Below are 242,986 nucleotides of genomic sequence, written 5' to 3'. Positions count from 1 at the left end.
ACAGTATATAGGAAACATGGTTTTCTGTTTTGTATTGCAACAGTGAATAGTTTTACAATTCTCTGTTGAGATAAAAGTTCCATGGGGAGTTGGGGAGAATGTACTCTAATTTGTTTTAATGATCAGAGAAGTCAATTAAGTGCCTATGCTGATAAGAGAAGGACTTTTTATGTGTGGTCATTTTCTTTATAAAGATTTCCCTGAATGTTGAACAACTGCATTCAGAAGATGTGAGTAGCCATTATTCTCCTATCAACTAGTAGATTTCATACAAGTATTCTTATATGTCCCTCAAAATTAGCATCTTTCCTTTAAGATCTTATAACTTTTACAAAAAGCAGTATTTTGCTCCAAAGGTTATATACTGTACAGTCTAATGTAACTGCTAGCCACAGCCTACTGAAATGCAAAAAAAAAAAAAAAAAACAACAAAAAACAAAAACACTTTCTGAAAAGAACAAGAAAAAATGCAAATGCTCATTTTCATTCCTAAATACTGGAACATAAATTTAAAGATTTATTCACGTTTTTTCCTCAAAATTCCAATAGAAAGAGTATTTGAGAAGGTGGAATGTGTTTAAAATTGTGCTACTTCCACTGTTTAAGAAAATACTGAAAGGACAACATCCTGATAAAATAATGAACAACAGAGCTGTGGAGAATTTGTTGTTTGTTTTCTAAAACCGATAAAGAGCTACATGCAGATGTTGTGCTTTGAGGATCTGATACACAAACTGATTTTGTACCAATAAGACGCTAGCACTAATATTGTCTGGTAGTTGGCCCATCACCTACCCTGGCAGCTGAGTGGATTTACTCAAAGTTAGATTCCTTACAGTGCATCTCTTGCAGGCGTATAAACTGCAAGGTTCAAAGCAGGTGATCAAAGAAAACAGTGAGGTCTCAACAGCAACAGACTTCAGCAGCATTAAAGAACTGAGAGCAGTTTCAGCAGGTAAAAATCACATCTACTCAAATCTGTATTTTAGAAATTCTACATGCTACTGATTGAGAACTTATAGATTCTCCTTGGGGCATTTTCAAGACTACTAAGTTGCATTCCTGAACACTTCCATTAGCTCCTGACTGTTTCCAGCTAGAAAAGGATCTTGTGTCGTAGCACAGTAAAGCAGCATCTGTTGTCTGATGCTAAGACAGAAGGATCTAACAGGTAGGGAATATGAAGGCGTTGATAAGTACTCTTCCCTTCACTCTCCTTCCCATATCAATTGCTATCCCACTTTTCTGGTGATGTCTTGTCATGTCATATTCTTCCTCCTTTAGCTCCTAGCATAAGGTGTGCATCTGTGTTTGATGTTCCCCTTGCTCTTAATTTTTCTCTTGTTTCTACAAGTGTACCCCACTATTTATATCTATTTCAATTCCATCTTCATAGTATGAAGAGGGTAAGTTTAAGAAAATAAGTGTCAGTGAAAAACAGCAGAATTAGCAAGACATTTCAGTTATCTTATTCACATTTGTGTTTCTTCGTAGAACTATCCTGGCTTTTTGTCTATTAAAATACTATTCAATCCCGCTGTGTGTTATGATACCACAATAATACACTTACATCAGTCAAATAGAAAAATCCAAAATGCAATTGAAATTTGAATTGAATTTGATTGAAATTTTAGTTGCTAGCACTGACAGATGAAAATATCAAAAATTAAGACTAACCTAGAAATTCATGCATTTAATCTAATGATAAAAAATGAATACCTTCTAAATTATATGATCAATTTGGCTGCCTAACTCAGAGTGTAATAGCCATCCATTTTATATTTCTCAAACATTTTATGGCCCTCCCCATATACAAACTGGTTTAAATAGATAAATTCTGCCTGAATAATTTGCATTTGTCATGTGTTACAAGGAAACACTAAAGCAAATGGAAACAATTAACTGGGATGTGTCAGGGTCTACCTGTAACTAAAAATTCATCAGTAACACAGATGTTAATGTCTACAACAGACCCTTACCAAGTTTCACTTATGTAAGATCTTAAATACTCCTGATTTCAATAAAAACAGAAACAGGAAATTAACTGGCTTAGGCTGAAGTAGTGAATTTAGCATTTTCTTCCTTACTAAATGTTAAAAAAACAAGAACAAAAACCTTCCATTCCTTACCCCTATGGTTTCTATTGCATAAATGCTTGTCTTGCTCCAGTGATGGGGTGTAGTTCTATCAAACTCAAGACCGACATGTTTTACATAAAAAAGACCACATTAAGATTACCTCTCCAACTATATACTGAAATGCTTGGAGTCAGAATAGAAAGGGTGATTATAAAAAATGTAAGCTTTAAACTCCCTTCAGGATAATGTTAAGTCCAAATAACTAGAGAATATTCAGCTAACAAATATACCCAAATGTGGATTATTTAACTAAGATATATACCATATCACTTCTACTTCTAGAAGCCGTGAGTCCAACAGTTTTACAATTCCTTCAAATATCCAACACAAAGATTTTTTTAAATGAAGGAAAAAGTGTAACTTGATTTCCATAAAAGCCTTCCTCCTATGTACACCAAATACTAACAATATCATTGTTGCTATAAGAGCAATAATAATTTTACACCTAAAAATTCAGTCTCCACAAAAGAAAAAATATTCTTTAGAAAAAATGGATTTAACTCATTACTGCAACTTCACTCATTAAAATTTACTCTGCAAAGAAATGATAAATTGGCAAATTGATTTTTCTTAATGAGACATTTAAAAGAACTAAAATAATGCAGGGCAATACCTTTACATACAGCCATACAGCACCAAAATAGGACAGTTTTTTTTTTTTTTTAAACAGTAATTTAAATCTTGTTTCTTTAATTTCAGCATATACATATACCACATTAATCAACTACAATAACAGTAAACATATACATTTTTAATTAATGAAATTCTGAGTTGTCATACAATTTTAACTGTCAGAAAGTCTGTGAGCTCCAAGGAGTTACTAGGCAGAAATTGATTTCTTGAACTTTTATTCATAATTAGAAGTTGATTAGATGCTATTGCCTTAACAACTGAAAACATAGGAAGACAACTGTTGTCATACCCATTTAAACACATTCATGAAAAATGTGAATTTATTAAAATATTAACAAAAAACACATGGTAAGTATCTTAGACATCACTGAAAAAATTATTTCATTCCATATGCACAAAGGAAACAAAAGCAACTAGTTATGATAGCAACAACAATAACATCCTCATCTTAAGTGAGGAGAAATCTTGCTCCAAGGACCTGTGGTTTCTGTGAATTTTGTGGTTTCACTTTTGTAGCTTACTCTGTGCTCCAAAACCAACTTGAAGCATCAAAGAAATTAAAGCTGGAAAAACACAGGTAACCAAACATTATTTTCAGAAGAGCATATTCTTTAAAGAGAGACAACAACAGTATCAAGTATGGTATAAAAAAAATGTGTTCTGAAAGGTATGAAAGAGGACCAGATTGCATTCAGGCCACAAGGAACAAGGGGAGTAGTAATGAAAGCTGAGAGGAAATAGCGGATAACTCACTAAAAGGAAGAAAAACTTGCAAAAGCAAGCTTTGTTTCACTTTGGACTGACAAAATAAAAATGGACAACAGATTCTTATAATGGCACTTGATGAGAAAGGAGTCATAAGAAAGTCCTGGGAAGGAAAGTATACTGAAGACTATTTAGAAAACTTAAGTGCCTTAAAAATAGCAGGACTAATAAAACTCCGCCTGTTGTACTGAAAATGATCAGCATTAGCAGTTTTGAAGCAGTTAGAGGTTACATGAAATACCAAAAGAGTGAATTGTAACTGAAGGTAAGTTCTGCTGAAAGAAAGAGCAAACGATTTAGAAATAGTGTACTTGCTTCCAATGCCTTGAAAATCGCTTGCATAATTCAATTTTTTTCTAGGTTAATTTTACCGTAAAAACAATAAAATGTTGGTTTATATAACACAGATTCTGCAAAATAAAACTTTCTCAAGAAATAAATTAGGTTAAAGAAAAATAAATAGTAAGGTTTAGAGTTCAGTTTTGCAGATGTATGTAAAGCTTAAACTTCCTCAAGTCAGTCCTCCTTGGACTGGCTAAGACCAGTCATCTGGCATACTGATGATGTCATATTTCTTTCAGAAATATGCATGTAAAAACAGATTATCTGAAGATACATTGGGCTAAAATACAGAAATTACTGTATTTTCATCATATTCAAAGTCTGTTGCAGTCAGAGTTCCTTGCGACTGGAAAAAGGGAAACAACATTCCCATTCCCATTTTCAAGAAAGGTAGAAAGGAAGACCCAGAGAACTACAGACTGGTGAGCCTCACCTCTGTGCCTGGAAAGCACTTAGGACAGATCCTTCTGAAAACTCTGCTAATGTACACATGAGACAAAGAAGTGATTCAAGACAACCAGCATGGCTTCACCAAGGCATCACATTGTACCCAATGAATTTAGTGGTCTCCTATAAAGGAGCGATTGGTGGACAAGCTGAAATTCTTTGAAGTGATTCCACACAACATCCTTATCTCTAAATTGGACAAATAAAGATTCAGAAGATGGACTACTTGGTGGATACTGGCTGGGTGGCTAGAGCTAGAGAGTTGCAGTCAAAGACTATGTTCAGACAGAAGACACTGTGTGTCCTCCAGATGTCTGGTCTTAGAACCAGTGCTCTTTAACATCATCATCAGTTACACAGACAATGGGATTGAGCACACTCTCAGCAAGTTTGCAGATAACATAGCCAAGTGGTGCAGTTGATGCAACAGAAAGAAGGGACGTCATCCAAAGGGACCTCAACAGAATTATGGACTGTATAAAAAAGGCTGGATAGGGCCCCAGGCAATCTGATCTAGGGCTTGGCATCCTTGCCAATGGCTAGTGTTAGAACTAGATGATCTTTGAAGTCCCTTCTAACCCAAGCCATCCTATGATTTACCATACTAACCAAGTTCACAGGTGATTTCAAGCTGATAGTGATCACAGCTTCTCAAAAGAAAATAAGAAGTGTGGAAGAGAAGGTTGAAATAAAACAAAGAAACTTCCATGAGTAAGTAGATTCCTATCACAACTGTTAAATGACCCAGATACCTGTAAGGTACTCTTTTTTTGTTTGTTTGTTTGTTTGTTTTTAAAAAAAAAAAAAAACAACACACTAACATATACAAAAGAATTCAAGTCAAAACACTGGTTGGATCCCACCAGCAACTTACACATCTGTCTATTTTACAACATATACAGTTTAGATGTCATAGTGTTACTGTATATTTTTGAGCATTTTTAATTTCCACAATGTATATATATTAACTTTGGACAAACTGATGAAGCTTAGGCACCTGAAGTAGGATAAGTGTTGAAATCTTTGCATCTTAGTACAAAATTAGACATTGAAACATCCCCATATAATCCCATATACCTAAAATTCTCAAGTTCTCTGCAAATCTCTGGTAGTCATTCATTTCTATTTACCAAGAACATTCTTTCTCTAGAAGATTTTAGTACTTTATAGCAACTGCAGAATTTAAGCCTCAAAGATTTGAAGCCAGCTGACTGCTCTACACAGAAAATACAAGAAAATATTATGGTATGTCACAAAGGGGATAAATAATGTTTCCACCTGTCTGTTCACTTCCCCACCCTCCCCTCCTCACATCAAGTACAGAACAGGCCACTGTCTAATCAAGATAAAGTAATTACAACATTTAATTTACAGTCTAAACCTTAAAACTCAAACCTACTTTTTCTTATTGATTCCTCACCTTAAAGCACTCTATAGCTGCAGGCATGGAATGATAGATTAGGCCAAGTGGAAAAAAAAAACCCAAAAAGGAAACACCACCGCATGTTAGCAGTTAGCTTTGACTTCTGCAGAAAGGAGGAAGGAGAGCCTAAAATTCAGGCTCTGCACTACAGGCCCTCTGGTACCTTTTATTATGCCACTCTACCCAGTTAACAATAGAGATTCAATAAATGCAATATATCTATTTATAAGAAACTGTTGCAAGTTTTGATTGATTAGTAGCATCAGACAACAATCTAAGTTATTTTTACTTATTTCTTTCAGCTTTCCCCATCTTGATTTTGACAGTACAATGGCCTTGGTCTTTATTTAGATCATAAAGTTACGTTAAAAAAAGAATCAATATAGGCCATAGAAAGTCAGTACGTGGAATATGCTCTGATCAGCGCACAGTCAGGCCTGTACTGCCAAAAAACAAACACTGCATTTCAGAATACTACATATATTCTAAACTTACACACTTTGGATAAGAGACAAAGCACCCAAGGAAGCATTAGATCATAAACACACAGTGAGCAACATATATTCACTAGATAAGTCTTTTCTGGTTAACATACGTTTTTCTCCCTCATAAATTATCAACGCATATTTCTACAAACTAGGCAGCTCCAGTAGAGAACAGAATACACAATAAATAAAAACAAAGAGCTCATATGTTCTGAACACTATTTTCAGTAGTGCTCTTATCTCAGTTTCTGTTTATTTACTCATCCAGAATACTTCTTCCTAGAATTTAGTAGTCCTACCCAGAACAAATACTCATAACTTTCTATTCCTTTCATGCTTTGTCAGCAAGGCTGCTAGACATTCAATTAACAGTATATCAAATGTCTAATGCTATAATATATTCTTTAGTGAAAAAAATAATCCTTATTTCTGTAAGGAAAAGAAAAACAGCTCAATACTATATCAATATTCGAGGGGAAATTGATTTGAAACCAAATGTTTAAGGTTAGATTTTGATTTGCTGAGATATCACTAGAAGTTATATTATTATATTGATATTCTATGATGTCACTATAGGCAAAACTCTATCTGTAGACTGGAATCTTCAACATTTAATTCAGTCTGTCTCTTTGTCACGACTGCTGCATCTGTTCAAACTCAGGATGACAGAGGTGATCCCTCTGTACTCTGAACCTACTGCTTTCTGCAGAAAAAGTTATGGATTCTATGAAAAGGCTGAACTGGAATCTTCTTTGTGTCTGAAGTAAAACCAGTTCGGAGACAAAAAATTAAAGTCGGTGAGAGACTGGCTGGAGTTTCTTAAGGCTGCCTTTTGGCATTAAAGCCAATTCTCAGGACAAGGTGGGGTGTCAAAACCTTGATGTTACCAAATATTCTGGCTTTATTCAGAATGTGAAAATAAACAAACCAAGATGATCTACCAACGACTTGTGCTTACTGACAGGAATTTATTCCTTGGAAAAATGACCTGTATTTTAAATGCTAATGATACCTGTACAAAAACCATCAGAAATGGAGCAAGTATCCTTTTTCAACCCTCTTCTCTGCCATCCCCAGCCTTTCAAGCATTGTAATGCTACCTCATAATGGGTAATTCATATTCAAATTCTCATTCACATCATTTCAGTGACAAAAAATTTGCACCAGCCACTATTAGGATTTGTTCTTACTTTTGGAAAATGTAAATGTGATCATTAACTCAGGATATAACAAAGTAGGGGAGACAGGAGCTGGGGAAGTGTCACTGCCCTGCTGCTTGCCAGAGCACATAATAAATGCTAAGGCTCCTTTCTTGTGTTTCCATACAATAAGAATAAGACTAAAGATTAAAGATGAGAATTCTTGGAAGACTGATTTTTTCCCCCCTTATCCAGAAAGAGGAAATGCATTTTTAGTACCCAAAATGTAGAAAGATAAACAACCAATGTAAAGCCTAAGTGGAGGCTACACAGCAAGCCTGTGATTGATCTTGCTTGTGCAGGGAGACAGGTCCCTTGCTGTCTTCAGCATATTGCTGAAAATGCTGAAACTTAACTACCTATGTTAGAACTCTCCATTATTATGCAGTCATGAATACACATTTCCTGCTTCACTTCTGACTGAATCTGATACAAATCAAGTGACAAGATCTTCCTCAGAATTCTCTCTTAAAAAAGAGAAATATATGCAACATATTAGAAAAATAGTTGGAATCTTCAAACATAATTGCTTGAAGCAGAACAAGATTATTACTGAAGTCTGAGGGGCACAGCAAGTGTGTGACTTTGTCCTTTGAGAAAAACAAAGAAATGCTTCATAGAAAAGAAAATACAGACTTCCTAAAATTAAAACCTGTTGTTTCAGGCCCTGATCCTGACTCAAATCACTCGAAGACAGTCCCCCGGATACTGAAGAGTAAATCAACTACTACATAAGGGAGTATTGTACACATTACCTTATATATAATGTTCTTAAATTACCTATGAACTCTTTCTACTACAATGTTGCTCCTTCTGGTGTTTTTTAAAATGTTTTTTTTTATCTGCACAAAAAAACTATTCAGAACAATAAAGTGGAAATAAGTTCTTGATTACATTTCTGGAGCAACTTTCCCATCGCTTATCAAACTAGAATAAAACTTTCAGTATAAACAACTTTCCTAAATGTCATTGAAATGTCTTAGATAAATAGAGTGATACTGTAGACTTCGGTGATTTCAAAAGGATCTAGTCATTCCAAGGCCATCTTCTCACTACGACATGATGCATAATATTTCTGAAGCAGCGGAAAAAAAGAAAAGTATCGCCCGAGGAAGTAAAACTGAGTCACTTTTCACACAGGTACGCTATTTCATGACTGTCAGGTGGAAACTCTTCGGGATTAATGCTTTATAATTCTCATATGGCTGATGCTTTAGAACTTCAAAGTGTAGTAGAACATTTCAAATTTTCTTCAGCCCATGAGGAAAAACCTTTTCATTGAAAGTTGCTGTCAATTGGAAACTTAAATTTAATACTATGGAACTGCTATACATTTTATGAAGATTAAAATTATGCACAACATGTACAGAGTTTTCTGGTAATGCAAGCTTGTTTCAGTATAAAAATGTCTGTCTTAGAGCTGAAAACTATACAGAATTATTTTTTTGCATTCCTTAGTATTCCATGAAAAAGGTTTTCTAAAGCATTTTTAATTTAAAAACAGGATTTATTCATGTGTAGTGATGTCTTTCACTAATAAATAGAAAAATACTGATTATTGAAAAGATAAGTAATCAGTGGGTATTATGAAGAAAATGATAAAAAAATATGGCCCCTGAGAAAGAAACTTAGGCAGTTTAAATTTGAATTCTACTAGTAGTAAGTCATGAATATAGAATTTGCCTCTGAAAATAATCTGTTTGCTATAAAACCATCCCTAGTTATCTAATACTTCAAGATACAGTGTATTAGCACCCTCTCTGAATCTGTGTGAAGCTGGCCCCCTTTGGCAACTTAAAGAGCTCTTTGAACCATAGAACAGATGTAATGAAAATTGGTTCCATTAAATGCAGCTGGCAAATTACAAACTGAAAAATTAATGCACCATACCAAGACTCTGGGGGCTAGAATGAATCAAGGTGTGGTTGCCAGATGCTAACAGTTCTTTTTGCTCTCTTTTTACCTCAAAATAAAAAGGTACAGTTTATAAATGTGCATTAAAACAAGAACTGTAACTGTAATTACAAATATAAAAAGCTGACAAAATAAGATGGAACGAAGCTACTACTGGTGTACCCTACATCTGTATGTCAGACAGATATCTCAACTTATTGTTTTAAATGCACAAATTCACGGAGAAAGAAAAACAGTCTGGAGCTACTAAATCCACGAACTTCTGGCTCACAGTTTTTTCTGAGCTATATTTTGCTGGAAGCTGAGGAAAGTATTTCAGCACTTCTATTATTTTTGTAATTATTCACTACTGAGCACAATTAGAGCAAAATGCTTGCCTGGCAGATTCCATGAGAAGTCTATCCCACCTCTGTTCAAAACTTGAATGTTAATAAAGGTAAAGGTGAGCACCTCCAATTGTCATGGCTTTTGCCAAACACTTAAAGGTTGCTTGCTTTTAAAAACAGAAGGAAGAAGGGGCAAGCACCCAAATCACTACCCATCATATCTTCAAACAGATCTCAAAGCCAGCAGTACATCACAGAGGCTGGTAGGGGAACCAAAGAAATAATAAAAAAATCTACGTGTATGCCTACATCAAGTCTGCAGAATTGCTTGACATAATATGAACCATCTATCTACCTACAAGCAGTGACACTTCCTGATCTTCCTAGCCTGATCTAGGATTGCTGTTGAATTTCAAGGTTTTTTTTTGAAGTTTAAATACTTTAAAGTCATATTTAATTGCAGTAAGCACATCTGTATGTCCATGTCTGTCAGGTAAGCACTATAGTATTCACATGACCAAGCACAATAACGCCTCCAAAATTAGAGAGTAGTAGAAATGAAGGCTGACAGAACAAAATTCAAAAAAAAAAAAAAAAATTATTTCATGAAAGCCCTTGGGTAACAGCAATGACATTGGGTATAATCTGACTGAAATATCACTTACCTAGGATAATGATAGGAGTACCCATGTTTTTTCGATGTTGATTTTCCTCTGTTCTCTCAGCAAGTCTAGTTCTTCAGTGGGACTGATATGCTTACACGAGTTAATTGATATTTCTGTTTCAATGGATTTTCACTCCATTGGTTTGCTTCTAGGTTTCTGGTTTTTCAAATGCTAACATAAAGTATAATGCATCTTATGACTCAGATATCAAAGCTGCTGCAATTCTTCAAAATCACCAACCAGCCTCCACCATTATTTCCCCTCACTCTTGATTGATATTCCTAATAGATTTTATATACATATAGTGCAGTACATGTAGTATATGAAATGCCAGTTACCATGTTGATAAACATTATGGAAACCCCTCTGATGGCAGGGGGAGAACATGAGTCAGCCTGTTAGTTCCTCAGCATTTCTGTTTCCAAACAATTTTTAAAAATAGCCACAAAACCCTTGCCAGCCTGTCTGGTCAGTATTTAATGCTGCTATTTCACCAGGGTTGGAGGGAGATCTATGTATTTCTAATTCTAACTTTATTCTTTTGAATGCATATGCTTTTTTTTGTTTGTGTTGTTTTTTAAAAACTGTTATGGTCTTTCTCCGAACTCCCAAAAACATTTAAAATACCAAAATGTGTCTGGTGTGTCAATGGCCAGCAGGTCAAATAGTTGGACTTCATGGTTTTGTTAAGCAGTGAAGCTTAAGACATTGCAGTGTCTTAAAAATATTATTTTAGGGAATATAGTGCCATATAACATCTAAACCGTTTTGCCCTGTAGGCCATTAAATTCACTTACAGTTATAATGAGCCCCAAGCATAAATAGCAATTAAATACTTTTTCAGGCCTTTTTGCTGTTGTGTAGGTAGGTAAGATATGTGGGTCAGTAGATGGGGATGCTTAAAAGGTATGCATCGAGTTAGTTCAGTGAATTTAACCTGTTAAGTGCAATAGCTACGTGAAGGTCACATTTCGGTGATTTATTTTTTTAATCTCTAAAGGGCATTAAGACCACCTCATGATAAAATTCAAACATGCTTTAGCAGGGAAAGAGGGAAATGAGCAAAGCAAATTCAAGCTCATTGTAACCTGGAAGGATTCCAAGCAAGAGCAGTTATATGCCCTTAGCTCCCAAATCTGTAAAATGAGACAGAAAGCGTGCTCTAAGACTATAGTACTCACCATCAGATTGGGAAAGCATACCCAGCAAGTTTCTCCCTGAACATGAGAGAGGTCTACCAGATTTTATTCTCACACAACTAGATGCACTGTGCCTTCTTTCTTATCAGTTTTCAGTAAGAATTTTCAATCATCCATTTGAAACGCTACGTTTGCAGTTTGCAACTGTTAATTCTACATCTGCAACGCATATATGCTATCATTTCAGACTTTTAGGGTAAATTCAGTACAAAGTTAACTTCTGTTCATGCTGTATGTTAACACTCAGAAAGCAATGAATGTAACTTGATTTCAGACCCACTTGCAGTCACAGTATCTGCATTATTTGTTTTTATAAGAGATGGAAAAAATATCATTCTAGTCATTTTTTTTAACCTCTGCCACTAACTGCAAAACAAAATAAAGAATTCTTACCTAGTGGTATTGATGTTTCTAAGGTCAGCCCAATATGTTCCTCAACAACTGCTCAACATTAGTTTAATTAACAACAATGAAATATTTAGATGAACAGCCTTCTAAAGGAGCACATGTATATTTGGCTGCTTGGTCAAATAACCCATGGCTCCTCGATTCTTGTTTTTAAAACCATCTCTCTGACAAGAAACAAAATTTGCTAGAGATATTGAAATAAAGGCAGTCAGTATGCTTCGAAAAACCCAGACCACAGTAGATCCTGATTATTTTTAAAATAATACTGTGCAGAGTGGATTCATCAGTTCTTACACAAAAGAACCACACAGATAATGCTTTCTGAGAGAAAACACATTTACAGTAGCTAGTAAGCTTATGTTTCGACTGAATGGCTATTAAGAGTTATGAACCAGCAGGCATAAGAAAAACAATATGAAATAGCACATTAGATACCATGCACAATTGATCCAGAAAAGTGTAGATAGCAGGGACACAAAAACAGTAGAAATATAGAAAACAATCCCCGTTTTTAGCAGGAGAAAACTACTTCTCTTCAGAAGCACAGCATCACTTTTCAACTGTGTTCCATCCACTAATTAGTCTGAAGCAAGAATAACACAATGGTATTGATAAATACTGTAAGTCTGTGATAGCAAAAGGGAACAAACTAGATGCTCCATAAGGGATCTCTCTACAGACTATAATCAGCAGCTCCTTCTCATTACCACAGTAAGTACTGAACTCTAAAATACACCCAAACAACTAAACCTGTGCAAACAACACTGACAGCCTACGTACAGAATCACCAGGCTAATCAATAACTATTCTTTTACGATAACTCTTCTATGTCTAATGATGAAATGTAATGAAGGTTTCTATAACCACGTATTCTTTATAGGTAGTATAAACAAAAGCACAGGAATTCAGGAGTTTCTTTCCTATGTTCAAATACATAATAATGGCATTAGAGTGTGAGTGCAAATACTGAAGGACTGGTGAGATAGACTTAATGTTATTCAACAACTGCTACACCTCACTATAAGGACATTATAAAGTTCAACCAGATTTTCCTATCAAATTCAATCAAAATCATAATTCCACTATTCATTTTGATGTTACTCAACAAAATTCAGTACTGAGAAATAAGCTCCTGAGGAGGAGAGGTTAAGTAAAGAGGTAGGAACAGTGCTGTTCAATAGTATGTTGTGACTAGGTGTTACATAAGGCAATAAATATTACTTTCAAAGTCATTTGAACAGATGCAGAAATTGTTTCTGTAGCACTTTTTGTAGTCATGACACTAACCAAATATTAAAAAAATAAGGTTTATTATGATATCTTGTGTAAACTGATTGTGCTGAAGAAATTTATAGCTATATTCTTTTTATCTGTATTAATTTTAGAATTTTCAAGCGCTAGAATTATGCTTACAACAACATTTCAGTCCACTTTGCCTTTCAGAATATGAAATTACTATTTGTACATATGACTCTTCTGCAGCTTAAAAAAAACACTGATGGAAACAATTTTGAAACTGAAGAAGACACTTAGGACATAACTAATTTTCAATTTTCACTTGATATAACTACTCAAATATACTTTAAACTGATAACTTTAAAAAAAAAAAAGCCAGGAACAACTGATAGAGACATTTCTAATTCAAATTCTGAAGACAAACTCTTCATGAAATATCAAATTACCTAAAACCAAATTTAAAAGTTTCATACACTATAAATTGCCATGGTTTGTACTAGATCATCTTTCTACCAGTAACTACAAGAACTAAGAAGTGTCACAAAACTCAAGCTAGAAAATGGGAATAAACCTGCTCAGCTGTGGGGAATTTTGATGCAGTTACAATGCAAGACCAAATTCTGAGAAACAAAATCAAAGTAGAAATATTTACTTCTCAGATAGAAAGAGAAGGAAAAGGGAATCCTTTGGATAGCAGAGGATAATGTGCGTTCTTTGTAGCCTTCTTACTAAGTGCTTGTTTGCTGTGTTTTACTCCCACTGAGCAGGAGTTGTGAGTAAAAGTGTTGAGAAGCCAAAATTGTCCAGATTTCTAAATGTAAATCTAATCACATATGTCCTTGTTTTTTATGAGCAGTTATTTTGCTCTATTCCTCTTCGCGCAAACCAAAAAATCTAACAAGGTTAAAGAACTCAAATGATATCAGTACAAAAACTGATGAATAGATTACTGTGAGCTTTCCTCGCCTTGAACAATACTTTCACACTAGACAGTGCAGATTACTTAATATATGATAACCCCCATTTGTCACCTTGCTTCAGGCAGTGACCTGTAACTGGTACTTCCTAAGACAGAAAAGCCCACAGTGTACATAAACTGCTGTACCACAAGAGGGACAGACATCCTCCTCCAACTGTAATGGCAATTATTTTATATCCCGAAGCAGTATGATCAATATATCCCTCACAAATTAACCAGTCTATTGATAAAAACTACCCCCAGCCTTATGAAAAATAAGAGTTTTTAATTTCTGCTGAACTGCTTCAATATCAAGGGGAAAAATAAGCCTATTCTGCCACATTTAGTGTTAACAGTGCATTCTACTCAGACAATTTACCACTGTTTTATTCTTTATTACACTATAAGTCAGTTAGACTAATTATTCAAATACCCAAATCCTAATGAGGCACTCATTCTTTTATACACTCTAATTGAGCTGGTACTGGTAAATACCAGTATGTCTTTTTTGATTACATAATGTTGGGGAAAGAGCTCACCAAGCATCTGGAATAGCCTGTTCCGAATTTTGATTGAAAAATGTTTAGATATCTTGATATTTGTTCTTAATTTTTCTCCTTAGCTGTATACTTTAATGACAACTTCACTGTTGCTGCTTTATTTTCTTTAAAAGATCAAAAAAGTAATCCTAGTTTTTTCTTAATGCCTTGAACCACATATTGCTTTCAAGTAGCACAGGAAGTATCAGCAGTCTATTCTATACTGTCTCAATTCTGGCACCTTTTAACTTTTGATAATTCTGTTTTTTCGTACTATTGTATGACAATTTCCCAACAGATATGAAAAGCTTAGAAAGTTGAAAATCCACACTGTTGATGTGTAATACAGAAAACTGCATTTATCTTCCCCTTATTGTGCAAAAATTCTGCAAAAAAAAATCTCTGCCATTTAAGACCTTTATTACAGTCTCCTCTTCGGAGTATTGGAAATCTTATATGCTAATCTTCAACTACATAAAAACACAAATAAAATAGCCCCAAAATTTAGAAATCTGACAGTATGAAAGCTGTTCAGAAGTTTATAATTGACATAAGCATGAGCTAGGAGCCAAACAAGTGGAAGTGTCTTATTTAAGGCAAATGTATTGAATAAGAACTTTGTCCACAAAAAAAAAAAAAAACAAACAGATAACACTTCTGGTAGTTCTTACAGAATAAAATTTGTTGTGAATCTAGTATGAAGATCACACATTCTTGAGCCTCTACAGAGAGGAGTAGTATAAGGAAGAAAAGAAATTTAAATAATCAAAATAAATTTTGATTAGCAGATCCTAAGGAGAAGGATGAAATTGTGTAAAATAACATCCACTTCTACAAAATTACCGTCATCTGTCCATACATGGTTACAACACTTTCATTAGGGGAACAATGAAGATTTAAGCTTGAGTTAACAGGATAGTCTAGGTTAGCAATAAAAATCTTTCCTTACCTTCAGTTAAGTACGCTCAGGAATCATTTTGTGTATGTGCTTCCCACTACCAGACTACAGAATAGTGAAAGTTATACAATTTTTGAACCCAAAATTCACTACTGTGGCATTTACAAGTAGAGAGAACAGCTGCATGAGCTCTGTTAGAGTTATGATCAAAATGATGCCAACCAAAAGAACTTTGCAGCAAATTACAACAGCTGGAAAAAAAAACCTTGACAGAAATTACATACCCAAATCCCTGTGGTTAAAGGAAAACTCATAGCATGACAATCAGAACTAAAGAAGTGTATTCACACACAGGATAAAACTGACAAATTCTACTGCGAGGATTTAACTTGACTGAATGTGAAAGCACAAAATTCCACAGGTTCAAAAAATTCCAAGAAGCAAAGACCATTTAACTTTTCTTTAAACTTGATAACTTTGATTCTAATTAAAATAAATTCTGCCAAAGCAAGTTTTATAACTATTGCCTTATTATATCTCATTCTAGGGGAAAAAAAAAAAAAATGTTTTCTTCCATCAAATGAAATAGAATCTTTAGGGTAAACCAAAAAACCCAAAAGTGACAGGGAGCAACTGCAGTCCTCTGCCACTGTCATATTTCTGTTCCCAAAAGGCAAACAATGTTTACTTGGTTGGTCTAATAGACAGAATCCTTAACTATGCACACGTGCACAAAGGGAGAGGGAGGAAGTCAGTCACACAGAACATAACAATCCGCTGGGATGTAAGGTCACATCTAGTAGTGTGACAAAAGAAATCATTCCAATCAGGTTGTTTTGAAGTGAAGTCGCTTGTACCCTAGTGGATCCTACTCAGTTCCATGACAATGACCAAGTTGCCAATTGGGTTAAAAGTCACATAAAATTAGATTTCCAAGTTGTTTCCTGGCTGACTGCTGCTACCTACCAAATCTTCTCTACTGTTGAAGAAACACAGCCATGGACCAAAACCAATTAAAAGAAATAATTCAAACTGCTGCTCTTGCTTTTTGTCTACATTAATAGCGAACTGCAACTGGATAATCTGTATGACACCATGATTTCTTCAGTTTTCCTCAGTTGTAAATCTAGCTCTATGATTTATTTCTGCATTGTTTTACAAAGTACATATATAATGTTATCATGCTAATGTAAATGCACTCACTTCCCACCTACCTCCAGACAGATAAAACGCAAGGCAGAAACTCAGTCTGAATAGAAAATACAACTAAAGTGTTTTAATAAAAAGCATTTTAAATATACATATATACATGGCATATGTATCCTAGCAGAACAGCACATAGGACAACCCAGGACAGAGAAGTTTTGTTACAATGACTCACAGAATATTTGAATTAACTATGGAGTAACTTTTTTTTTTTTTTGAAATAAATTTCTGCAGACAGTTGCAGAAAAAAATTGAAAATAATAATTAGCTTAGAAGTGCCTCTTTTGTTTCTCCTTCTTAACTTAAAAAAAAAAAAAATCTTTTCCTGACCTACTTGCTATATTGCCTCACACAAAACAATAGATTCTTAAGAACATCCCATCTGAGAACATATGTATTTATATGTGTGGGACTGCACAGACAGGTGTGCAATAACACGTACAGCAAGGAGAAGTTTTGAGAGTGATGGATTTGATGAAAAAGGTAGGAAGTCTGCTCATTTATCTACACACCTTTCACGGCATAAACCAGGGTGAGACAGAAAACACAGTGCCTGTAGTTGGTTTAATGGAAAGCAAAACAACAGGAAGACATGCATTTAGCCTCACTAGCTAAATGAAGCTGCATGAAAAAAAAAAAAAAAAAGGTCTGAATTTCAGAAAACATTGGTTTCAGGCAAGAAAATAAGTTTATATTATTTATATAAGAAAATAAGAAAATAAGGGATCACAGGACGCCAAGGAAGCCCAATATAGCGCTTACTAAACTTCACTAAACAAGGTTGTAAATAGGTCAAGAGGAAGGGACAAGTGACCTAAAATCTAGAAGAGAGCCTTTCTTTGGAATGCCTTGCATTCATCCCCATCTACATGCATGCCACAGCATTATCTTTTTTTTTTTTTTTAGGTTCACTTTTAGCAAGTCTTCTTACACATCCAGTCCAATCATTCACATGCACCATGAATCAATGCTGATTTACAGCACTGAAGAACCTAAAATCAGTCAACAACACTAAAGCTTGTTTTATTGTATCAGTAATAGAGACAGGTAATACGCTATATGTATCTGAAAAAAATAGTAGACACACTGTAGCCTCAGTGCAGCAGCTGGGACATGAGTCTGAGCCTGAAAATCATTAACTAAAGCCAAAGACCTTCTATTATGATGGTATGATCTTTTGCAGGCAAAAATAAATTAAGAGATTAAATTTCAATAATTAGAAGACACAGGACACTTAACTTCAACATAAATGGGAATAAAGATTAAAGAAAAAAAAACAGACCCTGCTAAGCTATCTTAAGAAAGAAGCTGAAGTTCCTTGGTAAAGGAGCAAGCAGAGACATTTCACTCACCTTGCAAGTTACCATAACTCAGTAAACAATATTCTTCATACTGAATCTCCTAGAGAAGATACTGCTGTTTGTGTAGTTAGGCTATTAAATCATTCAACCCTTATTTCTGGGATTTCCAACTCCCTTCCACCTGACAATTAATACAACTATAATAGAAACATGCTATTATTAAAATGAAACTGAGTGGTTCTCTGCACATGAAAGTAGTTTTGAGTCACTAAATTGATTTAGCAGCTTAGATCCACTTCTTGCTCTCTTCATTTGCCTGTGTCTTAGACAAGGAAGTTGTTTCTAGGTTAACAGCATAACTCAAGTGAAAGGTAATCTGATAAAGAGGTGCTTCTGAATTGAAACAGTGATCGTAAGAGAGGCAGCTTGAATAATACGAGAACACAAAATTAGTCGTGTATATATTTGTTTAGGTGCATCTGTTTTGTCGAAGGGTTTAGCAGACATTACTCAGTAGAAACCACAGATCCAATATCTCAGGTATAGAGGTGAATGTTTCAATGCTACAAAAAACCCTTTTTACCTTAACAAAAGCTGAATTTTTTCACATGAGCATACTTTTAATGAAAGAACATCATTCCTTGATTTTTTTTTTTTTAAAGTTCACGTTTCACGTCACAGAATTTCTTAGCATCAAACTGCTTTTCAGTGAAATTCTGTTACAAAATACCTTGATGAATAGCTATAAATACCACTGATGGAAATGAGATCAACCTTGACAGAAGGGTTTCCTGTACACAGGAACATCGTTTAGTTTTCATTTAGCTTTGGAGTATGAGCCTACCGATTAGTGAAGAACAAGTTTTCACATCTGCTAGAAAAATCTGACGTGATGATCTGTGATCATATACCCACAGTTAAACTCTAGACCGTGCAGAGTGGTGACGCTATTTCAAATTGAACTTAAACAATTACAAAAACCCATGTTGTCATGCCAGTGGAAAAAAAAAAAGAGAGGATCATTTAAATTAAACTCTAACTACAGCTTGTTTGGTAACCAACTATCTACAGCTTTAATGAGATGAAAGATTTTAAAGGGTTATTTGCAAACTGCCTAATAATAAGTAATTTCAGATGTCTCAAGGCCAGTCATAGGGAGAATGCAGTCTTTATAGTTTTATAATCTTTGTGACATGGCACCCTCCAGCAAGCACAGAATGGGTCCTATTTCAGTTGCTTTAAAAGACCTGAATGTATCTGAATAAAGTTCGTCTCAGCATGTTAAAGCAGCATGAAATACATTCCCTTGCAAATTGTTTACAGAAAAAATGTGTTTATGGAAATGTATCACTGATTAAAATTACTAAAGGTAAAAGACTCTCTCTGAGTCTTTTAATTGTATTTCTTCCTACAGTGTGGTAGTAAAGACACTATTCTAAACTCTCACTACGAAAAATAGCAATAAAGCTTTTTTTTTTCCCTCCTTTGAACTGCTCTTTTTCCCTTCTAACTGCCTTGAAAATCACAGTAAATTCCAGTTTTTTAAAAAAACTCATGGCTCTCCTGACAAAGAAAATCCAAACTTAATCCTGGAATTCTGATTTTGTGAACAGATAGACCTTCTCTACCTTGGACAATGAATAGAATTATGCCTTAAAGTGACTTTAATGAAGATGTTTTGATTCTGAAGAAGGCTATTTGCTTGCTCATTATTGATATCAAACATGGAAACCTGAGTTGAGTGAAAACAATACACTCAAAATTTACAGAAATGACGCCAATAAAAAAAATGAGGCCTATTATCCCTAATATCCCTATTAGGAAAAAACTGTACATAACTGTAAAAAGGTTTTCCTTTGTTTGAAATGACTTTTTTTTTATACAATAAGTGAAATTTCTAGATTTGTTAACATTTTCTTAATGTAAGCAGTCATAAGCAACAATTAGATAATTAACTTATTCTGTAATAATTTCTTCAAACATTCAGATTAGAATATTGTGACTGCTATAATCTTATTTCTGCTAACACAAGAGGCAACAGAATTTGAGAATGCATCTAAGAGAACTGAAATATTTCTTTTTCAAATAAATAATACTAGTATGTCTTTTTATTCTACTGCAAGATCAAAGCAATAGCAGGAGTAGGGTTTGCCCCAGGTTTTCTTCCATGGTTGGCTAGAAAAAGCTTACACAGGGAATGGAGAGCCATGTCCTGTGACCAAAATGCTATAATCAGGGATGTTGAGAAGTTCTTGTTTGTTTACAGGCATTCTGCAGTTCAGTCACATCACAGAAGAAACACAAGGCATCTTTCCACAAAAGCTTTGAGCAAAAAGGAATGATTAATGGAAGTATTAACATTGCACTGCTTAAGTTATGATCTTTTCCTCACTATTTGACTAGAAAGAAAAAACTAATTTCCTCAAACATAAACATTTCATCTGTTCTGAAATCAAATTAATTATTTTAGAAAGATCTGTCTTAAATTACTTTTCTTTAGTTTTCAAGTTTTAAAAAAGGATAACCAACAAAAGCTGTTACCTGTACATCTGAATGCAAAGACACTTTAAAAGATGCTCATATTTCTCACACTTTACTGTACAAGTATTTTGAGGAGAATGGGAGATTGTACAGGGAGGTCATACATTCAGATTTTTGAAGGGCATCATAGTTCTGCCTCAAGTAATTCTGCCAATGTAACTCCTGCAAGTCTTACATGTTCAGACAAGACAGAATGATGCACAATCAGTGCAAGATGTGCAATGTCAGTTTGGAGTAGCAGTGTTACAACAAACAGAAGCTAATTTATACATTCTGCAATCTTAGTACTAAGACATTTACAAGTAAACTACTAAATATCAAAGATTAAAAGATCGCTGAATCAGAAGAACCTCAGCTTTTGGTATGATTAAGTTTTAATTGTATTTTTCCTTGGGGATCACTAGTAGCTAATAGCATGTAAAAACAGGTCTTTAAATAGCAAGAATAGTAGAAGTCACTCCATGCACCATGTTTTGATATGCTTGGCTGCCTAAGTCATCCTACTGCCTGCAGTTTCAACAGTGGAAAAAAGGACTTAAAAATCCACCCCCTCAAAAAACATGAAACCTTACACCCTTAAATCTGTATTTTGAAATGAAAGCTGCTTCAGTACATCATGCACCTCCTATGAACCTCAGAATTATCGTATCACTTCTATTGTGGTATGTTTGTTAGAAAACACTGGAGAGCCAAAAATTTTCAATCTCGCACTTCTCAAATTCAATGATGCACACCTTACTGCTTGAGCAACAGCAAGAACAGTAAACAGGGATTGCAGCAATAACCATTTAGAATAACTTCTGGCTTTTAAAAAAATTGCTTAAGTTTTTGAAACAGCATTTGTAGGCTAGTAGAAACTTGTTCCCACTCTTTTCTCAATTGGAGCAAGAAACTCTGGACACTAGCAAGCAATGCTTCTAGAGAAGAGAGCAAGGGTGGCTCATACCTTTATGTCCCATCTACAAAGGTTGCCCAAGGAGGTTGTGGATGCTCCACCCCTGGAGGAATTCAAGGCCAGGCTGGATGTGGCTCTGTGCAACCTGGCCTAGTGACTGGTGATCCTGCACAAAGCAGGCAGGAAACTAGATCATCATTGTGGTTCTTTTCAACTCAGGAAAGTCTATGATTCTATGATGTGCTGGAGCACAGATAGAAAAATTCCACAAGTAGGAATGGAGGAATGTCACCTGCACTACATGTAGCCAGGAAGTAAAATTTTAATTTCTGCCTCCCAGGGATCTCCCCCCATCCTCCATTCTAGGTTCTTCTGAATGGAGCTAGTGAAAGATATCACGGCTAACGTGGTGGGAACTTTAATAGCCTAGTAAGCCATTAAAGTTGCAATTAAAGTCTTTTGGGGAGTCTTCACTTATCCCCTCCTACATATCCTATCCAATGTCTCATTTACTAATTCAAACAATGGTTTTGTTCTACAATGGTTAATCTGAATTCACTTCAAAAACGTTCCTACAGAATTTGAGACAGTACAATAGCATTTTTATAACCACATTTCCACAATTGAAAATAGAAATCTTGCACACACAACATGTAAAAAGAAATATTTCTATAATAAAACTCACAAAAGTGTATTAATTAGATTAATTAGTCTGCATTAATAAATGAAATACATCTTCAACATAAAAGGGTATAATAATAGCATTACTTTAACAATCTATTAGCTAATAATGACAGACCTCTCATCCCCATAATTATTCACTTGGACCTCAGAAAATTGATACCAGTATATGACAACTGGAATGCAGACGAAACACAAAAGACCATCAAGGCTATCAGCTAAACAAAAACAGAGAATATAATGCATTCATTTTTATAGTGATCTAAATCCAAAGGCCTTGCCAAGCCCCACAATGCTCTAACAGGTGCAGCAATTATATATGGCACAGCTTTAGAGATGCACTAGCAAATCAACTGGGAGCTTTGCAGTTTTGATGAGAGGATGAACTGTTAATCAACAGATATTAACATCCTAACTTGCCAAGTAAAATTAAAGTCAGGGGATGAAAGCACGGATGCCCATAAAGCCTAAGCTAACAAAATTAACCAGGTCAAAACTAGTGAACATTTTGGAAAAGTGAAAGGAATATTTTTGTTGTTTACTTCCTGCAGTTCAAAAACCTCTAAAATATAGAAGGTTCTTAAGTATGCTGCTCTACAGAAATCCAGGGATCTATATTACCTCTGAGTTTGCATGAGGCATACTTCTTCTCCTTGTAGCAAGATCCCATTTCATTTGACATATCTGGGATTTCTCTTACAGAAACATTGAAAGAGAATCTTACTCCTTGACAGAACTACTCCTCCTGAAGATGTATACCTTACTATCTAGAACTACACAACCTCCAGATCACAACTGTTGCCTTGCACACATGCTGTGAACACAGAGAGAGTTCCCCCTCACTGCAGAGGTATGAGAGTAAATCAGTCCCTGCAGTATACAAAGCTGCACACAAACGCAGATTGATGCTGCTGTGTGAAGCCCCCTCACTGCCTGAAGAGGAAGCTGAAACTTGTAGAATAGCAAGCAAAGTAGGCATCTGGTTTCTATATATAAGCATGAATACTAAACTTCATGAAGAAATACTTTCTTTACAGCATTTATTCCTCAATTCAGGAATTTGACAGTTTAATTACTCACCTGAAGCAAGTTCCTAGCACCTGAATATATTGGGGCTTCACATGTGTCCTCAATGAGGCAATTACTTCACCTTCTTACTCTGAATGAATACTGAAATCAAAGCGAAGTCCAGCAGATATTTTGTTCCATTTGATCTAACCTGGATTTCCTATTGGTTACTAGATTTTTCTTTTTTCCTCAGACTCAAGCTGAGCTATTGAAATTTGTACAGCCTTTCTAGAGAAAACCTAGGCTTGACAAATACCAAAGGATAACCGGTTTTAATTTTTAAAAGGTAGTATACAAAAAGCTGGCATATAAAAAATTAACTTTACAACATGTGTTTTTACAAATATATCCACTGGCTACAATGCTTATGGGGTTTTGACTAGATACTGAGATCAGTTATATCCAGCATTCATTAACAGGGATAACAGTCTCTATTTTCAATAAAGACTGAAATAACACCCATATCCCATATGAAACACACCTCTTTGTGTTGTCTTTAAAATTTCCAATGAATTACCATAAATAAATAAAAAAAAAACATCTTGAGAAATACAAAGGAATGTTTAATAGATTTAGGTACAAGTATATACTTAAAAATGCCACAACTAAGAACTAGAAAATGACACTTGTTACAACACAAAGGCAACACAGAAAGTTCATGGCTGTGCTGAGATTAAATCTAACCAGAAAGAAGAACCACACACATACACATGATTTCTGCTATTAGAAGCCAAACTCTGGCATACCATTTTTTTTTTTTTTTTTTTTTTTAAAGGACTCAAGTAGTAAGCAAAGTATTTAAAACCTTCATTCCATTAATTCACAACTAAGTATGTTAGTGAAATCTACAAACATGCTTCACCCTCTAATGTGCTACTAGTTACATCAGTATTACTCACCTGATGGCAAAGTTTCTAATCTGGAGGACCAAGGCAAACCTATCACTACTTTACTGTGCTGCAGGGAATAAAAAAATTAAGTCAAACCACGTGAAGTTAAGCATGATTATTCAACTGCAACTATTGCTAATGTAGTAAAACCACTATTTTTTCTCCCTCTTAATGCACTATAGAAGAAAGAGTCACTTAAAAAAACAAAAAACACCCACAACACACACCCCACAACACTGTTCACATACAATTTTGTGGGGAAAAAGTGTTACTGCTTTGTTCACAAAGAAGCAAAAACACTCCCGACAGGTTCTTCTCAACACCAAGCAAAACAGTCACAGCAGACCAATCATTATTTACAGAAAGAGCCTAACTCACCCCACTGGGGAAGAGAACCTCTACCTTTAAAGCAATCCAAAGATGCTCTCCCTTCAGTGGCTAGCCCTTATATGAGCCCAGGATAGAGCCATCCAGGGTCCACCCCTTCTGGTGGAGCACAGGTGCAAATAATTTGCTCCCTGTACTCCCTGGGTCAGTCACACCCTTTCACCAGGTGCTTAATCACCAGTTCAAGCCCTCACCTGACAGTTTCCTCCAATTACTAATTGATTTACCAAGATAGAGAAACCTTCTTTTCTATTCAAATAACATGAAACATTTAGTTTCAATTTCTTGTGAAGTCTCAAACACTTCATTTTCCAGATTGCTTCGGACCAGAGCTTTAGGTTTTACTCAGACATAGGGATTGCCAATATGTTGAAAATTCTCTTTGATTTCAACTTGACTGTCTTAAAATGATCCCATGTTGCCTTTTATCTGAATGTTTGTCTGAAAGCAGAACAGCAAAATCTCTACTGTATTTTCTTTGATGGATATATCACTAATCAAAATAGCAACAGAAGAACTATACAAAGAACTTTTATTTCTCATTTACTCTTTTAGAGGGTACCTACACCACTCAGCCTTTGGCATGGGTTTTGACTGCGTATACACAAATGCTCTGTAATTCTGGCAATAGTAAACCTCATCAGCTCTTTTGAACTCATTAATAGTTGATGAGATCAAAAATAGTTGAAATAGCTCATCAAGTGTGCTGATAAGAATTGATGTATTTTTGCTTCCATAAATGTCCACAAAGAACTTCTGGTAAAGGGAATGAAAAAAAAAAAAAAAATGGAACAAAGTGGTGCAGAAATGGGATAGTGAGAGGGAATAAAGGAACCAACATGCGGGATGACTTAACATGTATCAGAAGCTACTGAAAAAAAAATAATTCCAACATCATCCTGTCATAATCGAGATACTCCTTGAAATAAAGGAATAGGGTACTGTAGAACAATAGAGGAAATTTAAGATGAAAGAATAGTCTGATATCATTTTGGATGTATGGCATGGTGAAGATGAATTCTCCTTTATTCTGTTTTTTTGTGTGCCTCAAAGAAGATTTAGTGTGAAAGATGAGGGATGGGCTGGTGCAATCTGCTTAGTCACCAAAATCTTAGAGATTTCATGCTGCTGGGGAATATATCATTAATTCATTGTAGAAAAAATAAATAAATAAAAAAAATTATACAGCACCTTTTCCATTTGCACAATATGAATACTGTCAGAAGCTGAGCACAGAACAGATGAGTTCCTACATATAGGTGAATTGAGTGCAATACGATATATGTCATGTGCTATTAGCAGTACCTGGTGTTCTGGCTTAAAGCAATGATGCAGATCCTTTGGTCAAGTATGGATAAATATCACTGCGGCATAACAGAATACCATGACATGTCCGTTACTTCAGTGCTTAGTATTCACAAATTAAATCTGTATGTTTTATATATTGTTTTATCTTACAAAAGATAAATGCATTTCTACTCAAAATTTTAAGGATTGTTATTAAACTTTTTGGTCTTCAGGATCCCTACCATAGCAGAAAAGATGGGAACTGAAGAATCAGCTGAAAGCTAAGTAGATAAAACTCCATACACTAAAGATCTCCCACTGTCTTGAAAATTCTGTACTATTCACTGTCTTGACAAACTATAGTCAGCATTAAAATCTAAAATTAGAGGTCAAACACCATATCTAGGCAAATAATTGCACTGACTTTTTCGTAGCTACCCAGCCATCCACTTGAAGTATCTAAATAAGAATGGAGTCGGACAGTTTTGTTGTGATTTAACATGAGCAACCCTCATCTGCTTATGGCTTTGTTCCTTCCCTTGCTGAAGGTTACTCTTTGTGTTTCACAGGCAGCCTGTTATTTCCCAAAACTACTCACATAACTCAGGACACCCTCCTCTCTTTTTTAAAGTTTTAGATGCTTAGGCATCTAGCCATTCTCACTGCCTGTACCTTTATCAGGTACTCGTAGTATCAAATCACAGTCCAGCCTCCAGCATGATAATAATAGAATCAGGGAGTGCTGCAGCCATAGCGACAGGAATGTTGTTTTGGTTGACACATTGGTAATTCCAAGTCCAAAAAGAGAAGGCCATTTATTAGTTTTGTTATCCAATTGTATGACAGTAGGAAAGATGAGCATTACATAAATCATTTTCTATTCATGAGAAAAAAAGCACACAAGATTTGGTGCAAGCATTTGATTTTTTCTTTCAAATTTCTTTTTAAATGTTTGCATTTTCATTTTAACTGAGAAAGAAAATTTGAATTTTGTTGGTGGACAACTCTGTCAAATGCTTGAAAGCCACTAACGACACAAACAAAATTATATTCTATTAAATATACCTTGTTATTTGATATAAATATTCATTTTTGCAGGCATTTCAAGAGAAACATTATTACAGTTTGTTTGAGATGAGGGCTTCATATTTTGTTGGAAATACATTTGTGAAGGCACAGACATTAACAGAAAAGTGTAATATTTTCATTAGTAAGTAGTCATAAAGTACATCTTATGTTTTGTAGTATTGTATTTTTGAAGAAATGGTCATGAAATTACAGAATTATTTTTTCAAATGCATATATCTAAGGAAAGTTTTAAATACGTGTACGGAATTAGAAGTATTTTTCTATAGCTTTTATATCACACCTTGTTTAAAAAACTTTAGAACTAGACTAGTAGTTGTTTAATTATCTAGGAATGGAAATAGGCTTTTGTTATCAGAGGAGTAATTCCTGAAGTCTAACTACTGAGCTGTTAGAACTTTTCTAGGCTTGCCAGCGTAGGCATCTGTCATATGAGTTTCCCCTTGCTACCCAACAAATGGCCTGAACTTAATTCAGGAGGGAATATTCTAGCTGTCAAATCATACAAAAGCTATTTATGATCACCAACAAAAAGGAATAGATATATGCAGAAAGCTTTACATATTTTCCCAGTGAAAGCACAGTAATGTCAAAAGTTTAAATATTAAAGAGATTTTTGCTCTTTGCATGTAAACCAGAAGAAAGAACATTTCTCCATCTTTGAATGAAAGCAGTAGCATGATGAGGAAATTTTTTTAGCACTTTCTCACATTTGTGATAATGCATGGATGACTTCTGACTCTGACAGAGGTGTTACTCTTGACTAAGCTGAAGTAAGAAACAAATAAAAATTTAGAGGGATATTTAGCAGTGAATATATTAAACAAGGTCATCACTTATGGAATTCAAAGGCGAGTCTGTAAATATTTTTTTTTTTGTATATGTCAGAAAGACAACGTAATAAAAAAAATAAATAAATAAAATTTCCACATTTGTTATAATTAAAAAGCAAAACAAAAAGCAACTATGCATACACTTGAAGAAATCATTAAAAAAAAAAAAAAAAAAAAAAAAAAGAAAAAGAAAAAAGGAAAAGGAAAAGAAGGTGGAAAAAGAAATAATCGTTACAATTAAATGCAAAGATCAAGATTTCAATTAAGAGGGAATCCAAATATAATTAGAGTGCACAATTAAACATCAAGATCTTTTTAAATCTTTATCTTATAAAACTAAAATTTGAACTCATACTAATAATCATGAGTGATTTCACCTTTGGCAGACATTTATGAAACATATCTCGAACTAATGACTGAAACATCATTACAATTCCTGAAAATAAAATATGTTTACTGCTGTCAAAATTTTCTCCTCCAACTTCACTAAATTCACTATTTGACTCATTCTGATAAGCAAAGATACAGTAACTACAGATTTAAAAATCAGCAGTTTTCTAGATTTCATTGTCCTATTTAGATTTACTTCATGTGAAAAAAAAAAAAAATATATATATATATATCACCATCTAACTGTCCTATTTGTTGTCCTGTTACTATTTGTCCAAGTCAGTCTCCATCTTTCTATAAGCACCCGTTAGGTACTGGAAGGCCACGAGGTCTCCCCAGAGCTTTCTCTTTGCCAGACTAAACACTCCCAGCTCCCTCAGCCTCTCTTTGGAGGGGAGGTGCTCCAGTTCTCTGATCATCCTCGTGGCCCTCCTCTGGACTGTAGTTAACATCTATCTAATGTGAGAAGACACTACACCTTTTCAAAAGGTTTTTCTGAATACTCTGGGGACTGTAAATTGACCTACACCATGGAAGGATGGATGGCAGAGAGCATTCTGCTATGTCTGTTCTATGGACATAGATCAAATACAACTTTTTTAGATATTTTTATTGGAAGTGAAATAAGAGTGCACTATCCTTTTTTCATTAAGGAAGGAAGATACATAATCTTTGCAACAACTGTATAGCACTGATAGAGAGAAATAATCAATACCATACAAAGACAGGTAACACTGCAATCTTTTCTGAAGAGGTATTATCTATACATCAGTTCACATTGTTGTTTACAATACATTATCATTTGTAGTCCTAAGGGATTCTATCTTACCAATTTCCATAAAGAGAATTCCCATGCCCTGTTCCCCCACGTGCTACCAACAAAGCAATAAAAAGAAGCACACTATATTTCTAATCCTCAGTTTCTCAGATAGTGTAGCCAAGAAGTCTGATAGGATTTTGAGATGAATAGTCAAGTGAGAGAAGTCTGAATATGCACACAATCATCTTGAAGATTAAAAGTTCCACAGCAGTAATTCATCTTCTTGTGAAGTGATTGCTCCTCTGTAAACATACATGGTAATGATTCCAAGTAGTATTCCTTGCAATGAACTGGAAGAGTTCTTCACCCCCTTTAGTTAAGTGAAGACTGAGAGGTGGACTTCCCAAAGACTCTATTTTTTCTAGACACCTCAGGAAGCGCATAACATTTAGTGAAAGTTTGAAAGGAGCACCAGGTGGCTGTACAACAAATGTCAAATACTAGAAAGTTCATGGGAAAGCCACTGTTTCTGCTTGAATTGCATCCAAGTGGACCTTTTGTAAGAAAAAAAGGTTTAGTGATTTTGATGGTGTTCTTTTACACACCAGACATCTTTGAGAGGGGACTACCAGTTCCTTGGGTCTTTCAGCTTCTGATGAAAAAAGACTGTATTTTAAGGTCATGTCCTCATTACAACATCTAATTTTTGGAGATTTGTTTCCAAAGAAGAAGTGTGAAGTTTATGAAAGATGACAGGCAAGTTAACTTCCTTCAATACATGAAAGTCAAAATTCTCTTTTGGTTAAAGTTTCTGTTGGATCCTACCACTTGTCCTCATGGAAAACAGTGCAAAGGAATTAACTGTAAGAACCTGAATCTCAGCTGTACTTGTTGCAGAGGAGAGAGATCATAAAGACTGTTTTCACAGATAAATGCAGAAGAGACCATTCAAAAGATTCAAAAGGTTGTCACATACGAAGATAAAGGACATGAATTGTTCGTTTCTGACAATAGGCCAACTAATAGTAGCCTAGCATGATTTGCAGGTATTTCTGATGTGAAAACTGAGCTCTGGTAACTCCTGCAGAGTGAGAGTTGCAAACCAACCTCCCTTGTGGAAGCAAGGGGAATAGTGAACTTCAGTTAAAGCTTGCAGATTCTTAAGATTGAAAGAGCAATTCAGTACAAATTATGTTTTTGAAAATATGGATAGAGTAGTTGTCATAAAACTCCTTCTGTTAAAGGACTTTGATCTATGATCTGTAAATACAGTCTCAATTGCACCTGTATCAAATTGGAAATTGTGAGAAGGGTCTCAGAGAGAAACCTAAAGGATATGTCCACAGAATTGAATTCTGTAGCTGTGGGGTACAGTATGCAAAATATATTATCAAAGATATTAAGCTTCCATAAATGGTGTCATATTTATATGCAAACTGAAATAATGGAGAACACTTGGAAAATGGAATGCACCTGTGGATGCCTTAAGAGAGAAGAAGGTAGACTTCAGACTTCACCAGTGTACTTTTATGATTTTTTTAATGAAAGACACAGTTTGCTGCAGTGATCGTGCACCTGCCTGGGAACAAAAGTGTCTTTAGAAGGCAATTGCTACCACTATTGATCACACTGTTGTCAAAGGCATAAATTGCACCCCAAAGCAGTGACCTTCAGAGCTAAGTTTCCTTTAAAGCAGGAAAGAAACCAAGATGTTTCCTAAAGTCTAGTAGAATGAGGTCCCAGAATTATTTATTTTAAATCGTTATCTTTATTTATTACATTAGAAAATCCATTTCTAATGATATGAAAAATTGCATTAGCTAAACCTCAGTGTCTTTATCTACCCTAAAAAATAGGCACAACTTCTTTCTGTACAGGAAGCTTACTGTAGACAACAAAGAAAGAAAATGCATGTATTTTCTATTGGCATGGTCTATTTAGTCTTCCAGATATAGTCTTATAGGCATCTATACAGCTCTACCAAGTGACCAGTGCAGGTTCCAGGAGAGCATGAATATTCTTTTTATGGTAATAGTCTGAAGTGAAAAAGAAGTAGAGAATAGCTACTACTAAGTGACATGATGTCATAGTTTAATCTGGGATGGGATTGTTTTTCATCAGAGTTTCTATAACTATATGTTTCTATGATTATACATTTTGGTTTTAGGAAAAAAACAATGTTGATAACACACCAATGGTTATAGCTGTTGCTAAGCACCGTTGCACAGAGCTAAGACCATTCCAGTTTCTCAGCTCCTACTAGTAAAAGACTGAGTTTGGGTGCAGGGAGCTGGGAGGGCATAGAATCAGGACAGCTGGCTTAAAGTGGCCAAAGGGATATTCCATACCATATGACATCATGGAGAAGGAGAATTTTGAAGGAGGTGAGTGTTTATCTCCCTCTCTTCTGTCGCATGGGGACCTAATTGTGCACAGGTGAGAGCATGATGAGCAATCACTTTTGCATCACTTATATATATATAGTCATAACTATTATCCTTTTCATTTTCTCTATCTTAGTAAAGAGTTTTATCTCAACCCACAAGTTCTGCTTTCTTTTTTTTTTTTTTTTTTTCCTTCTGATTCTCTCCCCCATCCCACTGAGAATGGAGGGAGTGACCAAACCACTGTATGGTGCTTAGCCACCTCCTGGGTTAAACCACAACAGATGATTCCAAAAAAAAGCTTTAGGAGCAACCAAATCTTCTTTTGTGTTCCAGGAAGGGCTTGTAGCTTTCTTGCATTTGAGATCTGGGATGCATGGAGTTCTCAGCAATGACAGTCTGCTGCTCTCCAAGAAGTTGCATAATTAGTGCACTGGGGAAAAGTATAGGGAATGATTTCCTCAACTTCATTTCTACTTCAGATTTGATCAAATTATAAAGCAGCTGAGGGCTGAACAAGCAGTATCACCATGAGCAACTAAGGACTTTGCAGGGAGGATGCCAGGGTACTCTATGACTCAGCATTGGTGATTTTTTAGATCAGGCATGCTTACATAAAAATGATAAATATTTGTACGTGCATGAGGGGGAAATATCATTTGTTCCCAGTGAGCTTTTCCTTCTGAGGAACTCTGTGGTCACAGAAGAACTCCAGGGGTGTAGTGGTAGGAAAGAAAGCTAAGTTTAATATCTGATGCCATATTTCTTCTTTCCACATGCCAGTAACTTAAGTGAGGAGGTTTTTTACACCTTTTGAAGTGGTTCAGATGCCAGCTTTTCTTCATGTTCTGTTCCAAAGATGGCATGACAGAGTTAAGAGGAAGGGTCGAGACAACATTAGTTTCCCTCATTCCTTCAAAGAAACTGGAGCAGGTTTGGATGAGCTTCAAAGAGATACACAGCATCAAAGGCATGTGTATGAAGCTAGGAATTCAGTTTGGTTTCAAAGAAAAGATAGGAAAAGAAATGTGCAAGGCTAAGAAGGAAAACAGATGCGGAATCATGAATGTGCTACAAAGAAACAGTGGTCTACAGCAAAGTTCAAGAACATGAAGAGGAAAAGATCTGATCTGTCCAAGAGATGAGAAGGATTAAGCCAGGGATATGTTCATGGGATAGAAAGTGTGCAAACATACATGACTCTCAAGTGGTCTCTCATGTATATAGGTTACATAAAAACATTATGATGCTTCTAGAATACTGCTACCCACAGTCCAGACATTGGCAAACACTTAAATGGGATCACAAACCTTTAGTTAACTTGCTCTCACAGTTGTTTTATTCAAGAGATTCAGTTTTTGTTTTAACCAATCACATTTTTAGAAGTATCCGACTGCCCAATTTTATTCAAAATTGCTTTCCTACAGATACTACATCACCAGTCTGTCATAACAACATTTAGCAAATCACAGCTGTAAATTTAATTATCGAGACTGAAGAGATTTATAAGCAGATTGTAGGAAGGCCAATGTTCATGATGCCTAAGTTTTAATTTACTTTTCAAAAATAGCTTTTAAAAGCTACAGAAAACATCTATATTGCATTCAGAAGTATTGCCAAAATATGTTCAGAGTAATCAAATCTGATCTTACATAAGAGGCAAGACACAGAAGAGCATGGCTGAACCAGATCCCTATAGCAATGAGCAGTGGCCACTTTGGAGAGAGATGTGTGGAACTGTGAAAAGCACTATGAAGATGAAACAAAACCCAGAGCAAATGACAGTGGCCTGACAAGGAATTCATTGCATCTTTTCTTTTGCCTGTGAAACCACTGATTACAACATGAAATATCAAACAATTTGTACGCTAGTAACAAAAGAGAACACATACTATTTGTTTTATAATTAATTTTTCAAGAATAATGTGGCTTGTTATAATAAAAATTTTTCTCCTCAACACATACTGGAAGCACAGTGAAGCTAAGTGTCCTCCTTAAGATGAAAAGCAATTTTTGTACAGGAAAAAATTAACCAATACAAAATTACTCTTAGAGAAAGTGGTAAACAAAATGATGCACAAAACTGTAGATACTATTTTTAGTGTCAAATAATTCTCATTAATCACCAGTAAATTATGAATTTGTGTAATAATCATAACAGGAGGGCTTACTTTTGTTTGCAAAGTCACAATTTTAAATAGAACTCAATAACATAAACATAAATTTAGAGCTATTCATTGGTTCGAGGGAAGTTACATAGAAAGTTGAAAGTTCTTGTTACAGAGGAAGAACAGAGAAAAAGAAATGCAAGTATTAGAAAGCATTAAATGTCTCTAAAAAAAACAACAAAAAAAACAGATGTTCTAAACAAATTGCAATCACAGATGCATGAAAACAAATGTTCTTGGTCTGGTGAATGCAAATATCTCCTGAAGGTAATTTTTCTATTGCATTTGGGTTTAATACCTATTCAGACTTATTTTGAAATGCAAAGTTTTTAGCAGGGTGATTCCATTTTCTTCACAGTTAAACATTTGAGATTTTATTTTATATTGATTTTATGAATTGCAGTAATGGGAATATTATTGAATTTTTGATGCTTCTGTTGGTTAAAATACTGTTGCACTGCAGGGTAGAACTACAGCAATAAAGCATGTATACTTAGTAACCTCCATTTAACAGAGTCCAAAATGGTGTGTAGATATTAATTCCTATGGCACTTGAAATTACTGAAGCAAAATTTTCTTTTTGATTCTTCAAGCATTGTTCTGGTTCTCTAACAGCTCCATTAAAAGTGCAGTTGCCAGCTACTATTAAGCTGGTTTATGATCTTATGAATGTTAAATCTAAAATCCTAACAGCAGTTACTGTAGACGTACTAATACTCATACCCACTAACATCACACATTCTCTCAACTCTTCTCCGTGCCATGAAGTCAATGATAAATGTCCAGCCCACTTCTAGCTGATGCTGTTGTTTATTTAGGCTTTTGGGCACATTGCATATTTCAGGGCTGAGACAGAAAAATAAAAAATTAAGTATGGATCTAAATGATTGAGTTTAACTTAATTAGAAGATTGGAGAGAAGTTGGTACTTGTACCATTGGATGAAATATTGGCAAGGCATAGATGTTCCTCTGGGATGGCAAAAAGAAAACAGTATGGAAGCCTGCATGAAGGAGAAATACATACTGCGTCTCGGATCAACTCAATAGCCGCATCTGTAATTTTTACTGAATAGTAAAGTAATTAATTACAGTTCCTATTGGCATGTTATGAAAATTCTGTGTGGGTTCATTCAGACTATCACCTTGAAAAGACAAAGTGCTTGCTTTGTGAAAAAATGTCTTCCTTTTGGTAATGGCTAAGCATTAAGGATCTATGTACATTTAATATAATAACATTATTAATAATATTTTAATTATTTATTAATAATAATTAATTAATATTGACAACTCTTTTCACTCCTATAGTTTCAAGGAAAGTCATATTGAGCTGAGAGACAGCAAGTACAATGTACATTTTAAAATAAAACTATTTTTCCTATTTTTCTTTTACACCAAAGATTTCCACCAGAAGAAAGTTATTTCCTTTTTAAAACATTACAAGAATGTTTAGGTTAAAGACCAATTGTATGAAGCTTGATCCTTCTGCACAAAGATCAGACAAAGAAACATTTTCCTTTTCTATTCACCTTGCCAGGTGGATCAGGTAAACGAAAGAAAAAAAATCACCCACGTACATGCAACTGTGGACACCCAAGCACCTGCAGCTTGTAATAGCCAATTTCTCACCTGATAGCTTTTGGTTTTCCTTGTTATTTCCTTTTAAATTCAAATATTTATCAGGATGCCATTATAAAAACATCTAACCTTTTTTTTTCTAATTAGGCAGTTGTATTTTCTCTGCTATCTTTGGCACAATGTACAATATACGATTTTTACATGAAAAAGAATTGCTCATGGAAAACTGAAAAAGAGTTAAACAAAAGACAAAAGGAACTCCTGGCTGTAATATGTATATTATTTCTGTTGGCATTTGAAGGCCTTAAATGCTCACGATAAAAAAAAAGCTTCTAGGTCTAGCTCTGCTTGAAAGACACTTGTGAAACAGGGAAGTAACAGTGGTGCACAAAAACAGCCTCACTTGAGAGTTCTATTTGAACCCTCTGGTAAATTAAAAGTACTTCACTTCTACCCCAACACAAATAAAGTACCATCTTCCTGTAATGTTCCGTGAATATTTCTTTTTGGAATAAGGAGTGTTTAATTTACATTTTTCTAGAAGAACTGGCAAAAAGAATTATCTTAATTTCACTAAATACAGAAATTGTATTTACCCATGGCTATTTCAGTGCCCAAACACTTGAAAGGTCTCATGTAACATTCCTCTACATTTCTACTAGCCAGGCTACAGAAATAATATAGTCTGATAAGGATTGAAATTACATTATTGTAGAAACTGGATAGTTTATATGTTTATATTTAGGTACTACAGCCTATAGCCCAATGATCTTAGAATCATAGAATTTTTGAGTTACAAGGGACCTTTAAAGGCCATCTAGATGAATTCCCTTGCAATGAAATGAGACATCTGCAGCTCTATCACGTTGCCCAGAGCCTTGTCCAGCTCATAAGCTGCCCCTATAAGCACACAAATCTTGATCCTGTAGGCAAAGAATAATAATCCCATATAGAATAAAGGAAACTGAGTCTTGCAAGGATTATATAGTTTGCAAATGAAATCACTGATATACAACACCTGAACTACTTCTATTCATTCACAACTTATTATTTTCTAAATTGAAAGTTAATTGTGATTCTGCTCAGTTTGAAATCATAGTTTGAAAATAGATTACATGCTGATCTTTTTGATTTTTTATTCAAGAAATTTTGCATAATTCGATATGACTTAGAAGTATTTAAACTGATTCTTTTTTTCTCAGTAATAAACAAAAAACTGATTGTATCCACAAGATTACAGCCAAACTATAAACAGGACATCAAAATAGTTACTGTGTGCCTCACCTCTCCCTCCCTGCTCTTTATCCAGTAATACAGTACAAAATCAAAGAGGATCATTCTGTATCTGAAAACAGCAGCAGTATCCAGCTGAGTCAAAAGAAAGCTCCATTGGGCTGGTTGGCGGGTAGAGAACGTCTGTGTGTAGGTTGTCTCCACACTGAGTCAGATTTTATTCTGACAGAAAAAAGGTGAAAAATCCTAAGACATTTTATCTTTCTTTTGTTCACCCTGAGAGCCTACAGTTCTCTGCTAAATACATTACAGTCTGTTCCTTGCTATAAATAATATAAATGCTTTAAAAAATAAATTGGGCTAGATGGCTACAAGGGGCTAGAAGAATAAATTACACTATTTGGAAAAGTTTGAAAATAAAATGCAAAGTTAAACATATCTGTGCTTGTGGACCTACTGTCAAACAAATGATTTATAGATGCAAATATGGAAGGATATAATCTGGTTTTCATATAAACCAGATGTCATAAACTGATGTTATTTTAATGGGAGGTAGAACTGCCTGGCAATTAGGCAAAAAAAGTACAACTGACAAAACAGGTATAGAAAAGAAACAAAGTTATACAGCTTCCTTGATACAGATCTAAAATTATTTATGCTGAAAGTAAATCACATGGAATGCACCGATGACTTTATTGTTACTCTGGAAGTGCATATGTCTCCTGGAAATTAATTTCCTAAACCTGTATTGTGTTGTAGGTCACTGCTTCAGACTCTGATCCATCAGAAGAACAAAACTGCCCTTTTCTTATTTCTTCAGGGGTCAGAAACTATTAGTGCTTTCAAAGCAAAGTAATTAAAGAAAAAGAAAAATTGGGGAAAAAAAAGTGAAGCAAGATTAATAAGAAACAAGGAAAGTAAATAAAACAAGAATTTTTGTTTAAACAGCAAGCCGGAGTGCTGAGTTGTACAATGCAGTACATTGGAATTGTACAGTGAAAGTGTCTGTGCACTTCTATACAGTGAATTTTGATCCTTTTATTTTCCCTTCTAACAAAGGTGTACAAGGATCAGACTGGAGTTCTCCAGCAAAGCTGCTGCAGGTTGTCTCATTTGCTATATACAGACGCACTTGCAGATTTAAATGTCAGACATAAACACTATCAATTTGCAATCTTTGGCCTAATTTTAATCTGTTTTGAACTCTAACAGAAACATGAAATGAAAAAAAGAATTTAAAACATCATTATTTCATGAAACAGAAAACTCATTTTCAAATTAGAATACTATACAAATAAGGTGAGAATTGTCTAGCTATGTTATCGGCTCATTCACAGCGTTTTTAGAATACTTAGGAACTGTAATTTTGTCATGAAGGAAAGTTCACACATTTTAAAATGTGATCATTGTATAAATTATGCGTCACAGACATCAGTAAGTGACTGCTGTGAATTTTAGGAGTAATTGAACATGGCTGTGCTGTCCCAAAGGGTACAGATATCATGTATAAGTCCTCACACACAGTGAATACCATTAGCACATGAGGTCTGTTTGTCAGGTGCAAGTGATGTGCCAAAGTATTCTGAGATCAGAGGAAATTGGTAGTATCTGTAACACTAGCTAATAGTAACTGAAGCTTCCTTCAGGCCAAGGATAGCTAAGGATACAATAAGCCCCACTACTCTTAACTGACATTTACTCAGGGGCAGCAGCAGTGTGGGACACAGCTCAGGGAAACCTTAAGGATTACTCTAGCCCGTGTTAGATAACATACAGCACTTACTGAAGGATACCTGTCTTGGCCCTGTGCATCCCAGTTAACTTGAAAATTACTCTTCTAAAGGAGTGTCTTGCTATCCACACTATAAGACTGTGAACTATATTCAGAAATATCACTTCCCTTCTCTAAGAAATGACATAAAAAAGCTTCCCAGAACACTGGGAAATGGATTTGGTAAGCAGATGAGAAGACATGTTCAAAATATGAAAATACTATTGCTATTATCCTTACTTAACACAACATAAGATTAATAAAGTTTGCATAAACAAAGATCAATCCAGAAAAACATTCTGGACCTTGCTTGTGAATTGAAATGTCTTTAGAAACGTAAGTATGAGTCAGTGGAGTTCCACCAGAGATCTAAGCTCAATACATTGTGCAGTGTTCACAAAGCATCCAGTGGGGCCCTTCAAGGGAAAAGAAAAAGGGTTGATTTCAGAGGCATTTTGACCAGTTATATACTTTATAAGTATTATTAAGTATTTATAGCCTGAAAGCAAGGGAATCCAACCTAAGGGCTTTCTTGAGGTCAAAGCAACAGAAGTAACACAAATAGTTGTGTTATCCTTCCATAGCTTCTGTAATATCCTTCCATAGCTTCTGGAAAAATAAGTTCTGCAATTTAATAAATAAATAAATAAATAAATTTTAAAGTTTTTGTAGTTCTAGTATATGACAGAAATGTGATTGGAAAGTTAATGCTACAACATAATGCAGGTTAGGAGTGGTGTTCCCAGTTGTCCATTTCGCACCGGGGTTCTTTAATAACTTTATCAATGACGCAGTGCAGTCATGCACAGCCTCAGCAAGTTTGTAGATAACACAGCCAAGTTGTGCAGTTGATGCAATAGAAGGAAGGGATGTCATCTAAATGGACTTGGACAAGCTCGAAAAGTGGGTCCAATGAATCCAAGCAAATTCAACAAAGCCAAGGGCAAGGCACTGCACTTGGGTCGGAGAAATCAGTCACATGTACAAATTGAGAGAAGAATGCATTGAGAGGAGAAAGCTCTGAGGAGAAAGACTTGGAGGTTCTGGTAGGTGAAAAACTTAACATAAGCCAGAAGTGTACTCTTGTGCCTCAAAAGGTCAACAGTATTCTCTGGGGGTGACTGTCCCCCACTGGTTTGTCCTTGGCCTTGTTGGGACTACTGCATCCAGGTCTGGGGACTGCAGTAAAAGAAAGATGTGGAGTTTTTGGAGTGGGCCAAGAGGAGGGTCACAAAGATTATCAGGGCTGGAGCACCTCCTACAAAGCAAATATGGGCTTGTTCCCTTTGTAGAACAGAAGGCTCTGGGGACACCTCCTTCCAGTACTTGAGGGAAGCATATGAATAAGATTAGGACTGACTTTTTACATGGTCTGATGGTGATAGGACAAGGCGAAACAGTTTTAAACTATAATAGGAGAGATTTATTTTAGATGTTCAACTGAGGATGATGACGCACTCGTACATGTTACACAGAGAAAGTGTGGATGACCCATCCGTGAAGGTTTTCAAGGCCAGATGGATGGGGCATTGGGCAGCCAGATCTAGTGGAAATGTCCCTGTTCAAAGCAGGGGGTTTGGAGCCACATGATCTTTAAGGTCTCCTTCAACCCAAACCATTTAATCTTCTACTTAATGTTATTTAAAACGATATGTTACCAATCACAAAATGTTCTTTTCTAAACTAGGTAAATATCTAAATCTAACAGATAATTAAAATTTTGTTGGAAATTCAGTAAAGCTGATTTTATATAACATGGTTTTTATTTTATAATATTAATTATGCCTGTTAGGTGAGGAAATTAACATGCTCTAATTCTATTTATCCAATATATTTGCTAATGCATACTTATTCCTTAAGCTGAGATTAATTTATATCATATATTTTAATACACAATACATGTAAGCATCTCTATAGTTACACTGCCTGGTTATACACATTTCCCAAAAATACCAATAAAATTTTGAGGTAGCAATTATTAGTTTAAATATTGAGAATGACTTTACAACTGTTCCATCCGTTGTCTGATATAAATAAAATCTGAAAACAAAAACAAACAAAAACCAACAATGAAAAAACCAAGATATTTAGTGAGGTTATACCAAAATTCAAAGAAAAATCAAATGAGTAGCAAACCACAAAAAAGGCACTTTTAAACACAGACTCCAGACTATCTCAACTTGCTGTTGAAACTTCACAGCACATAACTACGCTTTTCATGGCTGTAGTTTACTTGTTCCCTTTTGCAGCCACAAATTAATAAGCAGAAGCAAAAGAAAGACCAAATCTGAATTGAAAATAAGGCATCAAATCACACCAAAATAAAGTGGAATAGATAAGCAAGCAATGAGTATTTGCCTTGAAGCAATACGGTAAATCAATGAGAGACATTCGCAGCTCGAGTTGCAGCTCAGAGAGACGTTCTACAAATGACACTGGCCCACCTGCTGTATGTCATTTTACAGCAATTCTACAATCATTTGAATACAATAGAATGCTCATCGTCTTCATGTAAAATGCATGACAAAAGTCCCCCTACTGAAATTGCATATTACTAAGACTAAGGTATCTTTTTTCCATATTTTGTACAAAAATAAATCAGCTAGAAATCCTATACTTAAGTTACTTAACATTGTTCATTTTTTAAGATTTCTGAGTATTGGAAAGGAAAATGGAAATATTGGCAAAATGGTATTCCAAATGTTTCTGAGTGGCTTTTTTTCTAGCTTGAGAAAACTCATTCAGGGTTGAGATTATAAAATCATTGGATTAAATTTGACATAATAAAAAAAGTCAAACTAAGTCTAAGGACCATTTTTTAAGGCATGACAAAAAATAATCTTTTTTGTATCCCATGCATATCAAGAGCACTCTATCAGGAGGCCTTGCAGGATAAACACACTGTAAAACTGGAGAAAACACTTATACAAAGTGAGGCCAGAATGAGTGATTTTCTACCTTCATTACAGTAAGTTTTTTTACCATCAACTACCATGTGTAATCTATTCACAGAACTTCAAAATCTCAATTAAGCGTAAATTTTGAGTTTATGTGGCAAATGGTAGAAGGCATACTAAGAGCATGCATCTGGATTAACAAAAATATTGGAAAGGAAAAGAAAATCACCCTCACTGTTCTTTTAAGACATCAGTGAGCATATAACATGTCTGATATAAAGGATACCATCTCTTTTAATTTCTAATACAATAGTAACCTTGGACCAAACTTGCAGCAAACTGCTTTGGTTCAAAAGACTACAGATTAAAGAAACTGGACTATCACAAAATAAGAATAAAGTGCCTCCAAAGTATGAATAATTGGTTGTAAAACAGAAAACTGAAGTATTGGCTTGTTGTCAGCCTTCTCAATAAGGAGAGATGCAACAGGGGAATGCTAAAGAAATCTATGTTGAAGCTTGTGACATTCAACATATTAATTACCTACAGAAAATCAATGTATCAAAGTAGCAAGAAGTCAGATTTAAAAAAAAATAAAAAATAAAAAAAATCCAGTCTGAATAAATAGACAGTAAGAGGACAAATAAAGTTATAAAGTTAGGCCAATGAAAAAATACTGTAGCTGACACAGGGAAAAATATCCCAACTTTATATGAATAAATTCTGGACAAGTTACTGCTTTTCAGGAGCAAGCTACTGGTGTGACCACAGACAGTTTTCTATTCAAAATCTTATTTTGAATACTATGTGCAATGAAATTCCCAGCTCAAGAGGAACACCGCAAACTCAACAAGCTAGAAAGAAACTAAAGTAGGATTCATTTTGTGGGAGGAATAAATAAAAGAGGAAAAAAAGATGTTGAACCGTAAGAAACACCAAAGTACATTTCCAAAATGTTGCATCCTGTTCCCTTCATCCTTCTGTTAAAATGAAAAAAACATACTAACAGACAAATAATTATTTGTTATTATGCTGATAGTAACATGGTTTATTACTACTTTGGCAAGCTTTTTTGTAATCAGTAATTCCAAGTAGTTCCTGTATCTAGATGGAAAACTGAAAGGATTTGAATACTTGCAGAGTTGGATGATTATTGAATTAAGATGTTTGGCTAAAACTAAAGATTATTTTTTCATTCTCTTCATATATTTCTTCTTCTATTTCACATACTTCTAAGAATTAGCTCTGACAGAATTATTAGACTGTAAAGGAGGTATACCTAATGTAGCCTGTGACTTACACAATGTGCTGAATTTTCTTTGTACTGTACTGTTACTAAATCTCGTGAGCACCAGACTGTACAACAGACATGAAGAAAGGAGGAGTGTATGTCCTTGGTATACTTTTGATCTTTCACTTTAATGTGAAGGTGTACAATCCAGTAAATGTTATGACTCACAGGTACAGACGAGCAAAATATACCTCAGGGTGTTTAATTCTGAGCCATCAGAAATAAGTTCCAAGGGCCACAAGATATAAAAGCAGTGGGATGTTTCCACCTACTACAACATCTGAAGGGAACACCACTCCAAAATCCCTACTAAATGTTATTATAAGATGGGGAAGATGTACTAGTTCTGCTGCAATTGCACTAGATCTTGATGGCAAAAGGGCATGGGGAGCTACAAAAAGGCAGTGTGCGCCAAAGACTGGTCAGTGGTGGAAAGACTGAGTGCCTGAAAAACTCCTCAGAAAACCTGACTGTCACATCTCTCCTGCTTTCATTTTGACCCTGAATTATATTTGTGTTTACTTTCTTCACGTCAGTTTGTATTTGCTTCTGTAGTGGTGTTGAATCATACAGCTATCAATACTGAATTGACAGGCAGGCAGCTGAAATCCTAGACTGTTCTTTCCATGTTGAACTCCACATACTCATGCGAAAACTTTATAAGACATTACTCTTACCTTCCTGTATTCTATTTTGTGCTATATTTTTAACAGAAATAATGCAAAAATACGAATCAGCTCTTGATGAGAAAAGAGACAGTAATCTTTCTTCTAGTTTCATTCAGTTCTGCAGAACATAAAATTACTGCTTATCTTATATAAGATTTCACATTACAGCAAAGACTTAACCATTTTGGTATTTAAGAACAACAGAACATAATTGGATTACTGAGAGTTAGGAAGTACCTTCACATCCCATACTTCACATGCATTTTTAATAACCATTTATTATTACTGTTCTGTAATATGGAAATCCATATTATTGTTAATATTGCACAAATTCACAGCTAATCACATTATAGTACCAAAGGAACAATTATAGTATGTGAATGTGTATAAAGATTAATATACATATCCTAATAAATCTCAGCTGACCCATTAATGTATAATGGACCCAAAGGAGGCCTCATATCCTTAGTATATAAATGGCACATTTCTTTCCCCTTCCACTCCTCTCTTCATTTTGTTTTATATGTGTAAACTGCCATAAAAAGGAAAATTAAGCCACACAAAAACACTCTCAAACATCAAGAGGCTAATCAAAAGCACAAAGCACTTTCTTTTCTTATTATACTACAAGAATCATGCTAATATTTGACATGCATATACAATGAGCTTTTTCACTTTTTTTTTTTTTTATTTTTTATTTTCCCTATTGAGAATAAGGCTTCTGAAGTGGTGGACAGACATACATTTCACACACACTGTATAACTTAATAGCTATTTCAGGGGAGAGGGAGTTTAAAGCAGGAGCTTCCAGTTTTAATTGTAAACTATAATGCCTTTTTCTTGGTCTAGGGCACATCCTCAGCTGTTTCAATTAAATCTTTTGTAGTTTAAAATGAAAAGTAAAAAGAGACAAATGATCCTTTTTGTTATGTAAGATATGCTTTACAATATCACTGCATAGTGACAACTCCTTGTCCTCCTGTCACATCCTGTCCCTTAGACTATACTGCAGAAAAGCAATTTTCTGCCTCAAAAGCACTCTATTTTTTAAAAGTTTGTCTCTGGGCAATTTTCAGGTCTACTAGACCTGCACAACTGTATACAGATGAGAAAAACCCCAAATAGGGCAATTTATTTGATTCCTCCTCTTCAAAACATTTAGCTGAGATTGCATATCCAACAGAGAAACCCCAACAAGAATATTCAGAGATGACCTGCAGTGACACATATCATTTTTTCTAAAAAATTTGCATTAAACATCTTCTCCAGAATCCTCAGATAGTCTGCACTTGCCTTTTGCTTAATATGACCTTTAACACAAATACTTCCCAGGATATTAACAGTTAATTTCCTTTTTAAAAGTGATCGTAAGATTTAGTCAGTTAAATAAAACATTTAAAGAGGAAGGGAGTCTTTCAGAGGAAGAATCGTGGTTGGATTTCTTTTTTTATTTTTTGAGATGTGCATTCATTTGAATCAGTTTCTTTCTTGTTAGAGAGCAAAGAATCACTTGCATGGGAAAATAAATTCTCCCAGTGTTCGGCTGCTGGTAACTTAACATTTATCAATGCCTCAAGCTAGTTTGACCTCAGTATTCTCCCGGTACAGTTTTGCCTTAACACAGTAAGGACATTTTGCAATGGAGCAAAGGCCTCCCATTTATAACCATCCATATCTCAAAAATGATTTTACCTGCATGAAACTCTTTTCAGAATTAAGACAGCTTCAGGCTTTGGACCTCAGTTTGCCACGAATGTAACATTCACTGAAGTCTTGTATGATTTTAAAAAAATCCAAACAAACAAAATACTGTTTTTTCAAAGTTCTCAAGCAAATAGGTGGATTTTCAAAACTGAAAACAAATAAATCATAGGCTCTTGAATATCTGAAATATTTTTTATATTACCTATATCCACTTCTGAAAATTGTAAACCAGACTGATAGCTAATTTATCCCTACAGACCTCTTTTATTTTATTTTTCTCTTGCTGTCTTTCTCAATTGAAAGCTAAGTACATTTAGTTTCAGAATTTCATGCTGGCATATAAATCAGTCATGATAAAAATCAAATGCTAGCATGGGAAAATAATGAGTCTAAAGAATATTTATATCCTTACACGGTTCTGATTAGCAGGTCAGACTGCACCAGCTAAAGCATTAACTTTCTTTTCTAATACAATACCTTCAGTATGAATGCAGTCTGCATTTTTCCGTGCCTGTTACGTGAGTATATTAAAAAGTGATATGGAAATGGGAATGTCAGTTTTTAACTTTTATTTTTAATGGTGTAAGAGTCCTTCAGTTCAGCAGTATATTAGCATAATTCACTTGATTAACCTTTGTGCCAGAAATGCTACCATGGTACCACCTGAAAGATCATGCACTTGGCTCTGAAGGTAGAATTTGGCACCTATTGAGTCTTATCTGAATTTCCTTCTCACATTGGTCTGAATATGTTTACACACACTGAGACAAGCCAAATCCAAAACAGCAGTATGGAGAATTTGAACATGGGGGAAGGAAAAAAAAAAGAAAAAGAAAAAAAAAAAGATTTTGAGATATGCTTACATTCTTGCTTTGAACTAGTGTTAGAAGGATTTTGTTAACATGTCGTGCTGTGGACACACAAGAGAAAGAGACATTGACAATTTAGTCTATTATGAGTGCAAGAGCTAAAGTTGTCCTAGCATATCCTATAGTCAATTCCTAGAGCTGGAACTGGAAAATCTGTTAAAGAACACTGCAATAAAGCCACAATAAATTGATGAAACTACAAACCACAAAATCTTTGAAAATGGTTGAACTGGGACTTTAAAAGAGGAATATAATTCTTTAAAGCTATGTCCACCTCTGATGTTTGCTTCAGATTGTTTGAATATATAGTTTTGCAAGAAACTAACTAATGTACTCTTTTATACCTCTTGCTGGCTGGCAAAGCTTCAGTTTGGTATCTGGTGGTGTCACTGATTATTCAAAAGTGTAAGTGAAGACTGATGCTCTATTTGTTTCGTTTTTCTCTAAACAGCAACAGCAACATCACGCAGAAGTTCCAGGAATAAGAAAATCTACCTGGTAATGAAAGAACTTATATCTAGCCTTAAATTTCTCCTTTTGAGTGGATTAATTGAATTCAATTTTTCTGAATATTTGCACTTTTGATATGGCTTACTAGCATACATTCAAAATCAAGATAACATCGTTTAAGTCAAGGATTCACCAGAGATACTGCACACCAAATCTGATCATTGCTAGCACTCTTTGATTAAATGCAGTTTTTTTCTTTAACTAAACTTTATATAATTAAGATTCCAGTTTTAGTCATACTTTTGCAAATCAATCATAGAAAAATATACACAGAAAAGCTGTAAACCTGACAGAAAAATGACAAAGAATGGTGTCTCTGAAACCCCACTGGATTCATGCGTAGCAAAGTATGATGTAGGATATTAAAAAAAAAAAAAAAAAAAAAAAAAGCTTTTTTTTTTTTTTTTCTACCAGAGGAAATTCATAGAAAAAGTTATTTTCAATAGCAAATATGCTCCTGCAGGTTTGCACATGTCAGATACCGATACAGAAAATATTCTATTATTTATGAATTTTCAGTAACTATCTCTTTATAAGAAAACAAGCTCTTCAGCTGAAACATATTTCTATGACTGTTCAGCAAATAGTGCTGGAGAAGACCTTAGGGTTGAGACTGGGGCCGCTGCTTCTTCTCAACAGAGAATCCGCTAATCACAAGGCCACAGCTTTCCTTCTTCTCCTTCTGTTTCTTTTCATTTTCTAAAGTTTCTCAGTGCTAGAGAGAAAAATAGGAGACTTCCATACAACCAATGTCTAGACTGTGTGTCTAGGTGGAGCTATGGAGCTCATTCAGAACCTCCTCCCACAGTTGTCATGGGAAGGCATCTGTGTGCAGTCAGGCACAGACTGATACAGCAGGGGTCAGAAATCTATCATTTCAACAGGTCAGAGAACTACAGATAAAACTTAGGTGTGAAAATGGGCATTCTTGCCTTCACAATCTTTCTCACAGTTACTTCTAATAGCTGAAACTCCTACTTTGACAAAAAATGGCCCTTTGCAGTCCGAGAACATACTACTTACAGCATATCTCTTTTCACCACCTTTTCCAGTGTCCAATAAGTCTGACTGCCTCAGTGCAGAAACACATCACTTAGTTCACAACACAATACAGAAATGGATGTCAATCCAAACACCAGATTCTTGAAAGCTAAACAGCGCCATTTACCATGGTACGTACACAGATAAAATCTAAAAGTCCAGTTTGACAATTACAAACCCTTCCTTAAAATGCATTTACCTGAATCAAAATTCAAATTAAGTTTGCTATGTGCCTGCAACCAAAAATGGAGAAACCTACAAAAATAGAAACCAAAATAAATTTCTGAAATATCCTTCTCTTGCAATTAGTTATCTGAATAATCATAAAATACCTCATTGTAAATTTGCTCCATCACTGTCACAAAGTAACAAGAATACATACATATCAAACTCTCAAGCCAAGATCAGTAATTCCCTTTCATATATTTTCTGAGTTAAAAACCTTAAAAAGAGAGAGGGAGAAGAGGAATCACTTTATCTGCTATTTGAACAAACAGAATTTCAAGCGAGGAATTAAGAGTCTTAAGTACAGTTCATCAAAATTTGCATTTTAATTAAAAGAAATGTTCATGGAAAAAAATCTGTATTGTGTTGTCTCTTATTTTGACTACAAGTGTATGCATCCCAACCACTCATCAGATCTTTTTCAATGTCTGCTCATTTTAGCCTTAGCTAAGACTAAAATCCCAGTATATGTGTCCTGACTGTCTCTCTTTTCTCAGTAATTTTTCATCTGGGTGACTATCAAATGTTAATCAAATCAGTAAAAGGATGTCTAAAAGATAATTAAGACCCTAAAAGTTTCAAGCATGGAGGTCTAAATTAACATCCCCAGGGATACAGGTGCAGGTAGAATTCAGGCATTCTGACAGGAGATGGCTGGCCTGCGTAGCACTCCTGGAGCTAAAGCAGAGCTCTTTTGTCACTCAGCCAAAAAAGATAATAAGAGACAAGAACAGGAAAGCTGAGGTTGCAGTTGAAATTAGTGTACCATTGGTACCTTTAGTACCATCTTTCTGCTAGTGGCAGTTTGTGCGACTTGATATTAAAAAGAAGAGTGTCATGATTCAATTTAGATCAGATTTCTAAGAGGTTAAAAATGTAAAGAAAATGAAATAAAAATGAAGAACAAACTTATAGATAAAAAGAGAAACATATTCTTTTATGGCAGTATTGTTCCCCTCTTTACTTAGGGGAAAGAAACATTGTTTAAGACTAATGGAAGTTTATACTTCTGGAAGTTAATGCAGTGTGCACAATAAATCGATATTTGAAGCAAGCTGCAAGGAAGTATCCTCATTAAGCCTTCATTTGTAGTTCAGAGCTACAGGCTTCAAAGGGGTAAACTTGCCTTTTAAGCTTTCTGTATTAGAGCTTATACTGGATTTTTTTTTTTTTTTTTTTAACAACCTCCTTAAAAATAGTTGAGTTTTTTTTAATTAAAAAAAACCTATAAAATAATCAGAGTTGTATTAATCCCATTTCAACACAACAGGTTAAAGCTAAGAATCCCACCTTCTTAACATAAATTATAAAACAGTTTTATCTCTTAGCTCAATAAATGATTATATAAAAATATGCAATATTTAATAAATTAAATTCTCACTCTTCCTCTCAATGTTCTTGAAGAAGTCCCCTCACTCTGAAATGTCAAATTTGAATAAAATATCAAATATGTGCAAAATGCGCTGGAAGCAGAATACTACTGAATCCAGAACCATCTGGCAGATCTCACTGAAATAGAGAAAATTAAATCAGGAAAACAAAGTACAGGAAATTATTTGCATGCTTTGTCACTTCTTTCTAATGCTGTATGTACACCCAAAATAAAAAAACTCACCATTTTGACCTACCATTAATCACAAATTGTATCATTCTAGCTTCTACAAAGCTGCTACGCTCTCTTAGTGAGAACTGAGCAGCTGCTGCGGTCATCCAGTTACCCATTAGTGGTGTAAGAGTTGCTCTCATAAGACTTGCAAAAATGTCACTATAATTTTCAAAAATGAGTTGTGATCTGTATGCCTGTACTTGGAATCTCACATGGAAAACAAGAAACGCTGAGTCGTTAACTGTTAGCCTGTATATAGTTCATTTTTAAGGAAAGCTGCTATATGTGCTAAATATCACTGTATGATAAGAGACAGATTATTCTATACAGCTACTGTAAAATTATGGAACATCCTTTAAAAATATAAAAATGTTCTGACAGACAACTTCAGATTGAAAACAACTAAAGAAGGCGTTTCTCAAAAGTTGAATGTTTTGAAACTGTCCTCTCCCTTTGTGTTCTAGATGGTGTGTAATCTTACCATCGTATATCACTGAACTAGAATTTGTAGAACATGGTTATGACTGGCACAATATTACCAATAAAAAGTTGTAGAAAATGTATTTATACAATATTTATTTATGCCTTCAGTTTCTGAAGTTGTTATTACAGTGAGCCCTGACCAGGATGGAGACTTATGTAAATTCTAAATCAAATCCCTGAAAATAAGACTGACACTGATTTGTTTTCATACCCAAATGCTAGCCTCCAAATACAAGAATCCAGCATACAGTTAATATAAAAAGAAAGAAACAACACTGACAAAACACAGACACTTATGCAAGTCTGATGAATTTCTGCCCTCTTTCTTTTTTGCTCCATGCTGTCCCCTGACTACTGCTCATCAAAGTCAAGGAAAGCAGTGACAATCCTAATACACAGTTGAGAAACTGCTAAATGATACTACTCCTCATTCTTCACCACAAGATCCACATACACTATATGTAACTGCCTTTCCATTTGCTAGAAGTGTTACTTTGATGAAAAGGTATTATTTTGTTAGGCTGGTGCCATGATAACTTTCCTATTAATATTTCTTTTGAAGCTTCTCAGATCCTTCAAATTGACACACTTCAAGTACACATGCAGTTAAGAAAAAAAATATAAAAATCAAACATTACTTATCATATAGTCATAAATGATACATCACAGTTGTCTGAATGTAGCCTGAATAGGAGATAATTGCAGTAATGTAGATAATAATGGATGGCAGCTAGCTAAGTGACTTTTATGGCAATGTCTTTAGATTAAATATGTGTAATCCTTCAAAAATTTCCAGCCTTACACCCTCCATATATTTACAACTTCCAGACTCTTCCTAGCTAGATAAAATATTTATTGCACCTGAGTATATACTTTGTAGTGTTCTGTGTTATGGTACAGTAAATATTCCTTAGACACAGGTGGCTATTTCACTATACATCTGTTTGCAACACTGAAAATCTCCTCAGGCATACTGGATGTCTTAAGGATAAATCAGCTGAGGAAGCCTTAGATGACCTGAGAACTTTTTTCAGTACTGAAGTGTGTAATTTAGACTGCCTTATGGAACTATTCCCATTACCACAGCTTTCCTGGACTGCCCCATGGGTATCAGAATTTCTGCAGTGCTGTGATTTCACTCTAGGCATGCTTCCCAAACCAGAAGGGTCCCAGAAAGCAGCCTCTGGCTATCTTCCTTAATTCCTCCACCTGGGAAAGTCTCATCTTGCCAGACTGGGGGCGTTATAATAAATTTATACCATCTCAGACCATTTAGCCAACACAAAACAACAGAAAGAGATGAGAGATTCTTGTTTGCTGTCAGGAAATCTCTGTCTTAAAAACAGTCCTTCTAAGAGATAGTTTCTTAGGGTCATAATAAATAACACAGGCTAGTGTTCTATAAATGCTTGCAGGCCAAGAGAAATACATTGTGTTACTAAATACTGGAAGTTATTATTAAAAAGGAAAAAAACCAAAACAAAACAAACACCTGCTCACGTGTCTTTTTGTTATACTTTGAAAAAAAAGGAAGAACCTTTAGGTCAACACAGCTTTTTGAAACAAGTTTCTCTGCACCAAACAACTACTTTCCCCATGTGGTCACTCACCAATATTTATAAGGGAAGGTCACTTTGAATGCCACCAGCAGATGAAAAAACAGGAGGGAAGGAGGGTTTTCATGTCTTCACTGAGCTGGCTGATTCTGCCAAAGTGATAGCCGACATTGACATTACACAAGGGAAAGGTTGTCGTAGTCTCACATTCCCAGCTCTGCTGCAGTAACAAAACAAAACAAAAACAGAAAAACATATGTGCATACTTTTCAAATAAAAGTAATGCCAAAACGTTAAAACTCTGATCTCTGGAATATAAATACGGCTTTAATCTTGGCTTTGAAACACTTTATCGCAAATCTACTTTAAAAATAAGATTTAAAAAGACCCCTAAGAAATTGAATATCCTTCTGTAAAATTAATCAATCATTTTGAGGGTTTAGAGGTAGGAAATGGCCATAAACATCTTATGTACTCAGTTGGTGGTAGAAAACAGACTGAAATGACAATTCCATTAAAAATAGGGAAAAACTGAGATCTGAAGTGAAGATTTTATGCAGAGTACATGGCAGGGAATGATAGGATGCACGTGGCCTATGGAAAACTGAAGGGAAAGCTGAAGGATTAATGAGGGATTCCTATTTATTTATTTATTTATTATATTTTTCTAGCATTCGTGTGAATTATTACCTATACGCCTGGTACGTCCTAAAAGAAAAAACTGTGATGAATAAATAAACAGCTCTAGAAATCTTCAATAGGGTCCTTTACCTTGCAGGGAATATTATCATTGGCTTTTGATACAATTTCTGCTGCAGGGAAAGACTTTCAAAGCTCAGAATGCTGAAGTATTGCCAGGCGCTCAAAGACCCCCTGCTGTGCGCGTCAAACTAAGAAATCTCTCTGAACTTGTCGAATTAAAAGTCATCTCTCCCTCTCTGCAACCCCTGCATGAGCTGGGAAGCTCTGTCCTCATTTTTTTTAGGCCTTCCACGATAAACAAATGGAGCCTGGAGCATCTTTATTCTTTTCAGGCACGTAATTAAAATTCTTTAAAAAATGTAATTGAAGGCAATGAATTTCAAAAGAAGGTTCTAGTGAACAAGGAGGCTAGAACAGTTTGAATAGACCATATCGCTTCACCGTTCAATTGCGTTTCAAAGGAACGAGCAAAACAGCTTGTTAAGATCCTGGGTAAGTGTCTGTTATTTATTTAATTTGTTTGTACATCAAGAAGGTTGCTCCAAACTTAAACATCTCAGCAGGATTTACGCTTTCTGGAATGTCATAAGACTTAATTACTGAAACAGCAAAGAGGAGTATACTATTAAAATATGAACAAAGCAGAAAGCATCCTTGGTTTCTTAAAATCATTATTTATATATATCTCCTAAGAAATTAAAGAATGCATTTTTTGAAGGATGTGTATTTTCTTGGCAAGTCCCCTTCATCGACCCAAACCACTGTAAACATTCACAACTTTGCAAAGGTTTATGAATCTGATCATGCATAAAATGCTGATTTGCTGTGATCACCATTGCTGTGAAACACTGCAATGATTACAGTGAATAAGAATTTTTGATATTGTCAGGAAGAGAGCAAGAATTAAATTTAAAATTAATAAAAAAGAAATGAAAAATCTCACATTTGAATTAAATACCAGGAATTACCATACAGCATTAACTAAAAGACAGTAGAAGACAAAACACTGTTGCAGACTACCTAGAGAGTTCAAACTCTAAACCCAACACTACTGAATATCTCTTTTAGAGTCATTTAACAACCCTCCGAAAAAGAAAACAAGAAAAGGCCCAGTTCATGCATTTTTTATTAACTTTACCATTCTATGTTTTTAATCTGGTACTTCTGGCTGTTAATGTCCATTTAAGTTGCATTATTTTTAGGAATTCACCATAGGGAGAGTGGAGATTAAAATGTTAAGTTATTGCAATACTCTCCACATTAAAACCAGAATGGATTGTGTAGCAATGCAGTGCCATTTCCACAACCTCTGGTTAGCACAATTGCTTCTGATGGTCATGATGCCTCTAGGAGACTCAAGCCAGCACAGCTGCTTTTTATCCTTGGAGGGAGAGGTCAGGGGAAACAGGAAGGCAGATGGAGGAGCCCTATACATGGTCTGTGTGAGACTGGCAGCAGCATACAAGCAGGATACAGTTACTCCAACACAATACCAATGCAGATCTAGCGGCAGCCAACTATGGCTTTGAATATGCTATCAAATAATAGTTCTGACTATAGTTCAGTCCCAGGACCTGGTAACCTTTTCATCATGCTGGCTTTTTGTTTCTTTGTTTTGTTATTCGTTTTTTGTTTTGTTTTGTTTTGTTTTGAGTAAAATCTGATACAGCATAAGGAATAGCCTTCTGCAATAGTCATGCTAGATAGGTAATACAGAGTGTTACCAACAGTGCTTGAAGTTTCGTCTTGATTGTCTGCTGTTGTCTAGTATTATTCTCAGCAGGCTTTGGGCATCCAAATACACATATGCATTCATGTCACACACAGAATAAGCAATATACAGCTTCACTTTTGTATTGTGCACATTGTACTTTCACAAACTGCACACGGCCTACCCGTTGTGCTCTGAGGAAGACAAAATACACCAATAATGATCCTATCTCAGATCCAGCGAGAGTCCATCTCAGCAGACAACATGCAGCAGGCTGTCATGTGTTTCCACCAGAGTGTTGTCCAATATGGTACAGTCAGCCATTACAAAAATAAATAAACAAATAAATAAAGACAGTCACCACTAAGCCCAGAAACACTAGTGTGAAAAATATTGAACTTGTCTTGGCCTCCCCTTTAGACATATTAAAGCGACTTATGAAAGCGTATCTAACATTTCCAATTGTGCATACTATATCAATTCCCATGAGATCAACAAAAAAAAACCCCACAGAAATAATTTTTAAAAGTACAAAAATATAAATAAGAAAAAAAAAATAAAATGTACAGAAATATCTTCAATTTCTACTGTAAAACTGAGTTAATGGAAACCAATGTGATTATAAAAAATAACTCATCTTTCACTTAATTTTCCTCTGTAGAACGTGAAGGACATGACAAAAAGAACTGTAACAAAGAAACTGCATCTGATGTTTTAGGTAAAAAAAAAAAAATACTGTGGCTCAGCATGAGTATTTAGTATCTGTTTGCAGAATGAGTAAAGGTTCCTTTAAGTTCACTAAGCACTCACTCCAAAGTTTAGGGAAGATCAGCGGCTGAGAAAAAAGAGGCTACTGAAATATGAGTCACATCTATGAACAAAACTGATCAAAGTCTACTTGGCTGCCAGAGTGCCTTCAGTTTATTCTCTTGCCATACAAAGATTACTTGATTGAAAGGTGTGTGGATGTAAGGCACCCAGGTTCCTGTCTACTGTCACTGGGCCTGATATTCTCATTTGTTATGTTTGACTTCCTTTATTGATTTCTTTTTCCTAAGCATCAGCAGCTGATGTCACTTCTGTAACTTTGGGGAACACATTTACATTGGAAATAAATGCATAGCAATTCTCTTTTCCCCTCCATGGTCAAATTATTATTGTAAGAGATGCAATAAACTCAAAATTATCCAGTCATATGCTGATAGCAGTAGAGTCATGTTATAGAGTCATGTACATTTCATACACTCATATATATCTTGAGGATCTCAGACATTTTTCTTAGTGGACAGAAAAAAAAGTCTCTTGATACCACTGTCACATGAGAGGTTAACATGAATAGTTTCATAGAACAATTCCTTTAAAAGGCATTTGCTGCTTATAAACATCTAGCTCTTATATGACATTAAACTAGTACCTAACTGGTTAAAAAATAAGTAGGATACCTATAGCAGAAGCATCCAGGGTACAGTTTTGATCAAATAATTCAGAGTTCTGTAGATAAAAGCTGTTGTCAGGTGATGCCTTTGCAATTCGGTACAAAGTACTGCGATTTCAGAAGATGGCAGAAGAGGGAGTTATGTGAATGTAAACCCAAATTATGAGTTCAAAATAAAGTACAAGAGCGAGGCAATGCCAAATCTTTCAGCTGCTCTTTGTCCTTTTCAGAAGAGCTACATTTCTATTTCTAACACTGTACGAAGTCAGGATACATCAGAATTCTAAATTTTTAGAAAATGCAGTGATGTTCTTTAATATTCATATTCTGAATTACGCAGATTAATATCTTATTCATGCATTTTTCACTGTTCTGTAATTTCAACAAAACATGACTTTGTATATTAGATTCACTGAAGATAAAACAGACCCATGAGGGCACAGAGGAGAGAACACTTTCCTCAGTGAAGTTAGCTATATGACAAGCTGTATAAGCAGAAGTAAAGAACTGAAGTACATGCTTAACCTTATTAACAGGTTCTGTCCCTTACCTCAGGACTTACTTTAGTCAGTAGTTGATATAAATATGTCAAAATAAGTTCCAGGAACTATTTCATGCTGCTTTCTCCTCCCAGCTCCCACGAGTCTAGGCAGTATGACCCTCTCCATTGCAATAGTGAATATTAAAAATTATCTGAAGTGCTTGAGAATTTCAATTACCATATTTTTTGATGGAGATTAACAGATGGTTATGAGAAAAGTAAATAATGAGTAAAACAGACCCATCTGGTTCAATTTTCATGCACTTAGTCCAGTCATTAGGCTCAAGAACTTACAACCAAGTTCAGAGTAGGAAAGGGAAAATAATACTAATTTGCTGGTAATTCCGCCTGCATATTAAAATTAATTACCAATGATACTAACTATAAGTGAGAATTTTTTTTCTGTCAGTCTTTTCAGAAGATCTATTAAGCTAGCAAAAAATCATGAATGAGTGCATATTAGACAGTCTAGCAAGCCTGATGTGCTTCTCTATGCATAAGCAAAGAAAGGAATTGATAATACTTGGCAGAAGAACATAGTGATCTATGATTCTATAAGGCTATGTCAAAGCAATTAATTCCCATATCTCAATGTACAGGTTGCTTTCATTGGGATTTGCATGCATCAATAAAGGTTAGAGGCTGACCTGCCAGAAAGGAGCTCTGTGAATAAGGATCTTAGTCTCCTGTGGACAAAAGGTCGGCCATGAGCTAGCAGTGTGCCCTTGAGGCCAAGAAGACCAATGGAATCTTGGAATACATGAAAAAGAACGTGGCAGCAGGTCGAGGGAGATGATCCTCCCCCTCTGCTCTGCACTGGCCACATCCAGAGTGCTGCGTCCAGTTCTGGGCTCCCCAGTTCAAGAAAGATGAGTAACTCCTGGAGAGAACCCAGTAGAGGGCCACAGAGATTACTGGGGGCCTGGAGCATTTCCCCTATGAGGAAGGGCTGAGAGACCTGGGGCAGTCCAGCCTGAAGAAGAGAAGGCTGAGAGCTGTCAGGCTCCTAAAAAGCTTTGGTGGGACATAAAACTTTCAAAAAGGGTGAAGAAAAACAGGCGTGCAGAGCAGCTGCACCCTAAGAGCTTGCCTGTGAGGTGAGAAGGGACTCACTCCATCTTACCCCCAGAATTTTCAATGGACTGTCTGTACAAACCCCAGTTAACTCACGCAGCCATCTTACAAAAAGATGTATAAAAAATATAGCCTTATATTAGACTAATATATTAATACATTAATAATCAATGCTGTTCTTACAGTTCATAAATGTGGCATCCTTTTTCCTTGTGAATTTACAAGTTCTTTGAAACAAACTGCATTTGCAGCCTCCCCTTTATACAGTGCAGAGTAAACCACCGATAGCAGTGTATCTGTCAAATTCAATGCTGGAGAATAGAACAGGAAACTGACATAGTCATGACAAGCATATACACTTTATATCAGGAAAGAGCTCTGTTTTGTTGATTACTGCATACTGCTAGAATGATGTGTTTTGTGTTCACATAAACAGGACCATAGTAAAAATCTTGAATTGTGAAATATCATCACAGACAGAATTAAGGCTGGAGTAAACTTAGAGAAAATGAAACACCTCTTCAAATGATCACATTTTCTACTACACTATTTATATCAGTATTTCAAGAAACACTACCATGAAGAATTGCTGCAAGTTGGTGAAGATATTAGCATTTTTTATTTTAATTCAGAATTATATAATATTCTTATTTTAAACAACTAAAGTTGATAGCTCATACACTGCTTTTACTGATGTCATTTTACTTTAAAAGATGTCAGTGTAATTTACAGAAGCTGAATTTCAGTTCCTAAAAAACAGTATTTTCAAGTATTACCTCAACTTACTACACTGTAACTATTCCCATTTCTTGAAAAGTGAGGATCATAAATTTCAGCAAATTAAGATGTTTGGAAACTTTCTCATAAAACCATATTAATTCAAGAGAATAAGCAAACGTATGTACTAATCTTAAAGTTGCTTCATAGTTTATCAATGGCACTTATGTACTTTCTGTTTTATACACACAAAATATTTGAAGACTCGCTATATATATCAACAATAATATTGCATGTGCAAATAGGGTTCTTAATTTTTTTAAAAATTTCATCTCATCTTCTTAAACTGCTTTGTGTTTTCACTGTGAAGTTTGCCTGTCAGTATTTTCAATAATTACTTTAAGTTTGTATAACATTTCCATAAAATAATGTGTTCAAGTTCATATATGGTGATCCTCACTGGTATTATTTTGGCATTCATTTTAGTTTGTCATTTTGTTGTAGGTATGTAGATGCTAAATTTTATTGCAGCAAGTGCAATCTATTAACACTTTAGAACTGTAAGAAGGCTGTCATAACTTCATGTTGTGCTATATGCAATAGTTTTGAAAATTAACATTATACAGAGTATGGCTTTCAGTCAGATCTCTGCTTTTGAGGATTTGAAAGGTTTCTGGGACCAGTGAGATGCAGAGTGGATTTTCTATAGAGCCTTTTGTACTCATCATGCAGTCTATAGGCAGAAGGCAGTGAGGACTAGTCTCAGAATAACAGCTCATCTTCCTGTCATGCATTCCTTTGTTTTACATCTTGGTGTTGTTTTTTTTTTTCAATTTCATTCTTCTAAAATACCTTTTAGTCTAGAAATCAGAACAAATCAGGCAAAACTTTCTAAATAAAGAATATAAGATGTGTAAGATTTAACAGACTGCCATTATAATAAGGTATAGTACATATTCGTTTTTCTGAAATACATGGTAGGATGAATCCTAAATTAAAACTGTTAATATGCTATACTAACAAGAACGAATTATATACCTCAATGACTGTAAAATATTGAGAAATCTACAATAAATCTATTTACACTATTTGGAAAAAACTATGACGTAAAAAACATTTTTACAAATTTTGGAGTAAGTTTAAAGACATGGGAAAATAATAAGTAACAAGATTTTCTCAGATTATCTGATGACAAACAGACAGCTTATAAGCAACCAAAAAAATGTTTTTTATAATAGAGAAATGTGATAGATTTGAGTTATTTAGATCCTGTTAAAGATTTTCATATGATTGTGCCCCATACCTGGAGGATATGGAGGATATACCTGCCTGCTTGGATGGGGCCCCTACAGCCTGATGTGGTGGGAGGCAGCTCTGCCCATGGCAGAGGGTTGGAACTGGATGTTCTTTAAGGTCCCTTCCAACCCAAACCATTCTGTGATTTTATGATACTGGCATCACAGGGAGTTACAACAAAGATAGGAGTGGTGAGAACTCTGATGTAAAGAAGAATCTGACTTGAGTCTGAAGAAAGATTACTAGTGGAGCTGTTTACAAAGAGGTGGGCATTACTCAGGCAAGTCCATTACTTGCAGCCCAGCTCCGCTCACACTGTGGCCTGCTCCCCCTGCTGCCGTGCCATCATGGCGATTCTGCCCCCTGAGCAGCCTGCCCCAGCCCTGGGACATGGGGGAAGAGATGCAGTGCAGTGCTAACAAATGGTATGGTACTGTGCTTATTTTGCAAGGACATTCTGTTACTTTTATAAGATTACAATTTCAAAAGACATTATAAGCAAAAACAAGCTGACAAATGTGGTGCATATCAAGGAATGCTTCTTAAAGACAAAAGAGCGGAACTGAAAAAAGTCTCTCACCTCAGCAAAATATTTTTAAAGAAGTTAAAACTCAAACAGGCTCTGTTATAAAAATTATATGATAGCAAATCTGACTGCAAAATATTTAAACGATATCCTGATGGTGAGTTTGTTAAGCAATGAATGGAAAGCATGACAGATACCACATAATCACAAAAACAAACAAACAAGAAACAACAGATTTTTCTAAAATCAGTTTGTATTATCAGATTGTAGCCAGGTGAACTGAAGAAGCAGGAAAACGCATTGAAAAAAATTTGGAGATTAAAGCTGCTAATTTCAAATGTTATGCTTTGGTGATAAATGAAGTTATTGATGCTACAGATATGGGTCAATTTGCCATTTTCATCAGAGGTATTGATAACAAATATAATATCACTGAAGAAATGGATTTTTTGGTGCTGTTGGAATATGCAATTCAATCTCTTCATTTGTACAAAGAAGTGAAAAAATACATTAAAGCAATTTAAATTAACCTTCCTCAGCATATCTAATATAGCTACCAACAGTGCACTGGTGATGGTTTGTAAAAAAAGAGGGACTTATAAAATTAGTAGAAGACAACACAATCACCACCAGTAACTCATTCTTCATGAAATATCAATGCATCAGATATCAAGAAAATTTATGTGGAAAAGCTTTAAAAATGGATAATGTTGTGCAAATTGTTATCAAAGCTGTGAATTTCATTAAGTCCAAGAAACTGAATCATCACCAGTTTTAGGAGTGCATTAAAAGTATGGATGCTGACTACAGGGTCATCATTTACTTTTCTGAAGGAAGGTAGCTAAGTTGGGTTAAAATGCTAAGAAGACTTTAGGATTAGGGAAATTAAATCAAGTCCTTTATGGAATCAAAATGAAAATTTGTGCCAGCATATGAAGATGAAAACTGGGTCACAGATTTAGCATTTTTGGTGGATTTGGCTGCTCATGTGAGTGACTTAAACATGGGTCTTCAAGGTGAAAATTATGTTTCATACAATAACAGCATTCAAAATAAAATTTAAATTACAGCAAGCTCTAATTATGGCAAATAACTTCATGCATTTTGATACACTGACTAAACTCAGCCCTGTGAACAGTGAAAAATATGCAACCATGCTTTTTGTTTTCATAAAGAAATTTGAGAAAAGGTTTCAAGATTAAAAAAAAAAAAATGTGTGTATATTTGCAACTCTATTTTCATTAGACATAAATACATTACTTGCAAATTTTCAGAAGGAATCTTATAGAGTAGCAATTAGATGTTTAACTCAAAGAAAAAATTGGTCATGTATCTTTATTAAATTTTCATAATCCCTATCTTACCAGAGAAAAATATATCTCGCTTCACAATCATGCCTTATTTTTGTCATTGCTTTTTGGCAGTACATGCATTTATGAACAATTATTGCCAACGATGGTCTCCTAAGAAACTTATCTATATTTTCTCACTCTTACTTTACCTAAGCAATTAGGACAACCTAAGATTTTGTAAAATATATTGCTAAACTTTTGATAGAACTTATCTCTGTAAACTATAAGACAGCATTAAACTGTTGTCAAACTCCATTCTTTGCTCATTACATGCTATTTCTGTTTTCATCTCACAGTGCTAAGCCTCTGAAGCCGCATAAAGCCAGGAAAACATTTCTTTACTCTGAAGTATGAGAATCAGAGCTTATTGTTATGAATCTTTCTAAAATGTTGCCCTTTTCCCCCAGTTCAGTACATACTGTGGAGTCCAGAACCTTGCAAGTTTTTTTTTTTTTTTTAATATGACTGACTTAAAATAAAATTCATAGTCTCAATTTATTGCTGGTATTTTCCAGCAGAAGTGAATTTTCTTTCCAGTCCACATGATGCTAGCTAGTCATAGCAGTTGGAATAGTTGTGCTCTGCATAGTTCATTGAGAATACTGATTGTTGCTGTGAGTCATTTTGTCTAGGAAAGCATGCCTGAGTGAAGTTAGAGCATTACTTTGATCTGGTAACCATGTAGCAGCCAGGAAAAAGAGACAATTATACTCAAGAAGCAATTTATGATTTTAAAAATGATTAACTAAACATTAGTATATCCTCTTTGCACATGTGCATAAAATACAAGATAGAATTCCGGATTACTTCAGTCTGCTACATCTCCTGTAGTCCACTGTTATTTTTAATCTAGATTGCTCATTTTGAGGACACAAAAGCATGAGTTATTGCAGTAATTTTCAGAGTCAAATTTCACTGTTAATTTTAATTGTTGGATCTAAGAATCTGGAATGTTAGTAAGAATATGCAAGGCTTAATATTTATCAAGAGTTAACGTGCAATGGTTTACAATTACTTTTTAAAATAGAAACCTGAAGACCGTGAGGATTCTCACTGAGGGTTTAGTGTTGTAATTTCTCATGCTCCACAGTTGTACAGGGCTACAAATGCTGCAAGCTAGGGAATCAATATGCTGGTGATAATAGTTTAGATAAATAGATGTATTTCCAATGGCAAAATATCAGTAAAGTGTCCTAATATGTATTAGTCTCCAGCTGGGAAAATATGCACTGGTTTGAAAGGGAAAGAGTGTTTACTTAGTGCCATCTCTGTGGGAATAATTACATACAAGCTATAAAAGAAATCATAATTAAAAATACACCTGAAGTATCCTATTGAGCCATTTACATGGAACAGGTCATTTTATGCAGTATTCCAAATGACTACTGTACACATAGAATCATTATTTCATCATATTCCCTGTCACTTTCTGAAAAACAACACAAGCCCTATATGAACAAACAAGTACAAATACATGCTCTATTCATCTTTGAGCTATTGTGGAATTTATGAAATATTTAAAATGTTATTTGTTTTCTGTCTTACTTGACATCCCCTCTATGGATGGGGCATCCACAACTTCTCTGGGCAGCCTGTTCCATCTTCTGAATGAAGAATTTCTTCCTAACATCTAATCTAGAAATCCTCTTTCAGTTTAAATCCATTCCCCCTTGCCTTATCACTATCTACTCGAGTAAAAAGTCAGTACCTCCAGCCTTCTGATTGTCTTTGTGGCCCTCTTCTGGATCTACTCTAGCAGCTCTGCATCCTTCTTGTATTGGGGTCCCGAGGCCTGGACCCAGAACTCCAGGTGGGGCTTCACAATGGCAGAGAAGAGAGAGACAATCCCCTCCCTCTCCCTGCTGGCCCAGTCCTTGTTGATGCAGCCCCCAATACCAATGGCCTTCTGGGCTGCGAGAGCACACTGCTGGCTCATATACAGCTTCTCGCCCATCAGGACCCCCAAGTTCTTCTCTGCAGGGCTGCTCACTAAGAGTTCATTACCCAGTCTCTGTTCATATCTAGGATTGCTCCAACCCGAGTGCAACTCCTTGCACTTGGTCTCACTGAACCTCATTACATTCTTATGAGCCCACTTCCGTATCACTTGGCATGACACCAATTACTGTAAAATTACAAAGTTTTGTGGGTTTTTATTTGACCAACATATAATTGAAGACTGGCGTCTTATTATTAAATTGATTATAACTAGTATATTAAAATAGCCTGTGCTGATTTTGAGAACCTGTTCTGGATTAGAGTCATCTTAAAGATGGTATCAATTCCTATTCAGAATACAATGTTGAAGAATAATTGAAAGAATTACATCTCAACATAAAATCAATTTATGTTTGAAGCCCTCTATTCAACTGCGACTTACACACAGAACTCTAACTAGGATCGGATTTAAATGAACTTGATCAAGCTTTTATTTATTTCACAGAGTAGCAATGGAAAATGATTTCCAATTTTAACAGAATCATTTATATACATATAGAAACTTGGTTATATCATATAGCCTTCTTATATTAAATAATTGGTAAGAATCTGTTTGCATATGTTCAACCAAGTCAACTGCATTCCCGTTCAGAAAAAAAGCATATTTCTAAGACAAAAGCAATATTTATATATACTTGCACAAATACTTTAACAAATTATTTTAAATCATTTCTGCATACAAGCGATTTAAGATCTCCTTAAATGCTTTGTGGACATTAATGATAAAATTTAAACAGATCAACATAAATTATTCAGCCAGCTACACAGAAAACTCAATTGCTATTTCTGATATGAGAAAAAGCAGTAATATTGTATTTTCCAAAGATGAGAATTTTTAAGATATTTCTTGGATCTTATTTTCTAAATATGGTGCTTGATCACACATCTTTAATGTGCAACAGATGCATACAGAATCCCTTATTATGGCTTCATGGGGCATTTAACAAATGGAACTCAGTTTATTCCATGACTGAGATCACCCATGAGTTCTTCTAGCCAACTATAAAATCATTTGTATTTGCCAGCACATGTAATATTTGGATTCTTTCCCTCTTGCTGATAAACTCAGGTTTAAAAAATGTTCCATGCAATCTTAACCAATACACGGGAATCTATTTAATAATGTTATCCATGCAAATTAGGACAACTTTCATCTCACAGTTTTCTGTGATGAGATACAACATTTTCAGATATTAATTTAAAAATAGTCTATGCTCCTATCTTTTGGTACACATATTCTATGTTTAAAAACAGGCATATATTTAAATGCGATACATTCCCTTTCATACAAAATCTTCACCTCTAACATCCCCAAAGTGTTCTATTTACTCCAGACTGTATGAAAGAATTCCGAGTATTGATAGCTAGAGCAGCAGGTGAGATTAGCAGCATCACCTATCCCACATCACCTCTGTTTCAACTGAAACACACTGTTACACTGAAATGGAATCAACCTATTATGAAATTTACTTTTAAATTTGCTCACTCACTCAATCACTAACATAAATAAGGACAGATGAAACAGCTCTAATGACCTTTTCATAATGTTTAAATATATGTGGTAAGTTATTATTTTAATTGTCATTTACTCCAGTGCGATTTATGGTATGTATCCCTAAATGCTATCACATAATCTTTTAAATTCTAAATAAAAAATATATTTCTAACAGTGAATTATATTAATCATTAAATACACTATTAGATTAAGAAAAATTACTTTGTAGAAGAAATGCAAATTGATGTTCTGAAAAGATTTGTGAGAGCAAGGGAAATAGTAAATTTCAAGAAGTCACCAAGCATGATACTACATGTGTTCTCCTGAGACAGTATCAAGTTTTAGAGCCAGCATATTATAAGAAATAAAATGCCTTCTTTGTAAGTAGATTAGAAGTGGTCTTTTTTTTTTTTTTTTTTTTTTTTAAAGTAAAAGAGATTCAACTTCCATCTTATTTTTTAATATATTTTTTCTATATATAAAAAGGACGCAAATTGTTTTTTTTAATATATATGTCTAATTCCAACAATTCTCTTCAATATTACTCCTCAGTCAAAATTCAAAACAGAGTTTAAATGGCCCTGTCATAGTTCTTTTTTTTTTTTTTTTTTTTTTTTACAAACACTGCAGTACCTGTGCGTCTGGATTGTCACGATACTATATGACAAAGGTCCTGAGAAGTATCTCTTTATCATTTTCTTTACATCTAGAACCAGTTGGTAACTTTTGCTGTTTTGTTTTCTCCACCAGATTATGGTTTGCAAAACCAAATCTTTCACAGGAAATCATAATTTCGAGTCATTTCCTTTAAATCATCATTACATGTGAATTTCATCAAGGAGAAATATTTCGAAATGGCACTGATCCAAATCAGAAAGTCTGAGATGCTGAACTGCTGAACATTTTGAAGCTAGACTTTATGGCCTCAACCACTATCATACGCTATTTGCAATTCAGATGCCACATATCCTCTGTAATCGAAATGCATCAGACAGATTGGTTTCCTAGAACTTGTCAGCCTGCAAAATCTAAGGCTGGAGTGAGCTTGACAGACATCTAGAAATTCATATCGGATATGGAGAAAGTCACTTGGCAACTATTAATTCACTACCTTGTCTAATAAAAAGATTAGAGGATATTAAATGAAACTAGGGGGTAAAAGGTTCAAAACACCCAAAGGAATTAAATCTTCTCACACAAATAAATTAAGCTGTGGGTGAATAAGATCAATATGGATGGCAGTGGATTTGGAAGTAGATTCAGACACCTATGTAGGGGTAGGCTGCGAGCTATCAATGTATACTTGTCCTGTTTTCATACGATTCTCTATGTATTCATAATTGATCAAACACAATATTGTGCAAGACAGAGCTTTGATCTGGTTTGAGTACTGTAAGTTTTTCATGTGTTTATGCTGTACCTCAGTTTTTCCTATAGCTAAACTGCACTGATACATCAGGGAAGACACTGTCCTACTGGTATCCTGACAGAATGCCTGAAAATTTTTTACTGAACTATTCTGTAGCTTTATTATAGCTGTATTTGCACATTAGCTCACTTGCACATAGTTTAATACCAGATGTATCTAAAATTACTTATTCCCTACTTCTATTTTTTCCTGATCTCTAACATATAATACAATGCAACGTTTCCAATTCCTATTTCTGGTTTCTTCAGTATACAAGCTATATCTTATAGCCCACAAAATATCTGAGTAATCTTACTGCGGCTATGAGTGATTCAGTCTTATTTTGCTCATTGGTAAAAGGTACTTTATTCATATGTTATTCATAATCCTTACTTCTACCTGTAAATAACAATTTATAAATTTTAAAAGGAAGAATGACAGATGAATTTGGACAACTGGATTCTGTCCATTCTTACCTTCATATGTTGTCTAAGGAAATTAAATTAAAGAGTAATTGAAAGCAGGTTAAAAACATGTATTCCCCATTTCTACATCCACTGCATTTAATTCTGTCATAAATAGGCACAAATAATATAATGGCATGGGAGTTACACAGAAATAAAATGTAACCATGGGGAATATGCAGATTGAAAATAAACAATATATCTTTCAAGAAGTAAAAATATTATGAGTATTGTTGTGTTATTTTTGCCTTTTATTGTTTTCCGTACCTATTTTGAAAATTGTCTCTTATACTACTTAGATTATTTTGATGTTTGCTAAGAATATCTGTTAGCTCTGAAGAATTAAAAAAATATCTAGATATTTAATCCTTGGCTTTATTCAGTAATCATGAATGAATCAAAATAAACAGTACTTTATCAAGAATTTGCTTTTGTTAATCTGTTTTTTTTTTTGTTTTTTTTTTTTTTTGTATTATTATTGTTTTTTTTTTTCTGAAAAATGGAGCACTAACTCTTCATTCACTGCTTTTCTTATAAGCCTTTTAAGTGTGCTTCTGATGTAAAGCTACTGAGGTCCATCATAAAATCCTATTGATAATCCATGTAGTACCTCATTAAGCCATACTATTCCTCAACTCCCAAGAAGAGCAACATAAAGGAAATACACCGTTTTACAGTGCCTCTCTGAATGAGACCTTTAGTGTGAAATAAAACAAAGATATATATTTTTTAAACTTGGCAAGTATTTGAAGGCACTGGTATGAATGAAAACACAAATGTACAGCAACTTAAGGGACTTTGGATCAAAACCCTCTTGGGGTTTGCCCTGAAGTTCTATGACCCGCCATCTCTTTTAGTTGATCTTTTCAAATATTGGAACATTTTTTTCAACCATCTAAAAAATCCCAACTTCAAAAGATCTGTAAAGACAATGTTATGTCTTCAAGTAATGAAAGAAGTTTGAAATGGTTTCATCTAACAAAGCTGCACTTTTTTTGTAACAAGATCTATAACATTCTTGTTGAGAACTCTCTCATACTAATCACTCTGTACAAGACTAATATATAAAATTACTTACATTTATAGAGACAATGTCACCGCTATTTTTTAAGATGAAAATCTTTTGATTAAATAGCTTTGAATCAGAAATAGAAGGAGAAACAGTCTACTTTACCTATAAACATATGTGTGGCTCTGAACATTCTGAGAAGCAGTTTCCTAAAAAAATGAAAAAGAATAAATTCACAACACATTAATTTCAAAAGAAACTAGCTACTAAGGTGATTTATTTGCTTTGTTCCCACAGAACTGTGAATATATACAATAAAATTCTTTTTTGTAAGTGTTTATTCTATCAAAAACATCATTAGGCTACACTTCCAAGACAGCATGCAGAGTAAACTAATACCTACAAAGTCTGTAGGTGTTGATTGGACAGCTCAATTCAAAATGAGAGTAACACAAACACTACTATACTACATCTAAATTGTCACCTTTATACTCTAGAGCTAGACTTAATGAATTCCAGAGGGACAGAGATGTACAGAAAATCTAAGATCCATCAAAAAATACAGGCTGAAAACCAAATAAATGGAAACAGGTAGGCACCACTTGAACTAGTATAATTTTAGTTTTGGTCTTGGTCTGAAACAATGAAGTTTCCCAAGGTATTTGCTTAAAGCTCAAACTGAAACTAGCTTTTACACAATACAGAATATTAAACAAACACACAGATTGACTGCCATGGCTCAAGCTCCATGTCCAACATATTATCAGTACAACACTGTGCAGGTCCCCATGAGTTTCGCTAGCAGAACACAGAGAAATCAAAACCAGACACTGCTTGGTGAATTAAAGAAGAAATTACTGACAATTAAAACCTTTTGATCCTTATCAAAGTATAATGCTAAGAAGAGAATATTTTTCTCCAACTCTAACAAGACAACCTCCTCTACATGGAGGAGAGTTCCTTCCTATGTTGATATTATTTTGTAGCTGTCTAAGACAAAGCTAGAGACAATATCACTGTTTTTTTTTTTTGTTGTTGTTGTTGTTGTTGTTGTTTTTTTCTCCCTTGTCTCTGGCTAGAAGTAACTTACATTGTGAGAATCTGTGTGATTCTTAGGAGAATTAAGCCCATGGTATTTTTCAGTGACTGAAAGCTTAGGCATGTATCTCTAAAACATCAGTCGTAGTTATATTAAATTTAAAGCTTCATTTGCTATTATGTTAAATAGATCATTAAGCTTCTTATTTTAACAGTCACCTAGTTCAGCAGTGTCAGAAAAATCAGAAAAAGATTCTGATATACACTTTCTTTGCTTCAGTTTTCAAACAGCAATTACTCTGTATTTTGGAAATGATTATTTATTAATATGTTTAGAGACACATCAAACTACACAGAAACTAAATTTCTTAAAACCTCAAAAATCTAATATGTTCCTTGGACAGAAAATGTGTGCACTTGGTTATTGTCAGCTCAGAGAGCTAACAGAGGAAACAACTGCATGCCAGGAATTCTGTTGCTAATTTTCTCACAAATTCTGGAGGATGCAGAAAGCACAGACAAGTCTTAGCTTTGTGGGCAAAACAGTAATGCCTCTTCTACTACTGAATAAAGTAGCTAAAATCAAAATGTGTTTTGGATTAAGTAGTTTTCAATCACTGTTAGGTTATTTCATATAAAAGGTGCTTTTCTCCTGCCTTATAGTGAACACTAAAGAGTTTTCTAAATTTTAACATGAATCCTTATTAGTCTTAACCTTTATGCTTTGGTATCTTCATCTAGTATAACTTAAAGAAATGCATTTTTTTACCTGACTATTCCATTCAAAATAGAAGATACAGCCACCATTTTTAATACCAATTTGTTATCAGAGAAAATCTGTATGTCCTTAATCGTTCTCAATATTTGAGCAATATCAGCCTACAGTAATGTCTGTAGCTTCTGGTCAGTTTTTCAGTTTTATTCTCTGGATAAGCTCTTTTACAACTAAAACACCATGGTATCAGAAATTGTGTAATAAATACTTCAGAACTGAAGACTATCAATTTTTCGTTGTGATTGGAAGAAGTGTTCATGATGAAATAAATTCAAGGCTTCGGCGGTAACTTTTCAGACATTTCAACTCCATTTTGAGGTCCTCATTAGTATGTCAGCTGTCACAATGACACACAAATATTTCCTGGTATCAGAGCAGGATTTTTATGCTGTTTTTTACACATTCTTCTCAAATGGACACTGTAGAGTCTGAACTGAGTCCCAGTTTGGCCAGTTTGTCTGACAGTAGATATTGTTATTTGATGTTTATAAAAATATGTACAGAGGAATTCTTCTCTGGTTTGTCTCTCAAGCTTCTGCCAATCCCTAGGCACATAAATTCCTGAGACAGGAATGAGACTAATCCCTTTTTGAGTCCATTTATGGTTTTGGCCTCCTTAACATCATCTGACAATTTGTATTGCAATTTAACTATGTCATAATACCTTAACCACAATTGCTATTCTTTTGGTTTAAAATTTCATTAGTTTCATTAATGGTCCATCTCCTTTGAAGGAGAGAAACAGAATATTTCAGAACATCTGGATTTCTTTAATAAAAAAGGTACACTCATGTTGTGTCTGACATCATTTATCTGATGTTTGTTCCCACCACACATCCTTACATTACACACTAGCCTCATACATCATTTAGGCCTCTTCCTCATCTAGGTTTATCCTTGCATGATTAAGGGCATGGATGACCCACAGTACACAAATTAAATACTAATTACAGTAATTCAACAGAATTAGGAATCATTAGACATTATCTCATAGCTGTACTATAAATAGGAAAGAACAGAGATGAGGAAATGACTCAGTCGCATCTGTACTGAAGATAAAAAAATATGGCCAGTGTTCTGAGGCATTATCCTGAATAAGACCAAGTGTTTGTTTGTTTTGTTTTCTGTTTTTGTTTTTGTTGTTTTTTTTCTCCTCACTGCTACTACACTGACTGTGAAGGCAGAGAGGCAGAGGTGGCTAAAGAACCTACCTCCATTGACTCAGTGACCTCTGCTACTCTGTTATTTAATAAACAGAGATCTAATGAGTCAACAGGCTCCCAAAAGAATCATAGAAGAAGCAACATTATACAGTGTATGCAGTGTATGCAACAATATTTTCTTGTTGTGTGAAACACCATGTACCAAAAAGGGATATTGTCCATGATAAGACTCACTGACCACAACAAACAGGTATAAAATCACTCCATGGACTTCAAAATAGAGAATGAAATAAAAGTCTAGAATTTAACTCAGTAGTCAAAGAAAATTGGAAGGGAGTTCAGCAGGAAAAGAGGACTCCTGCACTTAATACATGTGTCATTACAGCACCCCTACTTAGGATGCAGGTTCAAACATACCTCAGAAAGGGATTTGTCATTCACTTTTTCATCTTTTTCTCTCATTTGAGCACTTCATGTTAAAATGTAAAGAAACTAGAAAGTAGTATAACAAGTAGTATAATCATACACGCGCTTGAATGACCCCTATCCCAAAAAGAAATGAAAACATTGAAATGCATAAAAGGGAGGAAAGAAACAAAGATTTCCTAAATTTACATCGAAGAGAAGATTAAACATCCATTCTGGTCAGCGAAATCCACTTTCTACTCAAGCACTGAAATATGTCCAACCTGAAGCACCATTGTGATCCAAAAAGAACTCGCAATTCCAAAATAATGCAAAAAATACCTCAACAGAAATAATTTTTATTTGGGAGAAAAAAGAAAGATGTGCGATCCATACCCTGAGTTTCTCCTCCCACATGAGAATTTTTTTGTTCCAAAAAAGAAATAAAATATTTCTTCTTTCCTCTGGAAATCACACTCAACCTATGGCTGTGATGTAATTATAATTTACAATATAATTTCAGTTTCTAAACATCGACCAAATGGTTTTGCACACAGTAAGTAACCATTACTGGAAATTGCAAAGGAGTTAAAAATAGTGCAAGCCTAATAATGATGTTTTCTGATATGTAGCAGAACCAGGGGGACCTTCTGAAAGTTGCATAGGGAAAACTAAAGGCAATAAACTACCTTCATATTTAAATTTTCATTCTTTTGGAAAAAAAAAAAAAAAAAAAAAAAAAGTGTTAAGAGAGGGCTACATATGTTAATGCAATAATGTAAGGCATCTAAGATACTTAGTGTATTACTGACTTTCATAATTCAAAAATGCATAATTCATTATTCATTCTTTAAATAAAAATCTTATTAAGATTGGGAATGACTTGAAAATTTTAAAACCATTTTTCATAAGAAACTCCACATGTTATATAACTCTTCCAATAATTTAAAGAGATCTGGTTCCCAGCACAACTAGACACTTTCTGGTGGAAAATATTAAAAATTTGCCATAGCAATATACCTGTTTTAACAGTTTAATAAATGAAAGAATAACACAACTTTTAATATTAAAATATAAAGTCCTAAGGCAACAGCCTGACCTGTAAGGTGAAAATTAATACTTCCTTCACTACTTTCATATTATTATTTTTATGGTGAAACTGAATCCCACTATGAATTTTGCCATGCATTTTCACAAAACAGAGAATTTTCTCTTAATTTTGCTAACAAGAAATTTGTTTATTCTGAATTATCACTGTAACTCATTTCATGATAATGGCCCAAGATTTCCTATTTTACTCATAGTTCCTGTCTAGCTACCCTTAGTAAATATAAGCAGCAAACCCAACAAAAACAACACCAAATTTCCTCTAGGTTACAGACAGCAAAAGAACAAACACAAATCTGGGATTAAACAATTCCAGGTGACCCATTCCCACTCAATAATAAACACATCATAAGCTAATAAAAAGCTGCCATGTCTTTCACAAAAAAACTATATAAGAGTCATCTAATTGGAGATGGTACAGTGTTTGGAGGTATTAAAATTTACAGAATTATATCAGAAATTACTATTTTATTGCCAATAGTTACTGTGAAATCTTTGATGTTTCTGGTTTCTGATCAACACTGTAAATTGATTTCTGCTATGCTTGAGGCTAACCACATTGTTCTTGCTGACAGAGATGATGTTAACAGCACTAAATATATTTGAATTTATTGACTCAAACTGTATTTTCTTATTACCATGCTTGTAGGTGATTATGAATAACCAGATATAACTAAGACATTCCTTCAACAGATTGCTGTATTTTGCTTGCTTCCTGTACACACTAGAAGTAAAAACTAAATTACTAACTGAAAAAAAAAAAAATATCCTTTTGCATTTCAGGTTTTACAGCTAAATTTGTTTGACTTCTTTAAATGTAATATAATGTAAGGCAAAGATGGGATAAAAAAATGGCTTTTATTGCCATAATATGGCCTAACAAATTCCCACAATACAGCAACAGATCTCAGTCTATCGATTAGTGAGTGATACATGCCCTGTATCAGCTACCCAGGAGAGAACAAAGGTGACATCTCCATCTAGCCAAGAGACAGGAAACAGTACTCAATAAATATGCATTATAGAAAGAATTTGAGAAGTAATTCCTCACTAGACAACAACATAGAATACTCTCAGAAGCTCTTTTTGGTTAATAAATCACAGACAGGCTTAAGTCCCTGAAAGACAGTGAACACAAGCAGTTTATACACTATAAAAAAAAAAAGGGAAAGTGTGTAATGTCTTTTCCATTACTCTAAAGGGATGTATTTTAAAGCATTATTTGCTGTTTGTGGTATTGTGCTCTTTTTGATATATAAAGATTCTTAAACTCCTTTCCTTTCAGTCTATTTCCAGGAAGTACCTCTGCCTTTACAGAAGAGGAATATCTCCAGCCATGGAACAGTCTCTTCCCAATTTCTATTATTAATACTCTTAATTGTCAAAACAGTGTAGGAGACCAGTTCCTGATGTGCACTAATGCCACTAAATTATATGAGGTCTGATTTTTGTCTTAAAAATTCTACTGTAAAAAAGCCAATAAACAACTTTAAAGCTAGTAAACAAATTCAAATTATACAAACAAACAACAAACAACAAAACCCCCAAACTTTCATTTGATGCTATTACCTTAAATGTGCATTTTTATTCTGTATGGGGCTACATGCCATTTTTATCTTTTTTCAAAATTTTAATTGAAAGCATTTAGCCCTGTCTTCTAAACTCAGAAAATAATCTTATTATTTATACAAATTCAAATCAACATTTAAAATCAGCATTTTCAATATAGAATATCTAGCTTGAGTATTATTAAAGAATATTGATCTATAATCATCACAGCTCCGAATAACTTTCTCACTTTAACAGTGAAGTCTTGCAGTTTCCAAATCAGGAAACATTTTGGCTTCTGCTCTAAGATACATGGAAACATATAAAATTCTGAAAAAAGATGAAATATTAATACTGAGAGATATAGAATAATTTCCAAAAATGCACCCAACTGTGCTGTTCCAGTTCAACTGATATACAAAACATTTCAAGGGCACAAATCTAAGCTTCCTCTCAAAATCTGTGTCTACCTGATAGCAACCAAAACCTTAGTTCACATTGTGATTTAACACTTGCTAGCAAGGGATTCTATTTCTTTTCTAAACTGTTTTATTTGTTAAGTTGATGAAATACTTCTAACTCCAAAAATCCGAAGATAATTAAAATCTTTCAACCTCTCCCCTTTTTTGAAATGACAGGATATACTTTTCATCTGCAGAAGGCACAGAGATAGCAAAATCCAAGCCCCTTCAGTATTGGAAAACAAACAACTAAATTCCCCTCAACTCTCTTCACTTCAGGACCTATGGCCAAAATCTCTGCCTATCCTACAACATGGTGAGGTGCTGGAACACCCAGAGAAGTGGTGGAGTCACTGTCCCTGGAGGTGTTCAAGAAATATTTAGATGCTGTACTGAGGGGCATGGTTTAGTGCGGAAATGGTGATAAGTGGGAAGTTGGACTGAATGATCTTGGAGGTCATTTCCAGCCTTGGCAAGTCTATGATTCCAAGGTATCTAGCACAGCATTGTTCAGAAGCCATCAGAAAAACAGCTGACCTTAAGAAGTGTTTCAAATTATTGTCTCCATTTAAAAGCCATCACTTGGTTGTCTTAAAAGTCCTCATGTTATGACTAGAGATTTTATAATCTGCTAAAAATGACCCCCAAAACACAGACTAAACAGACAGTAGTTGTGCAATTCAAAATTATGTCTCCTCAATACATTTTACAATTTGTTCCTCCTGAACAGGAAAAAGTAGGAAAAACAACAACAACAACAACAAAAAAACAATATTGAAAGATCACTGAGGAGGCAATGAAAGTTCAGCAGGCAAACTAACTCGATAGGTTAGAGCCCTTCTCCCTAGAAGAATAACTGAGGAAGGTAACTGAGATGGAGAAATCAATATTCGTATTCACTGTTTTTCTTTTTCAGATAAAACTACCAACTTGGAAAAAAAAAAAAAAAAAAAAAAAAAAAGGAACAGAAATAATGATGTACTTGTGTAAACAGGTCACAGCTAAACTGAGAAAAATCACTGCAGCTGTGTGTTATGGAAATCAAAACTTTTCAGAGGTTTGAAAGCCTATCAGAAATTCATGGAATAAAGCCTTCAAAATATAGCCTTCAGCTTGGGAAATCCCTGAGCTGTGGATTGCCACATGCCAGAAGGTTTCATTTTATGCCTGATCTGCGCTTATTTTTCCAAGATACTTTTGACTGGCCACTATTAGAGACAGGACATCAGACTAGAGTGTGCTTTGACTGAGCTGCATACAGACAATCTTTTGTTTGCCTTAAAAAAAAAAAAAAAAAAAAGATTTTGAGCAGACTGAGATTTTCACTGCTCCTTTGCATACACATATAAAACATACACTTATATTTGATATCACTAAGGTAAAAAAATAAAAAAAACCCACCCTCATTTCATATCAACTGCTGCTTCGATAAGCATTGGTGTTTCACTATGTATGCTATTGTTTCATTTCCTGCAACGTCAACAGAAATTTGATGTAGCATCATATAAAGATGTTAATTGTTTATATTTTACTACTAGGAGTAATTCCTTCATAGTAATCTACTAGGAGTAACTTTCTGTCAAAACAAAAGAAATATTTGTGGAAGACACTGTCAATAAAGGAAGGAATAAAACACACAATACAACAAACTTCCTTTGTGTGTCTTTAACACACAAGTAGGGCACCTAAATTTATTCATAGGAAAAAAAAAAAAAAAAGTTTTCTGAAGTTAAACAAATGCTACAACTTGAAGAATATTGTTTTGCCTTATGACACATACCACATAAACCAGGAACATACAACTTATGGCCCGCATGCGGCCCTGTCAGCTAGTAATGCAGCCCCAGCAGACTGCAAAATTTTAGCATTGTTCTGTGATTTTTAGCAATATTTTTCATGGGTCGATGGGGCACAGCTTGAGTGCTGACTGCATAGGTGACAACAGAACACTGTGGAGAGGATCACAGAGTGCCGCGCTAAGCCCACCTTTTGTGCTAACCACACACACTTTAGTTGTCTCGAAACCTGCATGTATGACAAATTATATGTCCATATGCCACCTGGTAATAAAAAGCAGGGGCAACTGATAATATTTCAACTTATAAACACTGTATTTGCCTGTGAAGAAATGCATTTTTTTGTTATTAAGCAGGCATGTATATTCTCTTATTTAATTGCTGAACTTGGCTTTGTGTCATTTTATAAAATAATTTACCTACTTAACACACAAATATCCAGAAAATTTCAATTGGAAAAAAAAAAAATAAAATAAAAATCTAAACGATTTATTGATGGTGAGTTTATTAAGCAGCCTATAGAAAGCATAGCAGATGTAATTCATCCTGATAAAAAATGATTTTTTCTAAAATCAGTTTGTGTCACAGGAATATAGCCAGGCAAACTGAAGGAAAACGAAAGCATATCAAAAGAAATTTGGAGAGTAAAGCTGCTAATTTCAAATGTGATGCTTTGGCAACTGATGAAAGTACTGATACTAGAGATATGGATCAACTTGCCATTTTTGTTACAGGTATTGATAATGAATATAATGTCACAGGTATTGATAATGAATATAATGTCACTGAAGAAACAGCTTCTTCGGTGCCATTAAAAAAATGCAAATGTCTTTGTTTCTATGATGCAGTAAAAATTTTAAGGTGATTTTCTTTAACTATTGTTAACATATCTATTATAGCTAGCAATGTTGCCCTGGCGATGCTTTGTAAAAGAGAAGGTAGAGGTAATGGAAGGTGAAGCACCTACCACCACCAACAAAAGTCTGATGAAATATCAATGCATCACAAGAAAATTTATATGAAAAAACTATTAAAAAATGATAACTTTGTGCAAATTATCATCAAAGCAGTGAATTTCATGAAGTCCAAGGGATTGAATCATCACTAGTTCCAAGAGTTCCTTAGAAGTATAGATGCTGACTAAAGGGTCATTGTTTACTTTTCTGAAGAAAGGTAGCTAAGTTGAGTTAAAATGCTAAAAAAAGACTTTAGGATTTGCAAAATTAAATCAAGTCCTTCCTGGAATCAAAATAAAAATTTGAGCCAGAACATGAAAATGAAAAATGGCTCACAATTTAGCACTTCTGTGGGTCTGACTGCACGTTTGTGTGACTTAAACATGTGTCTTCAAGGTAAAAGTCACCTCATCTGTGCTGTTACACAGTAACAGCAATCAAAATGAAATTTAAGTTATGGCAAGCTCAGTTTATGGCAAATTATTTCGTGCATTTTGATACATTGTCTAAACTCACTGCTGTGAACTGTGAAAAATATTTAGCCATGCTTTTTGTTTTGATAAAAAATAAAATAAAATAAAATCTGAGAACAGGTTTCAAAGTTTCCAAAGATATTTTTTTTTTTTTTTTTTTTTTTTTTTTTCGTATACTTATGTATACTTATACTTTGTATACTTATACTTACTTGTATACTGATTTTAATTTGACAAATACACACCAGTGAATTTTCACATGGTGTGTATGGAGTTGCAATCTGACAGTCAAGCCAAAGAAAAAATTGGCATTTCTCTTTACTGGAATTTTATAAGCTCTCTCTAAATGGAGAAAAATATCCTTTGTTTCACAATCATGCCGTATTCACATCATCACTTTTTGGCAGTACATACATTGATGGAAAACTGTTTACAGGTATGAAGTACAGGAAGAGTAATAGTTCATCAAAAATCTTTGATTAACATCTTGAGAACCTATTAGAGACCACTGCCACTGAACCAGATGTTGATGCATTAGTTGCACAAAATCAAGGTCGTACAACCCACCAGTTTTATGCCTTTCTCACCACTCGCATGTAGGAAGTGGTTTCAACTGTGCAAAATTGCTTGACTTGGAAAAAAATGTAAGTTGTATACATTTTAAAAATTGTATTATATAGCATGTACAGTACATAAATTTAAAATGTATACAAGATAATAATAATAAAAAACATTTTCCCAGTAGGAAAGGAAGAATGACTGTATTCAATTTTATTTAGTGTGTTTCATCTAGATTTCTCCATTTTTTAACTTCAGTATAAGTGGAATGAAAAGCCACAGTAAAATTAAGCACAATATCTGGATGAGTTTGCTGTTAGGCAGCATGAATAACGAAAGCATCTAAGACTGCACAGTATGAATTTTATTTCCTTTACTCAGTTAATAAGCAGAAGTCTAGTACTACTATTTGTGAGCATATAGGAAGAGGAAACAAAATATACCACCACTGTTGTTTTTTATCTGCCACTTTTAAATGATTTAAAAATCTGAATCTCTGCTAGTTTATCTGCCAGGGAAGGCAGCATATTTCTTTGGACAAGTACCGGCTAATCTTCCATCAGGAAGTATTTTCCAAGTAAATCAATGACATATTTCTAGATTAGGTCCAAGTCTTAACAACACCAGAGTAGGTTGCTTTTATCTACATAGTTAGTTAGAAGGAAGACTACTAGTAAATAATTTTGTTCTTGTAAAGGAGGCAACTAAGAAGGCTGGAAGCTCAGAGAACAGAAAGAAAGAAGTTGTAAACCTGTCCTGCTGCTCTACTCTGCTAGTAGTAATTTTCTCAGACTGGCTACTTTTCACTTCACTTTAAGGGAACGGCGCTGTTGCCCTACTTAATCCTACTGATCTCATATTGTGAAATATGGGAAAACAATTGACTGCATTCACCAATACCACATTTCAAGGACAACCCCATCTTCCATTTTCCCACTGGCAGGAAATTGTGCAGAATAATGCTCCATTCCCTCACTGTAGGTGTGGAGAAGTATGCCCCAATACATGTGATTCCTGACAAAATACAAACAGTTTCAATTATATCAGATGTACAGTGTGCTTTTTGAAGCCCAAGTTTATCAAACAACTTCAAATGGCTGCTTACTGGTTTTATTTATGCTATCCATCACCAACAATACTACGTACAGCTCAGCTGAGTTTACTTACGTTAACACATTAACACTTAATAAGAAGTTATACAAATCTTCCTCAAAAAATCATTATTAAGCTTCAAGTTAGTAGTTAAATGTAGCATCTTCTTTCTTCATCAGCTTACATAGGGGTTAATCAAACCAGTCACTAAAATGCTGCAGAACAGCCCAGCTTGACTTTGCAATTTTAAACTGCCCCATCTCTTACTCTCATACTTTTCACTTTTGTAAGCCTTGCTAGCATGAACATCTATATTATTCCCAACAAGATCTTCAACTCAGCAAAGTAGAAGCAGAAGATCTAGGTTTTCAAGCTGTTAAAAATATGAGTTATGTACAGTACAAAGGTTTAAAATATTACTGTTGATCATATGATATCACCACAAAACTTCCCAAATATGTGATCATATTTATGATTATCATAAAGCCAAGGAAATGTCCTCATGTGAGGAGAATGAGAGTTGTGTCACAGAAAAATGAAATTAGACAGACATGTAAATCAACTGCTTATATCTGTATATATTGCATATCTGCATATTGAATGCATTTCAATTACTGTGTTGTTTTTGTGAAATAAAATATATATTGAAAGTGAATACTACGTGGAGTAGTATTGTAGTAGTAAGTGGAGTCATCATGATTTTAACAGGGCAATGCACAGGAAGGAATAATAGATTCATTTTGTGTGAAGGGATAATCCAGAAAAGGAAAGCACTTTTTTTTTTTTTTCTTTTTTTTTCATGTGTCAACAAAAACAAAGATTTTAAAGAATTTTCATTTTAAGTGTTGAAAATTTGATTCTCATTGGTTTAAAAGAGTGTGGTAGCATGCACTGCTTCTAAAAATCTTTTCCCCACAGGAACTAAATAGTTGCAGTTCATGAGTAATGCCAACCAGCCTTTTTTAGCATAATTCTTGTCAAACATTATAAAGGTAGCATGCCAATAAGTTTGTTTGGATATTTTCTCTAACTAGATCTTAGATTCATGATAAAAAAAATTGCATCAACTCATTCCTTCCAACATCTGTAGATGTCATCAATCCGTCCGCAACCTGAACTGATGCAATCAAAATATAAATTGCTCTGATACAGTAATACAAAAAGTTGCATTGCTTGTACAAGGTGAAAATCTAGATGACATAATTTAATTTTAACAGAGCACATAAACTTGAATGGTCCTGACATACATACCACATTTGGGGATAAACTAAGATTTATGGATTGTTAGCATAGCAGAATTTAAATATGGTTTTGGTATAATTAAAACAATATAAAATAATCTTACATTATGATATAAATCAGTCTCATAATATATCTAAAAAAAAATACATAAGGTGCAAGAAAATAGAAATGACAGAAAGAGACATTCATTATTCTAAACAGCAATCATTAATTTGCAGGAAGATTTAACTAGCTTTTTCACATGACACTTAAATTCAATGTAATGAATTTAACATCTCCAAACACTTAAAAAATACATTGCCCTACACTTTCCTCTTCAAAAAGCCTACACAAAACAGCACAAAAAATCCCCAAACTCTATCAATAGAGTGATAACTTATGCTGATAAATTCACATCAGTAGCTATGATGGTGTTCATGCTGAGGATTATTTTCAAACGGTTTGTTTCCTCATCAATCCATTACAACTAATTAAGGAATCATTCATGTGTAAAAGAACACCTATCCAGGTACTTCAAAGTGATGCTTCCGCATCATTTCCACTGAAACTACAATAGATACGAAGAGCACAATAGCACTATTTGATAGAGCAAGGCTTCAGCTACAAAACAGGATTTTGCAAAACAACCACCATTAGCTCTGCATTTTCACCAGCAAGGAACAAGAGCCTGTACCAGTGTATGAGAACTGTTGAATCATGGCCTAAACCACTCCCTGATCACCTGGGGAAAGCACCAGTCAGCCCTGGGAGCACAGATGAAAGCCTGGCTCCACCTCTCTTAGACCCCATTTAAGGGCTGACTGCCACGAGGGAAAGATCTCTGGTTGGAGATTTCTCCCTTGTGGAGTTTTTCTCCATGAGCCTAGATCTTTGGAGACAGGTGAGCATTCTTTCCCTGTTTGTCCCTTTTGCCATTTCACTCATGTATTACCTTTCTACCACACTAATCTTTCCAACTGTAACAACTATGCACTCATACAAATTAGTACCAGTAGAAGTGACTCAATGTCACCATTGCTGCTGCTGAAATGCACCACTCGCTACTATACTGTGCTCACATCCACTGTTTAGTCTCCACAAACATTCAGCAAATGTCACTGAATGTCAATGGATGCAGTTGTTTCTGCATGTAGGAATTTGGTGACATGTTTGTTTCATATGCACTTCCATGTCAGACACAATTCTGCCAGACTGACACTCTGCTGCCATCTGTTACATGGCAATAACATGCAATGGAACATTGGTGGGAAGGTTCAACCTCTGCAGCAATACCACCAATATTCATCTCTGGCGTTGTAGACCAACATCATAAAATAGGAGGCATTACTTTCAGAGCAGCCATCGTGTATGTATGTATGCATGCATAAGTAAGACAACACTGATGTAAAATGATCTTAAACTCTGAAGTCTGGAAGTTTACTATTGCTAATGTTATTGGATGGGCTCATTACTCACTAACACCTCTAATCTAGACTTGTCTGTAGAAAGTCTTACAAAAATAAATCCAGCATGACAAGGCGCAAAACACAATTATGTAAAACTTCACGTTCAAATCTAACTTACAAAAAAAGTAAAAGGAACAATTTGGAATACTTCTAGCACACTTTATGGTAGGGAAGTCTGTGGTTAAGACTATTTTGTGACAACATTCCAGCTTACTATGGATCCCTATCATTGTTAGAAGGATGGAAGTTTGCAGAAAAAGCAGAACATATATTGCCTTTTACTATTAAGGATTAAATTACACACATATTCAGTTCCCTTAAGGATTAAACATGTAAGCTTTTAAAGCTCCTGGTTTAAAGGTAAACAAAAATATGCAGTATATTTACAGTAAACAAAACACAATGGATTATATTTCATATCTGCTCAGTTTTGACATACTTCTGTCACTACTAACATCGTTGCTGACTAATACTATTTACATGGATAATTAATGTGATTTGAATTTTGGAACTTCAGAGCAAGGCCTTTAGTAAGGATCTCAAAAATATTAGCAACATAGCAGTATACATATTTAACTTTGCATAGGAAACTGGAAAGTTAAAAAAAGTTATTATAATGCCCTATTGTATTTAAAAGCTGAGTAACAACTAAAAGCTCACACCCCTGGGCAAGTTGTTCAAGTTGATGCTCTCGGGTAGTATATACACCTGATTTTTTTAAAAAGGGGAAAAAAAAACTAACCGAATAAAAGAAAACAAATATATTGTAAAATAACTTCATTTCCCTGATGACACTTTGTAACTCTATACATGAAGAAATACTCCCCTCATATCAATACCTCCAGATGTAAATTGTCTCTGGGAGATGTATGGAAATCAGAAAGTGACTACAGCAGGTAGTCAGCAGAAGCGCTCCCATCAACTCCATTTAGCAGTACCTTCCTCTACTGTCTAGTCTGCACATCTTCTAACTCAACTGTTATAACAAGAAAAGTCCCAAGAAAGGTCCCCCACACAAAGTGAGCTATAGAGGATCTGCCAAGAGAATGCAAATGGATGTCTTACTTCAGCCATGAAGTTTGGGTTGCATAAATACTACTGTATTTGAACTTTTAGGTACTCCTACTTTCTTTAAACAGATGAGCTATTAATAAGATATCAGAATGAAGTATAAAAATGTTACAATTGTTCACAATTATTTCTTAAACATATTTTTCACTATATACCTGCCCTTCTTAGAAAGCGAGTGAACTTTCATGTGTTTAAATTATGTAAAGATCTTAAATAAATTTTATAGTTTGGCACTGATTCTGCAGACCTGCTCACCTTCATGCAAGTGAGCAATCAAGTGAGCACTCAGGGAGACTAACTTCACAAAGGTTACCAACTGCACATTCATCCTGCTTGTGCTCTTTTTGTGCAGTAATCTATATATGTCAAGCTGTTCCAAACAAGCAGTAATTTGTGTAATATTAACTGTTGTCAATATAGCCTCTGGAATTATGACTACAGAAATATTAATCCCCTCCATCCTCATTCTACATAACTGTGGGGTCCATTTAAATTGGTTCTTGCTACACCTGGATTTTGTAAAAATTATCTCTCTGCATCAGTAAGATAAGATTAGTATCACAGACAACTGGAGTCATAATAGAAACATCTCTAACTTCATCTTCCCTGGTTGTACAATCAAATTTCAGTCTCTTCATATAATGCTTTTGCCAAACGGTCATATCAGTGTAAACATTGCCTTGGAGTGTTTCTCAGGACTAGTGTCAACACCAGCAGGTTTCTTTTGGCTGAAAAATGCAATAGAAGGACTCCTCATCTAGTAATTTGGACAGACCAAAAATAACTCACGAGGAAGACATAAAATTTTATGTAAAGTTATGAAGCTCCAATATACTGCTCCTTTTCTCTATTTCAGAGTTATCTTACATGAAGCAAAGAAAGAGATCGTGTCATAATAACCAAGAGTTCTTCTGCAGTTCTACAATATCTTTTTTTTTTTTTTTTTACAGGTTACATGGATTACATTTTATTATCTATATTCCATACCAAACCATAACTAAGTACATACAGACACATAAACAACCTGAATTCACCTACAACTTTTTGCTAAGGAAGCAAGAAAAGAAGAGGAAAGGAATAATGTGGAAGGGACGGAGTGAGGGAAAAAGGAAGGAAGGAAGGGAGGGAGGGAGGAAGGGAAGGAGGGAGGGAGGGAGGGAGGGAGGGAGGGAGGGAGGGAGGGAGGGAGGGAGGGAGGGAGGGAGGGAGGGAGGGAGGGAGGGAGGGAGGAAGGGAGGAAGGGAGGAAGGGAGGAAGGGAGGAAGGGAGGAAGGGAGGAAGGGAGGAAGGGAGGAAGGGAGGAAGGGAGGAAGGGAGGAAGGGAGGAAGGGAGGAAGGGAGGAAGGGAGGAAGGGAGGAAGGGAGGAAGGGAGGAAGGGAGGAAGGGAGGAAGGGAGGAAGGAAGGAAGGAAGGAAGGAAGGAAGGAAGGAAGGAAGGAAGGAAGGAAGGAAGGAAGGAAGGAAGGAAGGAAGGAAGGAAGGAAGGAAGGAAGGAAGGAAGGAAGGAAGGAAAAGCAAGCTTTCAGGAGACAGGAACTACAGTAATTGGTGCATCCTCAAAATAGTTTTAATCTTGTTGTGTTGAAGAAGCACTGCATCCAGTCAGCTTTTTAACTCTGCTTAACAATAGTCCTAACAATAGTAAAGCTGAAACCTCACATTTGCAAGGAAAGAACAAAAGGAGGAAGTACAAGAAACAGTTTTCAGAAACTCTGGTTTCCTGAAATAAAATTATATATGTATTGAGTTTGTTATTATGCACACTAATGGACAGGCTTCTTTCAGCACATAATACATGTGTAAACAACTCCTCAATTCAAGACTGATTATTAACAGAAGTTATCTGGTTTACTTCTCATTAATAAGTGTTTTGGAACCAGACTGTGAGTAAAAACATATACTAAACTATGAATACTCAAACATTTATGATTAGAGTGCAAGCATCCTAGAATCTCCAAAACTGTCCAAGTAAAAGCCAGTATGTTAAACAACTTAAAAGGACAAAGAAAAAACGAAAAAACCAAAAAACATAAGAAACACTGGATTTAAGGAAAGGAATCATTACAAATAGACCACAAATATGTTTCTATTGGAAGTGTGAAAACTTCTGAATAGCTGATGCCCAAAGTCAATTTTTTACTTCTAGCTCAGGCTGAAAGGAGTTTACAATTTAATGCCTAAAACGAGGGGTCTGATCCCTCTCTTGCAAGTATTAGAGTGTACAATTACAAAAACAGACTTTAGCTGTCACTTCTGATTTGCTTTAATTGTCTTTCAGTAAGTGGCTCTCTTTGCATGTATGCACTTATCTGTTCCTATGACAAATCTGGGCAGGTAAGTAAAAGGCCATGCTTTCTGATCTAGCTACAGTTAGCATAACCAGCTGCATGTTTAGCGGGAAATCAACATGCACTTTTTTCTTCATCAGCAAATTCTAGGACATGATGGTTGCCTGGCCGGTGAAGTGCAAACAATTAAAAAAAAATTGAAAGTTAAATGTAGCCAGACAGAAACACTAGAGTATATTGTACACAGACCCATTGTATTGTGATGGAAACTCTTCATGTTGGTGAGAATGTTGATATCATAATACACAAACGAAGGCACTGTATTAAAAAACAAACAACAACAAAAAAATAGTTGCCAATTCCCCTAGAATATCCTGAATAGAGAACTTATTTATTTATTTATTTATTTATTTATTTATTTATTTATTTTAATGGAATCATGAGCGGAGTTTTGGGGAATTTTAATTTGTGAAATAATAGAATGCTAAAAACCAAGATGTACATAGAAACTCAGAAAAGAGGGAAATGATTGAAAAGAACACTGAAATATTCACATTGTGCCAGTGCAGAGAATAAGCCTTTGAAAACTATTTGCTAAAATATTTGTGCTGTCTTTTGCTCTTCATAATCACTCCTGAATCCATAAAAGTAACAAAAAACACTGTTAATGGCAGATGTACATTTCTAAAAAAAAACAATATTTCAATGATTTTTACAAAAAAATTCTTACTGTACTCTGAGAAAAATCCAACTAGTATCATATGTTTTCTAGCAAAGCACAGAATATTCAGTGCTGGTTCAAATTCAGTTAATGCAGCATCCAATAACTTGCACGTGATACAGATCAGTGATGTAATGTGAATGGAATGTATTAGTCGCAAAAAAAACTGAACCAAAATACATCCGTGCATTAAAAAATAACTGATATGGACATATATATGAGAGAGACTGACTTTTTAAGACAGCTCCATTTAATCAATGAGGGGTAACAATGAGGGGAAACAATCCTCTAACCTGGCATGCTAACAAAAAGTGCCAAGTAGTTAATTAGGCATTTATCGGTCAGCAGTGTTAACTCTGCCACAATACCAAATCAGAAGTCAATGTTTCAATTCAGCCAAGTACTTTGGCAACTATGGAAATATGCTTACAGTTCCCAGCAAGTTTTTAAAAAATACTTAAGACCTGAAGAACAGCTCATTAATCCATTTGGGCACAGAGAAGCCCAAATGACAATATCAGGTTGGATATTAGGAAAAATTTCTTCCCTGAAAGAGTGGTCAGGTACTGGAACAGGCTGCCCAGGGCGGGTGGTGGAATTACCCTCTAGGAGGTGTTCAAGAAACATTTAGATGTTGTACTGAGGGACACGGTTTAGTGGGAAATATTGGTGATAGGTGGATGATTGGACTGGATGATCTTGGAGGTCTTTCCCAGCCATGGTGATTATATGACTCTCTGACAAGTTCCACAGCTGTAGGGGCTGCCCCAATTGTTTAGATCCTAAATTTTGTTTAGATCCTAAATTTTGTCAATCAGTTGAATTTAAATTTCAGAATTTTATGAATTATAAAGGTAGATATATCAGAAAAAAAAAAAAAAAAGTTTATAGCTTATATAGGCCATTATGTCGCCCTCAGCAGTAATCAGTAGCATACTTTCAGAAGAACACACAAACAGCACACACATAAAGCTAAACTTCCTAGTCTAATGCTTCGAGGGAAACAGTGACCCAAACATCAGGAATTCCTTCTGAGCCACACACAGTATTTTCTTTAATGTGCAAAGGAATGGCAGATTTTATATTCTGCTAGTGAGAAGCCCACTTTTGTTTTTGCAGTTAACATTGTTCTTGGTAACTGTTCACATTGCTCTGGATGAGAAAAATACTTAGAAAACACCAAACTTTACTTTGAAAAAAACTTGCATGTAATTCCAGCCTTCCAAAATTGGTATGAAAAACAAGGCGAAGACAAAATGAATATTCCCCCAAAAGAGGAATAAAAAAGACTCTATATTGTTAAAAAGCACTGAAAACTAACTAGAATCAACAGTGAATGGACCATCCTCAGCTCATTTTATGATCATTTTCAGCGCATTCACACAGGAAGAAAAATTGAAAATGCCCAACCATGCAGGTGAACAAAACTATCCTGCTATTCTTAATTGCTACTTCATTTCACCACTTTTCAGCAATGTAGAAGGTATTTTTCAAGTAGCAGCATGTGGTTTCATGACAGACTCCACAGGCAGTTATGCTGTGCGTTTTGGAGATTCCTCTATATTGGAATACCGCTGTTGCTGCTGCATTTGTAACTGCTAAAACAGCATTTTCTTCTCTTTTAGACACTGAATTCTTGCAGACGTTCTCTTCTTCATTTATTTATACATATATAGAAAAATAAAAAAGTAAAATAAAATAAAAAATAAAAAATATACAAATTATATTTGTATATCATAGGACATTTTATATTACCTCATATGAGTTAATACAATAGAAGTGAAGACTAACATACTTCCTAATTATATTTTTAATATTGTAAAATGATCAAGACAGTTGGATTATCCTGATTTTCTTTCCTTTCACTGTTTTGTTGTTGTTGATTTTGTTTGTTTTGTTTTGTAATTTCTTAAAAAAAAATTTCCTTATTAAAAAACTGACTTCACACATACACACTTTCATATATGTACTAAGCTGACATGGAAGAAAACAAAAGTGCAAGAGATCAGTAGCCGCTTTTGATGCTTAATTTAGCATAGTATGCAATATACTGTATTGGAGTGCCAGCAAAGATATATGTATTCACAGAACAAATCTTTGTTAGAGTTCTCAAATGGTTGTGGTGTAAAAAAAAATCACATTTTACAAACCACAATATTAAATGAATCAATTAACTACTATAGTTAATCAGTTAACTGCTATAGACTAAAACAGAATTAGCTTAATTTTCATTTAGCAACACACATGTAATCCTGCTAACTTACACACAGCAGACTGAGCATCTGCAAAACTGGCCCTTCAATTCAGTGCAGAACCAGCAACACAACTTCTCCTTTTTTTGGCAAGTACTGGAATATAAAATCAACGGAGCACAAACAGAAAATAAATGTTAAATATATATATACATATTTCATCACTCTCAGTCTAACAGACTCTGGATCCCCCTGGAGGTATCAGTTTTTAATAGAAATGCCAACACCATCTGTAGCACTGCTAGTAGACATTGTTTTAAGATATCTTCTCTACTCTTCTTTTCCATTTCCAAATTGGCCCCAAGAGGCCTAAGATGAGTCTGTTGATCAGGATTCTTGTCAACTAGCATTTTTAAGTCAGTGTGGATTTTCAGACTGACAATATCATTCTGTGTTTCCTGTGTTTCTACTTCTGTTTTAATTTAGTGCTTGAAGTGCACCAGGTGGATACTTATAAAGTCTCCATTTCCCTAGAGGTCTACAAAATACAACTTCTGTATTAGTTGTTGATAGCCTAAATACAGTTCTCTTCAAACAACAAGGATGGGCTTACAATGTATTAGTTAAGAAGAAATTACAAGGGGGCTCTAGGGGTTGGATTGGAGGAACAGACAGAAAAGATTTTACCTCAGTGGGTTTGAATAATTTCTAAAAGTTTCAGTGCAAGGAACTCAAGGTTACAAACAGTATCAACACACAGAATTAGAGTTCGCAAAAAAATTCTAAGCTTGAAGGTCAGGAGAATACCTTGATGCATGCTAATAACTACCTTACAATATGTCATGGTTCTATGTTTTTGTTTTTGTTTTTGTTTTTTTTATGGTTTCAGTATTCCACATCAAAACATCATGTAGTGTACGGGGGAGGGGGAGGCCTGCCGCCCCTCTCACAGACATAGATTGATCTGATCAACTCCGTGACACAATAATACATTGTTTTATACCTTTTTAAAGCATATACAATTTGAGAGACTTTGGAAAATAAATAAATAAATATAAAAAAGGAAAAGCTAAACCTGAAGGTAAAAAAGTTTTCTGCTAAGTTTGGACTGTGAAAACTACAACTACTGGAAATGAAAGACGCAGTACATTTATTTCTCCACTATTTGAAAACTTAAGTATTTGACAGAAGACACTCTCCAACTTAAGTGTAAGATAAGCTTCTGCCTTTTGCTAAAGATGTTCAGTTAGTCATTAGCTTTATTCTCTAATTTGAATTATTTAAAAATACAGAAAGACTTTTAAACTTAAGTTATTGAAACATAGCTATATTATACATATATATATATATATATATATATTTTTTTTTTTTGAAACTCAGATTGTTGATTTCAGCATTATTTATCTTTCTTGAATAACTTCCTGTTACATCTTGAATTTCCAGGGAGTCAAATTTTCTAGTACTTATGGTCACACATCAGACAACTGCACAAAAAACAGGGAGAGAGAAACATTCTGTAAAGATCACTCTTGTTCCCTATGTGCCTTCACCTCAAGGTTGAAAATCAAATGATCAATACAAAGACCTCAGCTTTAAATCTTATCGGAGATCTATCTTCAGCAGCACTGGGACCCAAAGTCACGGGTACAGAACCAACTCAATACTGACCTGCATGGAAGATTGACATTTGTTGAATAACGAATATTAGTTCTGTAACAGCAAACGCTTTGGAAAGTTCCAGTTCAAGATTCCATTATATATGAAGTAATTCAGTTTTTAAAATTACTGTGCAAGATATTTCAGTTAAGGACAAAATCCATGACACACATCATGAACAGCACATATAAATTTCCAAAATAAAACATTTTGTTTTTCAGGACCTTTCCACATTCTGTCCTGCATTGCCTTTGGCATGCAAGCCTATCACAGTTTTTAATTCTTCTTTCTTGACTACTGGCAGAACTGATGTTCTACATCATTAGAAGTCTCAGTGGATGTGCTAAAAGCTGAAACTAGCTTGTAACAGTAGGACACAGAGCAAATCATAGTATGAACAGTCTAAATCTTCATAGCCTACGTCACCAATCTTTGAGTTTCCTTTTAAAAAAATAAATCCGTAATCATCCGTAATCATTCCACATAAACCCATTTAGTAGAGAAACTAAAAAACACAGCCTAATCTTGTCTTTCTCTTTTCTTGTCAGCTTTTTGTTTGGAACATTTTAATATGCTACATTTACACTTACAGTAGTCTTTTGGGGAATCTAGTACCATTGTATCAGGGTTTGACACATATAGAAGAAACACTATTTAAAAATAATGGTAGGTGATTATCAGTACTTTAACTAAAAGAATTGGATTTACCAACTTAGTTCCAGCTATAAAAATGTCCAATTGAATTCTTCTGGAAAAACAAACAAACAAAACAAACAACCAAATTTAACAAGACCATATTATAATAATTTATAATTGCATCTGTGCAACTGAAGGGACTGCAAAATACCAATATCTCTGATTGGAATAATAAAAATCTTTAGAAATAGGGGAAGTTTCATTGTGTGAATCAAATTTTAAATAATACACAGTGACAAGGAGTGCCCTTTAAAGACTTTTAGGTCCATCCCAAAATATTTTTTTTTTTATGGGCAGATTATGTGCAGAAATTAAAACCTGTCCTTTTTCACTCCTTTCTTCTTTCACTCAATGATAAAGTGTTCTCAGCATAAGACCTATACTCTGATTAGAAGATTGCAATACCTCTGCAGGTTCCCGACAGCACAGCTATACCAAAACCCATAACTGATCCAGTAACATTTGTCATCTCTGCAGTATACTTGCTGTAATTCCTCTCCCTTGGTTTTTCTTTCAAACTAGATCACATACAATCTTTGAACAAAGTAAGAAAAACAAACTGTTTTAATGGAGGAAAAATGACACATGGGTATTAAGTGCTGCATATAATTAATTTGTGTTCCTCAAGTACTTTAAATTTTTTATTCTGCATAAATGGACTTTGCTTTATAGAAATTTGTATTTAGTATAGTTCCTCAACCATCACTTCTTACCTCTTTATAACACATAAAACTCTGACAATGGTTGTCAAAATTGACTGTAAGACTTACAGGTGACTTTTGTACATTTATTGACTTGACACAATTAAGTTGGGAAAAAACTTCTGCTGTGTTGCTACATGTTTTATTCAAGGTCTATCTTATTACAAAAGCCAACAACATTTTAACCACTAGCACAGAGTTCAATCTGCAACTCGCACATAATTTACCTTCGCATCTTGATTTTGGAAAATCAGGAGCAGATTTGAATTTGTCAGAAATAAACTCTTAAAAGTCCTGAATTCTGAGATTTTAAGTGGATTGAATTGGCATTATGAATCCTTCTATCTGATTCCTGAGTCAAATACTGCCTTGTGCTTTCTTGTTTGTTTTAAATCCTATGGTAATTTACAGAATCCCTTTTCACAAACAATTTTTTTAAAAAAGGAGTAAGCAGAATGTATTTTAGTATTCATCTTTCATAGCAAGAGAAAAAGCATAATTAATAAAAAAAAAATCTAGTGATAAACTCTAGTTCTAAGATAAATTTAATATTCTAAGTAGCAGAATATCACTGAAAACAGAATTAGGAATTTTTTTTTTTTTTTTTTTTTTTTTTAAATTACATATTTCCTTTGGTTTATAACAATACTATATTGCTATATATCAGCTATATACCAGCTTTTTCTTATTGAATCAGAAGCTGTGCATTTATATACACATCTGTCTTTACAGAGGACCAACACAGAAATATCACGTAAGCAAGCATAATACAATCACCTCCTTGAAAAACCAACCAGCCAACTAAACAACCAACTAAACGTCTAAAAATCAAGAGAACAGAAAGTACGTCCCTCCTGCCATAAGTGGAAAGGTTGTTTTTTTGTTTGTTTGTTTTTTATTGTCAGTGCTGCTTTAAAACTGAGAAGTAAAAGAAAGCTGCAAAAGCATGGCTAACTAACAAATTGATTACAAATGTACACGCAGGAGACAGAAACACTGACTTGATTCAGCTTATTTTTATTATCCTTTTTCACCATTTATTTTTTTTTTTCTAATTCCTCATTTTTCCTATCCCCAAACTGAAGTCTCATTCTGCTGTTTCAGAGAAGAAACTGCAAGTGAACTGAACCATGTTTCTTTTTCTTGGTGGTGGTGTGGGACTGTCTGAGAAGGGCAAGCATTTTAACCCTCTTAAGAGAATACTTATATATAAACCTGACACAGTCTGTACAAATAAAAGAAGGCCTGGGAACAGCTAGTATAGTACAGACCAGTTGTAATAAACACAACTGGAAAGAAACACCGCACTACCTCCCATCTTATCTCTCTAATAACATTTAAACAATGTTGTTTCAATGTTAATTCACTTTAGACGAGAAGAAATAAAAAAGAAACCAAGACAAATCAAGAAATATAGTCAATTATAATCATCACTGATTTTTTTTTTTTCCCCCACCATGTTACATCTTCTATCTTCATTTCACTTCATAAAATATATGCTTAGGTGACTACAAACTATTTATAAGCTCAAAAATGAAATGACTTCTACACACAATTCTGTTTTAGAATTCCATACTCTATTTTAGAACCTCTTGTGAAATCAAGATAGATGGCCATAGACATTTGTATTGGACCATAAAGGAAATGTTAATTGTTTCTGGGAAGGAGGAATGTACTAGCAATATTTACTGAGGAAATCCAAATAGTTATACAGTATAGTATGGCCTGGAGAAGGGAAGACTAAAGGGGGATTTATCAACGCTTATAAATATGTAAAGAGCAGGAGTCAAGTGGATGGAGCCAGGCACTTTGCAGCAACAGGACAAGAGGCATTGGGCACAAATTGAACCTCAGGAAGTTCCCTTCCTGAGGAAAGGAAACAGGAGAAAAAACTTCTTCATAACCTTTGAGGGTGACAGAGCACTGGAACAAGCTGCCCAAAGAGGTTGTGGAATCTCCTTCTCCAGAGGTATTCAAAACCCACCTGGATGTTTTCCCATGTAACCTAATGTAGGGAAGCTGCTTTAGCAGAGGAGTTAGACTTCAATAATCTCCAGAGGTCCCTTCCAACTCCTACAATTCTGTGATTCTCGGATTGTTTTATCTTGTGTGTAGAATAAATGGTTCCCACTACAATTAAGCACATTTAAACAAGATTAAGATTTGTAGGGTTACTTCCGAGGCAACTGATAGTAGCTGAACTAACCAGAAAAAGCACTAACTTTTTTTCAAAGTCTTAAAATATGTTTCAGCTTAAAAGGAACCCCCAAATGTTTAAAAGAAAAAAAAAGTTAAAACATTGAATTAGAATTTATGAAGGAGAAATAGGAACAGGAAAGAAATACTGCTTCTGCCTGAGGTGCAAAGACCACATCAGATGCAAAGGACTGAGAAAGAAAACTGCTGGGTTTTGGATACCTCTAAAGAGAGAATTTTAACAAAGCAGAGCCTTTGCTCTGTTTCCCATAGGTTGTGGGTTTAAAAAAAAAAAAAAAAAAAAAAAAGGTAAAAGGGGAAAGAATCATTGTTCACTATGACAGACAATAAGGTCTTAATATGGCTTCTCATTATCCCATATCCCACTATGATATCCAAATTTCTTCACTCCAACTATAATGTCAAATCAAGGAGTTTCTGGCAATCCCAATTCTGCTCAGCCCAAATTTCTTCTTTAATCAAACTTTCAACTTCTGCAAAGATTTCCGAGACAGAGTACTCTCCCACCCTGATGTAGCCTGCACAATGTAGAAAATACTTCAGAACAATTTCCATTTAATTTGCAGCTTCTTATTTGATAATAGTACAACATGGTGAGAGAATGTGGATCTGTATAAAGCCATATGCTATGTATGAGCTATCCAAAGTGAGAGAGAATACCCATGTCTTTGTATGCACAGCATTTAACACTGCTTAGTTCGGAAAACACATCCTATACAATTTCTTCATATGCATACATTTCATTGGTCAGTCTAAAATAGAATAACATTAGAAGTCACAAGAACGTTGTATATATGCCCTTCATATTGCAGACCTCTTTACAAGCACCTGAAAACTTCAATTATCACTCCTTACTCTGACTTCTCATTTGTTGCAAATGCAATTGCCATATGCGTATACCTTGTTGCATTATGGTGCATGTAGATTACTTATGCTAAAGGTATAAAAACAGCTGGGTGGGAACACAGACAGACCTGAAATTGGAGAGTGGCCAGGTCAATCAACAACTGCACACAGTAGGACGAAGCCCAGGATCGAAGGCTTATAGCTGGAGGCTCAAAACAGGTCTTGTACTTAAAAAACACAATAGAAAGTCCTGGGTGTCATGCTGCAGGACAGCCCCTGTCATGGCACTGCGAGCAGCCAGGTGCCACAGCGCAGTGGCTGAGCAGCACTGCCTGGAGCTGACAGGCGTCCGGACAGTTTCAGACTTCTCACGTTTCAGTAGAACCGTATGGGAAACTGACATGCCGTATTGAAGCATTTCACATCTGATGAACTGGAATATGCATACCAAAGCCTGGCACTTGACTGGGAGTTGACTTTTTTAAGTTGAAAATGCCAGTTGGAGACATAAAGAGTAAAGCATCTGCTGGGCAACAGCACTTCCATAAAGCACATTAAAAAGTTTACCTTGGACAATGAAAAAAAGCTCAAATTGAAGAGATAATCCACTTTCTGATTCTATTATTCTTCCATTATAACATCTTACTCTGTCATTTCCCACCCCGAGCTGCTTGTGTCACAAAAACACTAAGGAGCAGTTCCTGGCATGTCTAAATTTGGTGCCAGATTTTTGTTCTTGAAAGACAAGAAGTTAAAGAATACAGTGACAAAAGCTGATTGATGTTAAATTGTATTTACAATACTGCATTACCAGAGACCAGGGGCAGGAGTTAAGGGGAGAAGTGAAAAAAAGCAAGAAATGAGAATTTTTAGTAGTGAATACACGAGAAGGTTAGAAAATATAGCAGCAGTTCCCATGCCCTAATTGCTATTATTTAGTACTGTTCACAATGAAGACTGACTAACGTGAAGTAGGACAAGTCAAGAAAGAAGTGTTTACAGATGAAAAATGGAGTGATTGTTCAGTCAAGGATAATAAATCTTAGCTCTGAAAATCTGCTGCTCTGTATCACTCTAAACGCACAGTGAAACCTGAGCTCTGAATAGACCAGGAGCATAAGATGAAATCTCTTGTTACAGATTCATCTTGCGTAGCCCTTTTCTTTTTGTTATCTCAGAGTGCTGCATTTCTCAAAGAAGCAAATGGTTATTTATGTACACTAATTTAATTCTCATGCGTGTAATTCTGGATACAAACATTTCTTGGAACAACAACATTTGGAATACAGCTGAATGCAATCTTCTACACTTGGGAAAATAGAATATGCATAAACAAGATAAAATTGTTTTGGTGAACATTACAGAGAGATACTCTTAGTGAATATCTGTGTAGCCATCATGCGATCACCACAAACATGACTGTATTGCCTTCCACTTTTTTTTTAATAAAAATGGGTGGATTCAAAAACCCATTCAATTATTTAAGCAGTTCTGTGTCTTTGCTGTTATTACGCTGAAAATTAAGCAACTTTTAGAACAGAATAAGTAGCTAAATCTGTATGCCTCCTCGTAGTTTTAATTCTAATAACATGACAATGACAACTGCAGAATTCAAATTCATGTGTGATTTTGTGTAATCAAAGCCTGATTTAGGTTCTCTGCAGTAATTTACTTGATGTTAATCAAATTTTGTTATATATTAATGAATACATACTATGTATTGAAGAGCTATAAAGAATATCCAGACAGTGTACTATACTAGCAACACTCACCAGAAAGCTCACTTAATAAAAACAGTATTTTCAGAAATTACCAGTTTAATATTCTTTAAGATTACGCTATTGATCAGAATATTTCTTAAAGATGTATGATTCCTTAATGTATCTTTGACAAGATGGATTTCACAATAAATTGATTTTTATATATATATATTTTTTTTTACAATTTACTGATCAATTTGTAACTGAGAGATCATGATTTTTTTTAATGTTAACAGTTTAAATAACACAACTGTATTTCTATTATATGCCAAATGTGTTAAAAAATGCCAAAGAATATGAAAGAAAAAGGCGTGTTTTTTTCCTACACTACAAAGCTTTCTATTGATTTTGTTAGATATTTTTCAGTCTGAAATATTTTCACTTCAGTAATAGACTACATGAGACAGAAGACATCTCTTTTATGTGTTGTTTTTTTTTTTTTCCCCTTTATAATTACAATTGCACAGCAATGCAGGTACTGCTAGTATCTTGTATTATTTTCATAGAAAGGCTTATCTGACATCAAATTTTACCCCATGTTGCATAAAAGCCTGCAAATTCTTTAAGATCAAAGAGAATAATAATTAAAAAATAATCATGTCCGGAGATAGGAGACCTCATCCATAATTTATTCCTGTTCTTGAGACAGGATAAAAAAATGGCTCATAAGCAAGTTGTAAACAAAACTGATAAAAATTCTAAGATTCTCCTTTCCCCACGTTTTGGAAAAAAAGGACATTACGGCATTCCTCTGGTCAATAATACATTCTTACTAACAAGGACAGTACAACCTTAATGATCTGAAACTCGTTTATCTGGGAGACATAAGATTCAGTCACATAAATGAATTGTGGATAAACTAGGGTCACTGAGCAAAAGATCCTGCAGAGTCTATAAGCTCCACAGGACAGAAAGTCTCTCCTGCAGAGTCTTTCTTCTGAGAAACAAGGAAACTCTGCAGGCTCAAACATTTCTGTACACAATATTTTAAACACAAAAACCCAGATGTATTGAAGCAGCCCTGATGGACACAGCGAACTTTGAGATAATTGTATGTTTTGTTTATCGCAGTTCTGCAGTTATATGTGCAGGAGCTTTGTCCTTTGTTGTTCTTCCGTGTGGTTTTGGTATTTTTTAATTTTTTTAATTACAGTGCTGCTGCTTCAGTTCTTGAAAATTTCCTTTATATGAAGTACTCTTTGTTTTCTCTCATTTGGAAGACTGTCAGATACACCAGGTTATATGGCAAAGATCTAGACTAAACTTTATTATGCAATATTACATTCACTCGGTGAGAAAAAGAGGCAAAGATCAGTTACAGATTCACATTTCTTCTGCATTCTCTATTGACTTCTGCCAGCTTCCATGAGGGCAGTGAAAAATAGATAACATCACCGATGACAACAAACATGAAATATCAGTAGTGTCTGCAACTGAAAGAGGACTCTTAGCAAAATAAGTAGTATATTACATTAGGATATTATTTAAAAAAAAAAAAAAAAAAAAAAAAAAGATACAGCATAATAAGAATTTTTTACCTATAATTTTAAAGTATTTAGTTTTTAGTGGAAATTTGGTGGAGAATTTTCCTGCAGGGGATATCTGAATGCAGAGACTTCTACTATTATAATACCCTATAATAACCAAGATAAGTGAGATTTAACAACTCCGCAGGACTGGAGTTTATATCCTGCTTGGAAATTATAAAGTACAGCAGCAGTCAGCCCTCTTCTTTTCCTGTGGTTCCCATGAAAGAGTCATGATGTTTATTACATACTGAGCCTTTTTACACCAACACAATACATTTCTGATATCACTGACGATACGTTCTAAGAAATTATGTGGACTGAAAACACAGAGGTTGTTCTGAATAGAATTAAATCAGAATACACAATGGGAAATAATAAGGAATAATTAAATATGTTTTGTACCCATAGATTAATTGAAATTGGCTTCAAGTAGACAATATTTCATTAAAATGGAAACTACATTAAATGTTTTGTATCATTTATTTGATCCCACTGGCAAAAAAAGGAAAGGGAAAGGATGGGTAAACTAATGTGGGTAAGGCAGACATAAAGAAGATGGTTGGTAGGCTTGGGCAAGGGCAGAACTCATGTGGAGGTGGACTAGAAAAAGTGAGAATTTGGGGATGGGAATAAAAACGTGATGGGCAAAGCATTTGAGGATGAAGGAACGTTTAATAAGATCTAAGCCTGCACTTATACATGTACATGTGGACCGACAACTATACTGCAATTCCATATTTATAAGTGATGGCTATTTTTTGGTCAGTTTTCCACTGAATTTTGAACTGCTCTGGCTGACAACAGTAAAGATATTCTTCTGCCAAGGAAAAGCTCCATCTAACACATTTCACCTTAAAATCCATAAATTTGCCTATGTATTGCTGGCATAAAAATAACTCTAGTCTTACCCTACTTTTACAATTCTTATTAATGGCAAAGTTAAATACTAGGATAAAATATTATTTAAAAAAAAAAAACAAAAAACAAAAACAAAAAAAAACAACCCTCCATTTGACTGTTATTTGTTTTTATTTGCAAATATCTTCAAGTGGAGAAAATAAGCTAACTACGTTTCAGGATTTTTAGGCAACAACAATGCTAACATGTATTGAAAAGAGAAAGAAATGTAATGTAATCATCTTCACTTGTTCTAAAGATGGAAGCAGCAAGAACTGTTTTAAAACTGTGTCCTGAGAAGTACACGCCACTGCTATCTAGCATGAAATCAGTAGGAGTTACACTGTTTCATGGACCGATGATTTTACTACTTTTTTTTTTTTTTTTTCCTTTTCTTATAGTATTTGCTTTCTAAATTGCTGCTTGTATTCACTTATCATATTTATTTAAGCAAAATGGTATTTATTACAGCAGCATGTATTAACATGGGTAGGGTTAGCCACATTTCAGCAATTGCAGTTAATTCACTGGCAACACATAATTGTACCGTGATATGGCAGAGCTAACAATTGCACCAGCATGGCTACTCAATGAGAAACAGTCCTTTAAATTCCTACAGGCGTATGGCTCTTCTGGTGGCTTAGAATCACTGCTGGAAGAAAACGATTAAATTTCAAAATCAGAGTTGCCTGTTGTAGTCAGAAAAAACACATGAGCGTAAAGATACACTAACGAGGCAATGTGTTTTGCAGAGCTTTGGGTTAGGAGATCTAGATAAAAAATGATGAACTAGTAGGATCCCTGTGAAGTTTTGTATGAGCACACACTTGCACAGTTGCTGACAATGCTTTACAAAATTCATTTGCTCTCGGCCTCTAGAACAAATCACTGTAAATGACCTTTACTGCTAAGGAGCAAGACAAAGAAAGGATGGGAGATGAAGATGTAGAAATCTAAACTAAGGTCAAACAAAACTTGCTGAGCATTATCTTTTTTTTTTTTGAGGGGGAGTGGGGGTTGTAAGTAAAAGAACATCACTCCAGGAATCTGTGTATGGAATTAAACGGGAAAATGACTACTCTAGCATTTGGCCACCTTTGGATGTGGATCATACCACAGCAGCTTCTGGTATTGCAATTTATTCTGAACAGCACAAGGGAAAACAATCTAAGAGAATATTCAGCACGTTTTCTGTTAAGAGAGCATATTATTTTATCACTAATAGCCTACTCATTAAGAGTAAGATGAAGCAGGTAAATTGCTACCTGCAGCTAAACTAACTTAGATCAGAAGTCCATCAGACATGTACTGAACTCTAAGACAAAAGCTTAAGACTGCATTTGTCTTCTACATCAAAATACACCAAAACATTTGGCAGGAGTTTTAATGTAACTCTATTTTTTTTTACAGTAGCAAAAAACTTTTCATTATGTAGTCAGTTCTTTCTTTAACTGTCACATTTTAGTGTCTGAATGAAACATGATTAGTAAGGTTTAGCAGATGTTTCCTCATCTGATCAATCTAGCTGCTTCTGTCCTGCTTATCAGAAGTATTTCATTGATGGTCATGAAATTTAATCCTTTTTCTTGTACTATGTCTGGCTTAGAGTGAAATAGAAGGCAACAGCAGATTATTACTACTTCACTAAGTTGAATACACTTCCTCTTAAAGAGTCTTTCAGTAATAAATTAATAGAAATTTATATTAATTGACTGCTCTATCTGTAAACATCTTGAGATTTTAAGTTACATTGCTGCAAATATTTCTATGGTTCCATAACTGAATTCTGTAGGGCATCCGAACATGAGAAGGCTGTTAGAAGAACCATGTTAATATGACTGATGGATACACCAGCGCACAACAATGTAAGATTCAGGAGTTCATTTTACTGGATTAAGGAATTGAAAATTTGTAGGAAAATCAGAAAATTGAAAATTTTGCTACCCAAACCACAAACTACTTTAAGTAATTTCTGTTTTGGTCAAAATACATTGCCGTTCCAACATACAGATCAAGAAGCAAATCCAACTTCTTACTCTCAAGGGCATCATATGTGCTATTTGTCCTCCACCCAGATTATACTTCTATAGAAGTTATCATTATAAGAATGATTATAAGAAGCTATCATTATAAGAAACTGCCAAATGAAGAACAATTAAGCTGGCACAGAGATTTGAAAATATGGATTAAAGTACACTTTATCTTATCAGTCTGGTATGGTATATCATTTTCTGAGAGACTGAAGGAAAGATTATATAATATGGTTTGTAGTTTACAGAAAGATATAAGGGGACATTACTAGAACAGATCAAATACGAGGAAGCCTTAACCACAATCACAGTTGAAATACAATGGAGCTTCTTTTTAAGTATTAGCTTTTTTTTTTTTTTTTTTCCCTGCCATAGAAAGGACTATAGCAAATTCTGATCGCATTTTGTAAGAAATAGAATTTTATTTGCTAGAAGGGAAACTAATCCTAAATTGATGTATTGCATTATAAAGGTCTAGTCATTTTGGGGGGAGAACATTAAGTAGACTCTTAATAGCAACAACAAAGTCTTGTCTCATTTTTTAAAAACAAAATCATTTAGAGAAATGTGAGGAAGGAAGATAAACATTTCTGTGTAAGATAGACACGTGCTAACCTGTGAAAGATAATTTGAGTAGTCAGCAAATCCCTAGTGGCACAAATATGAGGAGACACTGGCCAGAAAAATCCATCTGCTTTTCAGTATGTGTAACACTTGTCTTATCAAGGAAATAAAAGTGTCTCTCGCTAAAATCATAGCTGTCACATTAGCATTATATCAGCGCCTGCAAGCAACCATGGTAAAAGATTGTTAAAGGTTTTCAGTGTACATTCTATTTCTCCAAGAGCTTAAACAACACTACAAAAAGTGGCTCTGGGCTAAACCGCGGTGTGTTACGTGTCTGTTATATCACGTGTCTTTAGGTACTTATTTTTAAATTTCTCTACTGAGGTAGGCCCAAACACTAATCTTGAAAAGGAATGCTTAAATTGAAAGGGATGGGACAGAAGCCTCAAGTATTTGAGCACTGTGCACACAATATGCAGCTCTCTTGCAATCTTGCAATCATCCTTGCTGGGATGCCAGGCAGAAAATTTATCTCTCAGTGTCTTGAAATTCCTTTGAATTCAATTGATTTAAGCAAATTACAGTTTAAAGATGATTTTTATCTGGATTTCTAGATAATTTCATATACTTCAGTGACAGAAAAAATTCATGAGTACTCCCAGTCACTTCTCCATCTTTCTTACTTGTTGATGTGAAAAAGAAAATGAGAGGCTGATCTAACTGAAAAATTAAGGACAAACAGAAGCTGGATTAAAACAAAACAAAACAAACAAACAAAAATGTTAATGGCCTGAGATCCAAAATGACAATGTCTGGAAACAAACCAATATGGAATATGGAATGTTGAATAAAGGGGAAGAAAGGGAAGGGATGGTAAGATGGAAAGCAGCAGCCTAGGTCTTCTAACTGGCACAAGTGTATGAAAAATAATCATTACCAGCCTGTTTGTGAAAAGAACTATATTTATACTTCTTGCTAAAGAATAAAAAGGGAAGAGTAGGTGAAAAGGAAGTCAAAAGGGAAGAGAAACAACCTTCAATCTATCTAGATTAGTCCAAACCATGATAGCAGGAGTGAGACTAAGTTGCTCTTTGATAGGCACTACCAAATCATATTTAGTGTGCACACAATTTTGCATTAAACACAGCAAATAACACTGTTCCCAAAGACTGATATTTTTCCCACAAGAAACTGAAATGCCATTAATCTCGTCACTGAAACTTTTAAACAATTCTTTTGCCAGCTCAGGAGAAAGTTGGAAAGATAGAATTAATCCTTCGCAGCAAAGGGCAAAATAGTGATTATACATCTTCAAAAAAAATCACCAAAAAAATAAAAATAAAAAAATAAAAAAAAGACAGACAACATTAATATGTAATATGTATTAGTAACTATTGGCCTTATTTCTGCAAGTATTTTGAATCAGTATCTCCTTTTATTTTTTGCCAAAGCTGCTGGAGTTTAGTATCTGTGTAAACAGGGTCATGAGTTAGTACTAGTAACTATTAAAAATACTAATAATAATTTTAAAAAAGGGAAAATGCTTACATTGACTACTATACAATGCAACAATACTGACATGCACAAGACTGTGTTGACCTTAGCCTATAAAAAAGAACTGGCAGAAGACTTTCACAGAGCCCTGGATATGGCTAAAGAAAGGTGAAACTTGAAAGTTCAATGCTGCAGTCTCACCTGCTCGCTAACAGGAAGCCAGAATCACAGAATCCAAACTACTGGATGACTGAATTTTGTCTGAGAAAGGTGGAAGGACACTACAGCAGTAACAAGGACAACCATATCATTACATTTCACAAGAGGCAACTGTTCACTAAGGAACTGCACTTGCAATGAGCGTGCTGAACTTTTGTAATCCACCATGAATTGAGCCTGGAATTTATTTTCAGTATTTCTGAGTAATTAATATGCAATATATAAATTAATCTTCAATTTCTATGTATACATTTATACAACATAAAGCCATGATAGACTAAGCTGAGGAGAAGAACAAATCTCTTACTGATCGTAAAAAGAACATTCACGAAATCAAACAGGGAAATATAGCATCTGATGCACAAAAAAAGTTTGCTTTTGTCTTATTTTTCCTGTTTTAACTAAAGAGTTACTTTTAAATTTAGGGCAGCTCCAAATAGTTTCCAACACTCTCATATTAATAACAATTTCCTAACTTAAAGTTATTCTATTATATCTGCTCTTTTTTCAAAGCCTTAATTTGATTCAGTGTGTAAATCAAATAAAAATACCTAGCGTATACATAATCTATAAAGCTCAGCAGTTTTAAAGAGAACGCTAATTCCATTTTTTGCAGTCTAAGAAGAGAAACAATAAAAAAAACACAGAGGTTAAGTGATTTGCCCAAGGTCAAATGTATCAGCAGAAGAGAAGTCAAAAGTTCATAGATTAGTGGACTTCTTATTAATTAGCATTACATTGACATATTTTGTAGAACTGCAGGTAAAGATTGCTTGCTGTGTAATAATGTATCCTAATAACCCTCAGTGGGAATATCTACTTGAAGGAGAAAGGAAGTGATGAGAAAATGAATAGTCACAAATCATTAGAATAATAAAATGTTCACTGAAGAGTTGTAAGACAATTCACAGATGGAACAGCTTATTGACTAGTGCCAGTGCATTCTCTCTCACCTAAAATTGCAAAGGTACAGAGAGCTAGAAGATATATATAATGCAGTGCAAACAAATAGTGACTGAGCAATACAGTGGCAGATTAAATGTCATGTAAAAAAATGTAAAGTGATGTACAAGGTGAAAAAAGAACATTGGAGCTTATAATTACTATCAGACTTAAGTAAATAAATAGTTCCACAAGTGTTCAAGTATTCAGTAAGAAACTGAGAATAGCAGGAGAAATCATTTTGAAATGGTGTAACCCTCTCCCACTGCAAAAACCACATCTAGCATACAAAATCCAGAAAGGGTAAACAACATCTTCTGTGCAGGTAGAGCAGTAGGATGCTTCTCTTGACAAGTCCTCCTAAGAGGGATGGATATTTGTGAGCCGATGCTCACAAATCACTGGTGGCACAGAGGAAGTGGACAGGCATTAACTGTTTATTGTTCTTCCAGTTCAAATCTATCCAATCCAATGTAGATTTAAATGAAGCTACACAAAACCATATTAAAAATGATATCTATTTTTATTAATGCACAGAGTGAGCAGAGTAATAGACCTGTGCAACTTAGTGTCAAAGGACACAGTTTTAAAGTTTGCATAGGTTATAAGAAAAGATTCATGGAGGAGAAAACCAACAATGTTTTAATTTCTGTAAATCACTCTAGCTGAATTTTCTTCAGCTAAAATTGTTGGAGGCCTGAAAAGCATCTGGAAAAGTGTTTTGTAATTATTACTCTCACTTTTTCTAGGAATATATTTATAGTCATTGCCAATAGATAAGATGCACAGCCATATGATTCTGGGTGATTCCTTCTTTTGCTACAGATATACTATTCATTATTTTTGTGTAACTCCCTGATAAATCCCATTCAATAACCTAGGTTTTCCAAATATGTGATACAAGGGAAATAAGTGAAACAATTGTTTCTCAGTTTTGGATTCCACTTCGAGGGTAAGAGGGAAGAATAATCACTGTAGAAGTAAATATGTAATCAAAGTAGGTTAATACATAATCAGGATGTCAGCAAAGTACTGCATTGCAGTTTAGTTCTAAACAAGTACCTCCTTTATTGGATAATGTCTAAAACATTAGAAATTATTTGTTGAGATTTTTTTTTTAGTATTATATGTTTTTAATATTATCATGGCCATGAAGTATTCTGTTTCAAATGCTAAGTTATATGGGGACCAGTAGACAAGTGCAAACATGGAATCTCTGAAAAGTTAACAGGAGTCTCTCAATGTGAATTGCCCTTTGCCATTGCATAATACCTCTTGGCAACAGTCAGAATACCAACCAGATCAAACACAACCTGCTCTAAAGATTTTCAAATGAAACAACATGGCTTTATAATAGCATTGAGTAGTAACACTTCATTTAATATGTACATTAATTATTGCTGAATTATAATGGAGTTCCTAAAAAGATCTCTAATGTTCACATTAATACTAAATGAATTCATTATGATCAGTGTAATTACAATGAATGCTAACTAAATTAATGGTAGTTAGACAAGCTAGAAACAGTGTCACCCATTTACTTGACACCTTCCAACCCAAATATATTTTGGCATTGCTTATATAATAGCAATGTGAATAATAAGGCCGTGTCATTGTCACAGTTTTTCGCACCATCAAACTGCTAATTATCTTATTGTATTTCATTTTCTTATGCATACATACACACAGTAGACATCTATATTATCTGAAAAATATAAAAATAACGGAGCTTTATATCAATCTGATGGTTTTGCTTGGATTTAGTTGCAGGCACTGTATTTATACAAAAAGCCCTACGTAGTTATTCAGAAAATAAGGAGTGAGAAAACAGACTATACAAGTTGTTGTGACCCAGTTCTATTCTCCAGTATTCATTCTGGTGTGAACTCTACAGATCATCTATTGGAGCACATTTCCAGGCAAAGCCTGATGCCAGGTGGTATGTTTATCATTTATATTTCTTGACCTGCTGGCCTAAGCCTCACATAAGGTATTCTTGCCTATGGCAAAATAAATCTTTTCTGGGAATTGTATCTGTAGCCATACACCAGACATCTCATGGGCTCTTACAGAGTATTAACTGTGCAGAAGTTTTCAAGGAAGTAGGATCAGAACCCAGTTTTGTCCATAAGAAACAACAGCAAAGAACATTTTAGCAGCTTAAGGAAAATAGTATGTGAAGTCTATTTCAACAGAAGGAATAAAAAGATTTACCTTTAAAAAGCTTCAATCAATGGAATGCAATTTTGTTGCCATCTGTTAGAGAAAACAAAGTGAAAGAGAGATGATTTCACAAAGCTCATGGAGATAATGAAGTTTTATATACAACTCAACAGAATATAATTAGATGTCACATTACTAATAAAACTTTTTATGGTTCACTTTTTAAGTAGAATAAAGAATTACGGACTAATAAAACATCCTCATACTTTTTTTTCTTACACTACTTCGATTCACAACTAACACATCAGCAACTGGATATGTTACTTTGCATTCAAATGCCTTACATGGCATGAACTGTAAAAATCAATTACTCCTTTGTCTGGGAAACAGGGTACTGGTGGACTGGTATGGCAATGCTGCCAAACACTGAACGAACCATCAAAACACAGATTGATTCTTTGTTCATATAACAGGAAATACAAAGAAAAAAAAGCCTATCATCCTTCAACTTTTCTTCCACTTTTTTTTTTTTTTTTTTTCATTGTATTTCAGAAGAAGATGAACTGTAGCCTTCCGGCAATCACTAATGCAGTGTTTGTATTCCATGTTGAGATTATTCACTTGGGTGCTGCACTGAAGCTGTGTGGGCTATTTTGACACTGCATCCAGATGCTCCAATTTTGCTTCAGTGACTCAGAGAAAAACCAAAATGCCTTAAAGCAATGTTCAAAGGGTTAGGTCTTGATGAACCAGTAAAGTACTCAGAAGAAGTGTTTCTAAACGTCTCTAACTAATGCTGAAGTGACTTAAGTGGCCTCAGTGTGACACTCAGGCAGGGAATACTTAATAGAAAGATTAAGTCCTGTTACAGATAGCTGTGCTTCAGGCGATTGTAGATTTTGCCCCATTTCTTTTTGAGAAACAAAAAAATGGAGCATAAGTGAACAAGAGAAAAATGTATTATTTTTACAGCAGCATATACATCTATGAAGAATAAGTGTTGGAGTGATCTAGTTAGAAATATTTTATTAAAATTTGCACTTGTCATACATTTCCATTTACTCCTTTGAGACCGAATCAATAATTAACTGTTTGGTTGAGAATATAAAATCAGACTTTTTAATTGTTTTTTGGTGAAGGAAGGGACTTCCTATAGAAGGATGGATGGAAGAAAGAAAGGAAGGTTGGTTATTTGCATCCTCTAACTCTTTTCACCAGTGCAGTTTAGAAAATAATTCCAATTTTCAAAATAAAACATTTGCTGAAATATCTTAATCTATCTAGAATTGAAAATGGCTTTAGTTCTACAGAATAAGAAAGATCCAAAATCAGAGAGAGTGACAGATTTTTAGTTAAAAATAGAATTCAATAAGTTTTACTGACAGTAATCTTGGCTGAACCTGAGCCAGCAGTGTGCCCAGGTGACCAGGAAGGTCAATGGCACCCAGTTTTCTAATTGAAACAGTGCAGCCAGTAGGAGCAGGAGGTGATCTTCCAGTCATACTCAGCTCTGGTGAGACTGCACCTTCAGTGCTATGTTCAGTTTTGGGCCCCACACTAAAAGAAAGACACTGAGATCTTAAAGCTCGTGCCAAGGTGGGCAATGAAACTGCTGAGAGGCCTTGAGCACAAATCTTATGAGGAACGGCTATGGAAGCTGGAATTGTTTAGTCTGGACAAGAAGAGGCTCAGAGGAGATTTTAACACTCTCTATGTAGGGGTTGGCCTCTTCTACCAGGTAACTAGCAACAGCACGAGTGAGAATGGTCTCAAGCTGCACCAAGGAAGATTTAGGTTGGATACTAGGAAAAACTTCTCCAGAAGGGTGGTCAAATGCTGAAATGGGCTGCCCAGGGAGGTGGTGGGTCCCTGACTATGTTCAAGAAATATTTAATGTTGTACTGAGGGACCTGGTTTAGTGGGGAAACATTGGTGGCAGGTGGACAGTTGGACTGGACGATCTTGGAGGACTTTACCAACCTTTGTGACTCTGCAATTCTTTATTGTACTTGAAAAGTGAACCATAAAAATCCAATGTACCATATATATTTTTGAAAAGAAAACAAACAAACAAAAAACCAAAAAAATCCAACCAACAAATTAACAATTGACAAGGACAAATGACTTCTCCAGCCAGAATGTCAGTTTCCTTTGAATTTCTGGTTATAAGGTCTTTTAGAAAAAATGTGCTTTTTGCATTATTTTGAGAGAAGTGGTAATGAGAATAATGTTCCCTGTTAGCATTTAATAAAAGAGCATCAGAAACAGGAAAAAAAAACCCAACACCTCTATCTAGTCACTAGATGGTACACAGTTGTTCTTATTCCTTCACCACACCTCTAGACAAAAGGTAATCATTCACTGAATTAAGCTTCAGGAAGGCTGGATTTCATAACTGGTATAAGTAGATTTTCTGTGTGACTTTGCAATATCCAACAACTATTTCTACATATGCAGACTGCTACTGAGGGATTTTCTCGCAAATGGTCAATAAATCAGCTGTGCCTAAAAGATACTGCTGGATCTCTTCCCACAGACCCCCCATCATTGTTTTGTCTTTTTCTCACATTCTGTGGCAATGTAAACTGTAAGAAAAGATTATTCAGATTCAATAAACAGACACTGTTTTTTTCTCCATTTGTATTGATCTTTGAGTCTGAGTTTAAATTAGCACACTCATGTGGCTAGCAACTTCTACTAAACCCGCTTAATGAAAGCACATTAGTTCAGTACAGATCCTTGAATGTCAGACAAAATGGAGACACGTGCAGCAGAACTTTGTGTGAATAATTTTTCAATTAGATGCTTTAACACAACAGTTACTGAAAAATCATTCTGCTCTTCCTAACTCTACCACCCCCAAATTAACCAACATTTTGCATTTACCGCCAAACAAAAACATACTTCGATTTCATCAAGGATGGACTGACAAATAATCTGGGAATACACTAGGATTAAATAAACGTAGAGAAGAATTATCTTTCACTGGTTTTAAGAAACAGTGTTTTTGTCCAACCAGCAATATGGAATATTACTCTTGCCACAGATAAAGGAAACTCTGCAGAAGCCATTTCAACACAGAACCAAAGAACTGGAAATGAAAGATTAGGTTTACACACTCTTTGTAAATCATTCATGGAAATAAAAGGAATCCCCCCTCTCTTTATTTATTCAATAGCTCCGTGGTCAGGGCCTCATCTGATATACAATGCGGGACAATCGGGTTCAAGTCCCTCTTTGTCAGGGTGTTCTTGAACCCACATTTTAACTTTCCCAGAAGAGTTCTTAAACCAGTGAGAAATCTGTAATTGGCTTTTCCTGATCCCCATGGAAAAGCTGTTCTGCATGGATTATTTAAATACTGAGTCAAAGAGCGAGAATGACTCTTTGGTCTGGCGGTTAAAGCATTCACTGGGGAGGCACACAGCGGGGTCAAAGAAGCAGTTCAAACAGCTCAGGTGAGAGCATACCACTGCAGAACATCCACTGGCTATGTGATTCCCCTGGAAAGTGGAAAATGAGGGTTTAAAGCTCAGTCAGGGGAAAGAAGTTGAAACCTAGCCTCCTATATATAGGAGTTACTGCATTAGGAACATATGGTGAGTTCTTCAACCTCGTGGGGGGAGAGGTAAGTGCATGAGAGGGGAAGATGGAAAAGAGAAGCAGTTGTTGTCTTCTCCCCACAGTTTTGTGAATCTTTTCCTTTCCAAGAAGAAAAATGAAAGACATTCCAAGTTCAGTCTGCACTTAAAAAAAAAAAAAAAAAAAAAAAAGGACAGGCAGTGTTTCTTTAAATTTATTCACTAAAAATATATTCAGATATTTGATGGAAAAACTTATTTCCCCCCACGTTCAGGTTAGGCTCGAAATTCAAGATGGGATTAAAAATTTTTGCGTGTATAAAACCCCTTCCTCACTAATTTTTTTAAATTTATTTATTTATTTATTTATTTGGCTCTTGAGTTTGAGCTTTCTGTTAATATATGTTTGTAATAAGCACTAATAACTCCCGTGGACCTAGGATGGATTGCCATTTAAGGTCTGTATTACAAATGGCATTCTCAGAACTAGTGAAGTAAGAGGGAGATATTACAGTGAAAGCTGTATTAAGTTAATGTTTCAGCTTGTACAGGGTATATATGTCATACTTTTTAGCATATGAGAAAGGAATGGTCACGGGTTTGGGGTTTTTTGAGCCAGTATAGTTCATCTGGCAACATGAATTTTGAATTTCTATGATATCATGGTTGTAAACCTCCTATTTGACTGTGATATTTTATATTTAGTTTATTACATACTTCCTGCAAGCTCAGCTGAGTCTGTTTTATGAGGAAATAAATCATTATACTGAGCAACAGAAAAATATATCTGAAATTGAGACTACTAGCCATCAGCTCAGACTAGAGAATTCATTTACTTTCCTGAAGATTGGATACAGAATGTTGTTGTTTAAATTTGAACAAGGCATAATTCACTTATGGTATTTAAATCTTGTTTTTCTTTCACTGTCACTATTTCACTCCTAAAATCTTCATGTTTTTCTGACAGCATTCAGAAGCTCTAGGGATATCAGTGACAAGTTAACTGGATGTAAGTCTTTCAAACAAAAAATGCATTAAAAGAAAAGTTTTACTTCTTGCAGGTCTAATTTCTAATATTTCCAATGTTCCATTCCAGCCCACCCACACTGAACACAGAACATCATATTCACTTTAGAAGCTTCATGAGCTTTTCAATTCCTCCATTTGGGCAGGGAATACAAGTTTTTGTCAGTAATCACTAATTTTCAACAGACTCCTATAAGAACAGCTGACTTAAAAAGTCAGCTGACTGACTTCTTAAGAAAATTCTGCTCTGATGTGACAACAAGATCTGAAATGGAAAATGAGTACTCTAATGAATGGTTCACAAAATGTATGCTGCTTTTATCACAAGGACGTTCATGGGATATTGAAAGAAAAATAGGTAGTAGGGAAAAGTTCTTCCTCATGACCAACAAGCATAGCAAGTCTATGATTCTGTGATTCAAAGTACTCTAAGACTCTATAAAGTATTTGTAAATTTCACAAAAAAAAAAAAAAAAAAAAGGCCAAATGGCCGTTAGCACCTTTTTAAGTGTGTTACAAATTAATATGTAGAAGAAAAAAAAAAAAAAAAAAAAAGTTATTTAGAAATATATAATGACAAAATGAAAAAAATGCTAATGTATTCCATTAGTAAGTGAACTGGAAAAAGAATCAAGATTCTCTAACTCCTTTTGTAAAGCATTTCTACAGCTACAGAGCAGCTATAATTTTAAAATGTAAATATACAGATCTTTCAGTTCAGTATTGTGGTAATTTAATATAGATATGCAATATTTCCAAAACTGCTGTGCGATTTTCTTACTTGTTCATCACTAAATGATAATTCACCTTAATTTTCTTTAATTTCAGCCACACTGAAAAGAATTCATTAATAGAAATCTCAAGGCCTGATGCAACTTTCAGTATAAAAAGAGTAAGGCTAGCACTGAATCCTCTATGATCAGAATTGAACATGTGAAATTATCAGGAATAAAAACACTTATTCAACCTCATCTACATGACTGATGCAGACCTATTTCCATCATGTAGTACTACAAAATACGGTACTGCTTTTGTCAGTTTCGAGTTCTAAAAGGAAAAGGGATAGAGAAAAAATATACAGCTCAGTATAAAAAAAAAAAAAAAAAAAAGTTCAGCAGTTCTATAGAAATCCATGAAATTATACTTAATAACTAAAAAATAATTAGGGAAGAAATAATTAAGTCAATGTTAAAATAAGTGCTTTTGATGCTATACTGCACCACATTCTTGTTCAAAATTGTTCACTAATTTACATAAGAACAGAAATGTAACTAAATTGTTTCTGGGTTATTGGTCTTTTAATCTTGTATATTAATTCAGGTAATGTACCACTACAACTAGTTTCCATTTAATTATTTTTATTTATGTACCATTAAACCCAATTTTCATTATTTCTGTTGTAGAGAAAAACAAGGATGAATCCACTGTACTTGGGTTATCATCTTATTTCCAGTCCTCATAAGGCCCCTTTTCCTTACTGACGAGAGAATCTTGCGCATTCTTTCAAGTTGGATTTTATTTCTTTAATTAGGAGGGTCTATCACGACCTTCTCAGTGAACTCTTCAAATTTTAATATACTTCTGCTTCACTACTCTAGCTGATTGTTTCAGAGTTTGTGTAGAACACACGCCTGATCTGCAAGAAAGCCACTCTTAAGGTCTTTCATATTCTGCCGTAATCCCCTGGTAATTACAAAGGCTCTCTCTGCAACAATAAGCAAGTCTGAGAGAAGTTCTATGGCTCTGCATCACACATTAAATTGCACATGTACATTTCAGTTAAATTTACTTCCCTTGAGACTCAAGCTTGCATACAAGACCTGTGAGATGCCAAAACGCAAGAATTGAATGGTTATGATGATGGTAACTGTGTCTGTAAGAAGCATCGATTACACAAAATACAAAACACAACTTGGATGAAGGCTTTACTTTAGGAGCAGTTAAGTCCTCATTAGAAAAGCAAAACTGACAGAGCCTAAAAACACTTATTTTATGGCTGATAACCATTAATCATCTTTACTGATTTTTTTTTTTTTTCTCCCCTAGGACTCAAACCGTGCTTTTCAATGTTCCTCAGTAATTACTCATAGCTTTTTTTTTTTTTTTCTTAGGGAAAACAGGTCCTTCTACCAAAGAGATTTTGCAAGGTTTGTGACTTAGCTGCAGCTATTACTCCATGCATTTAACCCAGGAGCTATCAGAAGTCAGCTTTCCAATTACTGTGCATACAGAAAAGAAAATGGTATAATACATGTTTTTCTACATCACATGTAGAAAAACTTCTTTGCTCTATTTTCTTTTTTCCTTCTTTGAATTTCCTCAGCCTATTGCACGTTGATCAAGAATATACTTGTGTGTTCAGCATTTTCTAAGGGACACACCAGGTTCTATGTCTCAAAAGAAAAATAATAAGGGTCCAAAGTACAGAAAACCTCTCCCATTACCCTGAACTCACCTTGGCCTAAATAAATTTAAAAGAAAAAAACCAGTTTTGTGCAGTTTGCCACCAATATAACTGGTCCAAACCATGTTAAATGATGCTGTGGAATATGATAGTCTGTTGCGAAAATAGTTTGACAGTGATCACTGCTCTTGTGAGGACACCATCAGTCTCCTTTAGCAGGCTGTGACACTAATTCCCCATGCTGTATCTGTATACCTAATGCCTTCTGTTACCTGTTACCTTAACTTTTCTTGCTTAATAATTCTGTGTTTCTCGCTGTGCTGCTCCCCTGCAAACAACATAGGAAGCCAATATTTACTGGAAAAAATGAAACCAGACTAGAGAATGGTGCAAACTATTTTCCACATATTTCATCAGCAAACTACAAACAAACGTATTTTTCCTCGTTATTTTAATTGACATGGAAAAATTCACATAGCTCCCTTTTATAGAAATGAGGAGAAAAGGATACCAGTAATCTGGTACAGACCTCTTGAGAGACACAGACCTGTTGGAGTGCATCCAGAGAAGGGCCACAAAAATGATCCAAGGGATGGAATGCCTCCCTGCAAGGAGAGGAGGAAAGAGCTGGGGCTGTGCAGCATGGAGAAGAGAAGGTTCTGAGGTGAAGTGATAGCAGCCTTTTAGTATCTAAAAGAGAGCTCGAGGAAAGAAGGGGACCAAGACTTTAGCAGGGTCATTGGTGAGAGAACAAGGGGAAATAGCTTCAAGCTTAAAGAAGGAAAATTTAGGTTGGATATAAGGAAAAAGTCTTTTACAGAGAGACTGGTCAGGCACTGGAACAGTCTGCCCACAGATGTGGTGGACGCCGCATCCAGAGAGACTCTCCAAGTGAGCTGGATCAGGCACTGGGCAATCTGACTGAGCTGTGCATTGTTCATTGCAGGGGATTTGGACAAGCTAACCTTTAAAGATACCTTACAACTCTAAGGATCCTATGATTCTAATCTGGTCTTCACTCTTTTTGCCTAGTAACAGTTTTTCAAGCAATCATCTACTGTATGGAAATCTCAACTTGAAATGCCTGTTCTACCTGAAAATTATTTAACTCCTGGCCTCCCAGAAACTCTCTTAACTATACTCCCATACTACAGGGAGATTGTAGCTAAATATCTTTCTATCTCTCTTGAAAATTTTTACCACTTTTAATAAATATTAATATACCCGATGAGCCAGAGAAAGTAAAAATCATTCTATTCCCTCTTTGTTAGAGCATTTATACAGGGAATCCAAGCTCTAATTACATCAGTAATTAATATTTATATACAAATATTTGTATACAAAGTGGAATTACATGAACAAAGAAAATGCCTGGAAGTGCTGTGATTAAGGTACCTGCAGAAAAAGAGAGATGCAGTTTCAGGTAAGATTTTTCTTCCCTTTGCTGATTAATTTAATAGATTTTTCATTGAATGAAATAGGTCTGAACTACTGTGAATTCACATCAAAAACTAGTATGGGATATTACCATTTAGTTATTTTCAACTGAATTTACTGTAAGGCTATGTTTCTGGTTAGCACATCCAGCAAGACACAGCTTTCACAAACTGTGTGTGAATGCACATCATGCCACCTAAAAGAATGTCTCTGTGTTTTCTGGAAACAATTGCAGGTAAAAGCTATTAGGAGATGTGATGTTTTCATTGGATAACACTATGCCAGCCAGCAGCTGGCACCTTCAGGGTCTGTCTCCAGTCAGAGTCACTACAAATTTATTTAAACAAAGAAAGGTCTCAACAACTAAATACTAAATGAGTTTATGCTTTGCTGACTGCGAGCAGTAACTTATTCTCTAGCACCCTGGATGTCGGCGCATAGTAAAATACGGCAGTACAAGGCACTCTGTAGAGCACTGCTTAATAAATAAAACAAGTACTACTTGTAATTTATGGCTCTGTCAGTATGGCCTCCACAGAATGCATCCTAATTGTCTATTAAGAATACAAAACGATCAAGCAGAGATGACAATAATGAGGCCTGTATCAGAAAAAGGAACGTTCCCCTTTCTTAGAAAGCATGAATGGGATTTGATGAGAGTTAGGCTGTGCCTCAAACACAGAGAAATGAGGAATGAATGAGGCTCTCCTGTGAATAATTAAGCAACTGCCCACAGGCTGTACTCATTTAATAGTGAAGGTGAACACATTTGCTTTTTAGCATTTTTCTAATCTGCTAATAAAGTACAATTTAATGCCATTATAATTTTCCTAGAGAGCACTATAGACATGCATCTTATGTATGTACATTTTATCTCCAAAATCTTTAATAATATTTTCCTCATAATTCTGCATCAGTGTCCTTATTTGGGTCTTGAAGATGCTGCAGAAGATTAAAAGCCAACCAAATGAACAAACAACAGTCAGAAATGGAAGAGCTCATAAGGATCAAAACAAAGAAATGGCTCAGAAAATCTTCTATCAATCCCTTAGCATTTTTTCTTTCAGATGGTACAGAAAGGGAGAGTAAAACAGCTTCACAGAGTACAGTGGAAATGGTAAAGCTAAATTAGTACAGAAAGAATTTCTATAAGTGATGAAAAGTGACAACTAAATGCTGAAAATAAAGATTTAATGGTAGATTATTCTAACTTACTTTATTACAGAGTTACCCCCTGTTGGCTCATTTTCAGTAAAGGTGAGGGACAGCAGTCCCTGCAAGTAAAAAACTAATTGAGAAAAGGAATGCAGTTTTGGAAGCACAGGATACAGTTTGTGTCTTACAAATGTACAAAATCGTGCCCTGTTTGCTATGCATACATTGTCTAACTAACAAAAGTTGGTACATACTACAGCAGAGATTAACTTATAAATTCATGTCACTGTATTTTTAAATCACATTTCTGTGATACACTAACTATACCAGTTTCACATTAGTTTATGTGTAGTACACTAGTTTATATATATGGTATATAATATAATATAGTTTATATATATATGGTATATAATGTAATATAAAAACATAACATAATATAAAACATATAAAATACATATAGTAGTTTATGCAGCTGGGTCCTCAGCAGTAGTCATAACCACTAGCAACAAGAATATTCAGTGGGACAAAAAGAATTAGAGCTAGGATTCCAGATAACTGTCAGGGTTTTATTTACTTCTTACTTGTAAATGAGTCTTAGAGTGCACTGCAGACAAGTACGGAAATATTACGGTACAACATAGGGAGCATTTGTCTTCCCATGGATTTTATCTACACAGTTTGATAACAGAGAGAGGTAATATATCACCTGATGTAATTTTGGATTTTTACATTAGATACCATCCCCATTAAGCAAATTTTTGAGGCATGATGTTCTAGGGAGTTTAAGAAAGGAGAAGGAAAGATGGTATAAGCATCCCATTTTTGCATTGGAGATGGGATAAATTTTTTAATTGATCTAGTGCCTGGAAATCACATTATCAAGATAGAGAAATTCACAATATTTCCTTAAATGCTTCATCTTGTACTTATTGGATATCAGCATATCTCAATTTTTTTCTCTGATGTTAAACAGATGCCATTTACAGTGAAAAAAATATAGGAAATTATGGGACAAAAATACACAAAAATGTCCTGTGTGTAGTGTTATGTCAGCTTTTCATTTGCAAAATGGTAATGAAATTATTTTCCAAAGTCAACCAGAAATTTCAGCTGAGGCAGAAAACTGGACAAAATTATTAGATGTTCCTTAGACACTTGCATTGTGTTTCAAAGAAAGAAATATTCTAACCACGGAAATTTTTACTAGAATTTCCAAGTCATTTCTGTCAGGATTTCAGACATAGCTTAAGAAAAAAAATAATTTATGAAATTGAAAATAACTGGTTAATGAACAAGATTTTTCTCTTTTATGCTTTGTACCTCAGTGAAAAGTTAGAACAGATTCTAAAGTGGATGGGGAAACCTTACTTACATTTGCTGTAGTTTAATTTGTACTGATACTAAAATATGTTTGCATTCTTCCTATTCCATTTCGTCTTTGATCTCTTTTCCCCCTGTTAATTTCTATTCTTCTAAATGGATTAGATGGTTGTGTATCTGCTGTTCATTTTTCATACGCTCACATGTCCCAGGAAACTGTATTACCTGTCTGCCAAACTAGAAGGGAAAAATTAGTGTTAATCTAGTAATTTTTTTCTAGCAGCTATTGTCCCATCTAAATTCAGTAGATGATTATTTTCAAAAATAATCAATGATTTTTAGCCTTTCAAGTCAAATTTACATAAAAAAGCAAACAAACAAATCAATACAACACCCCCAGCTCCCCCAACACACACTGGAAAAATACCTTCTTCAGTTTAAAGAGATTTGTTTTCTCCTCAAATATTGTTCTAAGTGGTGTCTCTTGTGGTCTAGTTATTGGTAAGAGAAAAAGAGTTTGAGTTCTTATAGTTTAACTGTTACATATAAAATGAAATAACTGTGTTTATACATACAACATATAAATATTATCCCTACTTAATTTATACTCAGATTATATGTATCAGTAGAGACTCCTGCATTCATACTTAAAGATCTGTTCAGAAGAATTAACAAATAGCTACTTTATTTATTTCTACTATAGTGTCTGTGATGTTATTTCTAATTTTCTTTGCTCCCGTGAAGCAGCGTATTGAAATCTTAAGGGACTGGAAAACATACAAATGCTATTACAATACGCATTTCTAAGCAGTGGGAAGTCTGCAGTAAGTGTCAGAGATTGATCAGGATTTTGTTCCATATATAAACAGCCACAATCAGGTCTTCAGTGCCAAAAGGTTATGTGTGTATCATCCACATGTCCAACCGCCTCATGTTTTCAAGAAGGTAACGGAGAGATTGAACCACTTAAATGAACTAAAATGATCAAAAACTTCTATACCAGCTAAGCTCTAAAAACAGAATGACAACAGAATTTGTATGTATTTCCAATGGGAGCGGAATGGTGAGCTGAATAAATTAAAATTTATCTGAATAGTTACAACTCAATACGTTTATAAAAACACTGAAATATGCGCACATGTATCCCTGCCTAGATACACAAAAAGAACTGCATGTATGCCATGGATTTCAGACATGCACCATGGAGTCCGAGAGAATGTTTTTAACTATAAAAATGTATGAGCAGGTTGCTAGCAAGAGTTGTGTGAAAGGGATTCATTTACAGACTGCCAAAATTGCATGGAAACTTCTGGAACCTTTCAGAATTTACATGGGAAATGTTGTATGCATCTTAATTATTTTGCATTCAGTACAGAGGGAAATTAGCTAATAATCCCTTTAAGTATGAAAACACTGAATTCATATGAATGAGAGATACTTTCATATTATAATAAGAAGATTCATAGTCTGGACTATCACCATTCCTGATAGCTAGAACCTTGAATGAAAGACAGCCCCTGCGTGGTGCCAGAATGAAGTCGCTTCTTTGTACTAAAAAGCTCTGCTGCAGAAAATAAGGAATTTAAAGTAATTATAGAATCCTATTAAGATACTGTGAACTGAAAGGATATGGATACAACAATTCCACTACATTTTCAACAAAACAAAGTCCTCTGAGTCACAGATTTCCTCTCTCAGCTCATTTAAACATGTAATTGCACTTGCAAGTAGTATCCCACGCACTGGCTGCTACAATGTCATAATTCTAGATTACTCCAAAAATCAGAGGAGAATGTGTCTTTCTGACAGGAAGTTTGTCAGCGATGATAAACTCGATGCCTCCCCAATATTCAGAATGCCATTAATATTTAAACATTCATATCCTAAAACACACATCTTTAAAGAGTAATGCTAAGACTGGAATCTGATCCCAGATGTCTTCCAGCTAAATGTAAACCTCAAATATTTGGTGAATTTGATCTCAATTAAGCAGGCAAACAACCAGTAATATCCAAACATGCCCTCTGTTGTTCAGCACCACAGCAAATAACTCAATGCTTAATAAAATTGCAGCAAATTTGCTTTCAAAGAAATTATGGGCACCAGTCATAAGGACATTTTAGCTGAACAGCTTTTATGAATACCAACTCTTTTGAAAACTCTTTTAAAATACATAGCTGCCATTATGAATATGACCACTCAATGCAAATAAAAAAACCTCTATCTTCTGTGAGCATTTCATACTACACATACGCAATTACCATTTACGATTTAAATCTTGAATTACATCACCCTCTTTTCAACCCTTATCCACAGTTGATTAGATTTTTCTTAAAAGTGCCCCTTTATACAAAAATATTCTTAATTAAGTGCCAATAGTGTCTCAAATGTCCCAGGGATCAGCACACTTGTTTTGAATTTATATAAATCTTTCTTTTTCTTCGTGGAGAAAGAAACTGCCTGACTCATAGAATGAGACAAACAAAAACCTGATATTGGAATTGTGCCGTATAAAGAGATTTTAATTATGAAAATGCCATACAGTTATATTTTTTTGAAATATTCTCAAGGCTCTCAAAACACTTACTAGTGATTTCAGAGACAATTATGTTCATAAAAGATTTAAACTCAAAATAAACATTACCTTCCAGCAACTATTTTTCCCCACTGTAGTAAACAGACAACATAAATTTAACCAAACCAAATATTCAATAGACAGGTTTTAAAAATGATAGCCTTCTCTGCTTGAAGCATGTTCATAACCCCATTAATATGAATGAAAGTTAACCATGCACAGGAGGAAAAGAATATATTTTCTCTCCATATACTTGCTCTTCGGAATCTTTGAATATTTCATTTTAATAAATATATTTTAGAAAGATGTCTAGTTTATCAGAACAAAGGCTTTGGTTTCTGCTTAAGAATTACTGAGGCGCAAGATAAGACCAGAAAAGTTCACCCGGCCATGTATATTTTACTGCAAACATGTCATTTTCGACATCTTTCAAAGATGTATCTGGAACTGAAAAGCAATCCTACTGAGGTATTGTTTGCCACTGCTCATTGACATATTCATGTAATGTAAAATCAATCAAAGCCAAAAAGCACTTAAATGTAAACCCCAAACTGAACTCTAAAACTTCCCACTAGATATGAAAATACACAGCTTTATCATTTTGTTTTTCTAGAACTTCTCTGTTTCAAAAGAAAGTTGAGTAACCAAATTCATGTTACAATTATGTGAAGATTTAAACTATTACAACAGTATCAGATTATAGATTAATTTATTTGGGAACTTCTCTGTTTGGATAGAGGAGCAAGTGAAACGGCTCATTAACAGGAAAGATAGTTAAGAGCAAAAAAGTAGTGCAAGTTTAGGAATTAAAGCTAAACTTCCTAGAGGGTGACGTGAAAGAGATGTTCCAATTTACAGAAAAGATGACTCCCAGGTTCCTAAATATCTTTTTGTAAACTAGTGAGCACAAAAGCCTCTTGGTATTTTCAAAATGATACTCCAAATCCTTTCAAAATCTTATATCAGTTACATGAACAACTATTGTATCAGAAGGGAAATGACATGGAATATTTTAGCTTGGAGAAGAAGTCTGGAGGTCAGGTGGTCCACTTTGTGAACAACTACTCAACTTGGTACTAAATATCTCTACAGATGGAAGTTCAACAGCTTGCCTGGTCAGCCCACTGCAATGCTTGACCATGCCCACTATGAAATTATTTTTCTGAGTATTTCTTTCAAATTTGCCTTGCTGAAGGTTGGGGCCATTGTATCTCATCCATTTAAGTCCCAGAAAGAGCTCTGAAAACATCCTAGTTCCATCTTGTTTTTACCCTCTCATTAGGTTCTACCTGAAGACAGGTAGACCTGAAGAGTAAGAATCCCCCTTAGCATGTCTGCATCACACAAATGAAAAGCGTGGCAAAAATGAATATACTGTTTTATCATTCATATTTTATTCAATTTTATATGTCTAAATTTAGTATTCAGATGTTTTCAGCATTCAGTCTTTGCAGTAATTGTGACTAATTAAACACAATTGTCAAAATTTAAAATAACGCTGAGAATTTGTAACGTATGTATATAGTTACAATTTCTGTTGTAAGATAATGAGAATGATGTTTAAAGCAAATATTAGAATTAAAAAATGCATACTGAAGTGCCAATCAAAGCAGTAAATGATTCAGAATATTTCCAATGGTATTTGAAACTTTATATCTCTCATATCAAAAGTATATATACGTTTTTAGTTTACTTTCCTTTTAAACATCTGCTAGCAGATCAAATACAACAATATTTTGGCAGCCTAAAATTACACTCTTCTGACCTTGACATTAGTATTCAACAGCACTGATGAAAGAATGACAGCTTCTCCATCCTTCTGGGTGATCTTGCAAGCTTTTACCTTCATGACTATGGAGTTTCTGTCAAATGTGCTTCCAGCTTAATGATCACATTCTTTTGAATTATGAAGTGGCTGAAAACTGTGCTAATTGGGTCCATATTGATGCCACTCATAAAGATTAAGTAGACTTAATAGTCTTTCAATTATACAAATACTTATTTTACTGCATGTTAGCTGTAGCATATATTTGGCTTGAATGATTAATTTGCAATAACTAGAGAACACATGCAAACCATTGCTTGAAAATATTCAGTAGTATTTATGCTTTAAAATAAGAAGTAAAATTAAAATTTCCAAAAGGAAGAAAAAAACAAAATTAAATATAAATTTAAAAAAAAAAAAAAAAAAAAAAAAAAAAAAAAAAAAAAGGATTAGGAAGTAAACCCATAAGCTCTCTTAAGTAGTACTGCAGTTTCTAAATGAAAGTGCCTCACATCAGAATGATAAGACTATAAAAATAAAAAATAATTACTCATTTGTAGAGAATCTGGGTTCTGGAAAAGAATTCCACTATTGTAAGACACTCAAGAACACCCTATGATTGCCTCATTTCCCCCACTACCACTGACTTCAGAGCAGTGCATGACCAGCTTTCAGAATCAGGAATAATACAATTTAATAGCAGAGTATCCTGCTGTGCCACAGATACCTTAACACCTTCAGGGTTCAACAATCTCCTTGAACCACCCAGAACCTGAATGAGAAGTACTGCCAAGTCCCTAGAAAGGGTTATATACTGGATTGTTCTGTTGCATTTGGAGATAATACAACTTTTGCTGAAAGGATACAACAACCAAGTGTGTTTGTTCTGAAATTACACTGAGGGGTCAGAATTACCAATTCAGCTACTCTCAGATTTGCACCTGTGGTTTACCCAGTGTTTGATACAGCCTGCAGAAATCTTCATGATACATTTTTCCTTTGTTTGCTCAAAAGATGTTTAAGGAGAACATCTAATACGTTGCTTAATAAATCCCAGCGTATTTTCTTTTTAAACTGACATAACATACATATCTCAGACTATAACAAAAAGTCTGATACATCCATGATTTAGCACTACTTCATCTACAAAGGTTTGATCTCTGTGGTAGAGAACAAAGTTCCCACAGCACTCATCCAAATTGTGTGAACCTGTACAGGGTGCACACACAAATAGTTTCAGTCCTTTTTGTTCAAACATATTAGTGATAACAAATACATTATTTCAAAAAAGTCAACCTAAAATTGCATTTCTTTTGTACTTTTGCATTAAAATACTTTTATTCTTCTCTGACATTTGCTTTATATATCATACAACACTTCCAATTTTTTCACCATTTTAATCTGTATGCAATAAATGAGTAGTGCCCACATTAGTCCCATGCCTACTTTTGTGTGTGGATGTCTAGAAACAAACTTCTAGTATGTAAAATTATATCATGTCTTGACTCCACTGTTTATTTAGAGTAGAATTAACAACGGCTTTTCTCCAGTTGCATTATGTTACAAAGTTCTGAGATCATTTGTTTCATAGTTTTACATAATTTTGCAGTTAACACCCTATCAGGTGAAGGAATCTTTTATTATTATTATTATTAAAAATGCAATACGTTCTGGATCAAGATATGGTTTTGTCTATTGATTAATGAGAAGCATAATGAACATCGGGCCAAATGTTAAGGCAGAAAACTCTAGACAAAACTAGTTAGAAAGATCAAAGATTGAACACTCATACCTCCTCAGGCATGCATCTCTGTAAGTAATGCCTCCTATTTATTTCCATAGAAACTACAAAAGATACAAAGAGCATAACAGAACTATTTGACAGAGTAAATTCTCAGCTACAGAACACTATTTTACAACAAAGATACCACCATTAGCAGGGCATTTTCACCAGCCAGGAACAACAGCCTGCATTCCCTGCTTATAAAAATCTAAACCAGCAGGGGTGACACACTGTTGCTGTCACCACTGGTGAAATGCACCCCCCATCACCTCACTGTGCTCACATCCACTGTTTGCTCTCCAGAAACATTCAGAAAGCATCAGTGAATGTCAATGAATGCCATTTTTTTTCTACATGGAAGAATTAAATTACACATTTTTTGCTACATGTGCACTTCCATTTCTGATTGTGTCAGACTGCTTCTCTGCTGCCATTTGTCATATGGCAACAACATGTAATGGAATACTTATGGGAAGGGTCAATCTTTACTGTCATACCACCAACATCCACTTCTGATGACATGGGGCAATATAATAAAATAGGAGGCATTACTTTCTGAGCTATTTCCATAATTACATTGGGAACTAAATTCAATAGTAGGATTAGGGCACGTTAACTCTTGCACACTTGGTCTGATAGATACCTGGCTACAGATGCAATCCAACAACTCAGCAAGGTACCTCTGTCCACTTACAACTGGGAGAGCTGGACACTTTTGAACAGAACACAAGAGTACAGCACATGAGAGAGAACACAAGAGGTAATGAGAGCCGTTCAGAACACCAAGAGCTACTGCAGGGAGTAGCACCAGGGCCAGGTCACTTAATCCTCCTCCTTCCTAACACTGCTACTCAAAATTTTAGGGAGGCATATTCCCTTGGAATCTAAGCTCTCAAATCTTGTATGCCCACACTCTTTTTTTTTTTTTTTAAATGAACTGAGTAGGGCTTATTTTCCTCATTTACAACACTTGCGCTTTCAGTGGAGGCTCTGACCTTTAGATAGCAGTTGGAGTATTACTCAAAATGGAAGAGAAAATAACTGGAAGCCTTAAATCCACAGATTCTATCTCCTTGGAGGGCATCTTATCCTAGTCTTCAGATGTTTGGAGACAGATTTAAGGATAATTGGGAAATGGAAGAGGAAAAACCTGCTAAGACCTCAGTCAAGGTGTGCCTCTCCCCATCACACAACTAACTTCTCCACATACTTCAAGATTAGCTGTGCCAGCAGGAATGGAAATACCTAAGAAATCTTGTGCTCTTTATTTACCCTTTGGGCATTCAAGGCCAGTCTGTCTGCCCAAACACGGTTTGGTGTAACACATCTCAGTAGCCCACAGCTCAGCACCTGTCACTTTCCACAGAAGGTGCCTGGTTCTGTATGTCCAAACAGCTTGTAAATAAAAACAGTAACTGTCAGGCAACATCTATGTAGGGGTTTTAAGAGAGAAATTTGGATTCTTACAGTGTATTTAAATCATCATTTACGTAACAAAATAAGATTTCTGTATTTTGCTTTTGAAATCCAGCTCTAAAGGTGAACTCCATAGAGTTAGCTTCAATTAACAACACATTTTTCCCATAACAGACACGTATCATATTTTTCTCTTTCTATTTTTTCTCTTTCTATACAATCATCTCTTTTTTTTTTTTTTTCTATATTATCTCCATGAGACAGCTTGATAACTTTATAATTTGTTAATGACATAATTGGTTCTTATAAAATCTATCAAGACTACTAACCACTAATTGTTACTCTCTGCAGCTGATTTTGAAACTGAACTCTTAAGAGATTATATTGATTATGGGAAAAGAGCCAGGTGTTGTTTCACTTGATACTCCGGGTGGAAAAGGCACTGATGAAATTCTAACTCAACTAATTAAGTATGCCAATAGATTCTTTTATACAGTGCTTTTTTTGTGTTTTTTTTTTTGTGTTTTTTTTTTTTGTGTTTTTTTGTAACAATAAGTCTAAAAGCAAAACTTCATTTGAATGTAGATGATTAAATATTCCAAAATATTTGCAATTGTGTTCTAAGACTGAGGTTAATTAGTTTTGTGTCTTTATTGTGACTAATTTGTTTTTTTGTTTGTTTGTTTTTGTTTGTTTGTTTTTAAAAAAGAGATAAACATAAATATAATGGAAAAAAAAAACAAAATACAAACTCAAGTTGTACAAATCTCCGGAAAGCAGTTTGACGTGGCACAATAAATTCTAACATTAACTTGCTCGTGCTTATATGAAGCAAACGGGTTATTTATTTTAGCAGCAGGCAGTTTAAATTTCTCAGCTTGCTGATAGGATGTAGTATCTAAGTGCTTCACTCCAGTTAGCGTATCATATACTACTGAGCTATATTCAGTTAACATCCAGCCACAGTAGAATTTGACATTATGAACTACATTTTTCATCTCTACAGCTAATGATGAGCTCTCTTACTATCCTTTATTCTTTTAAGTATTTTAAATGATAAGATTATTAGTTCAAAATCTTTTTATTGGTAGCCTTTACAATAAAATCATATGGTAATTATTGCTAAATTCCAAGGCTAGCTTTTTTCCCCTTTTTAATTTAAAAAAAAAAAAAAAAAAAAAAAAAAAGAAGAAACAAAAAAAAAGAAACAAAACAGAAAGATGGGCTTGTATGAGTAGTAGCAATTACATTTTAAATCAAAGTAACAGACACTGCCAGTGGTTCATAGTAAAAATTAATATCATGATATATCTTCAGTAATTTTGTAGCAAGAGTCTGCTAGATTAGAGACAACCAAAATTTGTGTAGCCAGAGCCAACTGATATAGAATGTTTCTTTTCATAGTATTTGAACACAAGAAGCTTTATTTCAAAGCCAGCTGTATTCCTAAAATACAGGGGGACTGCAAATCTTATTCACAATGCAATTTGGTCTCAACATAATGTGTTTATAGCTTTTCACAATTACATAAGGGATTCTGAAGAGTATTTTGATTCCTAAGCTAAGGCAAAGATTCCAAGAGACTGCAGTTACGTCATCCTAGGTTTCTTAGTTTGCTATTTACACTCAGATCAATTCCTGTAAATGTATTGCTGTGGGACAAAACCTGATAACATCTGGAAAGAATAAAACCTTCTGACTCTCATCAGTATCTCATTATGTTTCCAAAGGAGAAATCTTTCAAAAAAATGCTGTAATTTTAAATACTGTTGTCAGGTACTGGAAAGCTTCGTCACAGGGAAACGCTGGGTGTTGACTATGAATGTCTCCAGACAACAAGGGTGCAGCAACAAACAAAACAAAGCAGAGAAACACAGAACTAAGATCCATTCATGTCAAAAATAAGGTATTTCTTTGAACTTCTGGCACATTCTCCAAGTTTAAACACTTCCCACTCATTAGCTCTTGATAGCTCTTCACTCCACCTGGAGATTTTTTTTTTTCATGCTCTTAAGTTCTAATCACACCTTGCAGAAAAAAATCTGGATTTTCAGTCCTGCACTTTGATATTTAGTACCAGATGCATAATGACAGCTATTGCAGTGCCTACTTAAACATTTATCAGATGTGTCCTAAAGTGCCTTCAGAAAAACTGCATTGTGCATGCTTTCATATCGCAAAGCATCTTTGGAAATCTGAACTGCAGAACATACAGAACTTGAAATTGATCAGATTTATAAAAGAGCTTTAAAAAGGCCTTGATTTATAAAGCCCAAAGAAGTTCTTATGATTGTCTCACGTGGCTTCCAGCACAAACTATGCAATTTGTACTATGTTTTCTGCACTAATACCATGACTTCCATGAAAATCTTCAAAATGACAAGTAATGCAGGTTTCTGAACTCTGGGTGTTGTTTTTACCACATACCTTGACAATCTTCTAGAGTACTTCCATGTTCCATTTTTCAACATGCCTGGCTAAATCTCTTTGTCTTGTCAATGCAGCCAAATATTATGTTGCCCCCTGAACCAAAAGCATTACATAGCAATCACTGGTTGCCAGGCTGTGGGTTCTCACTGACATTAAGGTTTTTCCTGTTCAGTGACTTCAGCATAGTGTTCTCGCATCTTATGCCTATCTTTTTGCTATGGTTATACTTGCTTCCCAAAAACGACATATTCTACTCAGATTTTAATAGAAAAAAAAGACAATAATGTTACAAAATGTTCTAATGAGCTCAGAGCTGTGACTTAGGCTCTTCTATCCATATCTCAGCACTTCGACATATCCCAGTAAATTTGTTATAGTTATGGAGAAATATGAGCCAAATCCTACCAATGGAAGTTTTCTTATAGCTCAGTAGAGACTGGAGCTGATACTGTGATATATAAGCCTGCAACAAACAAAAACCATTGACACCCCAAGATAGAAAGAATACATTTAAATTTATCTTTTTCCATTTGAAACACAAAACAATTTTATTTTATTTTATTTTTTTTTCTGAATGCTTACTAGCTTATGCATCAGGGTTTTCTCTTTCCAAATTGTCTAAAAATGACGAACAGCAACCTTCATTCAAATTGAATAAACAAACATAGAACCTGCAAACCTCGTGTTGCCATCTCCTCTACACAACACTAGCAATCCAGGGCACTTCACTGTGCTCTCATCGCAACACAGCTGAAATTTACTAAAATGTATACCTTTAACTTTTAGCAAATTATGAAACTACGAGGAAAACAAGCAAACAGCATTTGTTGTTACTGTACATGAAATCAGAACAAAATGAATTTAACTTGTGCTACAGAAAACTGTTTGAATGAAACAAACTGAAGGAAGATCTTGTGCACAAGTGCGGTGTCTTAATCACAGGGTAGTGATAAAGCTGAATGCTGAAGAGGAAAATGAGTTTTTTCCATATGCAATCGCTTGTCTGTGCATTTAGACTTTGAAATTCCCTTCTACATTGTTTTTTTGTTTGTTTGTTTGTTTTTGTTTTTGTTTTTTTTTAAAGGGCCAAATCCAATTGAAAAGGATTGAAACCATGGGAAAAAAATAGAAGTTTCCCTGCAGTGAAATAAAAAAAACAAGTTGCATATTTCTCATATTACTTAAACAGCACCTTGTTTCAGCCGGATCTACCAGACTTATCCTGACAAGATGCTTCCATGCTAACTAACACATCATTCCAGACTTTTTTGGCAAAACACACACCTTTTCATTCCATCCCTCCTGAAAAAGTGTTAGAAAAATCAACTCTTATTTTATCTTCTGTTTTTAACTGCTTGCAAGCTCTCCTTTCCACCTCAGTTTTATTAGTGTTAGGTCTTCAGAATCACGGGTTGTCACTGATATAAAATCAGGGGAATAGTGATTAAAGCTAAGTGGATCTGTTAATTCCACAACAATTTTAGAAAAACTGAATCTGAGTAAAACAGTAAATTACAGTTATATTCCCAAGAGAGTACATATGAAATCCATATTAATACCACATTAGTTCATCATGACTAACATTATTATAGCTAATACTAAATGATAAAATAATGACTACCTACTTATAGAATTACCATTTCTAATCTTCCAAGTAGAAGGAATATAATTATGCCTCTCTAGAAAGAATACAAAGTTTTTTGGTTTTTTTTTTTTTCATTTTTAAATGATTATTTAGGCATAAAATACAGTTTTCAGTCAACTTCTTCGGCATGATTTTCTGGGGTTAAGAGCAAAACCTAATGAAGACTTCAGAGCGCTATCAAGCATGCGGACTAACAGATATCATCTGTCTACTCTGACCTTCCATTTACTTAAAGTTTTACATTTGGATTCAAAACTGAATCTGCAAGTATTCTGAGGGGAGTTAAAAAGTGAACTTCGATGTTCTGAGCTCCAAAGACAGTGTCTCAGACATAGAACCATCTTGCAATAGTGTTTACGTGGCTTATAGGACAGAACTGACAGACTGCTGTGAGTGAGCTATATGGACAGACAACATCGCTGATAGCTTTAGAAAGAGGATTTTGTAGTAAGAATCTGTAACAAAAATGAAAAGTGAAAAAAAAAAAAAGAAAAAAAAAAAAAAGAGGGAAAGGAGAAGGGAAATGTGGAAAGGCCCCATGACTTTCCATTCAGTCACACACAGTGCTTTTAGGAAAGGCTGAGGGGGAATTCTCACCATTGCAATCTTGTGTCATTTCTGAAGGAGGCAGTAGAGCCATTAGGAACAGGGGAGAAAACACAAAGGTAAAAGTTAAATTTAAAACAACACACAAACACTGAGCACAGTGTGAATGTAAGAAAAAATTAAAATGATGACAATGTAAAGATCAATCTGTCAGTATGACAACCAGCAGTTTCAGCTAGTTTATTTTTCATACTAACTCACAGATGTCTTAAAATTGTTAAAAGGATAAATTATTTGAGCCTTGCTCAACAGTTAATGATTGTGATTTGCAATGTCTTTGTGCAATATATTTGTTATCATGACATATTTGGGTCAGGAACACAGGCTCCTATCTGGTAAACAATTTAAACTAATCCAGTCTTTAAAGTTTCAGGGGAGTTTATGCCCTTTCAAGAGGAAGTAGAAGAAGGGCAGAGCCATTCTTGAGCCTGCCTGCCCTTCCCTACTAAAATTGCTGAGTGCAGACCTACCGCACAGGAAGAACTGTAATTACCTACACTCAAATTAGCAAAGATTTTCATGGACAGATATACATTTTTAGTATGACAAAGCTAGCCCCTGCTAAAACAGCATAAGAAACCAAATGAATGATAAAAATACAGAAAAAGTACTTTAAAAAATAATTTTGTTGCTTTCCTTGCAAAAATGCAAGCAACGGAAAAAAAAAGAAACAGCAGTTGAGAGGATATTCACATTTGCACACTGAGATGTTATCAGGGCAAGGCATCCCTTACAAGCTCTGGAAAGATTTTCCCTCTTGTGAACTGTGAAAAAATCACAGGTGGAGAAAACCTGGGAGATGTTTCCCTGGGTTGCACTGTGTTTTCTTGAATCACCTTCTAGTAGAAATACTACAGTAACTGCTTCTGCAGTGAATAAAGAATAGCAACTGCTGACAAGAGTTTCAGCAGTTGTACAGAGAATGGAGTGAGCCCTCACACCTGCTCTTCCAATGCCAAATTCCCACTCACTTATTCATCGTAGGAATGCAAGCAGAGACATCCTGCTTTGCTGCCTGCAGCAATATTAACATCAGCTCACTGCAAGAAGACCACCACACTGGGACAAGCCACTGCCAAAATTCTCCTGTGGAACTTGAAACACTGAGTCATCTTCGTTACCCACCCCTCAGTACTAGAAGCTTTGGTTTTATCCCGGCTCGTCTAAGAAACTCTCATGGCCTTGGAGATGGTTGCATGCTCACATCAGTGACAAATACTCTTGTGGCACATACCTGATTTACAGGACTGTTTGCTCTACAAGTTTACCTGTTATCTTTTATAAAGAAGTATTTTCGAATGAATTTCTGCTTTATGAACTACTTTCTTATTACCTCAGTTTTATTTTGTTAACTACAAAAATAGCCCTAAATAATGAAATGAAAACAAGTAGCATGCTTTATTAGTTGAAATATAGATACTAAACTGATTTTTAGAGAAAAAGAAAATACAGACCCTGAAGCTTACATTAAAATTGCATTCTCTATTCCATCTAATTTCACACATTCACAACTCATCCCTTGTGAATCAAAAGAATTGCAGACCAGAGTGGGAAATACATAAAGTTTCTCTGCTCATTTTGCTTTGGTTATTTTCCCCCATCTTAAGAATAAATCATTGATCACCCCTTAAGCTCTTCTCACCTGCAATAAAGGCACAAGTTTTACTGATTCTGAATTAAAGATAATAGCTAAATGCCCAGCAGTCAGAGTGAACAGCTGAGTACCAAAGCTGTCTGAGATTTTAGAAACAGGGTCATAAATTCTTTCCAGGATGTGCGTAAAGTCTATATGCACACACAGCTTTTGTGAACCCCCAGGAGACAGGTCCCACATAAGCTCTGCATATACTTCAGTGAGGCATTTTAATTGGTTTTCCATTGGTGTGATAGTGAAGGCAGATACCCACAAGAACTGGAAAAGGATGGAAGAAATAAAGATAAACAAAGTTAAAATAGTCAGAAGAAAGTGCTAGGGCAGTTTATGCAGAGCAAGGGATAAGGAATGAAAGACACCAGTTGTAAAGCTGTTAAAATGTTGAAAGATGCAAAGGAGACTGTAATGAAGCAATTTAACAGTACCAGCAGGAAAAAGGCAATTTCACCTTTATACAGTTCCACCATACGGTGGAATTGGAAGTCAGAATGAGTAAATACGGAAAAGATGAGTTGTGACTGCTTTCTCATCTGCCAAAAGGCATGCATGCAGTCTCAGCAAAAAATTAACAAAAACGATCATGAAAAAATGTAAATAGAAAAGACCTTCAAACTTAATTATTCAGAATTAATGTGCATTTTTAAATTTATTTTACTTCCTACTACCATGTTTCAAGAAAGAAAAAAGGAATCACAGGACTTCAGAGTGCCAGATGTCAATCAGGTTCACTGACAGGAATGAACTAGCACTGAATACTGCCAAACACTGTGGACAAATCAGGCATTGTTATTCATGGAAGGGATGTTTAAGGCTTCTTCATAATAGATTACAAAGGTATAAAAGTATAGTTTTTGTTATGTTACTACTTCCATTGATTGATCAGTAGGTAAAAAGTTACATAGTTTTGTTTGTCAGCAGGTACTCAATGCAACCTGAAGTTAGAAAATATTGAAAAAAAAAGCAAAAGAAATGAGTATTCCAGGCTAACCACTAGGATAAATGTGTTTTGTTTTTGTTTTTGTTTTTTTCCAGCCAAAATGTAAATCCTTATTAAATGTACCTGTACAAAGATCCAATGAATAAGCAGACATAATTTAATAATAGGGTAATATCCCTCTATATAAGATACAAATTGCTTCCAAGAATGAAAGTGCTTGAATTCTGAATGTAGAAATGAATCTTGCAAATGACTGCATTCTTTCTAGTTGGCTGACCCAAGAATCTATAAAACAGACCATCAATGAACTTGGACTCACATCCTCAAACATATGTGGGTAGGAGTTTGGTGACTAAATACCTTGCAGGAACAGGAGGCCTCCATGTGCAATATCTAAATAAAAGTAGAAGGGGAAGGTTGATTCATTTTTCACAGATCTGTCATCACTTTACTCCCATCTGGCTGCATCTTGAAGTACATAAGACTTCCTTATTCACAGACCCTTCAAGTTTACTCAAACACGATGATTACTGTTCTATCAGCTGTCAGAAAGTAATGTAACTAGGAGAGTCCTTTTTGCTCCCTAAAAGTAGTTTTATTTTTAAGAGAGCATAGAACTTATATTTTACATCCTCAAGATTAGTGAGAATGAGCAGAGAAGTACAATATGTTTTCAATGCATGACTACTACTGAAAGTAAAAACAAACAAACAAAAACAATCGGGGAGAATGAGGGCTATTCTGTGAGCACACCAGCTGGCCAGGAGCACTGTCTGCAGGAGAGCTAGGGGTTTGGTAGAATTTCTGTTCATTTTTCACGTTGGAAAAAAAAGCAGCAATTTGAAAAGAGGAGGAAAAAAGCAAACAACGTGGGGAGAAAAAAGGAAAAAAAAAAAAGGGGGGGGGGGGGGAAGTTGGAGAAGCAACTTTTCATTGCAGATACAATTATTGCCATTTGATGGTTAACAATGAAATGACAACAACAAAGTTTACTATGTTAAGCACTGACACTTCTTCAGAAGTAGCCACAGTGAACTTTATCAACCATCTACAGAATTTTAATAAGAAGATGAATAAGGGGTTTGCAGTGGATGTAGAAAAAAAAACAAAAAACCACAAAACCAACACACACACACACAAAGCAACAAACAGATGCAGCACTTTGGCAAGCAAAACAGCTCAGGATGTTCCATCTGATGTAAGTGGGAAAAACACTTATGCCAAAGTGTCTGCTTGGTTTACAGTCACTGCCATTCCCTCACATCATCTGCCTCTTTGCATTATTGTACTGCCTACATTTTTTATTTACTGTCGAATGATCAGTGAAACAGTGTCCAGCATACTCCTCTGTGAGAGATCTATTTAAATTTATTGAACTCTCCAGCATTCTCTTAGAGCAACTGCTATAATCATGTAATGCATTCAAGTTCCTTTACCCGCAATCAAAAGTGGACAGCATATAAAGAGCAAGAAAAATATAGCTACGGAAAGGATGATGAGAATTCCATGTCAAAATGGACACAAAGAGATGGCATTATGCAGTAAAAAATAATGGTATTTCTGTCTCTTGGGCAAGGAGAAATAACTTCTCCATCACGTAACAAATTTACTAGACTTTCTGACCTCAACATGCCCACCTAAACTTAGAGCTTCAAAGACAAGAACATCTGTTTGACAACCGCGTTTTTAAATTCAAGCCCCTTAACACGCATACTGTGACGAGACTGAAATTTACTGCTTGAGCACCACCTTGTGGAAATTGCTGTAATTGCTAAATCTTCCTGAAATACGTGTACTCGTGTTGGTGTACACATGCCCGAAAATGAGACATGTTAGCAAATCACAACGTGCTATACTGAATTTGAGTAGCATCTTTATCTAATCAAAATGAATAGAAACATCCAGATACAAACAAACAGCACTGTTTCTCTTAATTAATTCCCTGAACCATTTTCTAAATATACAATTACATAATTTGTCTCTTCATTCCGTGAGAAACACTCTCTAAACTGATAACAAGTCACCCATTTTTCCAGGTATTCCTAGTTGTTAGGACTGCATTTGTTTTAAGAGTTATTTAATGTTGCCTTGTTTATTACCCACATAAATACACTTTACATTTTTATTAGAAAGAACTAATTATCCTTTTCTCTCACCTCTTTCACAGTAACCCCACTGTATTTAAAACAAGGACAAATTATGATCTATTCCAGAATTTTTGGAGCACTTGTTTATTCCTTTTATTTAGCAATTAAAATGTTTGGACCTCTAATTCTAGCACCTACTATCAAAATAGCGGCATCAGCAAAGCATATCTGAGATAGCGCAGTTCATGAAGCTCAGGATTAGACAGCTTGGAGCTAACACCTAAAATACTTATGACCTGTGGTTTATATGCATACACTGTGTGATCTCTTTCAGGATATGTTTTAAAAATTGAAAAAAAAAAAAAATCTTACATAGATCAATGTAATGCAACGACTTTAATGTCCAACTCAGCCTAATTTAATCTAAGAATTAAGGGAAATAAATCCAAAATGCACTTTGCTGACTTTGCAATTCAGTGATCTGTTTTTCTTAGAAGCTCCTAAATTCTGTGGTTATGCACATCCTGGGAAATCCCCAAGCAATTCAACTCCTAATGAGTAAAGGCTGATAATAGGTTTAAATTTAAGCTTTTCCAATTTCCTCTTAATCATGTTTGTCTCCCTCTTACAACCAGAGGAAAATCTGATGGACTGAGGCCGAGCTCCCTACAAACACTGCCATCATCCTTTCCAAGTCTGGTCAGAGAGAGCACATCGCTCTTTGCTGGGCTGGCTGTCTTTTGATCACAGCCCTTAAGACAGCTATTAATATATCCAAATGCTCACTGTATTTGTAATAAAGCAACCACTGAAATAAGCATTGTTTGTACATTATTTATAGAATATAATTGTCGGCCAAGAGAATGCATAATGAGATGTTTGTGATATAGCAGATTTGTTTGTGAATTTTCAATAATCTATTCTTAAATATCACTGCAGTAAGGATCATGCAAAACCAGCTTGTTTTGTCCTCGTATATAGTACTGAAAATGCACATAAAATACGATCTTGTTGAACAAAAAATCAATATAAATATTGAATATTTGATACAAATCCATGAAACTTTTCAATGTAATTAAATTAAATACTTGTATGCTACCTCACCAAAACAATTTACAAGCGTTTATAAATCTATTTATGTATAACAATGACAATAAGAAAGACAAATGGGCCAACTAAGTATTCAAGTCAGATAATCAGATGGATAATACCCTAATCGGTCAAGGCTTTCTAACTTCCACTGCCTGCTCCCCCACGACTGTGAAAGATAAATGTAGGGATTGGTCATCTTCACCTCCCTTATCAGTCCTCGATTATTTACTATTAATCATCCTAGCACCTTTTGTAATCAACTAAGCACCATATTTAGAGAGAGAGAGAGAGGGAAAAAAAAGAACAAACATGCAGCAGACTTCTTCAAAAAACTTTGCTCAGTCACAGAAGATATGTAAAGATGAACAGATATAAACAGCTGCCTACAGTGCTGCTTTCAAATCTGCCACTTCTTCGTAACTATTATTTCCTCCAGCCCCACCCTAGCCATGAGCATATCAGTATATAAAAGATGGCTGAAATACATATTTATACATCTACATCTATAATAGAACGGACACAATTTGTATGTATGAATTATTGGTGTAAGATTGACAGTGTCTTTGTTCACATTTAGAAGCGACAAGCCCACAAATAGCTGTATTAGAAACTGTTTTATTACTAGGTTCATGTTTAAAAGCAAATACAAAAGCATTCATGAAAAGCAAGTTGCAAAACCATCCCAAATGCCTTCTCTTGTCTAAATGTGCACAAGTTCCCGCATGAGAATAAAAAAAGTCAGAGGCATTACTGAAGTGATTTAGAATCAATTCAAAAGAAAAAGCACTATCAACAGGACAGATAAAGACAAATTTACAGCATAGCTGGCAAAGCCATTACAAAAGACAGAGCAGTGGCACTGCTCCTGGCTGAGCAGCTATTCCACCTGCCAAGCTGTATGTCAGCTGTTCTAACCAGCAGATGCAGGACATTATTAATCAATATTTCTGAATACAATACTTCTTAAATTGCTTCCACCTTCCACAAAACCTAGTTATAGGCAATAAACAATATATAGCAACTGTTGAATTAGTTTAGTAAACAACAGCTTAAGTGCGAAGTCATGAGAATGTAATCCATGTTTTAGGTTTGTGCCACCTAATTTTCCAGGCTTTACTCCATATGGATGGATTATATGTTCTGTAAAACATTTCCCTAAGCCACTTAGGCTTTAAAACAAATCAAGTCAAAAAACTGCTGGTCAGCAACTTCCTTTACAGTTTGCTTCAAATACATTTGAAGCATTAACTCTGTTTGGAAAAAAGGAAAAACCACTGGAAACTCGTTTGGCTGTGTCCACTGCCATATAGTGTTGTCTCACTAAAGCAGTGTACAATTTCTACTATCTTCCAAACAGTCTGGACTAAATTTGCTCTTTTTCTTTCACAACAACAGACAAATGCCAACCCTCCTCACCAGCCAGATGGGGCCATTAAGGGATGAATGAAGCACAGAGCAACCCAGAAACAGGGGCAAGAGTGACTTTTCTTTTACAGATGACAAAGTTTCGTTCCCTTGCTCTGCAAGCACAGAGGATGGCTGTATCCGCTCCATAACACGCACGTCATTAATACTGAGGACAAGACTGCTACCTGAATTTTCTGAGCACAAAGGCGCAGCTTCGTGTTTGTTCAGCTGTCTTGCAAGTTTTACTTCTATTTCCAGAAATGAGTGCTTTTTGACTCTCACCATCTTTAACAAGAAATTCAGCCCGACACAATGAGAACACCATTCACCTGTGATATGGATACGTACATATCCATACACAAATATGAGTTAAGTTCAACTAATCCATCACCATCTACAAGTGTTGCTATAAAGAGGCAGTGTATACAAAGTTTATCAGAATGTAAACCCTGTTGTAACTATTAAAATTGGAGAATAAATGAATTTGCCATCATTTCTAAAGATACCAGGTAAAGTTTCTACTTTCAGCTGGAGCAGAAACAGACTTCTTTATCAGTAGAATCTAGTGTGTTGTCAATATAGGCAGCTTCATATAAGGGCTAATGTTTCCTTTCTTCCAACATTTCTCTACTTTACTTACAGATTTGGACAGGAATCCCTAGGCTAGTGCCAGCTTAAGGTGCCTACCTAGCGCTCCAACATTTAGTTTAGCCTTTGTTAGAAATACTTGCAAATAAGTGGTACTGTTATAAAGATCCCTTACTTCCTATTAAGCAAAGGGTGGTTGCAGCAGCTGCACAGCTGCCTCCTGCTGTACTGAGTGGCCCATACAGGTCCACAACACTTTTAAATCATTAGCAAAATTCTAAGTGCAGCTTCTGCTTATAAGTCAAAAGTACTAAGATCTAAATTTTAAGAGCACATAAATTTTACACATTCCAAAAAGGCAGTATTTGCACTGCACAAGAAAGTCAAAATACTCAGCCATCTCTCTCGCCTTTAATTGAAGGTTCTGTTTTCCTGTCTAACAAGCAGCATATTTGCTCAAACAGCCCTGCTGACTCAAATCTTAATTTCTGTTAAGGTTTCTAAACTTCAGCTGAAAAATGTGTGCAGTTCTGGTGTGAGAAGAATTTTCATAAGATCCAAACACCTCAAATTGAAGAGAAGGCTGCTAGTGGGCTCTTCTCTCAGTGCCTAATTAATTTTTTGGAAAACAAAACAACCAACTAACAATGCTGGTTGCATTTCAGTCTCAACATGTCTATTCTCTTTGAGACTTCAATTTCAAATCAAACACTTGTGTTGCATGTCAGTACATGCTTATCATAGCAGATATTTTAATAGGCTTACTCACAATCCTTTCTCTTGGTTCAATATACACTTCTCCAAGGTAAAAATGCATTTTTTCCATCATGCTAAAAAGTCATTTAGCCCACCACATTGGAAGGGTGAAGTAATATTAAGGGAATTTTATTGTTGCAATGCCTTCACGCAGATCATATCCTCCTGCTCACATTTGAATAAGACTGCAATTTGAATTATTTGTGAGTATTAGCGAGTAAACCAAAATTGTCATTTAGACCCTTTGAGTCTTTGATTAGCTCTGTGCATTTCAGGAAGATAACAGATTCTACACCTATTTTAAACAGCAGGTGAAAGACGGGCGAGGTGAGGAGGTGTTCACAGGCCTGGTTTTGTCATGCTTTGTTCAGGACCATCGTGGGTCACTCCAACTACATTTTGGTGGCAAATCGGATCCTTGCCTAGAGGCATGTGAATTTTCAAGTCTAGCAGGAATTCTCTGCTACAAATAGTAAAGAAACTACATGATTTTTATCAGTTTTAATATCAGAAAACACTCCTTTAAAATTGTAATTTAATGTTTTACCTTATTTTAACAGCGCTAAAAAAATGGCAAAGAGGACAACGGCAAAAGAGATCAATCAGTTTCAAAGGGTCATTTTTTTTTACTTTTCTCTTTCGCCTCATGACATAACTAAGAAAAGGAACAGTATATCTTCAAAGCTCCCTGATGCCTTTTCCTTTCCTCAGCCTGTTAATGCAAATAGTATCAATTAACTAAACTAACATTTAGGATGATCCACTTTGAGTACAGCTGTTCTCCATTCTCAGCTTTGTAGGATCATCCTATTTTAAGTAAGCATATTCTAGTTGCAAACACATTATGATTTATCCAAAATTGTCTTATACTGATGTGAGCTGACATCTTCACAGTCTATAAATTATGGGTGCCCTTATGTCAGGTGTTAGACAGATGAGCAAGAAAAAAGATCAGTAACCTTATCAGTCTGTGCTAAATTGCAAGGAGTTCTATGCATCACTAATTAGGACAGATAAATAGCTGCAACCTTATGATGCCAGTAAGAAATAAAAGCACTGGGATAATACTGAAAAAAACCTGCATTCCAGCCTAGCTAAAAATAAAAGTCGCTAGGGTAAAAGTGCTAACATGAACCAAAATCAAATACCTTGCATTCATCTAACAGGAATTCATTAAAAAAAACAATCAACTGTATATCTAAAGAAAAATGCAATATGTTTCATGAAATGGCCCAGGTAATGAGCTCACATTTAAATATAATAATTTAAAAGAAAAATGCTGCTTCATGCCCAAATGTGTGAATGTGCTCTTTGAAGAATTGTTTCAGCCCTTTACCAGAGTTACACTAACATAATCTAACCGTGTAAGCATTAGAAGCCACTGAACATTCAGGATGCAGTGCCGAAAGTAAACTGAACACAGTACTTCATCCAATCCTGTACTTTATTTGTGTTGCTAAGAGTCATACATATGTCAACAAGCAGCATATTAGCAATTAAAATTCAGTGCTTCTTGTTTAAGAAAAAAAAAGTTGCCTTTTAAGAGATTCCACATTACTAGGAGGAGTAATTGAATTGCACTGTTCTTGTCTAGAGTCTATCCATAGTTTAAGCATGCAGTGGCCAGGCACTTCTGATGGAAGAACATGTACCCCATATGATGACAAAATATGCAAAACACTTAAGACACGACATGATGACAAAAGTCACAAAGTAAAATTCCTAGATCATGCCTCAGGGGCATTACAACTAAGCAGAGATATTTAACTCACAAACAGCATACCAGCAAGTAGTGCTTGTAAGTATGAATATTCGGTATTTATTGTAGTAATATAACATATCACCAAGGGAAATAACTCAGTGATGAACACCTGTTTTACACAGGGAGCCACTAAGATCTGTGTTAATCTGTCCCAAGTTTCGTCTCAGAAAAAAAAAAACATCTGAAGAGCCCATACCTTTAACCCCTTTCAGTGAGCTGCATTTCCAAAAGCCTCTTTGTGTGTCTGTGGCAAGGACTTGCCAGGAAGATACATGCATGAGAAGAAAGCTGAAGAATTCACAGAACCAGAGAAGTTTATTGTTCTCAGAGTTTATCTCGCCGGCAGTTAACATATTTGGAAATGAATAATGAACACTGAAATCAGGGAAGTTGCTCACATTTACTTATTTATTTCTTGTGTTGGGTTTAGTTTGGTTGGTTGGGCTTTTTTTTTTACCTCTGTTTTGTTTTTGTTTCCCCCCCCCCCCCGTTGTTGCTGTTATTTTTTGTTTGTTTCCAAACTTCTTGTTCTCCCCTTGTGGAAAAGCATTTTGAAATAAAGCCCTGCAAGCAACTAAAGCTATATAAAAAACACTTATTTTATTTTAGCAGGAAAGCTTAATGAAAAGTTAGTATAATTTCTGCTTAAAATGCCTGTTTGTGCTTTTCTTCCCCCTATTTCATGAAATATGGGCTGAGAAAATGAAAATAATTATAAATACGACCATTTTAAAACTGGGTCCACATCCCAGCCACCTGTTGGCTAACAGTGCATAATAGAATTAAAATAGCTGAAAACTGCAGGGGTAGCAGAATGATTACAAAGACAATTAGTAGTGATCTTTTCACTGTAACAGCTTAAATTTTAATAACTTTTCTTACAAAAAGATGGTTTTTAAGATATGATCTATCCGTTATAGCAGTAGAAGGTACTGTGGCTTTGAATAAAATTCAATTGTGAAATGCAAAATTGCAAATAGTTGCTACACCATGAACTTAAAGACAAGTCAGAGCAAGCTAAGGCACAAGTGAGCACTTCCTTGGTTACAACACAGATGCAATTACTCAGCCAGCAACCAGAAGTCAGCATTCCTCTCCCCTTCCCAGTAGCTGCTTCACTGCCAGCAAGGTGAAGGGTTTATCATAAATCCCCCGACTGAGCAATCTAATGGCACATGCTGCATTTATGCTCCATAAACTAATAACAGATAAAATATACTTCTTTGACTAACTAGTCATTGCTAGTTATTATTCCAGTATGAAATAAGATAATTGAGCAGTTTCAAATTACTTGCAGTGTCCGCCTCCCCGCTCTCAGCTCTAATTTCTCTTCCCGTTCACTGGTTTATAAAACTGCAATAAAGGGCTATAGGAAGTGTTTTCCTTCAGGAGTCAACATAAGGAAATTGCACTGAATTTTATCAAGTTATTTTTCCTACTAAATGGGTACCTAGAAATTGTCTTCTTGGCTACCTGAAGTTTATCAGCTGATGAGTCATGCATGTGTACATTTGCAGTGGATTTCTAATTTGCTATAGTTCTCTGAGTACATTACAAAAAGAGGAAGAAAGAGCTTCTGCAGTGTGGCAGCTCTCCAGAAGCATGTACTTAAAACAAATTCATATAAGATCATGGAGCCAGGGCACTTCAGTAAGTAGCAATCAGCACACTGTCCATCATCCACGCTGCTCTGCTCACACATAAGCTGCGGTCAATGGGCACCGCAGGTGCAGGTCTGGCCCTCAGCTCCTGTGGTCATTAACAGTGCTACTGCCAGCTTTCATTTATTATAACCACTGCACATTCGGTGTTCTTTCTTCATGTTGCAACTCCCCAAATCACTATAAACTACATGCAAAACTGAAATGGAGGTTCAGTGGGAAAACAAAGTCAGCCTACCGCATTTGATAACTGCTGCACAGTGCCCTTTAAAAAAAATGCAATCACGTTTTTAAGTGATCTAGCTGATTCATAGTGATTTTTTAAGTTTTGTTTTCTAATTTTCAAAATATGGAAGAGTGAATCAGCTTAAGGACTTTTAAACTACTTTAAGTAGGTAGATATTTCATTTAAATCATGCTTTCTCAGCACAAACAGAAAATTCAAGACAGTAATAAGAGTATATGACTGCTTATAAGGTTATCGAATGTGAAATCAACAAAGAATGAAGAGAAGAAAAGAGGAGGTAATAGAGACTGCCTGTAGCTATTGAGATTAAAGGCGAAAATTGGAAAAAGAAACAAAAGTGAATGAATACTTCATTGTCACGTAGCTGAAGCGATCATGTACACACACAAAAAAGAGCAAATATGAACTGAGTTCCATTTGTTATTTAGAAAAGAGACAGATCTGGAAAAGAATCAGTAATAAGTTACTACAATTAAAACATAAATATTCACAATGTTTTATTTTTGTTTGAACTAAAGCCCTCTTAAGACATCTGTCAAATTAGTGAAATCATTTGGAAGCTTGGTTAAATCACAGTTCTATCTTTGTGCAAATATATATAATGATGAACTGTACATGGTAGAGGAGTGGATCAGTGGTAGCAATATAGCATGCATGACATTTCTAAAACGACGACCAAGACTTTCCAGGTCCGTAATGCATTTACATAAAACACAACTGACTGAGGAAAGAGCTTTCTCTTAGAGAAAGCAAATGGTTATGATGAAAACAAAGAACAATATGCCTTTTTCTTGTCATGTTAGTCTGTTCATATTCCTGAAACTCAGGCAAGGATGTCCACAGACTCAAAAATTAAAAACCTCTCAAAAATTAAACCTCTGCAAAAGTAACTGAGCATACCCCACAGAAAGCATTTATGTTTCGCAAAGTAGTACATGAATTGGAAAGCTGCCTTCATTTTTTCTCTTATAACACCTACAATTTTGGCTGTCTTCTCTACGCCCTGAGAGGTACTTCTGATTCCTTTCTTGGTAGAAGCTGTGTAACAGCATCTCCTCAATGGGAGTGCTCTCTGTAGGAACAGCAGCTGAAGTTAAGGCAGATTTCAATAGCAGTAATGCTTCCTACATATTGAAACAGTAATACCAAATATTAATCACTGTTAACACAGAAGCTTGCAGACTCATAATTTTCCCAGCACTACCCCATGCTGTGAGCAGGTGCTCAACTCGCTGAGCAGAGGTTAAGTGCATGCTGCTGATTCCTGAGGCAGGTGGATCGCTACCTCTGTCACATGGAAGCGGGTAGGAGCAGCTCCCCAGGGAGTGACCAGATTTGGGGATTATAACAACCACTCCTATCAGAGAAGCCAAAGGACAGGTTGGCCCAGGGAAAGTTTCCAGGTGTGGGTGGGTTTTTTTTTGGTTTTTTTTTTTGCTTTTTTTGTGGCAATCTGTTAACAGTGACTAATCACTAGAAACAGATTCTATGCTACAAACTTTGCTGGCTTTGTTATAAAATTTGCTCACAGACTATTAGGTAATAGCCACTAGAAAATGAAGTACAACTCACAAAAAATTCAATTGAGAAAACATGTTTAAAAGTAGGAACAATTTTAGACCTTTGAGATTCAGGGTATTTTCAGCTGTTCTGTACTTAAAAAAGTTGCTAGATTCAATAACGTTTTTAATGATCGCTCTATTTCAAGTCTCTGAATTCCAATGATGTGTTATGGTAGCACAGAAAGCAAAAGATGGACAAGTGTGAAGAGAAACTGGGGTAGGGACACAAGATTTGTCTCTTTACAGTTAGTAGCTGTGAGTCCCTGGGGTTAATCACAAACTCTGCTCTTTTCCTTCGTGGGCTCACACTCAAGGACTGAGAATAGTAAAGAAAGTGGTACACTGTCCTGTGAAGAATGCTCAGTATTGAAAGGCACCTGAAGTCCTGTACCATAGCATGAGTTAGCTACAATACGGTTTAGCATGCCTGCACATGCTAAAATAGCATACTAACTGTACCTACAGGTAGGTATAATTATAGCTAATCCGATCAGGAAAACTGGGAGAGAATAAAATAAGATGCAAATCTCAAGACATCCACTAAAACCCTGAAAAAGGGAAACAATAGAGGTGTCATACTTTGGCACAACTCAGTAACAGATACACTACGTATGCAAAAATGAAACTAGTGTTCTTATAATGGCACCTTGTTACAGATATTGATGTTCCCAATCAAAGTATTCATAACAATAGTAGGCAAATCTATTAAACATTCATTTGGAAAGGTCACTGTACACTTGTATGTGAAAAGGAAAAGAAATGATAAATGGGCTAACTCAGAAGGTCAACAAATGTGAAATAAAATAAAAAAAAAAACAACATGTATATGTTAAACAATTGTTTGCCCTACATTTAAATACTTCAGGGGTATAGGAGTAATGTGTAAGCAAACAACGAAAAACTAATTATGGCAGAATTGACTTTTATTTTTAACTATTCAAACCCTCATTCCTCAGTTTCTTCCAAAGTTTTTGTAGTGTTACTTTTTCCCCATCTGTCTGTTTTGCATAAACAGTATACAAGGAAGTTCTGTACAATAAATGTTCAATAGCTCCTGGCCTTGAACAGCTTATTCGTCTAATTGTGCATCCCTTGTGAATTTTTCATAATACTTTACAGATCTAATTTAAATACTTTTACAGATTCATCTAATACATTCTCTGAGGCACATTTATTCAGCTTACTTTTAAAACTTCTAATGAATTCTCTCGATATGTAATTCTATATTCAGCATCATGATTTGAATTAAACATTATTGAACAAGGTGTTCATTATTGGATGTGAATTATAATTAGACCAACAGTAACCTTTTCTATGATAACAGTTTTACTCCTTTTCTTGGAGCTTTATTTCCAATCTGCGTAAAGACCTTTCATCTGATAATCTGCCTTAAATGTGAGGCAGAAATTAGGCTTTATCAGTCCCCACTGTACAGAGACTGGAACAAAACTATTAGGTCTTTCCTTGAAAGGATAAACATATCTTTCTGCTTTGTGCCACCAATCAGCAATACAACAGTGGCTAACTCGATACATGCAATATAACATGCTAATGCTATAATGGGATCTGGATTTTCTAGGTACCACATATCAATTTTGAAATGATTGCTCTACAGATGCATTTGTTCAGAGCATTTATTATCAGCTCTGAACATAGAAATCAGCCCCTCAAAGGATTATGAAGCATGTCCTCTTGGATTCCATTAAATCCTGAAAGACAAGAAGATAATTAGGAACAGTCAACATACATGTAGCCAAAGGCAGAAGACACACCACCAACCTGTCTGCTTTCTGTGGTGAAATGACTGGCTATATTGATGACAAGAGATTTGCATAAATAATATGCCTTGACATTAGTATGATTTCTAACATCGTGGCTCAAGCACATACACTCAGTGGTTGAGGAAATACGAACTGGAAGAAGACACTGTAAGATGCATCAAAAAGCAGCTGGAGTACCAGACTTCCCAAGGACTTGGCAGCAAGCAAAGGGTACAGCATCCCATCAGTTCATGCTGAGGCATTATTGTTCAGTATGCTCATAAGCAACTTAGATGATCAACCAAAATCTATCTTCAGCAAATTTCCAAACACTATCAAATTAGGGAATCTGGCTGACATCTGGCAGAACTTTGATCATCAGTGGTTCTCAAGAAAAGCCTGACGGAATTCTGCAAGAAATGAGAATTTCTGCACACGTGGTGAAATAGCATCATATATCTGCTCAGACTGTGAAGCAAGAGACTGAGTAGAATCAGTCATGGGGAGAAAACTCAGAGAGACGAATTCAGTGACTGCAAAACTGAGTATGAGCCAAAGCTTTTCTTTTTTGTGAGCAAAGCAAGCCACATAGCAAACTGTATTAGAAAGAAAAAGGCCAGCAGATTAAGCAAAATTATTATCCTCCTCCATTCCACGCTGGTCAAATCCTACAGCAAAAATTGGACACACAGCTCAAAAGGGATGTAGAGAAAACGAATAGAAAGGGGCTCAGAGCACATGACAAGGAAAAAAAGAGTCAGGTGAAAGGATAGCCTGAAAGTTTCCTACAAGCACTTCAAGGATGCAAACACAATGAAGTCAAATTCTTCCTGATAGAAATAGGTGAAAAAAGGGACAGTAGCCACAGCAGCTGGGGACAGGCACTGCAGAAAGGAAATGAGGAAATCTTTATTCTGTAACTCTTCACAAGGAAGATAGAAGAGCAGTGTGTTGTGGGATCTCCACTATTACAGGTATTTTAGATTTGATTAGATGAAATCATTGCAAATCTGGTCTAGTGCTGGCAATAGTCCCACTCCTAGCAGGAGGCTGGACAGATTGCCCTGCATTCTGACATCCTTTCCAACCAACATTCCTAAGATGCTTTGAAAGAATGCCAAAAATAATAATAACGGAAAACCAAAACCCACTGACAAACTCTCCATTAAAAAATTTAATTCCGAAATATATAATGCAAAAATACGAAAGTAATAAATAGGGCTTTCATGCTTTTGAATAGATTGATAACTCAAATACTACCAAAAAGTATGTCACAGACCATAAGTAACAGCACATCTCTGCACTTCGAAACCTGCAGACGCATTTATGCATGCTTTCCATATAAAAAAGTACACAAACATGAGACATCTTCAATATTCATCCTAGATGCATCTCATCTGTACTAGAGAACAAAAGAACAAAAAGAGAATACAAGATACACAAAGTACAGCATAGAAACAGAAAAAAAGAATAATCCAATAAGCTATTTTAAAAATTGCACTAAATCTTATTCATGCTGACATTCAACTTAATAAATTATGGTTTATCTTGCATTGCATTGAAACAATCAAAGCTATTTCTTAAATGTCAGACCCACAATAACATACTGAAAATCCCTGGTATAAATTTTGCACTGCTTTTTTTTTTTTTTTAATCTTCAGTTATTTTATATATATATATATATATATATATATATATATAAAATATATATATATATAATATATATATATATATATATATACATATATATTATATATATATAATATATATAATTCCAAATATTTGGGTCTCCTGACTGAACCTTATCTGACAGACTTTAGAGCAAGGTTTATAAACAGTATTAAGTAGTACTAAAAATCTTGTGCCTTTAAGTTACGCATCCCTAAGAACTACCAATTGATCAATTGATGCCAAGCCTGGTACTGACGTGCTGGGAGAAACTACCCTAACATCTAGACAGTAGAAATGAAAATTGTATTCCACTTAAATAATGCCATAATCATTTCTGCCCTTATTCAAACTTTAAAACCAAAGCTGACACAGCCTCTAAGAGCCCCCTCCCAAACAAAACAAATCAAAATACCAGAGAAACAACACATCCTTTGTTGTAAATATCATGGTAGTAAGAACAAGTTACTCTTAGTACTTCTTAGCTTCAAGAGCAATCACATTACATATCAAAATTTGATTTGTAAAATTAACTTATTGTTAGAGAAGCACTTTATCTTTTTAAATACACTGAGCACTCAAAAAGAAACAGACTGGGAGCTGTAGAAAATAAAATCCTGTTTGGCCTCCAAATAGGAATAATACAGGCAATGCTAACACTCAATTATTATGGTGATGAGAGGCATGACAGTTACTCGCAAAAAGAAAATTCATTGCAGAGCTCTACCAGTGTATCATAGTCACATTTTGAAGGCCAAACTTTTAGAAGCAAGGAACGTAGATGTGGTGAGAGAAAACTTTAAAAAATAAAAAAAATAGCATCTCTAGTATCCAGGAAGAAAAAGACTGCAGAGAAGCAAAGAAAGAGAGGCTGGCAAGGATTGCAGGAGCAGGATTGAAAACCAGCTGCATTCCAGAGAAGCTGAGAGTTCTTCCCCACCTGACAGATAACAGCCAGCCAGGAGGCACGCGCACAGAGCTGGGAGCTTTTGTTAGTGCTTAGCCAAGCAGCCCACATGCTCTACCTATTGTTATGGATTAGCCCAACAAATAATTGATTTAGACTATTAAGTCATGTACATTGTGATCATAAGGTTTATGTACAATGACTCAAAACAGATGGGTTACAAAGTCTTTTTCGGTTATCATAAAAATGACATTTTGAAAAGCTTTTGGGTACCTAGAGATAGGTAGTTACTGGATACTGAAAGTGTTTATTTAACTCAGCCCATTGTGAGCATGTCATTAAAAAGTGATCTACTCTCTCAAGTTACAGTGTCTCTGAAACCTCTGCCCTTTGCTCTTGATTTATCACAGATTTTTAAAAGGTACCAGAATCTGGCATGTTAGAGGGTTTTCTTGTTGCTGAGATAACTATCTCTATTAGGATCCCTTTCTTTTTTTGTTTGATGCATCCGTTAATTAAACTACAGTTATAGTAACAGCTAATGTACAGTCCAGTGTATGATGCCCAGCATATCTCTATCTTCCAGGTTTTCCTTGTTTCTCTTGCACAATTTCTCTGCAATCACTGTATATATAAAGACACAAAAGAACTAAGATGACTCTGTTCTGTATGCACCTTCAAGGCAGAACTCACCTTTGGAATCAGGAGGAAAAACAATAATATGAACCAATGGCTCTAGAAAAAAAAGTGTACATTCAGAGAAGTGTACAAATGCTCTGCTTTTTACGCCTGAATTATATCGTAAAGGAAGGCAGAGAAGGGGGGTGGTGAGAGTGGGAAATAAACACAAAAACCTATTGGCTCATTTTCATTATAAAATCATTTAGGATGGTAGTGACACGTACAGCAATTCAATTACATTTTGCTATATGAAAAGTTGAAAGCATCTCATTTATCCTATTGAGATCATTTGCTTTAAGAATATACGGGGACAGACGCCAGATTTTAAAATGAATCAATTTTAATACTTTCAAGTTCAAATCATTTTTAGTTCTTCCCTTACCTTCGAAAGGACTTTGGAAGGAGAAAAGTTAGATTCCAAACTACAGAAATTATTTCCCGCCCAAGGCGGTCTCAAAGGAACAGTACAAAATGTTAGGCTCTTTGGACAAAAGTCTGTAAATTTAGAGGAACAGTCATGCTTTGAACAGTCATGCCAGATTAAAAAAAAAAAAAAAAAAAGGTCTGTATGTAAATATATTTTATTATAACTTCAGTTTAAAAAAATAATCAGTTAGTAATTCTCTTAGTTTGGAATATTCTGTTTGGAATAAACTTCAATTTACAACTTTGTTATCAGAAATCAGCAGCATTAGGAAAAATTATCATATGACTCACAAGGTCATAAGTAAATTTCTTGCTGTACCTGCAATATTGGATTAGCAGGTACATTTACAAGGATAGCTCTACATGACACACAGATTTTGATTTTCCCTGTCTTTAAGCATAGCTTGTCCTCTTACCTCTTGTCCAAATACACAAACATATAAAAAAAAAAAAAAAACCACACACAAAATAGCACATTGGTTCTTGGTAAAGCAAACAACTTTTTATCTGTTGAGGGAATAAGGATTTATTCTACCAGTGGTCTGCATAATTCTGTTCTTAAAGTAAAATTTATTAATAAAAATATGATCAATTTTTATAGTCATCCCAATTCTTTCTTAGTTTTTGATAGCTAACCATTCTTCACCTATTCTTCTCCCTACCATAAGCCCTGCAAGTTTAAAACACTGTATAATAGAGAAATGCTGTACAGAAATACTAACCACTAGTATTTGGAACTGTAGTAACACGTGGCCTCATAGTGCTTCATATTAACAGACATTCTCTTAAGGTCAAGAGAATTATAAATTTCACCCTAAATATTAAACACACAAATTACCCACCATGAAATTATTTCTAAAACAAGAGACCCATGGAGGTCACTGTTTTGATAGAAACTAAAAATGCTCTACAACTGTTAAGCATTTACTAAGCATTTAACAAGCTCAAGCAAAAGCTTAGAATCAGGCACTGCAGTTCACAAACACTAATTTACTTCAGCTATTTCACACTAATAACCAAGTTTGAAAATGAGTCAAACAGAAATGGAATACTGAACAATTAAGATTCTCCCCGTAAGCCCATCTCTATCATTTTATTAAAGGCAACTGGGAAAACTCATACTGAATAACTAATTCAAAATTATATTTGTAGAAAACAAATTAATGTAATAATTTTCGTTCTGAAATTAATTTAAATCTCTGTGGATGCTCCAGCAAATTTACTCTTCACTATGCATACAAAAAGTTATGAAAAGCCTTACTGCACTGCTTTAGGCACAGATTCATTGCCTCATTGTTGACTGTAATGGCTATTCCCATCCAGCAGACTTGCCTTAAAGCAAATATATTTTTGCTCCTATATTTATATCAGAACTTCTGAATATTGCTCTGCTGTCTTGCTAGACTATAAAATGAGATGATTTCTAAGCCTAATTAACGAGCATGCGTAAATCATATGAGAAGTTCCAGTTTTGTTTCTTTTACAGTCTTTTCCAATTTCGCCCATTAAAATGACTGGCTCTTTACATTTTTTACTTTCTCCTGTGTTTTTCAGGACTAAATTTTTCCATCCTTGTTTCTAAGATGAAAAAAAGATACATTCGTTTCAGTGATGAATAAATCAACCTGGGAAAGATATTATCTAATAAACAGAAAAAATATTTAATCATCAAGCAGCCTTCAGCTCGTTTGTACTTCTTTTGTCGCTTTACATGAAGGCACTGGTGAAAAAGATATTTTATGTTCCTGAACTTTTTTTTCCAAACCTTATGCCAACAAATGCTAAATCAGAGGGATTAATGTTCTACATACTTGTACAAATTTCTTGTTTCTGTTTCTCCAGAATTTCTTATTAAATTGAAAAAAAATCTCTATATTATACGAATTACCTTGGAAAAACTGAAAATCTTATATATTAGCAAGAGAACAACAACTAAGACTTTTGCAGATAATGGAATTAACTGAATTTATGCAAATATCTAAAGCAAAACATGAAATGCCAGAAGTACTTTCCATGCTTAAGTGAGGAGAGAAAATGTATTTTTCTTCACTGTTACTCTTCTGAGTTCCACACAGCTAGCTGTACTGCAACCTAAAAGCAGTTAGTGTTTCACAAGAATGAACATTATAGACAGTAGTCTATACACAGCCATATATCATTAGCACATTATTTAAGCAAGGAAACTCTGATAGCCATTTAACTTCTAACCTGACATTTACTTAGATCTTTGATTAGTCAACTAGTGTCTTGAACCTGTACCTCCAGGTACTTCCAAAAAAAAATAAAAAAATCCAAGCTGTAAGTAGAAAAACTCATTCTTTTCAAAGGCCTACTACTGGTATTTCAAAGTCTTTCACCTATCTGCTAAAGGGATTGAGCTATTAGAAATAACTGTTGCATGGGTGGTAAAGATGATAGAAAACCAGGAATTATCCAGTGTCAACCATGATATATACTTCAAGAGAAGTTAAGAAAAAATACAAATTTGCTATCTGCAAACATTCAGACTTAAATACTACCTTTTAGAGCAAGTACATGTCATCATCAATTCCTTTTGTCTTGCAAGGTAATATTCCTGCTTCACAAGACTGCGGTCTGCTCTTGAGCAGTGAAAAACTTCCCAAGTCATTAATACATTTAAATTACCATGACATAATTAGATATTAATCTGATAATAAAACAGCTACTGTGGATAACAGCTACTGCTGATTATCTACCATTAAACTGAATTTTCTAAATGTATCAGAGTTTTAGTCTAAATCTAAACTACTGCCTCAAATTATAGGCTTGAATAGTCAAATGCAGCATGGAAAGAAATCAGTGATGAATCTGAAGACTAAGAGTTCTGCTAGTATTTCATTTAATATATGAAGTTTGTTTCAAGTTAGCTTTAAAGGTGATGAAGTCAGAATCTTTTGTTACTATTAACAGTTGTTCGTTTTTAAATTATTCAAATCAAGTCAACATGCTAATCTTCATTCAGATGGAAAGACTGATAGTATAAAAATAGAAGGCTCAAATAAGAAATAATCACCCTTTGAAGGTGGAGAGCTGTCTCTTTGAGGTGCATGAGGCTTACTTCAGCTTGGAAGAATTAGAATGTTGATAAAGGTGAAAAACAATCATTAGACTCAAACTGGTCCCTCTGAGATACTTCTATTCATTAGGCTCCTGTGGGTATCTAAGAAGAAATACTATTTCTGATAGTAATCACTTTTTAAGTTACTAAGATGAAATATACTGGGTGCCTATAAACATTGGATAAAAATGTATGAATAAAAAGTCACAAGATAGCTGAACTTCAATTGGCAGAAAGAGCCAAATTGCAACCTACTTTTATTTGGGTCAATATCTGTTTGTCTGCATGGTTGTTTCTCCAATTAGATGCTGGTGTTCATAACTCCATATGAGCTGACAACAATTTTGAGTTCTACATTAGTGCAACTGTGTGGATTAATCTATGCCCAGATTAAATGGGAGAAAAAGCTAAAAGACAATAATAGGGACAGTATTGCAGTATTCAAAAATGTCTGCTAGCACTGTTTTGGTCACTGGATTGATCCAGGCAATAAAGAGTGAACGTATAGCCAAACTTATTTCCAGATAACACTGCAAACAATGCAGCGAACTGATAAAAACAATATCCATTTTTACCACGAGTAAGACAAGCTTCTCTTTAGAAGAGAATAACTTTAGAAAAGACTTCATTTAAACTGAATCTATTGCAATAGGAAATTTGAAAAATTGATAACTTCAGTACATAAAAATTATGTTAATCTTTGATCTAAATATGTTCTCATGTACCAAGGAAATGTTACTGATAAAATAAATATGCACTTTAAACTAATGAAATTATTCAGAATATTAAAATATAGTATTTAGCCAATTTGCATTAGATTTTCCTGAGATAATCATAGTTCACATTCATTAAGATTTCTGAGATTTTATAGAAAATGCATTCAGACATTCATCAAAGATCAAGAGCTATACAGTTTAGTTTGCAACTTCCACATATACAAAGGCTTACAACAGATCTCAACAGAGAAGCTTCCTTGTTCTATCATACTGATACACTAAAAATACCACAGAACAGTTATAATAAAATGACCTGCCATTAATAATGATAATTATAAATGGTAATGAATAATATTAAACACTACTGTGCAATATATACATAAATACATATACTATACATACATACATAATATATATAAAATGATAGTGTTTTTTAAAATACTCCATCTCTTGGTGAGAATAAAATCCATCTGAACAGGAAGTAGTGACTCACTGTGATTTGGCCCCTATTCTCCTGTTGAACTGTGCTAACAGTGCTTTATTGTTTTCTATTCTCTTCTACAATGTGACCCAAAAGTCAGTGGGGATAGAAGAGTAAAGAATTCTGTATTTACCTTCACTGTACAAGGACTTTCCCTAACTTTCCCTATCTCTTGCTGTGATTATATGTCTCGCTGCATTTCAAACTGTTTTATTGTGAGTTCTCCTAATGTGGAGAACATAAAACACGTATGATTTCACATGGTAATAAAAGATCCTTTTTACACTGAGCAGAAACTCACAAGCGGGACTTTCACATAGTAAATTTACCTGTAGTAAAATAAGAAGGGCAACATGTCACACTTTTTTGCTTGACTTTATTTTAAGAAGCATTAACTTTGATAGGAAGCAGGTGTACGAAAATGTCAGCAATAAGACTATATTCACATGGAAAACAGTGCTGTTTTAGCATTTTTTTACACTGTCTATATATTTTTTTTTTTCCAGTTTTTCTTTTAATATACATCCATCAGAAACAAACAGCTTTTAAAGCTGCTAAACCTAAGATAGCCAGTAGGTCTAAAAGATTCACCAGCTGGGAAAGTTTTAAACAGCTGTACTGGATATATGTCATTTTATGATGAGGTATCTTCCTTAAAGCCTTCTGGCAGGGTTAGGTATCTCTGGTAAAGTGCTACCCCCACGTGTTCCGAAGTAAAGAATCAGTATTTTCCCCCTGAGATATAGCTATAAAGTTACTCATTTTCATTTTTGATTAAGTATGAATTCCAATTAGATTTTGTGTCTGGAAGTAGTTATTTACAGTACCTCATCTTGCATATTAGACCTCAAACAAAGAAAAAGCAGGTACTTTGCCCTCACTTAATATGCCTTTTCTCTAGCAATTTTCTCTATTGATTTGGGAGAAGTGAGAACAGAGTGCTTAAATACTTCCCTGCCTAAATGTAAAATAAAGGCAAGTAGCAGAAAGAGGTATTATCTTTCAAACAAGAAAAAGTAGCTACCTAGCATTCTTCCACTATACTTGCTGTTGTACTGAGGCTTTTATTTGTTGTGCCTTTTCAGCTCTTTCTACATCCCTTCTCAAAGGCTGCCTTTACTGTAGGGCTAGCACACTCAGGCTTCATGTTATGAGATAAATTCCATAAGCAGGAGCAGAACAATAAAGATTTAAGTTCAGAGAAGTTAACACCAAAATAGAGCCGCAGCAAGGACAGCAAGGAAAATTGCCTTGGCTTTTCTACCACTAAACTCATTTATTCTGGGAACAAAATCCTGCACAACGTCAGGTCAGTCCCTGAGCTGACAACTCTGGTTGGTAAGAACAGAAAAATACGCCTTATTTACCTCTTTCTCTGTGCACACTAGGAAAGCAGAGATTGACATCCTGCCCCAGACACCAAAAAAGCTTCAATATGGCTCTCAGTGTATGAGCTTCATATTATGAAGTTCTATGTATGAGCTTAATTTTTGCACACAGCAACCTTCAGAAAGGTCAGAAGAATTTCTCTAAGTGGTGCACCCATGCTCTGACTGCATAATTGGATACCACATCCTGTTCTTTCCTATTGTATTCCTCCCCAGATCTAAGATCTGTGAAACTTTTCTGAAAGTGCCACAACAGGAAGCAAAACTGCAATGCTGCAGAAAAATTCTTACCAATAACAATGGCTCCAGAAGTCAGTAAGTTCAGGTTCACACAACATTCAGATTTACTGTTACCTTTCACATACTTCACTGTTCAACAGGGAAGCACGATTAATTGGTTTTCAGAGGTTTAGTGCTACAGGAGCAATGAATAAACCAAACCTTTGCTATTCAGCCATAATACCAAGATTAGAAAACATTAGAAATTGATAGAAATGAAAGCAAGCACATTTATTATGTTGATAGAAGTCTTTTGGTGAGAATGCAATGTTCTTCATGTTAGACTTGGATATTTTCATTTTTTTTCTATAATGGTATTTAATGTTTTTTGCTCATATTATTGTTATCATAATAGAAGAACAGATGGACTTAATTATTTAATTAAAATGCACCAATGAGTTCAGACGGTATTAAGAATATTTCATCCCAGGCAAGACGATATTTTCTCGATGTTATTTTATGCATGACAAATTCTTCAGGGTTGAAGCTCTGTATTCAACAGAGATGCTTTTCTTATGTGTTATGTGTGAATAGGCTACAAAAATAATTTTTCAACTTTAAGAGGATTAGCTGCTCCAAGAAATGTTCTCTTCCCTTACAGCGCACTTCATAAAGACAGACAAATAGTCAACCCATTACAGTCTGTATTTCAAAAGAAGTTTCAGTTCTTCTGAAATCTCATTGTCCACACTTGCAAGACAGTTTTACAACTGCTTCCTAGAACCTGGGTTGGTGTTTGAAGCCCGTCTACTGTAAATAGCAAGCTCTATTACATGTACAGGGACATGGCAATGATCTGAATACATACTTCACAGTTTATTAGTCTTCTATGTTTATTAGTCTTCTACCTCATCTCACACAAACACCCCTGAATACTTACTACTGACAGTGAAAACAGCTCACAAAGGCTTTGTAAGTTTTTAATTAAACCAAGTGAGCAGACTTACAATAACAATTCATTATGGCAAGTCACAATTCTGCATTTCAGCAGTTTGACTCCTCCAATTGATGGATGTTTAGCCTGGCCTACAGAGCAGCATTCAACTTGTTGGGACTCTGAGAGAACAACAGAAATGTACTAAAAGTACAAAGTTACAAATATCTTAAAATGCAGGAAAGAATTATAAGATTATTACTTACTAAGGTGTTACTAGAGCCTAATGACAGAAAGTAAAAACCGTTTTCAGTGGGAAAGTTGGTGCTTTGTTTCTTTTTTGATTGAAACCAACAGCAGCAACAGACAACAATATAAAGTGCTTATAAAGTTGGATTAATTATGCATTTTTTATTGTAAAATAATTATATATAGATTTAGAAATGTTCTAAATTGAACTGTTTGTGGGACAGAAATTCACAGTGGCACAGGAAGTCAAGAGTTCTCTGATTGTTTGTTAATGGGAGAAAATAAGTAAATGCCCTTTGTTTTCAAGACAAAACTGAAAAATCCTCAGCTGTGGTTCATTTAGCTAAAGGTTCATTGTGAGTTAGGAACACAGAAATATTTTTCACAAAGGTAAGTTTTCAGGTTTAATTCTCATTTGACTCTTGGACCTAAAGGTGTCAAATAGTAGCAGTCTGCAGCAAAATAAATTTTAAAAAAGATATTAAAAAGAAGAAACTAAATTTTAAGCCATCAGTTTACTTATTGAAAATGTTGGGAAAACTAATGTCCTAAATGTTTTATTTGGTTTGAGAATTACATAATTGCTTTCAAGACCTCTACTGCTAGCACAGAAAACTGTTCTTTTAATAATATTTACCTGTTCGAGGGAAATTAAAACCTATTTAAAAAGCTATAAGAGTTGTTCTTACATAATTACTAAACCAGAGCTGAAAATGTTAAGAAAGCACTAACAACCAGAGATTACTTAGGATAAAAGCCTGCAGCTCAATCTGTGTTGGCCTAGAGGATGTCTACATAAAATTCACAAGTACACTGTCCTTTAGAAATAGCTTGTAGGACAGCAATTTTAGAGTTCAAAGTGCAAATCATCCAACAGTGTGTAATGGTAGACAGCAAATTCCACCTGTTCATGTAAAGGAAGAGGCATTCAGCTTTAACTGGATAAATTAATTTGAAATAAAACAGAACTGGAAAACAATCCTATGTCTGGCACTTGCTCTATTAAAACGCTGAAAATAAACTCTAAGCATAGTGAAAAGTGCATTTCAGCCATAAGGGAGAGCCTTCACACCTTCAGTGTGAGGAAGGTTCAAAAGGGTCACTAAATGGATTCCTGGCACCTCTGTTGTTCAACACAGACAATCAAAAATCTAATATTCTCTTCTAACACTCAGCAGCTGCATCTCTTTGTGAAGAAGTCTGAAACTTCGCATGGGGAAAATTAAACATCTGTGCTCATCTAGATTCCTTTTTAGTTTTTTCTAGACAAGAGAGGAGAGTGACGCAGGAGCCAAGAGGTGCTCTGTACTGCCCATGATATTATGCAGGTTTGAAAGCAAGTAATTGCTTTTCCATCATTCTATTATTATTTTTTTTTTAATATAGTTTACTGCTTTGGACACTTATCTTGTGGTCAGGAGTATAGCAGGGCTATAGCAGGCAGGCAATATAGGATTTCTGAGATATGCACCCACACTACAAAAAAATGCCATGAAAACATTCAAATGAATAACGAAAGAGAAATTAACGTTCTTCCCAATTAAAAATCAAAATGATGCCATGCACACATTTTCTTTGTGTGCTCCTGTATGAAATACAACATCTTATGAAAACTTCCTGATAAAACATAGAAATTCTCTCACAATTTGTGAATGCTCCAGAGATGTGGTGAAACTTGTTACAAAACAGCAAATGGCAATACAAAACAATGTAAAAAAGAAAAAAGAAACAATTTTTGGCTGCATGGTTTAATTTTAAAAGGTTTATTTTGGTAACACCAAAATGCCCTATGGTTTGGAAGAAAGTATGTGTATGAATAGAATACAGATCATCAGAATCCAAGAAAACAAGAAGTGACAGAGAAAATGAAAGGCCCTATCTAAGTATCTTACAGTTTTCACCCTGCTGAATGTACCTGGAAACTAAGACGTCTAAGGGGTGAGAACACTCAACTGTAATTACCAAAGGCATTCAGAAAATCAAAAGCTATGAAAAAAGACACCGACTCCTACATTTAAAAAGTTATTGAGATGTGTAGAGTCGTATTCTCAACTGAAATACAATTCTTATGGGTGAAATGAAAATATAATATTTTCTGTCAGCCTTTTGTGCTGTGATTTAGTGATGTTTGACCTATCCTTCTACTGTCTTAGCCTTATAGAGAAAATCTTAAACTGAAATAACAGCCTGTGAACCAAATTTTAATGCAGGTGAAGATGAAGGAAGGTTAAAACTTGATTAACTATGCTTAAGTTTGCTGTCAAAACCGGAGATAAAATTTTGATTTCCATTTTCCTGAGCTACAGAAAAATACCTGTGATTTCTTTACTCACTTAAATGACTTCACAGGTTTTTATTTATTTATTTTTAATTTATTTTTTTAATTACGAAAATAAGTGCTCACAAAATGATAGGACAATACACAAACAGAAAACTGAGCCAGAAAGGATTATAAAAAGTCAATCTAGTAATCTTCATCTCTTCTAAAAGCAGATACTATCTCAGTAGATGGCAAGTGCTATCTAACCCTTCTGAAAACACCTTGTTTCCCAAGCAGGTTTGTGCCCACCTCATATTGGTTTTATCTAAACTACCACCTCCTAGCTTGCTTACAGGAACATCATCTCAGACAGTATCAACAGCTTCAATAAATTTAAGATAGGTGGCTGACAGCCACCACTTCCTTTCTGCCCACAAAACATATTTAAAAAGTCAACATTAATTGGTTTCGTATGAATTATTCCTCAGGAAACGATGCTGCTTATTATGTGTCTTTGTTTTCAGACAGTGTACAACGTTTGAGGTTTGGGTTTTTTTTCCTCAGTTCTTGGGTTCATTAAAACTGACTGATTTGTAATTGCATTTTTTTTCTCTTTTAAAATAATCCATTCTGCAGCTTTCAGAAACACTATACATTGTTTCTAAATTACAGACAACTAACACTTCCCTGACATATAATAATTTCTAATTTAAAAGAGGCTTCTTTCCACACAAGACCTTTTTTCAACCTCGGGCCCAGTAAGAATAAATCTTTTGAGGGTTCTTTGGGCCTTTTACATTGTTTGGGAGCAGGACCAAAAATCCATTATTTGCACAGCTTGAATCATGCATTCCTGTATATATTTTTATACATGTGTATATACAAAATGCAGCAAACAAAAATTAGTATTGCTGTGACTTCTACTACAGACTGAGAAAGAGTTACAGTTAGTGACTATTTTTTTTTTTCATACAAGTGTTTGAATCTGTAGTTTCCTTTTAGACGTCTCTCTCCAAGTGCTTCTAAAATAATATTACCAGTACAGAGGGATGCAGCTATTATGGACCTGATTTCAAGACTGCTAAACCTACATAGCTTCAGCAATAGCCTATAGAAGCTCTAAATAATGAACGCCTCTGAAAAACTATGGGATCATTTCTGCAGTATTATTTAGCCCAAAGCCTTGACTAGTGAAATCAACTTACTTCGGGAGAAGAGCATGAATAAGAAAAGAATGAAATCTACTTCCTTTTAGAATCTCCAAAATGTGCAATTTATTCCCTTGTGTTTCCTTCATTTCAAACTATCCCTTAAACACATTTTTTTCGCAGATCAGATTTTAATTTTCAGACAGTAAATTAGCATTAAGGTCTGTAGTAGGTAAAAAGTAAATGGGATTCTGACAAAATGGTATGATTGTATTTCATACCAAGATCTCTTCTGCAGCCATTCTTGCTTCCTTTCTGCTTACTCCGGCTTAGCAGGGAATCTAGCATTAGCAACATACATTAGCAAGACATGGCTTACAAGATTTCTTGTGCTCTCAAGAAATCTTTTGCTACAATATCAAATAGTACTTGAGGTTGTTGTTTGCACTATGCAACCCCATGCACAATTTACTTGGAATGAAACAAAATCCTTTGACTGCAGACTTTGTAACTGGCAGAAGAAATTTCAGCTTCTTTCAGGGAATATAAAAAAGCACTTAATGACAAGATATATTTCCCTGTTTCAGGTCAGCAGAAATTAAGAATTTGTGTGTTAAGCACTCTCAATGTAAACACTGAGAGTGTTGTTAAAGAAGAAACCAGTAAGAGAACAGAGCACTATTAAAAAGTAGTGCAAAATGGATTGAATGGAAATCTGAAATTTTTCTGAGGTACATCTGCACGTGTCCACAGCAGCTAGTGCTTTGGCTAGGCTGTAAGCATATCCAATGCAGCAAAATCAATGCAGAGTAAAATTCACAATACAATTATTCTAGTACGTATGGAGCTGTTGTTCAAAAGGTCATCGCAGGTCTTTTGTGCTCCACAGTTTGTGTCAGGACTGGCCTCTTCCTGAACTGATCTCAGTCCAGGATTACAAACCAAGGAAACCTAACTCCTTCCTCTACATTACCTTCTTTTCCCTCTGTTATTTACTTCCTTCTTTTTTTAATTTTGCTTTTATATTCAGTTGACTGATGTTTGTTTTTTTGTTGATTTTTTATGTTCTTCGTTTTGGGTATTACATACTATTTTAATATATTTAAATATTTTTATATATTTATTAAAAGAAAACAAAAACAAGCAAACAAACAAGCAAACAACAACAAAAATAAGCAATCCAAGAAGTAATTTCTGCATTTTGATCAACAGCATTGATAAACTATGTACACAGTGTCTCTACTGTCCATTTGGTATTACACCAAACATATTGCTCCAACTTGCAATTATTGCTTCAATTACAAATACCTTCTCTGAGTTGCACACGTGCTCATCTCTCAAAATGCTTTAAGATCAATCCTCTAATCACAAAAAAAAATATCTTCAAATCTCCTGACACATGCATAGCATCGCTTCTCCGAAGTCAGTGCCCACACAGCCCTGTTTCCTTCAAAGCAGGCCCTGAAGGGGAATGATGGAAAAGCAAATGCTATTTGCCCAAGGCACCAAAGTCTGGAAAATTGGAGCAGTGTTTATCTGTTTTATTCAGTCAGCTACAGCTCTCTCTGCTGTGTTCTTGGATGCCACAAGACTTTGCACTTTGAGGTTATGTCACGGCATCATGAAACAGGCTGGAAGAAGGATGCCTCAGGGTAGCCTTGGAGCAGAGCAAAGGCAGCCATAGATAAATGAATATAACAGAGAAACTAATAACAAGTGAGTGGTGGGCTGGAGAGAGATCGGCAATGCCATTCTTAATAGTAACAGAGGCCAAGTTTATGTGGAAGGGGGCAGAATTTGGACTTGCCTTTATAAACATAAAATCTGAGCCTATCCTTAGCCAGACTGCTGTAACATTTCAATTCTGAAGTAGGAAGCCAAAATCAATTTTTCTTTCAATCTGCCGGTGTACACTGTATTTCACCATCCCAACTGCCACATTTACCCCTAACAGACTGCACATCAAATCAAGGTCATGCTAAAAGTTTAGTCTGATTCATAGACTCATCCAGTAAAATCAGTGACAGCTGTGGAGAGGGCTGACCAGCCTTTTCTGTGTCAAGCTGGTGCACAGCCTCTTCTTGTACCTTGCACATGCATTGGAAACAGATGTTCTCTGTCTACGAAAAGCATCAGTCCTATCTAATTCACTGTAGCTTAGTTCTTGACTCAGAGCCTGCTGGTATTTCTGGCAATGCTATGATTATGTCAGAAAGTCTAAAAATATTGGAAAAAAAAAAAAAGAAAAAAAAATGTGTAATCATTGAAATTAGCTAGCTAAAAGATAGCTCTAGTAAACAACAGCTTTAAAAAGAAAGACAGTTCATGAATTAGGTTACTCTAGGTTATAATCCAGCTTCACAAAGCAGGTAAAATAAGTACACATGGTAGAATAAGAGACCAAAGGAAATATCCTAAATGACAGAGGAATCCTATGCTACCATCACACAGCTAGTATTGATAACCTATTGGATGAGTCTTAATTGTTCCTGAAACATCTTTGCCTGTGCTGTGGCAAATTGCTTCAGTTCTGTCACCTCAGCATGGTCAGGAGAACAGAGCCTCCCTCTAAAGAAACTTGGTTGAAAACAAGACATTGAAGAACTTGTGGTTATGGAACACACAAAGTGATGCACCTTGTGACTTGAGATACAATTCTGGCACTTACTGCAAAACCACATACTGATTTGCTGGGACAAAGATGGCTGATCAGCTTTACCATCCATAGATCTCTCAAGTACAGAGGTATGTCATTCTGGAAGTGCAACTCATACTTAGCATGGAATAGAGGAGAAAAATGAGTCAGCGTTGCAAGTGAAGGGAAACAAAAAGGAAAAGACCATGATGATATGACAGTGGCTTGAAGTAAAGTGACAGCTCTAATGAAACTGAATAAGAATCTCTATCAAAATAGTTATCCATGAACTGGAACCATTCAAGTTTTCAAACATTTGTAGAGAAACAATGGAATCATTAATGTCAAAGTCAAGCTGTAAAATAGAATCCTTTAAGAGATTCACTATGTTACTCTGCTTCTGATACCACACTTAATGACTATATCACTGTATACATTGGAGAATTATAGTTCATGCAAGCACATACAGATATATGCAAGGGTATACAGAGAACAGTAAGAGGTTAAAAAAGAACCATTTATCAAGAATGCATGTTGACTATGTGTGAAAATATCTCTAGAGAAACAAAAGACAAAACGACACTTTTTGCATATCACGAGGGGAACTGATACACTCCAGACAGTTATGCTTTTATACCTGTCTCATGCAACATTCCTTGGAAAATACTTGTCCCAGCCACAAACATGAGTACAAATACAAGAATAATTGCATTTCTAGTTATTATGTACGCCTATGGATAACTAAAGCTGTAAGATTTGCTAAACTGCAAAATGAATGACAAATGTTTTATACGCATATAGATGCGCACACTTCAGACAAGCACGTGTATCTCCTCTTAAGAAGCAGTTTTTTGTGTGCACACCACATCCATTTTGCATTTTGTTAGCTGTAAGTTCTTCTAGACTGGTACTTTTTTTTTTTTAACATTTTTTTTTCTTTGTCGAGAGTAACGCACACTTTATGTAATATTTATTTGATGTTGATTACTAATATTAGTAAGTAATTGAGCTTGGCGTTTCAATAATTTGCATCTCAATACTAAAAGCTTTGGTCATTAATATATACAGAAAATGATAAAAATCTGCTATACCAGCTGGAAATAATCAGTCTAGTAATCAGAAATTGATATACACTGATTAGGGAGTATTTTTTGAATGAAAACAATGATCAACCACATAAAAAAAAAAAAGTCAGAATACAAAACTCAAACTCATAAATTCTAGCTAAAAATTTCTAATAACAAAGTCTACAAAGCCTACAGAAGATAGGTTTAGATAACCCAAAAAGACACGTAACTGAGGATTTTTCTCAATCCAAAAAGGGGAAAAAAACTAGCATTCTGTGCATCTGTCTGCAAGGAACAAACTAGACACTAACAGGTGATGCTTGCAAAAGGAAGTGCCAGTAAAGAGCCTCTGGTTACTGAAGAATTTAGAGATTTTATTGCAAATCTGCACCAAATTTGAATGGTGGTCTCTATTCACCTTGATGTTCTTTGGTGCACACAGAGAACATCCTATTTGGGACACCAAATACAATCAAAGAGCATTTATATCACTAAACACAGGCAGATACAACTGCTTAGATAAGCTCAATATATGTGTAGTGACACAGTAACATGGAAACTCAGCAACTGAATTTACTACTTGCTGAGAGTTTCCTCATGTTTTCTGCCTGCAGGGATTTGATCCAAAAATACTTATTAGAACACAGCACTATTCACAGCAGCAAAATAATCACAAAACAATCAGCAGAAAAACACCTTCATCTGCTGGGAACTTCTAAAGCCTATCCAAGTCTCCCAAGGTGGAAAAAACACTACTTTATTTTCTTTATTCAAATCTATTCTATTTTTAAGTGCTGTCACAGCGTTTAGGGGGCTTATTAGCTACTATAGAGGTGAAAGCAATTTATTCCACATATTTGTTATGATTATATTTTAAATGAAACTGCCCCCTAAGACTGAAAAAGTAACTATTCGCCTACATGAAGGAAGCTGTTACTGACTTTTTTTTCCCCTGAAGTTGTTAACTCTCACTGGTTATTTACACTCATTGTCGATAAAGATATAAAAAGATAATAAATAGGAAAGTTATGATTTCTCAAGACTTAAGGAATATGATATGTAAGATCTCCAAGGCAAATACGCTTACTCTCAACATAATCATTTTGCAAGCATGATGTTTCCAAAAACATTTATTTCACAATTTTCCTTGCCAGTTTAGAAAAACAGGCCATCAAACACAGCTTGATTCAACCTATGTTCTTCGATCCATTTTTTTTCTTGCTACAATATGATAAGAGGGCTGCTCCAAAAGTAATGTATCCTATTTTATGACAGTGACATCAGAGGCAGATGTTGCTGAGATGGTACCAAACGTTGAACTTTCCCATCAATACACAGTGGCAATACCTTGTTGCCATATGAGAGATGGTAGCAGAGGGGCACTCTGACAGAATGGCATCTGACATGGAAGTATGAAGCAAAGGGTTAAAACTGACTTCCCTCCATGCAAAAAGAAAAAAAAAAAAAAAAAAAATGGCATCACCTGACAGTCATTGACTCTTGCTGAACATTTCTGGCAACCAAACAGTGGAGGCAGCGGGTGATGTGTTTCAGCAGTGGCAACAGCAACATGAAAGACAAGCCACATTACGAAGGGCCATGTGGATTTTTTGCGTGCGGCATGCAGGCTCGTGTTTATTGCTGCCAAAAAATGCATGGTTAATAGTGGTAACTGCTGAAAAATACCATTTTGTAGCTGAGAATTTGCTCTATCAAGTAGTCTTATTGTGTTCTTTGTATCTGCTGTAGTTTCCATGGAAGTACACAGGAGATATTACTTTGGGAGTGATCTATGTAGCAGCATTTATTAACAATTCCTGCACACCAAACTACACAAATTGAATCAATTCAGTCTTCAAGTAAGCTACTTGCCATTTACTCACTGGAAGCAAGGTAAGCTTAAGAGACAGACTGAATGCATTGAGTCAGCTTTTTTTTTTTTTTTTTTTTTTTTTAAACAGTGAAAGACACTGCCTCCAATTACAGTAAATATAGAGTTTCAAATTGCATGCTCAAAAAGTGATGAAAGACTAAAAAACTCTAACCAGTTGCAGAAGGATGTATCTAAAAATATGATTTTCAGACTGAAACCTATCCCAAGTGCTGATCGGAAAACTTGTCAGCAAATGCCCTTGTATAATCCGTATGAGCAATTTGTCTGCATTACTTGGGTTAGGAAACAGCAAATTCTAACATAAGTAGAAATATTTCACCTACAAGTCTTATTCATCTAAATGCAGCAGTTTCACATTTTAAACCCAGAGTACCTCAGTGGACAAGCTACAAATATTTTATCATTACGAAGAAGTCTATGCTTATTTTGCTACAGGACTCTTATCCCCCTATTGCCTTTTAACTAAGCACCCAAGTATCAGCAGCTAACATTACAAATTCACCTCTCTGCCAACCAACTTGCTTAAAAGACTATCTTATGCACCAAGAATTACAGAATACTTATCTACAATAAATATATGATTTTATCCTTCTGCTCAGTCTTTGTTAATTCCCATTGTCCATATTCAATATAACGTTACAATCCCCAAGCAGTTCCCCTCATCAGTTTCTTCTTTTTATGTTTATTCCAGCTACAAAGTCCTAGTGACCTGTGGTAAGGATAATTTTTAAAATGCTGGACGTGGTTAGTGAGGAGGGATGTTTGCCTCCAAACACAAAAGAAACTGCAGGCAAGAACATGTAAGAATTTCTACAACAGTTTCAAAATAACAAAACCAGTTGGTGTTTAATAGCATTCATGTAACAGGGACAAAATCTGCTGGCTGCTTATATTGTGCATACAGGAGTTCTGTTTGTTCTCTAACATCCAGATGCATCAGGCAAATGTCTGCCGCTTTTGAACTTCCCATGAAAAGACTGGTTAATAAGCTCACTCGCTCAGCACGCCCACAGAAAGGAAAACAAGCAAGCACCTTAGATGCACCCTTTTCACAGCTCTTGCTCACCATTCGATATCAGGAACCATAGAGCTGTTCCCAGTACTGCCAATTCCTCTGCCAACAAGGATCAGCTCCACCATGGCACCACAGCAGACAGGACAAGGACTGCCTTCTGCTCCCTCTGATTATATTTCTGGCCCTGCCATCAGAGCTCCAAAGCAGGTCTAGCAGAAGTAACAGACTTAAGTTTGATAAGGCTGATTCCCTCTGGAACACAAAACACATCCAAGTTGCCCACAGTTCTCCAAGCATAGTTTTAAATGGGCACTTAACCAGTTATGAAGGTGAAAGGAAAAAAAAAAATAAAAAAAAAAATACCCTATAGAAGCCAACTTTATAACCATTTTTCTCATTAGTGTTGTGTACAGATATTTTATCAAAATCCAACTGTTTTTAAGAGAAACTTTAAAAAATCAGATAAAGAAAAGGGAACGAAAAGTAAGAGTTTCATTTTGTACACAAAGCAAGTACAAAGCCAGCAAAAGATATGAAAGATGGTGGCAGGATGTCTGATTAAACAAAAGCAGAAAGAACCGGACTTTAAAAAGTTATTTTCTAAAACCTGAAATGAACTTGCTGAGATTACTTAAGGATATCCCACGATTACAAAAGATAGATGGTATACTTGATAAACTACAACAAGTACCAGGCCCTAATAGAGAATCAAGCAGAAGACAAAACCTCTCTCATCAAGCTCTGAACTTCTCATAGTTTCCATTTACAATTTCTTCCCACGTAATAAAAATTGCAGTTTTAAAGATACAGAAGAAAGGATTTGATAGCCTAAATATTATAGCATAATGTTATTTTCTTGGCCACTTCTGAAATGTTGATAATTACTTTTACTTGCAATTTTAAATTCCTTTCTGCGCTTCTTCCAGGCACCTTCCAATTACACTTACTAAATTTTCTGATACTATTTAAATCCTCATTACCTGTCATGATTCTCCATTTTGATACAGGACAGCTATCTATCTAAGATTTTTTTTTTTTCCTTGAAAAATAAAACATGAGGTTTTTATTTATTCTTTAATGATTGCATCCAGGAAGGAAAACATTTGCAAAGTCCAAAAGGAAGCATTTTTACTTTAGAAATAAAGGAGTTTCTTTATCTGGTGTTTGAGAATGCCTCCTTGGTCCTTAACTCAGTGTTTATTTCAGTTTTCTGCTCGCTTTTTCTTTTTCTGTCTCTGCATTACCTTTCTTTGCAAGGTACGCAAACTCAGCTATCAAATCTAATCTTTTCCAGTCTAAAAATGAAAATACAAATACATAATTTTTATGCCTGGGATTCTAATATTTCCGATTATACAATGGCCATTTTTGATTAATACCTATAATTTGTAGATAAACTATGAAACTCCTACATATTATTTAAAATGCAAGATAAGCTTAATGCTCCTTCTAACAAGATATGAGAGACTAACAAATGACCTTTGTAGTGGCAAAAGATTACTTTAGCTAAATCACAGAAAATGCTAGAAAAATCAAGCTTAGATACTGCTTTTTCTCTCCAAAAAGCAAGGTTTGACTAAAATACATTATGATTGTATTATTCTGCACATCACTTGTCATTTGAATTTCTGCATTAGTCTATTTACAATCTCTACAAACACCATGTTTTCTAAAATAAATTTTAGCAGAAGTTACACTGAAGCATCTGTCGAGATAGTAGAAAAAGTAGAAAATACCTTCTTTAAAAGTAATCTCTGAACAAGGATTAAAAAGATAACTTATAACTGCCTTTTTTTTTTTTTTTTTTTTTTTAAATCTTATCACACCTTGGCTCCCTCACAGAAAAAGCAATGATAAGTACTGTAAAAAAAACAACAACACTGCAGACAGATTTCAAGGCTGTAGCCTTTTAGATCAGCTGATGGAGGCCTGGAAAGGAAGAACTGCCTTATCCTTTTTTTAACTACATTTCTCATAGTCCAAACGTTTGTAAGCAAAGATGTGATTAAAAAGCAAAGACAAATGGAATACAACAGAAATGGGCACTGACTGTTTTTAAAAGGTATGTACAGAACTTCAGATATCAGAAAGTAAGGGTGGAACTGCAGACGTGAGGACAAGCCAGCTTTTTTGATGAGGCTCAAAGCACTTCTGAAGAATTACATGGAGCATGTCAACAGTGGGCTGAGGGACCCACTTACACGTGATTTTAGCCACGTGTCAAAGAAGGTGGTCCTGTCATATGTCTAAATTGCACAGCGAAGCAGGTCTGTGAAATTGCACATGAGTAATTTCCTTGAATATTTGGTGAATACTTATGAAGAATAAATTAATAAAATATATATATTTGTATGTGTCTATTTCATTACAGCCACAAGATACTGTGAATGAAAGAATTCATCTATCAAAATGTATTTATAATTTTCTTTTCTGTCAGCAATGTAATCAGTAAGATGCCTTTGTACCTTCCGACATTTGTTTCAACTGGTCTAAAAGAACTGGAAGCGTAAGGGTCATGCTATGTCAGTCATCTTGTATTGAATAGCACATTACTAGGGTATAATTATCCATAACATAGCATTTATCAATAGGAGAAAAATTTACCCAAGCTGATGACCTACAGAAAGATGCTCAATTTTTACTGTAGCTATATCTGTTCTTTGTGCTCTGGTAACTGTAATATAACTAATAAATACCATTTCTGATACTTTGCAAGGCAGAGACCACAATGCAGTTAATTTTCTTTAAAAATGATATTAGTCTATAGGGAAAGGTAACCTAAATTTTTCATGATGTGCGATAACCTAGTCAGTGTTTCAGTGCAGAACCAGAGTAATTCTGAAGGCAGAATACACGAGCAGTCATGAATTCCAAAGATGAAACATGACAATTCTTAAATAACAAACTTATTTTTCCTTCCCAAAGAAAAACTACAGTTCAGTAAGTCCCAATTTGTTTATAAATTATCCAAATGACTGAAACTTGTTTTCATAAATATTTCATTAATAAAATATTTATGTAAAAAGGAGGCAGGCTTCTGATCCTGCCTAGTATATGTTTAATTTCAAGCATTAGAAATAATCCACACAGAATGAAAATAATCCAAGTAGGAATATATATATCTTTGTATGTATGCATACGCACGTATTATGTGTATACAGGAAAATAGACACGTATTAAGCAACTGCCTATATTTTCCAGTGCAACCTGTTAAAATCATTCAAGCCATCTTAGAAATTGCATTTCTATTTGCACTTTCTAATAATGCTACTCCATACACACAGGCACAATCACTTGAAGGTGATGGTCCACAGAGAGCAACAGCATTTCCACTGAGGCTAAAATTGTCATACGTACAGCAGAATCTATTTGAAAACCTATCTCACAATGAGAAGCATGGGATGTAAGAACAACACATACAATTTACGTGCAGAAAAATCCTCAGAGTACTTCCACAAAGGACAAAAATTTATAGAGCCATTTTAAACCTCTTAATTCTGTCATTAAACAGAAAAATAGCCAGTGCCCATATGGTATTTTTAATTTGATAATGATTTTTTTTTTTTTTTTTTTTTCTTAAGGATCAAAATGAAAATCATTTGTGACTGGATATGCCTCTTGGAAAAGCAAACCAAAATCCAAGCAGATGCTATCTGACAGGCAGGATTTTTGGATCTCTTACTGCCTTAAGTTTGAAGTACGTATGTTTTACTTAAAACAAACAAGTAACAAAACCCACAAATCTACATTTACAGAGATACAATATACAAACAGATCTGGAAAACAAACGAAGGATGAAAAACAGAGCAAGAAAATATAACCGGATTATGTTCTTCTGCTGTAAAATGACATTTTGTCTCTAAATATTAAGTGCTATACCAAGAATTCTAAATTATATCAAAGTATATCAAAGGCAAAAATATCAAAGACAAACACACGCAGTGCTCATTTTTCTGTCGCCTTTTAGGCATATGATTATTTACCACCCAACAGGTAATTATCCACTTTTCCTTTATTCTAAGCATCTATTCACTCCTCCAGAGAATGTTATTTGCATAAAGGCGATCTCCTGGGAGTTTTGGCTCTATCTTAAAAATCACGATCAATTTCTGTGTAATCCAGCTGGATATGAAGTGAGATATGGCACATAGACGAATGGAAATGCAAGAAGCACCAAAGCGTGAAAGAAAGTCACCTTGAAGGGCTGATGCTGCAGCGTATTTTGCCTTAGGTTTCACAGCTTCGTTACGCATGCATGTTCAAATATACATTGCTTAACCATAAACTATATGAATAATGGCCTAATAGGGCATCTAAACAGTTGCAGGATGTACATACTAGTTTAGGGTCTAAGTAAATGTGCCTTATTGATAGCTTGTTTTTCTCTAATTAAGGTGACAAATAAACTACTGCAGATGGCTTAGATAAATCCAGATAAAAATGGTTCCTTTCAGCAGAGGAGCTCTGAATCTCATTCGCCACATAAAGTTTACAGCGTATGGAGTATCTTTCTGAACCAAGAAGAAAAGGCACAAGGTTATCACTTTTGATTAATAGCTTTAAACCTCAAGATGATGTTGCCTTGGAATGTTAATTTGTCCTCCCATTTGGGGCATTCACATTATTTTGACAGTTCCTCCACAGTCCCCAAAGTCACCCCCAAGAGGTCTGGTTGGTCAGCGTGGTGTTAGTATAACATCAGATCATTTGTTTAAAATACATTTCCACAGGAAAAAAAAAATATCAGTATAAAATCAAATCAGTACTTTCCACCTAAACTAAGGTCAGACGTACATTTTACTTAGCTCCAACAACCTGAGTTCCACACTCTGTCTTTAGATGTAAGCAGCTGCAAAGTGCCTTTATCTCTTAATGAGTCATACATTTTGCAGACTTAGTAGGTTATCACAAAACTAATTTGAAGTATTTAAAAGGATCTGCTGCAGTGAAGAGAAAATCTTTTTACTTGGACTGTTATAAAAAAGATGGCCCACAACTTATGATGAGAAAAGGTATGAAAACCTCAAAACCTGAAGAAAATCTCTTCACTTTCTAATCTCTAATAGCAAGGCAAGAAGACACCTTAATAGATAACAGACAGCCTGAGCAGGTTTGAGTATCTGTTGTAAAGTTATACCAGTAACACTCCCAACACAGATAGAATTACATTAAATAATCAAAAATAGCAAAGTTTCCTTCTAAGTTGTCCTTGGTTGTGCAAATGGTTAATGCTCCCAAATACAGTAAGCAATTTTGAGGTTGCTCTACTGCATTACAGAAAAGAAAATATCTACAAAGCATTATAAATAAGTTGTTCCAACAGCACTACTCCATTTGATGAAATGAATTCTCTCTTATCACCAGAAGTTGACAAGCTCTAGAAAAGTTTCCAATGAATGCAACTTTCTTAAATAAGCACAATGCTAGAACTCCTGACATTTATCCTAGGAATCAGGGGTATTTCATTTTATTGTTTTAAGATACATCAATTCTAAAACAGACCAATGCACACAGTGCAATACTACATGGATGCAGAGATGGACTTTGGATCATCTTGTAAGTGTGCAAAACATTAGAGAAGGCATTTGCACATATTTAGCTAAGATTGGTATTTGCACTTTTCACTCCTATACAGACATCCACACATTAACCTAAAGCTTTATTCACTCTATTTGTTCTGGATGGACATCCTATGTATCATGCTATGCACATCTCAAAGTCATTGCACAATTTATTCAAAGACTCAGAAAGTGCTAGAACAGCCAAATTTGGTGGTGGCTACTGTTTTTCTACGGCACATGAATGAATCTCCTAGCCCATTTTCCTGAGAAAGGTACCCTCGCATGCAGTTTTCTGGGCTCATTCTAGAGTACCACAGATTTTCCTTCTTCCCCACAGAAGAATGAGATAAAGACATGTAGGCTAAAATCAAAGGTTTCAAACTCGAGCGCAAAATGTATCTGTCCAGTACAGATCTGTACCTAAGAGAGGGGACTATTTGTTCTCCCCTTCCCTCACAGATACGCTCAGCTCCCTGAGACAATCTATTAAAAGTCTTCAAGAATACAGTCCTGAAACACCACAAAAACAAAATGGAGAGCATGTTGGGCTACAGCACTGAACACCAGTCCAAATGAGAAATCACACATTGCTACCAATTTAGTCTGTGGTATTAACAGAATAAAGGAACAGAATTTGAAAGATTACTGTTGAATGAGATAAAATGTGAAATTTAAAAGCCCTTTAAATAATGAGTTTCTTGCTGCTAAAATTTGCTACAGCCAGATAGCAAAACAATTACTTTGTGACAGATTGTGAGGAAAATGGCAAGTTTATTTAAAGGCTAGACAAATTTAATACAGTTACTTCTTTATTTTCTCCTTTGTATTGTGCATTCTGAGTGAGTGGCTGTCAGGGACTTCTATGGACAATAACAATGAAGTAACAAGTGACTACAAAACACACTGCTTCTATAAGTGAACTACCGGTGGACAAGCACAATGGTTCTGCTTCTTTCATAGAATTTCTGTTAACAGTTGGTCAGGAAATAACATTTTTCCTTTTGAAAAGAAATAAAACCCACAAATGATTCCACTTTTCTTACAAGTCGCTGTTTTAGGGGGCGCTGCACCCTTTCTTCCTACCTGTGCTGCAGTAGCTACAGGTTTTTATTTTCTCAGAAACGCTACACAACATTTTATAAAACTCAGGTCTAACTGAAAAAAGAAAAACTTGAAAAATATAGTTTGATTGGTCTAACAGTACTTAGCATTTAATAATACCTAGCTCTACTTCTTCAAAGTGAATTCCTTAGTTTTGGCAATGGTACTTTGTGTATTTTTTAATTTATTTTTCCATTGGAACTACAGGGATTTCTAGCATGTTCACTACACAGTACAAAAAGTTGATAGTGTTTTAATGTGGTCCAGCTGAATTAGAGTGATAATTAGTTTCCTTGATTTTTTGCTTCAACAAGAAATTTCTGATAAGAGTCCTGAGAGTCACTGGTGCTCTCCTTTAGGTATTCTTCCTAACAGCAGAGTATGTTAGTTGTAACTCCTAAATCAATGTAAAAAATATTTCTGCTGAAGGAAGACATTCTAGAAGGAGAAAGCAGAATGATCCCTACCAATATACACAGGACAAAGCATGTGCAAACCTGAAAACTACCTGTCTTCCTTATTATTAGAAAGTGGCTGCCTCATCTGCACTCAGAGAAACACTACAAAGAGTAACCATTCGGCTATAAAATTACGTGTAGGAGATATTTTAGTGCCTTCCTGTGTTTTCTCCCTGGTAATACATCAAAGGAAAAACTAGGGATGCTCTGAGTCAGTCTACCTCACAGTCCTCTTGAACACCCAAACGAGTGTACGGACTTGCATATGCAGGGCGTTTGAGGAATGAAAAGGAAATGTATATCCTAGCAATAAGGAACTGTACAAGATTGAGCATTTCAGTATGTCCAGAGAACATCAGTACATGAACAAGCAAATTAGAAATTCACAAACATAACTTGAAGTTGAACACTTCTGTCCACAGTGACATTAAGAATTATAAGAGCTCATGGATTCTGGATCATTGGGCATATGTTATGGCAACCTACCAGTTGGAACTGCTCAAGATTTAATAATTACAAGAAAGGAAATCATACTTTTCTATTGTTATGTATATTTCTTCCAGAATGAAGAAAAGTTCATTTCTGGAGCATACAATAAAATGTAAGATGACAAACTGTGACCTACATTAAAGAAGAAAAAAAAAAAACAAGATTAAACTTCACTATATTGTAACAACTTGCAGGTAGTTTTTGAACACATGCTTATGAGACTTCTGAATATTTTAATTGCTAAAAATGATCACCTGCGGTACAAGGTGAAGTGCTGGGTTTCTTCGGAAAAATATTAATTTTTAGTTTTGATCAATTGAGAGATAACCTTTACCTAGGATCTCCTTAGTAAATGTAATTAAATTTACTTTCTTCCACTGTGGTTAGCTAATTGTGTTTTTCTATGCTTTTTTTTTTTTTTTTTTTAGAGTCAATTGATACACTTGAATGTGAAGCAACACACAAACAGAATACACTTGTAAGTCATACTGAATGTGATTGCAGTGTATGCTCAATACGAGAAAATATTTTGTATCTAAAAACTATTATTCAGATTTTTTTTTTTTTTATCTCCCTACAGTATAATTTCATAGAAGTCACAAGGAGAAGAAATTTCCTAGCAAATCAGTAGTCTTTAAACTCAAAGCACTTAGCAGCCAAAACCTCTTATTACACTACACTGAAGAATTTCTCAGACTTTCACATGAGCTCTGATGCCTGTTCCTTGTGCTTTTATTAACCAATGCAGCAATAAGTCCACATCTGCACTGAATTACCCCAACCTAATTCTGTTAAGAGCCTAGCATTATAAAACAGTATTTAACAAATGCCACTTCAAAATAACTATGTAGCTGTTTCTTAAATTTACATTATACCTTGACATCACCCCCTACCTACTTTGACGTATTCTATTAAATGAAATCATGCACTTTCACAGCTGGTTTGCTTCTATTCATTGAGACCTCATGTAAATTACATTGTGGCTATAAAGACCACTGGATATAAACGAGAGAGTTGAAAGTTTCCAACTCTAGGTTCCATCATTTGCTACTTTGAAATCTTCCAATTTTACTTTTCCCATTCCTCTCCTCTCTCTCCCACCAGTTTTATGTCTGACTTCTCCACTTTCCATTATCTTTCCTGGAACATCTAAGACTAGACATTTTTCCTCTGAATGGCTTTAAAATAAGTTTTGGACATCCCATATGATGCATTCTGACACACAGAACTTCTCCCTGTCACAGTAAGGAATGATTGAGTTTAGAAATAGCTATGTTCTACAAGCAGTGAAAAAGAAACAGTTAATAAAATAGCATAAGCTTCAGGACAGGGTACCAAGCTTAGGATATGCACTATAATACCTTTAACACCTACAAGTAAAAGAGGTGGTTTATTCCAAATTCCTCTTCAGCCAATGAGGAATTACAAACTTCCTCTAAAGAAATGTAAATTTGTCCAAAATTACTCTTTGGAGCAGCCTCTCTCCCTCTGGAACTCTAATCCCATGAAGCAACTAGCTCTTGTAATGCTGTGGATCATTTAGGAGGCGTAGCTCTCAGGTCAGAAAAGGTAGCAAGAAATCCTGCTTCAAGAGGGTGAGCTGTGGGTATGAGTAACCTCTAACCTGCTCCCACTGAGCACATTTGAGTTGAAATGTCAGGTTTAGCAGGCATACAGCTAACTATTAGCACATTTCTCTAAGCATCACAGAAGAAAGTTTTTTTAGGGAGGGGGAATCTAACAGTAGGGCAGCTGAGCACATTTGCAGAATAACCTTCCCAAGGGTACAGTTAAAATGAAAAAATACCTTATAGAACTTGTCTAAAAAATAAAACAAGTGAACTGATAGAACAAATTTGCTTGCATGCACTGGTTTCATTATAGGAGTGATCACGGAGAGAGGATCAGCTCCAAGTAGAAGCCACGTGGCTTGCCTACAGTTGATAAGCCAAAGTAGAGGATCTGAATGAATGCTGACAAACAGAGGGCCACTGATATTGCAATAGTGATATCGTAAGCAGTAAATGAGCAAAAAGAAAACAATCTTTGAAAGTAATTCACATCTATTTGTCATCATTAGACACTTAAAGTGCCAACTATAGGTCTAGAATGTTTAATTAAATAGTTTATTTCTAATTTCTTATCTTTTGCCAAATGTCGAGTTCAAGAAACAGAATTAAAATGTTTTGTATATCTATCTATTTTTTTTTAATTTGCAGCTCTGAAAAGTACACTGAAAAACTCAAAAGGATTTTGACAAAAATATCAGAAAGCCAACTACAAAGTTTAGAATTCCTTTATTAGAAAAAAAGACACAAAAGAAAGTTCAATGGCTGGGAGCTGAAGTCATATAAAAAGCAGACTAATAGCAAAGTATGCGTAAGGAGAATCTGCTATTCTCTCTCTTCACCTATCTTGAATAGTTCTCTTTAAAACTTTCAAAAGATACTCTCCCACACAACTTTGAGCCTCAGAGAAGAATCGTTTACTCAAACTTCTCAGCATTTATATAAGTGTTTTATGGTATGATTGTGTTTCTGAGGTTATTTCAGATCATGATTTTTTTTTTCTTTGACACAAGCTCACTGAATATTATTAACTGAATATTATGATCTGCTATGGACTGCCCAGTATATGACAGACTTTCTGGAAAAAAATCAAACCACAGGGTAGTAGGATGGCCAAGAGGATAACATACAAGCAGCTGAGTGAAACAGCCTTAAGAAAGCTAACAGAAGATCCTACTGATGTTTGAAACTACATAGTAGGAGGAAACAGAGAAGATTAATAACAAGTTCTTCTTGGAGATGCACAGGAGAAACATGAGACAGCTATCCTTGGAATAGGCCCTAAAGATCATGCACAATATCCATCCTCAGAAATAAGTGAATTCTCAACTGCACAAAGGCATATACTACCTAATGCAATCAACCCTGCTTAAAGCAGGGTTAAAGCAGATGACTTCCATGTGCCGCCTTACCAGATACACAATTTTGATTCTATGCTTCTCATAGAAAATGCTACCACACAGTTAGTTGGTCTCATTGAAAAAGACTGATAAACAATGGGAGAGTTTACTTTGTAAATTTGAGATAAGAATTTCAAGAAAACAGTAATAAAAACATTAGGATAGGTTGAAATTCTGACTATAAGCTCTGAAGATGTAACCAATGAAGCTGTTGTTATTACTTGATTATGTTTCACTCCTTTGGATGGATGAATGCGTTTCTTCAAGGTTCTGGATAGCCTTGAGAAAACTATTATCAAGCTGATGAGGCTGGCAGAGCAAGGAGAAGAAAGTCATTGGTAACCTGAAGACTTTCCAATGGGGGGGAGGCAGCTAAAAAGATTGGTATTTGAGTTACTTTTAAATTTAGTATTATCTTGTCTATAGTTTTAGAGTAAAGATTAGAAATCTTTTCAATACATAATCTTGTCTGATTTTAGAAACTGATGCAAATTAAATTTAAAGCTTTTTATAGCTTTGTTTACTATTCATACATCAAGGCAAGAGTTCAGCAAGCAATCAACATACGAAATATAAAGTGAAAGTACTACAAGTACATCATTTAAAGACTACTTAAGACAGCAAAAGCACCTTAGAAAGAAACTGGGAATACATCTGAAAACCTAAAAACTTACATTGTAAAAGCCAGAAAATTACCATATGATAAGGTCAAGAGTGGTAAAGTAGGTAACACTTGTTTCATGAGAACTGTGGTTGATGTGCAGCTGTTTTTAACAATTCTTAAGTTAAAGATTTGAGGTAAAAATTCTTCTAACATTGGGGTATTTAGTTTGCTTAAAAATAAGATATGGTAATCCACATAAAATTAATTTCAAAGTCAATTCAGTGTTTAAACTGATTTCTACTACGAATCCCTCTGAAAAGAAAAAATCCACCATAAGAATTATTTTTATTTTTTTTGCTGAAGAACTATATATTACTGAGCTACTGTAAAACTCTGCATTACTCTATTTTAATTACAGATGTCTAATCTTACATCATCTCCACTTATAAGCTTCCTCCTCCTCACACCTCTTCAATACTCCTTTATCTGTGAATGTTTATCTTAGGAAGTTCAAAGCAATCCCAGCTGTCCATGGAAACACACTTGAAAAGTAACTGAAAAAGTTCACTGTATTATTTGTGTGCCAATAGTTTGCAAAACACACTTAATTCACAAATAACACAGAGAAGCTCTAATTGAAGTGGCCTGAATTTCTAGGTGTAGTCAACTATTTTAAGTAATAACCAGTTTTGTAATGGGACAAAAATAGACTTCATGTAAGAATAGTTTCTGAGGGCAGGAGAAACTCAAAGGAGTGCAAGAAAGAGTACACATCACTAGCATCATGATCAAAATGAAGGAAATCTGTTAAGAACACAATGGGCAGTCAGGAAAGTGTCCAGTTCATCAGTTGGTCTGAACTCCTGAACTCATTCAAGAAAACTCCTTTCTCTGAAGTAGTTTGCAGTTGGAAATCTGTTGGCTGCCACTCTGCAAGACTCAGTATCTAAGGCATCCTGACTGATACTGCAAATGCTGAAACAGTAAAGTATCTAGAATCATTTGATGTGCTAGTGAGGACCCATCCAAATTACACAACTCAACATTACATCTTAATTTTCATTATAGGCCGCCTGTTGCCTTCTATCTTTCTAGACTTTCAGTATTTGAAAAAGGTAAACACATGCACAGGCTTATACTGGCCAATGAGAGTCACTGCTGAGCCAAAATCTCCGTAAGAAACACATCTGCTATTCGTAAGCAATGCACTCCATAAAGCAAACAAGGCATGCAAGAGCAACAGTGAAGCCTAGTTAATCTCAGTATAAATATAAAAAAATATATATAAAAAAAATAATACTCCAGTTATCTGTGTTTGCATTCTTGTCATTAAATCTTAGACAACCCCTCAGTACTCCCCTCAATGTTTACATTCTGCAAAGCAAGACCAGTCTCTCACCACTGAACAAAATGCTTGCACATAACACCAGTGACTATATAAACCCAGACAGTAGCCCCACACAAGGTTTGAAGACAGCAGGATTGCAGCTGGGGAGAGTTTTCTGCTAAAGGTAGAATTGCACTAAAAAGGTATAGTAGAAAGTCGATATTCCTGTTAATTACCAAATTCATTGAATTGGTGACAGAAGAGAAAATAGTCCTCCATCATGTAATTAAGCATTGTTATCAAAACACACATGCTGTTTTGCCAACGGCATTCAAAATCCTTTTTCCTAGTTATCTCTTGAGTTGCCTTTGGCCAAAAAAAAAAAAAGACAAAAAAAAAAAAGACAAAAAAAAAAAGAAAAAAGACAATAAAAAAGAAAAGACTGAGCAGAAAGTTCCCTCTTTTCCAAAATGGTATTGGCACTTCTCAGTATCTATCATTCATTAGAAGAATGTAAGGCAGAAGTGTTATTAATCGGCAAAATGACTTTAGAAGTTATTGCCCACACCCAGAGGAAGTGTAGTCATAGAGCACTAAGGAAATTAATCCCTAGATGGCACCATTACTCTGTCATGTCTGTTATGTAAAGACTTCCTTAAGAGAAGGAAGAAATAGTGCTAGTGGTTTCCCTGTATAATTTCTTGATGGATCTGTGGCAAGCAGCACAGGAATGAGTTCACTGTCTCTACTGCTTTAACTACTCAGCTTGCAAAATCATACATATCTCATCTGCTTCTTAAGAGAGGTATGCCTGAATACACCTGTGTCACAGACCAGGGAACGTCACAAATGTTCCCATTTAACAACCAAAAAAACCAAACCACTTGTTGTTTCCTTTTAGAATTTGCTAATACTTGTAATTGACACTTTCTTAACATAAAGATCTGAAGAATAAAAACTGCAGGAGTCCAGGAAGCAAAACGCACTCTAAGAATACTTCTTACTTCCCTGTGCACACAAGACTTACTGACTCAACCATAGCACTGCATTCCAGCACCACCTGCTGACGTGCCCGCAAACAGCAGCACAGCAAGTTCATTGCAGCAAATTTCTGCCTGCTGTGCATTCTTCTACTGTTAAAACTCAGACAGAAAATCCAGATTTTTGTCTTTTCTGTGTTTCAGTGTTTAATTCCGAAGAAACGCATATGAAATCAACTAGTATTCATCCAGCAAAACTGCTCTCTACTATCAAGATGACTTCTCATTGGAATCACGTGGCTTCTGGCTACAGAACAGTGTTGAAGCAGCAGACATACTCCAGTATTGAAAATTAGACCAAAAGTGGTAAGGATAGTTGAGAAATGAGAGAAAATTCTGAATTTGGGGCTAACAATAATAAAAAGTATTTCTTATAGCTTCAGTATTACAGTTTAAGCACTTGGTAAATCTAAGCATCAGACAAAATACACCCTTAAGAACACTGCAAAGTAACAAATAAGTTTCAAAATACCCAAAAGCAAACTAAAAGGTAGCACTTCTCATCACATTAAAGCACACTCTGTAAAGAGGGATTTTCAAACACCTAGCATTGTTTTCTGAGCAGTTGCACACCATTTTCCTGGCTTTGCAAAGCCCACCTTCTATTAACATTTGCCAGTAAAGGGAAAGCAGAAAAACAGGTGAGATGAATAAAACTCAAAACATATCATCTCACAGCACCTAAAAACAAAGCTAACATGTGAATACATGCAATCTCTTGGGTTGCTGCAAGCAAGTAGAAGTATTCATCCAAAGGCAATTCAAAGATGCCTGGTTATTTTCAGATTTGAAGCTCTTCGGAAAACATTGGATACTCAGATATATAAACATTTCCTCACAGCACCATTATGCACACAATTTTTCTACAAATTTATCAGAAATAAGTATTTACATTTATCTAGGCAATTTGATATTAAACCTCATTTTTATAAGACTATAACATTATGTGCCAGATCAACTCCTCCAATGCACTTGTCCATTTGAAATTAATTAGGTCTTATTATTAGGTTTTATTTATTATTCACCAACTTGCCACACACCTTATTAAGTTTGCAAACTGCCATTTTTCTTAATATTTTATGCACATAAAATTATATTGGCTAATTATATTAGCCATTAAGTCTCAAGTATATTCTCTTGTAAAGCCTCTTCTATGAGGAATACTGATCAAAACAAAGGAAGGACAGACAAACACCTGAATAAGCCAAAGAGCCATATCTGCTCTGTGGGATGCTGCTCAGTAAGCTGGGTGTTCTGGGCTGTGTGGGGCCTTTTGCCTAACCTCAGCAACACGTGTAGGTTGTAAAGTTTCCCTGCTCCTGCAGCAAGCCCTGCAGGCATGCTGGCTGGAGAAGACTGGATCCAAGTGTATTCAAGTTTGATGCAATGCACTTGCACCCTACTTCTCAGCACTAGGTAGTAATGTCAGGTAGGAAACTGCACATTTCACAGTGCCTGAAGGTTTCCAACCACTTCACAGGGACTGTATTACAGAATGACTTTGCAGGATTCTTATACAGGCAACACTGCCTGATATCATCTGATCAACACTGCATTTCCAAAGCTATTCTGCTGTGTATCCTCTTCCCTGTTACCTCTGAAACCACATCCTACTCACAGTCAGCGCAGGCACTGGGCTGTGCTGACACAGCTACTTGTTTTCTGGTTGGCAGCACCAAAACTAACAACTGACAGTGTAAGAAAGGCTCTACAGCCTGATAAAATGATGAAGGCACAGAAAGTTTTCTACATTAAGAAAATCTCTGAAATTTTGTTTTAAATTTCGGAGCATTTTTCAAGGTGATCTGTAACTTACAGCGGATAAACTGTTGTGAAATCTATAAGCTCTTCCATTTTGGGAAACAGAATATAACCCATACAATCCTTTAAAACCCCCATACTACCTCTCTACATCAACCACATCTCTGCTTTTCCCCATGCAATACGAAATTTATTTTTGACACCACAGCAGTACATTTTATGGTAATAATACGGTAATCCAAATACTAAAACACAGTATAGCAATCAGAGTAAGTGCAAATAATTAGAACCACCTCCATCACATGGAAAATAATCTACTTGGTACCACTGAGCATTTGGAGTTCATTCTCATTCAAATATGCTCTTCTCAGAGACTAATCTCTTAATCAGGCAAATCACCACTGCTGTGAAATATAGCTAGTGGAAAAGAAGCTAACAAATCTTTTATGTATTTTTACTGATATTCTGCTTGAGTGATTTAAAATAGCTATTTAAAATAGCATGCAAAATGTATGAACATTAAAGAAAAGATCTGCTACAATATAGCATGGATTTAGAGCTATCCTTAAACAGTATTTCAGAAACATAGCATAGCAAAGCAAACAAACAAATCAAATTGCTTTTCTAAAGTTAAAAAGTTCATCTAAAAGTTCAACTTAAAGTTCAGAAAAGAAAGATTTTGAATTTGGTTGCATTCAGAAAAAAACAGGCCATTTAAAATAGATCAAAACCTGTTCTGCTGAAGAGCCAGCTCTTATGTTTGCCATTGCCAGGAGAAACTACTTACTTAAATACTCAAGATAAGTTTTCCCAGCATAAGAAAACATAGCCCTGAACATGGTGTCTAAGCCACTACACATATATTGAAATACCTCTGCAATCTTTTCCCCATTTCCATACACAGAAAAAGTGGAGTTTCTGAATATGTGTGAGGCAACATCTAATGCAGAATAACACTCTGCTATGTTAATATAACTGACTTCTTTTCATTGCTTAATTTGATACTTTTTTTTTTCCCTCCCATCCAACCCCTGCTACTGCCACGAGCTCTGTGCAATCCAAGATGTTTTCCTCTAGCTGTGCAAAAGTGACAAATACAATTGTCTTCATTGTCCTGAGTGAAACAAATGTGAACTGATTGAGATCATGGTTTAATAGCTAAGTTACATAAACCAGTTCTGCTTCTATTTTCTAATTACAAGAGAACTGTTGTTTCTACTTGGATCCAGTAAAATTTCTTCTTAGTGAGAAAAAAAAAAGCTTCTGAGTACATATTTTATGTAACTAAAAAGGTTGGTGAAGCAAAAACCATTGAAGAACCATTAGAGGAATGAGGAAGGGTAGAAAAGAAAGAAAGCTGAAGAAAACATACAACTACATACAGTTGAACTTGGACATGCCATTATATAATTGTTGCTATTATACCACTGTTTACATTCAACCCATATTTTTCAAGTTGATGGTGAAAGGCTAACATGATGTGCTGATGCTCATGAGATATATAAAATTGGTCTTTCTCAAGAGTAGCAGTATTTTATCCTTTTATCCTAACCAAATAAACCCAGAGTATTAAATTTTAACTGTGCATACTGTTATGACATCTGTCAAACTTTAAAATCCTTCCCCATTAAATGGAGCCCCTAGGGACTGAGACAAATATTCTGAATGTAGCATTAAGAATCCACAATTCCTTTTAAATGTAAAGAAATTAATTGGGAAAAAAAATTGAGAAAATTGTAGTGCTTTTCAATAGTTGCTTCTGCCTAGGGGAATGGACTGAATAGGGCACTTATGAACTTACTTTCTTTTCAGTTATACAGGTGATTTGCAGTAAATAATATATGCTCCTGTATTTTGCCCTCTCATTTCCTTTCTAAATTCCTCTAGGTACAATGAGTTTATATATTAAAGTTCCCTAGACTAATAGTCCAGCATTAATTTTTAAAAAGTTCTTGTTTAACTCTATAGGGGAAACCATATCCTGAATGCATTTAAACAGCCAAATCCACTTACACACAGAGAGATAATGAAGCAGTTTCTCTATTGCTAAGGGTCAGTATAAGCAAAGATAACTACAGGAAAATTCAATTTGTTGAGGAAAGCCAAGATTCTATTTAATTTTAAGTAAATGTTTTTGTTACACTGCACAACATTCAGCCAAAAGCAAACCTGTTTTTTTTTTTTGTTTGTTTGTTTTTTTACAACATGCACCCTTATTCCTCAAGGAGATGTGCACGAGTCACTGATGTGTTGCGCTCCGGGAATTCTCTGCACAATCCAGCAACGGCTACCATCTGGTAAGATGCCTTCAAATTGTAAGTGATGAGCACCAACGTGAGAGGAACAGTCTCATGAACAATTCCTTGTTTAACATTCTAGAACAGGAAAAGCTTATATGAAACTAATTATCAGTACACAAACCCATCGGTATATAGATCCATCTGTCTACTACCAAACTGCTTTGGTGTCAACTCCACCTTTTGCTTTTTTTTTTTTTTTATGCATATAAAAATTAGGATCATCTCTAAAATTTTCATAGATCTAGAATATTTTATTTTTAATATTCTAAATATGCAAAAAATTGCAGTAAGTGGGTACAAATGAATTTAATAGAATGAAGAAATCTGGAAGAAACAGTAAAAGAAACTTGTTCAGACATCAGTCTTTTCAGTAGTATTAGAAGTCTGAACATTGCCCGTTACAGCTAACGCTGTTCAGGAATGTTTTAATTCATAGATAACGCATGATCAAAGTTGAATGAAATTGTTCTTCTGCAATTACTGATGCTCTAAAAATATTAATTTCATAAAATATTTACTAGAAAGTGTTTTAACAAATGTGAATTGACAGACCTAGTAGTTCTTGGAGACTGTCGGGTTTTGTATACATTTTGAGAATTCAAGTATGCTTAGCAAAGCTACATTACCTCCTTCTCCATCTTATTTCTGGGGAAAACAAATACATTTGAGTGCCACAACAAAAGTACTACTGACAAATATTTACAAAATCGTGATGTAAAAGGTGTTGGATTTCAATAACAAATGTTAAAACTGTATGCTCAAAGCTGACCTCACCTACTTGCCTAATTCAGTATTTTGTAAAATTCTCTCGGGCAACAGTTCCCTATGAAACTCAGACAGAAGATTTGCAGGATCAAATAAGAACTATTTGCATTTTTGTGATCATATTTATAGCGGTTGCCGAGACTGAAATCAAGAGTACCATCTCCTCATTTAAAATAAAAACACTCCAGAAAATTAGACCGCTAGATTTTACCATCTCAAAAATGTGACAGTTTACCCACTTGCTTTCAGTTTAGAACTCTGCAATTAATGTGCTTTTTATACTAACATTTTGTAAATAGATATTGATTTTTTCTCAAGTTCTGTCCAATATATTTTAAATATTTTCAAGTACTTGCAGTGATCCCTTCTTTCCCCTTATCCCTCCTCCAAAAGTTTTTGATGTGCATTTATGGAATTTTCTTTATTCCTATAAACAGATCCAGAATTAAGATTCTCTGCATTTCAGCAACCAAATAACTGACTTACAACTTAAGAGAAACTAGCCTACTGTGATATAAACTCGAAAGAGCTTCAAATGTTTCTAATGTTCAGCATTAAGTACCTGGTTATGTTACCTATTAGGTCAATTTAGGGTTACTCCGTCCACCTATCAAGGAGGACAGAAAAATATCACAGTGAAAATTGAGCATGCTGCTTTTCTTTCAGCATGCATCAAATAGTAAAATTAACTAATTGTAAAGACTACTTAAGATCTTCTATGATTCCCAGATATTATTAAATATTGCTGAAGTGTTAGCATTAAATATCCAATTTTGAATTTCATTGTCTCTTTTTTTGTCTCAAACTTTGTGCGAAACCTATTTGTATTAGGCTTCTCATTGTCTGCAGTTAAACCTCCTTGGTTTATACAGAAGTTTATTATCAACCACAGAAGTATCAACAACTGAGCTCAATTCACTCATATGACACATTAGTGCTCAACAGATTGAGTTCAAGGACTAAAAACACAGAGCATAAACCTGATGGAAATATGCATGCAACTCCTCATGTCAACATTTAAGTAGATGCAATCTTCTCTTTCCCTACAAACAGCTCAGTACAACTTGGCAATCAATGTATTCTAACTCAGGCAAAAAAATCCTTTGCCTGCATTATGTTTTCAATCCTATTTTCAATCCTATTTTCTTTTAACTCTTGCATCAATCAATCCAAACTCTTGATTTGACGAGTTAAAAAAAAAGCCACTGAGACCTTGAAAAAGTTCTCAAGGCATTCCATCTGCTTCTTGAATATGTCCAGTATAAAAACATTGTACTAAGTCCTAAATGAGAGAATTTGCATTAGCCTTTTCTTGGGTAACGTGGGTGTTTGGGGATAGCACAAAGCACGGCTGACCCACACCATGATAAATGAAGCATCCACCACTGACTGCTGGAAGAGTGCATGCACACACTTTCCAGTAGCAGATTTTGTGTGTATTTTCAGTCACAGAAAGCTTGTTAGTCTCATTGCTGCCCCAGAAACATATCTACAGAATATGTCCAAAATACAATTTTCTTTCCAAAGGCTTACAGCAACAAAATGGCATGACACACAACCTGGCACAAATCCCAGTGCTGTACTAAGTTTTAAGTACCTACTAAATCACAGTGACTACAGACAGCCTCAAAGAAAGTGTCATCAAATTTTTAAACATGCACAAGCAGCACTTTTCCTTTGCTCTATTCTCAGAAGTGACTAAGCTATTCCCCTCATTTAACATAAACAAATAGGATAAAGAAATCAACCTGTGTCTGACATCAAAATGCAGCAGAACTCAGCACGTTTCCAATACATCTATCTAGCTTTTAGTCATAGGTTGTTAGCCAAGCAATGTTGGTCTCACATACAGATGCAGCTATTTTAACATCAGTAGGAAGACATGGTTCATTTTAATACCTTATCTGATATCAAGCGTCCTAAATACAGCAAAGTGCAAACACAGTATACAAGCTGTAACAAATCTTGCAATTTCAACTGGCGGTTTTTGATATTTGCCAGCTACCTATTTAAGATTTGACATCCATAAATTCTATTCCATTTTTTCAAGTTATACTATACTATATATTAGGTGACTCTTTAACTGTATACTTTCCTGAGAAAAAATCTTCTGGAAAGAAAATGATACTGAAAAACAACATTTCTCAATATGGAAGAGAAATCATGCAATGTTTTACTTGTTTTTTAAGAAGCTTTTTATTCATGGCACTCTGATTCTGAATAGAATTCTATCTAGTATGTGATAAAATCAATTTGGCCACAGAATGCAATGAATAAAGAAGGTCAAAGCTGTACACACAACACTGAGTATATTCAGTAGTAATAAAAACCAAAAAGGTAACTAAAAAGAAAGTCATCCCTGGTCTTTTCCTAAAGGCTTCTAAATTAAAAATGCTGCTTCTTAAAATTATTCATTACATCTTTTGTATACTGTTGAAAAGATTCTAGACACTTCAAAAAGAAGTTTTGTTTATACTGTGGACACATTACCAAAATAGGCCTTAAGAGAATCAAACAAAAACAAAGCAGAACACATTAACCCAATATTAAAAATTGATTTTTTTTTTTTTTTGCTTTCTAAAACCTGTTACTTTTTCTATGCCTGGTTATGCAAATGACTGCTGTGCATACTGAAATAAGCAGTAAGTTTCAAACAGATAGGGAAAATCTAAGTTTATTGAAACATAGTAAATGCAGACTGTTTGTTTACACGTTACATTTATTTTTGGCCCCCAAAATTACTCTGCAAACTCATATTCCTTGAATCCAGCACTATACTTGCATTTCGATATGAACACAATGGAATTATGTTCTGCACTTTCCCTGCTGGGGGCAATGTGACTCCACTTGTCTTCTACAAATGACCAGAAATAGCACAGAAGTGGAAAAACTCACTGCATTTTGAAGATTGAGTCACTGAAGTAAAACGGGGGCATTGGCACCAAGAAATGCCTTAATGAAGCTTATCAGGACCTGTAAATGTAGAGTCACCTAAATTGGCTAGAGAAGTCCAAGCAAATGCTTTCAACATTTTTTGTATTGTTACTCATTTCACAGAACAAAAAGAATAAAAACAAAAAAAAACCCACCACTCAGTTTAACTGTCAAACATTTCAGATGTGTTTTATATAAAAAAATATCACAACACAATAAAGCATGTCCTCTAAGTCTTCTGCAAAACTGATGTTTTTCTGAACTCTGTGAGATAAGAGGAAAAAAATACAAAAGCTTAATATGAAATAGATGTAGATATATCAGGAAGAACTAATATAATTAGGCATGTAAACTAACAACCAGAATTAGAACATTTAGAAGCTACATTAGTTACCACAAACCAGAAATAATTCATTAAACAGAAACAATTCAAAAGCATTTTCTGCTTAAATGTTTCATTGTCAGTTCTAGGTTCATTTATTCAAATACATTCAAATAAATGTTTGGGTTTTTTTTAACTCAATAAAGATATTACTACTTTAAATGCTACCTACCGAGAGATACAATCAAATACTTCACTATCTAGATTTAATTTCAAGTAATATCTACGTACTTTTCAGTTCATCCCTTCAATTACTTTCTTATTAATTTATGTTTACGTGTATGCATACAACTACTAGAAGACTCATGTCATTCCATTTCTTCTGTACATTATTCACATCAGAGGTAGGCAGACCTAGGCCTTCCCCCACCACCTCCTGTCTGCAGGTGATTATAACTCATCAAACTCTAATCTTTCATCTTGAAGTTTTGTCTACTACTATCTGCCTTCGCTTATTTCTGAAAAAAATTCAGACAGACAAATCCAGCCCTTTTGAAAACATATTTCGCAGTTAGGAGGAAAGTAAAGGATTACTATTAAAACAGTCATTAAGTATTCTTTTAAAAGACTGTGGTGCAATGAGCTGCTTCGCAATTAGACAAATTTGTTTGCTTGAACACCATAAAAACTGAAAACAATCCTTTTTCCTTTAAAGTTCTACAAATAAATACAAGTATATATGCTACACACATACAGAAGTGTAAGGGATGACATATTAGAACATTATGCTAAGCTTTCTGCTACTTAACCATAATTGCTATGTAAAACTTAATTTTTCTGTGTTCCAAATATTTAGCAAGTTAAAAAAGGATGGTGACCAACAGATGCAAACTTACTTTTAAGTCTACTTAACTAAAGATTACTTTTAATTCTCCTTTTATGGAACACAGACTACCCTCATTTTCACTGCCTTTGCATAGCTAATGGAATACTGTGATGTGCTTGAAGAAAGGGTGCTTTAATCACAACATCATATTACATCTGAACAAGTGGGACAAAACCTTCAATGTGGCAGCATTAGGACCACAGCCTTAAGAAAAGCAGTAATCATATTCCCAGGGACAGTTTACCGCAACACTCAAAGTGAGTTAAAAAATGAGCTTAGTACATGGCAGTGATTTAAAGGAAAAATTAACGATAGCGCTCTTCCTGCACAAAGCAACAGAAGGAAAATAGTTTTGTCCCTCTCAAGAATGGACTTCAAGATAAATTTGAACCTTTAAAAGCTTTGCTTTTGATTAAACGCAGACACCATGCTCCTTGAGTTATCTGTTTCTTGCAGTTTCACTTTTTTTGTGCATAAGATCTCAATGAACAATTTAAAGACAAATGTTTCATATGGTTTTGGATGAGTTCAACTTTCCTGATAAAGCAGGTTCCCTACAATAGGTCACACAGGTAGGAGTTCAGGTGGATCTCTAATATCTCCACAGAAAGAGTCTGCAACCTCTCTGGGCAGCCTGTTCCAGTTCTCTGTCACCCTTACTGAAAAGAAGCTCTTCCACATGTTTGTATGGAACTTCCTACATTCAAGTTTTAGGCCATTGCTACTTGTCCTATTACTACACAGCCCTGAGAACAGCCCGGACTCAGCCCTTTGTATCCCTTCTCTTTTTAGGTATTTAGAGAGGAAATCTGATTAATGTTTATAATTTCATTCTATTCCCTGCAACTTCTCCTTGCACTAACTCTCTCTCTTCCATGAACTAATATCACTCAGTAAGGTTTACCAGACATTTAACTTCTAACATATCTGAGTCATATATTTTTGTGCAAGCAGACACTTATCATCTTCTCCCCTAGCTTCCAATTAAAACTGCCCGGACCTTCAGAAGCTTACTGCTACAGCAATATTAGGATTCATTATGAGTAAATAGGTGGTATGCACAGTTTTGTCTTTTGCTTGACAAAAAATTGTAGAGTTTTCTGTGTAAAGATGAATGGGTTGAAAGAATACTGGAAAACTAAAAGGAAGGAGTTGATTCAAAGGTCCCTTGCAAAATGAGAAGATTATCTCTCTCATATATTAAATAACTTCCACAGAAGAAATACTTCAAAATAACCAAATGGCTCTAAGGAAAAAAGAGCAGCTAGATTAAGTTGCAAGAAAAGCAAAACTCTGAAAGTGTAGATAGAAATATATAAAGTAGTGAAACACAGAGACAACTTGTGCCAAAGGGCATAGTATGGTTAAAAAAATAAGCTATGTAGAAATCACACCATTGCTGGAAGATAGAGATCTTGTTCTTTTCTCTCTCACCTACTTTTATCGCTCTGCTCACAGTTCAGTCTGTTCCATAGTATTTGGATAATTGAGTCACTAAGTCTTCATCCTGAGCATATAAAACATAAAATCACATGGTTCCTTGTTGTAGAGATGCCCTTCTGATCTAGATGACAGCAGTTAGTACAGCTGGGACTGGGTGTAAACAGTACATGAAGGGATAACTCAGATCTGCCTAAGAGAGCTCAGGATAATGCTAGAAGAAACCCTTGGTCACATTAAGCACTAATCAGGATACTATCGTAAGATTTTAGAGAGTTATCTCAGAAAAAGTATAAAGGAAATATGGTTACCATCTCTGTTCTGACAAGTATCCAAGTCAAGGGGTCAAAGCCTGGTCTGAGTTCCTCAGCCGCTTCTACTTAAGTGCATTTTTCCTGCCAGGACCAAGACAGCTTGCCTCCAGTAACTGCAGAGCTACAACTAAGTGCTACAATAAGCAGAGAGACATACAGTGTATGCAAAGGGAAAGTTTGGGCATGTTTCCTCACCAGCATGTACAGGCATGAACTGTATGGACAGCCTGAGAACAGTCCAGCAAAGAATCCAACAGCCAAAGGACCAGGAGCAAAGATAACTGCAACAGGAAGCTTTGCAACATTTTATACTTTGAATCTCCAGCTACATGGAGTTTGCCTAAGTATAGAGGCAAACCTGAGAGAGGCAGCAGTCCCTTGTTCCCTTGTTCATATGCACCTGCAGTTTTGCAAGAACTGGATTACAGGTCCACTGAGCCATACAAGTTCAACAGAAACTGCACTCTTCAGAGTCCGCACGCTATCAATTTGTTTTGTAACAACTCCTAAATAAAATTCAATTGATGCTACCCCATTTCAATGGTTACTGGCTCTGATAATTCATTTCCATACAGAAGTGCTGGTGCACTTGCCTGCCACTGCTGTGATGCAAATCACTCTCTAATCCTAATCATTGCAGGGTAAATGTAACAGAAGAAATCCTTGTTGATCACAGTTCTCCCACCAAAGCTCCATAGCCATGAAGTAAAACCAGTATTTACTATTTAAGAAAGGACTGGGAAGAAAAAAAAAAAAACAAAAACAACACAAACAAGCGATCCATTCCCTTTCATGTGGACTTCTTCCTGAATTTTGCATTAAGCAGGCAACGAAATGGCAAGTGAGTTCAGAGAACAGATTTGTGCCACCTGATCCAGCTACTGATGAATCCCACACAACTATCTGTGTTCCCAGCCAACACTGCCATTCCCTCCTTCAAATCAATCCTGCTCCATACCCAGCCTAAATCTCAGTCATCAAAGGACCCGGATGGGTCCTTTGGCTCTGCTAAAGGATGAGCTTTTTTCCCCAGCTTCCTGAAAGTGTTTAATGACAGCAGGACTGCAAGGTACTGCAAGATACTGCAAGACATTTCAAGAAGGCACACGGCCACATGTATACATACATATATTCAACACTAGACTCCTGAAGAAAATAAAAACACTGTTTTCCCCATATCTACAAGTTCATTAAAAGACATCCAAGATGCTTAATTCCAACCAAGAAAAAAAGCAACCTTCGTAAGAAAGCTAAGGGAGAAAAGAAACTCATTGTCTCTCTAAGCATAGGGTGACTCCAAAAGAATGCGGTCACAGCTGATGCTGAGGGACCTCATTCATACTGCCCTTGTGGGTTACCAGGCCAGCTGAGCCTAGTGAACATCCAGCAGAGGCTGCAGCGATTTTCTTATGCCCTGGAAAGCATCCTCTGGCTCAGCTTTGTTTAAAAAGTCCCCAGCTGATTCCTGGGCAATATGAACTGTGAGGTCAGATGAGGAGCATGCCTCATCTGGACTGAAATGCAAATGCAGAGACATTCATAGACATAGCCTTGTATTTCCGTATTTAGGAGTCAGTTTATCTCTTCTTAAATAGTTATTATTAGGTTCTCCAAATGATGAGCAAATTATTCATATTTTCTTACGACAAAAAGTAGTAAAGTTGATCAAGTGAGGTAAATGATGCTATGATATGCAGAAACCAAGAAAAAATCCATTAGGAAAATGTCTTAGATGCAAAACTACCAGTATATCACAGTATATAGAACAACCCCATAAAGCCAAACAACAGAACTTGCCCAGAAAACAAAATGAAGGACAGAAATCAAACATATTAAAATTGCTCCTGTATTACTCAGATTAGCTGCACTGTGACAGAAATGTGAAAAAGAACTTCAGAAGTCATCTTAATAATGAAATTATTAGAACCTCTGTATTCCAAGTTTTTACAACTTCATTTATACAACACTCAGGTTTTAGTAATTTGCTATACGGTGACTGCCTGTTTTGTACTTTGATCTTGAAATGAGGACTTCTGTACCACTTAAAAGGAATTTTTATATAAAGCTTCTCTTTCCTATGCTGAAACATAACTACCGTTCATGCATGTAGTTATAAAGTGTAATCAAAGTACTTGGTAAGTTGCATTTCAATTACATAGTAAAAAGTACATAAAGGCAAAAATGTAAAAAAAAAAAAAAAAAAAAAAAAAAAAATTGAAATTTTCCTCATGGAATGTTTCCTAACCAATTAGCAAGCTCAGAAAAACAAGATCACTGCTATTTAAAATATTTCATTTGCCTAAATACAAAGCTTATACTAATAATGTTTCAGTCAAGTCAAAACTACAAACTCTTGGACAGTTTTGCATAAATGTTATTATAATTCAACAAAAGGTGTTGTAAACTCACTATTGGAATAGTGAATTTAGGAATCACTAAACTTTGTTTGAATTACCAAAATTTTTTAGCCAGATCTCAGCAAGCATAAACCTCTAGCAGATTTAAGCATGATATACTAAGAATACTACAGCCACATAAGGGCAGCTTCTTTTTAACAATAATTCATCGGTCAGTTTAAAATGTGGTTAACAAGTAATTGAACTACCTTTGGTATTCAAAACCTGAAGTAATATGTATTGGGCAGTAATTTAGGGCTGTGTTACATCTTCAATACTCTCATCTAGGAATTATGCCAAACTTCCTGGAGTGAGTGGGTGAAAGGAAATTTAGTCAACTATCTACCCACAGAATTTATGAATCTCAGTATTGAAGGCAGGCATGTAGGCTGCCACGGAATAGCAGTTACAAAGGAGCTACAGATACAGACACTAAAACAGAAAGACAGGTATATAAGAATGAAACATATGGGAGGAACATCTTAGAAATCAACCTCACTAAAAAGAGAAGAAAAAAAATAATCTGATAGACCCATATTCCACGTCCAGCAGTGATGGAAAGACTACTTAAAGTTCACATGAAGTTCTGAAATAGCCATTAAATAATGGTGAGGTAACTAGAAACATGCTTTTGACGGATGAGTAACCTCCTAAAAGGAGTTGAAGATGACAGAACACAGATATTCAGTAGAAATATAGTAATCCGTTTTCGTAGTAAATATTGTTCAAGACAAGTTCACGTCTTGTACTTAGCTCTTACTGCAGCCATGCGAGCAGAAGGCTAGCATCAGCAGGAGAGGTAGATCAGGTGGGATTTGGGGATTTAAGGGTTTTAGATATTTGGGTTGCCTAGGTTTGGTTCAAATGAGATGCAGAAGCCTGTTTTTCCCAGAGGCCAGACATGTTTTCTCTCCCCCAGAATTTTTTTCTTTACTTCTTTCTACCAAGCAATAGTAGTAGTGGACAGTAAAGAAAAGAATTTCATAAACAAAAATTACCAAAAAATAGATTTTTTCTTTTTGTAAGCTATATTCAATTTTTCTGTACTGCATTTCAATATTAATATTCAACTGTCTTTCAGCTTAAAGGAGGGCTTGATTCAGCATGTGAAATTTTGAGATATTCTCCTATATGAAAAGCAACGGGGGCAGGAGGGGAGAAACACATTGCAAATGGCACTGTACAGCTCCAGTTATTTGCAAAGCAAGGATTAGATTAAACCAATCTCCAAATTTCTCCTACAGTTCATTTTCCAGGAGAATTGAGCAGTGCAAACTTAAAATGTATGAAGAAAGTAAGCTTTAAGAACTACTAAAATGACTTCTTCAACCAGACAAAGTTACTGCAAACTGGCTAGGGTGAAAAAGAATTCTGAGAAGTAGAAAATGCAATGTTTCATTTTATTTTGTGGTTATAGACTTTAGGACAAGCTAAGCATTCAAGCTCTTTCCTAAAAACAAGCTTTCTGCCTTTTATACTGGCTGCATTGACAGCTGGGGTAAAAAGAGTTGTTTAATTAAAACTCTACTCTAGGGAAGATCTTGGAGAACTAGCATCTGTAGCTGGCCTGATGAATCTCCAGTAAACAAACAGACAGCATGTTTTAATAAAAGCTTCAGTCTTGTAGGCGATTACAAAAAGCAATTTTGCTAGGCTATCTGAATATTCTAAACACAAATCAGTACTATTTCTAACAGCTAGGGGTAAAGCCTAACATTTCAGGAAATAAACAGAAATGAAGTAAAAGATATTTGACCTCTATATTCCACAAAAAAAAAAAAAAAAAAAAAAAAGGAAAAAATGAAGCTCTACAGATATAGTTTATTCATCTGTATCTTGTAATACAATTTGCTTAAACTAACTCAGACCAACCAATGAGACTTATTATACACAGTTGTAGAAAAACAAAACTGAAGAAATTTTTGTGGGAAAAAAAAACAATTTGAAAATACTTTGTCATCTTCAAGTATTCCAACAAGAAAAATAGAATAAAGTGGGAAAAAAAATAGTGCAGTGCATAAGAAGGCAGCTGAATTATAAGTAGACAACATTACATATTGGAACATACTATTACAGTGAATACTCACAAGAAAGTGAGGAAAAATGGTAAGTAAAGGAAGTCACTTTGAGATTCTACCACTGGTACCAGATACTTTCAAAGCCTTCAATTTTCATAACAGTAGTTACTGAGGAAAAGTATTTACTCCCTTTTCTAAGGCAGATATTGATGGTATGGCAGCAGTAGAGGCTGAAGCTTCCTGCATGTAAACCATTAAATTTCATTGCTGTGCCACCCACGGCAGCAGAGGGGCACCTGACAAAGAAGTGTGTACAAAGCAATGATGCATCACTGAATTACTTCATGAAAAAAAAAAAAAAAAAGCTTGCAGAATGCTTCTGGAGACCAAGCAGTGTATGTGAGCACTATGAATGATGGGGCATTTCAGCAATAGCAACAGCAATATGAAAGACATGCCATACTATGGATGGCCATACCTTTTTATTTATTTATTTAACACAAGCACAGCATACAGGCTCTTGTTCATCGCTGGCAAAAACACATAGCTAATGGTGGAGACTGTGCTGAAAGCTAGTGTTTTGACTGAGAATTTTCTCTGTCAAGGAGCTTTATTGCGTTCTTTGCCAGAGCTTCCATGGAAATAAAGAGAGGTATTACTTTTGGAGCAACAGACATATGTTATAACATATGCATTTCAATACAGAGAATTCCAAGCCACTTCCCTAGAAAAGATCTTGATTATACACACATACACAATGACCAACATTGACAAATATCGGCAATAGTATATGCAGTGATTATCTGGAGAGATCAAAAGATGTGTGTCTAAGAACTGATCACAAGACCTGAGCCTGATCACAGAGAAGTGCTGCAACACAGCACCTTCATACCTTAGACAGAAATCATCTAAAAGCAACACACATAAAGCAGAAGGCAGGGCAGCAGAAAAATATCCTTGTAGTACAAAAGAGTCACAGAACATTCAGTACCTATCCAAAAAACCTCTAAAAAAAAAAAAAAAACTGCCTTCCAAACAAGATTAGTAGTAAAACAGTAAGAAACACAAAAGTCCAAGCTAGCCTGATTGTGCTAAAATTCAAGTACTAGCTACTTCTGTTTTTCAACAATGATAAAGCATCACAGTAAAATAACGCCACAGTAAGAAAGAAGTACATGTAACATTCCTATCAATAGTTTCGGTATTGCTGCAAATAGAAATTTATTAGAGACAAAGCACATTGTAAAAGAAGTGAATCTCGCCTTACAGTCAGCCCTGTGGAAGCCTCACCTTGAATGCTGCAAGCAGTGCTAGGCTCCACAGACGTTAAAATACTATGTGGCAAAATCATTAATTAACACACACTGCTTGGCTACATTTCTCTTAGCCTCCTCTCCTCCATCCATTTTCTTTTAATCATTGAAAGAAAAGATGTATTAACAAGTACATGTTTATTTGCTGAGTAACATGATAACTAAGAGATCAGAAAATCATAACAGCTTGGGTTGGAAGGGACCTCAAGAATCATTAAGCTCCAACCCCCCCTGCCACAGAGCTGCCAGTCGCTAGATCAACTACTAGGTCAGGCTGCCCAGGGCCCACCCAACCTGGTCTTGAATGCCTCCAGGGAAGGGGCATCCACAATATCTACTGGCAACCTAAGGTAGTCAAATTATTCTTTTAGCAAGTATTCCCATGCCCACTGTTTTTCCAGGTATCTCTGTCTACAGCTGCCTTAGATCAAGTCTTTTTCTCCTTACATACATACAAAAATTTATGAATGAATTCCCTTACATCACTGAAGCATTTTCTTGCTGTTTAATAACACTCCCTTTCATATGTCTAAACAAGAACATAAATGCCTTGAAAAGTTCAACTGTTTTTGAAGGGTACAGACAAATCCTAACTTACCCTGAGATCATCAGTTCTGTCAGTACCTACCTTAAAATGCCTTGAAATAAATGCTTATTTTACTTATAGTTTGTTAATGGTAACATCAGCTACTCCACTGAGATTTTTTTCTTCTTCACTCCATGTTTATTTCATATTTCATAAACTGTACACGACAACTTTCGGAAGCTTCCATACTTGGTCATGAAACACTAAATGTGCCAGTTTTACTGAACATTCTTGCATTTCACAAACCAAATACACTAGAGAAATGAGAAATAGACATACTAGTCATTTGCCTCTCACAAAGCACATTTCTCTCACGTATGCGTGGAACACAAATTGTTATTTTCCAACCTTTAGCTAACTGAAGACAGTTCTCCCTGTCTAGAGACTCTTTTCCTCTGCCATTATGCAACTATGCACTATACCTACCTATGGGTTTGCATAAAAATTAGCAAGGCAAAAAGCTGTTAAGTAGATTTTTCATATGATTATAAATACAAACAAAAGTAACAGGGATGAGAAAAACTCCCTAATTTTATGATATGAATGCTTACCTGTGCTAAAACACAGAAGATAACAGCAACAGCTTTCCAATTAAGCTAGGAATATAGAAGCATCTCACCTTGCACACATCTGGTGTGCCTGGGTGTTTCATGCTTGCATACTATTTTATAGTGTTTAAATACACCGTTCCTATTTTCAACCCTGGAAAACTGAAGGCAAAAAGCACTGAGACAATGGAAATGACTACAAGAAAGCTGCAGTAATCAGTCCGTATAATTCCACAGGCTATTCAGCAGCTGTCCTAACATTCCATTTCCCCCATTTGGGCACCTTATCTCTCTGGCCCCCAAATTAAAATAAAGCAACTATAGAAAGGAAAAGATTGAACTTACAATAGACTACAATTATTCTACAGAGAAAAGGAAGCATAGTGGAAAGGCAGAAAAATTACATCAGAGACCAGATTTCATCTTGGAGCAACTTTTTGCCATAAAGTAAGTGCATGTGGGAAGATTTTGTTAAACTTAAAATTGTACCTGATGTTGCAGAACTACTGAGGAGAGGTGGGGAAACTCAAGATCTCAGTTATCTCCAAGATCTACGCTCTCTCTGTTGTACTCAAGAAAAAAATATACATCTATATTTTATCAGACCTCTCCACAGAGCAAAGAACTATTGTTGAGATTCTGGAAGGAAAAGAGTATGTCCTCTGGAAGAAGGGACAAGCTACTTGGGGAGATTACAAGGAAGTTCCTAAGGTATGCACAGGGAGGAAATTAAGAGGCCAAAAGCCCAACTTGAACTCAAATTGGCCACTGCAGTAAAAGAGAATAAGAAATCCCTTTATAAATACATTAAGGGTAAGAGAAAAACCAAGGAGAATTGTCTGGATGAGGAGCTACGAGATATGCTTTAGTAGCTTGTGATAACAATAGTAATGGGAGGACAGTTGGACTGAACAATCTTGCAGGTTGTTCCCAACCTTGTGATCCTATGATCCTACGATTTTCAGAGAATGCCACGTTTATGAACTTACTGTCTCATAATATTTACTTTGACATAAGTTTTATAGATTGCATACCATTTCAATCATGGCTTTTCTTTGTGCATAAATTTTACAAGTAGAAACTTACTATCATTCAGTAACCTACATTGGAGGGTTAAATCTCATTACAACTTAAAATACAGACTGGGCATGCTCAACTCAGTCTTGATACTTTAAGAAAAAGCCCCAGTGTGACACAATCATTTCAGGCAGAAAAAAAATCTACCCAATAACACCGCACAGCAACTGCAGGCCAGTGTTGCAGGCAATATTAACAAATGGAATGTAATCAGTAGGAAAGCATGATATTGTTTGGAATCAAGCATAGTCAATCACCATCAGGTCAGCTTTTTCTATTTTACTGATTTCCAGCATATTTCCCATGTACTGTTGAATTGCAATGATAGAAGAACAAATCCATTGCAACGCCTAAGTGTTTTCCCCCCCAATACTTCATTAGTACTGGATGGAACCCAACATTTTTAGAGAAAAAACTTGTAGTTTCTATTGTCAGCAGTAAATATTTGGATTCTAGTATTCACCTATCAAATTTGAAAGACATTTTTACCTCTCCATAACTATGTGTGTATGCCATGTACATAAAGAGTAGATGTAGTAAACAAAAAGTACAGCATGAAATATTGTGAATTACAAAGACTGCAAGATGCAAAGTCATTCTTTCCCATTCAAGTTTTTAAGAATGAGACTTTATCCCCACACACTTATCTCATGTACATATGTAAGTGCTGCACTGAAGACATTCGTCAAGATGTTCATCCTACCTACGCTACGTCAGGAGACATGAGTCAAAATCTTCAAGCTCTAGTTCATAACTCTCAATGTTGGATCTGTGCATAGTCACACAAGTTTTATTTGTATTAGACGTGAAAACACAACCACATTTTTTCCTCAAATTAAATGGTGCACACAGTATAGTCTTTGTGATAGCTTTATGCTCTACACAGGTTACATGACAGCTACAGAAGAACCGATAATAATCTGTCATAAAGCCTGACAATAATGTTAACTTGTCAGAATTCCTAGAAAAACGTTGAGTTAGCAGAATGTTTGTACTGGATCAGTGCTTGTTATCACGTAGGTGCAGCGTTCTTGATTAGAAACAAGAGCCCTAAAGCTAGATTCAGCCTGCTGTTGAACCACAGCCTCAGAACAGCATGCCACAATTTGAGTGCAGTTCTGTGAGCCGCAACTTGCTCCTGCTGAGCCAGTTTGCACTGCTCCACCATGCACACAGGCTGAGCAACACAAAAAGCAAAGGCTTAAAAAATAAAAAATCGCTTACTTTTGGCTTTTAATTTGTGTTAAAACAATGCCCATCACAAATAATTTAACAGGTAAAGATTGTACTCAATTGCTTTATTGCTGGGCTTCCTTGATCCACAGCAATAAAAATAACATAGACCAAAACTCAGTTCTGCAGAGCCTGAGGCTAAGAAGAGAGTAAACCAATGACTTAATTATTTTTTCATTATACTCTTCCCCAGATAAGCCTACACTATATAAGCATGGTATATCTCAAAGGAAAAGACCCATGACCTTTAAAAAGGTGTTACAGACCCTGGAACTTGCCTTTGTATGTATGTTCCTGTTTTGTTTCAGTAGTTCACTTATTAAACTGAAGAAGCCTAACCAGACAACACTGGAATATATTGCCTCTTCTAGCAGCACTTCATTTCAGAATTACAAAAGCAAAGTAGAATTACAAAAGCAGAGTAGAAGCAAAGACAGCCTGAGGAACTTGATTGGATAACCCCCCAATAACTGTTAATGATAACTGGATAACATACAGATAACCTCTCCAGGAAGGTTTGCTGTCTTCCAGAGGCAATTGTTAGAGACGTTAAGATGACTCTACTACATCTGATATAACTTAAATACCACTTCTTGCTCAGGATTAGTGCATCCTTAAGTTTAGGGAAGCAAGGAAAGGTGGCAGGAGGCCTGCACGGATGAGCAAGGAACTTGGGGAAAAACTGAAAAGCAAGAAGGTGGTCCATGAAATGTGGAAAAAGGGCTGAGTCCAGACTTGCTCTACATATTCATCAATGATCTAGATGAAGAAACAGTGTCAATGCTCTGCAAGTTTACTCATGATACAAAGCTGGGAAGAATGGCTGATGTACTGGAAGGCCATGCTGCCTAGCAAGACCTAGACAGGAAGAAACCTGATGAGTTTTAACAATAGCAAGTATAGAGTCCTGCACCTGGGGAGAAATAACCACATGCATCAGTACATGCTGGGGACCAGCTGGAGAGAAGCTCTGCAGAGAAGGACTCGGGTTTTCTGGTGAACAACAGGTTGGCCAGCAGCATGTCCTCGTGGCCAAAAAGGCCAATGGCATCATGGGGTGCATTAAAAAAAACCATGGTCAGCAGATTGAGGGAGATAATCTTCCCCCCCTCTCCTCTGCCCTGGTGAGGGGCAATTCTGTGATTTTAAATCAGTGATAAAATGCAGACAAAACCAAGTCAATCCCAAGGTTCATCAGAAGACTATGCTCCAGTTCTTAAAATAAAACACAATTCATCTGAGAGTCACAGAGTAAGGAACTAATGAGGAACATTAAAATGAGAAACCAATTTTAGTCTTTTCTAGCAGTGAAATTATTTTCTAATTTTTAGAGTGGTAACAAATACATTACATCACTCTCAAATAGAATACATTAATATTAAATTTAGAATAAGCATATTTTACATACACTTTCATGCCCATGCATTGAATAGGATCCCCACAAAAGACAAAGCACAAAATAACAGCGGTTGCTTGATAAAATAAATTTCCCAAGGGCCATTTTAAAGAATGTGATCCCAATTTGGAATCTGACCATCTTTTTCAAACCCAGCTGACAGACTCCTATTTAACTTGCCTTGACTCATTATTCAGTAGCAGTACTTTGTTCTGTCGGCCATAACAGTCCCAAAAGCCACAATTAGTCTGCAAGTAATTACTAGTATTCCCTCTGATACCAACATCCTGTAAGTTCCTAGAATACTGTTTTTTTTCCAAGCTGAAGTCCCTATATGCTATTGCCAGTGCATCCAAGAAGTCTTTCCTGCCCTCTGCAAGGCTTTGGGAGACACACACGTGAGTGCAGTTTTATCAGGAGGCAATCTTGGGAACTCTCCATACACTCCAGAAGAAAACTGGGAGAAAGTAATAACATGCATCCCATTTCCATGAAGTTTCAAACTTTCCTTCCTCCTCCCTACTCTCAAATAAAGGATGATACATGGAAGGCAACTATGTATTTTCTATCCTGTTTTATCAAATAAAGTGACCATCACTTCCTTATAAGCAGAATTCCAAAGCAACCCCTTTGAATGAGAATACAACAGTAGCAACTCTCAAGCATTAAAATGCATTCTGTACGTTTTTATTAAAAAAAAAAAAAAAAAAAAAAGCACTCATTCAGAACGTTTCTTCTTAGGATCAGTCTTCACAATGACCAAATCCTGAAAACAAAGCAAACAAGCTTTGCAAAAACATCTAGAACAATATCTCCAAGATGCATGAAAACCCACTTCCAACTCACACAATGACAATTTCAAATATTTAAAAATGACAATTTGTCAGAATTATTATCATCTAGTTTCTCATCAAAAAAAACACAAAGTTTAACACAGCACTTTAAAATTTTACTTTTCAAAAATAAATTTGAATACAGTACATACCATAACTAATCCATTCAGATTAAAGACTAGAAAAATATGGAAGGTATGAAAATACTCTTTTAAAAGGTTGCCTCTTCAGAACTTAGATTAGGCTGATCTTTTGGACGATTCATTACTCCTACATAGCTAAGTTAAGATGTAGAGTTCTTACTATTCCTTTTAAGAAATAATGAGCGCTAACGTGAACTTCTGATTTTTGCTAATGCAGAACTTGTGCCCTTTTATTACAATCTACACGTGAATCACTTCAAAAATACTCAGTTTCATTTAATGTGACAGCTCAATAATTTACATGTTGATTGTTCTCACTTTCAATACCTGTGATTTAGCAACACCTTCATGTTCTTACTTACATATTCTTACTTTAACAGGCTTGACACAAACACGTATGTAAATTTTAGTGGAATCAGTCTTCAAGTCCAATTAAGGTTTTTAGACAGTGATCTGACAACCTGTACAATCTATTACAAGGAACATTTTTCAAGTGAATCATATAACAGTGTGCTTTAATAATGAGAATCCCCAGGCTTACCTTGGCTTCCATATATTTTAAAATACAATGTGGTCTTGGAAGCTTTACACATTTTTTCCAAGATTATTCTAGCTTGTGTAATAGCTACTTTGTCTAGGATGTTGGGACAGTCTGCTTTGGTTTCAGAATATGCAATAAAATCTCTTTCACAATCTGATTTTCCTCTTCCCCACCCCTACCCCCCCCCACCCTCCCCACCCCCCAGTTTCCTACTTTGAATCATATCAGTCTCTATAATCAAGATTACCCTCCTGTACATCCCAGTATTTCTCATCTAACAACACTGGTACACAGCTGAAAGATGTAAGCTAAAGTGGAAATCTTTGGGGTTCTTCACTTATTGAGACACTCACCGTAAGTCTTGGAGTAATCTACAGCCTGAGACCACAACAAGAACAAAAAGCTGATGAACAGTGATAAATAAGCAACCAGTTGTAGAGATGGTAGATTATGAATAAGAGTGTGAATAAAACTGTATCTCTATTTCTCCTCTTCCGCAAACTGAGCAGGTTATAATACTATCTTGCTCATCTCTAAACATTACACAGCTGTGGCCAGAGAACATAATCAATTTATTGAAGGGTAAAGACAGCCTCTGTTTTCATGCTTTCATTCTTGACATATCAAAACAGTTTCACCTGGAGATAGGATGCTTTTTCAAATTTTTTTTTTTTTTTTTTTTTTTTGCTACCTCCTGTTACATTCCTCACAGCCTTCAGAAAAGCTGTAGGATTCTAAAATTCTGAACAGAGAATGAACACAAGGAAGAGAAAACTAGAGTACTTTAAGGTGTATTAATAGCAAACTGTAAGATTTCCATGCAATCTTGGAATTCTTAAACAAATAATTTGTTAAAATCTTTAAAATTGAGACAACTATTTAAGAGTGTGTGCCTCACTGCTATGACTCACTTCTACAGACTACTTCAACTAATAAGGAAACAGTTCTCTGCCTGTAAGAAATAAAACAGTAGCATACCTCATTTTACTCTTTTGTTTCCCACCTCTATATGAACACAGCTTTGAATTATCTTGGAACCTGTTTCTTCTCTTCCCCAGCTGAACATACTAGATGGCAAGACCCTCTTCTGAGTGTAGTAAAACAACTCAATTGCTGCAAATACTTGAATGGATCACACAAAGAATTAAAGGGTTCAAAAGCACATATCACTCCTGTGAGAGAAACATTATGCTTGTTAGAGTACAGATGACTTTTAGAGGTTAAATATCAAAGGGAAAAAAAGTTAAAGTTCTGGAGGAAAAGACCTCAAGATTTAGATTTAGATAACAGATTGGCATGATCTAGAATAAATATATATGTTTCACCACTGCAATAAAGAGCGTAAGCGGAATACATCTACACTTCTACTAACATTTATCACACTCATCCTAAAGTAATTTGAATGTAAGTGAAAACATTTCTTCCTATCATTAAAGGTTCAGGTATGAATTTTGCAACTTGACTCACACTTAAAATATATAAAGAAGCTATAACAGATGTGTATTACACTTTACTTTCCAACTTGGCCTTGAAGAAAACATTTAAGTACTGTAAAGGAACTTCTGTTTCACGTTTTTTGTTATTTTTTCCCAGTTCTGAGTCAAATTAGAAGTCTATACACACTGAAGAAAGAAGAAATTTGTCATTTGGGGAACTGTTTTCATGCATATATGCTCAGCAAAATTTAATTAACTAAAATCAAATATATCAACACAGATGTTTCTTCCATTACAAATCTCAGAATTAATCCACTAGTCCTTGCAAGAATATGAATATGTTGAGTTTTTGTAGTATCCAGCAGGAGAGATTGAAAAAACACAAAGATCCTACTCAGGAATGTCTCAACAGCAGAGTTCAAGACAAAGCTAAAGAAATTTAAGCTGTATTTTGCTATTTGAGCCTCTGTGATCATTCAAGCTAGTGAAATATCTAGCAGAGTATCATCAGGTTAAGCAAACAAGTGCAGCAAAGAGGTAATAGCCATTAACAAGTGCAGCCCCTTCAGATTTTCCTGTTTTCCTGTGATGGTTTTTACTCACAAATTCACTGCCCACCCAAATTATAAGCCTAGCCTTGTCTCCACAACCTTGAAAATAAGCCTATACTTGCTGTGTTGTAAACATCACCCTCTTCATAGGCCAGAGGTGTACAAAAGATGATTTCTTCCAGGCAGTACTCATATTAACCAGTCAGGTAAACTGAACATAACCTTCAGAGGAAACAAGTCAATTTGTAATAGTAAAAAAATGAAGTATTCATATTTTTTTCTTTACTTCTACTGAAAGAGATAAGTTATTCAATGTTTGTTCTGCTGTTCGCCTTGTCTTTTTTTTCCAGTTACCCTTTATATCTTTTAAGACAGATGATAAGCTCTATGTGAACATGTCATTTAAAACGAAATCAGGAACACTGTTAAAAGCAATTCCTCAAGAACTCTTTAAAGTAAGTGGTAGGCAATTTGCTAACCCTTTCACTCCTTTGTAAACTGTTGCAGCTCTTAGGGTCAAACCACTGCCAATGTATTTCAGCAGGCTCTAGATTTAACCTAGCTCTTCATGCTAGGTGCCTATGGTACTTGTTTGCTTTTTAATTCCATTAGCGGAGCTTGTTTAAACTGTGATGCTGAAATACAATGTCATCCTCAGACAGCAATTACATCCTTTGTAAAGAAATCTTTCTGGTTTATCTTCTGGTAAGCATGGAAGTAGTTAATACTTATCCAATTATTGGCTTTATACATTAATCCTCTATAGAATTCTATATACTTGATGTGAAGATTCTGCCCTTAGCAACATTTTTGTCTACCGAGAACATATCCCCTCTGCCTGACAATTAGCACTTAATTCTGCAAAGCTGAAGAAGCTTTCTGTTCCTGATAACTCCTGCTCTTTCACATTGAAATACTTTGCAAGTCTGCAAGCAGTTTGCCGCTCAGGAATTTTTTTTTTTTAATTATTAAACATACATGAAACTGCTTATGAATATTTCTCCTTTGCAATTATATACTTCCCTTTTAATGAAAGATTTTGAAGATCGCAATGAGAAAATGTTTTCACATACTTAAATCTTGAGTATTGAAAGAGACATTATCTGCACCACTCTGTTCTCATTTATAACTTCAGTTGATTGAGCTACCAAAGTCTTTTATATCTACTGTGCATTAAACTTCTGCTTTGATCTTTACCCATATTCTGCCTTATGACTGATAACCCACAAAGTTGAACTCCATTTTGACAGCTTCACTAAACCATCAGAAAGAGGTGAAGTGAAATTACTAGTCAGCATATGAAATACTGAACAGTCAAGGCAACAAAGTAAACAACTGTACCACAAAGCAGACACGTAGAATTGCATTGCTGATATCTTTTTCAGAAGGACTGAGAAATACAGGCAATAAGTGGCCTAACATTAATCCATTTCCCCAAAAAAGTAACAACAGGAAATGTTGTCATTTAACCTATTCCATGAGAAGGTCAAAATCCCATATCCCCAAAGTTACCAGAAGCCACAACAGAACTTTTCCTTTAGACAAATGCCTTCAGACGAATTTAGACAAGATACTTTAGACAAAACCTACTACTGAGAAGATTAATAGAGACTCAATAGGTACACAGCAAGTAGAAGTCAAACAAAAACCATTAAAAAATACTTGGTGTAAGTCACAAAGTCGATCTAGATAAAAAGGCAGCTTGATTGCTAGCACGAAGACTGAAAGGTATAATGTAATCATTAAAATGAGTTCATGCTCTGTTGATATAGCCTCATTACAGCTCACGCAGCCTCCCAAGTTAAAGATAAGTCCCTGCAGGCTGCTTATAGACAACCTGGCATATTCTGACACAAGTTCAGACTAGTTTTCAACAGCCACAATAGAAGTCAGTGTCAGTAAAAGTAAAAAAAGCTGCTCCTATACTCAGCTAGAATTTCTATACTTCTACAGATATTTTAGAAGTCAGCACTTCAGTCTACTTTTGCAGTGGTTGTTTTAAGACATTTTGCTTAATTTTCCCAAGTCTAAAAACAAAATGCGAAGTAAGACATAACATCTTCAGATTGCATACATTAAGAAACTGCCAGTTTCAAAGATGAGCCAGCATCTAGTTCTACTTCTGTAGCTTTAAGGTTACAGAAAATTATAAGCCCTTTGTAAATGAAACATAGAGCCATTAAACAATGAACAAATTAATGTAGCATAACTCCAAACCTAGCCATTAATTGTCAGAGCAGAAGGACTGTCTATTTAAACAAAGAAATAAATCCTATTAGCATAACAATAATTAAGGAATATTCTAAAAGCCATTTGATTGTGCCATAAACTGAAAGCTATTAAAAAAAAAAAAAAATAGAACAAGAAAGTAGTAACTTGTGAATAGCTCATCCAAAACTGTAATGCTTTGTGGAAATTCAAGCAGTACTTAGTTTGTTATTAATGTTCATATTTAGGTATTCAAATTAACTGTCACTGATACCTACATGCATGTTATTGATAAGCAACACTGTACAGAAAAGCTTCTGCACAAACATCCAGTACCACTCACCAGCTCAGTAATGTAAGGTCATTCTAATTACCTTCTCTATACTTTATTCCCCCATCTGTGGCCCTTGTAATCATGAGGACTCTTTGAAGTGCTGATACAGCATTATACTGATTTACTTTGACACATGGTATACGTAATACTAATCATTGGAACTGCATATTAGGTATTTGCTGAGTCTAGCTTTAACATTAATATGCTAGATACTCTGCACATGTGAATACTACCATATAGGTAGCAGTTCCTATTGTTAACTGTGGAGAAAATTATGAGTATATTCAAAAAAAGAGTCTATATGTTGGACTGATGAGTTTCTAGTGATCACAGGCAATTTACTCACACCTTGCAGTGAAGGTGAGGACAGAAAAGCGTTCCAAGTTCTGCAGGCAAAGTCTTTGTACTTCCTTCCTAATGCTCTGCACCATGCAATGCTAAGTCAACTTTTTTTCGTACCTCAACATAATGGACTTAAATATCCATTTGACCCATCCATTAAAAAACCCTTCTGCACTAGAAGGTAAAGCTCATGCCACCTGGTTAGGGCTACAAAAATATTCCCACCTTAGAAGAAGGGGAACAAAAAAAAAAATTCAGTCTGCTCTGCATTCACATGTTGATATGCTTGAGGGAAAGCACTGTCCAATCATCTAGGAAGATCAAAATCCCCATTTAGCATTACTGCTAAGGTTTGCACATTAGAAAAAGACAATTGTACCATAATTCCCGTAACTGCCACTCTAAAACAAAGAGCTTCCATGGGAAGCAGCATTTAAAATGTATTTTTTTACTACAGCATTCAGAATTATTATTAAAAAAAGGTGCGATATTCTCATGCTGTAAAATATACCAGAGGTCTGCCCTGCACAACAGCTTTTCTCCCCCAAACATGGCCCAGAGTGAAGGCCTGGAAAGAGTCTGAGAACACAACAAACACATCATCCTTCCCTCAATGCTTTTCCAGCATCCAGACATTATCATTTAGATTCTTTCCTGAGCTAGAAGTGTTTTTTTATGCATTTCTTACCTCTGAGTTCTTAAGACAAAGTCTCTTTTATGCTAATCAATAGGGTAATGGAAGCAGAAATGGATGTTAATTTCATATTTTATAGTTAATACAGTGAATGCAATACAACTCACGTTCCATTCGATTTTTGCAGCCAGTAGTGGCTGCTAACTACAGCAATCTGTAAAACAATGTCTTTGAAAAGTTCCTACTAATTTTTCCAGTTTCCATTCCTATCTGGAAGAGAATATTTTATGCTAAACCAGAACGAGTACATTCATAATAGTAAGTCACTTCTTATATAAAACTATGAAAAGGAGCATTCAAAATATGGATTTATTTTTACATAAGTTTAAATACAAAGACAAGTTCTTTGTCTTTCTGTAGTATCTCCACTAAAACTCTAGTCACTGATCCAAACTTTTCTAAACAGCTACAGAAAATTGTGCAGTCCACCCTTTTTCAAGAAAAAAAGCCAAATAAATGTTTCAGTCTATTTGACAGGTTCCTCATAATGGAGCACCTCATTTTCCCCTAATTAGTTAGACACTTCCATGCTAGAACTGCTCACCTTTGGTCAAGAGTATGAGATGTAGCACCTTAGAAACCTCAAGCCTGACTCCTTGTCTGCTACGTGATTAGAAGTGCAGTTGTGAAAACCAAAGCTCAAGGCAATCCTATTACAGAGGACATGTACACCTAATGAGGGGGCATCAAGACCAAGTCACATGCAGAAAACCAGTTGTATGGGTAATTAAACGTGCATACTCATCAGAAATATCAAATACTGCCTTTCACTTTAGTCAGAATTGCTTACGCAGAGGACTACTTCATTAGACAGTGAATTGTTTTCAGTTAAATGAAAAGTGACAGGGACTTACTGAAGAATGAGATACCAAAAAAATTCATCAGCTCTCTAATTCACCCCTTGCCCACTTGAAAGAATTATAGCTTTTCCATATTTCCATAAGGAAATCGGGGGGGGAAAGAGACAAGTAATGAATGACCTATGAGTCAACAGACCTGATTCAGTCCTCAGCCATCATCTAGTCTAGAAGCATCTAAAGCTGCAAGTCTTTTAAGTTACTGACTGTGTGAAATGCGTACTATCACTGAACTTTACAAAACACATTACTGGCAAACAGACAAGATGTTATCTCACTTTTTATAGTATTATATACACGTACATCCACTGCCACATACACATTTTTAAGTGTTGGGCACAGTCACCACTGTTTGGTTTACCTTTATTACAGTTAACTGAGGAAACTCAGAATCCACTAAAAATTTTTGTTTCTAATTAGAGTATGAACTCAATTATTCTCCCTAAGAGTGGTAACATTTATTTTCAAACAAGGAAGTCTCTTCTCATAGGCTTGAACACGTACTAGCCCATTAAATTTTGGGCAGTAAATGAGCAACTTTTTGAAGGAAACCGTACCAGTGACTAAAATAATCAAGGTATACATTAAAATAGTAAAACAGAAGAGAATAAGACAGAGAAGATATTACTACAATTCTTATATTTAGGCCAACTGATCTTCTAAGAGTATCTTTTATGCTTTCATTTTCTTTGATCTGCCAACACCAGCTTCTTGTTTGTTCTTCCAGTTTAATGTGTTCAGTGCTAGCTGAAGAGCTTTTAGTTATGACCCTCATTTATGAACGTTACCCTTGAAAGCATGGCTCCCAGACTATCATAATCATTTTGATTCCATGCTAACAATGCTTCTTAAATGAAAAAAAAAAAAAAAAAAAAAAAAAAAAAACAAACCCAACCAAAACCTGAAATAACCCCAAACCCACACACATTGTGCCTCACGGCTCATCTGGTTGAATGGTATGACAGGCTCTTTTTCAAATACTACTGTACAAAATTCTCATCTGTATGAATTAGTTAATATTATTTCACTTACAGATGAAAAATAATTAAAAGAGATGCCTCCAAAATAACTTAATTTACTGTAATTTACTAAGTCCTCATTTAAATATGGTAACATTTGCTTTGTGGGCATGAATTTTGGCACTGCTGGCCCGCCTGTAACATGGGGCTTTTGGCTTGGGCAAGCCTATGAACAGACAATGACCTGGGAAGACAGAGCACAATGGCCTTCAGTAGCAACACCAAAGCCATAGGTTACCCAGCTTCCTGTGAGAGAAAAAATTAAAACAGACAGGCAAGCACATCCATATCAACACCCTGATGCTCGTAAATGTGAGCTCTTCATACCTGAATCATCAATCTTCATGATTTCTTATCAAATCTGTACTGTTAGAAAAAAAGCTAAATCCCACACAGATCTTTTCCGTTCACATTCAAGATAAGCTAACAAAGCGGAGAATTTTTAGCACGTTTTTACCATAACTAGGGAGGGAAAAGAACAGATCAGAATTAACCAGAGGTGCATAGACAAAAAAAAGAGTAATAGCTACCACTGGAAAGATCAGAACAACCAGGACTACAGAACCATGGCAGTTCAACACTGCTGGCAGCACCAAGCTGCTCTCACTGCCCCACCTTAGAAGGGCAGAGAAAGAAAACAAAAGGTACAAAAAACAAACTCAAGTGGTAAAGGGCAGGGAGCTCGCTCACCAACTACCACCGCAGGAAAAACAGGCTGAGCGTAAAGAAGGTGAGGTTACCACCTATTGCTAACAGTCTAGAGCCAGGAGAACTAAACGGGTAATCTTCCTCACGCCCGCCCTCTCCTACCTCCTCATGCAGCACGGCGCAGCCCTCCAGGACCACACTGCTCCACACGGATCCTCACGTGCGGCAGTTCCCCCAGCGGCCCTTTCCCTCGGGACTGCTCCTGCGGGGCTCTCTGTGGATGCACTCCCTCTGGGCCCCACCGGCTGCTGCACCGCGGGCTCCTTCGCATCCGCACATGGCGACTGTGGGACTCCCCGCGCCTCCGCTGGCCGCAGGGACTGTTGCTTCGCGCCCCGTGCACCCCCAGCCCTCCTCCTACGCTGCCCGCGTGCCCGCAGGGCCGCTTCTCTTCCAGCTGCTGTGAAGCAACGCTTTGCTCTTCCTTCCGTCTGCTCCCCCAGAGCGCACGCGGTCTCGATCACGGCTCAGCTCTAGCGGGCGCGAGCCCCCTTGGAGCAGCACGAGCCGGCTCTGCTCTGGGCTGCACTGGAATGTGCTCACAGAGGCCAACTTGCAGCCCCAAAGCTTCGCCCTGAAAGGCCAGTGCAAGGACATAGAAGGTATGAAGACAGAAAATAGAGTTCACTTGATTAATTCTGTAACATGATAATAGTAAATGGCATTTCTCAAAGTTTGATGCTCCTTATGTGTTTTGCATTTGCCTTTACAGGGAAAACAGTGAGTCCATTCAAATATTTTAAGTTCTCTCTCATGCAGATAGGGTTTGGATCTATGAATGTTAAACACTGTTCCTACTGATCAGCTTCTCCTCCCCAACTCAGCCACTCATTTCTATTACCTATATTAAAAACAAAAGCACAGCACTCTGCAAAAGAACAATTTTTCTACATAGCCCACAGTGTCAACAGGAAGTAAAAGATAACAGGTTGCAATGATTAAGAAATGCATTTGCATTTACATAAATATTTATATGGACCCTTGCAGATCTTGCTTGCTATCAAGTACAACAGGCCACTGGCAATAATTAAAAATCAATAAAACCTAACCCCTACAAAAAAAAAAAAAAAAAAAAAAAAAAAAAAAAAAAAAAGAAAAAAGAAAAAGCCTTTTAAAAAATTATGTGGGTAATGATAATTTTATAGAGCTGTCTCCTAAAACACTTAATTGCATAACTGCCCATGATTTTAGTGTTGAAAAAATGAAGAGCTAAAAGCAGAGTTGATAAGTTGGTTTAAGAATACTCAGTGAAACACTGTAAAATGTTTAGTCACAGTGTTTTTCCTTGTCTTCCTGTAGTACTACTTGTGAAAAGGGAAGATTACTACAACCATTTTCGTAACTCACATGTAGACGTGAAAAGAGGAAAAAGGAAAAGAGACAGACTTAAATGAAAAACAAATTGCCAAGAACAGTTCTCTCAGCACAGTTTTGTACCAGCACTGATTGTTACAGACCCCTCCAAATACCACAGGGCTTACTCTATGATCTTGCCCAGACATTGCCCCAAGCTATGATGTCCTGAAGCTATGAACACCACCAGATATAGTCACACATCACCACTCATTGTGAGGCTGCCTGTCTCCCTCCAACAGACCTTCCTCAGTGGCTGCTGACAACTGAAGCCAAGCTGGAAACCAACGAAAAAGATGTAAATCCTCAGTAATCTCTAGTCATCTCTAGATGATAAGCACTGCAGCTGGCATGTCTTTACTATTATATCCTACTCTGCAACATACATACTTAAAATATATTTAGAGAATATGAGTCTTCATTCACATAGTAATTTTGCATTTTGTTGTTTTGCAGGACAACTGTTGAAAGCCAGTGACAGAAAGAGAACCCAAAACAATGAAGACATCATTAAAATGACTGTTAATAACAATTTTTAATGCTATTTTCAATCCTTGACTGTAAAAAAATCATGCAATAATCTTAGAAATGCTTAGCATTTATCACTTTAGTACCCTGTTTTAGCCTTACACAATACCGGCACTTGTTTTGGTTGTAATGTAATATTTTTTTTTTCCTCAGGTTTCCTGTTACTAAAATACAGTAAAACTCCAGGTATATTAATGCTTCTTCTTTCACTTCTAATTGACTGTAATAACTTAAAAATCTTTTCATAAATGCAATCACGACATTCAATGAAAGACTAAACAAAACAGAAACCTTTACTCAGTCTTAATAATTTATCTTTCATAGAAGGAAAATAGATTTAAAAACTATCAGATGCACTGAGATGTAACTATTGCATACTATTTCAGAATCAGCCATAGTTGGCAGTTGTATTGCATTTCTAGAACACATTTACATTAAACAGCACCAAGACTTTTATTACAAAAACAAAGTTAAACAGTTGACAAAAAAACTTACTGTTACTTGGTTGCTGTAGAATCTATGCTCTCAATGAAAGCTTGAAGTTAGTGTTCGAAGTTATTGCCTGTTAAGAAGTAGAAACAACATAAATGTTAACAAAATGTAGAATAAGTTTTGAACTGCAACAGCTAATAAGGATCTTCTCATATAACAAATAATAAATATACCCACAATAATATCTAAGGTTTGATTTCTCGCCCATGAATTCAGAATCAAAATACAGGGCAAGAACAAATTATATCTTATTAGAGATGCTGTCACAGAATGAGTTAAGAAATGCCATCTTAGGACCACAGGATAAAAAAATGGGGATGCAGACCAATAAAAACCTAAAACGAAAAACAATCTAAAATCCCGAAAATGAAAACCAAGCCCTAACTCACTCCAGTACTCCAGCAACGGACACAAGTTTTAATAGAGATACACTCTCATTACTAGCAATTCTAATAAAACAAAAATTTGGATCAGATAGAGATATATGCTGAGCATATATATTTCTTTTTAAACATTGAAACCAAGTTGATGGGAGTACATTATCAGTTACTGCATTATCTTTGATCAGATAAAGATTTGACCCTACTGCCAATACTGATTTTTTCATTTTCAAACATAATACAAACAGCACAAAACCTCACTGATGGCAAGGTATTCTGATTTTGACATGAAAAGTGGAAGAAAGGCAAACCCAAACAAAAAACATTTCATATTGTGTCCTTATCTTACAGGAAATCCTACTTGTATTTCCCCTTCCTTACAGAGAAATATCAGCTTCTATTAACTGAAACAGTAAACATGGATTTTATTAACATTAATTAAGTCAGGCCTTCAATGTTCATGAAAGTAGTTAAGCCCACATCTAAATACTTCTTCCTTTCCAATTCTTAATTGTTAAGTATTTTGACTGTAAATATATTTCCCGTCCCCCTCCCCTTCCCCACTACAGAAAAAAATGGTAGCCATCACAAATGTTGGTTGGCAAGCTGAGCATATCTATGATCAAGCTATATTGAAGAGAAAATACTTTATATACTTCATTGTCTGAACTATATTCCATAACTTTAATTGATTTTTCTGTATAAAGAATAAAGATTGTAATCAGTTTGCTTTGTTCCTAGATAAAAGTCAAAGTACAATATAACAAGAAAAAGCATTTGAGATGTCTGTGCGATGTTTAAATTCAGGGCTGGAATTGGCTTATGGAGGTTGCTCCAGAAGTAATGACTCCTATTTATTGCCACTGAAACTACAAAGAATACAATAAACTTTTTGACAGAGCAAATTCGCAGCTATAAAACACTGTATTTCAACATAGTCACCATCATTAGCTGAGCATTTTCTCCAGCAATGAACAAGAGCCTGCATACTGTGTGCATCTTAACTTGCACCAGCAAAGGTGATCCACATCACTAGTGCTGGAATGCACCACCTGCCGCTTCCCCATGCTCACATCCACTGTTCAGGCTCCATGAACATTCCACAAGTGGAAATAAATGTCAGTGGGTTCCATTTTTTGCCCACATGGAAGAATTCAGTGACACACTTCTGCTTCACATGCACTTCAATGTCAGATGTCATTCTGTCAGACTGCCCTTCTGCTGCCATCTGTCACTGCAACAACATCTAATGGAACATTGGCAGGAAGGTGTGACCTCTACTGTCATATCAATACCTACCTTTGATGTTGAGGGCCATCATTATAAAATAAAAGGCATTACTTCTGGAGCAGCCCTTTCATATATCAAACCTGAGTTTACAGTGCGCACATCTTATACTGCAACAGATCTGTGTATTTTCTCTATAACTCATTAGCAACCATATGAATTAAAACATAATGGTAAAGTTCACACACAATTGCTTTTGATCTCTGACAAGTCAAATTAAGTTAGCCAGAAAGAAACAAACACAGAAACTCAAATCACAACTACTTGTTTTCAATTTCCACAATCCACACCATACCAAATAATTGCTTTTCACAATTAATCACAATTGTGCAACAAGAATAGGGAAAAATTGAAGGAAGGTCTGTTGAATTTGAAGGAAAATGTTGGAGATCAGGTGACCAAAGCAGTTAACCATCACTATACCTAATTATTAGGGAGCTAAATTTATTCTTTTTGAACATCTGCATCACAATGTTTTTCATACACAGAGTTATTTAAAATGGAAAGTGCAGCTTAATACCATCAACTGGTGGAAATGGCACAATTAGCTCTTATTTACTGGCACACAAAGCAAAGCTGATCACACTATCCTACACATTTGTACAAAAAAAAAAAAAAAAAAAGCAAACACAAAGAAACAACAAGAAAAATCCAACCTTGATGCAGTGTCTATTGTCACTGAAATGGTCTATTTCAGGGACAGAAACTAACAGAAGGAAAGAACTTGAAAACCTGAACTCATCCACGAGATCTGGACAGACTAATATGGGAAACTGCCTCAGATCTCTTACCTGGCTCTTGACCAAGAAGGAAAACAGGACAGCTGCAGATGAAAGAGGGATCTTCAGCCTGAGTATATCAAGAATACTTCCTGACCTCTTACATTTTATGAGCTTTTCCAACTAGCTGTGGTATCTTATAATAAATGTCATTTTATCTTAACATGATTTAATTTCCCCTCATAATCACATTAATAACGAGGGCAGCATCCAGGGCAGCAGCAAATCTGCAGACTGTGTCAAGTAAGCACTCTAAGAATTGTTCTACCTATCAAGCACACCTTCAGCTTGGCTCAAACACAGCAGTGCTGCACGCATCCATTCCAGCTTCATGTGCCAGACAGAGAGCTGGCAGCAGATAAATCATAGCAATAGCAAGTGACTGCCAGCAACTTGTTGCTAGGAAGGGCTGACAGGGCTTAAGGTGCACACATCAGCTAACCACAGAATAATCAACTCCATTCCTTATGCTCACTGCTAGCAGGAGCTTACAGGAGGTATCTTACTGATGTGACAGTCAAAAACTATCAAGATTTTTACCAGTTCGTGAAGTGGTGGGTATAAAAATGTATGAAATCTTGCAGAATGAACATGAACATGTTCAAGTCAATTCTAAGTTAGGAATCAATAGTTCATAGAGTCACTTAAACTTCTGAGTTACTTAACAGATTTAGGAAAGCCACTTCGTAACAACCGTGAGAACACATTTAAGAACAAAGGCAGACAAAAAAAAATGACATATTGAGGAACTATTTAAGGATGACCAAGAACCAAAACAAAGTAAAAACAAAAAGCCACAGTGAGTCAATAAAAGTTTTACAGAAGTCAATTGTAATGGAGCAAATCACAAAGAAGTTTTACTACCCACAAGCAATTTAACACATCTGCATAAGCAAAGGTAATAGCCCACTGAAAAGAAAACTTCACCCTGCTTTTGGCTCAATACAGATCCTCAGCTTCATTCGTATTTTAGAGCTACTCATTTAGTTCTGAAGCAAAGAGGAACTACTCCCTTGGTTTGAAAAAGAAAAAAGGGAAATAGAACTTTTGATAAATTCTTCAAGTAAAATAGCTAATACCTTGTCTACAAACCTATGAAGCTGAACTTAAGACAACAGTTCTGAAAACAACTAATTGCTCTTTTGAGTAAGACAATGGAAATAACAGAGTACCTCATTCAGTTTTAATTCACAAAAGCTGGGACACAGGGACAGATAGCAACTAAAGGGACTGGGCAAAGATCTGTTGAACATTTTCAGTTATGCATGTATCAGTGTGGAGAAAAAACAGAAACAAGGAAACCAAAAACACAACTTTTGAAGCCAAATATCTAGAAGAGGGCCTGGACTGTAAGAACATGCTTTGTACAACACAGAGCACTACAGAGAAATGCCTGTCCTGAAGGTTACAGGCTCCCAAGTCACACTAGCATAGAGATCTCAACACAAAGCTGCACCTAAGAAAACCTATGCTTCAGAGGCAAAGCTTATATTACTGCATACCCATTACATTGGGAAGACAGATATACTGTCTTTGCATAATATAATCATGCTGCATTATGCTGCAGTAGATAATCGAAGATCAAGTAGTCAGGCACCAACTCAGATATCCACACCACCCTCCACTGAGTGGTGCCAACATAACCTTACCCTGTCTTGGGTTGGGATCTTTTGGTTGGTTTGGGAGGTGTGCTTTTTTGGTTTTTGTTGTTTCTTTTAAAAAACTTGATACATTAGTATCCCAGATTCCACTGCACCAATGAACACAGCATTAATAGCAGCACATACCTTCCCCCATACACACCTTTTTATCTCTTTCTTAAGTTGCCACTGCTTTGAAGAATATGACCTACAGTTGGGATCAGACCCATTTTTTTCCACAACTTCACATTTCCATCAGTATTTTTTCCCCAGTGGGAAAGAGTTCTTAGAAAATATAAAGATTTTAGGGATAGTAAATGAAAAGAACTTGTTTGGTCCTAAAGTAGGCAGCCATTAAAGTGCAATCAACATGCTTAAAAAAGAAAAAAGAACACTAATCTAAAAAAGCTTTAAAATACCAATGATTAAATAAATAATATTTTTGAAAAAAAGAATTCTTACTAGGGAACGATAGCATGTCATTTAAAATAAGATTACAAGCAGCAGCATTACAGTTAGCAATAATTAGCAGGAAATGGGCGTGAGAAGAAACAAGATCACCTTTTAAGAGCATCAAAAAAGAATATACAAAGACATTTCTCTTTCACTTCTCATGCACCTGACATTTCCTATGCCTTTGGAAAGTTTATTTAAAAAAAGAAACAGAGCAAGCTTTCATATACTGAAGGAGTAATTGGAGTGATCCTACTTTCTGTGACTGCCAGTTGTTTTTAGTAACTTCTAAAATCACAGATTAAATATCAGTTCACAGTTAGGTCTAAGTTTCCTCACTGAAGTTGCCTTTTAAAAAAATCCTATTTGCAGTTAGCTTTCCAAGTTACATTTTCCCATGCATTTCCCATATTTCAATTTCCCTCCCAAGAGAGAAATATTGGTTGGTCAAGTGGTTTTTGCCAAATGGAAGCAGCACTTTACTCTGCAGCTTCTACACAGGCATCTGCAGCTCATGCCCATATGGTGAGGGGGACAAGCAAGTCACAGAAGGAAATATTTGTTTTAGCAAGTACAACAGATTTGCTTGTAATTAAGAAAAAAAAAAAAAGACCTCTATAAGGGAGCTGAGAGTACTGGTAAGTACTTAGTTCTTACCTTAACAAAGTCCACTTGAGGGATACATGAAGAAAACAGAATGAAATAGATGAATGAGACAAGATATGGGAAAACAGGACTAGAAAAGAACTGATGAAGAGAGAACTAAAAGGAAAGTTGGAAACAAAATCAAATGGTTCAAGGAAGAAAACATCAGAAATGTACAAAAACTTAAGGAAAAAAAAACACAAAACATGGGAGAATAAGTTCAGTAGCCAAATAGACAAGGGCTTAGATTAGCATTTGGCTAGAAAAGACAACAGTAACAAGTAGCTGTGTAATGCAGTAGAAGAATAAAAGAGTATACCATGAGTAGTACCTGAAGAAACTATCATTTGCAGCAAGATCCCTTATGTACCCCTTGACTGCTTTGGTTGAGAGTACATCACACTGGGAGAAGAGAACTCTGTGCCTCAGAGTCCCCATAACGTGGGAAGGTCTCCTGAAGCTTTTTTCATTTGTAGCTACTTCACTAAGTAGGAATATTGCACAGAGTAGCTCCGCTCAAGTTACAGGAGCACAGCCTTCAGCTTCTGTCACTGACACAGCAGCATATCTGCCTCTAGTAGCTCATATTAGTCATTATTTAGCTCTTCCTAACAGCTTACTAGGACTGATTAGCAAAAAGTTGCTATAATATGGAATAAATTATTGTAGCAGCATTTAATTCTATCTTCCCCATTCCCGACTCCCCTTCATTGCCATGCCCAGTATTTTGTTTCAAGTTACTCACTATAATAATATTTTCTCATGGAAAGTTTACAACTGCTTTCAAGCAGGCAGCCATATCCCCTAAGCCTTCACCAGCAGGTCCAGTTACACCCTCAGCCTTCCCAGCTGAGCTCAATCAATCCCAACAGGTATCACCTGCTTGCTCTCATTCTCACTTTTCTTTCCTTCACTCCTCTATTCCTGCTCATTTCATCAAATTTTTCTCTTCATATGTTGTATAGCAGATTAGAGCCCCAGTCTTCACTGGAGTGCAATCGCACCAGAATTATAATAATAAATGTTATGTGCTATCTCATTTCTGCAGTTATTTAACATAATTATTACCAGAGCAATACCATTATATGTCTATCTCCAGATGTTTTTTTCTGAGAAAATTAGAACAATAATGTGAAGCACAGCTTACCATTAAACAAAGTGAAAATATATTGTCAGGAAAAAATTACAATAACAACAGGGACAGTTACAGCATAGCTTGTCACATACACTAAAAAGATTATCCCTTTTACTTCAGATGTAGGAAAGCTGTGATTGCAGACAATTATTGGAATTATAAACAAAGTAGAAGAACCTTGATGTAAAAAAAATAATTTGTTCAGCAACCTGAACAGCTACACATGACAGAAGGTTTGATTACATATACCTGTACACATGTAATGCTTCAAAGAAAAAACATTTGTTCATGTAAATCTACTACACTCTCATAAATTAAAGGAGGTAACTGACTTTTGTTAATATTTCCCCAAGACAAAAATGCAACATTAGAATCCTATTAAGTTTTAAATACACTTTATAAATGCTAGGAAAAGAAATGGAAAAGAAAGAATGCTGAAGCTTTTCTTCCCAGCTCCTCACATACGCAGTTATATCCAGGTTTTGTTTTGTTTTTTAAGTACCCAGAAAAACTGACTTCCTACTTTTTCCCTCACTGTGAGCTCCAAAATAAAATGAAAATTTCCTATAAATTGCTTGGGCTCAGAATCTATTTAAACTTTAATCTAGTTGCCCCATTGATTAAACACACTATGTAAAGATTTGGGCGTTTTTGTCTTTGTAGGTGAAGAGGGCAGATATGCATAAAACACATACCAAAAGAATTTAAACTAAACACAGAAATATTTTTAATTACAAAAAGAATGAGGAAAACATAACTCTCAATATCTGTGGATACAGAATGTTTACATCTACAACATGACTGACACAATAGAGTTGGCCACTGGTAGAGCCCTTCCTTCATTTTATGACCAGCTTTTTAACATGTACACACTGACACTGATATACTACTAGACATAGCAATTTCAAATTGATTATCATACACCCTACACTTATTTCTTTGACCACATTTACTTGCTTAACTACATTATGCATTTCCCAGTAAATTAATCTTACCCAACTTGATAATACTACACTACATTAAAAAAACTCAACTTGCATTGTTTTTCAAAGCCAATTTCATTTTTAAAAATTCCTCAGTCCATACTTTTCAAAGTAGCTTTTGCAAGCATTTTTTAAGTCGGTTCAGTAAGTTTCCACTTATGATTGAATAGGTTTCAATATGCAATCTTTTTTACTCTGACCTTCAGTAATGAAGAAGGATCAGTTCAGTAGCATTTATTCTGTTGCAGATCTGGAGTGTTTCCTACGATTTTTCCAGTTTCTATTTTCTAATCCAAAAGGCTTATTTCTGAGGCTCTAAATTTGTACAAACTGAAAGTATTTACCTTTGAAATATAAACACCTCTAGCAAAACAGTTAAGATGTTTACATACAGTTCAATACATCTATGAAAAATAAGACATTTAATATTGTTAATGGCTTAATGATTATTGATCACAAGTAACATAACTACCTATCTATCAGGAAAACTTCTCATTACAGTGAATCTCAATGCCAAAAACAGAAGCCTGCAGACCAACTATTGCCTTCCACTAAACTGGTGATACAGAGATTTCTGAGACTGAGAGTTGGCATAGTTATCTACTATATTAATAGCCTCTGTGCATTTGTATTTGGATCCAAAATGAAATAATACTACTTACTGAGGGCTCTGCTAACATAGAAAATGAAGAATCAGTTTCAGAGATGTGCTGTTACCATACAGAAATTATTCTGATTGTACTCTTTTACACTTTTTTCCTCCCAAATTAACGTAAAAACCAATTTTGCATTTAAGAAATTGTAAGTTGTTTTTGCATTAAAGAGACTGAAAAAAAAAAAAAAGAGAAAATTGTAAACCATAAACATGTGATAAATACAAGAACAATTTGTGAAGTGAATTTAGAAAATTTTGAGATAATGTATGATTTTAGTAAACAAAATGATGTTAGTAAACTAGTAATATCTGAACTTCAGGAATGTACGCTCCAATTTTCACCCTTCTAAAATGATTTGAAATAATACCATATGCTTTGGAGAGATGTTACAGGTGGAAAAATTATAGTGGTGAAAATGGGAAAAGAAACAAACAAGGAAGAAATGCTCACCTGTATCCAAAGATCTAAGTTTGCAGGAAAAACTCCCAAGATGAAGAATCTCCAGAAAAAAAAAAAACTACCCCTGGTAGTCAGCCCTTAAATGGGGGGGGGGGGGGTGGTCTAGGAGAAGTGTGGCCAAGGTCCACCCCTTCCAGCCACACAGCTGAATTGCCTTCACCTGTGCTCTTATGGCTGGCTCCGTGCTTACCTCAGGTGACCAATCAGTGGTTCACGCTGTGACTCAACAGTTCCCATATACTACCCATATGCAAATTGAAATTGCCTTGACAGTTATTTATGCTTTTCTGCAAAATTTTTTTGAAACTCAGATGAATAATTTTTTATCTAAAACTAAGAATTATTGCTCTCACCATTTTTTTTTTTTTTTTTTAATTCTCCTTCTGTAATTTTTACTGAAATATAAACAAATATTTGGAGAAAACATTGAATTAATATTGCCACTATCTTCTACTAGGAAAAATATGATTACATATAACAATTTATAAATATTACCATGGTCTCTTTTCTTTGGTGTAAGTTGTTTGAAGTAATATTTGCTGAACATTCTCTTGTACAAATTCCTCCTCTAATCCAGATGGCACTATTTTACTTTATGCTCATCACCTTTTGAATTAAGCATCTTTGTTCAAGGCACTCTATTTATCATTTCCAGAAGGTATGAAAAGCTAGATTAAATGCATTCTACCTCTTCATTTTTAAATGGCTTAATTAACTAACTTGAAAGGAACTTTTATGTTCAAAGACTCTGAAAGTTTGTAAGAAGCCTTTCTAGTGAACATCAGCTTCTTAAAAACAGAGGTCAAGTCTGAAGAGCCATTCAATTTATCTATCTAGTCCTGGACTCAGACACAACACTTCAACTACCTACAACAACACCAAGTAGGTCATCAGGTACTTGGCCCAGTACTGTTGTCAAAGAACAAAAAGGATTCTGATAAGCTGGGGAAAAAAAAAAAAAAAAAAAAGCTGCTTTACTCATCATCTGAACAGAAATGCACATGCTCAGATACATTGTGTAGCAGCTTTGATGGGAAGATATAGCAGCAATAGATTGATTCATCCAGAGGAAGATTGAGTAAGAAGACTAGGTACATAGAAATCTACTCAAGAGTTGGGATTCCAGTAGCCAGCAGAATTACTCATGTGGCTTGGCATAGATTAAATGAGGTATATCACAAGAAGGCCACCAGAGTTTCCATCACTGTTCAGCCCAGTGTTACAGAAATAACACAAAACCAAAGTGCAGTGTAGTTTGAGTTTAAATAACTGTCCATATGTATGACATTTGGTAAGGACATCTTTTTTGTTTATAACTGGTAATGAGAACAGTCCATTTTAGTGCAAAGATCAGAGGATGACTTAAACCACAAGTAAACACATTTAAGACTTTCTGAAAATACTTATCTTTTCACCTCAGATAAGGAAGCAGTTGAGGGAAACAAGCCTCTTACCCCAAGCACATGAGCTAACAATCCATAGATGCAGTGAAAATAATCCCATTAATTTTTATGCTTATTCAATTTGGTGGTATAATTTTTAATCAAAATTTAGTACTGGGCTGGGCTACTGCAATTCAGTTCAGATAGATCTATCACTCTGAATCACATAATCACAGAATCGCAGAGGTTGGAAGGGACCTCAAGAGATCATTGAGTCCAACTCCCCTACTAATGTAGGTTCCCTACAACAGGTCACACAGGTGGAGTCCAGATGAGTCTTGAATATCTCCATAGAAGGAGACTCAACAACTCCTCTGGGTAACTGTTCCAGTGCTTCATCACCATTACTGTAAAAAATTTCTTCTGCATGTTTGTATGGAACTTCCTATGTTCAAGCTTTAGGCTATTGCTCCTTGTACTACCCCTACACAGCAGAAGAGCCTGACCTCAACCTTTTGCCTCCCAAGTCCCTTTAGATATTTGTAAACATTAATCAGATCCGCCTCAATCTTCTCCCGAGGCTGAATAGTCCCAGGTTACTCAGATTTTCCTCACATGTGAGATGCTCCAGGCCCTTTATCATCGAGGCCCTCCGCTGGAAGGATGATTTATAAAATCTACTAGTGAAACCAGTAAAAGAGAGGACAAAAAACCTTCATAATTATCATTATGAAACAAATCAAGCAAAAAACTGGTATTTAACATATGTTTATTTACTAAACTACATTTTTTAAATAAAAGAAATGTACATTCTCTGGATTCCAAGTACAGACTTTGTTCTAAATCGCTAATGATATTGCAAAAGAATAAAATAGCATCTTTTTCTCCGAGATACATGCAAACTTAAAGATTTGAAATTATTGCTAGAAATGGCTAAAAATGCAAGAATATTTTCATTATTTTTCTTATTTAACAATTACTGACTTGTATGTCCATAAATTTGTTCACTTAAGTATTTCTGGTTCTCTGACTATTTCGGGAAATTGTGATATTTCTTTACCATTTCAAAAGGTGCATGGGGTTTCACATTTGATTAGAGGCACACGCATAATTCATATGCATCTGAATATTTCCTTTTTTTTTTTTTTTTTTTTTTTTTGCAGCACTTTAAGGCATAGGGAAATGAAAAGACATAATTATGCCTGCGACCTCAGAAACTGTGTTTTTTTTTTTTTTTTCTTATGAGTGCTATCATGTGAAAGAAACAAGGAAATATATATATGAAAATGGAAGGGCAAAAGATAAAACAGAGTAACAAAACCAAAGATGGCACAGAAGAGAACAAGTTTAGGAAGCAAAAAGAAACAAAAGTGTAGGTACATAAGATATGAAATAAAAATTGAGTTAGAATGAACTGGGAGAATTCAGAATGGGTTAAATAAAGAAAAAATGAAAATAAAATACAAATCAATAGAACCGGAATGGTGAGTGGCAGGAATTAGCCTAAAAGAAATTCGTAGAAATGAAAAGAGAAAATGTGTGCATTTTTGAAGTAAGATTAGAAGAAGCAAAATTAGGACAACTTGTCTGAAGCTGATCTTGGAAATAATTGCCACAAATCTTTTGGTTCTTCCACCCCTAACTTTCAGTTATTCTCCTTTGACAGTTTTCCACAAATTGAACAGACTATACAGTATTTCAAAAGCCAATAAAGTACTATATGGCCAGAAATAAGCTATCTTAACTAGTGCAAGAAATGCTAAAGCAATTACAATAATGACTCATCATTAAAATTATTCTTCTCCACTAAAGTGGTCATAGGCTGCAAACAGCTTATGATTATCTGAAAGTAGCCGTTCTTCAAAAGAAAGGGCAAAAGTATTTCTGTTGAAGAAGTCAATTGAATGCTCATTGTGCCTTTTACCATTACCCTTCTCCTACCTCAGAAGGGTTATTTCCTCCTTTGTCACTTCATTTATATTCTATGGTATAAGGTTCATTGATTACAATCAGGAGAAAAACTTACAATGAAGTGAATTATAACTTCTATTCACAAAGGCCTCTAGACTTGCAGAAAAAGTTGCAGATAATATCCCTAAGGCTTCTAAGATACAGCATGGCAGAAAATTGCTTCATATTGCTTAATTTGGAAACATTAACATAATGGAAGACAATCAATAGGCTCTAATAATTACAGCAAAACCACACAATTCCCACAAGTAAACATGTGCTTTATGTGGTATACAAATTGCTATCCTGTAAAATGCATAATTACATTCTCTGTGAAGCTATTCATCAGAAAACACAACTATCTTGTTATACTCTTGAGGGTATTTCAAAACTTCCTTCTGTAATCCTAGTAGTCTCAGTTAAAACAAGGTCTAAGAGCAAATAATAGCAAACAGGAGCCGAGACAGTTACCTCTTCATGTATTTGAATGAAACAACCATCATGGGAATAGAATTCCTAAACTCACTTCTATCTGAAACACACAGAAGCAGAAAAACAATTTTTGAAGAAACATTTGGGCTCTACAATAGGAATTCCCACAGCAACTAGCACTGATGGCTTGCAGAGAAGTCTCCCAAGTGAAGTCAAGATGGTTCCTGCGCTGTTAAACACCAGTGAAAGAACTAGAAATACCTTTCTGGGAACAGGCTTCCAATGTCAGAGATCAGTAAGAAATGATCCATTTTTTTTTTCCTCTCAGTATAAAGTCTTTCCTTCTCTCATATTTTTCTCACAGACATTGAGGACACTCTTAGTGGTTTTACGTACTATGAACTTTTACTTTGTTATAAAAATACTGCTGGAATAGCCTAGTGACAACAGAAGAATTACTTACTGCAATATCCCTAATTTTGATGAATTGCAGTTCATCAAAAGTTACAATGGAGCTAAAAATAGAGTGCTATGTTTTATCCTAAATATGTGAGCTGAATTCAGAAGCACTTCAGTACTTATGTGTAGAAAAATGACAAGATTTGGGGTAAAAAAAAAAGAGGAGTAAGAAGAGGAATAAGAAAAGAATTAAGATTTTTGTTTAAAAAGGTATACTGCAGACATGTTTCCTCCAGGCTGGCATGAAACCCTACAAACACATAAGACTACTTACAGGTTAAAGGTTTTTTGTTGTTGTTTTTTTTTTAATTGTTTGTTTTGGTTTTTTTTTTTTTTTTTTTTTGTTTGTTTGTTTGTTTTTGCATAGCCAGAATTCAAATATAAGTGTTAGGCTTTTTCCTAGCATATAATGCTGCTAATAATGTTAATCTGTGATTTATTCAATTGTCTGCCTTATTGGCAAGAAGTCCTGTGCGGTCCTGTGAACTGTCACAGCAGAAACAGCTTTTCAGATGCTAAGTAGACTTTCTTTAAAGTACATACAAGTTAAAGTACCAATGAATATGTATTCCCTATATTAGAACTGATCAAATAGTTTTTTCTTGGTCATTTTGTTGCTACATTTTTCCACAGTTACAGGCATTTAATCTGATGAAAACTTTCCTTAAGATTTCTCAGTCTGGGCAACCTAAATGCCGTCTTGCTCTCAGAAGAAATTATCGCTCTTATTGAGACCACATAAAAGCATGTATGTATATGGGCTACCTGAATCCAAGACACTTCTTAACCCCAACATTCTCATCCTTGAAACTGTAAAATCACTTCAAAAATTTGCTTATTTTTGAAAAAGGTAAAAAAGTCTGTCTGTCTGTCTACTGCGCTAATGAAAGGAGAAACATAATTAGGCCAGTCACTGTTAGAGGACCTTCAGCTGTCTTTTCTAGGCGGCTAATAAATTCTGAAATTAGCTGTGGTTCCTGGATATGGTTCCATACATAGGTGGTGGTCTTTAAGAATTACGTACTGTTTTTTGAACGAACTGGTTCATGGGCTCTATTCATGCTTTATGTTGCAATTGGATGGAATATGTAATCCCAAATAGTTCGAGCTTGAAAAAACTTGGATAAAATCATTTTAAAATGGGAAAAAGTTATGCAGCCATAAATATACTTAACATCTCATACCATAATAATCAAATGCAAACTCGTGTATTCTTTAATTTTATGCTCACTGGAGTACTGCTAAGTGGTGCAATGCATTCAAGTGTAATCACGATGTCAACAAAAGAAGAGAACTATTTAGTGGAGGACAGATAACAGTTCTCAGCTGATAAATAGATGAGGAAAAGGAACCATTCATTTTTTGAACTGTTCTAATACAGTGACAGTACTTAAGACTTCACAGAGAGAGGTTGAGTGCAGATAGAAAAATGCCTGATCTTTGCTCTATATGGTTTTTCTGACCAAAAAATTCCTCTAAAGACCACTGGAATTATACTGACTCTGGTTGTAATACCCTTTTCTTCTTCTTTTCACTGCCTTTCATCAGTAACTAATGTATTCCTGTAAACTATAATAGTAATAACAACAACAAACATCAGTAATACTTAGCTTTTATATACCCTGCTGTTCTTACTGTTGTGAAATTTCTTTTTAACTCAACAGGAGTTTTGTCTGAGTAAGCATTATACAATTCTATCCCTGATTTATGAAGAACAATTCACCACAGCATCTAGATGGTATTTCTAAAAATTAAAAATAGATTCCACAAAGCTATTTACAATGAATGCTATTTAACAGGCCTACTACTACCACTAAGAATATATTGGTAATCTTGATGGCAGCAGGAGCATTTGATTTTTCATCTTTTATGATTAACCTCAGCAGGGAATATTTTTCCTTTTTCTCCTGGATATGTCTGTGTTACAGACTCCCCATAAGTTAACAAGACCGTTATTGAAGAGGGATCTCCATAGGTTTGTTCTTCAAAGCACAGTAAAACTTGATTTAATCACAGCTTCAAAATATCATACAATAAAACTAATTTAATTACACTTAGCAATGGCCACTAGTCTCATTAAAATGCTAATGAGGCTTATAATTATTAAATTGCTTAATGATCGTTAATAGAAATAAATGACAAAATAAAGCTCAAGCAGAAAGTCAGAATGCCCTCAGGTAATTTTTCTAAGTGGCAGTTTCTCGTTATGTACTTTGCAGTATTTAGAAAAATGAGGCAGATTAAAGATTGAGATAAGAGGAAATAAAAAGAAGAATGCAGCTGGATATGTAGCCAATCAATAGTCTCCTCTTAAAATGTTTAAATATAGCTAATGTAAACTTTTCTTCGGTGTCATCCTCTTGAAAATTTGTTTTCATATCTTGTGCCAAATAAGGAAAAATAGAATGTATATCTAAAATTCTCTCAAACAAATCCAATTAGTGAGAAATATTTTACTGACAGTATTCCTAAAGTAGTGTAATAATATTAGCATCAGTATGAATATGGATATAATGAAGAATAAAAAATGGAACCTTGTTAATAGTCAGACGGAGCTAAGGATTATATTATTATTTAAATAAATTGTAATGGATACACATACTGATAATAAGACCTATTCCCATGGAAGAAAAGAAAAAGCAGCTTGGTCATTGAATTACAAGGAAAGGAGAGCAATAATCTTCATGTCTTCCTTATAGCTAAGCACATTTCCAGAAAAATCCTAAGCATGATGTTTCTTCAAGGTAAAACATTAGTGGAGACAAACAGATTTTGAGAAAACTTATGCTACAGTTTAAGGTGAAAAGGAGATTATGTATTTCTTAAATGATGAAAAATGAAAATAAATGAAGTCAAAAGAAGCTTTTGCAGAAACAATTTGTAACATATAAGATGCTGTTCATGTCTTAAATTAAAATATTATTTCAAAACAAACTTCCTGTTTGGGTAAATGTAAAACATTGCCCTAGATCCCCACATCTGCACAGCTATTCAGTGGTTCTTGGAACGTAAGGCAAGAAGTCTAACATGAACTGCTCTGACTCCAGGAGCACTGAGCCAGGCTGCAGTAACTCACTATGTCAGCGGTGAGGAATTCCTAGCACTCTTAGTGGAGTTTCAAAGACAGCAAGGGAATGTCCCCAGGTGCTTATAAATAGTGACAAGTAAGGGTAAAAAAAAAGGCCAAAGCAAATTAAGTCCAAATAATCTTGATTGCTTGTTGGGTCTTGAAGGCTGGCTATACTGACAAAAATACTGACTGAATAACCTATTTCATAATAACTTTCTTTGTTTAAAATTTCTTCTCTGAAAGAGTGGTCAGCTGCTGGAACAGGCTGCCCAAGGAGGTTGTGGAGTAACAATCTCTGGAGGTATTCAAGAATGTTTGGATGTTTTACCAATGTACATGGTTTTGTTGGGAAATATTGGTGGTAGGTGGACAGTCAGACTACGTGATCTTGGAAGTCTCTTCCAATCTTGGTGATTCTATGATTCTATGATTTCTTTAACCCTCCAGCATGATATTGGCTCTAAAGAATGTCATGGTAAGTTAGGGCATGCTGCAAACATGCACTTTATTCACGAATAACAAAATAAAGTAGAATGTACCTAGTATACTCTCCAAAAATAATGAAGCAATATGGAACTTATTTCAAATTTCTGTGTAAACATACAGTTAAGTAACCTAGTCTAGCTTCTTTGCCAAGTTAACATGTCAAGACCATGGCTCAAAGATCATACTATAAAACTTTATCAAATTGTTACAGCCCGAAGGGTTGCGAACAGAAGGAACCATAAGCACTGGAATGGCCAGCACTTGGCTTTTCTGGGAGTCAGGCCTTATTAGAGAGCAACATACTGTTTTACTGCTTTAAAAAATAAGTCTCCCTCCTCATTGAGATCAAATAACATGGATGAATTTCTTCATTCTTCAGTATTTCTTATTCCTATAGAGCACTGTTTCTTGTTGAAATACATTCTGTTGTATCTCTGATTAGAACATTACCATACATCACTACCAGAGGATAAAAAGTTATAACATCAAAGCTTCCATATAAGTATAAAACTGGGCAAAATTAACATAACTTTAACAGTGTAACTCGTCAGTCTGCACATTCTGAAACTTTTAGAGCAGCTAAACTTCAAATTGTAAATTTGAATTTCATTTACAATTTGAAGTTTTTCTACTCTATTCTCAAATCTTTTGTTTTTCCACAGTGAATTGCAGTACTCCACAGGTCAAAGTTCACTTGACATGAAAATGTAACACTGAATGTAATTCAGTGATGCAAATTAAGTCAGTCTGCCTACCCACTGACATATGCCTTATCAGTGTAGTCTACTTGTGTTCTACTAATGCTTGTGTCCAGCTTGCAAAATGTTGCACAGTGCCTGGATGTGAAGGTCTGAAATTTCTGGGCGCCCTTTTCTCAGTGATCATAGACAAAAGCATTTTGTTAATTTAAAAAAAAAAAAAAAAAAAAGTTAACTAAGAGCAGTGATGACAACTTCATCTGAAGCTATGTAGTAGTAAACATCTGCACAATATCAGGAAAGATAGGACAAAGGATTCTTGACAGGTTCCCTTCAACGTACTGACAGATGAATACATTTGTCTGTTTGAGTATTTTGATTGTTTTATTTGAGAAATATGACATTCAATTACACTGCTAAATGTCTTAGGACATGTTTTGGTTTTAGTAACCAGATACTCACACACAGCTTTTAATTATATTGATTACGTAGTGATTCATAAAAGTTATCTGGGAATGCTTTAGGACTTATCTAAAGTCAATATAAAAATTTCAGAACACATAAGAATATGCATACTTGCACTGCACCAATTTCTTGCATGTTTAATTTTTTTCAAAGTTCTTGAACAGTTTTAATAGTTCATTAACAGTGGCCACTATTATTACTGTATTTGTCAAATACTGAAATACAAGTGTAAGGATTTCCCAGAATCCATTTTGATTATGCTAGAATAGAAGCATAGTTTAAATGATTCTTTTAAAGTAAAATATTAGTTAATGAAGACTTCTCCAGGATATCCTAATGGAGTTGGAATAATTCACTCACTAACTTCATTCATTTGTAGCAATTTGCCACCAGAATTGCTGTGCTCTTCAATTAAACAATTCATCTGCAGAGAAAATCCATATAAACAGATTTCTTCATATGGCTAGAAGTTATCGGTAGTTTTCAGATATTTGGAATTTTGCTCAAGGAAAATGCAAGGAACAGTTTGGTGCACATCACAAAAAGTACATTGCAATAAATTAAATAAACATATTTTAGCCAGTCACATGTTGGCAACTGCCCAACCAAAAACTGAAGCTTGGCAAGTAATACTTTCTGTCTGGTTCACAACAGAATGGGGGAGCAATCACACAGTTGTAAGGTCACCATTTTTTAAAATTTCTGATGTTATAGTTTCAGAAATTAGGGAAAAAAAAAAAAAAACCCAGTTGAAAATTAAAATATTAATGAACAGGGCAATATTGAAGTAATATGGGAGTAATGAAAATGGATAACAAGGAAACACATGGGAAGTAAAAAGAAGGATCTGTGTGAGTTGCCTGAGGAAGAAAAATATATATTTATAGTACAATATAGTAATAGAAAATTTGGTATCTAATGAAGTTAAGAAAACAAGAATAGAGTTTTAGAGAAGGCAGCTTGAGAAATCCAGATTATGAATTTTATGTAGAATGCTCAGGACCACCTCAGGAACTGGCAAAGTTTTTCCCACCTAGCTTCTAAAAGAACATAGGTTATTAAGAGCAGATGATAGAAGTTAAGAGACTCATCAGACATTTGCATGATGATAGAATTGGTCCAAAACTGATGACGTTTGTTTCTGTAGGAAGAAATCAGGGAAATTAGAAGAAAACTGAGGCTAAGAATGTCTGGAGTGGACCATGCAAAACAGCATGGCTTGAGAAAAAGGGCATTGAAGATGAAAAGGAAAATTACGTAACATGTAATTAGGTCAAATAAAACATACAAGAACTAGGAAACTGTATTGGTTTTATACATTCTGAATGAGATTTGGTTATTCCTCAAGTACAAAACAAAACAAACAAACAAAAAGCCCAAGGGGATGACAAGAATGGATCATTTCATAGCAGAAGTTTTTGACAGATATGTCATTCTGACTTGTTGATTCCTAAGAAAGCTTCCATTAAATAAACTTATATTTAATCTAGCAGCATGACTTTAAGTAATCAAAACACTTGCTTTCAGAATTTCTCAAGAAATAATTTATGTATAAAATCATCTCAGTTATTCTAAATTCTGTCTTATGGGAAACTTCTCTGATTTCAGAGATCTCCTCCAAGAGCCCTGGAGAACACAGGATGGGTCCTCTCTGTGATGGCAAGAGACAGATACATAAGGATTTAATTCTAAAAATAGATCCAGTAACACTGAGTGGTTATAGATTGGCAAGTAATTACATTCTGAGTAAAATATGCAGGTAAATCACATTCACTTATGTGCAGAAACCTTGTATAGTAATTATGACTCATCAAAAATCCTATTTAAAGCATTTGGTTTAAATCTTAGATGAGGCTTAAGTGATGCACATTCCTTTTCGTTCCCAAAGTGCAGTCGTATGGAGAGGAGCCAATTTTATTCTCAGAAAAGCTAAAGGAGTGAACAAAAAATAAACTGCTGCATACTATATCAAACAAGTAAATAAAATAATTCCTACTCTGTGTTTGCTTGGGGTAAAAAAAAAATAGATATTGTACATTAATTCTTTAAGATAAAGAAACTAAACACTGTAAATATTTGTCAAAGACTGTAAATACTAGTCCCTCTAAATCCCATGAAGACAGGAGACTCCAAGGTAACTGGAAGCTATTGAGATTCCAATATTTACAGCATCAAATGTACATTTTCAGATACCTGCTTCTTCTACATGTTGCTTAAAGATTAGATTTATCCGTATTTAAAAAATTTAAGAAAATGGAAAAGACAAATAGAAAAAGGGAGAAATATCAAAATTGTAAGTGAATGTACATGTTTGTTTTGTTTGTTCGTTTGATTTAGTCAAACATAATTCTTATTATTAGTAGTCTTTTTATAGTCAACTATAGAGGAATTTATGAATGAACGTTCAGTACACATTCTGCATTTTGCCACATGCTGTGGAATAAAAAAAAAAAGAAAAATATTAAACTGAAGAGTAGATCCAAAAAACAACATCAAAAGGCTTTGTTTGAGCTGCCCGGTTATGAATACCTTTTACCCAGCAGCATGCTCTTTCCTCGTAAATTGTGAAACCAAACCTTATTTTGCCTAGAACATAGACCAATATGGAGCAAAAATACCTGGTTGAATTATGCTATTATTCCTTTTATATGACAAGGCAAAGCATAAGAGTACAGTGAGACTGTGAAGTATGAGGAAGCAATAAGAAACTATTCATATACATTATTTTAGTCTGTGCTTTCAAGACATCATCAGTCTAATTATTGTCAAGTAAACAGTAATGTGGATATAGGTAGTAGAGTTACTCTACATGAAAAAGTACAAAAGTGCTGTTTTGAAAAGGTAACAAGAAGGTGATGGAAGCTGGCATCAGAGTATCTTTTCTGTCATTCTACAGAGCATGAAATCCTTCTCTAGTGTGGCACAGATCCTTCAGTTCTCACTGGCTCAATTAGTGCAGCATGCCATCACACTGCTTCAGTCTGAAAGCAGCACACCTGCATTGTTGTATTTTGGCTTATAAAGCCTTTTTCATTCCTGAGAACATGAGTGCTTCCACTTTTGATCTAAATTGTTGCTGCTTGAGAGCTCTGCCCACCCAGTCACTATCGCTTTCAGTACTAAGCTTAGTTTCCCCCTCATTTGGAATTTCCTAGCAGCAAATATCCATAAGGTCCATTTCCTGCAATTGTAAATCAGTCTTCCAGTCTCGCCCCAGCTTGTAACCAAGCTGTAACTTACATTTATGTGGTCTTTTATCAGAATATTCTTGACAGTCCTGCTTGAAATGACTATTAGTAATCTGAGAATCAGGGATGAACGTGTCAGACACAAACAGCATTCTCTAATTGCAGCTGAGAAAGAAAACATATTTGCAATATGGCATTACTAGCTGGATAAGGTGTAGCTGTAGTGGCAGAACAAAGAGTGCAAGGCATCTCCCCAGACAATCCTGATACCAAATCACAGCTTAAGTGTAGCCAGGCTTTTATGTTTCCATGTCCTCTGTTGAAATACTAGTTCAGCCCTTCGTATCTGCTGTAACAAAAACTTATATTCTCCACAAGGAGGTTTTATGCCTTAACTGTGCTTAAAATATGTCTGTTTTCTATTTGCATCTGTTCAATACTTAACTGCAGTAATTCTTTTTTTCTGGGCACACAGAACTGTAGCATACTACTCAGTATTCTCAAATACATTATTCTTTGGATAAACAACATCATAGAATGGTTTGAGTTGGAAGGGACCTTTAAATGCCATCTGATCTGACTCCAACACAATAAACAGGGACCTCTACAGCTCCATCAGGTGCTAAGTGCCCTGTTCCAGCCTGAACTTGAGTGTCAGGGCATCCACTGCCCTCTGGGCAACCAGGCAACCTCTTTTTTTTTTTTTTAGTTTGAAACCATTTTTCCTCATCCTGTCACAACAGACCCAGCTTAAAATCATTCAGGTATCCCCATATGTCATGTAGAACCTGGTCCTTAACAAGGAAGAGTCTCAGATCTGGGTGACAGAAGTTACACAGATAACCCATCTGTGATGAGAAAATTCTGACACAAAATGTCTGCTGAACGCTGACAGAACATGTCTGCATGTCTGGGAACTTAGCCTGTCTACAAAAGATATCCTTGAAGTATAGCTGAGAGGCATTCTGAAGATTGTCCTGAAGATTGCCTTGATAAAGGCAAAACAAGAAAACGAAGGGACAATTTATTGCCTGAGAGAGTGGAAAGTGATGTGAGAAATAAAAGCTTTGTTTGAAGAAAATAAATGGGAACAAGAAACACATAATTGTTGACCATCTCAGAAGTAGGACAGAAGTTAACAGTTGGCATTTGGTTGGTTACCTACACCCTCTCAGTCTCACTGATATTTTTACTCCAAGTTGAGCTTCTTTCTCTTGGAAGCATCCTGTGCTGTACGTGCTCCTTTCTTTCTATTACCTGAAGTAGGATGAAGCTTTTCTAGAACACTGAGTTAACTCTATGAAAGTATGATGCTGACTCCTCCACTCTGCAGTGTTCCACACACCATGACATAGATCACCAGAATAAGACTCAGTTCCTCACTTTGGTCCCATTCTGGGACTTGTTTTAGACCTCTGGTGTGGCAGTTGGTTTGTCTCCCTCTCTCTTCCTCTCTGAGTTTGGTTTCTTAACTTAATAAGACACCTCTTGAGGTCAGTTTGACATTGGCCAGTCCTTCTGGGATTGGTTTGATGCCTTTTATGCTGGGGACTTTATATTTATATTTTATATAGACTTATCACGTATGGTTGTTTATTTTTTCCTTCATATATAGCTGTGATGAGTACAGACTTAGTAAGAGTACCTGTGATGTTTGCTGTTACATTACTGTTATTCATAATAAGTCAACTCGCTGTCATAATATTAATGCTAAGTTTGCTGAACCTCTAATTATTCCCCAACCATATCTGCTGCTGTATTGCTGTTTTTCTTAGCTCAAAAATTGCCTTTCTACTGTATCTAACTGCTGCTACTACTAATTCATGCTATACCCGTAATAACCCGTTATACATATTCTTTCTTCTGGGTAATATCTGTAATATTTTTTTGTACATATATACACATATATTCATCCTTTTGATCTAGTAGTGATTTGTACTACTCTGTAATAAATATAAATGTTCTGTAAACATGCCTCCATGCCCTTGAGTATTAGATAATCCTACAGACTCGCTGCTGTTATCTCTATACAGTTGCAGGTGAGGCAGTCCCCCGGCATACACAGTCTTGACACTGGGCTATTACCAAATGTTACTATCTTGCTTCTGCCTTGGTGTCACAATGCTCCATGAAAACAGTGATTGACCATCTGAGTCTTAGAAAAGGGTTAAATGCTCTTCCGTGCAGAATGGTAATCAACAATGTTGTTTTGCCCTTTGTTTTGCTCAAATTTTTAATTGTACTACAGTTACTCTAACTTCTATGTTAATTTTATATCAGCAGGCACTCGCATTATGATGTGTCACAGCACTAAATGCTTTGTTGAATATCAGATTGATAAGATCCATCCATTTTCTCTCATCTAGAAATTGGTTCCAATAAATGTTGTGTACACAAATGTGTGCGTAATTTCATTTTACTGCAGGTCATTGATGGGTCTCCAGGTCTAAAACCAGATATAGCTTAAAGCATTATGCTTTTCCATTTTAAAACTGTGTTTCATGTGTCTCACAGTTCAGTAGTTTTATGGCACTACATAAACCAATACAACTGGTTAATATCACAGAATGCAGTAATGAAAAACATGCAAGTGCAATTTCATGCATCTGTGTGTATATATTTATATTTTATGATTCATATTTTAACATTCATGGATCTTTTAGGATAACAAAAGAAATGACACTTATTTTAAGAGTTGCTGCAATACATATAAAGTCTTGCCTGTAGCACTAACATGCTGAAAACTATGATAAGATCAGAGAAGATGGGATTTACTCATCTAGCTTAAAGAAAAGATTTGAACAAAAACTATATATAACAAAATCTGACTCAGAACTGCAAGCTTCTGTAAAACAACATGCAGATAGCAAGGCAGAAATTTCTTTTTCTCTGGTGCTATATCTATCTTCACAAATTCTTATGAATTGTAGCTTTTTCACTCAGAATAATTGCATATGAAAAAGCTTTAACTGGATTGCAGGCATGAAGCTATTACCTAATACTATGAAATACATTATTTTTTACCAATATATCATAAATATATATAAATATCTCATATGTCAAATGAGACAATAATATTTGAAAAAGATACATCTGAACTTTTCAGTATCTTCAAATAAAGCATTTTAACTTCAGCTCTCTTATTGTTACTTCTGTTCAAATATTTCATTCAGTATCTCAGCAGACACAGGCATGGATTCAAGCAGTGAATGTCAATTTAATACACAGCAATTTGAGGGATTTCTATAGCAGTAAGCCATTTGCTGTGTTTTTGCTGCTGATGTGACTAAGGAAAAAGAATTATTTCTTCTAACACTGTTTTATCTTCTCCTTTTACTAAATTTAAGCTCAGCTTTAGGCAATAGCAGAAATAAAAATAGTGCTACGATCCTCATTCACCAATGTATCAAAACACAGTCTTATGTGAGTGGTTCCATTCAAGTCCATGATTTTATACCAGCATTTAAGAAGAAGAAATATATAAGTTGATGTTTCTGTATAAGTCAGCATCTTCTGCCAATTAAGTTGTGAATCTTTTTTAAACATCGCTCCTATAAAAAACAAACAATATGGTTTTTTTTATCTTGCAGGAGGAAGAGGAGAGAATCTGAAAACTGCTGTGGAATAAGCACTAAATCACTATTATGCATGACTCTACAGAATGTCATCAATTTCCTGATATCTCTGCACCAGTTTCAGAACAATAATAATAAAAAATCACTACCTCCATAGGCCCTGAAAAAAGGCCTATATATCCATAGTTTCAAAAGGAAACTAATTTTGACTTTCTACTCCTATTTTCCTTCCTTAGATATTTTAAAATAGCCACGTAAAATGTTACAGATTGAAAAATACAATTTTCTGGAATTTGTTTGCATATAACACGTTAATGTGAAACAAGATGTAAACAGTAGATAACATTCAGTATGATGGATTATTAAGAATAATCTTTCAGCAGAATGGATTCACTTCATCAATTATAACCTATCAAGTAAAAATAAATACATTTTCTTACATCTCTTCAGAAAAGTTGATGAAAGAAAATGATGCTCTCACTTTCAGCTCTAAAAGGAACAAGTGAAGAACGAGCATAAGCATAAATAAATCTTATCCCTATGACTTGTCTTAATAACTAGATAGTGTAAAAAATAAAGAATGAAAACTAAATACTAAGTCATTATTTTAAGTGATCCTTCAAAAACTGGGACACAGTACTAGGAATACAGAAACTTGCACTAGCAATTCTTTATGTTTAGACATTGATTTGACTTTGTGGAAATCAGTAGGAATCTGTCAACAGATCAAATGAAAACGGCATCAGGCTTTAAAGACGAGTAATATCATCAGGTATACTTAAATACTTCCTTTCTATCCCTGTTGATTCACTAACATCAATTTTTCTGAGAACCAGAGACCAGATCTCAGACTACAACCTATGAATTTCAGGACTAGAGAAGTAATTAAGGAGCAGCCCAAGGACACATTCACATAGGATGTGAGAAATTAATAATGTTAATATGTTACTTTACCTTTCTCAAATTTACTCTTCTGTTACATGAAATATACTTTAGCAATCATTCTAATTATGAGAGGGGAAATTATTTAAATATTTTCCCTCTTGCGCTCTCATCCTTTTGGACCAAGAGCTTCTTTAGTAAACACTGATTATTATTCTCTGATTGTACAAGACCTAGCGCTGGGGGGATGATCTTAATGTAAGCCTTTTAGATTTTATTGAAATATAAACAGCAATATTACAAATGATTTTTTTATGGTTTTGTATCATAATGCAGTGTAACTAATCAACTCTCCTCACTCATCTCTGCCCTATTGAAACCTGAGACTACTTTCAACACAAATTCAATATGACATTTGGCATGATTTTTTTTTTACTCTTCCCCAAGTCATCTAAATGTAATGAAATTATAAATCCTTATAATACAAACAGTTGTATGTGTAGGCTTACCCCTAAATGTATGAATATTGTACATAAAGTTGTAGAGACTAGTTTGGTATTTTAATGTTAATATATGTCTAGAAGAAAACCTTTTCCAATTTAATTATGAAAAAGAAAAAAATAATTAATTGTCTAAAGAATCTATATATTTTGGAATATATTCTATAATGTGTTGACAATGATCCAGATTTTCAGAGGATAAATTGTTATTGAAAATTCTGCATATCCAATTTCTTGTCTCCTACAAAATAAGTGATTAACATTGGCACCAAGATGTGATTCATGAAGATAGCTTTTGACTGTGATGGATGAACAAGTTAAATGTGTACTGGCCAGGATTACAAAAAGCAAAGTGACAAAGACAAGACAGATTTTTGCAAAAGACTCATTGAACAGAAAATCAAATTGCAATAGAAAAACACAGTGTGTTTAGCTTAGCTTAGCATAAACTGAAGTTCTAAGATGAGTTGAATCAAGTCCAAAGATCAATATAACACAACATGTGGAGTTCGTGGTTTTTCTTCAAGACAGATATTTTCTGCCCCTTGTTTCCCTCCAACAACTGCTGACTTAAAAGCTTCACTTTAGCCCTTCTTCAAGAGGTTCCACCATCTAACTGATCCTGATCCAAAGTTATGCTGATAGAGTCCATCTGTATCACCTTGTCTCAGAGAAAATTGCACAACTGTGTAGAATTTAGAGAAAGACCACAGAAAGCAGATATGAAAGGTAAGAAAGGTAATGGTGCACTCAGAGATGGGGACAGCAGCTCAAATATTCAAGGAGAAAAACACTGGTAAAGATATGAAGTCCTAAAGCAAATAGAAAGATTTGCAACACAACAATTCAGCAACAACAAAGATGAGTATGTGTAAACTTAAACATAAGGTCTCACATGGGTTTGGTGAGCACAGTGATGCTTAGCCTGTAGGCTCATTAGTCCTAGCTAGCTATTGTGTATATGAGGCAGTACTAATTACTTTGTTTTTGTGTATATCCTACTTCCAGGGTTACTTAGTAAATAGAAAAAAAACGAAGCATCAGCTGACCAAAAATAGCATCAACAACCAAAATAACTTGCAAAATGTCTCGAACTTAATTCCCATCCTGGTGTCAGCTGGGACAAATATGTTGTTTTTTTTTCTCCATAGCATCTGGTATGAAGCTGTCTTTTGGGTTTCAAAGAAAGTCAATGTTGATAACACACCAGTGTTTTAGTTGTTGCTGCACAATGATGTACAGAGTCAAAGACATTTCAGTTTTTTATCTTCTCATACTGCCCAGCAAGGGAGGTAGGGGGATGTAAGGAGGGGAGGGGACAGAACCAGCACATCTGATCCAAACTGGCCAAAGAGATATTTCATACCACATGCACACTAGGGGCAGAAAAAAACTACAAAACTGAAGGGAGCTGGCTGGGGGGCTGATACTGCTTGGGCTCTGACTGATTATGAGTTGGTGGGTGGTGAGCAATTGCACTGTGCACTGCCTTTTCTGTCTTAGAAAATAGTTTTTATCTCAACCCATGATTTCTACTTTTTCTTTTTTATTCACCCCAACACTCTCTCCCATCCCACAGGGGTGAGCTCACTCACTGTGGCTGAGTGAAAGGCTAAGTGGTGTTTAGCTACCTGCTGGGTTAAACTACAATTCCTAAGTATGCATCAGAAAAACATAGAAAACATAAAAACACATCTACAGACATTACTTGAACACTTAATGCAGACAGTGTCTATGATTTGGAAAAACATACTTGTCATGATTTCACCAATTCTATAATTTAACTAATTCTATACTATCTCAAAGTCTTTTTTTCGGAAGTTGCTTCCCAGGTATTGATTTCCATATTACATGATTGGAAAAGAAGTATGCCATAGCAATCGTTTCTCCTTTAGCATATCATAGTAAGGAGGTTTTTCAGGAGCTGCAATTCAGCATTCTGGACTTCTTTGGTTGATCCAGTATTTCTCATTATAACTTCGTAATAAAATGACTACACTGCAATGACATGCAATAAATTTGATAAGCAATTGCTTGTGGCTTCATATAGCACAAGCAGGTATCACAGGAAAGGTCAATAGTTTAGGGCTTTTTATGCATGTTTGAAAGCGAGTTTTATTTACTTTGAAATAATCATATTTGTTTTAGAAGTGTAGCAATATCTTTGTTACAATGTTTTTCTAAGAGATAATCATATTATGCTATTATGATACAATACTTAGACCGTGGTCTTTAGCTGCTTGAAAATTAGATTATTGTAATGCAAACAGAGGTGCAATTATATTACTCTTCTTGTATAAAGCAGAAAAAGAGCCCAGACAATCTGGAATTTGTAGAAATTGTAAGTGAAATTTTGTGATGATGATGCAATAATGTTGACCCTTGATTTACATTTCCATCCTTGAATCTTTGGCCTTTTCTTAATTTGAAATGTCTTTTGGTACCATTCAGATGTTTGAGAAATTCCAAGTTACAGCAGCCTCTGTCAGGATTCTTTGGGGAAGTCAGAATTGTTAAAGTATTGCACTAAAAAACTGCTAAGACTCCTATGGTGGTTGACAGAAAGTGGTAGTTTTTTTTACAAAGACAAATTCAACACATCTGCAGTGCTACAAAATCTTTCATGCCTCAGTTTTTCTCCTTTTTACAACTGATTTCTCCATGACTTTATTTTGTATATAATATCACTCTCAACTGGATTAAAATTGGGCTTTATGAGAACTAAGTACTGGTCTCATGGATACCAAGGTTCATTAGTTTAAACAAATTAAGAACTCTGTGTTCCAAAATGTAGACAGAAGATCAACTTAGGCATCTTCAAAGCTAAGTGTAGCATAGGATTTCTAGGTTGCCTTTTTTGGGTTTAAATGTTCAAATCTCACTAAATTTGCCAAGTAGTTGAATGGACTGCTGAAATGTGCTTTGATGATTCAGTAGTCTACTCTCATCCATAAAACATTTCTTCTTCATAACTACAGCAGAATTTATTTCTTAGATTACAGTATATCCCAAGAGTGTTTATGCATATATCTACATAAATATGATAAGACGTAAATGACAATCTTACAATAAAAGAACACTCATCTCTTTTTCAACAATCAAGAATACTTCTCTTTACATTTATATATTGGCTTACAGTTGTAAGAAATGCTAAGGATTCCTTGTGATTCCAGTTTTCATTTTCTCTGTGGAAATCTGTTCCCAAAACAATTCACATTCAATTACACAGGTCACTTGTGATACTGACTTTTCTTGGTGAACCTGAAGAAAAGTCTACAATTTTAGAACCATGAAGAAGTATGCATAGTATTTCATTTTAAAGATGTGCCAGATTAACAGAAGGTAATTGGGGTAGATTGTGAATGGCAGCAGCTGCTTATTTGCAAACGCTACAGACACCACTTCCTTTCGCTTAGAATTTTCATTAGGTAATCCTCTAAGTATTATAGTGTATTTTTAGCTACAGCACTCTGAGCCAATATTCCCTTGCAATTTTGTTGCAACTGCAACCCTTCTGCATCTATTTTAGGTAAAAAAAAAAAAAAAAAAAAAAAAAGGGAGAAATATACACTGAGAGACTGTTTAGGATGACTTTTCTCTTGGCAATATTTTCCTCAGATTTAAACTATGTACTGGTCTAATAGCATTCAGTGTATTTAGACTGAATTTTAACACAATAATAATAATATGAAAATAAATAGTTGAAAACATTATACTGAGATATATTTTGGAGGACTCCACAGGCAATGCCTCCTAATCCTCAACATAAGTCTCGAGCGCAGAACTCATTCAAAGTTACCATGTTAATTTGTGTTTAGAAGTTAGCACATGACTAGAATGAAAATTAGAAACATTGCTTTTCATTATATATATATATATTGAAATTGAGATCTGGGACATTTTTAGAAGTTTCTCAATAATTTATCGGGATAGTTGTAAAAATAAATTTGCCAATTTGCCCCAAACATGTCTTAAAAAATACTACTAATAAAATAAAATAAAAATTATGTGACTGTTTTGACTAACAAGCTGTCAAATATCAACAACTTTTTGGTCAAAAGAACAAGAGGATCACTTTCTGACAACAACTACCCCACTTCCCCCCCCTATTTTTTTTTTTTTTCTATTGAAAGGTGGGTTGAACTTACCTGAGCAGACTCCAAACACTTTTGAATCTTCCTTGATTATCTCAAAGATTTTTAGTTAATATAAATACAAGCCAGAGGAAATAAGACGTCCTGTAATATTATGATATCAAATAGGCAATTTGCAACAGCATTCCTTTATTAAAAACGCCAATTATAATTTCACATAAAATTTAATTGAGGTCATTACCCTCCTGGCAAGTTATTTCTAAATTCCTTCTTCTAATAAGATTTGTTATTTTAACATTTTCCACATCAATGCTTCTTTCACATCTATATACTTCTTATCTATTTATAAAGATAATAGAAATTACCCCTTATTTGATTCTATCATTTTGTTATTAATAAGAAAGCTATCTATTAAACTACTTATCTGGAAGATTAGATTACCATTTATGTGTAAAGTTGTTAATGCAACCTTCTTAGAAACATAATTTATTACTACAAAAATTCTATTTGTTAAAATATGAATTAAAAAATTACACTGAAGTCATGAAAGAATTTTTAAGATTGTTTTATTTTGTAGTGTTGACAAAAATGGCCAGAAAATATACAATTTTTGAGATAAAATTAATTCTCACTTTTTGTAAATTGCGTTTACTGCATCACTGCTACGTACTTTGCCAAGTTAAATATGGTTTATCAATTCATTTTGTAGGCAAACAAGGGAGGTCATATTATTCACTAAGATACCTCAACTACTTGTTCCTACTTTACTCAGCAATAATACACTGGGCAGGGTAACAAAGTTTCATACGTTGAAGGTTTCCTGAGTCTCATGGGATGTTTCATTTTATGTAAATGTATGTGGCAGAGGGTACCTTGGCTGAAGAGCATTAAGGTTTCTTTTTTCGCAACAAAACTTGCCGTAGGTATGTTTGCCATTGACATGCAAGTAGTCAGATACTCAAAACACAATTAATTCTGTTTTCAGTCCTTCCATTATCTGATACTTTTGGGAAAGTCACTTATGCTGAATTTTAGCATCAAACCAGCTCTGGACTGAAAAAAATAATCTACTTCTGATCAAACTATTTTAACTATGTTCATCCCTATTCTAATGTTACATAGCTGAACAAAATGAAAATTTTTAAAAAGGATTTTTTTTTTTTTTTGGTATGTTTTACTAACAATAGGCATTTAAGTAGTTAAAAAGACAAAAACACTCTTACTAACTATCATGTTGTTAGTTGCTTCTAAAGTAATGCCTCCTATTTCACAATGTTTGTCTGTGATGTAGGGGTTATGATGTTTGGTTAAGGCAGTAGAAGTTGAACCTTCCTGACTATATTCCACTAAATTTCACTGCCTGCAACAGATGGCAGCAGAGGGGCAGTCTGATAAAATGGTGCCTGTTATGGAAGTGTGCATGAAGCAATGGTGTGTCACTGAATGGCTCCATATGGAAAAAATGGTACCCCATCAACTGACAGTCATTGATGCTCGCTGAGCATTTATGGAGTCCAAACAGTAAATAGCAGCTTATGACCCATTATTCCATACGGGTCAGTTTCCTAATTTCTGTTAAAAGAGAACTATTTCTTTTTAACAGAGCAGGCACTAAAAATGAGGTATTATGTCCTAAATGGGAGCAAGAAAGCAGGAGAGACGTAGAATGATAGTTTGCTAAAACTTGCAGTTAACTCCGACGGTTATTTTGTCCCATCCTTGATGGTCATTCAGAAAACCAATGCCAGTATAACGTAGCTAAGAATCAGAAAAATTTCCATGAAATGCAAAATATAAATGCACTTATTCGTGAATAAATAAATAAATAAATAAATAAATAAAATTAAGATCTATTTAGTTTGCATAATATTTCCTCTTGAAAACTCAACTCTCACTTACTTTCAAGTAAGTGAGTACTTACTCAAGTACTTACAAGCTCACTTACAAGCCTTATGGTCCCTCTTTCTAAGCTGCAGTGATGCCCCTCTATTCTTTCTGAGGATTGAAGCTCCAAGGAAAAGAAAAAAATAAGAAATAAAAGAGGACACTGAACTTATTTATTTAGAACATACTTTACTTTCTTTAAGTTCTGCATTTAGTTGAAATGAACACACAATGCAGAAAGACCAAAAGATGTATTCTGTTGCCCTTAGTGGCTTTATATGCTTATTACTATCGGTAGCACAAGTAAAATCAGCAGGAAAATATAAACAGTTGCAGTGAAAAATCCTTTTCCAAATATTGTTTAAATTACCATGATTTTGTTGATAGAAAGATTTCCAAGGAGGATAAGATTCTATGCCTACAAACTCCAAAATAATTCACTGCTTTGTGACAGTTGTGTGTAGACACAGACATTCACCTGAAAAAGCCACTGAGATGTAAGTGAATTATGAAAACATAATTTTGGCACCTACTTAACTATATCTAG

The 242,986-nt window shown here is 35.1% G+C and overlaps 1 long non-coding RNA gene across 1 annotated transcript; it reads right to left on the bottom strand.

Moving 5' to 3' along the window:
• Positions 1-3,150: 3,150 nt before the first annotated feature.
• LOC128080738 (uncharacterized) lies at positions 3,151-219,438 on the bottom strand. The gene is made up of 8 exons (XR_008206864.1): positions 219,366-219,438; positions 210,961-211,027; positions 104,710-104,751; positions 66,776-66,819; positions 50,937-51,099; positions 24,167-24,224; positions 23,280-23,369; positions 3,151-3,334 (listed from the first exon to the last, which is right to left on the bottom strand). It is a non-coding gene; the product is annotated as an uncharacterized LOC128080738 (long non-coding RNA).
• Positions 219,439-242,986: the final 23,548 nt, after the last annotated feature.

Source organism: Tympanuchus pallidicinctus, unplaced genomic scaffold, assembly GCF_026119805.1.
Source record: "Tympanuchus pallidicinctus isolate F22 unplaced genomic scaffold, pur_lepc_1.0 scaffold2, whole genome shotgun sequence".
Taxonomy (NCBI): domain Eukaryota; kingdom Metazoa; phylum Chordata; class Aves; order Galliformes; family Phasianidae; genus Tympanuchus; species Tympanuchus pallidicinctus.
This window is presented reverse-complemented; position numbering and strand designations above follow the sequence as displayed.